This window comes from Nycticebus coucang, chromosome X (assembly GCF_027406575.1).
Source record: "Nycticebus coucang isolate mNycCou1 chromosome X, mNycCou1.pri, whole genome shotgun sequence".
Classification (NCBI taxonomy): domain Eukaryota; kingdom Metazoa; phylum Chordata; class Mammalia; order Primates; family Lorisidae; genus Nycticebus; species Nycticebus coucang.
The window spans coordinates 39,466,968-39,755,325 of record NC_069804.1 but is presented as its reverse complement, the minus strand read 5'-3'; the positions used below and the strand labels follow the sequence as shown (position 1 = coordinate 39,755,325).

General features: G+C 38.1%; 3 protein-coding genes and 1 non-coding gene across 11 annotated transcripts; 1 reads left to right on the top strand and 3 right to left on the bottom strand.

Moving 5' to 3' along the window:
* Nucleotides 1–95,029: 95,029 nt before the first annotated feature.
* On the bottom strand, nt 95,030–180,581 carry OTC (ornithine transcarbamylase). Its single transcript, XM_053579571.1, has 10 exons — nt 180,293–180,581; nt 167,787–167,925; nt 152,571–152,652; nt 142,112–142,199; nt 123,513–123,666; nt 121,083–121,205; nt 114,793–114,846; nt 114,563–114,712; nt 104,947–105,084; nt 95,030–95,396 (listed from the first exon to the last, which is right to left on the bottom strand). The coding sequence occupies exons 1-10, from the start codon at nt 180,367–180,369 to the stop codon at nt 95,337–95,339; spliced, it is 1,065 nt and encodes a 354-aa protein (XP_053435546.1). The 5' UTR covers nt 180,370–180,581; the 3' UTR covers nt 95,030–95,336.
* Nucleotides 102,820–103,709, bottom strand: LOC128577360 (60S ribosomal protein L6-like). The gene has a single exon (XM_053579572.1). The coding sequence runs from the start codon at nt 103,673–103,675 to the stop codon at nt 103,151–103,153; it is 525 nt and encodes a 174-aa protein (XP_053435547.1). The 5' UTR covers nt 103,676–103,709; the 3' UTR covers nt 102,820–103,150.
* Nucleotides 180,582–206,138: 25,557 nt separating the features above from the next.
* RPGR (retinitis pigmentosa GTPase regulator) lies at nt 206,139–269,235 on the top strand. 8 transcript variants are annotated; one of them, XM_053580539.1, is made up of 20 exons: nt 206,139–206,277; nt 210,199–210,258; nt 210,483–210,608; nt 211,039–211,131; nt 212,817–212,879; nt 214,948–215,106; nt 217,039–217,188; nt 222,045–222,203; nt 225,488–225,643; nt 227,984–228,108; nt 229,627–229,812; nt 231,367–231,538; nt 237,264–237,361; nt 243,109–243,174; nt 245,412–245,592; nt 246,202–246,356; nt 255,164–255,343; nt 257,802–257,856; nt 259,477–259,568; nt 267,825–269,235. In XM_053580539.1, the coding sequence occupies exons 1-20, from the start codon at nt 206,250–206,252 to the stop codon at nt 268,029–268,031; spliced, it is 2,511 nt and encodes an 836-aa protein (XP_053436514.1). In that variant the 5' UTR covers nt 206,139–206,249; the 3' UTR covers nt 268,032–269,235. The 8 variants fall into 8 exon arrangements, with proteins under 8 accessions (XP_053436514.1, XP_053436517.1, XP_053436508.1 ...); XM_053580542.1 differs by lacking the exon at nt 210,199–210,258; XM_053580533.1 differs by having other exon boundaries at nt 245,412–246,356; nt 267,825–269,165.
* On the bottom strand, nt 225,169–225,275 carry LOC128578670 (U6 spliceosomal RNA). Its single transcript, XR_008377810.1, has one exon. It is a non-coding gene; the product is annotated as a U6 spliceosomal RNA (small nuclear RNA).
* Nucleotides 269,236–288,358: the final 19,123 nt, after the last annotated feature.

Below are 288,358 nucleotides of genomic sequence, written 5' to 3'. Positions count from 1 at the left end.
ATTTGGGGAAGCCAGAATTTGAATCAATGTTCTTTGATCTCAAAGTCATTTTCTTAACATTAGCATGCACTGTCTATCTGTATAGTGTCTTCTGAGGAAAGAAGGATTTTCTCTCACAGGAACTCTATATGCATGTCTTACTAACAAGGAGGCTGACATTTCTTTCCTGAGTGAAGCTGGATAGGTTGGTTGGGCCAGGCCAGCAGTACTCTTGTTCGGTTTTCTGCCAAGACTTAGCTATAATTTTAGCATATTACTGAGGTACAATTTACACACAGTGAAGCACACAGATCTTTTGCACACAGTTTGGAGAATTTTAACAAAGATAAATAAACACCATGTAACCATCAATCAGCTCAAGAAATAGAACATTTTCATCTGCCAGAACCAAAGTCAACCCCCCTACCCACAGAGACAACCAGTTTTTAAATTACCAGAAGTTTTGTTCTTGAACTTTTCATTTCTTTGAGTCTTTCTAGTCAAGTCCCCAACCCACAGAGGATTTTTAAATTACCATAAGTTTGTTGTTCTTGAATTTCATATAAATGGAATCATACAGTAAGTAGTCTTATGTATAGCTCCTTTCACTCAAGCTAATGTTTTTGATATTAATCTATTTTGTTGGATGCATACTAGTTATTTATTGCTCATTTGTTGTATGAATATACTCCAAAGTTTCTGTTTACTCATTTTTCCTATTGATGGACATTTAGAATGTTTTCAGTTAATGGTAAGTCTGAATAAAGCTGCTCTGAACATTCTTGTTCAATTCTTTCTGTGGATATATATGTTCATTTATTTTGTTAATATATACTTAGAAGTCAGATTGCTAGGTCATAAGGAAGTAATATGCTAAATTTTATTAGAAATAAGGATGTACAATTTCATATTTCTATCAGTCAGCAGTGACTGCATTCCAGTTGCTCCACATCTCTGCCCACATTTGGGTGGGTGTCTTCGATGTTTCTTATTCTGGTGGGTAAATAATTTTATCTAATTGTGGTTTTAACTTGTATTTCCATAATGACTAATAATGTTAAACACCTTTTCATATGTTCATTGGCAATTTGGATATCTTCTTTTGGGAAGTGTTCAAATCTTCTGTTCATATTTGTATTATTGTTGGCTGAGTACGAAAGCATATAGTATCACATATGACCAACCACACAAATCAGGAAGCATAACCATCAAATCAGTGACATTCAATATTTACCCAAAGCCAAGCTGAAAGAGATGGTCCTACCTACTTTTCAAGGCCAGAGGTTTTAAACTGGCATGATACACCAACTCTGGACTGCAAAAGTGTTTTGTTCAGTTAGTACTTTAACTGGGATAGGTGCTAATGTGTTAAAAACTGAGATAACTTGAATATGGCTACACTGAGCCTGTACTTCCCTCTTAGCAATATTGGCCGACGCTGAGTAGTTACTGCCTTTTTATACTGTGTATGTGTTTTCTCCTTTAGCAAAGCCTCAACCCCATTCCCTATTGTCTTATTCCCAGGTTTGCTTCACTCGCTTCCCTAGGTGGCTTTTGTAGACATGGGGGAGGGAATTTCTGCTCTGGTCTGAGAACTGGGATGGTCTCAGAACTGGGATGGGCTTCTCTGAGCAATTGGATTTTTATTTCTCTATAAGTGTTGTGAATTAGATAACTCACTACATCTGCCTCTTTACGAATGCACTGACATATTTTTGACTCAATTGCAAAAACCCTAATGCATTTTATACATGTATGTTTCACTTTATAGTTACTCTTTTCCCTACCCTTCTTTTTATTTATCTTGAATTTCCTATTTACTTAAAACATCTCATAGAAAATTTATTTAATTCTTTTTGGAACAAAGCAGTGCATTCTGCCTGTGCATATCTATTAGGAGTGATTTCTAAGAAAGGAAGGCCAGCCATGAGCTACAGACCTCTGCTGGCAAACATCTTCAGTCCCACTTTTTAAGGACTTGCTTCTCAGAAATATGTTAACATTTCTTTCCTGGTTTTGTAATGTGTAAACTTGGGAAGTCTGAATCACATGTTTTAGATATCTCCTTCCTATACGTTTCTGATTAGGATAGGCCACAAGACAGATGATTATGTGAGAGAGAACAGCAGCCAGATGTGCTGCTGATGTGCTAACTCACCTTGTTGGAGTGAGACAGTGACTGTGCTTTAATTGCACCACTGTCCCCTAACTCCTCTTTCGACTGCTTCTACTCCTGGATTAGGTGTGTGGGCTTAGCTCTGTGATGAAGGCTCCACAGTCTCTGCAAGACAATCATACTACTAAGGTCAGAGGCAACAAGGAATGACAGGAGTTTCAGCCTGTCTTTGTCTTCAGCTCATGCTTGTGGGTTCCAGCTCGTTCTTGCTTTCCCTCAATTTCATATCCGTTTTCCCTTCCCCCACTTCCTGTCCTGCTGAACTTTAAGCTCTAGCATCATACACAGAGATAACAACCTTACAGAGACTGCTTAACCAGTTTCCACAATTGTGCAAGGTCGAATCCCTCTGTGTGTGTTCACATGTGTGTGCACAGTCATTGTGTGTAGTGATTTTGCTTCTCTGATTGAACCCTAAATGATATAGAATTTAGCATCAGAAGACCTTTGTTCAGATATTTAAGTTCCTATGCTATGACCTCATTTTCAAACAGCTTTGTTGAGGTTTAATTGATACACATATTGATTTTTTTCATTCATCCAACATTCAACAGATATTCTGTTGAGCCTCTTCCATCCCTCTATTCATGAAACCTTTACTTTCACTAAAGACGATAGACTAAATGGAATTTCACTTTTGACATTTTTGAAAGACCTGTTAAATAAGTAGATGAGAAAATACATTTTTCTGAGAACCTAAATCCTATTTTTCAATGGAGGAAAACAGAAATAAGTATATGAAGCTTTGCAAGAATAATTTTGTTTTATTTGGGGGCTCTTAAGAGCAGAATGGAATGTTGAAATTTCAAGCTGTGAGAGAGATGACTGGGTCTTAGGCAGGAGAGGGGGAGAAACATTTCTGTACACACATTCATATTCTGTGTCTCATATAGTAACTCCTGAGTAGCTGGAGAGAGGAAAACAGAATGCGTGGACAAAGAACCTCTACACACACACACACACACACATCCTTTCCAGGGGTTGGGTATTCCTTACTCTTCTGCTCTGAGGAAGGGGAACTGGTTGATTAGGTAATTTGTCCAAAATGGTCTCCATCAAACCATCTCATGATAGTCTCACTGACAAGGGCTACTTAGCTCCTTTTAAGCTGCATAAATCACAATTTAAAATCTTTTGCACAGAGGGAAACATTACTGTGACTCATTTTCCTTGAAGATGGATAAGCAGCAGCTCATGCATTTTTAAAGACTCAAATTTCTGTGCAGATGCATCTCTCTTGCAATTTAAGGATTTCATTTTTATGACTGATATTAAAAGCCTCCTGCACTCTAATGCCACTGGATGTGTGAGACCCTCAGACTTTGGTTAACTATGTCTAATGTTCAGAGTACCTGGAAGTCATTTTCATGATGTCTAAATTTGGAAAGATTTAAAGCACATCATTTTTCTGGAGCCTCTGAGTCTTCACACATCCAAGCATACAAATGAAGGGAAAAAGCATACCCAAGTTTTATCTAAATTAGACCAAAACACCATATAGACACAACTGCTACACACTGGGACACACTGGAAAGAGTGTCCCAGAGAATACTGAAATACTCTCATATTGGTTGGTCAAGAGATACTGCTGTGAGTTCCACAACCCCTTCTCCTCACTGAAGCCACCTCTACCCCTCCACAGGACTCCAAATAAGAGTCCTTGTCCCAGAAAATAAAGAGTTATTGCCTACCACATCTGGCTGCCTTCAGGACCCTGCCCCAACACTCAGGTTGATCTTCAGTCTAGAGTCTGTGCTATATCAAGCTAATAAATATTTTTAATATCTGTCCTGCACACAGATGTGGTAGAGAGTAGGTTGGCATTGAAGTTGGGAGATTTAAGTTGGAGTCACTGCATAACCTCTCTGGGCCTCAGTTTCCCCCATTTATAAAATGGGGGGGTTGAATAAGATTGTATCTAATGACCCTTTGAGTTGTGTTCTGGAATTTTCTGATTTAGAAACATCTGAACATTTTCCCTTTTCACCTGGAGGTGTTGATGTCTTGCAGAGGGAAAAGAATGGCTAAAACAAGTTGGATAACTTGTTCCAAAAAGCTGGCCAACCAGTGGGATGTGTCAAGAGAAAAGGTGGTGGAAACAAAACAGAGAACACTGTACAAAATCCCCACACAACCATTCTGAGAAAATCATTTGCAATTCTGGTTCAAAACCTCTTAAAAATTCATATTGGAACTGGAAAGTTCCCAGAGAAGGGCAGCCAGAATGACTGGACGAACAAGGGTTCTCTCTACGTGAAGACAGATACCAAGATTTGTGATTCTTCTGGTTGGAAAGGCAAAGTTGAGTAGGAGATGGAGTCAAAGACTATTTACATTTTTGAAAGACATTGAGGGTTGAACACTGACTTACTCATCATGCCTTTATAATCCTGCACCTGGAAAACAGCTCTTGACAAGTGAAAGGACTAAATTTAGATCTTTCTCTTCTTTGCACTCATGATAGGAGTATGGAGTCAGGATGATAAACTTATGAAACTTGTTACCCCAAGAAATACTATGAGCTATTTCTACTGATTCAAATAATACAGATAGCAGTTCATGGTGATGAATCTGTAAGATATACAGGGACACTGATGTGCAGGGCACATTGGGGAAGGTAACCATAACCTCTTCTGACCCAGTGTGCTACTGTCCAAGAGCGAATGTAGGCCACAATAACATTTAGGTATGCTTCAAGAAGGGCAATTTGCTTTTCTCCTTTCCACCTTTTTTGTTTCCTTATTTTCTTAGTATTATCTTACAGAAGTGCTGAATGGTCATTGCCAAAAAGAAAGTTCACAAGACTATGAAATGAAAACATTTTTCCTCTGTCAATATCCCTCTCCCCAGAGGTAAAAACAGGAAAAAAGTGCTTACCTATTTTCATTGTAAAATATACGTGTATGATAATATACAAACAGTTTACTTAATAAAATATCTTGGGTACCTCTATATCAGGACACATAAACTTACTCAATTCATTTTGGTGGCTGTATAATATTCCATTGTGTGAATAAGGCATCATTTCATTAACCTACTGATGAACATTTAGAGTATTTCCAGCACTTGCAAAATTTGCAATGTTATACAACAATGAATATTTTCATATCTTGTATTTATCTTGTATCTTGGTTCTCTTGTTTGTTAGGGAAATTCTCTATGCAATAACTTTCTGGGGAATGTATTGCTACATTAGATTATATCATATGATATATTTTGATAAAATGGCCAAATTTGTCCATCTGTTTGTGAGTGTTGCACTTTCACTACACTATCGTCTTATGACAGTTTTTATGTTTCCATGTTTTTATGCATCTTCTCCTAGCTAAAAAGAAAAATCTCAAGTTAAGTTTATTACTATTCTCTTAAGAGCACAGATGTTATGAGGATAGCAAAGTGATATAAATAAGCTTGGGAACTTGGAGAAATGCCATGTAACAACAACTCTGTTAGCCAAATGGATGAAATCACGAAGAATTTTCTGATAAATTTCATTTCCAGGTTCACAAACAGGGTATTTCATCTGAATTCATTTTTAAATTTAATTTTATTATACATTTCATTCAGAGAAAAGAGTATGCCTTATAATGTATAAAGAATGAACACTTGTGTAGAATCTTCTCTGTGGCAATTAGATGTTGGGTTGAGTAAAATAATGGTAGTTTTTATCTCTGTCGGCCTGATCATTAGGTAAATCACAGTCTTCTCCCTCCTGCTTCCTTCTTTTTCCTGATCCTCCCTCTACCTGTATACAGTAAAGTAGAAATGACTAACAGAGCTTTTCCCTTTTAATTTCATGACAGTTTTGAAGGAGTTAATGACAACATTGTGGATTTGTTTAAATTCAAAAGTGAAGGAGTTAAGATGTTATATATCTCAGAATTATATGCATATTACTAAGCAACAGGGTCTCATGTCAAAGGAATAAAACCCTTCTTGTAAATTTGATAGCACTAAAAAAGCTGATAGGAATTAATTTGATGGAGTGGGCCCGGAGGGAGACCTAGATGAGGGGTGTGTGTGTGGGGGGGAGGTGGACTGGTGGTCCATGTGTTTCTGAAATACACCTGCTCTCTCCAGTTAAAAATTTGGTGAAAGAACGCCAGAGTTTGGCAGCTAAGTGATGGTAAGAAATAGCTCTTCTTCCCTTCTGCCTTAGCTTACAGGATATGGTCCTAGAAACTTTTAGAGGCAAGAAGATAACCTGGGTGTCCCATACCTGAGTCAGTTGTCACCCTCCTCTACCCCAGCTATATCTACCACACTGCAGAGACACAGGCCTTTTTGTGTCTGACCAAGAGGAAGGTGTTTTTCTTTTCTTTTATTTATTTTTTTATTAAATCATAACTGTGTACATTAATGCATTTATGGGATACAATGTATTGATTTTATACACAATTTGGAATGTTTACCTCAAACCGGTTAACATAGCCTTCACCTCACTTAATTATTTGTTGTGTTAAGACATTTATACTCTTAAGAGATTTGACATGTACCCTTGCGTTATGCACAATAGGTGAGGTCCCACCAATTACCCTCCCTCTACCCCCCAAAAAGTATCCAATGTACTCAGTACTATTATGAAACCAATACATAACCACCCAAACTTTCATACAAATGATAAAACACAGCTATAGCCCAGAATGAAGGAGGGAAGAAGAGGGTGAAGTAGGTGTTTTTCAAGCAGGAATATGGAACCCAAACTAGAAATTTCAGCAGGCTTTGAGATCTGGGCATTGGTTTGCTACTCCCTGGCACGTTGGTTTTTATGTCTATGGCTACATTTCCCACATCCTGACACCATGGGCATTCACTTGCTTCATGTTGCTTCTTTTATTAAACACCATACAGCTTTTTTTAAGCCCCAGTAGTTGGAGGGATTTGTTAGCAGAACCTAATTCTCACACAAAATAAATCAATAAATAAGAATCATTTCCTCTTTTGTAAGGCTGCCAACTTGTTTATTTTAAGGGGCAATTATGTCATTGCCAAAACCACACTGATAAATAATCTCCCTGTATTTGAATTTTAAAATGAAGCCTTCTAGAGGGTTAGTCTCCAAAAGAACCAGTGATATCTTACTTTGCTGGACTCAAACTCAAGTTAAACTTCACATCTTAAAGAGAATTTCTTTCTTTCTATTTTGGGCTGAAGGAGAATAATGATGAAAAGGAGTTAAGACTTACCTTAGAGATTAGAGAGTTCCAAGAGATTAGACTTGCTAATAGAAACCCAATTAAAACACATTCTGGAAGGATTTTGTTAGACTTGTAAATACCCCAGAGCTCGTTCTGTATTGTCAGCTTTTTTTCTTTTAAGCTTACAATTATATTCGTGTTGTATGTTGCATACTAAGTAGGACTAGAGGAAATAAGTCTCTATTAATCAGTTCTTCAGTAATGCATGAGTCCCTAGTACTTTAGAGCTTGATATGGCTTCATAATTTCTTGTAGTCCTCATGTCATTGTCTGTCCTTTCATCAGAGAAGCCTGTCTGTACTAGAAAAAATTACGTCACTTCATTTATGTCTAAAGATTGGAAAATGCTGCACTTAGTAAGTTCACAGCCTCACTGCCAACAGGCAGGCACCTGCCAGGTTGAGAGGGTACAGCCATCTGGAACAGCAGAGAACAGGGTGAGGAAAGCTTTTTCAATTTGCAGAGAAAGAAATTACTACAGAAAATGAGCGAGATGGGACCAAAAAATGAATGCCCTATCTGCCCACCTGCTATTCTTGATCTAGAAATAATTTAGTCCTTTGGTTATTTGCAGGGAGCTTTGGGAAGAAAACACATTTCATAAATCCCCATGGCTACAGAGATTGCTGCAATGGTTATCATCATGCCTAACGCCTCTGGATTCCTGTGGACAGTTACATGGCTCTGTTGACTCTGAGTCACCAACGCCTGCTGCGATGAGGAACCTTTATGTCCTCACTGCTGATAAGCCCAGCATGAGAGTTGGAGAGTGATGGATCCAAGAAGATGAAATGGCTGCCTTGGGCTCTTTGCACGTATTAACACTCAGTTTTACCTAGGGTGCAAGAAGATTGAAACGGTAAAGGTTATTCCTTTAACCCACTACACTGTGAGTCTGAGAATATATGGCCACCTAAGGATGTTTCAGTCAATGACGGATCCACATGTATAATAGTAGACCCATAAGATCATAATGGAGCTAAAAGATTTCTATGATTGTGTGGCTAGTAACGTAGTGACGTCATAGCTGTCATAACTTCAAAGCACAGCACACTGCTCGCAGGTTTGTGGAGATGCTGTTGAAAACAAATCTACTGTACTGCCAGTCATATAAAAATATAACACACACAATAATGTACTGTACATAATACTTGGTAATGATAATAAATGTTACTGGTTTATGTATTTACTGTGCTATGCTTTTTATCATTATTTTAGAGTATGCTCCTACTTATAAAAAAATAGTTAACTATAAAGCCTCATGAAGGTCCTTTAGGAGGTGTTGCAGAAGAAGGCATTGTTGTCATTGAAAGTGACAGCTCTGTGACTGTTGTTGCCCCTGAAAACCTTCCAGTGGGACAAGATGTGAAGGTGGAAGACAGAGATACTGATGACCCTGACCCTGGGTAGGCCTAGGCCAATGTATGTGCTTGTATCTTTGTTTTTTTAAAAAAACTTAAAAGTAAAACAAATAAATAAAAAAAATTAAAAATAGAAAAAAGCTTACACAATAAGAATATAAAGAAAGAAAATATTTTTTCATGCAGCTGTGCAATGTGTGTTTTAAACTAAGTGTCATTATAAGAGTCTGAAAGTTTTAAAAAGTTATAGAAACCTAAGGTTAATATATTCTTGAAGAAAAACTAGTTTTTATAAATTTGGTGTAGCCGAAGAGCACAATATTTATAAAGTCTACAGCAGTGTACAGGAATGTTCTAGGCCCTCACATTCACTCCCCACTCACTCACTGGTTCACCCAGAGCAACTTCCAGTCCTGCAAGCTCCATTCATGATAAGCACGTTATACCAGTGTATCATTTTTTTTATCTTTTACCCATATTTTTACTGTAAACTTTCTGCATATAGATAGAAAGTTAAGATAAAAGATTAAAAATGATGTTAACAAATGGAAAAACATACCATGCTCATGGCTGGGAAAAGTCAACATTGTCAAAATGTCTATACTACCCAAAGCAATATACAATTTTAATGCAATCCCTATTAAAACTCCATTGTCATACTTTAAAGATCTTGAAAAAATAATACATCATTTTATATGGAGTCAGAAAAAACCTCGAATAGCCAAGACATTACTCAGAAATAAAAACAAAGCAGGAGGAATCATGCTACCAGACCTCAGACTATACTATAAATCAATAGTGATCAAAACAGCATGGTACTGGCACAAAAACATAGAAGTAGATGTCTGGAACAGAATAGAGAACCAAGAGATGAATCTAGCTACTTACCATTATTTGATATTTGACCAGCCAATTAAAAACAGTCAATGGGGAAACAATTCCCTATTTTAAAATTCCCTATTTAACAAATGGTGCTGGGTGAACTGGCTGGCAACCTGTAGAAGACTGAAACCAGACCCACACCTTTCAACTTTAACTAAGATAGACTCTCACTGGATAAAAGATTTAAACTTAAGACATGAAACTATAAAAATACTAGAAGAAAGCACAGGGAAAACTCTTGAAGGAATTGGCCCGGGTGAATATTTTTTGAGGAGGACCCCACGGGCAATCGAAGCAGCTTCAAACATACACTACTGGGACCTGATCAAATGAAAAAAGCTTCTTCACAGCCAAGAACACAGTAAGCAGAGCAAGCAGACAGCCCTCAGAATATTTGCAGGATATGTCTCCAACAAAGGTTTAATAACCAGAATCCACAGTGAACTCAAACGTATTAGCAAGAAAAGAATGAGTGATCCCATCGCAGGCTGGGCAAGGGACTTGAAGAGAAACTTCTCTGAAGAAGACAGGCACATGGCCTACAGACACATGAAAAAATGCTCATCATCCTTAATCATCAGAGAAATGAAAATCAAAACTACTTTGAGATATCATCTAACTCCAGTAAGGTTAGCCCACATCACAAAATCCCCAAACCAGAGATGTTGGCGCGGATGTGGAGAAAAGGGAAAACTTCTACACTGCTGGTGGGAATGCAAACTAATACGGTCCTTTTGGAAAGATATTTGGAGAATACTTAGAGATCTAAAAATAGATCTGCCATTCGATCCTATAATTCCTCTACTAGGTATATATCCAGAAGACCAAAAATCACATTATAACAAAGATATTTGTACCAGAATGTTTATTGCAGCCCAATTCATAATTGCTAAGTCATGGAAAAAACCCAAGTGCCCATCGACTCATGAATGGATTAATAAATTGTGGTATTTGTACACCATAGAATATTATGCAGCCATAAAGAAAGATGGAGACTTTACCTCTTTCATGTTTACATGGATGGAGCTGGTAAATATTCTTCTTAGCAAGGTATCCCAAGAATGGAAGAAAAAGTACCCAATGTACTCAGCCCTAATATGAAACTAATTTATAGCTTTCATACAAAGGCTATAACCCAATCTCAGTACAAGAATATGGGGAAGGGGGCAAGGGAAGGGAAGGGAGGGGAGGGAGGGTGGATGGAGGGTGATTGGTGGGTCCACACCTACCTAGGGCGCATCTTGGAAGGGTGCAGGTGAAGTTTACTAAGTGTAGAGTATAAGGGTTTGAACACAATAATTAAGAAAATGCCATGAAGGCTATGTTAACCAGTTCAGTGAAAATATTTCAGACTGTATATGGAACCAGCACATTGTACCTCATGATTGCATTATTGTACATAGCTATGATTTAATAAAAAAAGATTAAAAAATGATAAAAAGTTTACTATAAACTTCCTACGTTTAGATATACAAATACTTAACATTGTATTACAACTACCTACAGTATTCAGAATAGTACAAATACAGGTTTGTATCTTAGGAGCAAAAGCCTTTCCCACGCAGTATAGGTTTGTAGCAGGTTATACCACAAAGGTTTGTGTAAGTACACTGTATAACGTTCACATAATGATGCATTTCTTAGAATGTATCTTCATTGTTAAAGGAACACATGGCTATTGGAAAGAGCCTTCTATTGAATCTGCTCTTAGGATAATAGGACTTTTTCCTGGGGTCTGTCTTTATGATGCCAAATAACAAACATTCAATTCAGTGATTAATCAGCCAAGCTGGTTGTCTTAGTCTTGTTTACCCCAGAAGCCAACCTCAAGACAAATATTGAAATACAAGTGGATTGTTTGGAAGGCGATCCCAAGGAACACGGTTAGGTGAATGGAGAAGTGAGCCAGGGAAGGGGAGCAAAGCAAATCACAGGTTTTCCAACAAGATGTCACTGTAGAATCCCCAGAGAAACTTCGAGAGATAATGTAGAACAGGAGTTGGCAAACTATTACAACCCACGAGCTAAATCTAGCCTGGTTTTGTAGAGCAGGTAAATGCAGAATGATTTTTGTGGTTTAAAAATATCAAAAGAAGAATATTTTGTGATACATAAAATGATACAAAATTCAAATTTCAACATCTATGAAGTTTTATTGGAATACAGCAATGCTCAGTCATTTACTAATTATTTATGGTTATTTTTGCTGTACGACAGCAGTTGATTGCAGCAGAGATCATGAAGCTTGAAAAGTCTAAAATATTGACTGTTGGCCCCTCACAGAAATAGTGCTGGCCCATGACATAGAACATGCACCTCAGAGTTATCCCATCTGAGAAGCTTGAGAGCTGGAGTACTTCAACTAATTCCCACTCATCATTTGATGAGGACTCCTCCTGATGGCTTTAATTTCCAAGCACTTATACTTTGCCCCGCCATCAATGAACAATAACTAGGTGTTCTGAATTCTATGCCCCATGATCATATTGATGTACACAGCTATGATTTAATAAAAAAAAAAGAAATCTCATTCTAGACCCCCAAAGACATAATTTCATATTTTCCTTAATTAAACATAGAAACATTGGTATGAATATGTAGGTGATTGTGTATTGGTTCCAGGAGCACATTGTACTCCATAAATGTACATAATTATTATTTAATAAAAAAGGTAAAAACATAAACATAAAACACGTTTTATAAATTCCTAGTTTTTTCAAATTTCTGAGAAAACTCAGTTGCATTCTGTATCCAAGAGCACAGAAGGAATTAAATATTTCTGCCTATTTCCCTATTATGGATTGAATTAAGTAACATAAAAAATTATATAGAAGAGCATTCAATTCCAAATGTGCTCCCTCTGTGGAGCAGGGATGGTGGTATAAAGTACCTTTTCTTAATTGACAAAAATCCATGATAATGAGTAAACTGGATTTGCGAATGTCTTTTTCTTCCATATAACCTTACACAATAGATAGATATTTCAGTTAAATTAATACCAAAATTCTGATGGAGATTGAGTTATATATTTAATTTCATTCTTAACAACATCATGCTTACAAATAACTGAAAATGATAAAACATAAAAGGCAGAATCACTGTCCAAACCCTCATAAAGCCAAAGTAGCATTCACCAAAGCAAAACTTGTTTTGATATCAGATTCTGGATACCACTCACTCCCAAGATTGTATATCCTCAGCACAGCTACTTGTTAAGTGAAGCCTAAACTTAGACAATTTCATACAGTCTTACACCCTAATTTACTTAGATGGTCAAACACCACCAAACTCTATCTCTGAGATAGAATGGAAACATAGTTTAAAATCCACAGTGAGTAATTCAGAAAACAGTCAAATAAAAACAAAATCAATTTCTTATTCAGAAAGTCTTTTAAGTTCTTCTCTGGACTAAAACTAAGCACAGTTATTCCTTCCAATAGAGTTTTTAAAGGGTCACGAGTTTCAAATGTTGTTTTTCTCCCACCATATCATTATACTGATTAAAAAGAAAAATGTCTGTTTGTCCCAGCCCAAATTCACAGAACAAACTATACACTTTAGCGATCTTCTGCATGAACCCCTTAATTCATACAGTACATGCTAGAGAATGCCTGGATTATGTGCTGCAAATTTCATCATGCCTGTATAACAGTACCCCCTGCTAATTTGAGGGTTAGCCTGCCTGTCTTGGGATTCTCCCACAGACTTACATGTTTTCTATGCAAAGCTATCCCAGTTTTCCGATCTTAGGAGAAGACTGGTTGATGACAGCAGAGAAGGAAGGTATTAACCATATCTACACTGGCCTGCTTCCATATTTCTGGCTTGTTTTATCTGTTGTTCCAAGGCCAGTAGGCACTTAACCTTCCACTATTTAAGGTTGTCCCAGTAATTCCACTCATTCATTCAACTATTTATTCTTTAGATACATTTTTGAGTTCCAGAATGTTTCCAGGTCCATCTAGATGTTTCCTGATCCCCTGGCTCCCAGTGTCAATGAGTACTGGCACCGAGTCGAGCTGATGATGACTGGCCACAAACACAAAGCATTCCCCCACAAACAGTTTATTACAGGAAAAAGAAAGAAGCTATGCAAAGTGAGAGTGAAGAAGGAAGCTATACAGAATGGCACAAAGTGAAAATACGTTCGAGTGAAGGAGGAACAGGTCAGTCTCCAGGAGTTCAGAAAGACCCAGAGTCTGAGCTCACGCTGCCTTTTATAAGCTCACTAGTTTGTCCCTCCTTTGTCCTTGCAGGATTGGTTGGTCTTTCCTGCCTTTGGGATAATTGACAGGTTGGTATTATATAATAGATTACATCACTGATTCAATGAAATGGTAATGAGCCTTAGGTCAGTTACAGGTCACTAGAACCTTTTCAATCATGCCTCTCACCAGGGAACAGTTCCTAGCTACAGTTTGGTTCCTCCTAGCCACCCTTAGCCACTTCCTTGCCACCTGCTTACCCTCCACCAGACCTAAAGATGTCAGACAACATCCTCTCATCTCTTTCTGCTCACCCACAACTACCACACACACACACACACACCACATTGATTTGTCTCAGGTAAAGCAGATGGGGGCTGGAGGAATGGGTATACTATACATGTGCTGAAGTTTTTCATACCACCATAGCTACCAGCACTACAGAATAGATCTCCACAACTTTAAATGTTAGGGTGAGGAGGTGGGTTTTGACTCCAGGCTTGAGACCTTCTGGGTTGAATCCTGTGACAAAGCTCTTTAGGAAACCTATGTGATTTTACCAGGAAGATTTACCTTCTGAACCATGAAGGCCATGAGGAAGCTGTGTAGGCCAGACGATCAAAAGAAATCAAAGTTATTAAGCACAGAGGAGTCAGAGTTCCAGCTGAAGTTTAGGCAGTATGGCTTTGTGGTTAAAGATACAGCTTTGAAAAAGGATGATGACTGAAGTTCAGCTCTATGCCTACAAAATCATTTTTCTAATCTATAAGTATACTGCATGTCATCTGTTAGGCCAAGCAGTGTGGTATATGACCATGACAGTATCAGTTCTGTTTCCTCTAGTCTTTAAATTATGCCTAAATATTTTCCTTATGGTACCCACCTTAGAATAGTAGATTAGGCAAATTGGTTTATCTATTTTTGTGTATCAGTATTATGTCTTTCCCTCTTAGATCTCTTTGCTTTGAACAACAACTAGCTTCTCATTTCCATATTTTTGGAAGGAGTCCACTATACCATGCATCAAATATATTGATACCTGTGAGATCACATATGCCTTAGAATATTCAAATATTAGACCGGCCTTTTTATTGCTTTTGATTATTAATACTCCCTAGGTTGTTTGTTATATTAGCAGGAGTAGCAAACACCTGGTAAGTGTGTGCTAATCTCCCCTCCTGCACTGGGCAGATGTCGCTAATCAGCCACAGCCCTCAGAGTGCAGCTTCAGAATAGTTTCAAGAAAAAGATCAGGAAACCTCTATCAAGATGAAGTCTATTTGACATTCTTGGCATATTAGGCTATGAATCCTTTTCTTAGGGGTTAATATCAAGAAAATTGCTTTTGAGATAGGTTTGAGCCAGTTTTTATATAATTTACGAGGGAGGAAAAGGAAGAAAGAGAAGAGCAAATAGAACATTGCTCATACAAAGCAATGTTTTTCTGAGGAGAATGCCTATTGGATTTAATTTCCATTCTAGCAGATGGATTTTAACATTTAAACAGAATCACTTGGGTTTGAAGAGACCTCTCGTGGGTCATTTAGCTCATATTTCAGCACTACCACAAGTTAGATCTCATTATTTTTCTTAAGTCCTGTCTTTAAAATGAAAGTTTAAAAATGAGTGCCTAATGAGACTTTAAATAGTGATTTTACTACCTCCTCTGGTAGCATGTGTCATAACTCCTGTGTTCTAATAGCTTCATAATTTCTGTATTGTCATAGCTACCAATTCTCTAATACTTATTTAAAGTTTCTCCATAGCATCAGATGTCCATTGCTGCATCTTCTATATTCACTCTGCCTTTAAGATTTTAAGCTAAGCCAATGCGTGGGTACAGCTGGCAGCCATTGAAGAACATTAGCCAGAGTTATCATGGATGGACCTCTCAACCACAACCCCCTTGAACTTAATGGTTGCTCCTGCCCATTTCCTGGTTTGAAATGAATCTCTCCAAACTTCAAACTTTGAGACTGGTTGGCAATCATGCCTCTGGCCCTTTGGATTTAACACAGTAGTGTTGCTTTGAGTCTTGGCTTATGTGACTTGCGTGCCCCTCCATTCTTTTGTACCCAGGGCTGCTTCAGCCAGAAATCCCTGAAGTGCTTCTCCCTATTGTTCAACCCTGATGCCTGCATAGGGGGGGATTGAAACAAATTCTTCTAAAATATTTAGAATTTTGACACTAAGCATGATTATATCCAGGCTGTATATGCCCAGATCTATTAATTTGGACGCTTCTTATCCATAAATTAAGTGGAAAGTTATCTTTGTGTTATGATTTGAGTGGGTAGTTTCTCTAATCAAACAGATATTCCCTGCCCAGGAGAAGGGCTGGGCGTTCGATCACTCTTCTTTCTTGATTAATCACAAGGCAAGCCAAAGTTCTCTGATGACCTGCTCATTAGGTCAAAATCTGTTTAGTATGAATGAGTTAGATACTTTTCAGCCCACTCTCTTCCCAAATAGGTGAGCAAAGTAGTATATTGGAGTCCTTGGAAAAAATATGAAAGGAAAGACAAGACACAAGAGTGGGTGATGGAAAAATTTTGCATACTTTCCCACATGGACATGGGCTAGCCTGAAGTCAACTCCCACATCCAGAAGAGTAATACTTCTTCGTTCTGTTTCCTTAAGGCTAGGTTCCAAATCAATATCCCTTCTACTTATCAAGTGTTCTTTATTCATTAATCCTATGTTTGGCTGCCTGAGACTTCAAAGATTACCTTCATGCTATCTTATTACCAGGGCCCAGGAGGCCTTTCTTCTTTTTTGCTTTCCATTAAATCTCACTTCTCCTCAAGGCCAATATCATTACACACCCTCCATAAAACCTTATCTGAGATTTCAATCCTTACTCTCAATTTACTTAGCAAACATCAGTCTAGGGCATAAAAATAAAGAGGAATAGAACTATGTTCATTGAGTACCCGCTATGTGCCAGGCATTGTGAGAAGCATATCTCATAAGGTATCTCATAGTAATATTCACCAGAAACATACTGGGTAGGGGTTATTATCATTATAAAATGAAAACAGAAAAAATATTGACTCTTTTTTTTTTAAAAGAAACTGCATATGTCTGGAAAACCTCCCTGCACCTAATTGGGAGAGTTAAGGAGAAAGATGTAATGTCTCATGTTATTAAGGTAAGCCATTAGATTAGAGCAGTCTGAAAGATTCTAATTCGAAACCTCCAAACATTCCACAAAAGCTGTCCAGCTAGTGCTGGGAACTGCAGTTTTTTACTATTTGTATGCCTGAAAGGTCTATGGTTAAGATGAAATAAACCTTTTCTGAGAAAATAATGTAAATAAAAAATTTATTGGGTGGCGCCAGCCCCATATATCGGAGGTGGTGGGTTCAAACCCGGCCCTGGCCAAAAACTGCAAAAAAAAAAAAAAAATTATTAACCAATTATTGGTAGGGCCAGGCACAGTGGCTCGTGCCTGTAATCCTAGCACTCTGGGAGGCTGAAGTCGGTGGATTGCTTGAGCTCACAATTTCGAGACCAGCCTGAGCAAAAGTGAGACCTTTGTCTCTACTAAAAACAGAAAAATTGAGACAAGAGGATCGCTTGAACGCAAGAGTTGGAGGTTGCTGTGAGCTATGACACCACAGCACTTTACCCAGGGCAAAAGCTTGAGACTCTGTCTCAAAAGAAAAAAAAATTATTGGTAACAAGTAGCTTAGAGTCACCAGTGTACCACTTTGCCAGTATCTATCCTTTTTAATATAGCCACTCCAGTTTTCCTTTTATTACTATTTGCATAATATATGTTTTTCCATCCTTTTAAGTTTTAACATACCTATATCGTTGTATTTGAAGCGAGTCTCTTATAAACAGCACACATAGAGTTAGACCTTTCTTTGACAATCCATTCTGACTCTTCCTTTCTTGCTTTGGGATGCCACACCATTCTTTTGTTCCTTTTCTCTCTCTTCCCCCATCTTTCCTTCTCTCCCTGCTCTCTGCTCTCTTCTCTCTTTCTCTTCTCCCTACTCTTTTCCTTCTTTCTAATATAAAATAAACATATACCTTTATGTACTCAAAAAAGTCCATTCTGACAATCTCTGACTTTCACATTTACATTTACTGTAATTATTGATATGTTTGGGTTTTTATTATTTGTTTTGTCTATTCTCTTCCTCTTGTTGAATTATTGGAACATATTTTAAAATGATATTTTAATTTATCTATTGTGGCTTTTTACTGGCGATTCTTTTTACTTTCATTGTATTTTTTCTTTTACTGAGCATAGAAAAGGGAAACACTAAAACGTGACCTTTAGTGTTTGTTCTAGGAGTTATACATACTGAACTTTTCACAGTCTACTCAGAATCAATATTTTACTACTTCAATGAGAAAAGTATTACCACCATATAAGTTTCCTTTATCTTTCCCTCTTTATATTGGTAGTTGCCGTTTATTTAGAATATCCATATCTGTTAAAAACTCTATCAGAAAATATTATAAATTTGGCTTTTTGTATTGTTGGGGACTCATTGAGGGTACAAGAAACAAGATTACACTGATTGCATTTGTTAGGTAAAGTCCCTCTTACAACTGTGCCTTGCCCCCAAAAGGTGTGGCACGCACCAAGACCCCACCCCCTCCCTCCTTCCCTCTCTCTTCTCTTCCTTTCCCCTACCTCCACCCTGTCGTTAATTGTCATTAATTGTCCTCATATCAAAATTGGAAACCTAGGATTCATGCTTCTCCATTCTTGTGATGCTTAACTAAGAATGTCTTCCACTTCCATCCAGGTTAATAAGAAGAATGTAAAGTCTCCATTTTTTTTAATGGGTGATAGTATTCCATGGTGTACATATATCTTCAAAGTTTTTATTCTATTTTCATAATGAAACACCATGGCCCCAAGGAAAAATTTTCATTTTTGTGTGTATGCCAGTTAATATGTTAAAGAACTCAAGAGGAGAGAATATTCAATTTACCTACATATTTGCCATTTATGTTGCTTTTTATTTTCATTTCTGATATTCCAAGTTTTTTTTCAGTAACATTTCTTTTCCGTCCGAAGAACTTTGTTTAGCAATTCCTTTAGAAAATACCTGCAAGCAATAGATTCATTTAGTTTGTCTTCATCTGATAATGTCTTTTATTCCCATTACTGAAAGACTGGATTGTTTTCTTTTTTTCCCAATACTTAAAAAAATAAAATATCACTTCCTTCTGGCCTCCGTGGTTTCTGATGAGAAATTGGCTGATGTTGAATTTTTATTCTCCCATAAGTAGTGTGTCATTTTCTCTGACTCATCTCACAATTTTTTCTTTGTCTTAGTTTTTAACTATGACGTAGCTGGGCATAGATTTCTTTAGGTTTGCCTATTTGAGATTTGCTAAGACTTAAAATCAGATAAGAACGGATATTACACTTGATCTTAGTCAAAAGCCAAAAAGTGATTGAGAGTCTTAAATCTGTAGGTTTAAGTCTTTTGCCAGACTTGGGAAGTTTTCAGCCATTATTTATTTCCTCACATAGTTTTTTCTACGTTATACTATTTCTCATTTTCTTTTGAGGCTTCAAAGGCACAAATGTTAGACCTTCCAGTATTGTCCTACAGGCCCTTGAGGCTCTGTTTATTATTTTGAAAATATTTTTTCTCTCTGATCTTTAGATAGGATAATTTCTATTGATCTACCAACAAATATACTATTTCCTCTATTATCTTCATTTTCCTATTGAGCCAATCTTGTGAGTTTATCTAGGTTATTATACTTTTCAGTTCTAAAATTTTCATTTGATTTATCTTTGTGTCATCTGTTTCTCTGCTAAGACTTTCTATCTTCCCATGTATTTTGAGAGTGTTTTCCCTTATTTCTTGGAGCATCTTAATACTAGCTGCTTTAAAGTCTTTGATAATTCCAACATTTGTGCCATCTTGACATTGGCTTCTATTGGTTGCTTTTCCCACAAGAGTTGAGGTTTTTTTTTCCTGGTTCTTTGTATGCTGAGTAATTTTGGATTTTTTCCTGGACATTTTGGAAGACTGAGCTATGACACTCTGTGTCTTTAAGTTCTATAGGGAATATAATTAGCTTTGCTGTAACATGAACTTGATTGAGTTGAGGCTGCACATTCCAACCAGCCTTCTATAGGTTGTGGTTCCAATGTTAGTTCAGTTTCCAAAGCATTCGCAGTGCTATTCAGATAAGACTAATGTGTGTATCACCCAGTGGTCAGTTTAGGACCTAAGGAGTGTTCTTTTCCATAATTCAGTTCTCAAAATCTTTGATATATTGTTTAGGGTCAGATCTGTATGTGCAAACTAAGGAGGAAGCCTATGAGTTCATAAGCTATTTTATGGGGTTGTTCAAAATTTTCCCATTATGTTTTCTTCCCTGGGGCTCACCTTAGAGTCTCTGACCCTCTTATAGCCTAAGAAAGGTAGAGCTTTAGCTAACTATGCTGTGCTGTACAACTATACTTCTGTCTGGGACTGAACAATAGGATGGAAGAGAGAGGGGAAAAAAGCAATGAAGGTTCACCTCATCCCCTTGGGACACAGCTGTTCTGATCAGAAACAAAGGTTTTCCTCTGTCAGAGTTTTAGACATCTGTAGCCTCCCATTGCTGCTGCTGTCTCTACTGCTAGTGTTGGTACTACAGGATTGTCTGGAGTGCAGAAGAACAGAGAAATGAGGGAAAACCCAGGAGATTTCCTCAACTCTTTATGAATACCAGGAGATCTGTTTCCTGCTTTTTGAGACAGAACTAGAGGGCTTGTCCCAGAGATCTCTTGGTTCGTGTCCAGTACCCACTTCTAAATTTTGGACTACCTTGACTTTAGACCAGGAACGGGAGAAGAAAAATAAATGATAACTCAGTACCATTTTGGTAGCACTTCAGATTCTGGTCTTTTTCTTTTTGTCCAGCTGCCAGCTACTCTTTACTTTTCAGACTTCTAAAATAGCTGCCCTGTGCATTCTGTCCAGGTTTTGTAGCTGCATTGAATGGGAAAAACAGGGCAAAGTTACTCCATTTTACTTAGAACCAGAATAGCCTAGTTTTTTTTTCTATCTTTCTACAAATAAATCTCTGTATTTATCACAGAGTTGTTTTTGTTATTTTTACAACTCAACTGCTGAATAACAATGTTTTCTTAGCAGAGTAACCTGGAAGTAGAGACTGAGACAGGATTCTTTAATTGTATGCATTTAAGATGCACAACATGATGTTTTGATATACATATACATAATGAAATAATTAGAAAGTCAAGCAAGTTAACATCTACTTCATCTCACATAGTTACCATTTTTTGGTGGCAAGTTCACAAAAGTCTACTGCCTTGGCACATTTCTCCTACATAAGACTACTAAGTATAGTCCTCATGCTGTACATTAGATCTCTAGATTTATTCATCCTACATAGTTGCACCTTTGTATCCAATGACCCAAATCTCCCTATTCTACACCCACATGTTCCTGGTAATTACTGTTCTACTCTTTGTTTCTATGTACAGTGTTTGTTTCTTTTAGATTCCACATCTAAGTGAGATTGTGGAGTAATTGTATTTCTGTACCTAGTTTATTTCACTTAGTATAATGTCCTCCAGATTGCTTCATGTTGTTACAAAAAGTAGGATTTTTTTAAAAGGTTGAATGGGAGACAATTGTGTATCAACACCACTCTTTATTCATTCATCCATTGAGGGGCACTTAGGCTGATTCCTTGTCTTGGCTATAATGCAGCAATGAACATGGGAGTGCAGATATCTCTTCATATTGATTCCATTGCCTTTAGATGTACGTCTAGAGGTGGGATTGCCGGACCATATGGTAGTTCTATATTTTTAGTTTTTGAGGAACCTCCATACTTTTTTCCATAATAGCTGTACCAATTTACATTCCCATCAACAGTATGTAAGTGTAACCCTTTTTCCACATCCTCTCTGACACTTATTTCCTAGAGTGTTCTCAGGAGAAACCTGTAAGGAAGGAAGTCAGGGAGGCAGAAAGGCATGGAAAGAAGTTAAGCAAAGATGTGATTTCAACAGAAGCATCAGCCTGATCCCATAGCGAGCTCATATAGCACCCAATTGTGCCTTCCTTGAGGCAAAGGGGCTGGCCTTTTGCTCCTACATACCTATGTAGGTGGGTACATAACCTGGTAGGCCTCTCCTGGGGAGGTGGTTCCCACTAGCTGGAGAGTTTCTCCAAAGAAGAGTGCAGCTTTGAGCTATTAGCAGCCAATACTCACAGCTTCTAAATATAAAATAGCGCTAGTCCCAGTTCTGGGTAAAAGAGTAAGCAGCTGGGGGTTGGGTGCTCTGAGTGGAACATCAACACCATTATTATGATGATTAATTACACATTTCAGGCTGAGTGTGATGGCTCATACCTAACACTTTTGGAAAAGGATGTAGGAGGATTGCTTGAGGCTTGGAGTTCAAGACCAGCCTGAGAAAGAGCAAACCACCCCCCGTACAAACACACATGCTCTACAAAAAATAGAAAAATTAGCCAGGCATGGAAGCATGCTCCTCTAGTCCCAGCTACTTGGCAGGCTGAGGCAGGAGGATCATTTGAACCCAGGAGTTTGAGGTTGCAATGATCTATGATGGCACCACTACACTCTCCAGCCTGGGCAGCAGAGCCAGACACTGTCTCAAAAAAGAAAAAAAAAAAACATGCATTTTAGTGGTGATAGTCACTAAACGCTGCAGTTTCTTTCCAAAACACAGAGAATCACTAATGACTTGTGGCCTTGCAGGAACCATGCCTATACTGAAATAATCAGCCTCTAGGGCAATGGTTCTCAAAATCTAGCGTGCATGAGAATCACTTAGGGAGCTTGTTAAAGATGAAGATTCCAATACCAATCCAGAGATTCATGTTCAGTAGATCTCCCACAGAAAGTTCATTTTAACAAGGATTCACTTTGAGATTATGGGGGCAGTCACATAACCTAACCTATTTCAATGATGGCAAACATTATACTGCTTTATGTAACCCCACCTAAGTCTGAAGCTCCTATGGGCAGATGTTAAACTGCAGTAGTTTCCTCTATAGTAATGTTCACCATCATAAAGTGGTTTATATAGGATGTTTTAATGAAGCCCTTATAGATTCATTTTTCTGGTGATCCGAGAAACTACTTTATAGAAGAGCTTGAAATGTGGTAATTGTAAATATCTGAGGCACAGAAGCAAAACCTCAGCCTCAGAAGCAAAATCTCTTTTTCTCATAGAAAATGTAGAATTCTAGGAGGCAGCTAGCCCCATTTAGAATTATCTTCAGATAATCCAGGGGTGTCAGAGACTTACTGACATAAGACACCCATATCTGCCAAGTGCTCTCCACCCTGAATAAGAATGTGTGGCTGGGATGGACCTGGGAGAGGAGCATCTGTTTTTACAGCTGTGGTTGTCCATATAGATGGGGGTCAGCATAAATCATGTCATCTTTCTCTAGAAAGGACAGCATATTGATCAGTATCCATGCCTGCCTAACAATAACAGCCCTACTTTGGGTATCTAGACAGTCTAAGACCAAAAAATGAAACAGTATTTCCAAAGGGATATCATAAAACAAAAACGAATATGAGACTATCAAGTGTTCCTTTCATTCCCTTGGAAGAATGAGGCTGCCTGCTGCGAGAGAGAAAAATTTGCTTAGGAGGAGCTACTTAATAAGATGAAGTATCTTTCTGTAGCCATTCTAAAAAACAAGCAGTAGTGCTGTGCTGCAGTTTTGTCTGCTATTATTTTATTAGCTTTTCAAACACACAGCACTGCACACTTAAATAGGGCAGTTATTTTATCTAGTCTTGAAGATCAAAAAGAAGCTGTGAGATAGATCCAGTTGGAGTTTAGGAAATTTGACATGGTAAGGGAGCATGGTAAGATTTTACAGGCCATAAAAAGTACAGAAATTTTAGTGATCAAAATGTCATTAATAGTCATAACGATTAAATGGCTTGGGATTTGTTATTCCCAAAGGGAGTATCATTGAGGCTGACCCTTGCCAAAGGGCATGTTTATAAATATACTGTGTATAAGCCTTTGAAAAATTTGTGAAGTACCTACTTTATATTCACTTAATGACTGACTCATTCATTGTCTGATTCTGATGTATATTTAAATGAGCTTGTTGTTTGCTGATACATCTTCCTAGGATTGAGGAGGTCAAAGTAAAGAACCAGTGTTGTGTGACAACCCACGATCATCTGTCTTACTTCCCTCAGGAAAGAAAAGCCCTGAGCTGATGTGATGAACAGCAGGCGAGAATTGATTAATAGGCATCATTATTCTGGCTTCACTTATGTGCTTGTGTAAGCAAGTGGACTAGACTAGCCATGCCTCTGAGAAGCGGTAAAAAATGACTGGGGATGAGTTGGAGAAGTAGTTGGGGAGTTGTAATCCTGAGATACCATTTGTCTCCTGTGTTCAGCTGTTTCTAGAGTAACCCTGAAACCATGCAATGAGTATGAGCAAATTAGGTTAGACCATGTGTTGGAGGTTAGGCTTTCTGGGAAGTCTACTCTGAGATAGAACATAGGAGGCAGGATGTTTATTAGGACTCACCTTTGGGATCAACACCTAGGGAAAGAAGCAGGAGCAGGCAGAGGGAGAAGACAAGCTGTGACACAGACCCAACAACAGCCTTGGCAAACCCCCAAGGAAGCTCTGGAGCTAGAATGGCTCTCCAGAATGGTCCCCAGACCAAGGTGGCTGAGAATTTATATGCCTGCGTTGATATGTCATTGGGTATTGACAACACCAGGTCATCAAGGAAACCACCTCTTGCTCATGGTGGTCCTTTTCAGCTGAAGGGCTGAGATCTAAGGGATGTCTGCCATTGGTACTCCTAGCCACTGACATGAGGACTTCATTGAAGGGGGATCTGGGCAGTGCATCAAAGTGACCAGAACACCTGATCACATTTGGGCTTCAGCTACCTGAATGATTTTACTGGGTAGGGGAACTCAGAAACTGTAGGACTAGTTATCAAAGGTAAGTCATGCCTCATGAATTTTGTTGCTTCTGCCTCGAATAATCATTTTATTTCAACATATGGCAGGGAAGGGTAGCTGTGAAGAGTTCTGGATCTGGCCCCAGCTCTGTCTACAGGGGTGGGGCAAAACTAGAGTGGAGTCAAGGATCGAGGTGACACAAGGCTGGGTTGTGTGTGGAACATCAGAATGGTAGGGTGGGAAAGTCATTCAAGGCCTTCAGCAAGGGCTGGGGTTGACACAAGTCATTTAAAGCCTTCACCAAGGGTCAAAAAGTCAATATAGGACATTTAAATGAAACAAAAGTCAGGTAGGTGCAATACTTGCAACTCCATGCAGTCTGTTGGGACTTAGGGGAAGGCAAGGCAGGAGGATAAAAATGATAACAACTATGCTTTAGTAAGTGCTTACATGAATCAGGAGCCAGCTAAGCATTTTACACATACCATCTCATTTTAAAATGCTTACAATTTTGTGTAGTAGGTATTATTATTTTCATTTATGTGGATAAAGCAGTTCAGAGAAGAACTTACTCAAACATATATAGCTAGTAGGTGGCAGGGATTCAAGAGACAGATTGCCTGGGCTTGAATTCTGGTTCTAACTAAATGTGTGACCTGAAGCAAATTAATTAACCTCTCTGTTCTTTAGCTTCTTCGTCTTTACAATTGGAATAACACCTGTTACAGCTGTTCTGAGCATTACATGCATTGCTATCATTCAAGTACAGTGAGCAATACCTACCCTAAGAGTTATGTAACTGTTTGTGAATGAAGTGAATAGGTTAGTCTACCTCCAAAGCCTGTGTTCATGACTATTATGCTTACCTGCTTGGACTTTGATTCTTGGGATGTGCAGTGTGAAAGCTAAGCAGCCTAAGTACCAGGAAGTAGCTGAGATATTAGGCAACTGATCACTCATTCACTTATTCACAAATATTTATCGAGAATCTCTGTACATATATTAGGCATTTTTCTGGATAGCAGAGATAAAGCAATGCATGAAACAGCCAAAGTCCCATCCATCATGGAGCTTATATTCTAGTGTGGAGACAAGCACAAAACAAAATAATTGATAAATACATAAATAAGGGCAGGTAGAGTTAAGGGAAATGAAAGAAATGAAAGCAAGGATAAGAGCACAGGGAGCCATCGAGGTAAGGCTGAATAGAGGGGCTGAGTTTGTGCTGTTTCAGAAAGAGAGATGAAGAAAGGCCTTTGTGATGAGGTGACATTTGAGGAAATACCTGAACAACTTGGGGGAGGGGATCAGGCAGTAAGCTGGGAGACAAGCCTACAGAGAAAAGAACAAGAAAGGAAAAGATGACCCTTCAGAGTTAGCAACCCTTCAGGGCTGCTCTTAGGAGAAGAGATCATGGGTGAGGCCATTTTCTTCAGTGGAGGCCATCTCCAAATGGGCCTGACAGCTGGCAGCACTCCCAGCAGCTGCAGAGAGAAGTGTTTCATTCCTGAAAGGCAGTCTGGGTAACACATCCCAACTTCCAGCACCCTGTGCCTACTTCAGTTGCTTATTCTACTATTTAGCTTACTCCTGGAGAAATCAATCTTTGGCACCAAAAAATGTATGCTGAATGCTTTGAAAAATTCATTAAAATTCTTGCATAAAAGTGCAAAGGTTGAAATGTTACTTTGGGTCTAAGTAACCAGAAAGGCAACGTAAATATTGGAACACCGATTCCTGAATAACACAGGGGAAAGGAGCAAAAACCAAAATCTGAAAGGTCTTTGGAAAGGAGCACTTGGCCGATGGGTGATTTTTAAATGTGATACCATGAATTCTTTTGCAACTTGATAACACATCAGCATTGCCCACACGGTCTAGAAACCACGTTAATGAAAAAGGCTGTCATTAGAGCTGGAAATTGCTTTGTGACTTTGGCGGTGGTTTGCTTTTAGACCAGGCACAGATCTCCTGGTTTCTGAATTCTAACCAATAATTGCTGTTACTGTGTTTGGGAGATGACTGCTGGAGACTGTGGCAAAAAGATAGACTTCTTTGCCTTCTGAGGCATCTCAATCGCAGTTTTGGCAGCATAGAAGCCTTCAACTTAGTAAACTGAGCAGCCATTTCCATAGCAGAGAAATAAGCTACTGTTTGACCCAGAGAGAGAGCTTTCAGCTGTTGTTTATTGACCTAAGCTGAGAGAAATAAGATGACAGATTGGACAAACAGCACACCATGCAATTTATGCCCTTCATGGACTGTCAAACATTAATTTAATTTAATTTTAATCATTACCATCTGGTACTTATATAGTAAGTCAGGCCCAGATAGATATCTCCTTATCTTGAACTGGTGAACAGAGCTGGGTTTTGGCCTGCAGCCATGTCCATAACCCCAAGGAGGGAGCAGAACCATCATGGGAAGGGAGGTCTGTACTGATGCCAGGCATGCAGCCATCACCACCCCCGAAAGCTGTAAATGAGACCTGTTCTTGGTGCTGGTCCTGTGATGGGTGAACAGCCCCTTCTCCTGTCCCAGTCATGGAGGCATAAATGCTGAGTCATGTCTTTATAGTCCTGGACATTGTTGATAAAGCAGATTGGCTGGGGATGGTGTCTGGAGAAATTGAGGCATCTGACTCTGGCTTAAACCTCTTGAGCAGCTAAAGTGATCACTGGCCACAGCCTAATAATTCCTGTTCAGTAGGGAATTATTAAGCACTGATGATAACTAAGCATTGGGGCTTTCTGAGGACCCATCACCCTGAAAATCTGTAACTGTGTGTGTCAATCTCAGTGCCAGACACAGTAGGGAATATAGAAGTATCAGGCAGCAACCCTGCCCTAGAATTCAACTCAGTCCTAGGAGGGACTCTCCTTTCTTCTCAATGCCTAGTCTGAACCTCAGGTTATAGGTGATTGGTAGGGGATACAAGAGTTGCCAATTAAGTCCCAAGGGAGTAGGGGAGGGGGAATAGAGGAAGACACCCTTCCTACTCCTGTATGTTCATTTCTCCATTGCAAAGTAGCTTGATGCCCACAAGGATGCCATTCAGCAAGCTAGCTCTGGCTTCAGGAGACAAACACTGAGCCCTGTGCATGGCATCGTGGGAAAGGATCATATGACCTAGATGAGAGAGGATAGTAAGCCTACTCCTTTCCTTTGAAAATAAAAAACAAGTCTTTTTTTTTCTGATTTCCTGCAGCAATTTTAAATACATGCTTATTGCCCCCCCCCGAAAAATTCAGATAGCATAGAGAAGTAGAAAGTAACACTTGCTCCCACACAGATACAGACCCAGTTAACATTTTAGTATATATGTCTTTGTAAACACACACACACACACACTTAGAGAAACAGGATCCCATTATAGGTAAGGGAAAGGAAAATCTCTTGCTGGGTGATTTTCTTCTTCAGCCACTTGTCAGTATGACCAGACGGAACATTCAGGGGCTTCAAGCAGAAGGGAGAGCAGCATTGCAAAATTTGCCACTTCAAATTTCAAGGCTGGATGTTCTTGCTAGCTTCAAGCTGTGTCTGTCCAACCCACCTCTTGGCAATCACCAAGGACAGACATGCCAGCCAGCCTTCCTGAAATATGAGGCCGCCACTATTCAGAATATGAATCTTGTTTCTATCTGTGAAACATTACATTTTCCTTTAAAAAAAAAAGTAACAGAAAGCACTTTTCATCATGGAGGGCAAGGGGCAAGTACAGCGTGAAAGAAAGAAATATTTGCAAGTCTTAAAAAGGAGCATGGTAAGGAAAGAGGAAACCATATTCTGCCCCCTTTCCTGACTGTAAGATGTTTAAAGCATATTTTAACTTTATGTTAAAAGGGAAGACCATTTCATACAGAACCCATTTAGATTCAAGTGCATCAAAATTAAAAGGACATGATCTACAAGTGTATTTTGCCCCTGGGAGGATTCCAGTCCCTTCTGGAGAGTAAACAGAGAGTAGATGCCCACAGAGCTAGGCTATGTAAGGAATTGGTGGAGTCTTCCAGGTGTGTTTTAGTGGAGAAGGGAAATCTTAGGTCAGTGGGAAGATGGGCTGAACTTATTTCATATTCTTCTGGAAGTTAGAACCAGAATGAAAAGATCAAATGTGTTATGAGGTAGAGCTGACACATGGGATTTGGGAAGATGCAGAAGAAAAAGGGGTGATGGCAGCTAATATTTACTGAGCACCTACTATGTGTCAGAAGTTGTGCTAAATCCCTTATATTATTTAACCTTCACCATAACTTTAAGAGGTAGGTAATATTGCTGGTATTTTATAGGTAAGGAGAGATTGAGAGAAGTAACTCGCTTAAGGTTAGTTACATAGCCAGTGAGTGGCAGACCCAGGATTCAACTCACATTTGTTTGTCTCCCAAGTGGCTCCCTTTTCCTTACATCACACTTTGAATACACAACGGGTGGCCCTCATAAGTTAACATGCTCCTGTGTACCTGGGTATATTCAAGCAAAGACTAGATGGGTATTTGCTTGGGGACATTATTCAGGGAATTTGTGCATAGATACAGAGAAGGAACACATGATTTTTTTTTTTTTTTTTTTTGAGACAGAGTCCCACTCGGTCACTCTGGGTAGTGTACCATGGGATCATCATAGCTCACAGCAACCTCCGTCTCTTAGACTCAAGAAATCCTCTTGCCTTAGGCTCCCAAGTAGCTGGGACTATAGGCACCTGCCAAAACACCCAGATGGTTTTTCTATTTTTAGTGGAGACAGGGTTTCACTCTTTCTCGGGCTGTTCTTGAACTTATGAGTTTACGCGATCCTCCCACTTCAGCCTCGCAAAGTGCTAGGATGACAGGTGTGAGCCACCCCATCCAAACTAACACATAGTTTCTAAGAGTTCTTCTAGCTATCTGTTCTAACGACATGTCTCTAACTAAAACGTATCATTCTTGCTTGTGTTCTAGGACACCTACTGGGGACACGATTAGAATTCCTTTTTTGGCTAAGGCATCATCCTCAGAAAAAGGAACTGAAGGTATGTTCCCAAAAAATGTTCCCCTGGAGAACCAACTCCAGCAGGCAGCATTGGTGTCCTACCCACACCCCCTCAGCACTCCTCATGTACATACATGTCCATGGGGTCTTGCTACAAGCACCCACAACTCTCTACCTCAGCGATTTCTTTTTGTTCTTGCTAACAGACTGGAATGCCAGAAAGTTAACACCCTACTAAGCATTTCTCAGCTAATGGGAGCAGGGAGTTAGAAGATAACTACTCCAGCTTCTATGGCCTTGTTTGGCATAACTCTGAGGTATGTTCCACACATTCTCCCAGAATTCCCCACTAAGAATTCCTAGCTGCCCATAGGAGTAACTTTTTTTTTTTTTTAACACACCTTTTACTGTTTTTCCCCTTCCCCTGCCTCCATTCCCCTCATCCCTACTGGTGGTTCCAGGGATCCATCACCTCCCAAATAAACTATCAATAGTTGCACTCAAACTCTTGTATTAGGGTCTATTTTTGAGGGAACCCACAAGACACCAACATATCACAGAGGTTCTCAACCTCAGCGCTGTTGACATTTTTGGCTGGAGAATTCTGTGTTCATGGAGGAGTGGGGGAGGCTGTTCTGTGTACTATAGGATGTTCAGAGCATTTTGGGTCTCTCCCCTCTAGATGCCGGTTCTGTCCATTCCCAGTTGTGACACACACAAAAATGTCTCCACGTGTTGCCAAATGTCTTTGGGGGGGGGAATGCCAATCAAACCCAATTAATAACCACTGCTTGCCCATGAGAAGCTCAAGGAGGATAGGAGCTGGGGAGGCAGGCCTGTTGGGATGGGCCAACCTTCTCAGAGAGTTTAGTGGAGGGCACAGGTGGGTGAGGGGGAGGCTCTGCGTGTGTGTTGGGAGAGGAAAATGATTAATCATCTCCTATTTCATAACTGTGCCTGGTGTCAGGGGGTCTCTTGTTAAAATAGAAAAAAAGCTCAAAACGAAACTCAGTACCCCTGGCAGTTTCTTTTAGAAAAACGACAAGCACAGAGAGACCATTTTGCTGTTTGTGTGGCATCAGTTCTCAGGTGAGTTTAGTTTAGATGACAGGTCCTTAAGCAGCCATTTCACAGCCTGTCAGTTTCTGAGTTGCTAGGGATGTTTTGACTTTTAAGTACTTGTGTGCAGCTATTAAAAAAAAATCAATACACAGTTCCAATATGGGGGATTCTGTCAGTCAGAGTAGTGGGTGAAATAAAAGATGCAAATGCTTTCTGGGCTGGAGATTTGCACCTGACTTGGCTGGCATATGCGCAAATGGGACACCTGAAGCATGTGAGAGATTTTCAGGATGGTAAAGGAGACTGCAGATGTAGGCTTCAAAACTCTTATAACGGCGGTGCCCACAGCTCAGTGGGTAGGGCGCTGGCCACATACACTGAGGCTGGCGAGTTCATCCAACCCAGCCCGGGCCAGCTAAAGCAACAATGACAACTGCAAAAGCAGCAACAAAATGGCCAGGCACTGTGGCAGGCGCCTGTAGTCCCAGCTACTTGGGAGGCTGAGGCAAGAGAATCACCTAAGCCCAAGAGCTGGAGGTTGCTGTGAGCTCTGACGCCACAGCACTCTACCCAGGACAACGGCTTGAGACTCTGTCTCAAAAAACAAGCAAACAAACAAAAAAAACCGTCCTGTATCCTCTGTAAATAGAAGTAGCAAAGAAGAATTAAAATAGGTTAATACCTATGATAACGACTTCATTTTATCTATTAGATTTCTGGTAAAATGTTCTGATTGGGGTTCCTCCTTACCACTGAACTCTGGTGCCTTCCAAAGCCGCGTAGGGTAGCCAGCTGGTGCTGGATACTGTGTATGTCCTCCACAAATTTCCTTGCCTCCCTTCTACCTGTTTGGTGTGCTCAGTTTCAATGTGCTTTTCTGTTAATGACTAGCACCTGTGACCTTCAGTGGCTTGCCCTTGGGCGAATGGAGTTGCTTCACCTGTACTTAGACCCTGGGAGTTTATATCATCCTGGGAAGGGCCACAGTCAACGAGCAGGAATGTAAAAGCTGGGTTCCCTTGCATCATGTTGAAATAAACTCAACTTGCACTCCACAGCTCCACCCTGGAATCAGGACAAAGCTAGGATTTTTCTTGAAATTGGAACCTTGCTTTTTGGCTTACTCTCTTTCTCTGTCCCGCTTTCCCTACTTTCTTTTGTCCCCCCACCCCCACCTCCCGGCTAAGGAGCACATTCCCAATCAATTAGCTTGCACAAGAATCTTCACATCAGGGTCTGCTTCTGGGAAATCTGGCCCAAGATACACACATTCCAAGGTCTATATTTGAATGAAAGGCAAGGCGAATTCTACCACTCATATGGAATATTCCAAAATCTTAACCCTTTTCTACAAAATAGGCACTCATTAGGTATTTCTTGCTGTAATGGATGATGATCTTGGACTAGAGGACTAAGAAAACAAATAGACTTCTACAACCTATGTGCTGCTTCCCCTGCCTCCACAGCCAGCAGGGCCATAAGGGACCTCAGGATGTGTTATTGAAGCCTGCTTAGCCAAGGGAAGTAAGAGAAGTTGTCCTTTCTCATATTTTAAATGACTTGGATCTTGGATACCCCAAAATGTGCCTGTGTGTTTTTATGCTTGAAAAAGGTATAGACACAGAGCATAGTGATTCAGCAAAACAGGTCTAAGATGAGAAATCTTGGATCAAAAACATTGAGATCTGCTTCTGACACGGGTTTGAGAGGATCTCCACAATTTTATTGCAAAATTTGATGGATGATATAGCACTAATTTTTGGAGTTCTTTCTACTTGTTTGGCAGTGTTTGCTCATGCACTGTAACATTTAACCATTGTAGCATATTTGGGAGATATTAACATCCCTGTTGTACAGGCAAAAAAACTGGGCCTCAAAGAGGTTGTGCTACCTGCCTAAGGTCCCACTTGTAGAACATGGTAAAGCTGGTACTTAAGCCCACTTCAGTCTGATTCTGACAACTATGTGCTTAAACACCCACCAGAGTGTGGCTCTGACCTTGGCTCTTTTCTCTCACAGGGGTGTCCAGCCTACAGCCCAGGGGCTGCACACAGATTATATGAGGCCTGTTTTGCTTATCTGTAGTGTCCAATATTGTGAAAATTATGCACAGACCTTTCTTTTTTTTTGCTCATCAGTGTTCGTTAGTGTTTATGTATTTAATGTGTGGCCCAAGACAACTATTCTTCTTCCAATGTGCAGCAGAGAAGAAAAAAGGTTGGACACCCCAATGAGAGGAAGATTTGTCAGCATCTGCACAAATGGAAAACTATCTCATGTGGGAAGGTTTATATACACATTTTTTCTTTTCCAAAAGGAACAAGTAAATATATAGGAAATTGAAATATATTAAATGACCCTGACATGCTACAATACAGATATTTTATATGGAGAAGTTTTCTCTAAGCTTAGCATTTCCTTATTACAAGGTCAATATTATGATTAATGGTTTATGCACAAGAAAGAAAATGATCATTTTCTTTGCAGTCATTTGGAGAATATTGCATATGGTATAATTTCTCTATTTGGGTACCTACTAGGTTTGTTCCAGCGTTTGACTTTTTGTTTTTCCTCCTCCTCTCCACCCCCAGACTGTTTTGTTGTCGCAGAACGAAGGCCAGAGAAGCTGCAGAACTATGTGCTTTTGTTCTATCCAATGAATTCCCTCCAGGACTGAAAAATGTGGCTATTCCTGAATTCTAACAGTTCTTGCAAACCTCAAATGCAATGTAAGAACACTTTTGGACTACAAGCTTCCATGAAAAAAAAAATGACAATATATCCTGTATTTAGATACAAGACATGTGTTGATATTTTATCTTAAGTAGTGAAGAAAGACTCCACATTTCTTTATGAAATCTGTCATCTTTCAGAAACAGAGAAAATAACAATGAAAAGTAGCTGTAAAAGAATGAATTTTTATTTTCATTTGGAACTAGGTCCAAAGTTTAGAGCAAAATTTTCCTCTCTGTGGTTCAAATTTTATTTACATTGAATAGACTGTCTTCCTGATAGGAAACATATGTGTACTAATTTGGTAAATAGCCCCAGGCAAATGATATTTAGGAAAATAAAATGCTAAGCATGGAATCCCACAGCTGGAAGAGACCTATGAGAACAGGTAGTTCATCATCTTCTGACAGGAGATGGCTAACTTCTGACAGGAGATGGCTAACTCATTCTATATGGAGTATTTTCTATTTTGGTAGGATTTTTAAATCTACATTTTTCATCTTTTGTGCCCAGTCATAGGACATTTTTTTTTTTATTAAATCATAACTGTATACATTGATATGATCATGGGGCATCATACATTCGCTTCATAGACCATTTGACACATTTTTATCACAGTGGTTAACATAGCCTTTCCGGTGTTATCTCAGTTACTGTGCCAAAACCTTTACATTCTACATCTACCAAGTTTCGCAAATACCCCTGTAAGATGCACCACAGGTGTGATCCCACCGATCCCCCTCCCTCTACCCACCCCTCCCTTTCCCACTTCCCCCTATTGTTAAGTTGTAGCTGGGTTATAGCTTTCATGTGAGAGCCCCAATTTAGTTTCATAGTAGGGCTGAGTACATTGGGTACTTTTTCTTCCATTCTTGAGATACTTTACTAAGAAGAATATGTTCCAGCTCCATCCATGTAAACATGAAAGAGGTAAAGTCTCCATCTTTCTTTAAGGCTGCATAGTATTCCATGGTATACATATACCACAATTTATTAATCCATTCGTGGATCGATGGGCATTTGGGCTTTTTCCATGACTTAGCTATTATGAATTGGGCTGCAATAAACATTCTGGTACAAATATCTTTGTTATGTTGTGATTTTTGGTCTTCTGGGTATATGCCCAGCAGAGGAATTACAGGATTGAATGGCAGATCTATTTTTAGATCTCTGAGTGTTCTCCATATATCTTTCCAAAAGGAATGTATTAATTTGCATTCCCACCAGCAGTGCAGAAGTGTTCCCTTTTCTCCGCATCCACGCCAACATCTCTGGTCTTGAGATTTTGTCATATAGGCTAGTCTCATTGGAGTTAGATGATATCTCAAAGTAGTTTTGATTTGCATTTCTCTGATGATTAAAGACGATGAGCATTTTTTCATATGTCTGAAGGCCGTGCGCCTGTTCTTCAGAGAAGTTTCTCTTCAAATCCCTTGCCCAGCCTGCGATGGGATCCCTTGTTTTTTTCTTGCTGATGCGTTTGAGTTCTCTGTGGATTCTGGTTATTAAACCTTTGCATAGGACATTTTAGTTAATGGTGGGATGTCTGAAATACTAAGAAGCCACCAGTACCTAACAAAACACTAGGCACAAGCAACATTCAGTAGAATTTTCTAGAAGGAATGATTGTATTAACAAATGAAAAATACGAATGGATTAGAAAATTTGTGATGAAGCCCTTGTTCATATGATTAATAAAACAGAAAAAAATAGGCCCTTTTACAAACTATTAATCTCCCATTCATAGTGTGTTTTCCTCTTGTCAGTGAGTAAGGGACCATGTATGTATGTATATGCCAAATAAGGGCCCTTTGGAGAGGGAGAAGGTTGCTACTGATAATTACACCAAGACAAGAGAACTATAATGAGAAAACTATGGCCAATGATCACTGTCTCAGTGAGGGATTAGGGGCAGGGAAAGTTTATGTGTACAGGATTTTAAATTAAGAAACAAGGGAGTTTGGGGTGGCGCCTGTGGCTCAGTGAGTAGGGCGCTGGCCCCATATACTGAGGGTGGCTGGTTCGAACCCGACCCGGCCAAACTGCAACAAAAAAATAACTGGGCATTGTGGCGGGTGCTTGTAGTCCCAGCTACTTGGGAGGCTGAGCCAAGAGAAATGCCTAAGCCCAGGAGTTGGAGGTTGCTGTGAGCTGTGACCCCACAGTACTCTATCGAGGGCAATTAAAAAAAAAAAAAGAAAGAAAAAGAAAAGAAACAAGGGAGTTTTAACTCACAAAAGATCTGGAGGGATTTCACTAGAATACTTCTGATATTCTTACCTCATTTTAGAATTAGGGTAAGAAAAGGATCAAATGTCCCAGTGACTCAGGAGGCTGAAGAAAGAGAATTGCCTGAGCTCAAGAGTTAGAGGTTGCTGTGAGCTATGACAATGCGGCCCTCTACGGAGGGCGACAAACTCTAATTAAAAACTTGGCTGAGAGGCCGGGTGTGGTGGTTCACACCTGTAATCCCAGCATTCTGGGAGGCCGAGGCAGGTGGATTGCCGAGGCTCACAGGCTGGAGACCAGCCTGAGCCAGAGCGAGACCCCCTCTCTATACATAGCCGAGCGTTGTGGCGGGTGCCCCGACTCCCAGCTATTCGGGAGGCTGAGACCAGAGAATCGTTTGAGCCCAAGAGTTTAAGGTTGCTGTGAGCGGTGACGCCACAACGCCCACTCTGTCTCAAAATGCAAAACAAAACTAGGCTGAGACCCGCGTCTGGCTTCCAGCAAAACCCCAGCCAGCCCCACCCACCCCGCCTCTCCCACTTCTAACCCCGCCTCTGTCCCAACTTCCGGGGCCAGCCCCTCAACTAGCCCGTGCTACTGGAACCAGCTAGACGCTGTTTTTGTGGTTAGTTCCTTATTGCGCCTAACCATGACCACCGAGAATGGCCAAGATTATCCTGCAGAGGTGGAGACTGCTGTTGCCCGACTGATCAGCATGCACCTGCTGGCTTTCCGCACCTACCTCTCTCTGGGCGTCTATGTTGAAGGCGACAGTGTGGCTCTAGAGGGCCTGGGTCGCTTCTTCCGCAAGTTGGCTGAGGAGAAGCGCGAGGCCGCCCGGAGTCTGATGGCGCAAAATAAATGCTGTTGCAGTGACCTGTTCCAAGACCAGCAGAAGCCGTCCCCTGACGAGTGGAGCAGCAGCCTGGCCGCCCTGGAAGCCGCCCTGGCCCTGGAGAAGAACCTGAACCAGGCCCTTTTGGATCTGCATGCTCTGACTTCGGCCGGGGCAGACCCTCATCTCTATGAGATTCTGGAGCTCCACCTAGACCAAGAGGTGAAATTCATCAAGAAGTTGGGTGACTACTTGACCAACCTCCGCAGGCTGACCGGTGGCAAGACCGGCCTGGGCGAGTATCTCTTTGGAAGGCTCACCCTGGAACACGACTAGGGGCTGCCTGAGCCTCCCTCTTCAGCCAGGAGGCAGCTTCTCAACACCCAGAAGCCTTCGCCCAAGCTGTGGACCAAAAGAAAACGAAAAAGGTTCTTTCTACAAGGGGGAAATAATATAGGCTGGGAGGGGGAAAGAGATACGCAGAATACCATGAAGGCTCTGTCACCTGTTTAATTCTCTAGATTTTCTAAAAAAATTGTTCTTTTGTGAGTCACCTTTGTACTTTGAGGATCTGGTAAACTATATTATCTCTGTCAAGAAAAATAGCTGTTCAGAAAAAGTCGGATAGAATTTTAGTGGTTTCCTAGTTTCTCTGAAACCGTGCGGGGTACTAGATTAAACTCTGTTCTGAGATGTATCATGGTTCTACCAAGCAGAGCAGAGAACTGAGTATTCGGACTACATCATATGGTGTTGCCCCTGATCCCCAAATTTATGTTAAAATTGCTTTTCCTGGTTTTCAAGTTGGTGTGATGCCATCTGCCTATTCTGAGGAACACAGTAAGAAAGAGCCCTGTGAAATTCATCTTTGCATCTCCCATTAGGATGCTACTGAGAACACAGACTATTTCATCATACACTGACCTCTTTATGAAACCTCTCAAGAGAAATTTCGTTCTGGTCTTACTATTAGGAATAACAGTGTTTCTCTTGGATAATTGGTTTGTTTTTGTTTTATGGACACTGTAAATGATGTAACTAATTAAGTTTCCGTTTGACTGCCTGCTAGAAAGCTTAGAGACAAATTTGTAGTTCAGCCAGAGTAAACGAGTAGGATTGCATAAGCATTTTTGTTATAAGCATAATTCTTGGCTTGTCTGTAAGTTACTATTATACTTTCTTGATGTATGTTGTGGATCCTTCCAAGCCACCTTAAATCCTTTCTGGAACAAGGTTGTGTTTAAGTAGACAAAAGTAAAATTTTAAAATGCAGATTAAAAATGGCTCTGTAATTCATTTTAAAGAAAAGGAAAGATAACTTTAAGGAACATTAATAGCTGAAATGATTAGAATGGAGAGGATGACAATGAAGGTTAAATCCCAGGAGCCAAGAGAGAAGCAGTAGCAAAATGTAGCATATTACTTAAAATGTGTTTCACTTTTCTGGTCAGTTATTTCCTCCTAAATCCATACATCTGTGTACCACAGATACCAATCTAATACGCCTATCTTGTTTTTTCTGCACTTTGAAAAGTTGTAATTAGGGCGGCGCCTGTGGCTCAAAGGGGTAGGGCGCCAGTCCCATATGCCGGAGGTGGCAGGTTCAAGCCCAGCCCTGGCCGAAAACCACAAAAAAAAAAAAAAAAAAGAAGAAGAAAAGTTGTAATTAAAACTTTTTCTCAAACTTCAAAAGAGAAAAAAAAACAATTCTTTTCCTACAGCTCCTTTCCTTCTTGAAACAGGAGAACCAAATACTATCATTTCTTTTCTTCTAGAAAGGTCAGAGATGTAGGAAGAATATTTTGCAGAGATTGGGACAACTGTTTTGCTTAGTTAAGGAGAAAGCCATATCTTCCTGTTTTCAAGCAAAGTCTTTTGATAATAAAGAATATACTGGAAATATTTTTCCTAGAGAAAGGAGTTTTTCCCATTTGCTGGTAGTTGGCGGTAGGCGATATACAGAAGCAGTTAAAATAGTCTTCGGATTTGGATTAAAAATTTGGATTTCTGTACATAAAATACATACTTAAAATTATGTTCAAATTAGGCCCCAAATACATCTGAACGAGGAAAAAAATCACTTAACAGGGGCAGCGCCTGTGGCTCAAAGGAGTAGGGCACCAGCCCCATATGCCAGAGGTGGCGGGTTCAAACAGAGCCCCAGCCAAAAACTGCAAAAAAAAAAAAAAAAAAAAATCACCTAACACTATGAGATTAATTGAAAGACTGTAATTTGAGGTAAGTTATTTGGGAAGAAGGATAAGAAAATTTACTTCCAAATAATGAATGACTTAATATTTGTGGAATCTATTATTTATTAGTAACTTAGTGTCAACAATGGGACTATGGGAGAAAACTTTATTAAAGTCTCCTAAATAGGTTAAAATGTTCTTTCATCATGAAATTCTTGAAAAATACTAACTTGCTAGGCAGACAAATGATTCAAAGGCATATGATACAATCCTGGTTTGACTTTTCAAAATGGCTTAAGGTTCTTACTAAATTTATCTGTGGAAAAATGTGGATTGGATGACATTAAGTTTCTAGAGATTAATTTGGAAACCGGTCCCACCGTGATTTCCTCTATGGATAAACACTGTGTGTATGTGCACTTGCATGGAGAATTCCTGTGGGCTGTGATCAAATTTCTTATAGTAGCCTTCAAGATTGTTTTTGGTCTACCAGGTCTAATTTACCTTTTAAACTTAATTTTTTATTACTTTCCTATTGTTGAAGTTTGGGAGATGTCAATTGCTCATCCTCCCCTTCACCTCTATGGAAATCAAATAGCTTTGCTGATAGTTAAAGTTAGAGAATGTGTTAAGGCTTCCTATCGTCACATCCTCAATTAAACAAACCATCTAGTTCTAGCAAAAGAAGCTGGAACAGAGAAAGCAGAGACCAGGCTGGCCTGGCCAGAAGCAGGTTCAGCCTTTTCAGCTAACCTCATAGAGACCCAGGGGAATGCTGGTGGCCCAAGGGAAGTGGGAGGGCTTGGCGGGCCCATTGCCTTGTCACTGCAATGACTTCGTGCACTGGCTATGTGCTCCAATAATCATAAGGCTCTTAGAGTTCTCCACATTGGCTCCACTACTTCCTCTCAGGAGCTAGCATGGAAGTTTCCCCTCTTTTAGAGAAGTATGCTAAGGTCTCCTGTATAGCCAAAGTGCCCAGTTTGCTGTTCCCAGTACCTGTAATGCTCATGTGGTTCCCCTCACCTGGAAGGTCCTTCATACCCACTTCATCAAAACTAACAGTCCATTCTTGAGCCCAGTTCCAATGTGTCTTCTGTTAAATTTCCTTAAGCAACCCAACTCAATCATCTGGTATGGATTCATCTTGTAGTTAAAACTGCAAGAGGGTTTCTGTCTAGGTCCCATTGCTCATTGCACAAAGATCCTATTACTGAGACAAGGATTGCCAAGGAAGAAAAAAATTTAATATGGCAGAGGTCTTGCCAGGAGAACCTAGAACACTTGCCTCAAATTCATCTCCAACCTGTCATGATGTTCATTGTGCTATAGCTCCCAAAGGGCTAAGTATATTGAGCACAGGTTAGGGGGTGGTAAATTTTGGTATCAGAAGCCTGCCCAGAAGCCTTTAGAATCTCAGCTCCTTTGTCTTGTAGAAAACGTACCATTTCTAGAAACAATTAAAAAACTCTAGCAGTTAAGGGAGAGGTTTCTATAGGGGTCATTAAAATTTGTTCAACATAGGACTGGTTGCAGTCTTAGTTCTATTCTGGCACTCACTAAGCAAGGTGATGCTGGAAGGCAGATAGCACAGTGGCTGAACCATGGGCTATGAGGCAGAGGACCTGCGTTTAAATCCTGCCCTTACAACTCATCTTGGCCCAGTCCCTTCACCTTTCTTGGCCCCAACTTCATCTGTGAAATTGGCTATGATCATAGTAATGGTAATGCCACCCAACTCGTAGATTATAGTGAGGAGTAAATGAGATTAGCCTTGTTAAAGCCCTTAAGTCATAGCCCAGCACATGCTTAATGCACAGTAAGTGTTAGCTATTTTTTTTTTTTTTTTTTTGTAGAGACAGAGTTTCACTTTATTGCCCTCGGTAGAGTGCCATGGCCTCACACAGCTCACAGCAACCTCCAACTCCTGGGCTTAAGCGATTCTCCTGCCTCAGCCTCCCGAGTAGCTGGGACTACAGGCACCCGCCACAACGCCCGGCTATTTTTTGATTGCAGTTTAGCCGGGGCCGGGTTTGAACCCGCTACCCTTGGTATATGGGGCCGGCGCCCTACTCACTGAGCCACAGGCGCCGCCCCAGTGTGTTAGCTATTTTTATCAACTAACTTTGAGCTGTGCTAGGAACTTCTCAAAATAAGCTTCCTTCTCAGTTTCAGGAAAACAGATTACTTTAGATTCTAGGGTAGCTCTTAGTGATCATTCCTCTCTCTAGGCCCTATGTGTGGAAGTAAAATGTAGGAATTTGCTCATTTTTTGATGTGATGTTCAGTGAGTAAGTAAGAGGAGAGAAAAAGAAGATGAAGGATGTCCACTTTCTCTTCAGCCAAATAAGTTGAGTCACCTTATTTTGGACTAGGAATTAATTGTTTTAATTACCACACTGCTAAAAGCAGCATGACAGCATTTTAGCCTCTCCCTCAGGAAGGACAAGCAGCACAAACGGGTCATTTCAGAGCTGAAACTAATTAACTGCCCCCTGCTACTCTTTGTACAGTTTCCAGTTTTCTCCACCCACTCTTCGCCCACCACTCTCCTCCTTCCACTTTGTGGTAGCCTTGGATAGTTCAACATGAGAGAGCAGAGACTAAATAGGCACAGTCAAAACTCCAGGCATTGCTAGGGCCTTGAACTCTTTTGCACTAGGGCCTATTTAAAGCTTCTGCTTTGGGGGTGCTGTGTAGTTGACTCTCCCTCTTCAGAAAGAAGTACAGTCTCAGCAGTTGGGGTACAAATGCTACTTATTAGAAGAGGGAAACATCTTTACTATATTCACCTCATGTTATTTATCTCTGTACGTTGCGGATTCATTTTAATGAATAATTTATTCATCACAATCATAATGAAGCAGCCATTAATCCATGGGGGACTAGAGTCAGGAAGGACACATATTAGGAAAGAGTTTTGAATTAATGTAAGGTTTCAGCTCAGGGTAAACTACCCAAGAAGGAGTTTAGCAATTCTGATGGCTGAATTAGGGATCATAAAAGAAAGCAGAGAAATGTCTGGATTTCACCAAAAGACCTTCAAGGCTTTCCACCTGCATAATGTCAGGTCAAAGTGAAGGAGATATGAATAGAGGGAGCTATTGTGGGATTTAAGATCAACCACTTATTCCTGCTAAAAATTCATACCCTGTATCTCATAATGAGAAACATCACATAGATCCAAATTGAGGGGCGTTGTACAGAATAACTGGCTTGTAATTCTCCAGAATGTCAGGAGCAAAAAAGAAAGACCAAGGAACTGCTGCAGGTTAACAAAAACTAAAAAGCATGATACCTAAATGCATGAGCCTGGATTGCAGCACGCTGGGGAAACGAAAAAGTGTAAGGGGCATTAAGACAATTGATGAAATTTGAATACAGACCATGGATTGGATAATGATATTGTATCATTTGTAAATTTTTTGATTCAGGTAATTGCATGGTGCTTGGGTAGAAGAACGTTCTTGCATTTAGGAAACACAAAAGTATTAAAGAGTAGCTAGGCACAGTATCTCACTAACTTACAAATGGTTAAGAAAAGCAATTGGTGGTCAGGCACAGTGGCTCATGCCTGTAATCCTAGCATTAGGGGAGGTTTAGGCAGGAGAATCACTTGAGGTCAGGAGTTTGAGACCAGCCTGGACAATACAGCAAGACCCCAATTTGTACAAAAAAACAGGAAAATCAGCCAGGTGTGGTGGCAAGCACCTGGTGTCCCAGCTACTTTGGAGGATAAGGCAGGAGGGTCTCTTGAGCCCAGGAGTTGGAGGTTGCAGAGCGCTGTGATGACACCACTGCACTCTAGCTTGGGAGACAGAGTGAGACCCTATCTCCCAAACGAAATAAAACAAAAACAGAAAAATAAAAAACAATTGGTGAATCTGGATGAAAGGTAAATGGGAGTTCTTGTAGTGTTATGGCAATTTTTCTGTAAGTTTGAAATTATATTAAATAAAAGGCTGCCGACAAAAAGTCAATCTCAGCTAATTTGACTTGACTAGATATTTACTGGGACCCAGCTGCTCATGGCTATACTTTGGCAACTGCTCTGTCATTTCCCATTACTAGGGGCAGAAACTCTAAGAGATACAAAGTTGCGGGGGGGGGGGGTTGTGTGTTTTTGTTCTTGTCAGTGATTGTCTCCTTTACTAGATTGTGAACTCCTCTAGGACAAGAATTATTTTATTCATCTTTATAACTCCTGTATCTAGCATAGTACCTAACTTGTACTAAGTGCTCAAAAATAATTTCTGGAATGAATACCATAACGAGGCTTTTTTTTTTTTATTGTTGGAGATTCATTGAGGGTACAATAAGCCAGGTTACACTGATTGCAATTGTTAGGTAAAGTCCCTCTTGCAATCATGTCTTGCCCCCATAAAGTGTGACACACACTAAGGCCCCACCCACCTCACTCCTTCCCTCTTTCTGTTTCCCCCCCATAACCTTAATTGTCATTAATTGTCCTCATATTAAAATTGAGTACATAGGATTCATGCTTCTCCATTCGTGTGATGCTTTACTAAGAATAATGTCTTCCACGTCCATCCAGGTTAATACGAAGGATGTAAAGTCTCCATTTTTTTTAATGGCTGAATAGTATTCCATGGTATACATATACCACAGCTTGTTAATCCATTCCTGGGTTGGTGGGCATTTAGGCTGTTTCCAGTGAGAATGGCCCACATCACAAAATCTCAAAACTGCAGATGCTGGCGTGGATGTGGAGAGAAGGGAACACTTTTACACTGCTGGTGGGACTGCAAACTAGTACAACCTTTCTGGAAGGAAGTATGGAGAAACCTCAAAGCACTCAAGCTAGACCTCCCATTTGATCCTGCAATCCCATTACTGGGCATCTACCCAGAAGGAAAAAAAATCCTTTTATCATAAGGACACTTGTACTAGACTGTTTATTGCAGCTCAATTTACAATCGCCAAAATGTGGAAACAGCCTAAATGCCCACCAACCCAGGAATGGCATAACGAGGCTTTTAAGGGACCATTTAGACTTAGATTTCCAGTCACAGGGTTTCATAAACAATATAACTACCAAAAAATTCCAAATTCTTTTTTTCTTCCTGAAGATAAATTATATACTTTTAGATTTGTTATCTAACCCTTATCTTCACATAGGATGTCAACAATTTTTTAAGAAGAGAGTAACCAAAACAGGGAGTCAAGGAAAAGGATGTTGCTGCCAGATTAAGGATTTTAATTTTTCAGACGTTACGGTCTATATCTTCAAAGGAAGATCTGTGCTACTTACTTTTTTTGGTGAAAAAAACTATTTCTTCCAGTTATTATATGCCTTTGGGACTATGCAAAGCTTCAGGATTGAAGACTCTTGTCAACCTGGCAGGTCACAAAGTAGATGGAAGCTCCTGTTCGCTTTTCAGTTTTATTCCCTTCATTTCTCATTTCACACTTGTGCATGCTATCAGCACCTGTACATATAATCTCATTCTTTTGGGTCTTGATCTTCTCATCTCAAAAAAGGCATCCCTTGATGTTCAGAACTTATCTGATGTTCACAACTAGACCTCAGTGTTACTACAAGCTGGTCCAAGGCTAATAGGCCATTTTGTTTTCTGAAACATAAGCAATCTCATAGAATACCAAACTCAGATGTTACTCGGAGACCAAGATAAAATGAAACAATACAGGGCCACTTTATAATTTTATCTACACACAGACACAGTCAAAGCCACTGTACCTTTCACAAAATACCCCATCATAGGATTGTACCCACTTTCTGATATTATCTAATCTAGAGCAAATCCCCCTTTCTTTGGTCTCCCTCCCAAATTGTCCATCCAAAATACAAATTATATAATAGTTTATTTCTATAACCCTCTTGTTGATACCCCTATAGTTTGCATGATGTGTGTTCCCTCTCAGTGCAATAAAAAACTAACTTGTTCCTGGTTGTCTTTTCGCTGAAGGGCATTGACACATTATTCTGGGCAATGTTCTTCATGACTGCACGTTCCATCTACAAATACTTGAGAAGTATTTTAGAGGTACCTAAAGTCGGTAGGTCCATCTCCTTGATTCATCTAATCAGAAAGTATTTTTGGCCACATTCATTTATTCCTTAAAAAAATACTTATTGAACATTTATAGCAGGCACTGAGGTGGGTGCTGTGGGTACAGACATAGTTTACTTTCTCTATGAGCTCACACTGTGCTAGACAAGATTAACACATAAAAATATAACTTCAGGGGTGGCGCCTGTGGCTCAAAGGAGTAGGATGCTGGCTCCATATGCTGGAGGTGGCAGGTTCAAACCCAGCTCCAGCCAAAAAAAAAAAAAAAATGTATATATATATTTTTTTCTTATATATATATATACGTATATATATACACATATATATATATATATATATGTTCAGGGGTGGCACCTGTGGCTCAAAGGAGTAGGGCACTGGCCCCATATGCCAGAGGTGGCAGGTTCAAACCCAGCCCTGGCCAAAAAAAAAAAAAAAAAACACACTGCAAAAAATATATAACTTCAATACAATATGATATATCGTATAATAAAAATAAGAACCAGATAGTAGTTTGCAAAAGAGGTCATGATTACTTGAGTAGAATTAGAAAGACTTTATAAAAGAAGAGTTACTTAGTTGATCTTAAAAGATGATCAGTGTTGACCCCCTAGACAAGGGAGGAAGGGGTATTCTAGAGAGAGAGGAGGCAATTGAGGAATGGCCACAATTCTTGGGATGAAAAAATGGACTGGAAAGAGAAGTCTAGAGAGGAAGGCAGGACCCCAGTCATGTTAAGATTAGTGGACTTAATCGGGTAGCAGCAAAGAACTCACCAGAATTTATGGGGTCAACAAAAATATAAACCGTAGTCCATGCACTCAAAGAGTTTGCATTCCTATTGCTGAGATAAAATTCACACATAAAAAAAATACCAGAGAGCAACACAAGCAATATGAAATTGTAGTTCTCATACCCTCTTGGACTACCCTTGAACTTTACCATAAATAATTCCCTTATAACTCATTGCCAAAGGGGACACTTTCTGACGAGAAAATCACACTTGGTCTGCAAGTGAGGCAGACCAGAAGTGCCTTCCCTCATAGGGACCTCAAACCAATAAGGGATGGTAATTGGTAGATAAATATCTCAGCATTCTCAGCTGTCATCGGGACAATTCTGAGGCATATTTTATAAACTATGTCAGAAGGTGCTCAGTAAGATTGAGCCCCAGTTTTGCACAAGGGTAACCTTTTTACTTACACATAGTTCATTGGTTTTCCTTCTTTTGCCATGCTTCCTGAGATCATATGCCCTCCTCCAATAAACTATAATACTTACACTTAAATCCTTACTCAAAGTCTGCTTTTTCAAAACCCCAAAAACTAAGATAAGAATCAAGTATTGAATTATGTGTTGCAGTTTCTATCAGCTTTCAGGACTTCTGGAAGAATCCATTTTTCCCCCAGGCAGCATGTCTCACCCTCTTGCACCCACCACCTTTGCCTTCATATATTGCTCATGACCTTGCCTGTAGGTAAGTACCAGTCTATCCTCACGGTGTTGATGGGCAGAGAGGAGATTCAACCTGGAAAGCCCCACTCCCATGAAAAACCACTGCTTTTATTCTAGTATCAACTAGGGGAGTTAGTTGGCTGTCTTACAAATTTCAAATAAGCTTGTCACATTTTGAGGGCACTGAGACCAATGCCAGTCATCGTAGCTTCCTAAACATTCATCAATACAACAACTGGGGCTTGGTAAACACATTTTTTTCAACAAGTGGTCACTTGGAGTTACTGAGTAATGACAACCATGGTCCTGGGATTGGCAATGAATTTATTCATCTAAGCATCCAGGTCATGGACCCACTGAGACTCTACAAGAACACTTGAGCCTATTTCTCTGAAGCAAATATTAATGAACAGGATATCTATTTTTGAGTCAGCTCACATTTCAATTATTATTAGCTGCTTACATCAGTAAACTTGTATTTAGCATGACACCTGTTGCAAAGAGGATCATGTTTCTTTATGCCTGTAATAACAATTTAAATCTCTAGGAGCAGTCAGAATATGACATTGAATCTATTCCTATCACAACATTGAGTGGAAAAATCTTTTTGGCATGGTGGGATAGAGTGAGAAGTAAAACAAATTATAAAGAAAGAAACTAGAATGTAATGCTTTTTGTAATGATTGGTCAAAGCTAGGAAGAACTTTGACAGTTTATATTTAAAAATAGAATTAGTAACTTAGCAGGCTATAAAATAAACACGTAAAAATCAGTAATGGGGGTGGTGGTTAAATGGGTGTATACTTTAATCAAAACTAATTGAACTACATACTTAAAATCTCTGTGTGTTGTTGCATGTAAATTGTATCTTAACAAAGCTAACTAAAATTAATAAACTTCATATATACAAGTAATAACAAATTAGAAAATACTATGTATAATTGAAGAGAAGCCTATTTAAAATAGCAAAATCCAAACCTAAGTATTAATAAATAAAATATTAATACAATACCTAGGTGAAAATATACTTGAAAAAGGTTCAAAACCTACGGGAGAAAAACTAAAACACACTTCTGAAACACAAAAAAACACATGAACAAATAAAAGGATATACCATGTTCTGATGTAGGATATTTCATTATCACTAACCACTTCTTAATTTATAAATGTGCATACTGACTAAATATTTAATAATATTGAAGTACTATTTTATGTGATAAAAGTATTACAATTATATTAAAAAGAATTTTTATCTTTCAGAGATAATTTTGAAGTATTTATGAATAATAGTATCTGAGATTTGCTTCAAAAAAAATCCAGAGGGGTGGGGGAAGGGGAGAGCAGAGAGAGAAAGAAGGAGGGAGGGGTAGGGAAAGGAAGGGCAGAGAGAGGGAAGGAGGGAGGGAGGTGGGGCCTTGGTGCGTGCCACACCTTTGGGGGGCAAGACACGATTGCAAGAGGAACTTTGCCAAACAAATGCAATCAGTGTAACCTGGCTCATTGTACCCTCAATGAATCCCCAACAATAAAAAAAAGAAAGAAAGAAAAAGAAAGTCCTGTCTCCCCACTTAGCACTATGCAGAATAAATACCTTCTCTGCTGTAAAAAATAAATAAATAAATAAATAAATAATGAAAAAAAAAATCCAGAGGTAGGAAGAAAGAGTAAGTTGCTAAGACTATAAATGAATCATGATGGCCATATTTTTTTTTGTTTTTTAAGAGACAGGATCTTGCTCTGTCACCCATGCTGGAGTCTCACTTGTTGCCCTTGCTGGTCTCAAACTCCCAGTCTCAAGCTGTCTTCCCACCCTGGCCTCCCAGGTGCTGGGACTGTAGGCATGAACCACTACACCTCGCCTAAGATGGCATGTGTTTATAACTGTTTAACTGATGGTACAAGGGGGTTCATTATACTATTCTCCATAGTCATCTATACATTTGTAATTTTTCATATGGAAGAATTAAAGAATCAATCATATCAATCATAAATAAGTATTTTCCAAAGCTAATACAAAAAGAAAAGTGGAAGAGAAAGGAAAGAGGGAAGAAAAGAAAGGAAGGAAGGGAAGGGAGATATATGGTCAAGCAAGGTTAGAAAATATTGTAGATTGTTTTTTGATTCACAGTACACATTAGCCAGTGGTGTTTTTAATTAATTAATTTAAAATTGACAAAAATAATACATACAGTATTTATCATGTGCAAATGTTTTGAAATGTATATACATTGTGGAATAGCTAAATTGAGCTAATTAACATATATTACCTCACTTATTTTTTTTAGTGAGAACACTAAAAATCTACTTTTAGCAATTTTCACGAATACAATACATTATGATTAGTTATAGTCAACATGTTGTACAATAGATCTTTTAACCTAATTCCTCTCATCTAACTTAAATTCTGCATCCTTTGACTAACATCTTTCCAATCCTCCTCCTTAATATCCCAGCCCCTGGTAGCCACCATTCTACTCTCTACTTCTATAAGTTCACAGAAAGTTCTGTTTTCTGTGCCTGGCTTATTTCAGTTAATGTCCTCCAGTTGTATCCATGTTTTTGTAAATGATAGCATTTCCTTCTTTTCCATCATGTGTACATACCATTTTCTCTACCCATTCATCTGCTGATGGACCCTTAGGTTGATTCCATATCTTGGCTATCATGAATAGTGCTGTAATGAACATGGGAGTGCAGATATCCCTTAACCATACTTATTTCATATTCTTTGCATATGTACCTAGTAGTGGGATTGCAGGATCATATGTTATTTCTGTTTTTAATGTTTTGAAGAACCTTCATACCATTTTCCATAATGGCTGTACTAATTTAGTTTACATTCCCACCAGTAGTGAATAAGAATGACCCTTTTTGGGCGGCGCCTGTGGCTCAGTGAGCAGGGCGCCGGCCCCATATGCCAAGGGTGGCGGGTTCAAGCCCAGCCCCGGCCAAACTGCAACAAAAAAATAGCCAGGCGTTGTGGCGGGCGCCTGTAGTCCCAGCTACTGGGGAGGCTGAGGCAGGAGAATCGCCTAAGCCCAGGAGTTGAAGGTTGCTGTGAGCTGTGTGACGCCACCGCACTCTACCGAGGGCCATAAAGTGAGACTCTGTCTCTACAAAAAAAGAAAAAAGAATGACCCTTTTCTGGCTCTGCGCCCTTAGCATAGTGGTTACGGCACTGGCCACATGCACTGCGGCTGGCAGGTTTGAACCCAGCCTAGGTCAGCTAAACAATGACAACTGCAACAAAAAAATAGCTAGGCATTGTGTTGGGCACCTATAGTCCCAGCTACTTGGGAGGCTGAGGCAAGAGAACCTCTTGAGCCCAAGAGTTTGAGGTTGCTGTGAGCTGTGATGCCACCGTGCTCTACTGAGGGTAACATAGTGAAACTCTGTCTCCAAAAATAAAAAAAAAGAATACCCCTTTTCCTACATCCTCTCCAGCAATTCATCATTTTTTTTAATTTATTTTTATTAAACCATAGCTGTGTACATTAGTATGATCGTGTGGCACCATACACTTGGTTCATAGATCGTTTGAAGGTTATGTCTCCGACAAAGGTTTAATAACCAGAATCATCATTTTGATAATAGCCATTCTGTAGGTATGAGGTGATACTCCCTTGTAGTATTAATTTGCATTTCACTAATTATTACTGACATTAAGCCTTTTAAAATATACTTGTTGGCTATTTATATATCTTCTTTTGAGAATTGTCTATTCAGTCCTTTGATTATTTTTAAAAGTCAAGTTTTCTTGCTAGTTAATTGTTTGAGTTCCTTCTATAATTTGGACATTAATCCCTTATCAGTTGTTTGATTTGCAAATATATTCTCCCATTCTGTCAATTGTTTTTTCTTTCTATTGATTGTTTCTTTTGCTTTTTATTTATTTATTTATTTTTGAGACAGAGTCTCACTATGTCACCATCAGGAGAGTGCCATGGCGTGGCATCACAGCTCACAGCAACCTCAAACTCTTGGGCTTAAGTGATTCTCTTGCCTCAGCCTCCAAAGTAGCTGAGACTACAGGTGCCCACCACAAACACCTGACTTTTTTTTGTTGTTGTAGTTGTCATTGTTGTTTAGCAGGCCCAGGCTGGACTCAAACCCGCCAGCCTTGGTGTATGTGGCCAGCGCCCTACCCACTGAGCTACAGGTGCCAAGCCTACTTTTGTTTTTTATAATGTAACTTAATTTGTCTATTTTTGCTTCTGGGGTCATATCTAAATATTATTGCCAAGACCAATGTTATGGAGATTTTCCCCTGTTCTCTTCCAATAATTTTACAGGTTTCTAAGTCTTTCATCCATTTTGAGTTGATTTTTGCATATGGTGTGAAGTAAGGGTCTAATTCTATTCTTCTGCATGTGGATATTTAGTGGTTCTAACACCATTTATTGAAGTGACTGTCTTCTCCCTGTTGTGTGTTCTTGGTACCTTAATCCAAGGAGGTGAAAGACAGTGAAAACTATGAAACATTGATGAAAGTAATTGAAGAAGACAGAAGTAAATGGAAAGAAATAATATCATTGAAAAGCCCATATTATCCAAAGTGATCTACTGATTCAGTGCAATTCCTATCAAAATGTCAATGACTTTTTTCACAGAAATAGAAAAAACAACCTATAATTAATATGGAATCACAAAAGACCCAAATAGTCAAAGCAATCTTAAGCAAAAAGAACAAGCTGGAGGCATTACACTACCTAACTTCAAAATATACTGCAAAGCTATAATAACAAAAATGGCATGATATTGGCATAGAAACAGACACAAATACCAGTGGAACAGAATAGAGACCCCCACCCAGTAATTCTTTAGCCAGTGTGGACATCAGAACTATCCAGTGAGTGATTTTTTTTCTCTTATTCCCTAGATCTTGGTGGGGCCCAGTCATCTGTAGTTTTTAAAAGTTCCCCATGTGATTCTAATGTACAACTTGGAGAATTACTGATCTGAGCAAATAAAATGCCTAGAAAATTCTTGCAGTCAGAAAACTTGTTCCATATTGCTTACCTTGATATTTACTAAAATTACATGTGCGAAGAACCCTTTTATCGTATAGTTCCTGTTACAATCTCCCCAAACTAGTGTTCTGTCACACTTGAGCTTCCTTCAATGCTATCTAAAAAGTAAAAGTTCAGATAAAATTACCACCAAGATCTCTTCAAGTTGAACATTTTACAATTTCTAATGGCCAGATCTGTAGTGTTTCAAAAATGACTACTGACATAATTTAACTTGTGCCTTCAGATTCAGCCAAGTGATTCCATCACTTAGTAACGTGCCAGCATATTTAAATATGCTGTTAGTCCATATTTTTGACAGCTTTCTATCTTCTGAACTCACTCTCCTATCTCCATCCCCTGACTTTCAGCTCAAATACATCATCTGAATAAAATTAGTAAAATATTTCTAATATCTCTTTTACTTTTTAGTGGAAGAAATAGAATTTATGGTACTACCTTAAAAACAAGCTCTGCCAGTAGGATATTTATAGCTTTCAAAGAGAAAAGTTTAAGAAAATATCTTTATATTGACTCCCCCAATTAAGAAGCAAATGTCAACAGAAGCTGAGCCCTTTGGGAGTTAATGGTTGTTGCTAGGGTGACCAACCATTCTGGCTTATCCAGAATTGAGCTGTTTCCAGGGACACAGGACTTTCAGTGCTAAAATGACGACAGTTTCAGACAAACCAGGACAGCTGGTTGGCTCAGTTGTTGCCAGCCACTGTTTGAAAGGGATGAGAAAGGTGTGTATGTTGCCCTGTGGGTCAAAGGACATTATACACTAGCCTTTATCTTCTAGCTTTTTTTTACTCCTACCATCATAGTGACTGACAGTTGCTCAATGTTATTCATCCCATTATTACCTTTTCTTGTCTACTGAAAGGCTGCTGGGGCAGTTGGAGGGTTGCATCTCATTCCAATTTTATTACTATCTTGTCTAATTTTGATCTGTCATCCCAACAAGAGGAATAAAGAGTTGGAGAAAGCATCCTTGGTTGATTTCCACTTACTGACAGTGTGCTGTATGTGGGTGACTTTGCAGAGGCAGAGAGAGGCACACATTAGAAAACATGCAGTTGACTGGGAGGCAGTGAGGGTAGCTTTGCTTATGGTTGAGCAATAAGCCAGCTGGTGCCCAATTTTTACTGTCCCTTATTGATTAATTAATTGACAGACACAAGTATCAAACCAATGGCTTATTTTGTGTGCATTAAAATAATTCCTTCAATGAATCCCCAACAATAAAAAAAAGAGAAAAAAAATAAAAAATAATAATTCCTTTAACCAATCCTCACTCATAATTTATCTGTTGTTTACTTAGTTCTAAGGGCATCGAGTAACTGGAAAGTTAATGTTTTTCAAGCAGTTTATTGCCACCAGGCTTCCTAAGTTTATTGGACTATAAAATCAGCAGAGGTGTTAGATTATCAGTTAGCATTTCTATAGGTAAGTCACCGAATCAGAGGTTACAAGCATTACACAGAATAATAAGGCCGACTCCTTCTCTGTTTTTTAGGCAGCAGTTTTTTGTTTCTTTTTTAATATTACTTTCCGGTTTCTGTAGTTCAGGAATCCAGGCACAGCTTAGCTGAGAGACCTCTGGCTCAGGGTCTCTCATGGGCTGCAATCAAGATGTTGACAATGACTACAGTCTCATCGCACGGCTTCACCCGGAAAGGATTTACTTCTAAGCTCACTCATGTAGTTGTTGGCAGGATTCAGGGCTCACAGGCTCCTGACTGGAAGCTATTCTCAGTTCCTTGTCACATGGGCTTCTCCAACATGGCAGCTTGGTTAATCAAAGTCAGCAAGATGTTCTGTTAGCAGGATAGAAGCCACAGTCCTGTATAACAATTCAAGGAAATGAAATCACTTTTGCCATATTCCATTTGTTAGCAGCAAATCACTAGGTCCAGGCTACACTCAAGGGGAGCAGATTGCACATGGGTGTGAATATCAAGAGGTGGAGATCATCATGGGCCATAATAGGAGTCTGCCTTCCACAGTAGCAGTGTCAGAGGGAATGTAGCAAAATGATTGACTGAGTAGCCTCTGAAGCCTTGTTTGGATTCCTGGCATTACCACTAACTAGCTATACTGGGCTGGAAAAAGTTACTTAACCTCTCTGAATGCCAGTTTCCTTGTATGTTAAATCAGAATGATAATAGTACTTAGCTGTGAGCGTGGTTGTGAGAGTTAAATGTATCTATTTATTTGTTGATGTATTTATTTATTTTGAGACAGAGTCTCACTTTGTCACCCTTGGTAGAGTACTATGACATCATACCTCATAGCAACCTCAAACTCTTGGGCTCAAGCAATTTTCTTGCCTCAGCTTTTCGAGTAGCTGGGACTACAGGTGCCTGTCACAAAGCCCAGCTATTTTTAGAGACAGGGTCTTGCTTTTGCTTAGGCTGGTCTCAAACTCCTGAGCTCAGGCAATCCACCTGCCTCGGCTTCCCAGAGTGCTAGGATTACAAGTGTGAGGGTTAAATTTAATAGAATTATTTATGTGCACATTTTGCATGGTGCCTGGCACATGACAGATACTCAAAAAGATGACTTATCTTAGCCACAGTTCCTCAGCAGCAGACCTTGAGAGACAGGCAGATGAGTTAGGGAGTAAAGAAGGAAAGGAAGGCAAGGAAGGGTGGAATATTGCAGAAATCCCATAGTGGGTAACTTTAGCCTGATCCTGTAGGGCAATTCTACATTATGTATGCCTCCAAATTGTATCATCTTGCAGTCACTCAGCTGTGGTTTTATACTCCCACGTTCTATAGCCATTGGTTAGGGGCTACCCCAGTATAGAAGCAGGGTATGGAAATTCCCAGCACTAACCTGACCCTGGGGACAAAGCACTTATAGTAGCCTGAGGGCAGCTTTCCTGAAGAGAAATGCACAAAAGGTGCTAGCCTAGCAATGCAAAGAACCCTGACTAAGGTTGGTGGAGGAAGGGGACATGAAACTAACATGGGGAAAAAAGGATCTGAAGGAATCTGTCTGGTGCACTGACATGGTTTAATATATTACCCAATAAAGAATGGATGTTCCAGTCCTAGTAGGGAGATAAAACAAGTTCACAGAAAATCTTCACCAAATTTACAATATAATAATTGCTGTAACTGAAGTTTCAGCCAGCAAACTTCAGTCTTGGCAGAAGCTTTCAATCAGGTCTTTAGAAGAGAAGACGGAAAAGAAGCCATCCAAAATGATGCTGAATGTTGGTCAGGATTTTAACAAGCAGAGATGAAGGAAGTAGCATGAAAAAAGACATGGAAGTACAGAGTCCGGGTGTAGGTTTAGAGAAAAACAAGTAATTCAGTGTTCTTGCATAGTATGGTAGGAGTAGACAGGTAAAAGCCAAGTACAGATGGATTATCGATAGATCACAGAAAAACTTAAATGTAGGGATGGTGAATTTGCACTTAACTAATAGGGAACTGGGTAGCTAAGGTTTGTGAGTAGATGAGCAATCATTGGATATTAGGAAATTAATTTGACTTTGTTGAGTATGATGGTTTGGGGTAAGAAGAGAAATTAGAAGCTTATTACAAAAGACAATATGCGTAATTGGGAAGATTGGGATGAAGACTGTGGTATTTATTGGGAATGGAATATAGAGGCAGATGTAGATGTTGCAAAGGCAGGGAGTTTACAGATTTGACAGTTGATTAGGTATAGGGAAGAGTAAAAGAGTGGCTTTGAGACTTTGGGAAAGGGCATGATTTGTGGGAGGACATGATGAATTTACCTTTGGACCTGTTGAGTATGTGATGTTGTTGGATTACCCAGGAGGTGACATCCATCAGGAAATTATGAACATACAGATATAGCTTGAGAAAATAACTAAATTAAGATGTGTATGTTTGGTAGTTAAAACCATAGACATTGATAAACTCGTTAAGATTTAAGAGAAAGAAAAAATAAGAACCAAGAACAGTCTTAGAAAGCCTTCAGGAGCAAGAAGAAGAATAAAATCAGGGCAGGAGACAGAACAGGAACATCCAGAATTGGAAGAACATAGTGACTTCCATGTCATAAAAGTCAGGAGAAGAGAAGCTCAAGGAGGACATCAAAAGATGGAGAGAGGTGGAGAAGAATAGGGAGGAGATAGCAATAAGAGCCACAATTAGCAGGTTATCTGTAATAGTGGTGAGTGGTTTCAGTAGGGTAGCAGAAATGAAATCCATATTTCAAGGGGCTAAATCTTAAGAAGGTTATGAAAATTCCCTTTAAGAAATTTGAGTGCAGTGAGTTTGGCAGCTTGTGGGAGGCAGGATATAATTATTTTTAATACAGGATAGACCTAAAAATATAAGCAAGGGGAAGGGCCAGTAAAACAAAAGTAATTGAAAATATGACTTGATGGAACCAGATCTAAAGCATCACCAGAAGAGAGTGAGGTTAAGAACATATCTGTAGTCTTCCTGTCCTTTTAGGCTTCAAATAAATAAGTCAAATAAGTAAACTCATTCATGACAGCTTCCTGTAGTTGATGTTATTATCAGCCCCCTCCATTCCCTTTAAGGTTAGAAGCTGTCAAATTGTGACTCAAATAGTGTCTCTAGTAAAGTGCCTAATTTCAGTTGAAGCTTGCCATTTGAGAAAGCAATATGCAAAATATGACTATATCAGGATGAGGAATAGCAGATGCCTAGTGAGCAGCAAGAGCTCACAAATCCACCCACAACACGCATCAGTATGGAGGGGAGCAATCACCCTAAAACAAGATGCAATTTACAGACCTAATTTTTGGTTTCTGTGTGAACTAACATTTACGTCAGCACACAAATAAAATACCCTTCAATTGGACTTCATGTGCCCAGTCATTCTTGATACCTATAAAGGTAAAGATTTGGGAACAAGTTTGTTACTCAAGGGCTCTAAATAGAACCGGAAATGAAAGAATCCTAAAACTAGTGGTTATATTACTTTCATCTTCAATATATTTTGTTGCTATTGTTTGGATTTTCTTTTTTTTTTGGTCAGACACCAGGAGAATGAATTTCAGGCTCAAAAACAGGCCTGAAGAAAATAAAGCTACTTTTATGATATCTTAGTGTGTTCTAATGCCCTGGGATTACAAACATGAAATTAAACTTCGTAGATGGAGCAAGACCCTAACTTGTGCAGAAAGTGGCAATGTTAGCTATGTTGCTCTGTGAAGGATTTAACTGAAGGGGTAGAGATCTCTGAAAGTTATGTAGCCATCTTCCTGCTGCTAGCTTTATATAAGTTTATACAATGTTATACAAACTAGAAATGAATTTAGCCATATTGTATGTACATGGGGTGGTTTCTTGTCACCAACATGTAGACCGAAAGGAAGAAAAATCTAAGGACTAAACAATGGAATGAAAAAAATTCACAGATATAAATCAAGAAAACATTTGATTATACACCTTAAATATAACCTTAAATATGCAGATTGAAATGGCCTAACCAGGAAAAATCGGTACTGAATGAGCATTCCAGTTACTAATATCTCAGCTCCAAACCCACCCTTCTATATTCCATCTAGTGATGCTGAAGCTGGGACCTGCAATTACATTTTTCATCCGCCGGCTGGCTCCTTGTTAGCATCTGCCAATAAGGAGCTGTGGTGGGTTTTGATTTACAGGCTCATAGATGGAGGGAGCTTGCCTTGAATCTCAGATGAGACTTTGGAATTTGGAGTTGATTCTGGAACAAGCTAAGACTTTTGGGAACTATTGAGAAAGGATGATTATATTTGGCAATTGGAGGACATGAAATTTGGGGGGGACCAGGGACAGAATGCTATAGTTTGTATATTTGACTCTCCAGGTCTCATATTGAAATTTGATCCCTGATATTGGAGATGAGGCCTAGTGGGAGGCATTTGGGTTAAGAGTATGGATCCCTCATGAATGGTTTGATGCCATCCTCACATTAATGCAAGAGTTTTAGCTTTATTAGTTCCCATGAAAACTGGTTGTTAAAAAGAGCCTGGAACCTCCCTTCCCCTTCTCTTGCTTTCTTTTTCTCTCACATGCCAGCTCCCCTTTGCCTTCCACCATGAGCTTGAGCATCCAGAAGCCCTCACCAGAAGCAGATGCTGGTGCCACGCTTCTTGTACCATCTGAAGAATCATGGAATCGACCTAATCGTCCATCAAATGATGGGTGGACAAAGAAAATGTGAAATGCAGGGTGGACAAAAAGTTCGTGTCCACTCATCATTTGATGTACACTTAGATTGATTCCATATCTTTGCAATTTTGAATTGTGCTCCAATAAACATTTGGGTGCAAGTGTCCTTTTTAATAAAAGAACTTTAGGGCAGATGCCCTGTAGGGGATAGCTGAATCAAATGATAGATCTACTTTTAGATCTTTGAGGAATCTCCAAATTGCTTTCCATAGGGGTTGTACAAGATTACATTCCCACCAACAGTGTATAAGTGCCTTTGCACTGCAATTGCACAAACATCTATTTGGGGGGGGCTTTTTAATAATGGTGATTCTGACAAGGGTAAGGTGATATCTCACTGCGGTCTTAATTTGCATTTCCCTGATAATTGGTGATGTTGAGGTTTTTATCATATGTTTGTTGTCATTGAAAAAGTCTTTTTGTGTTCTTGCCCACTTTTTGATGGGATTACTAGGGTTTTTTTTGTTGTTGTTTGTTTTTTGTTTTTGCTAATTTCTTTGAAGATTCTGGATATTAGCCCTTTGTTAGGTGTACAGTTTGTGAGTATTTTCTTTCTATAGATTGTCTATTTATTGTGTTGATTATTTCTTCTGTTGTGTAGCAACTTTTTGGTTTCATTAAGTCCCATTTGTTTACTTTTGATGTTGTTGTATTTACTATTGTGGCCTTACTCATAAAGTCTTTGCCTAGGACAATGTCTAGAAGAGTTTTGTCTATGTTTTCCTCTAGAATTGTTATGGTTTCAGGTCCTATGTTTAAGACTTTAATCCATGGCGAGAGAAAGAGATCCAGTTTTATTTTCCTACCTGTAGTTATCCAATTTTCTCAGCACTATTTGCTGAATAGAGTGTCCTTTCTCTGGTGTATGTTTTTGTCTGCTTTATCAAAAATCAATTTGATATAGCTACATGGTTTTGTTTGGGCTCTCTATTCTGTTCCATTGGTCTATGTGTCTGTCTTTGTGCCAGTATCATGCTATTTTGGTTATTATAGCCTTGTAATATAATTTGAAATAAGGCAATTTGATGCCTCCACATTTGTTCGTTTTGCTTAAGATCATGTTGGCTATTTGGGCTCCTTTTGGTTCCATATGAAGTTTAGGATTATTTTGCCTAGATCAGTGATTTCCAACCAGTGTGCTGTGAGAGGATCTTAGGGGTACTGTGAAAATTTTTAAAGATCATTGATTAAAGTATTTTCAAAAGAATTTCAAAGCACAATAAGTATATTCTTTTTTTTTACTCTTTTTTCTTCCTTTTTTAAATTGCAGATTAATGTGAGGGTACAAACAATTAGGTTACAATGTTTTTGCATTAGTTAGGTAGAGTCCCTGTTGTAGTTGTGTCTCACCCCCTGAGAGGTGTGCCATATACCCTTACATTGTACCCATTAAGTGGGAGCACACCCATCCCCCACCCTCCCCCCAGCCCTCTTTCCTCCTCCCCCCATCTTGAATTGAATTGAATTTTCTCTTGTGTGGGTGTGTATTAGATCATCTACTAGCATCATATTAATATTGAGTACATTGGATACTTAATTTTCCTACTCTGTTTTTTTTTGATCAATGTAATTTAAGTGGGCTATGGAATTCTAAGTATAGCTTCAAGATGCCATGAGATGAAAAAGGTTGAAAAACACTGATCTATATCCATGAGAAATGATGTTGAATTTTTTTTTTTTTTTTTGAGACATAGCCTCACCCTGTTGCCCAGGCTTAAGTGCCGTGGCCTCAGCCTAGTTCACAGCAACCTCAAACTTCTGCGTTCAGCGTTCCTCCTGCCTCACTCTCCCGAGTAGCTGGGACTACATAAGGTGCCTGCCACAATGCCCAGGTAAATTTTTCTACTCTTAGTAGAGATGAGGTTTCACTCTTATTTAGGCTGATCTCAAACTCCTGAGCTCAAGTGATCCTTATGTCTTGGCCTTACAGAGTGTTAAGATTTACAGGTGTGAGCCACTGCCCTGGTCCTGGTGGAGTATCTTTAAGAAATCATTCCTGAGGACATGAGGTGGGATCTCACCTAATGTGCACACAGCCCCAGGGTGAGGGGCTCTTCTTTAAATGGAACTTTTCCTTGGAAGTGAGAACGATGTAAACTAAAAATTGTACTCTCATATTAATTTGAAAAAATAAAAAAATACTCAAAGATAATTCCATACATATTTTTTAAACACCTACTATGTGCCAGGCACTGTGCTGAGGATAGGGCTACCATCATGACAAGACACTCCAAGACCTTGTAGTCATTGAATTTATGTTTTCATGGAGGCAGGCAGATAATAAATATGTGAATGAGTAAAGTTATTTGGTAATTAGCTTTTGAATGAAAGTGAAAGTAGGTAACACTGGTGATGTTACTTTAACAGTTGAACTTCCAGGCATTCAGTCACCATCTTGTATCTGAATATCTATGCCTCCAGCAATACCAGGGAAGTTTTCTTCCCTTATTCTTTCAAATAGGCTTTCTGTGTTTATTACTTTTTCTTTTTCTCCGTCATGGTTACCTATAATTCTTATATGTCTTTTTTTTTTTTGCATAATCCCATATTTCTGTTAGTTGTTATTCATTTTCCTTTGTTCTTTTCTCTACATTTTTTTTCTTTTTTTTATTAAATCATAGCTGTGTACATTGATATGATCATGGGGCATCATTCACTAGCTTCACAGACTGTTTACCAAGTTTCACATATACCCTTGTAAGATGCACCGCTGGTGCAATCCCACCAATCCCCTTCCCTCTACCCTTCTCTACATTTTTTTTACTGACTGGGTAACTTTGAAATCCTCCTTTTCAAACTCTTAAATTCATTCTTCTGCTCCGCCTAGCCTGTTGCTTAAGCATTCTGCTACATTTTCAAATTCACTAAATGACTCCTTGTATTTCTTTAAGTTCTTTTATCGCTTTTCTAATGTTATTTATCTCTTTAGTGATTTTTCTCTTCATGTCCTGAATTACTTTTTTGGTTTTTGTGAGATGGTTTTCTACCATCTCCTCAATTCTATTCATCTTACTTGCCATCCGTGATCTGAATTTCAGATCTTCCATTTCAACAATTTCTTTTGGTTGGAGTTCATTGCTGGAGAGCTACTGTGATCCCTTGGGGCTGTTGTGATAGCCTGTGTTTTTATGTCGCCAGAATTTTTATGTTGGTTCCTTCTTATCTGGGGCCTCCCTTTCAGTTCAAAACAGATAGCAGATACAGTACACATATTCTCCTCTGCTTCCAGCTCTGTTGTTTGGTGAAGATAGGAATGGGTCCCTGGAGGGCATGTTTGAGTATTACTGTTGAACTTTGATCAGGCAAGAGACAGATGTATGTACTGTGAACTTCCAATGCTGCTGCTCTGCTGTGTCTTCCCTGCTGCCCTGTGGTCCTCACTGGCTTCTCTGGGAGGGCCAGCCCCTGGTGCCAGTGCTTCAAGTGAGGTGGGGCTGGCCCACAGGACAGGGCATGCATGCAGTTTGGAGGAGGCCCCTGAGGCACAGTGTGCATGTGTGCAGGCCAGGGTCCTGAGGCAAGGCAAACACAGGGCACAGTAAGTGTGCTGGACTTAGCAGGTCTGTGGAGCAGAGGAGCACAGGGCATGGCCCAGAGCAGGTACCCAGTGTGAAATGGGCCAGCAGGTTGTGCAGGCTGGATCAGGATGCCAGGACAGACTTGACCCATGGGGCAGGGTGGCTACACAGAATGGATCCGGTCCATGGAGCACAGCGCTCGTGCACTCAGGCCAGGGCAACCTCAAAGCAGGGCATGCTCTGAGCCTGTTTCTCCAAGGTCCCACGGGAAGTGCAATTGAGCAGGTTTGCCTAGACCACAGCAGCAGGTGCTGCCCTGTGGTCTCCTGCTCTTTCCAGGGCTCCCAGCGGTGGTGGCAGAGGGGGAAGGGTTCATGTCACCTGCCCATTGGTCATACACATGCAGGATTCCCTGTGCCTTCCCTGCCTGGTAGAGGTAAGGGGGAGGCAGCAGTCACAGATCTGACCCCTGAGCAAAAGTAGACCTGTGGGGTTGGGATGTTACAGTAGCACCAGCCACAGCACCTAGGGCTCACAAGCCAGCCATACCTTCTCTCTGGAGCAGTGCAGCTGCACAGCTTCTTATCAGCTCTCTGTATCAGTCTAGAGCAGTGGTTCTCAACCTTCCTAATGCCGTGGCCCTTTATTACAGTTCCTGTGGGTTGGGACCCACAGGTTGAGAACTGCTGGTCTAGAGGCCTGCAGCAGTGGAGGGGCCTTCCCGCAGCTCTGATTACAGTATCCTCAGTGGAAGCGTGGAGCCCAGGATTCTCTTCTCTGTCCTTTTCCTGTGTGTGGGTACCTTCCTTAATTACCTCTGGTCCTGCTGAGCAGCTCAGCCCACTTGCCTCTTCTTCACTTCACTCCTCCTCCTCTTTGTGAATTCCCAGAGCTCTGGCTCAGATGAGCAATCCAAAGGTGGATATGTATTCACCACTTTCAAACCTCTCTATGAGAATAGCACTGCTCAGGCTGCTTCTAAACCACTGTCTTAGCCCCCTTCCCTGAATATTTTTGATGAAAGTAAAATAAGAAATTTTCTCAAACAAAAGATGAATGGAGACTCTATGGCAAATGAATCAGCAATAGCATTGACCCCACTTACATATATGCCGAACACTAAATTAAGGTGCTAGACTGCAAATGTAAAATATGGCAATGAGATGATATAATTACTAACAAAACTAAGGAGGTAAAAAAGATGCATACTCTAACAAATTGTTGCTTGTTTGTAAATATGCAATTGACTTTTATACACTTGGTCATTTTAAAATTCAGGAAACTCTCTAAACTCTCTAAACTCTCTTCTTAACTCTATTCAATTATAAATTCTTTCAGGTTTTCTATGCAGATAATTGCATGATCTGCCAGAAAGGCAACTTTTCCTTCCTTTTAAATTCTTAAATTTACATTAAATTTTTGTTCTTGTTTTATGGCACTAGTGAGGATGCCCAGTACAATGTTGAATAGAAGTGGTGATAGAAGGCTTCTGTGGTGCTTTCACTGCTCTTAAAGGTAATTTACTTTGTCAGCATTATATGCAATAACTTTTATTAATATTTAAAAATGTCTTTTTTCAAGTCAGAGAAGTTCCTTTTTATTTCAAGTTTGCTGAGTGCTCTGATCATGAGTGAACACTGACTTGGTTATCATGTTCATTTATTGCATCCATATGGCTTTTTGACTTTAAATTGTCAATACAGTAAATTATATTGATCAATTTTCTAATATTAAACCAATCTTGCACTCCTGGAGTAAACTAAACATGGTCATCTCTTTAAATGTTGCTATATGCAATTTCTTTTCATTTTTTTTTTTTCTGAGATAGAGTCTCTTTATGTCGCCCTCGGTAGAGTGCTGTGGCGTCACAGCTCACAGCAACCTCAAAATCTTGGGCTTAAGCGATTCTCTTGCCTCAGCCTCCCAAGTAGCTGAGACTACAGGCTCCTGCCACAATTCCGGCTATTTTTTTGTTGTAGTTGTCATTGTTATATGGCAGGCCCAGGCCGGGTTCGAACCCGCCAGCCCCAGTGAGCTTATAGGCTTATAGGTGCCAAGCCTAGATGCAATTTCTTAATATACTGTTTAGGGTTGCTGTATCTATATTCATCAATGAGAGCAGCTCAGAGTTTTCCTTTGTTGTATTATCCTTTTATTGGTTTTGGAATCAAGATTGTACTAGCCTCATCACATGAGTATGACTCCTCTTTCTTTGCTTTTCTGTGGTCTACCACATAATAAATTTTCATGAGTTAATCCTAGGTGGTTGAAAAAATGTGTTTTCTCGAGTTTGAGAATGCAGTGTTCTATATGTGTCCATTGGGCCTAGCTTATTGATTGTTATATTTAAATCTTCTGTATCTTTACTGATTTTTCTGCTTGATTTATCAATTCCTAAGAGAGATTTGTTAAAATTTCCCATCAAGATAGTGGCTTTGTTTATTTCTTCTTATATTCTTATTTATATGAGAAATATATAAATTTAGAAGTTTATGTCTTATTGATAATGTAAAATTTGGGAGAAGATAAAAATATCATTTTTCCTCCTCTTGAACAAACACAAGAACCCTAGCATTTTCTCTCTTGACTTCTCTTCATACTCAAATGGCTGTCCAGTATTTTAGTTCTATCTTGTTTTTAACTTTAAAAATTAGACATGATTATCTTTATATTTACTTACTTTATTGTTTTATATTCTTGATTTAGATTTTATCCATTTTCATTCCTTCTTACATATCAGACCTTACATCTGAGATTGTTTTCTCCTGCTTGAATGATAATCCCTTAGAATTTATTTTAATGATGATCTACTGATAAATATCTTTTAAGTTTTGTTTGTCCCCAAAAAGTTTTTATTCTGTTTTTATTCTTGAAATTTACTTTCTGTGGGAATGAAACCCTAAGTTAACAATCATTTAACTTCAGAATATTAAAGATGTTATTCAACTGCCTTCTGGCTTCAGTTGTGGCTATTGGTCTAATAGCTGTTCTTTTATAAGGTATGGATTTCTTTTTATTTATCCTGTTGGTGATTCATTAGGATTTTATAATGAGGTTTTGGTCTATCAACAATTTTGGGAAATTATACTCTATTTTCTCTTTGAATGGTGTGGGACTGAGGAGAAAGTTCTTCTTTACCCCAGAAGGTTTGCTGAAAGATCAACTCACAAGAAGGCAGATTAATAAGAAAAAGAGATTTATTTACCATGCACCTGGGGAGAATCACAGAGTGATTACTCAATTTACCAATGGGGTCCAGAAGTTTATATACCCTCATTTTAGAGGAAAGAGGAGATGAGGAATATAGGTAATTCTGATGAGTGGCAATAAGTGGTTCTTAGGAAGGATGAATAGATACTTGGGATAAAGAATGGATGGGGAAAACCAGATTGACTGGTAAATGATTCTCTTTGGAAACTAAATTAACCTGAGGCAGACATTATCTTAAAATGGTTTAGGCCATGTCTAGTTGCATTCTTGATCTTCTTTCCTGATATATTGAGATAACTGGGAGGGGAAGAGAAGTCAGTTGTTCTTTTTGATGAGTCTGGTTTTATGCAGAAAGAGGGAAAGCCCCTTCCAGCACCTGATGATCTCTAAGGGCATTTAATACAAAATAATCTTTATACCAAGGAGTTATATTTTGGGGTGAAATTTCCTAAACTCCTTCAATAGTTATGTTCTTCCACATCTTTTAATCTTTCTTCTATAGGTTTTATCTCCCCTCTCTGTATAGTTTCTTTAGATCTCCCAACTGGAATCATAACATATTCCTCTGATGGCTCAACCTCTTTCCTTCCATGTTGCAGCAGTGCCAAGGATGAGGGCTTCCAGTGGTACCTTCCATCTATTCATGTGGGATCTATCTTATGCTCCTCTCAGGAAACATTAATTTAAGTGGGGGTTATTCTTGGAACCCTCTCTGCTTGACAGTCCCCCACCTTGGCATTTCCCCCCAATTCTCATTTCTCTCCACCAGTATTACAGTGATGCTCCAGCAAGCTGTATAGCTAAGGGGCCATCCAATGAGGGAATGAAATTCCAGTCTTCTTTTCTAGTAGCCATTCATAACTGTATGAGTGATTCTCTTGAAGCCTGCATTTGGCTTTGAAAAAGCGAAGCATAACCCAATCAGAGAAAGGTTGATGGTAATGGTAAAGGGTCAAAACAGCTCACTCTGAAGATACTAGAGAGCCATGAGATCTCCCTGAGTTCTTCCACTATATTCACTAGGAGGAGTGAAATAGTGTTTTTAATCTGTTTTTTTAATCTCCAGTTCATATTTTTTTTGCAGGGGAGTGGCTGACCTCAACTCTAGATGGTTTTCTGAACCTGGATTTAGGATACTAATTAGTCTTTTGTTATGAGCTTTAGGCCTTAAGTATAAACCCAGGCAAACAGGAAAATCCTCCTCCACATCCAGTTACACACAGTATTATTTTTGAGAAAGGTTGCTCAACCATTGGCATTCTCAGCTGTTACTGTCAGTTGTATTCCCAACTTTACTCATTAACGTACTGTGCGTAACTCCAATAATTAAATATACATGTGTTTAGAAGAACCACTAAATCTTTCTGAGCTCTTAGTTCTTATATACCAATTTATCTTACAATTTCTAAAATTATATTTGTTATAAGGGATAATTTGTTAAACATTTTAAAATATATGAAACTACACAACTCAATAGACCCTTTCCTCATCTTGGATATGCCCTCAGACAACAGCAAATAGACAAAAATATCAACTCCTGGTTAACTTTCCAAATTAGAGTGAGTAAAAGCACAATTTATTGATTGTCTGGGATGAATAAACGCTAGCACCATCCATTAAGAACGTTAATTAGGGGAGTCATCAATTAAAGTAGAGCAGGCCTTGGGCTGAGAATAGACATGATGGAAAACAGTCATGATCTGCTAATCATCTAATCACTAAGGGACATTAGTTGAGTTAAAGGGTATTATGACTTTCATAAAAACAGTGAAATTTTTAAATAAAATGTCATATGCTTTTTGTAAAGCAAGATAAACAAGATAGAAAAGCATTTAAAACATCCCATAAAACTCCCCACAAATCCACTGACCTAGAGATAAACACTATTAATATTTTGGTAAACATCCTTATGGTCAAATTTTAAATGAATCCCATTTCATAATGATTTGGGGTATTCCATACATTCCAGGTGCTTCTAAATATTCCCCATAACCTCTTTATATTCTTTCATTTTATAGAAGATAAATGATTATCCAGTGTCTATTTGTGTACATGCCCCTGCAGGGTGTTGACCTCCAGAAAACTGGAATGTAAAGAGGTTATGGACACTATTGAGAAGCATCAAAAGAATTCAAGAGTTGTCTGCAATTTGGTGGAAATTCCCAAACTTTATTTTAAAAGATTGTATTTAATGGCATAACGTTATCAGCAACTTGGTTTTGCCTTTGATCCCATGATGATGTTAAATCTGAGGTAAGTTCTTTTAGATTTTCTTCTGTGTAGCTCTTTGTAATTATGTTTATGATGTCTCTTTTAATTGCTAAGCAGGACTGCCACCTAGCTTCAGTTCCTTAAGCTATCAGCATGTCAGAACTTCTATCAGATAATGAGGGGTCAGCTTAAAGATCCCTTCAAATGCCTTTATCACTTAGCAGTACAAGTAAGTGCCTTTATCCCAGGGCAAAGAAGCTCTTCGTTTAGCCTATTATTGTTTGCAGACAACAAAGATTTCAGAGGAAAACCTAGAACCATTGCTCCTTGTATAATCTACAAGGGGATGGAGCAAAGGGGAGTATGCCATTGTCCTTGGTCAGGGGAAGTGGGCAGGGACATCCTTTTTCCCCCAGGAGATCTTAAGTTTTCTACATCATTCATAATAATACATGCCTTGTAATGGAAATAATCACTTGATGACTATCAGAATCAATGGTTCCAACCTTGGCTGCACATTAGAATTTAAACATTAAAAAGCTTTTAAACATTATCAGTGACTGGGCTCCACCTCCAGAGACACTGACTTAGTTGTTCCAAGCTATTTCTCAGGCAATGGTATTTTTAAGCTTCTCAATGATTCTAATGACCCCCACAATTTCAAATCACCAGTTGAAATGAATAGAAGGGAGAGGAAATGTCATTTTATCTATATCTATCTCATATTATGCAAGATGTATGTTTGAACATGGGGAAGGAGAAATAGGAAAAAGGGTATTTATTTTTTCATTTTGATCTTTTGTGTTTCAATGCTGTCTTCTTATATAATTTATCATCCAAATCAGGACACCTAGGAGAGTGAAAGGGAGAGCTATTAACAATTATACCAGGACAACAATTGTTAACTGTAATTATGAGGGCAACTTGGGACCAATTGTCACTATGCTTACAGCTATGACTTGCTTGTCCTTTTGGTCTCAGTAATGGCCAAAAGTTGAGCTATGCTATTGTTGATGTTTTAATATGTGCCTGTTGGAAGGCTTTTTAGTCACTTTTTAAAAACAAGTGTCTTCGTCATATCAAATTTTGGCAATCATTTTTTTGAAACTAATTTTTCTGAGTGTTTAAAAATGCACTTTCTCAAGATTTTTTTTTTCGAGATTTTTATTTCACTTCTCACCACTATTCTTTTACAGGAAAGGAAACAAAACCCACATACATTGCCTTCAAAAAAATTAATGACTAGATATTGTTTAGGACCTCCAGCCAAAGTTTGATGAGAGAGAAGTTAGAAACTGCTTGGTGTCATTAAGTTTTCAGTTTCTCTGTGGATCTTGCACACATAAACTAGATCCATTTCCTATTAATAAGAACAATTATGTGTTAACTAGACTTACTACATTTTTTAATGCATAATCTTAAATAATTACCCTCATTGATTTTTTTTCTTCTGGCTAAATGAAATGTTTGTGAAAGTTCTTCAAATAAGTAGAAAGTGCCATATATGTGGAAGGCATTATTATATCACTAAAGTTTGTGGTTTTAAAATAGAGAATCTTCATTTTCCTGGGGTTATTTGATCCAATGGGTTTTCGGTATTTTTCTTAACCTGAGAAGCATTTTATCAAGTGAAATTTTATGTAGACACTCAATATATAAAAGGTTAAAGACCAGCTGCTTGGGTTGGAGTGAGAAGAGGAGATTGGGGTAGAAATGAGGGGAAAGGGGCTGTGTCTTGCCTGTTTAGTCTGCTCACCCTCTTTCAGAATAAGGGCACAAGAAGAGAATGGGGAGTAATTTTTAGCTTTGGAAATCTACACTGTGTTCCTAGTTTCAGTCTCATATTTCTGTTACAGTCCAAAATATTAGTTTATGTCTAGAAGTTTCCTTTTTAATTGAGAGGAGATAGCACAGTCACCCATGTGCCTGCCGCTCGGGGATGATGACTGGGGCAAAGATTATAAACATGACATGCTGTGATTTCTGTCAATGAGAATTTAAATAAATCTAAAGGACTTTAGGTTTGTATAATAAAATTATTATTAATTAACTAAAAAGGCTACCAGGCCCAGAGAGAGAAAATGAGACAGAAATTTAGCTGTTGGGTTGGAGTAAAGAATGTTTTAGCAAGAATTCCACTCTCTTTACATTTTTTATTATTCATAAAGCCAAGCTAACAAATCTATAGGGTTTTTAATTTTTTTTCTCTTACAACTATTTCAGTGGTGAATGGATGAACAAAGAAGTGTTTTCTTTCCTTAAGTGAAAAGCAGAGATAAACTAAATTGTGGTATATCCTTACAATGCGATACTGTTCAGTAGTAAAAATGAATGAGCTTCCGATACAAGTGTCATGGCTGAATCTTAAAAACATTATGCTGAAGGAAAGAAGCCAGGCAAAAAAGACCACATACTCTATGATTTCATTAATATGACATTTTAGAAAAGACTAATGTATAGTAACATAAAGAAGATCAATGGTTGCCTGGGGCTGCAGGTGGAGAGGATTAACTAGAATGATGTACAAGGGAGCATATAGGAGTTTTGGAAATGTTTTGCATCTTAACTGTGGTGGTGCTTACAGAGATTTATAAACTTCAAAAGTGATCAAAATATATACATTTTAATGTATATAAACTAGATGCCAATTTAAGTGATTAAAAAGTTTCATTTTCTTAGGACAAACACTAGTTTGTTCTTGGCTCTGATTCCATTGAAACAAGATGAAATAATATTATACAATGAACTAGCCCTATGCAATGTATAGATCAATTAGTCTGTTGTTATCTCCTAGCCACTATTATTTTTGTTTCCAAATGCTTATTCTCTAGATGTGAATGCTATTATTGTATTCACTTCTGGGTTTACTCCTAACTTCACTTTATTCTCTGATTTATTTAATTTTCTTTCACGCCACTTTTAATGCTTGCTATTTTTTATGTATATATGTATCCATGCAAGTTACATGAAATCATTTCTAGTACAAAGTAGAGTATAATATTTTAAAATAAAATAAACATACATTTTCAAAACTATAGCTGAAAGTAATATATATTTTTTACCGTACTGTACTGATACACACATGTAGTACTAGCATGCACATATACACAAATAATTACTAATCATCAATAGATTTAGAAATCCAATAAAGTTAGTGGATTTCAGAGGTATCTCTTAACTGTGATAGGTCCAATAAATGAAACGTTTGTTGTGTTCTGTGAGTCCTTTCCTACAATAGATAGAAATCTGACCAAATAGGATTAACAGTGGACACCCTGTAGTTGAGAAACCTGGCAAAAAAAAAATTTTAAACAACTCACTGGAAAGGTATAGTGCGGATTTAGATGTTGCTTATCATGTTATTGGTAACAGTGGGGATTAATAACAGTAATCCCTGCTCTTGTGTTTAAGAATACTCAAATCAGCTGACACCAATGAAGTGTGTTTTTCAAAGGAGATTTGCCATTGGCAAATGTGCCCAAATGAAAGTGAGGTTTTATATATGGAGTTTATGGAATAAATCTAGGAGGACGGAACCTTTATTAAACACTTTCATATCTTATGTATGATATATATAAGAAATATATAAAAATGTCTTTGAAAAGAAAGCATAATGATAAAAAGAAATACAACTCCATATGAAGGTACAGATGGTACCTGTATGTGACTATGGTAAGAATGGGCAGTGCAAACACATTAATAAAATTAAAACTATCTAAGGAACCATCAAGTTCAAAATTTGCTATAAATTCATAAATGAAAATTAAATGATACAATATAAAATGTAGAGCAACAACTACAATCTATAGTTTGTGTCAATTAAAATGTTCTTTGTTGTAAGTTGAATACACTTCCTTTAAACTGTTTTTCATTGATATAAATGCACTATTGGCAAGTAAATTAAATTTTCCTTCCTTCACTATGAAAATCCAGAAAGAAATATTATTATCATATAAACATTTTGTTTCCTTGAGTTAAAAGCAGAGATAAACTAAATTTCAAAAGTTGGAGATTTACAACAAAACTTGGCATTGATATTATCCCTGCCCTTGACTCTTGACACGTCAAGTGTGGTTCACAGGTGGGCTGGAAGTATCATTATCACCTGGAAACTAGAAATGGAAACTTTCAGGCCCTACCCCAGCCCTCTTGACTCAGAATCTACATGTTAATAAGAAATTCAGGGAATTTGGATGCACTTCAGTTTAAGAAATCCTGTCCTAAACTATTAATATAACCAGAATTATTTATATTAATATAACCAGAATTGTTTATGAAATGGCTAGGGTGCCTAAGCATTCCAGTTTGCCGCAGGCTGAAAGATTACCCTATGCTTGAGACTTTCAGTGCTAAAACTGGGAAAATCCCAGGCAAATAGAGACAAGATGGCCACCCCCAAATTGACCAAAATTCAACTTTAGAATTGAGGAGAAAACAATGGATGTGGGAAAATTACATTTTTGGTCAATTTCCATTTGTGTTAGCTCTTCTCTCATAGTCTGTTTCTACTTACTAATTTTAAGGAAATAAGTAAACAAATCAGAAACAGCTCTCGCTCTGTGTATTGATAGGATCTTACAGCTCTTTAGGTCCTCCTGTATATCAAAACATGAAGACCTAAACCCTAAGAGGTAAAATCTGTTCGCTTTGTGGGGCAAACGTTTTGCCACAGAGTTGATAATCTCAAGGATGACATTGTTTTCTATTCCTTTCCTGGTTTCTCATTCAGTATTGTTGAGCTGCACCTCTGGCCTCTGTGATTATCTTGTAGTTACAGAAACTCTAAGGCAGGCCACCCTGGGTAGAGCAGTTGGCTCTCATTAGCTGAGAAAACAAAGCTCTGTTTATTCCTCTTGCTAGTGTCAGGGGAATCCTGGTTTAATTCCAACATGGGTTTAGGTGTTGATTTCACACAAAGGAATTACCTTAGGCATCTGTGAAAGTTCTGAGGCAGCCACAAAGGGAACATCTGACTCAACAGTGTGTGACTAGGGAAAACTGGGTGTAGGTAATACACCATAATTTTCTTTTAACACATGTGATTAGCAAATAGTTATATGCTAATCAAGTAAATAAAATGCCAATAATGCTCTCTCATTTATCATAGCCATGGGTGTTGATGCTGAAATCATCCTTGATAAATGTCCCTTTTGCACATTAATGATTTCCCTTGAGTGCGAGATTCATTCATTGAAGCAGATGCTATCAGTGCTCTGCTGTAACTCCTCCAATCCCCTTAACAGTTTCATGCTTTCTTGCTCCCTACAGGCTTTTTTTTTTTTTTTTTTCCAGACAGAGTCTCAAGCTGTAACCCTGGGTAGAGTGCTGTGGCGTCACAGCTCACAGCAATCTTAAACTCTTGGGCTCAAGCAATCCTCTTGCCTCAGTCTCCCAAGTAGCTGGGACTACAGGCGCCCGCCACAATGTCTGGCTATTTTTTTTTGTTGCAGTTGTCATTGTTGTTTTAGCTGGCTAGGCGGGGGTTCAAATATGCCAGCCTCAGTGTTTGTGGCCCGTGCCCCACTGAGCACGGTCTCTGCCCACTCCTTCAGGCTTTCATTCCCAGCAGCTAGCACCTACAGGTCTTAGTTGGATGATTCCCCAACCCCCCATGATATCAGCTGTCTGCAGCACTGGAGAGAGGAATCCTTAGGCAGATGCCTGGAAGTGTGTGGCCTGGGTGAAGAGCTCTACTACAACTTGGACTTTGCCTAATAAATGCAAACAATATAACCTAACTGTTTGTACCATTATATCGATCTGAAATTGAAATAACAACAAACAAACCTATAAAACTAATGTCCAGGTGTCTGCCATTGTGGAATAACAGCTCCTCCTTCATTCCACCTTAAGTTTCTCTCATATCAAAATCTAATGAGGGGTGGCGCCTGTGGCTCAAAGGAGTAGGGCTGGTTCAAACCCAGCCCCAGCCAAAAACTTCAAAAAAAAAAAAAAAAATCTAACGAGAACCCTGATTGCAAAGGGATTTAGGAAATATACTGTCCATGATTTCAGTCTTTGTGGTACAAGGGAGAACATAGAAGGTGGGGATAATACTGAATATTAGCAAACTCTATATGACGTGCAAGGCAAATAACTCTGATATTGATATATATCAATATATCAGTCAATAAATGTTTCCTAGGTGACATCTATGTGCTGGGCACTGTGCTAGCACAGCAATTTTCAAATTATGCATAAAAATTTGTAATATGTTGTAGTAAATTTAATATGCTTTTCCAGTATTATATTTTAATAAATGTAAATAAGCAGAATAAGAAATTTTAGAATGCATTACATGTGGTATGAATAAATTTTGTTTGTAAAACTTTTGTCTTAGATAGATAGATATAACTGAGTCTACTTGTTTGCTGAATAAAATGTATTTCCTACTGTTGCTTACAGTCAAATAAAGTTTTTTAAAACCATTGCTTTAAAACAGTGTTTTTTAACCTTTTTTATTTCACGGAGCACTTGAACCTATAGTTAGACTTCCATGGCATGCTTAAATTATGTTTATCAAAAAAAGAGCAAAAAAAAAAGGAATATACTTACTGTGCATTGAATTTCTTTCAAAAATAATTTAGTTAATGATTTAAAAAAGTTTTTAAGATCCTCTCACCAGAGTGCTGTAGCACACTGGTTGAAAATCACTACTCGTTAGTAAATAGTTGAGATCCGAGAGCCATAAAGTCTCTGTTGCAAATATCCAACTCTGCCTCTATAGGGTGAAAGCAGCATATATCATATAATATGATGATGAATGGGCATGACTGTCTTCCAGTAAAACTTTATATACAACAATAGGCAGGTAGCCAGTACGATGTGACTCACAAGCCATAATTTGCCAACTCTAGCTTCTGATTTAGAACAGTGCTTCTCAAACTATCTGTGGTAAAACACTAGTTTTTTTATTCGTAATTAATTGAGAGCCAGACCAATATGGTCCTGTTGTAAATATCCAGCTTGCACCATATACAATCCATCCAGATCAATCAATCAATCAATCAACAACACTCAACCCGGTCTGTACTTTTTTCCATGAGATGAGCATACTCAATATGCACTTAGACACCAGTGTAATATTAAATTTCTATAAGAGATTCTAAATACCTACTTTGTGTGTACACTTATCTTCTTACACACTGCTAGCAAATAGCTCATGGACCAGCTCCCATCGACAAATCATATTTCAAGTAACACTGCTTTAGACAATACAAAGAAATAGAAGACATTGCCATTGTTTTCAAGAAGTTTAAGAGTAATGAAGATGAACTTGTTAAAAAATAATAATACAAGGTAGAATACAAAATGTGCTGTAATACAAAAACTAGTACATAGACATTTTTCTCCCAAACCTGATCTACATATCTACAATGATTTATACCATTCCAAATAAATTATTTAATGCATAATAACCATTATTATAACTTTTTCTTTGATAACGTGTGGGTGGGTGATATATATCTGTGTGTGTTTATATATATAAACATAGGCCAGGCGCAATGGCTCACGCCTATAATTGTAGCACTCTGGGAGGCCAAGGAGGGTAGATTGCCTGAGCTCACATGTTTGAGACTAGCCTGAGCAAGAGCAAAACCCTGCCTCTAAAAATAGCCGGGTGTTGTGGCAGACCCCTATAGTCCCAGCTACTTGGGAAGCTAAGACAAGAGCATTGCTTGAGCCTAGGAGTTTGAGATTGCTGTGAGCTGTGACTCTATGGAGGGCGACAAGTAAGACTCTGTCTAGAATATATATACATGTATATATATGTGTGTATATATATATTCTGATTATTCTGAGACATATATATATATCAGAATTTTTTTACCATCTTCTTTTTGTTGTTTTGAAAAGTGCTTTGTAAAATTTAAAAGGAAAAAACTCTCACAGAAATCCTTATGAACAATTCTTGGTGAATGAAGACTTGGAAAATACCCAACTCAATTACTGCTGGAGCTGCGGTTGACCACCTGGAGGCAGAGGCTATTGTTATTTCTGTGTCAAATGGCTTGCTTCTCTCCAATGAGGGCCATTACTCTCCATATGCTAGCAGGAAAAACCATTTAGGAAATATTTTTAGATTCATAAATATGTAATATGGTAGATGAGAGCCAGATCACAGTGTGATGGAGTCAAACTTCTTGATACAAGAGTTTCCGGCTATTTTTCTTTCCCATTTTCTCTAAAATGTACTGTTCTGTTGCTATTTCCTTTTTCTACCCTCTGAGGAGGGATTTCTGATTACTGGTTTGAGAGAATCTATGCTAGAGATTCAGAAGAAAATGATGAAGTATGGAGTGTGAACAAGAAATTTTAGGGTTTTTTTTGTCTTTTTTTATTATTATTAAATCATAGCTATGTACATTAATGCGATCATGGGGCACCGTACACTGGGCCTGTGGCTCAATGGGGTAGGGCACTGGCCTCATATGCTGGAAGTGGCGGGTTTAAACCCAGCCCCAGCCAAAAACTGGACAAGAGTTTTATGGAATCTTGATTTGCTATATATGGACAAGAGATCCATGTAAGTATGGATTGTTAATGTCAAGGTGTTGGTTGGAAGGAAAGTGATGGAGGAGCACCTGTGCTATGTGTTGGGAGTGTATGAGAAAAAAAACAAACAAACATGGGTGGCACCTGTGGCTCAAAGGAGTAGGGTGCCGGCCCCAGATACTGGAGGTGGTGGGTTCAAACCCAGCTCCGGCCAAAAGCTTAACCTATTTAAAATTTACTTTGGTTTGTATAAAATGTATTCCTTTAGAGTCAACACCATGTGAGGTATAGTTTTGTTATACTAATAATTAGTGTCTTCAAACTAGTAACATTAACCAGCAACATTTTACTCTGTCCTTCCCTGACCTCCCCCAAAGTACTCAACGTTTGAAGCTGGATCTTTAGAATCTGTCAGAGCTAGTAAGTTTTCTTTTGATGAATACCAAACCAACATGCGTAATGTTTTTTTATTTTTTTATTCAAATTAATATGAGGGTACAATTTTTAGGTTACATTGCTCTCACCTCCAAGGTAAAGCTCCATTTGTAGAAAAGCCCCTCACCCAGGGGTCATGTTATACACCCTCACAATGTGCACATTAGGTGAGATCCCTCCTCATGCCCTCCCTCCTTCGTCCCCGACATGGATAATGTTGACAGATCCCATGAGCTATAGATTTGCACTTTATTTCTGTTGATTAAATATGGACTCAATTAAAATTGTATCTTTTCCCTTCATAAAAACCTATGAAATGGGGAAGAAATAAGCAACGTAATTTCAGCTTTACAAATAGATGAATTTAGGTACAAGAGATTAGATGTTTGATCTAGGGTCACTTGGTGAGTTGGGTTTCCTGATTAATTAAATTGCAGAGCTGGCATGGACTCCCAGTACTTTTTGTCCCAAAGAGAATGACCAGATGATTTTGCTACCTGGAGCAGCTACAGACATAGGAATGAGGAGAAGCTCCAATAAACCTACTGATGTTCCAACAGCCTGTTCATCCTAATATCCTGCCATGAACACCAGAATGCTCTACAGAGACATTGATCTTGAGGAAGGATCACTTTTTGTGCTTTGTGAAAAAGGGTTTCACTCCTATCTATATCCCAGACCCCATCTCCAGCCTCTTCTGTACCCACACAGCACCCTACAAAAGCCATACATTCAGCTACTTTAATTTGGGCTGACATCTGGAGGGATTTGGAACACTGAATGTCATAAAATAAATTTTTCTTTGACTGTTTTGAGGGACAAAGACCCAGAAAAATTACCAGGACAATAACGAGAGAGAAAAAGGACAAAGTATGAATTTGGCTTGAGTTTATTTTTTTATTATGCTGTGAAATAGAAAGTTTGGGTCTATTCTTAATAACAAACCCATGAGAAAATGGGTCAGGGAGGAACACTCTGAATCAGTCCCGTAACTACTAATAAGAGAAGAGGAAGTTGCCATCCTCTGAAATACTCCCCCATGGGTAACAGATCTATTAGGTAGATACCCTCCCTCTCTTTGCCACCAGACCATGATTAATGTCATGGAGAAAGCCCAAGGGTGGCAAGGGAATGTACATTTCATAAAAAGCCGAACTGTCTAAAACCTAAAATGTATGTATTTAATTTTCTCCAGAAATGGTTTGCAATCATCTTCCCTTGTCACTGCATTTTTCAGGATGGAGAAAGCTAATGGCTTTGTGTTTGTGAAGTGACTGATGGCACTGCATTCTTGGATGAGTCAGGAAGGATTGTTAGTCTTTTTAATGTATTATTTTAATAAGTAAATTTAAAGCAGACTATTTCTCCAACTTAACTGCTTTTGTGACATTCCACTGGGTCCCTCCAGTTTGTATAATAAGCTGACTTTGTTGGAAAGATGACATGCCTGGCCAGGGAGAAGAGAAATCACTTTTTGGTCTAAACTTAACTCTTACTCCCAGCATTGATTCATCTTCCCAGATGCTTCAGCATAATACTCACCTTGATTGCGTATAGGGCAAGAATGAAGTCATTGATCCGAGTCAAGAGCTCTTCCATATTCTGTTCCTGGTTCTTCCAAGACAGGATTGAAAACTTTGTATCTGGCAAATGGGTTGTAACCTTTTTCAGGTCACAGACCTTTTCAATATCTGATGAAAGTTATGTTGATCCAGGTCCTCTGAGATGAGATTAACTGTACAAACAATTCTTTGGGAGAAAGACTCTAGAGGGAAAATGGTGGGAGAGGGGGTCCTGGAGGAGGCTAGGAGAGCCATCAGACTGAGGGCATTCTTGAGGGAGGGTTTTATACTTTCAGTGCAGTGCAGCAAGTCTGTTAGGGAGTCCTCCAGCCAAAGTTGCAGGTCAGAGAAGTCCTGCATCTCCGCCTGAAAGGGCCCACTAGGTGATCATAGGCAGCAAGCCACGGGGGGTGGGGAGATGGGGGGTGTTCCAACATGGTGAATTTCACAGCACAGCAGCAGGCTGTGGTCAATTACACGCAGACCAAGGTCTGAGAGCCGCACTCTGAAGGCTGCCATAGTCTATTCCTTTGCCCTGCACAAATGTGCTTCTCCATACAAGGTCAAAGAGCAGATCCTCCTTGGTCCCCGTGGGGCTCTCTTCTGAGGAAAAAAACTCAGAAAAGAAAGGTTAGTGGGTCAAATTACATCCCCCATTACTGCAGTTGGTCTTGGGGCTGCAACTGGCACTTAGCTTCAGCTATCTCCTGAGCCGTTCTTACTGGCTTTACCTGGTGGCATAACCCAAACCTTCATTCCTCAAAAGGAATCACACCCTTTTAAGGTTGAGGTCACTACACTTGTCTGTTCACAGTCATAATTGGGCAACAGAGTACCAGTGGACACACAAGTGTTTCACTTGGATAACACACACACCTTCCTCCTTGCTCCCCTTGTATAAAAGCAGCCTTACTTCCTACTGATGATCAGTGTCAATTGCTCTTGCCATTATTGTAACTCCTCTTCTTGCCTGTTTGTCTGGGCACAAGGAGCCACCCCAAAGTGTCCTGGTGGCAGCCATAGCTTAAAGTTCCATGGGACCCTTCCTACATCCCCTGACATGAGTGTAAGGACCATCTTAACCAACCCAAAGCACAAAGTCCCCCAACGTTTTGAGGGGCCACTCATGCTTCCACTCTTTATTCTCTGAATCCATGCATTCTTCCTACTGGGCACACAGCACCAGATAGAAATTTCTGATTTAATGTTAGCACATACTACTGCTGTGTCCTGAAGGATGGCACCACTTCTTTCAGAGCGCTGCCTTCAAACCAGCACTTTGCTTACTCCTTTTGAAGGCCATTCCAGCCTTTATGAGGCTGGCTGCCTCTGGACAGTGTGGTACCTGATGCCAAACAGTGAATCTCATAGTCATGGGTTCACTTCTACTTCTTTCCAGTACAGTGGGTCCCAGGTCAGGTGTTATGTTGCACAGGATTCAATGCTTATGAATCAGGAGTTCCATAATACCTCTGATACTCTGTAGGCAAGAAAGGCAAATCAATGCCTGGAATAGATATCTATCCCCACGAGGACAAATTGCTAACCCTTGCAGAATGGAAGGGGCCCAGTGTTATGACTTGACATCAAGTGACTAAGGGATAATGCCATATCTGGGGGCTCAGAGTAGGTCTCCATTGATGACAGGTTGGACATTCGGAGGCAGCATTACCTAGATCAGCCTTGGTAAGTGGGAGTCCACACTGTTCACCTATATCTCTGCCACCATGGCCACTCCATGCATGTGCCTATAGTGCCAATTCTGGGCTAGAAAAATGCTGGCTAATGTCAACTGGCTGAGTCATTTTGCCTACTTCATTGTTCAGTGCCTCTTCTGTACTCAGTGTTTTGTGGTGGATATTTATCTGTGATATAAAGATCTTCACACATTGTGCCCACTCCCATATGTCCATCCATATGCCCCTACCCCAGCCTTCCCTTCTAGGCTTCTGGCCACATAAGCAGACCATCAGCCAGTGCCCATGAATCTTTAATAATTATTATTATTATAGAACACTTCTCTTTCCACACAAAGTGTATGACCAGATATACCACTTTAGCTCCACATACTAGGAAGATTTTCCTTCTTGTTATCTCTTAGGGCCATGCCCGATTGTGGTTACAATAAAACCATCATTCATTTTCAGCTTTCACTTACACAGTGAAAAGACTCATCTGTAAATCAAGTAAGAAGTAAGAGCGTATGTCAGTGCCTGCTGTACTGCGCGAATAAAAACAGCCGGGACACGGATTGAAGGTAAATGCCTGCAAGAGGTGGGCTTCCCGTCTGTTCTGCAAGAGCCCAAGAAACCTCTCTTGGCCTTTTATTGAACCCTCGAAGCATAGAAGTGGGGGCCCACGTGCTAGGATCACATGTTTAATGGTTGCCAAGTGCTCTTTTCGCCCAGGCTCAACTCCTATCCTGTTGCCCTACAAATGTTACAAATTATAACACTTGTTTGCAAACGAGCTACAGATCTTATCTCATTAACGCATGCAGTTGCTTGAGGACTTCTCTCTGGGCTGCAAAACATCTCAATGCCGGCTAGGAGATTGTCTCCCTCCCAGCACCTTCTTCAAGAGCCGTGGCTGCTCCTATAAGCCTGGTGCTCAGTCTCCTACAAGCATATTCCCCTCCTTCAGCTGGTTATGTGGGAGCCCTCCCCCATAAAGTTATAGGTGCAAACTGGAGGAGGAGAGCTGGTACAACATTTTGAATTACATGGGGGTCTGGGCTACCTGCTTGCGCAACTTATGCCCTCAGGTCTCGCTCAGGCTCCATCCTGGAGGTACCATTTCTGTAATAAGATGGATTAATATTAGGTCTGTGTGACTTTATGACTTGGTGGGCCAGAAAGAACCCAAGTTAAAAGAAATAAGTCCAGCTGCATGGTTGCTTGGTACCCATGGTCAAGTGTTTTGTCCCTATCAGGGCTCAGTAACATGCCAGGACCTGTTATACAAAAGACATGTTATGATTATTATTATTATTATTATTATTGCTATGGATGGGAGGTCTTTGCTCCAGACTTCTATGACCTACCTTGTTCTTCCACTGGAACTTGCTATAAACTCCACACTGTATCTTTTCCTATGACTAACACCTGTAGTATTATATGGTCCATTGGGTTACATGGCCCAAGTGGCAGGATTGATTGCACCTAACCTGGATCTGCTGTAGATGCCTTTCCTGCTCTGGACCCTAATCAAATCTGGGAGCCTTCCATGCCACCTTCTCTATGGGCCCGAGGAATAGTGGAAGGAGTGGAATGTGCTACCACCAGAACCCAGAGCAGCCTACCACGTTCTGTGCTTCCTTCTCTGTGGTAGGAGATGTAAGATGCAGCACTGTTTTTGTTTTGTTTTGTTTTTTGCTCTGGAGAGAGTAAAAAACTACAGACTACTGAACTCCACTGGAATATTTTCCCAAGTCACTACCAGTGAAAGTTTTAGCAATTGAACCACCACTTTGTGCTAGGGACAAATCATACCCTACCTATCAACCAGGACAGTGTCTTCTTCACCTGTTAGGCAGTGAATGGCCATGTACCAACTCCACATCATACTGCCTATATTCTAAGACCATTCTGAGAACCCCATATAAAGTCCAGGTCCTTCAAGAAGTAGATGCCACAACTGGATTATCCATGTGAGAAATTTATTACAGAGAGTGCCTATGAGGGAATTGGGAGAGAACCAGAAAAGGCTGGAGACATCAAAAGAGATCTGGCCCTGAGAGAAAGAGAGAGAGAAGGGAGAGAGGAAATAGGGAGAGAGGTTGAGCAGAAGCATTCTAGACTGATAAACAGTTCTGAAGGAGTTCAGCAAAGCTGTCAGGGAGTCATTAAGCCAGAGTTGCCATCAGAGGAGTTACTGGCTTTGAGCAGTCTGAGGGAAGAGTGGCCTTGGCATCAACTCAGTGATGGATTTCAAAGTGTTAGCTCCATCAATCACATACATACAGTCTTGGTAGTAGATCTGAGAGGTGCATTTTTGTGACTGCCACAAAATCTTTGGTTTCTGTCACAGAAAAATAATAATATATGTATAGAAATGCAGTGTGTAATTTCTTGGGGTTCATGGATCCTCTCAAGTTTATTGATTGCCCCCCATAGGTGGTCAAGAACACCTATTTTCAGAATTTATTATTGATCTCATTTAGCAAGAATAGACTGCTGTGAACTTTTATCTGAAAGACATACATCTTCAAAAATCACTATAAACTCCTGCTATGATTTGAATGTATATGTTCCTCCAAAATTCATATGTTGGGATTTAAATCCCAAGGTGATGATTTTAGAAGGTGGAGCATTTACTAGGTGATTAGGTCATGGGGGTACCCCCTCCATGAAGGGGATAAATGCTGTTTTAAAGAGGTTTTACATGGATTTCATCCCTTTTTGCCCTTTGCCCTTCCACTGAGTGAGGATACAGCAACGAGGCATCATCTTGGAGACAGACAGCAAGCCCTCACCAGATATTGAATCTGCTGGTGCCTTGATCTTGGATTTCCTGCTTCTAGAACTGTGAGAAATACATTTCTATTATTTATAAATTGCCCAGTCTGTGATATTTTGTTATAGCAGCAGGAACAAACTAAGACAATTACTTGAGATATACAGTTTCTTCATAATGAAGCTTTTTCATTAGATATATAGTCTCTTCATAAGCATTTAAAGGATTATGTGCTCTTAGTATAATGTACAGTACTACGTATATTGTAGATAATCTGAATATGTCAAATGGGTATTAAATAAGGATCCCAGCATACCATCTAACTCCAGTGAGACTAGCCTATATCACAAAATCCCAAGACCAGAGATGTTGGCGTGGATGTGGAGAAAAGGGAACACTTTTGCACTGCTGGTGGGAATGCAAATTAATACATTCCTTTTGGAAAGAGATATGGAGAACACTTAGAGATCTAAAAATAGATCTGCCATTCAATCCTGTAATCCCTCTACTGGGCATATACCCAGAAGACCAAAAATCACATCATAACAAAGATATTTGTACCAGAATGTTTATTGCAGCCCAATTCATAATTTCTAAGTCATGGAAGAAGCCCAAGTGCCCATTGATCCACGAATGGATTAATAAATTGTGGTATATGTACACCATGGAATATTATGCAGCCTTAAAGAAAGATGGAGACTTTACCTCTTTCATGTTTACATGGATGGAGCTGGAACATATTCTTCTTAGTAAAGTATCTCAAGAATGGAAGAAAAAGTACCCAATGTACTCAGCCCTACTATGAAACTAATTTAGGGTTTTTACATGAAAGCAATAACCCAGTTACAACCTAAGAATAGGGGGAAGGGGGAAAGGGAAGTGAGGGAGGGGGGAGGTGGGTGGAGGGAAGGGGATTGATGGGATTACACCAGCGGTGCATCTTACAAGGGTATATGTAAAACTTGGTAAACGGTCTGTGAAGCTAGCGAATGATGCCCCAGGATTATATCAATGTACACAGCTATGATTTAATAAAAAAATAAAATAATAAAATAAAGACAAAATAGTCCCATTTTAGGGATAGTTTCAGCAGTAGGAATGGGAAACAGCAGCAGCTTTTCAATCATGAGCCTCACTCTTGTTTTGTAGTTTGGCAGGGCAGAAATTTGGTGAATCCCCCAATTCACCAAGAAAGGGTTCATACCTTCCTTCTAATAAAGAAGATGCATAATTTAATCAAATAAAATGATTTTAATATGTGATTTCCCTTTTATGGGCAGCTCAGTTGACACAGTGCAGTAGAATATATTTCTAGATCTAGATAAAGGATGAACTTGGGCAATTCATTTACTTCCTGTGCTTTGGAGTCTCCTATCTTCTTTAATGTTTACAAATATTTATTTACATATAATATTAATTCAGATAAAATTTACATACTTACAAGTGCACAAATATTAAGGACACAGCTCAATAAATTTTCACATACACTCATGTAGCCACCAATTCCGATCAAGTGTAATTTTTGAGTGCTGGGACTTATGTCTATATAGCTTTGCTATATACTACTAAATAGTTCTGCAATGCGGTTAGAACAGTTTACACTTCCATCAACGATGTATAAGTTTTATATTTTCTTCTTAGAGACACTAGGAATTGTAATTCCTTTATATTTTAGCCATTCTGGTAGAGATTCCATACTTTTAGGTAAGACTAACTGAGCAAATGTCAGGACAAAGGCAAGTCACACTCCAAGAGCTTGTCTAAGAGAGCGTGTGGTGGTTTCATTCTGTTACATATACAGGGTTGTGATATGTATTCATTTTATTGACTATACAGTAAAACATTCTTAGTTCTTTGGAAGAGAGCTTATAGAAATACAAAATTATAATTACAGGGGCCCTCAGAAAAACCACTGGAAGTGATTCCTAGAAACTGTAAATTGGGTCTATGGCCAAAATCGAAGTGGTACAAAGAAGGAAATGACTGCTTCACAGAGCAGAGCTGTGGTAAGATCCAGGAGAAAGAATAGATCACATATTTCATTACTGAGAATAACTATCCACAATGGCAGTTAAAGGATTAATAATTTAATTACCAAAGAAGTTGGATTTGGGGCAGCCCCTGTGGGTCAAAGAAGTAGGGCGCCAGCTCCATACACCAGAGGTGTCGGGTTCAAACCTGGCCCCAGCCAAAAAAAAAAAAAAAAAAAACCAACAAAATCAGAAGTTGGATTTTGTTAGGTCAGAGAAAAGAAACATCTATAAAGTCTTGATGTTATTGGGCTTTTACTGATGAATGGGAAAGGACAGTGAAGCCATTAATAATTATAACTAAGTAGTTTCCCTGCTTTATTCTACTCCAATACCCATGAACAAGAAATATGTCTGTTTGTTCTATTAATCTGTAAATCAAATTTGAATGCGAGAAATAAAGATTTGGTACTTTAATCCTTTCCCTTAGCTACTCTCACCTTATCAAATTGCCTTGATTTCTCTATGAGGTTCTACTTCCAAATGTATAAAAATAATTAAAAATGAACAAATATTTATTAATTACTTTCCTTGTACCAGTGAAGGGACTAGAAGCCCTTGCACTTATTATTCGTATTTATGGTTTACACTAAGTATTTTGCTTAAGTTCTGTTCATCCCTGTGTAGCTAAGAATTCATATTTTATTAACTCTGCCTTCAAAATAGATCTACTGAGGCAAAGAGGCGAAGTAATCTGCTTTTATATATGTCATGATGATCTTAAGTTCAAATTGTTTATTCTTTTCTTTGACTTTCAGCTTCAACTGCCAAGTCCTGCCAGTTTTTTCTTAGCTCAATGCTTCCATTTTGGTAACTGCTTCCCTAGTTCAGGAAACAAAGTAGAAATGAGACTGGTCTCCCAAATAAATTCACACAGCATCACCAGATCAATCTTGATGAAACACTGCTTTCATTTTGTCCCTCTCTTATGTCAAAATGATCAATGAGTGGCTCCCTAAAGCCTATGGCAAAAAATTCCATACTTAGTAGCTCATTAATGAAGGTTCTTTTCCAAATACATCCAAACACAATTATTATACTTCAAATAATATGAACTACTTGATGATAAGCAAGCCATGTACATTCTTATCTAACACATTTGCTCACAGTTCTGCCAATTTGAATGCCCTTCTCTTTTTTCTTTGCCTATACACATGTTGCCAGTCATTCAATGATCAAGTCTTATCCATCCACTAACCTGAAGGATTTCCTTATCCTTCCTGGAGGTGGTATTTTCCCCCTTTTCTCAAGTTTTATGGTATTCACAGTTGTATCAAACAGACAGAAATATTTACAGAGTGGCAACAGCATGCAAGGTGACATAGTAGATTTGAAAATAAATGATATATTCCTTGATCTGAAAGAACTAAAAATGTGAGATGCCAACAAAAATGGAAAATTTGAATAGGAAATGAAAGATATATTACTAACATTTTGAGCACATGCCATGTAGCAGGTTGTGCACCAAATATTTTCCCTGAACTTGCACACTTACTTCTATGAGTAGGTACTATTTTTATCCCAGCTGAGGCATCTAAGGCTAAAGGAATTATCAAGGTCATCCAGCTAATAAGGGGAAAGGTGGAATTTGAATAGCTCATATTCTTATCCTTTGGGATATTGACTTAAAGAAACTGAGGCAAAAATTAATATAAAGAGTTCATTTGAGTCAAGGGTAAGTAATGCAACCCTGGACATACCCCCAAATTGTCTTCGGAAGTGCTCCCTTCAAGCTTTTATTACAAGAACTATTTTCAAGGCAAAAGGGGGTGGAAACAAAGCAGTTTGACAGGAATTCTCACTGGTTTACAGAAATAACATTCATTAGTGATTAAATGCATATGATCGAACTATAGGGTATGAGTTATGATATGCAGCATATGGCATTGTACAGGTGCTTGGTGTCGAGAACCCACATAGCAAATGACCTCAGGATATAATTATTCAGCTCGAGGGAGAGTGAGCTTTTATATCAATGCCTCTCTGGGCTTGATAATTAAAGGGGACTTGCATTCCTCAGATAAAAATTTCTTTTCTTTCTGAAGGCTGTCCTGTACTTAAAATACAATCTCAAGTTCCACTTGCTCCAGGAGAAAGACAGACAGAATGGGAAGATGCAACACTTTGAAAGACTAATAGGGAGGTGAATATAGAGAAGCGGAAGAAGGCAAATATTAACAATGGGGAAATAAAAAGATGGAGTAAAGCATTAGCCAGGAAACTGGAGCTCAGAATTCTGGAGCTAGTTCTATCAATATTTCATACACAGATCTGTTGCAGATTCTTGACTGGCTCAAATTTCTACTGGACATTTCAAAAGTCTGGCTAGACATTTGGTTCTTACCTTTAAAGCTATGGAAATACCAATTTGTTGGTTGGTTAACAATTGAGTAGACATCAAGGAGTCATAGCAACCAAATAGCTAAGAAATCAATGGCTAAACCAGGTAACAATGTATTTATGAACAATGACTCAGTCTTACAATAAATGCAACTCAACATTTCTTCACAAAACATTCCTAATGGTTTCCCACTGAACTTAGAAAAAACCCCAAATTCTTACCTTGACCTCTCAGACCAAACATAGGTTAACTGCTGCTTAACTTTCCAGACTTATGTTGTGTTCTTCTTCTCCTTGATCACTACACTCTAGCTATACTCTCTTGGTTCAGTTCCTTGAAGATAAGCCCCTTTTCACCTCAGTGCCAACCTGTACCCTATTCTCGCTAGCTGGAATATTCTTTTTCTTCATTCTTCATTTAATTATATGGGAATCGGAAATTAAATACCTTAATTTCTTTTACTGACCTTAGTTAAAGAAATGTAATTTTTACAATTATATTTAATGAAAAGCCTTCAGGGGAGATAATCTTAGTACCATTAAGTACTTTGAGAATTAATTCGAAGTGTCATGCTGGTTGTTAACTTTTTAGCGAGACAATGAAGAGAATTTCAGAGAACATATATATTCCAGCAACCATGTTTTAAGGCATTGTCAAAAAAATAGCCAGTGGTTAACAGTTTTTAAGGATAAGGCTATGTGATCTATCCCTTGTTAATGGGTTAAGACTTTCAGAGAGACGTTCCACAACAAGGCTTATAAATACAAAATGTCTACTGCAACCATTTCTCTTATAAAACATGTTTGTTATAGGACTTTGTAGTTGTTTACTTAAGCAATAACACATTTTTGTCATAAGAAGTGGAATGGGCTCTCTCAAGCTGTAAATGAATGTCCTGGCCTTACAGCAGCTGAACCTACAGCTGTAGAGGCACTGGCATCACCTGAAACAAATCTAATCCAAATCCAGTGAAAAGCCTGGTTCCCGCAATTATTTTCATCAGCTAGGACTCAGGCTTAAGGTCACTTTTTGTGAGAGGCTTGCTCTGGGCAGTGTGCTGAAAGCAGCACTACCTAAATTATGGAAAATCATTTGGTAAAAATCCAGAGGTCCAGACCTTCCCTACTTCAATTAAGCCAGGACCTCTGTATTCTTTATTAGCTCCCCTGGTGATTCTGATACCCACTGAAGTATCAGAATCAGAAGTGATACTCCTGAGAACTACTAATTTAAATGTGTACCTTTCTTTTTAGCCTGTTATTTTTTCTTATAGCATCCTATTTGTTTTCCATACAGTTCTTATCACAATATGGGGTTATCAGTCTCCCTTAATAGACTATGAGCACCATGAGGGCAGGAATCATGTCTTGTCAATTACTGTATCTTCAGAGCCTAACACAGTGCCTGGTACAAGTGTGGGACTCAAAAAACAAATGGCTATGTATGGACAGAATAAAAAAAAGATTTCAATATGGATTTTATTTCTGGTTACTTCAGTTGAGAGTTGCTTCATAACAATGAATCATAAACTTTTTATTTTCCAACAGAATACTTTTTGGAAAATGCTAATACATATTATAGATAAAATCAGAACGGGGTCGACTGTTCTGGTTTAACAGAAATGCTTGTTCCAGAGCTACGCTCATTTGGCCTCCCTTGGATCCCTGAAGGCAGTGTAAGGCCTTGCTTCACAAATGGTGGTGGCTGGACCAGATAGTGCAAAAGGAATGACAAATAAAACTTTTGATACCTTAGCACTGATCAATGTGGTAGAACTAAAAGTCATTGTATTCTTCACTATCACACAGAGGCAGGTAAAAAAAAGCCAGGTTCACTTAAGAATGTCCTTGATAAAGCAGTAAAAATTATTAATATTGAATTTCAACCCTTGAGCACATACCTTTTTAATATTCTGTGTGATGAAATGGGAAGTAAGCCGTAAGCTCTTCTCTTGTATTAGAAGGTATTAATGATTGTCTTGAAGAAAAGCCCTTGCACAATTCTTTGATTTGTGCATTGAACTAGCCACCTTTTTCATGTGACACCAGTTTTACCTAGGAGAAAAAATGACTGAGAAACTGTGATCATTCAAATGTGGATATTTGGAAAACATCTTGAAAATGAATGAGGTGATTCTGTCACTTTAATAAATGCAACCGACCATATTTGTTGCCAAAGAAAAACTTTGAGCTTTCAAGAGAAAACTAGAATTGTGTAAAATTTGTATCTGCTTCTCAATACTTAAATATTTTTCTAATAAGATCAGTAGTAATATTAACAAATGTGATTTTCTGATTTTGTATAATGAAATGTGACATCATTTGGAAGATCTGCATAACTCAGTGAACTAATATTTCCAAATGGTCAATGTGGAATCATGCATGGGTAAAAGATCCATTCAAAGTGTAAGGAAGAAATGAGATTTAATGTAACAATGTAGAAAAGTTAATTGATATGTGTTTCAGATTCCACTTTACAGCTAATCTTTCTGTATTTCGGAATCCACATTACCGCTAATCTTTAAGGATTATCACTTGTGGACTTTTAATGTAACATCAAAGGATATCTACAATTCTCTGAAAAAGCTATTAAAGTAGTCATTTATTTTCCAGCTACTTATCTGTGTGAGGCCAGATAGTCTTCCTACATTTCAAATCAACATAGTTCGGCTGATGGAATACAGAAGAGGATATAAAAATTCAGCTGCCTTCTATAAGGCAGGATTAAAGCATGTGCAAAAGTATAAAACAACACTGGCCACTGTATTAACTTCATTTTTTGCTAAAAATATAATTATTTCGTATAAAAATATATCATTTATGTTAACCTATAATGGGTTTGTTATTTTTAATGAATTAATAAATATCACTCAAATTTTTGAGTTCTAATTTCTAGTGTGATATATACGGATAGACATATCCCACAAAAACAAAAGCTTTTTGAAATCTTCGTAATTTATGAGAATGGGAAGAGTGTTTGCGAAAAAACCATATGAGAACTGCTGCCTTAAGAGTTTGAAACTTCTTCCTCTAAGCAGTCCTATCCTTAGACAAAGACTGGCTATGTTCTCATGAGTTCTTCCTAATCCTTTCCTCCTTTTATCAGTTAGACCCCAAGTCCAAAAATCGCTGAATGCTCTGATCTATTTCACATAAATGTAGATTCCTGTTATGCTTTCCTAAGCAGAGTTTAATAACCTTGATTAAATTTTCAGACTTGTTGGCCGCCACAATTCAGTTTGGCAAACAGCCAGGTCACTCCCTGGAGTAGCATATTTACAAACGAGCTCCAAGAGAGAAATGGCTCAGCTGAAGCATCAGCTGCTGGGCTCTGCCAATTTCAGAAGACAAGCTCATTCCTTGTACTTTTTTAAAATCCAAGGATAATGGAATACATTTCTTATAAAGAACCAAACAAGAAGTAGAAAGTGTTACAAACAATGAATGAAGGGGGGGTAGTATTTATTTACCATTTGCTTCCAAGCCAAATACTATAATTTATGTTACTTAATTTAGTCCTCCCAACAACTGAACGAGATGGATGTTACCATTCCCATTTTACAGATGACCACAGCAGAGTTAGGCAAATGTTACACAGGAGGGATGAAACCCAGGCCTTACTGGCTCCATATAAACAGTCAGATAATCTGGGTTGTGTCACATACTTTACAGTGGTACTTAATAGATATAGGGATGGAAACCCCTCATACTGCCCTTCAGAATTGCCTCAGACCAATCACGGTCAAAGTGTGATACCTGGACTAGCAGCATCAGCATCTCTGGGAACCTGTCAAAATGCAGATTCACAGGTCTCTCTCCAGACCTGCTGAATTAGAAACTTTGAGAGTTGAAGCTCAGTCATCTGTGTATTGCCAAACCCTCTGGAGGATTCTCATGTGTCTTCAAGTTGGAGAACCACTATAGCCAGTGTGAGGGGAGACCAACTAAACCGCTGCTGTTGTTGCCCCTGTATAAGGGTGTTAAAATATTACAGAAACAAATCAGAAATACCGTGGCAGTTCACTTAGATCTTTTTTTCTCTGGGAAGGTTAATTGATCTCACTTTTATTCCAGGCAGGTGATAAATTTCTTGTTACGAATTTGAACATGTGACAGAAAAACACTACTTGTTATTTCTAATATTCTTCTGCCTTCTACAAAAGGCTGATCCTGATAACCAGAATAGTTTTTGCTTGCTAAGCAAGGGTTTTCAACATTTGTCTAATGGCCATTTACCTCCCGACTCCTCCCTTGATACCTTAAGAATAAGCAGTACAGGCCCTCCCCTCTCCTCAGTCTCCTTCATGGTTCATCTTAGATCAGATTCCCTGGAAAGCAGAGCCTGAGATGGGGATTCTTGCGGCAGTGATTTAATGAGGAAGTGCTCCTTGCCAGAGGGCAGCAGACTGGGGTGTCAAGGGAAGCAAAGCAAGGATGTGGTTTCAAATGGATATTAGCTTCAGCTTGATTCCACTTATGAGAAGGTCTGGAGTATAAATCTCACTGCAAAGCTGGTCCTGCCTAGAAGGAAGGGAGCCAAATGTTTGTATCCCAGTATCATTCACGCAATGACTATGTGGGGTGGGGAGGTGAGAGTCTTACCTCCTGAGAGTGGTCTGGTGGCTGAGAGCAGCGTTTGAGAGAAAGAGGCAGCCATGAGCCATTAGCATCCAACCCTGACATCAGCTTGGGTATGGATGAACCCAGTGCAAAGGGATCTTGATGGGGCAACACCAGCATCTACTACCTGGATTTTTGTTAGGTTTCTGTTCGTCCATGAAAAAGAATGGATGTGGATTATATCCACTGTGGATATCAGTGTCCAGCCTGGCCTCAGGTATGAACTCTCCTCTCTGTCCTCTGGCCTTACAGAACCATAGTCCTGGATCAGCCACCTTCCCATTCCCCACTCAGTCTATGGGTAAATCAAATCAAGCAGTTATATTTGTAGCATCCCAGATAGTGTGCAGAGGGACACTGAACACACAAATTATACCTCCCTTTTGAATGTATTTTTATCTTGGGAACACTATTGTTTTCTAGCTTTTTCTCTCGTGAAACAAAGGGATACACTGCATTATTTTTAAACCCCATTGCGGTTTTAAAATTCATTTGCCTAATGATTTTGCTTCAGAAAGCAGTTTTTATGCTCACATTTCCTCTGGGGATGAGTTTCATAAAACACTGAATAGAAACTAAGTCTAGTGTCATTGACATAAGTCAGGTACTGCTAAGGTTGTGAAAAGTTTTAGCACATCTCAGGGAATTCAATTCCATTCAATCTGACTATATTTTTAAATTGATAATTGATCATTTTTTCTGGATAATTTTTAGGGAAGTTTTTTTTCTTTTAAAAAAATTTTCATTGGATTTGGTGTATAAATGGTTTTTTGTTACATGGATGATTTTTTTTTATTAAGTCAAATACACATAGATCATGAATACATTCATGCATATGTGGGGTACAATGTGCTGATTTTTTTTTTTATATACAATCTGACGTGGTTAAATCAAACCAATCAACATAGCTTTCACCTAGTGGTGCATCTGGGCTTTAGTTTACCTGTCACCCAATAGTGTACATTATACCAAATAGGTAATTTTTTTTTTTTTTGAGACAGAGCCTCAAGCTGTCGCCCTGGGTAGGGTGCCGTGGCATCACAGCTCACAGCAACCTCCAACTCCTGGGCTCAAGCGATTGTCCTGCCTCCGCCTCCCAAGTTGCTGGGACTACAGGCACCTGCCACAATGCCGGGCTATTTTTTGGTTGTAGCCATTATTGTTGTTTGGCAGGCCGGGGCTGGATTCGACCCCGCCAGCTCAGGTGTATGTGGCTGGCGCCTTATCCGCTTCAGCCACAGGCACCGAGCCCCACAAAGGTAATTTTTAATCCCTCACCCTCCTCTCACTCTCCCCTCTTCTGAGTCTCCAATGTTCATTATACCACTCCATATGATCATGCATACCCATAACTTAGCTCCAGCTTATAAATGAGAATATGAAGTTTTTGACTTTCCATTCTTGGTATACTTAAGATAGTGGCCTTCGGTTTCATCCAAGTTTCTGCAAAAGACATTATTTCATTCTTTTTCATGGCTGAGTAGTACTCCATGGTGTGTGTGTGTGTGTGTGTGTGTGTGTATAAATCACATTTCTTTATCCACTTATCAGTTGGTGGGCACATAAGTCGATGCCTTAACTTTGTCCATTGTAAATTGTGCTGCAATTCACTTGACTCCAAGTGTCTTTTTTATACATGTTTAATGGCTTCTTTGGTGGGGGGGGAAGTAAGGGGATTGCTAGACCAAATGGCAGACCTACTTTTAGCTCTTTGAGGAATCTCTATACTGTTTCCTATGGAAGTTATACTAGGTTACATTCCTACCAACAGTGTATAAGCATTCCCTTTTCACAACTTCCACACCAACATCTACCCTGTTTCCCCGAAAAAAAGTGTCTTATTTTAAGGTGTGCTCCCAAAGATGCACTAGGTCTTATTTTCAGGGGACGTCTTATCTTTCCTGTAAGTAGGTTTTATTTTTGGAGGATGTCTTATTTTCGGGGAAACAGGGTACATTATTGGTTTTTGTCTTTTTAATAATGGTCATTCTGATAAGGGTTATGGAATATCTCATTGTGATTTTAATTTGAATTTTAGGATAGAATTTCTTTACAATACTAAAGAGCTGCAGAGTTGATTCTCTAATCCCTCTTTCAATGATCTGTGGCATATATTTTCCATTCAAAATGTGTATATGACTGGCTTGGCGCTTGCGGCTCAAGTGGTTAAGGTGCCAGCCACAAACACCTGAGCTGGTGGGTTTGAATCCAGCCCGGGCCCGCCAAACAGCAATGACGGCTGCAACCAAAAAATAGCCGGGCATTGTGGCTGGCGCCTGTGGTCCCAGCTACTTGGGAAGCTGAGGCAAGAGAATCGCTTAAGCCCAGGAGTTGGAGGTTGCTGTGAGCTAGGAGGCCACAGTGATAAAGAGACACTCTGACTCAAACAAACAAACATAAAAACACTTGGTAAATGAAGTCCAGCCCAGGCCTCAACCTTTGCTCAGTCCTTTCCCCTGAGACCTTTGCACAGGGCATAATTCACACAGCAGTAGGTGGTATTCCTGATTGTATTCTGGTGTTCCAAGTCTGGTCATTGTGACTTGACTGGTTTTTCCTTATTCAATATTACCCTTGTATTTTTCAAAATACATCAATCTTACAAAATTGCTAAGTAGCACTGTGTCTCAAGATGTGCCTCAACCTTCTCCATACAAGACATTGATGAGATCTTCGAAAACAAACAGGCTCAAAAGGAATGTGTTCTGGACACTCTCTCCAAATGCAGTCTTCACACATTTTTATCACATGAGAAGACTTGACCTGGAGTATTGGCTCTGGATTAAGGGGCCTCTCCCATTTTAACTGAGGTTCTAGGGTCCCTTGACTTAGGAGAGCTAAGGTGGCAGTGCCATAATGATCTTCTGTGCAGATCTTTCTATCCAAGGGCTTTACAAGAATCAAATCTCTAGCACAATATACAATAGCTGACGTTGACTTATTTTTCTAAAGTACCTGGAAGCATATCACTGAAAAAAACCTGGTGATTCTTCTCTGACAATGAAATCATTGCAGTGTAATCACTTCCGGTTTCTACTCCCAATGTTACAGTGGAGAAAGCCTAGAAAAAAAAGAACTCGTTGTCTAGTTATATCAATTAAGTGGATAGAATTTATTATGTACACCAAGGATCCAAGGGCCATTGTTAGAATTTTTGTTAATCTTTGGAGTTGCAGTAGTTACATAGGAAAAGGAACAAAGGAAGAAAGGGTAAGAAGAAATAGGAGATGAAAATAATTTACAAAATTTTAGGCCAAATTTTCTTCTTCTTTTTTTTTTCCTGATAGCATAAATAATGTTTTTTAAGATGAAAATAAATTCATAAAGGATTGGGTTAAGAAGGAAGTTAAATTGTGTATACATCAAAAAGAAAGCTTTGGGGCTTTTCGAGGAAAAAGTGACTACATTTGACCAAAAAGCAAAAAAAAAAAAAAAGATTATAAATTCTTTTCAATTGAAGAAGAAGACTAGACCATTCATTTGGTGCAAAGAATGGCCAGAAAAGAGATGATGGCTCATTACCATGGGGTAATTTATTGGTAATTTTATTTGGTAAGTGAATAGAGACTCCTTTTTGTCACGTATTTCTTCTATATTTTTAATATGTAGGCAGTTTGAGAGCGAGCCTTCACAATCCATATGATGCCTTCTGGTTAAGTCATTTCTATACTCTCTCCTGAAAGAAGATATTCCGCTGAACCCCACTCTCTTTCTTTCTTAAGTACTTCCAATAAATTACCATAGACATGAAAGTCACCTTTAACATTTACTGGAAAAATTGATTTTTTTTCTGTAACATCAGAGGCTTCCCCCACACACAAAGTATGTTTTATTGCCTCTTCATTGCAAATCTAATTTGTAATTCATCTCTTGCTTACTCATTTAAGTCATAGCTGTCTGCTGAAGAATATCAGTCAACCAGCCTGGAAACATTCCTCTAATAGTAGAGGTAGAATGGAAGGGAAATTACATTATTGTATCCTCTGAAAAATGTGAAATTCTTTCAGATCACTTATGTTATTTAACAGTTTAACTAAAAAACTTCAAATTGTATCATAATTATTCAATAATACAAATGTGGGTCACCCACAAGAGAAATCTAGTTTTAATTACATTATAATAATTCAACAATGCAAATTTTGATTATCCCAAAGAAAAATTAGAGGGAAAAGACTAGCAAGTAGTAGATTTATGGAAATATCCAATGTGTGGTATGAATACATGCATGAAAAGGACAGAGGTGAAAATATTAAATTTCTCCTGCTGGAGAATTTGAACCTAAGAAAATGCCACTGTAGGTATCCATGGTTTTACCACTTGCTAACAAAGATTTCTTTTGGCTTGTACCATTAACTGTTCATTACAGAGAAGAGACACATGCTTTTGAAGAATGTCCTCAACCCCAATATTCCCACAAATGATTGGAAAAAACTCTAGAGTTTGAGTATAGTGATAGCTGTTTTTTAAGCATTTTATGATTTGCCTCCGTAAGTGAATGTCTGTCTATCTCCTTGGCCTGAAAATTGTACCACATCTGCAATATGGATGATTTAGCTCTCTTGTTGGTCCTAGGGGACATGAACACAGCCCACACATCTACCAGCAGCTGACTGCCTGGTAAATGTTTACTTATAAATTAGCGTGGGTGATAATTTATTAAAGTAATAAGCATAGATTACATTTAATGACTTAGACATTATGCATTATGAGCATAATATTTTATATTTAGTTGGAACAAATTTATATGATAATTAATATGATAGTCAAATGTAACTTAGAAATTGAAAATTGGAGAGACAGTTTTAACCAAGTCAAGCTGGGTATTCCAGTACATCAGCACTTAAATTAAGGGCTTCGGGAAGGTTTCACAGTGGCAAAGCAATATCATACAGTTCACCTATGTCATATGCAAGGGATTTGTTTATTTTTTAGATTCTCTTCTTCCCCCATAAACCAATTCATTCTGCTACTGTAGAATATCATTTCTTTCTTGACAAGCATCATTGCATCAAAACTTAGGCTTCTGGAGCTGAGGTGAGTAATCCGTCAGCAGAGACACCATGACAGCCTGAGAAGATACAACAGAGAAAGAAAGAAATGGATAAACATTAGCAACAGTCAGTTTAGGGACCTAGAGAAGGGGAATTAAGTTTCGGCTTTATAGGCCTACAGTTAAAATGTGTTTTCCCAAGGAAATGATAAGAGAACCATTGTGAACTAATATTCATTTATGTATTGGATAAGGGAAGCTTAAGAGGAATCAGATGGACCCCAGTAATGTACAAACAGTGTGCTTACTTAGGCCTCTGACTAGTGGGTCACAGAGCTGAAATGAATTGCCACAGTGGTATGCACGATTGGATTTTCTAGTTATTAGCAAAATCTAGGCATTGGCTGGTTTTAGAGAAATATAATCCTTCTCATTCCAGTTCAGAGTGTTTATATTGTGGTTTGGTCCCTTGCAACCTAGAGAAGTTTAGGATAAGTCAGGGGTAGAGTAATAAAAATAAATCATTTGGGCTAACAAGTAATTTCTGCTATCTGAATCTGGGCCTTCCTGAAAGAGCATTAACTGTATAGCCAAGAGTACAGCTTCCTCTTAGGATGTCAGCCACTAATTTTCACTTTTATTCTTCTCAAGCTCTACAACAGTGACAATAATAATAGAATCAGAAACAACAAGGGTGAATATTTACTGAGTGCTTACTAAGTACCAGACAGTGTACCAAGTGCCTTATCTTGTGTCAGTCAAGAAATTTTTGTCAAGTACTATGCCAGGTGCTTTAGTGAGCTAGAGAAAAAGTTCATGCACTATCTCATTTAAAGTGATGAACTTCTGCCAGAAAGGCTATGTTAACCACTGTGATAAAAATGTGTCAAATGGTTTATGTAGTGAGTGTATGATGCCCCATAATCATATCATTGTATACAGTTATGATTTAATAAAAAAATTAAAAAAAAGAAAAAAAAATAAAAAAAAATAAAGTGATGAACTTCTAAGGTAGCTTCTGTCATTATCATTTGTAGATGAGGAAATCAATACTTGAGATAACAGTGCAGAATTGGTTGGATCCTAGGTTTCTCTGATTCCACTCTTCCCAAAAATGATTATGAATATTAATTATTATTCATGTGTACATTTATGGGATACCATGTCATGTTTTGATATATGCATATGAGGTGGAATGATTAATTAATACAACCATCACCTTACTTACCTATCTTTTAGATGATGAGACATTTGAAATTTATTCTCTTAGTTATTTTGAAGTATACATTATTATTGACTATCATCACCCTGCTGTACAATGGACCTCAAAACCTATTCTTCCCTTTGATCAACAACTCCCCATTGCCACCTCTTCTCCCAACTCCAACCTCTGATAACCATCATCCTGTTTTCTGCTTCTATGAGTTCAACTATTTAGAGTCCATATATAAGTGAGGTCATGCAGTATTGGTCTTTCTGTGCCTGGCTTGTTTCACTTATAATCATGTCCACCAAAAAAATGTTAGCATCAACGAGGGAATTCAGTAAAGTTTCAGAATACAAAATCAACATACTGTGGTGCATCTTACAGGGGTATTTGCGAAACTTGGTAAATGTAGAATGTAAATGTTTTGGCACAGTAACTGAGATAACGCCGGAAAGGCTATGTTAACCACTGTGATAAAAATGTGTCAAATGGTTTATGAAGCGAGTGTATGATGCCCCATGATCATATCAATGTATACAGTTATGATTTAATAAAAAAAAATCAACATACAAAAATTAGTAGTGCTTCTGAATGCTAATAATTAACTATGTACAAAGGAAATTAAGGAAACAATCATACTTATAATAGCAACCAAAAGAATTACCTAGATGCAATTCTAACCAAGAAGGTAAAAGACATGTATATGGGGAACTATAAAACACTGACGAAAGAAATCAAAGAGAATACAAATAAATGGAAAGATATCCTGTGATCATGGTTTGGAAAAATTAGGATTGTGAAAATGTCCACACTACCCAAAGTGATCTACAGACTCACTGCTACCCCTATCAAAATTCAATGTCATTCTTCACAGAAATAGAAGATACAACCCTTACATTTGTAAAAAACTGCAAAAGACCCCAAATAGCCAAAGCAATCTTGAGCAAGAAGAACCAAGCTGAAAGCATCACACTCAATTTCAAAACATGCTATAAAGCGATTGTAACATCAAAACAACATGGTACTGACATAAAAACAGACACATCAGTCAATAGAACAGGAAGAAAATCCCAGAAATAAATTCATGCATTTATAGTCAATTGATTTGTGATTAATGTGTCAAGAACACATAATGGGAACAGGATAGTCTCTTCAATAAATGATATTGAGAAAACTGGATGTCCATACACAGAAGAATGAAATTGGACCTTTGTCTCACACCTTATAAAAAATCAACTGAAAGTGGATTAAAGACTTAAATATAAAACCTGAAACTATAAAACTACTAGAAGAAGACATAGAGGAAAATCTCCACGACATTGGTTTAGGCAAAGTTTTTTGCATATGAGCCTAAGAACACAAGTAACATATGCAAAAATAGACTAAAGGTATTGCATCAAACTAAAAACTGCTTGAAGGGATGACCTACAACTTGGACTTTACCTAACAAATGCAAACAATATAACCTAAACATCTGGGGAAAAAAAGAAATAATAGACAATGTGAAGAAACAACCCACAGAATGGGAGAAAATATTTGTAAATCATATATCTGATAAGGGTTTACTATACAAAAATATATAAGGAATTCAATAGGAAGAAAGAAAAAATCTGACTAAAAAATGGGCAAAGGACCTAAACAGATATTTTTTAAAAGAAGACATGCAAATGATCAACAAGTACTCCAAAAGATGCTCACTAACCATTAGGGAAATGCAAATCAAAATCATAATGAGATATCACCACACAACTATTAGAATGGCTCTTATCAAAATGATAAAAGACAACTAATGTTGAGAAGGATGGGGAGAAGTGGGAGCTCTTGTACATTGTTGGTGGGAATGCAAATTGGTACAGCCTTTATGGAAAATGGTGTGGAGATTTCTTAAAGAACTAAAAATCGAGCTACCATATGATCCAGTAATCCCACTTCTGTGTATATAGCCACAGGAACTGAAATCGGTGTGCTAAAGGGATAGCTGTACTCCTGTGTTCACTGCAGCATTACTCACAATAGACAAGATGTAGATTCAACCTAAATACCATCAATGGATGGACAAAAGAAGAAACTGTGGTGTATATATACAATGAAATACCAACCAGCCTTTAAAAAGAAGGAAATTCTGTCATTTGTGACAACATGGGTAAACCTAGATGACTCCACTCTTAAGAGTAGTTTTACCACCTCATAATTACTTGCTTTTACACTTCAACCATACTGTACAGGTGTCCCTAGCCTATATCAGAAGAGTAGGTCTTATATTCCAAAGACCTTCACTGAATGTGTTTATCAGCAACGGTGTGCCAGGCCCTGAGCTGAGTGCTTTATGTGCATCTCACCATTTAATATTCTTTCCTACTTCATGAAGTGGTAAGAGATTTGAAATACAGAAACTGAGATGTAGGAATTTTCCTGAGTGGTATTGGTGAGAGTTGGATCTGCTCTTGCCTGGCCCTGGAAACTGACTCCTCTGCTCAGATGACTCTTACCTCATTGAACCCTCACAACTTGAGGAAATTGTTTCTATCCTTATCCCCATTTTTCCTGTGAAGAAACTGGGCTTAGTGAAATTAAGGCACTTGCAAGACTACACATAGACTCAGAATTTTAACCTGATTTTCCAAACCTATGTTCTAAAACCAATAGCCTATATTGCCTTTAGGCTATAAAAATGAATCAAGTACATGTTTAGGATATGTGTCACCTTTGTTATACTCTGCTAAGCATATCGAAGAACATTATAAACAAGATCACTGCTCTTATGAAGAAGTTTTCATCACAGGAGGGACAGACAACAAACAAACAGAAACAAATGAGGAAATATCAGATAGTGTCATTAGAAAATGAAAAAAGGGCATAAAGGAAGCTTGGGAACCATTTAAGGTTGCCTGGGACAACCTTGTTAAAGGAGCAACATATACAGTGAAGTCTGAATGACAAGGAAGTAGAGAGGGCAAACTCTTGAATAAAAACATATACTGGGGGAAAAAAATCAAGCTTTTAAAATATGTGTTCCTGGGACCACATCTCGGGTTTTGCCTTTTTTAAGTGTTCAAATTAAAATGAGGGTGTGCATTTTTATATTACATTGTTCTCACTTCCAGGGTAAAGTTCCAGTTGTAAAAGAACCCCTCACCCTGGATGTGTGTTATACACCCTGGCAATGTGCATATTAGGTGAGATTCTGCCGCAGGGTCTCCCTCCTTCTGCCAATCGTCCTCCGGAGTTTGCTTTTAATGGTCATTGGATGGGTCAAGCTTATTTTCAAATAAAAAACTTAGAAAGTCAACTTGGAGTAAGGTTGTCAGGTTTAGTTACATAAACACAGACAAACAGTTAAATAGGAAATTCAGATAAATAAATAAATAAATAAATAAATAAATAAATAAATAAATATTTTACTGTGTGTTCCAAATATTGCATGGGACCTACTTGTACTAAAAAAAACTATTCATTTTTGGGTGGTGCCTGTGGCTCAAAGGGGTAGGGCGCCAGCCCCATATGCCGGAGGTGGTGGGTTCAAACCCAGCCCTGACCAAAAACTGCAAAAAAAAGTATTCATTTTTATCTCAAATTGAAATTTAATTGAATGACCTGTATTTTATCTGATAATCTTAACTTGGAGAGAAGTAAAAGACTATATAAAATATCATGAATTACATTTGCACTAGTGTTACATTCTTAAGGGTCGTCTGGATATCAGTGGTTTGAAGCTTTTGGGGAGGGTCCTTTTTGGTTACTTTTGTTTCACAGTACAATTATAGCCAGACGAAGACACCCTGCCTGACTTTTCGTGAGTCCTATTGCCTTAGGAATCATTTAAAAATATGAAAGCAAACTTTGTGAGAAGGAAAGGGTGTTTTTTTTTTGTTGTTTGTTTGTTTTTATTTTTATTTTTTTAGGTCTGTGTGCTATGAAGAGAATAATGTGATTACTAGAGTGTTTTTGAAAAGTATTGCTGGAAATTACCCAGCATGGAAGCATTATAAAGCTACTCTAAGTGCTGAAAGACAAGTATTTTGCTTTAAAAATGTTATATGCTTTAAGAATATGCTCTTCTTCTTCTTTTAGTTATTACTAGCATCTCTGAACTGGAGGCCAGATTGTGTCTTTCCTTGCTTCTTCCATCCTGATTTTAAATGAAGTTGTGTGTGTGGAAATCATTCTCTGGAGTAGTTCTGTCCAGTAGAATTTTCTGCAATGATGGAAATGTTCAATGTTTGTGCTGCCCAATACAAATAGTATACCTCCCAACCACATGTGGCAATTGAGCATTTAAAATGTGGTTAGTATAACTGAGGAACTAAATCTTCAAGTCTGTTAATTTTTTTTTTTCTGAGACAGAGCCTCAAGCTGTCATCCTGGGTAGAGTGCCATGGCATTACAGCTCACAGCAACCTCCAACTCCTGGGCTCAAGCGATTCTCCTGCTTCCGCCTCCCTAGTAGCTGGGACTACAGGCACCCACTACAACGCCCAGCTATTTTTTGGTTGCAGCCATCATTGTTGTTTGGTGGGCCCAGGCTGGAATCGAATCCGCCAGCTCAGGTGTATGTGGCTGGTGCCTTAGCAGCTTGAGCCATAGGCGCCAAGCCAAGTTCATTAAATTTTAATTAATCTAGATTTAAATTTAAATTTAAATAGCCACATGTGTCTGGTGGCTACCATATCAGATAGGGCAGTTCTAGAATAAGAAAAGTATTGTGCCTTTAGAATATCCTAGAAAAATATCACAGCAGTGCTGAGTCAATAGGCCATTTCAAATAAGCTAAGAATAATTTCTTTGCCTATAAAATAGAAATTTAGTGTGGATAATCCGTATGATCTTATCCCACTTGAAAATGTTATGCTTCTATGAATTGACCGCACATTCTTCTTTTTTTTTTTTTTTTTATCTCCAATGGCTGGTAGAGGAGAGTAGGTGCTCATCGTATGGCTGTGGAAGTGAACTGAATTCAAAGGGACCTCCAAATCATCTAGCTCAGAGATATAAAATGTGCAGCATGTGTATCACCACTGCCTTTCCAGTACCCACATCAGGCACACTTATTAGTTACACTCTTCTTTCTGTCCCATACAACATGCATGCTCAGAAGCCTTCTCAACAGAAGACTCCCAGTAGCCTGTTGATGAAATTAGGGACAAAAGATTAAAACTCATTTGTCCTCTCTGTGGCTTGATTTGCTTATTTTATAGATGAGGAAGGAAACTGGGGCTTAGAGTGTTAATACCTACCCAAGATGATGTAGCTAACTAATATTAAAGCCAGTTACGGAAGTCAAATCTCCTCACTCCCACCTGAACATTCCTCCTACTTTAGACTCTTCTATTTCCTCAAAATATATTTTCCCTTAAGAATGGTGGGCACCTCTAGGGTATGGGGAATGGAGAGATGGAGACCTAGATAGATGGAAAATGGGTGGATGCAAGACTTCAACCACATGAATACTTTATATATTTCATTTTTAAAATAAATTGAATTTAAAGATTTTTTGAAAGAAACTCTTTAAAATTCCAGAAGTACAGAGAGCACTTCAATAATTGACGCTTCAGAAATCTTTGTTAGTTTTCCCCTCCAAATTTCTACAAAGAACCTACTTTAATGGATTTCTTTACCTTTGTAACTTTAGTAGTCTTTTGATGAAAAATAGAGCTCAAGGAAAATGTTTTGCTCTTATCTATGACTGAGGTATATGGTTGGAGAACTCAAATTTCCTTTTTGTCATCTAGATCTCTGCTACTCAAAATGTGGTCCACAGGACAGTGACGCTTACATTATCTGGGTGCTTGTTAGAAGTGCCAAATCTCAGGCCCCATCTCAGATGTACAGAATCCAAATATGTACTTTAACTAAATCACTAGCTGAGTCAAGTGCACATTAAAGCTTCAGAAGCATTGGTTTAAATGACATGGCGATTGCCATTTTGGCCAGAATTAGCAGGCTGAGTTGGAAAGGTATCTATAAAAAATCAACCCTGTTACTAGATATGACAAATTGAGGCTTAATATACAACCTTCCACTGAAAAGGCAGTCATGATTGACTTCCAAGAAGCCATACTGGAGTTTGACCTCTTGCTGGTTGCTGTATCAGATCAACAAATAAGACAATGATAATGAGGACAATAATTCTAATAACAATATTTAGCGTGTATTAGGCACCATACCAAAAGCTTTACATGTATTATTTTAATGTTCACAATAATCCTATTCCAATTTATAAATTAGATAAATAATTATCAGATAGTCCTTTGCAGCTTGCCTTTCTTTTTCTTTTTTTTTTTTATCTATTAGCCGTTTAATTAGGTTCTCTTTAAGAAATTTAAAACACCATTTTATGAGGGTAAGCTCCATTTGTCACGGCAAACACGCATCGCAGGTAGCCCTGGAGCTGAGGAATAGCCTTGATCTTCGGTAAAATTTGCGAGTCCACAGCTTTTTGATCAACCTTGCGCTGTTCTGTTATCTCATATTTCTCTTTTTCTGTGGTGAAGATCTCACCTTCCTGGTGTCTGGGCTTCCGGAGCTTCTTCTTCTTGAAATAAGCATCAGTAAGATGCTTCGGGATTTTAACATTACTGATGTCAATTTTTGTGGTGGTGGCGATGACAAATTTCTGGTGTGTCCTTCATAGAGGAACTCTATTAAGGGACAGAGGTCCAGTCACAAGTAGCAAGCCACTGCCCAGTTGCTTTAGGAAAACCACTCTCTTGCCTTTGTGGCGTCCAGTGAGGATAATTAGAATGGTCCCGGGTGTGATGCTAGATCGCAGTTTTCTCACATGCTGACTGAATGGTTTTTTGCCATGGCTCAATAGCTTTCGAGGCACATCTTCAGTGGGATAGTATCTAGGCATTTTGCGAAGTTTAACGACCCGAGTACCACCATTCTTGTCCCCACCAACTGGTTTTGTAACAGTGGCAAGGACCTTCGCCTTCTTTTTCTTTTCAATCTTGGATTTAGCTGCTGAGTATTTCCTCTTATACATAGCCTTTCTCGTATACATGGCAGATCGGGAATATCTGCCTATTCCTCTGACAAGAACAGGATTTCTGCTGCAGTGGGGCTTCCCCTTCTTGGCCTTAGGCCTCTTCTCTTTATTAACAGGTTTCTTCTCTTTAGAAACCGGCTTCTCAACTTTTTCACCCGCCATCTTGCAAGACGGGAAAGAGAACTAAAGTCTCTTGCCTTTCTCTTTTATAGAGGCTAAAAGATTAAAATTACATTTCCAAGACTCTCTTGCAGCTAGAGGACAGGGGTGCCCCTCAGCTGCAACTACTCCAGACTTAAATGCATAAGTGAACAATATGCAGTGGAAGCCACCTTCTAAAAAAATTGGATATTTGGCTCCAATGCAGGTGGAGACATGTTTTTCAGCTGGGGTAGCTACAATGGAGTATTTCGCATCTAGTTTCCAGGGTCTTAGATACCAGACTATGGGTGGCTGTGTCAGTATCAGTGGTGTTCTGGCTACAAAAGAACCACAGTGTTGCCAGACAATTTCCTGCCTGTGTTATCTCTGGTTACCTGGTGTCCACCAGTGATTTGCTGCACTTCATTTCCCAAGAAATTTTTGAAGTCCCTTAACATCTTTTAATAAATTTGTTTCCATTTCTCTACCTAGAGTTGACTCTGTTCTTTGCAAGAAGACCCTGGATGTTCAGTAATTGAAACCAGTTAAATTGCTAAAAGTTAAAAAATAATGGAGCTGTTATGGCATGTGAGTACTATATTCAGTTTCCCAGAAAAGAAGGAAATTAGATTTTTTGAATAAGGGGTTTCTATAATAATGAACAAAGAGATTTTAAAGTAAGAATTATACAACTTACAACAGTTATCAAAAAATGGTGGCTGGTGCTCAGGCTGATCAAAGGCAGTAAGAATTTTTATTAAAATATATTTATTTAGAAGGGGATCAATTTTACTCCTTTAAAATACACTATAAGTGCTAACGAGCAATAATGATCTATATAAACTTTCTAGGAAAAAGTAGATAACCATATGAGTATGTAATGTAGTTGAATAACCTTTGTTGTTTAATATTTACCAAAAATCATGAATGTCTAAGTTGGTACCCCTCAAAGAACTCCATGTCCTCTATTTCTTGCTTTTTTTCTTTTCTTCTTCTTTTTTTTTCTTTTCTTTTTTTGAGACAGAGTCTCACTTTCCTGCCCTGGCGGTCACAGCTCACAGCAACCTCAAATCCTTGGGCTCAAGCAATTCTCCTGCCTCAGCCTCCCAAGTAGCTGGGACTACAGGTACCCACTACAATGCACAGCTATTTTTAGAGATGGAGGTCTCACTCTTGCTCAGGCTGGTCTCCAACCCATGAGCTCAGGCAATCTACCCACTTCAGCCTCCCAGCATGCTAGGATTACAGGCCTGAGCCTCTGTGCCCGACCTCATTTCTTGTTTCTTGCTTACCATGATTGTCCACTTTCTGTTTTCTGCCTCTGGGAACACTAGTGATCGTGGAGAATAAAAGACTTCATCATCCACTTCTTCTGGCTTTCTGGGCAAGCAGTGTAGAAATGTCCAGTCAGAAGCAGCAACTTTTGCAGTCTAAAGAGATGAGGATAAGACCATGTTTTAACTATTATATGTGGTAGTCATATTTGTCTTCTTCAATACTTAAAAATACATCTGGCCTTGGGTCAGAGATCAATACAAGGAGAGATACAAGGGGGCAGAGTGAAGGTTTTATCTCAAGACATCCTGGGAGAGATGTAGGTAGTACCTTCCACTTAGGGAATTTTATAGTCTTTTCTTGATTTGGGAGATCATCACTGCAAGTTAAACAACAAACTCAGTCTTCTGGTATTCTGTTGAGTGGGATAGTGGTCATGTCACTAAAGAACTCTACTAGTATAATATGTAGCTGATAGCAAAAGTCACCAATTATACCCCACTTAAAAAAAAAAAGCTGCTTTGATACGATAGTATTATATTTTGAGTTTATCTCCATGTTACAATTTTTAACACTCGAAGCATACTTCATAACTAGTTAAAAACGATTTGAAGAAAAGCACTGAGATAGGACTGAATTAAACAGGATTGTAAGCACTGTGCACTAGAGGTTTCATTCTTAATGCAAATGTACTAGCAGTTTGAAGTTTCTCCAGCACTTAATTTCTGAAAGTTACATTTCCCCATCCATTTCCATTGTTCCCTTACAGACTCAAAATTTCATTCCCACATGCTTACTTACCTCAAAATTACTGCCTTTGTACTAAAATTTTGTTTTACCTCCCACCCTAGCTCTATGTTCAGAGCATTCTGAATTTCTAGCAAAATGACACAGAAAAAGGATAACATTTATACCTGTCACACATCAGGGAAGTAAATGATTGTTCTTCAAGCCTACAGTCCCAGAACCAGAAAAATACAATTTTTAGATTGCACATGAACTTTATGTCTACTGTGTATATGAGGTAAATGATGTAATTTAAAATATATCCATAAAAATATTTACCACATATATGACAAGGGGTTAGCCATAACATATAAAGAATCCCTATAACCAATAATGAGAAAGACAAAAAAAGAGAAAATGAGCAAAAGATATGATACCAATTTATAGGGAAAAAAATGAAAATGAGCTGTAAACATGAAAAGAAGTTTAATTTCACTAGTAATCAGGGAAATGCAAATTTTAAAAAGCATGAGATACTGGATGGAAGTAGAACACATTATTCTTAGTAACACCTCACAAAAATGGAGAAGCAAGAATCCTATGTACTCAATTCTGATATGAGGACAATTAATGACCTAGTCCCCGGTGGAGGCTGGGGGAAGGAGAGAACAGAGAGAGGAATGGAGGGGGAAATGGGGAATCATGATGTGTGGCACAACTTTTGGGGGTGGGACACAATTATAAGAGGGATTTTATCTAACAAATGCGATCAATGTAACCTGGTTCTTAGTACCCTCAATAAATCCCCAACAATAAAAAAAAGGGGGGGAGGAGGCAGAGCAAGATGGCAGCCGAGTAACAGCTTCGTTGCATCTGGGCACCGTGAGTCTGGGGATATAGGACTCCAGGCATCTCTGGCTGGTGGATCTGCCTATCATCACCCCTGAGAGGATACAGGGAGTCAGCGAGAGACTTCTGGACCCCAAGAGGAGGACTAAAACAGTGGAAAACCGGCAAGTGGTCGCGTGTGTTCAATCCGTCTAAACCCGCCCGCAACTGTAAGTTCAGTAGCAGCGAGACTGCAAACAAGAAAGGCTTTACCTGTAAACTGTTTTGGTGTCTTTGGACTTGGCACTCAGCTGAACTGCCTTGGGGAGAGCCTGAGCGGGAGTGCGGAGAACTTTGGCCTTTGTCTAGGGCCCCAGTCTGAGCCCCTGAGCCAGACGGAGCTAATAGTGTTTGCCTCTGGGTCACAGGCAGCCATTGTGAGTGATCTGCCCCGTCGAGCTCTGCCCTCAGGGTCGCAGAGCTGGAATTGGGTGGGAGCTGGTAACCCAGCGACCAAGTAGCCTAAGGGCGGGGTCTGAGCCGCCTTGCAGCCCTAAACCTCGGGGGGCAGAGGGAGACCAGTTTTGGCACACAGAGTAAGTGGATAGCCACTTCAGCAGTGATTCCAGCGACAAGCACTTCCCTGGGAAAGCTTCTGCTCAGCAAGTGAACAGTTCAAAGTGCCTTTTAAGTGGCTGAAAAGAGATTTAGGGTGTCTACCTGCTGGGGTTTGAGAAACTAGCAGCCTCCAGTCATATCAGAACTGTGATTAACATCTCATACCCCAGAAGACCACGAGTTGCCCAGACAGTATTCAATAACATATACATACTGCTTTGTTTTTGGTTGTTTGTTTTTTTTTTTTGGTTTGGTTGTTTTTTTGTTTATTTTGATGTTGTTGATTGTTGTTTTGTTTTTTAAGTTCAACCTTTTCCATACAGATCTTTTTTCTTTCTCAATTTTTCTAGTTTAATTATAATTTCCCATTGCTGCCTATTTCAATAATTAGAACTTCATTTTTGTTAGTGTTTCTACCGCTATTATTTGGTTTTTCCAGCCAATTTTATCCTGTAAAGTTTTCTGTTTGCTTGTTTTGGTTTGATTTATAGCATTTTTGTCTTTCCTCTTACTTGGTGGAGGTGGGGTACTGTGTCTGATCAGGTTAGCAAAGAGCTGCTGACCTCAAGGGAACCACCCAACTGGGCACCCCCAGAAGGTGGGTTCTTTTTTAAGGTTGTATCAAAGTACCCTACTGTACACCTATATTGCTCTGTCTCCCTCTTTCTTTGCCTCTCTTCTTTTTGTCAATATTCCTTTTACCCACTCCCTCTCCTTTCCCTATTTTTCGTTTTTTTTTTTATTTTTTTCTTATCACTCAGTCCTCCTTTCTTTCATTCCCCTTTTTGCTCTTCAACCTTCTCACCCTTCTGGTCCTGTAACCCTTAGTCCACAGGCAACAGGATTAAAGAGCAAGAGGAAGTGAAAGGAAAATTAGGGCAAGGAAACAGATAAAAGAAATCACTCATGAGGAAGAATCAGCAGAAAACTCCAGGCAACATGAAGAACCAGTCCAGAACAACCCTGCCAAGGGACCATGAGGTAGCTACTGCAGAGGATTCCACCTATAAAGAAATGTTAGGAATGACAGAAAGGGAATTTAGAATACACATGTTGAAAACAATGAAAGAAATGATGGAAACAATGAAGGAAACTGCTAATAAAGTAGAAAATAACCAAAAGGATATTCAAAAACAGAATCGAATAAGAGATGAACGATATGAAGAATATAAAAAGGATATAGCAGAGCTGAAGGAAATGAAACAGTCAATCGGGGAACTTAAGGATGCAATGGAAAGTATCAGCAACAGGTTAGACCATGCAGAAGAAAGAATTTCAGAAGTAGAAGATAAAGTTTTTGAGATAACTCAGATAGTAAAAGAGGCAGAAAAGAAGAGAGAGAAAGCAGAACGTTCACTGTCAGAATTATGGGACTTTATGAAGCGTTCCAACATACGAGTTATAGGAATTCCAGAAGGGGAAGAAGAATGCCCCAGAGGAATGGAAGCCATACTAGAGAATATTATAAAAGAAAATTTCCCAAATATCACCAAAGATTCTGACACACTGCTTTCAGAGGGCTATCGGACCCCAGGTCGCCTCAACTCTAACCGAGCTTCTCCAAGACACATTGTGATGAACCTGTCCAAAGTCAAGACAAAAGAAAAGATTCTGCAAGCTGCCAGGAGTAAGCGTCAGTTGACCTACAGGGGCAAATCCATCAGAGTGACCGCAGACTTCTCTAATGAAACTTTCCAAGCAAGAAGACAATGGTCATCTACCTTTAATGTACTTAAACAGAACAATTTCCAGCCCAGAATTCTGTACCCTGCTAAGCTAAGCTTCAAAATTGACGGAGAAATCAAATCATTTACGGATATACAAACATTGAGGATATTCGCCACAACAAGACCAGCTCTACAGGAAATACTTCAACCTGTTCTGCACACTGACCACCACAATGGATCAGCAGCAAAGTAAGAACTCAGAAATTAAAGGACAGAACCTAACCTCCACACTGATGCAAAAGATAAAACTAAGCAATGGACTCTCACAAAATAAGGCAAATAGAATACTACCACACTTATCAATTATCTCAATAAATGTTAATGGCTTGAATTCCCCACTGAAGAGACATAGATTGGTTGACTGGATTAAAAAACACAAGTCATCCATTTGCTGTCTGCAAGAAACACACCTGGCTTCAAAAGACAAATTAAAGCTCCGAGTCAAGGGTTGGAAGACAATTTTTCAGGCAAATGGAATTCAGAAGAAAAGAGGAGTTGCAATCTTATTTTCAGATACATGTGGATTTAAAGCAACTAAAGTCAAAAAAGACAAAGATGGTCACTTTATATTGGTCAAGGGAAAAATACAACAAGAAGACGTTTCAATTCTAAATATTTATGCACCCAATTTAAATGCTCCCAGATTCTTGAAACAGACCTTACTCAGTCTGAGCAATATGATATCTGATAATACCATCATAACAGGGGACTTTAACACTCCTCTTACAGAGCTGGACAAATCCTCTAAACAGAAATTAAACAAGGATATAAGAGACTTAAATGAGACCCTAGAACAACTGTGCTTGATAGATGCATATAGAACACTCCATCCCAAAGATAAAGAATACACATTCTTCTCATCACCCCATGGAACAGTCTCCAAAATTGATCATATCCTGGGACACAAAACAAATATCAACAGAATCAAAAGAATTGAAATTTTACCTTGTATCTTTTCAGACCATAAGGCACTAAAGGTGGAACTCAATTCTAACAAAAATGCTCGACCCCACCCAAAGGCATGGAAATTAAACAATCTTCTGTTGAATAACAGATGGGTGCAGGAAGAAATAAAACAGGAAATCATTAACTTCCTTGAGCATAACAACAATGAAGACACAAGCTACCAAAACCTGTGGGATACTGCAAAAGCAGTTTTGAGAGGAAAATTCATCGCTTTAGATGCCTACATTCGAAAAACAGAAAGAGAGCACATCAACAATCTCACAAGAGATCTTATGGAATTGGAAAAAGAAGAACAATCTAAGCCTAAACTCAGTAGAAGAAAAGAAATATCCAAAATCAAATCAGAGATCAATGAAATTGAAAACAAAAGAATCATTCAGAAAATCAATGAAAGAAGGAGTTGGTTTTTTGAAAAAATAAATAAAATAGATAAACCATTGGCCAGACTAACGAGGAATAGAAAAGTAAAATCTCTAGTAACCTCAATCAGAAATGATAAAGGGGAAATAACAACTGATCCCACAGAGATACAAGAGATCATCTCTGAATACTACCAGAAACTCTATGCCCAGAAATTTGACAATGTGAAAGAAATGGATCAATATTTGGAATCACACCCTCTCCCTAGACTCAGCCAGGAAGAAATAGAGCTCCTGAACAGACCAATTTCAAGCACTGAGATCAAAGAAACAATAAAAAATCTTCCAACCAAAAAATGCCCTGGTCCAGATGGCTTCACTCCAGAATTCTATCAAACCTTCAAGGAAGAGCTTATTCCTGTACTGCAGAATTTATTCCAAAAAATTGAGGAAGAAGGAATCTTCCCCAACACATTCTATGAAGCAAACGTCACCCTGATACCAAAACCAGGAAAAGACCCAAACAAAAAGGAGAATTTCAGACCAATCTCAGTCATGAACATAGACGCAAAAATTCTCAACAAAATCCTAGCCAATAGATTACAGCTTATCATCAAAAAAGTCATTCATCATGATCAAGTAGGCTTCAACCCAGGGATGCAAGGCTGGTTTAACATACTCAAGTCTATAAACGTTATCCACCATATTAACAGAGGCAAAAATAAAGATCACATGATCCTCTCAATAGATGCAGAAAAAGCATTTGATAAAATCCAGCATCCTTTTCTAATTAGAACACTGAAGAGTACAGGCATAGGTGGCACATTTCTAAAACTGATTGAAGCTATCTATGACAAACCCACCGCCAATATTTTACTGAATGGAGTAAAACTGAAAGCTTTTCCTCTTAGAACTGGAACCAGACAAGGTTGTCCTCTGTCACCTTTACTATTCAACGTAGTGCTGGAAGTTCTAGCCAATACAATTAGGCAAGACAAGGAAATCAAGGGAATCCAAATGGGAGCAGAGGAGGTCAAACTCTCCCTCTTTGCTGACGACATGATCTTATACTTAGAGAACCCCAAAGACTCAACCACAAGACTCCTAGAAGTCTCAAAAAATACAGTAATGTTTCAGGATATAAAATCAATGTCCACAAGTCAGTAGCCTTTGTGTACACCAATAACAGTCAAGATGAGAAGCTAATTAAGGACACAACTCCCTTCACCATAGTTTCAAAGAAAATCAAATACCTAGGAGTATACCTAACGAAGGAGGTGAAGGACCTCTATAAAGAAAACTATGAAATCCTCAGAAAGGAAATAGCAGAGGATATTAACAAATGGAAGAACATACCATGCTCGTGGATGGGAAGAATCAACATTGTTAAAATGTCTATACTTCCCAAAGCAATCTACCTATTCAATGCCATTCTTATCAAAATACCAACATCGTACTTTCAAGATTTGGAAAAAATGATTCTGCATTTTGTATGGAACCAGAAAAAACCCCGTATAGCTAAGGCAGTTCTCTCTAACAAAAATAAAGCTGGGGGCATCAGCATACCAGATTTTAGTCTGTACTACAAAGCCATAGTGCTCAAGACAGCATGGTACTGGCACAAAAACAGAGACATAGACACTTGGAATCGAATTGAAAACCAAGAAATGAAACTAACATGTTACAACCACCTAATCTTTGATAAACCAAACAAGAACATACCTTGGGGGAAAGACTCCCTATTCAATAAATGGTGTTGGGAGAACTGGATGTCTACATGTAAAAGACTGAAACTGGACCCACACCTTTCCCCACTCACAAAAATTGATTCAAGATGGATAAAGGACTTAAACTTAAGGCATGAAACAATAAAAATCCTCAAAGAAAGCATAGGAAAAACACTGGAAGATATTGGCCTGGGTAAAGACTTCATGAAGAAGACTGCCATGGCAATTGCAACAACAACAAAAATAAACAAATGGGACTTCATTAAACTGAAAAGCTTCTGTACAGCTAAGGAGACAACCAAAGCAAAGAGACAACCTACACAATGGGAAAGGATATTTGCATATTTTCAATCAGACAAAAGCTCGATAACTAGGATCTATAGAGAACTCAACTTAATCCACATGAAAAAAGCCAACAATCCGTTATATCAATGGGCAACAGACATGAATAGAACTTTCTCTAAAGACGACAGACGAATGGCTAACAAACACATGAAAAAATGTTCATCATCTCTATATATTAGAGAAATGCAAATCAAAACAACCCTGAGATATCATCTAACCCCAGTGAGAATGGCCCACATCACAAAATCTCAAAACTGCAGATGCTGGCGTGGATGTGGAGAGAAGGGAACACTTTTACACTGCTGGTGAGACTGCAAACTAGTACAACCTTTCTGGAAGGAAGTATGGAGAAATCTCAAAGCAATCAAGCTAGACCTCCCATTTGATCCTGCAATCCCATTACTGGGCATCTACCCAGAAGGAAAGAAATCCTTTTATCATAAGAACACTTGTACTAGACTGTTTATTGCAGCTCAATTTACAATCGCCAAAATGTGGAAACATCCTAAATGCCCACCAACCCAGGAATGGATTAACAAGCTGTGGTATATGTATACCATGGAATACTATTCAGCCATTAAAAAAAAATGGAGACTTTACATCCTTCGTATTAACCTGGATGGACGTGGATGACATTATTCTTAGTAAAGCATCACAAGAATGGAGAAGCATGAATCCTATGTACTCAATTTTGATATGAGGACAATTAATGACAATTATGGTTATGGGGGGGAAACAGAAAGAGGGAAGGAGGAAGGTGGGTGGGGCCTTGGTGTGTGTCACATTTTATGGGGGCAAGACATGATTGCAAGAGGGACTTTACCTAACAATTGCAATCAGTGTAACCTGGCTTATTGTACCCTCAATGAATCCCCAACAATAAAAAAAAAAAGTTTTGGCTGAACAAAAAAAAAAAAGAAAAAAAAAGGGGGGGGGAGCATGAGATAACATTTTTCTTCGTATTTACAAAAATTAAAAATGTAAATAACTGAAAATGGAGAGTGTACAGAGAAAAAACTATAGTGTACATCTGTGGGGGTATAAATTGCTAATCTGTTTTAGGTAGGCAATTTAGCAGGATCTCCCATAGTTTAGAAAGGATATTTCTCAGAAATTATTCTTCTAGGGATCTATTCTTCAGCAGTATTTGCACAAAGAAATATGTATAAGCATGTTCAATGTAGCATTGTTTATACTTGGAATTTTGGAGAAAAGCTTAATTTATCAATAGGAAGCATTATACGTAATTGTCATATTTTGGAATCCTATGCAACCACTAAAATGAACAAAAATAGCTAAGTGAATGGAAAAATCTAAGATTTGTTAAGTGGAAAAGGTCAGAATAATATGTCTAAAATACCACGTATAAAAAAAATCAATAGTTATATGTATATATAAGCGTGTGTATATAAATGAACAGAAAATGTCTGCAAAGAACCACATAAAATAACAGTGGCTACTTCAGGGAATAGTCACTGTTAAGGGAATGGAAAGATATTTTCGCTGTTTATGTTTCAAATTTCTGTCCTATTTGGTATGCAATAATAAATAACCTGTATTTCTATTTTTATCGATTAATATTAATTGTATTTGCTTAATTCCTTTCACCACTGAAGCAGATTAATTGCTCTGCTGATAAAACCCCAGTGCACACCTGACTTAATCCTTCTCAAAGTGTGGGCCTGGAGCAGCACCACTGCCTCACCTGAGAACCTGGTAGAAATTCAAATGATCAGGTCTCACCTCTGACACGTTGGATCCACTGGATCCAAAACCGTGGGGCTGGAGCCCCACCAGCTGTGTGTTAACAATTCCTCTAGGTGTTTCTAAGGCCTGCTCAAGGTGGAGAAGAACTGCTCTGGACCTTACTAGAAGGCATCAGGGTGAATAAAAGAGCACCCTAGGAATATCCCGGAGGGAGTTAGCAAAATTAATGGGATTTAGGGGTCCTTAAAACAACAGAGACAAAGTGTAGCCTGGGGAGCCCAGTGATGGGGCTTTTCTTGGGGAGAAATCTTCTGACACTGCTGCATCCATCAGAAGTAACCTAATGTCTGTAAACACACAGAGCACGGCTTTCCAATGCCTCCATTACTGTGAGAGGGAAAAACCTACTTCTCTCTTTTGCTTGGGTTTCAAATCCCCTTCACCAGCACAAAAGTGTCTTTCTAAAGGACACAGCTAGTCTCTGGGAGGAGAGAAATCCCTGAGGGATATAGTCAGTCCTTTATGGAGAATGAAAGGACACTCTGCCATCCCCAAAGTGAATGAGTGATTAGATGGTTCTGGCCTTTATGAATGGAATTAATGAACCTTCAGAGAGGCATCAATTTGTACCTTCATTGTAACCTGGTAACCTTGGAAAGCCTGGAGCCGCTTTTTCTTCTCCTCCTCTTGTCCCATGCTTATCCAAGTGTCCGTAATTAATACATTGCCTCCACGTGCAGCTTCCAATGGATCATTTGTCAGCGATAGCCTGGTACGGTTCTAGCATACATAAGCATACTGGTTAAACAACTTCGTGAGGCAGAGAAAGGCAATTACAACTTCACATGTAAGGAGCATACCTCCTTGGCGTACTGTTCTGCCAACCTGATTACACTCGGATCTGGCTCATAGCCCTGTGGGAGGAAGAATTTAATGATTATTTAGATATTATATATGTTTTCTTGCACATGCATTATTTTCATTCCTAGAATATTCCTTCACCTTCCCTTTTTTAAACATGGAGCCCAATGTGTTGAGTAGAATATGAATTTACATCCAGAATTTTAAACCTTAATAGTGCCTTTTAGAAAGAATTTAAAAAGGCAATCGGTTCCCCCATCTTTTATTATTTGTGACCTTTTATTCATGAAGAGAAACAATGGGTATGGTGCTTTCTAGCTCTTGGTAGCGCTTCTGGCTGTTTCTGGTTCCCCTAATGGCTTAAGAGGATTATTTACATAATTGTGCAACCTAATGCATTTTTGTCTGAGTCTTTCCATGCGCTGTTCTTCTTTGTCTGAAATGCTTTTCCCCACCCGCTCTATGTGGATAACCCTTTCAGGTCTCAGTTCAAAGGTCCCCTCGTCAGTAAATGCTAAATGCTAACCCCTCCCCACCCACATCTTATTCTTTTACATTTTCCAGCAAGTATTCTGAGCGCTTGAGCTTGCTTTGAAATTACATTTGCATAACAACTTTGCTGTTTTTGCTAAGATTATGTATTTGTTCTGGATGGTTTGGTGAAAGCAGAGTCCAGTCAGACTAGGGTGAGGCAAAGCCAGGCACTTAGGGCACAAAATTTAAGGAGGCACTGGAAAAAAATTTAAGGAGGTACACATTCTTGAGGTCGCGCAAACACAAATATTGTACCCTAAGTGTCTCCTTTGTTTACTCCCAACTCTGGGTGAGGGAATGCTATGGAGCACCTAAAGCCCCCCACCCAAGCTATTCCAGGCCCTCTACAGGCAGCCTCCCTGCCTCTATCCCCATGCTTCAATCTGTTCTGTACAGAGCAGAGAGAATTGTTTCCTCTGAAGCCTTAAATGTTTACTCCTTGTTTCTTAAGTCAAAGCTGATTAAAAGCATCAGGGTTCCCCACTTCCATCCCCTGCTTCTGTCCCTTTTAATTCTTCTCAACATCTTGCTGCAGGAAAGCCAATCTTATTATCGTCCCTGTACACATCTTGCCCTTTTCTGCCATCACAGCCTTTCAACCTTGAACACCTCCCACTCTGTCGCCTCTTGAGCACCTTCATCACAGTTGTCAGCTCCTCAAACCCCTAGCCCAGCCTCCCTTTCAAGACCTCCATATGGAAGTCTTGTCAATTCAAACACTATAATTATCCTCACCTTCCTCCATCCTTCTCATTCCCCTGAATTCTTAGCATTTATTAAGAATTGATTTTTATAAATTTTCAGTGTGACATTATAGTGAACACTGCGATCTGGCCACCCAGATCCCCCTTCATGAATAATCATGAATAAAGGACTTATTTCCCCAGCTTCTGGGAGTACTTCCAGAAGATGGCCTTCAGCTGTCAGCCCCTCTGAGCACTGCCTCAGCTGCTGTGAGCAGCCTTGCCCAAGGTCACACACTCTTCCTGGCTGATCCACATTCAATGACTGATTGGCAGGAGGCTATGAAAACCTGACCCCTTCTGCCCAACTCCAGATAACTGGAAGGCCATCTCACATCCAGAACTCTCCATAAGATCGGCCAAGGCTCTTGTTGGGGCTGCATCACAGCCCAGCTTCTCTCTCTGCCCCCACCTCCTCCCTTTCCTCCCTTTCCACAGTTGTTAATGTGAAGGGCATGCTCTCATAATCCTCCTGCATATCTCTGTCTCAGTTTCTGCTTCTTGAGAAACCCAACCTGTGAGCGGCACATCCAGGTTTATTCATTGGAAATTGTGTTTATTTGCACATGATTTTCTACCATAGGTCATTCTTCTATTAGGAAATTCTTGAAAAAATAAACTGCTCAGATGTGGATGAGGATGACCACAGACATTTCAGCAGCTTTACCCTCAAATAGCATGAATTTTGGAGCCTTAATAACAGGGGTTTGTGGGAAGTTATTAATAAAGGCTTGCTAGTTTAATTAATGCTGTGAACAGTCATACTGATTAACATAAATGGAGAGACTTGACTATTACCCCAGGCGCCTCCTACTCTGAAATTTTGGCCAGCCCTTTGGTGAGCAGGTTTTGTACTCCCTAAATATAATCATTCTTAGTAAAGGAATCAGTAAGTACTTAGAGAACCAACAGAGAGGTTTGGAAATTAGAAAATCACCCAACCTTGCATGCATTGGGCCATGACTTAGAATACAGAGAGGAATACTTTACTCAGCCATCTCAGCTTTCAATACTAAATCACTCACTAGCCTTTAAATAAATCTTAAAACCAGACAAAGAAGGTAATTAACAAACTCAGTTCTGTCTAAATATTCACTTAGAATAATGTTAAAATCATTACTATTGATAGTTTATGGAGCAATTTTACAATCGTGGACAAATTTTTTTTTTCCTGAACATGCAAGTTATTCTTGGTTGAAGAATGAGGAAATTGATTAATTATGGCCTTGGAAACTTTTCAGTGTTTTTTAAAATTTATAATACATCTCTAGCTTTATCTTTAACAGAAATAGGCTTACTAACAACTAAAAACTTATAAATTGATGGAGTGACTTTTGCACTATCAGACTTTCCAGAAGAATTTTTAAAATTCTTACTCCCACCAAGATTTAACCAGGTTTTAGTACTCTTTATCATTCAAATGAGTTTCTGCATAAGAACAATACAGAAATTACTCTGCAATATTGAATTTCTTTTCTTTGATGTTAATAAAATATCTCTGACAGGCAATACAATGTTTAAACCATATACTTCTTCCGCAGATTAAAGCCTTTCCAAAAGAACCTTATAGCAGAGAACAATTATTGTTAATGTATGCCTTATCTGTGAAGACCAAATGCAGTAATAGGTTGCCTTAATACAGAGCCTTTCTTCAACCTAGATTTGTAACGTGAGTATACTTACCTTTCACATAAAGTGAATGAAAGACACCTTAAGTACATGTCCGATCTGACCCCTATTTTAGTTCACGCTGAATAAAAGAGGATAATTTTCTGTTGTAAGGGTCATCTCTCTGAGTCCTCAAAATTTACTACAATAGAATGGCTTCCAGTAATGCTGTTCAGGATGTCTGCCATTTCTTCTATGGCAGGTGCATTTGGTTGAATAATGTCCTTCAAAAACTCATGCTTACCTAGAACCTCAGAATATGACCTTATTTGGAAATAGGGCCCTTGCAGAAGTAATTGGTTCTGGACGAGGTCATACTGGATTAGTATGGGCCCAAATTTAACATAACTGGTGTCCCTAGAAGAGGGGCATTTGTACATGGAGACACAGACACGGAGGGAAGATGATGGAGGCAGAGATTGGAATGATGCAGCCACAGACCAAGGCACTCCTGGTGGGGAGGAGTACCAGAAAGCCAGAAGAGGCAAGGAAGGATGCTTCCCTAGAGGCTTTTGAGGGGCCATAGTCTTTCCAGCACCTTGAGTTCAAGTTCCTAGTCTCCAAAACTGTGAAAGAATACATTTCTGCTTTTCTAGGCCACCTCGTTTTGTACTAACTCATTATGGCAATTCTACAAAACAAAGATAGGAGGATGGAAGCATTGACCCAGACTGGTTCAGTAAGAACACTGAGAAAAAACCATGTGGTGTTGACTTTGCTTCAGCAGGATGCTGCTATTCTTTCCAGCTCCCCTCACAGGATCTCTTTTTATTGCTTTTTCTCCCTGCCCCAGTTTCAGTGTCTTTTTAACATCTAGCCCTTGCGGCTCTTCTTTAAAAGATACCCCTCCAGCTTCTGGCTTTTCTTGCTGGAAGTGCCAGGGGATTACCACTCCACCTTCCCTGCTGCCCTTGACCTGCCCTTGACTGGTTCAGAAGAATGAAATCCCACCTTCCTTCCTCACCCTAGGTTGGGACAAGTCTGGGACATAACATAAACTCTAGATCTTGTCTGTGGGATGGGGCCAAAGCTCCTTTCTGTGGGACTGTGCCTGACATGATACAAGGGTGACCAAATCGCCCTGGTTTGCCTGAGACTCTTTCAATTTTAGCACCAAAAACCCAACCTTCCTGGAAATCTCTCAGGCCTTGGCAAACCAGGATGGTTAATCATCCTAAGGGGAACCTTTGCTTGGATTCTTTCCTTTTCCTCTCCTGCTCCCCAAGTCCTATACAGGTCTCCCTTAGGAGGGCTTCCTTATTTATTAAATCACCAGTACACAAATCCCCATTGAGGGTCTGCTTGTGAGGAATCTGGCCTAAGACACCAGGACACTGGTGGCAGAGGAGGGTGAAAAGCACATATGAGACTCAATGACTGGAGCATTTATTGTTGGAGAAATTAAGCTATTAATTCACATTGTATAATTCATGTTCCCAGTGGTTGACAAATAAACAGCTCAGATTCAAGTAACAAAGGCAGGGAGGACATTTTGTTTGTTTGTTTCAGAGATGGGGACTTAGCGTGAACTCAACTCCTGGGCTCAAGAGATCCTCCAGGCTTCAGCTTTCCAAGAGGCTGGGGCTATAGATATGTGCCCCCATGCCCAGCTCCAAGAAGGAATTTTTAAACCTCATATATTCACCTCTGGATGCCTTAGCTTCTCAGATTGAACCACTACAATGACTACTGAGATAAGGAATTGTGTTTGTTCAGAAGCACACTGGTGCACAATATTTGCAAATAGTGTCTTTTAATGAGAGGATCAATTCTATCTTTTACCGTATATCAAGATTTTTGTTTCTGAAATAGTTTCTATTTCGGGCGGCGCCTGTGGCTCAACGGGTAGGGCGCCGGTCCCATATGCAGGAGGTGGCGGGTTCAAGCCCAGCCCCGGCCAAAAAAAAAAAAAAAAAAAAAAGAGTCTGAAATAGTTTCTATTTAGAGAAATTTTCCCTTCAAAAGGCTCCTGATGGGACATTAGTAACCAGTGAAGAAACATAATGGGGGAAAGAATTTAGTAGAGATAGCATATTTATTTATTTATTTATTTTTAAATTATTTTATGGGCCTAAGACCGGGGAAGAGAGTGGGTATTTAAAAGATTCTATTGGTATTTTCATGAGTGGTTTGCACTTCAGTCTCTTTTAAGGTGAATTTTTATCCTTTAAAAGGCCTTTATGTTTTATCCTCTAAAAAGCCTATTCTTTACAGAGCTGAGAATGTTTCAATACAGGGCCTCTCCCAGGGGGAATCTACATATTTTTTTATATTAGTGTATTTGTGCATTTATGTTATTATATAAGTAAAAATATGTATATGTTAAGAAATTTAAGCCATATAAAAAGATAAACCATCATGTTCCCCATAGCAAAGTTTTAGTCAATGACAAATCACATATATAATACTGTTGCCATAAAATTATGATGGAGCATGTATAGAAACCTGATATATGGCAACTGATTTTGCCATTACAGATAAAGTACCAGAAATGGTTGTTATTCCATAATAATGCTGGTACATTTGGTTTTTCATATGAAAAACTATATATGCAAATAAATCTATACCATCTAGGTTTTCATAAGTACACTTTAGGATTTTCGCACAATAATTGCTCAGAATGTATCCCTATTGTTAAGTAACATATTGTACGGGGAAAATAAAGTCTCACTCCTACCTCTGTCCTTGAACCTCCCAGTTCCCTTCCTCAGAGCCAGCATCTACTACTAGTTTCTTGTGTATCCAAAGGGTTACTTTGAGCCTGAAGCCATGCCTTCCCATACATTCTGTGAGAGATTAGCAACAAGGCAGGCAGTATGCAGGGGTCATTATAATAGCCATGTGGGACTCAGATTTTAAAAGCCAAAAGGCCCCTGAAGTTGAGTTTTGAAACACTAAGCTAGTGCAGATGCCATCACTGTGACCTTCGCATCAAATTGACATTTTTCTACCAAATCGCAGTATTAGAAAAATAACAGCATCGCGATGGGACTTCTATGCTGTCTGGATTTCAATGCTTTCTTTAGCCTTTGTGGTGGTAATGCATAAGATAGCAGTCATCATAATGGCCTGTATCAGGGCATTCAAAGGGATAATCAGACATGCTTTTAACACAAACTCACAGAATGAAAAGCATCAGCCAAGACTATCTCTTATTATAGAGATGGGAAACTGGGCTCTTGAGAGGTCGGATGGTTATTTAATAGTAGGGCTGATAAAATAAACTAAACTTTGTGGCCTGATCTGTGCTTTCCTTGAGTGGAAGAGAGCTTTGTTTTCACTGGGTAATTGCATCTGGAGATGATTTAAGAGGGAGATAGTTTCAAGGCAGAAAGGTTTCCTACCTTTGGAGTAGCTGCCTGAAGATGCATCCCAAATTTCGCTGCACTCATCATGATGGAGTGCAAGATGTTGTTCCCATCCCCAATCCAGCTGAGGGTAAGACCTTTCAGAGAGCCATAGTGTTCCTAAAAAGCCAGGGATGAAGGAGGTTACATCTGGGAGGAAATCCGCTTACATGCAACAGTTATTAGGGTTAAAACAAAGGAAATAGTCTTCATCTCAATTTTAGTGCCTTTTTGGAATGAATAAACTTTTAATTCTTTTGCATTATACAGAACAATTCAATCACATGAATGTAAATCACAAAAATAGCAAAATGTCCTAATGTCTAAACAAAGACATCATATGAATTTATATAGAGACCAAAATTTTCATACAGTTTTAATCTGATTCTTAGTTGTATTCATTCATTCAGCAAATGAGCACCACCTTGGCCCTGGACATTTAACAATGAACAAAGGAGACAAAATCACTGCTTTCCTGGAGCTTACATCTTTTGATATAAGAAAAGGACAGTGCAATGCAACAATGTAGCATGGTGGCTCTGAGCATGTTCCAATTTATACAAAGTTGAAAAATATGCTCCTAATGCTGTTGGTTGTTCATGGATATAGATGTGAGCAGTTAAATATAAACACATGCCTTGCAATTATAAAACAAACAGCAGGATAATATTTTGTGGAGTGAGAGGAAATGGAAGGTCAGGCAGAGTTACATGGTGAATTTCAACTCTATCTGAAATGTTTTATTTAAAAACATTACATTCTGAAGTAATTACTCCATCATATTAAAATTTGACCTAAGTATGTAATGTGGGTACATGGGCATTTGTTTTAGTTTTCTTGCAGTGTCTATAGATTTCACATACCTAAATATTTATAAAAATAAAAAAGAGAAAGGCTAAGCAATTTGTAGCTCATAGAACTAGTAGGTGGCAAGCTAAGGATTTAATTCCAGGCTCATCTGATTTAGGTTCCATGCTCTCAAGAAGTTGATATTTATTCATTCTGTTCTCAGTTTGAGCACGTGTATCTCCTATATGAAGGCATTGCATTGAGGTCCTGCATGGGATCCTATGATGAATAGGACAGCTTTTTGTCCTTCAGTGAATTTATAGTCTAGTAATGATAAGCCCCAGGAAGAAGCATTAAATTATCTCGTGTATATGTAAAGCCACTCCCGCCGACAGCCACGTGGCATCTGGTATTGTTGTATCATCTTCTCTGCATGGATCTTATTCTCATATTCAAGGAGCTTCATTTTGAACTTAACCTCACATGTATATGTGTATAGCTTATTCAAATGGGAAGGAAGATGGGCCAATTTGCTTTGTCTCCTAATCATCCATAGGCACAGACCTCATGGCTATTAGGATTTCAAGTGGCCATGTAGATTGGCTGTGGCAAACCAAACAAAATGACTCTTTCAAAGTTATTCAAGTTCAAATTCCTAATCTGGCGTTACTTGCATGGCTAAATTTGAGTTTCAGTCTATAAATTCTTGATGTTATCAATTTATTAAAAAGGTACAAAGTGGCCCTCCTTCCCAAAGTGGTTTAGCAATTGACCATTTTGAATATTTAAAACACAATCACTAAGATGTGGAATCAACCCAAGTACCCATCAACCCACAAATGGATTAATAAACTGTGGTTTATGTATACCATGGAGTATGATGCAGCCATAAAAAGATGGAGGCTTTACATCTTTTCCATCTACCAGGATGAAGTTGGAGAACATTCTCCTTAGTAAAGTATCACAAGAATGGAAAAGCAAGTGTACTCAATACTAACATGAAACCAGTAGACTAACAAATATACACCCACACAAGAGAAAAACTCAATGAATTCAAGTTGTAGGAAGGAGGGAGGTGGGGAGTAAGGGGGAAAAGAGGGAGGGTGATTGGTGTGTTGTCACCTAATAGGCACAATGTAAGGGAACATGGCACACCTCCTGGGTGAGGGGTAAACTACAGCAGGGACTTTACCTAACAAACACAAAAATGTAACCTAATCATTTATAACCTCATATTAATCTGAAATTTTAAAAAAGCACACTCCACTAATCTGAACTCCCAAATCACAGACTCTGATCTTATATACATTAAGATCACATAAGAATTATTCATTCTGTATGCTCCTATGTTCCCTATTTATCCATCGTGTTAAATATGGCACCAAAAAGCAAAGTGATTAATAGAACAGAAGATGAAAGAGGGGCTAAAAGGATTTGAAAAAAGGGTTGAAAGCATAAAGATCTCACAATCTGTTTTTAACAGGTACATAGAATGCACACATAAGCTGTAATTCTTTCTCAAGACCATATTTGAAAAATAAAATACCACCACCATAATTTAAGTAAATGGCTTAATTCAAAGCTAGTCAGGAATTATTTGCTGATTTTGCTCTTTTGTAAGGTGAAAACTATACCAACCTGGAGCGTGAGATAATCAGCCAGAATCTGGATAGGATGGTACAAATCTGACAGCCCGTTGACAATTGGGATGGAAGCTTCTTTAGCCAGGATGTCCAGATCTGATTGTTTATACACGCGAGCCAATACTGCATCTGTCATGCTAGACAACACACTGTGGCAGACCAAGAAAAGATAATCTAAGTTAATTATGCTCAATAACTCCTTGTTTAATACACGATCCTAAAGAGTAAAAAGAAATGCTAATGAATAGATGTTTTACTAAGTAACAACTACCTATCAACATGACAGATTTAAAAGCTAACATTATACATGTAGTATCACATAAGCCAGATGTTGTACTTCCCACATCCTATCCAGTGACTGGTGATTTTAGATTTTTTTATGAAGTTAAGAAATCAATTATGAACCCAGCAGAAATGACGATGAATTATAATTGGTAAATGGCAGTTGGTTAAGTTAAAAGGAATAAGACCAACAACAAGATATACAGAAAAACATTAATGACCTGTCATGTACCTAATCTCCTTTCATATTATCCCACAGAAAAACACACATTTTTACTATCAGATTGAAAGTGCTAGTATAACAGCCACAGAAGTAAACACACAGATGGCTCTACAGAGAGAACCTGCTGGGCAAAGTGCCTTTGGTCCTTCAGGACCCTCTGCAGCATTCCTGCCAAGGCCAATGTCTCCCCAGGATGTTCTTACCCAATGACAGCATGGTTGGGAGGGGACTAGAGCTTGGCCATTCCTGCCTGACAGGGATCCTCTCTGATGGGCAGTCTGTGCTCTGAGCTCCTCATTGGCCTCGTGCAGACTTTCCAGAGCTGGGCTGCCATCTGAGGCTCTGCCTACCCACCCTCCTTCTTTCCCCTCTTCTTCCACAGAGGTCAGACCTGCCTCCTGGTCTCAAGTCTATTCCTACCTCCTTCTTCTCCATTTCTCCTTTATCCTTCTCAGGTGTTTCCCTCAATATATGCCTTGCACATCTAACCTGTGCTGTCCTTTGAGCACAGAGCTCCTGTGCTTCTCAGGGGACTTGAACTAATACAGCCAGCAATGAACTCTGGTCCTTACAAAATCCAAGGGCTTCTCAAAAGACTCCTTTCCCCCTGGAATTAGAGGATCCAAACTTGAAAATCATATCACTACACCTAGACTTTCAGACTTTTTTCAAATTTTTGTGGATTTCTTATACCCATGGTTCTTGAATTTTCAGATTTCATGAATCAGCAAAATTGCTTAAAATACATGAAGATCAACATAAGAATCCCACTTCAATTTAGCAAATTAAGGGCATGGGAAACAAGCAAACAAATATAATACATCCCTCATCTAATTAAAAAGGATATACTTAACACTAAAAAGGTATGAAGAAAGACAAAGAATAATCTTTGCAATGAATTAATTGAGCTTTATCAAATTCACTGTAATATTCTTGTTTTTCTTATTTCTCCTCTTCTTTTTTGGGGGGACTTTATTTATTTTTATTAAATCATAACTATGTACATTTATGGGGTACCGTGTGCTGATTTGATATACAATATGAATGCTTACATCAAACTCCTTAACATAACCATCACTTCACTTACTTATTTGTTGTGGTCAGACATTTATACTCTACTCTTAATAATTTGAAATGTGCACTGTGCACAAGAGGGAGATGGGAGGAGAAGGTGGGAGGAGGGAGGTATTTCTCCTCTTCTGATGGAAGCTTTTCCACGGCAAGGTTAGTGGGAAGGATCAAGATTTGTAAACCTTTCATTTTAAATATCTAAGCCAAGATTTGTAAACCCTTTCATTTAAATATCTAAGCATATTGTATATGATAGCATGAAAGAGATGAATAGAATGCCTTTGGTCCTTCAGGACCCTCTGCAGCATTCCTGCCAAGGTCAACCTTCATTTTACAGGTTTTCTTAGAACACAGGTGATGTCAGTTAACTTTTGATGGTGGAGTAAGACAAGGGGTTTTCACATTTTGCTGTACATGAAGATCACTTTGACTGTATTTAAAATTCTGGATGCCTAGGCCATACTCTTTATCAATTAAGTCAGAGAAATCAGAATCTATAAGGCTGAAACTTAGGGATCAGTATTTTTTAAATTTTCTTAGGAGATCCCAGTGTGCAACCAAGGTTGAAAATCAAAACTAGTATCTCACTTCTCAGATCAACAACATTAGCATCACCTGGGAGCTTAGTACATCTGCAGAATCTCAGGCCCCACTCAGATTTACTGAAGCAGAATCTACATGTTAGAAGGTGTCCAGGTGACTTTGTTTACATATTAAAGTTTGAGACTACACACAAGGAGGGAATTGTGGTCACCATATTTTTTGAAAGTATCATTCATTCTTTTATTACAATCATAATGAGACAAAAATCAAGAGTAGACAAAGCTTCTGAGATGGCAACTCACAAAAACAGAAGACTTTGTTCGTAATATCCTTAGCAGAGAGTGCTTTCTAGTTCAATTGAAAGAAGAAGTTATCTGAAATCCTTGAAAACAAATAATCCATCACTGTCCATTAATGCCACTCTCCTTAGAGTAACCAGCTACGCTGACCTATCTGATGCCCTAAGGCAATGGTTCCCAGACTGAGTAAAAAACGAATAAACTACACAGAGTCATAGCTCTGGAAAGAGTAGACCCTAGGTCTTTGTATTTCTACCAAGTCCTCAAGTGTATTTGATCCTAGAGGTCATACTTCAGAATTCTTTAAATATAAATCACTTCCTAAAGCACGCACAGGTAGGATCAAAAATCTGGATTAATGTTGCAGTTGACCTTCTGGAATCTCATAGTCAGAAAAGCAGATTTGACTTTGACATCAGCCTTTAAAATCTGTGTAGATAGCTGGGATCATGGCCTGCTAATCTCTAATGGATTTCATGAACTTTATAATGTGTTGCTGAGTTTTACTAGATGAAGTGTGTATCACGAGTAAACATTATCTTAACCCCAAGATGAAGAGATCAAGGCCTTATAAAACCTTGAACGAACTACAGAAAGATTAGGAGAGGATGAGGAAGATGAGGTTGAAAGATAGAAATGCTAGGGGAGTAACTGAAGAAGTTAACGCCCAATACATGTCTTTCAAAAAGCTTGGAAAAAGGCAGTTGTGTCTCACTTGAACAAGTCCTCATCCTTCAAGCTCCAGTAACAAAGTAGCCAAAAGACAAGCATACTTTTATTTGCCCTGTTTATAATGCCAAGTTGGTATCCCTGAAAATTATGTTGTAATTTCATGAGAGGATGCCTGGTTAGCTTTTTCTAGAACAGAGGTTTTTTTTTTTTTTTTTTTTTTTTACCTTGGCTGCCTATTAATATCACCTATGGAGCTTTACAAAAACCCTGATGCCATATTCTGCTCTTTGGAAGGTTGAATCAGAAGCTATGATAGTGAGATCCACATCAATGCTTTTTTTTTTTTTTTTTTTTTTTTTGTAGAGACAGAGTCTACTTTGTTACCCTGGGTAGAGTACTGTGGCATCATAGCTCACAGCAACTTCCAACTCTTGGGCTTAGGCGATTCTCTTGCCTCAGCCTCCTGAGTAGCTGGGACTACAGGTGCCCATCACAATGCCTGGCCATTTTTTTGTTGCAGTTGTCATTGCTTTTTAGCTGGCCCAGGCTGGGTTCGAACTTGACAGCCTGGGTGTATGTGGCCAGCGCCCTACCCACTGAGCTACGGGCACCACCCGTATACATCAGTGCTTTTAAAGCTTTCAAAGTTAATCAAATATTAAGACAAGGCTGAGAACCATTGTCCTAGAAAAGGGGTGGTGGGGAAGAGAGAGAGAAGAGAGATTGGAGGACTGGAGGAGGAAGATCGTTGGTTACTGTGCTGCTGGGCGGTACAATGGATCAGTGTAGAAGAGAAAAGTCTTAGTAATTGCTGAAATCCCATACAATAAGAAAAGTAAGGACTAACATCATGATATGTTATACCATAAAAAACAAGATTTTATATGCTTATAAAAGAAGTCTTTTCCTTTCATCTCAGTCACGACCAAGAGAAGTCCCATGGTAGCAACAGTTGCTGTAGTCTCTCCCCCACTTAACACTTGCAAACATTCCAAGTGCCCAGATTTTGGTCTTAAATATTGTTCTATACAAAAGGGTGGGGGACACAGAAACCATCAGAGGAGAGTCAATTCCATGTCCTTGGGCAGGATAAAATCAGAATAGGTCTGTAACATTCTGTTGTTGCCCAGAAGCAAGAGTGATTTTTTTTTTTAAATTCTCTCTCCGTGCGAATACTACCTCAAAATAATATACAAGTGTGTGATAGGGGGAAGAAAGCACAACAGCCCAAACATCCGCTCAGAACAGCTCTAACAACATCAGCAACAATGATTTTTAAAATGTCAGGGACACTGCTAAAGCAAAAAGAGTCAACTTAAAGGCGCTCTCATTTGTCAAGTCGTGATCATTTATAGTAATAAAAATAATCAAAGGAAATAAATTGTGCTTATGAAAGGCCATGATACTTATAAGAGTTGATGCAAAGAGAATGTATAATACATAATAGCAATATCCAAGACAGTAAATATTACCAGACATATTTATTTAGTTAAATAAGTAGGAAAGTATTCATATATAACTATAGATGTAGATATTTTGTGGTTCTTTGTTAATTATATTTCTGTTCATATAGTATAGAATGAACAGAAACCACAAAGAATTAACAAAATGTGTAAGCTAAATAGTTCTAGAAATAGTAGAAACTGTGCTGAAAGACCCCCGTCAATAGTTGTGGTGTTATGTCTAACTGAAGTAGGAAAGGAGTAGAGCACCAGTTGCATATCTAATTTCTAGTCAGGAAGACGATATAACCATTTAGGCCAAAATAGTGACTTAGTAAACTGTCCTGAAAAAGAAATATATATTTTCAGACCCACTTTGCTGTTTCTCTGGGAATGAAATCCTTGGATGGTTTAACTAATTATAACACAATGCCAATAGGAAAGGTATATGTTCAAATGACCAACAAACATATGAAAAAATGCACATGGTCCCTAATCATCAGAGAAATGCAAATCAAAACTAACCTGAGATGGCACCTAACCCCAGGGAGAATGGTCCACATCTAAAGTCCCAAAGCTGCAGATGCTGGCACAGATGTGGAGAGAAGGGAACACTTTTACACTGCTGGTGGGACTGCAAACTAATACAGCCTCTTGGAAAAAAGTATGGAGAATCTTCAAAGAACTCAAAATAAACCTTCCATTTGATCCTGCAATTCTATTACTAGGTATCTACCCAGAAGAAAAAACATCATTTTATCATAAGGACATTTACACTAGATTATTTATCACAGCTCAATTTATCATTGTCAATATGTGGTAACCACCCCAAGTGCCCATCAACCCATGAACAGATTAATAAAGTGTGGTATATTTATGCCATGGAATATGATTTAGCCATAAAAAGATGGAGACCTCACATCTTTTATATTAACCTGGATAGAGTTGGAGAATATTCTCTTTGGGGAAGTATCACAAGAATGGAAAAGCAACTATCCAACGTACTCAACACTAATATGAAGCCAGTAGATGAACTAATACACACTCACACAAGAGGAAAACTCAATTAATTCAAGTTGGGGGGAGGGGGAAGAAAGGATTGAGGAGAGGGGAAGGAGGAGTGGGATGGGTGTGCTCTCACCTAATGGGCACAATGTAAGGGTATATGGCATGCCTCCTGGGTGTGGACCCGATTATAACAGGGACCTTACCTAACGCAAACATTGTAACCTAATTGTTTGTACCCTCATATTAATCTAAAATTTTAAAAAAGAAAATAGAGGTTCATTAATAAAGAATTATTTATTGGCAAAAAGAAAGATATATGTTTTTAAATAATGAAACCAGCCTAGGTTAATATACTATAAAAATATTACAATGGGTTGTGTACTGCCAGAGTTTAAAAACGAACAAACAAAACTTAAAGAATACCTCATTCTCTACATTTCTTAGAAAATCAAAATCTACTTGAAAGATAGAAATAAGGGTCTTGTGGTAGACAGATAATGGCCCCAAAGATGTCCAAATCCTGGGAATATGTTACCTTACTTGGCAAAAGGAATTCTGCAAATACAATTAAATTAAGGATTTTGAGATAGATTATCCTGGGTGGGCTCAATATAATCACAAGCGTCTTTCTAAGAGAGAGGCAGGAGATCAGAAATAAGAGATGCTGGGTTTGAAGATGGAAGAAGGGGAGCAATGAGCCCAAGGATGCAGACAGTTTCTGGAAAATGTAAAGGGCAAAGAATCTCCCCTGGAATCTCCAGAATCTCCAGCCCCAAGTGCCCATTGTAGACTTCTGACTTCGGGAACCGTAAGATAATAAATTTGTATTGTTTTAAATCATTAAGTTTGGGGTAATTTGCTAAAGCAGCAATAGGAAACCAAAATAGATCTCATGACAAACAGTAAAACCTATGTGATAGAAAGATATTCAGCCTAGTGGTCAGCAGCTTGCATTTAATTCACCTTCAATTTAGCAACCAGTTCTCACTAACCAAACAAAATTAAGTGGCAAATAATTCACAATTCACTTAACCTGCATCCCTGTTTTCCTGAGATGATTTTTTCCCTTTCCACTTGAGTAAAATTACATAAACCCTGAGAAGGTATGAAAACAGTGTCTTGTAGAACTCCCAACAAGCCAGCAATTTATAAAAGCCTGAATTCCAGAACCACAAAAGAGTAAGAATGAAAAGAGTTTTAAGACCAGATATGGTGGTTTAATGTCTATAATCCTAGCACTTTGGGAGGCTAAGGCAGGAGGGTTACTTGAGGCCAGAAGTTTAAGACCAGTCTGAGCAGCACAGTGAGACCCTTTTTCTAAAAAAAAAAAAAAAAAAAAAAAAGCCAGCCATGGTGGCTCACATCTATAGTCCCAGCTTCTTGGGAGGTTGAGGCAGAGAGGATTGCTTGAGCCCAGGAGTTTGAGGCTGCTGTGAGCCTTGATTGCACTACTGCACTCCAGCCACCTGGGTGACAAAGACCCTGTCTCAAAAAAAAAAAAAACAAAAGGGGTGGGTGTCACCTCTGGGTCAAAGGAGTAGGGTGCCGGCCCCATGACCCCATATACTGGAGGTGGTGGGTTCAAACCTGGCCCCAGCCAAAAACTGCAAAAAAAAAGGAAGTTTAAGAATAATATACAAAATTAAATCTATGATATTAATAGCATTGTGCCCAGGCTTGTTGTCAAAATATTAATCAGCCCTATAACAATGTAATATTTTTGTGTATTTTTTCCTTTGTAAAATGCTTAGAGAATGGAAATTTGAAATGCTAGCCTTGCGATGAAGTTAAATGTTTAAAAGCATTTGATGAAGTTTTTGATCAAAGTTTAAATGGTTGAGGAGACTTGCTCACTTAACATGAACTTGATTTATTGGTTGTCTATGTAGTATGTGAAGGTTTAAAGCAATGAAAACTTGATGAACATGCACCAGAATCACCAAGAGGGCTTAATGAAACAGTCAGGGATACTTTCCATTCAGTGGGTCTGGGTGAAGGCCCAAGAATTTGCATCTCTAAAAAGCTCCCCCAGGGGCTGTTTATGTTGGTGATTTGGTAACCATGCTTTGAGAACCAGTGATTTGGAGGAATATCTGCTATTTTGTTTTGAAAAATGCTAAACATTTCATAAATTCATAAAGTTAATCGATTGGATTGTAAACAAAGGACAAAGATTGGACACAAACACACAAAAATCCCTTGGACATTAAAGTATCTGTGGGCAAAAGGGAACATGACAAAGCATGACAGAAAATGCCACTTCGGTCCTCCTTCAGCCACAGAAGCTGCAGGTGAAGATGAATCCAATGATATGGGAGGCAAAGAAAAGTTCCCAGGTTGTTTTCATATTGGAATCACTTAGGGGAACAAAGGTATTGTTCTCCCACTTACTTAGACAATCAGTTCATATTATTTTGTCAATGACAAAGGTTTCTACTTCATGGTTAATGCTGCTATAAATCATGGAGAAGTCACCATTCTTATTCTTATTCTTCCCAGTTACTAAAGATCTTTAAAAAATAAAAATAAGCCTTTGCACTGGAGGCAATGACAGCCGTATAAGTAGAGCTGGACTCCAGGTACATTAACAGTAATCTAGGCTTTATATAGTTCTCTATCAATTCCAAATCTCAGCTTTAACCATTGTAAAAGCTTTATTATATATGCTACAAATGAAAGGCTGAAAAGCTAGACATACTCTATGATTCAGACTTTTCATTTCGGCCTCTTACTTCCACTAAATATATGGGGTTCTGCTTACCTTCCAGTGCATTACTGCAATTTTGCTGACAATCTTAGGCATCTGTCAATCATGGTAGCAAAAAACGCCTTTGCAGAATCCAAATTACCCACATGTAAACTTTTCCACATATTCCAGTTTGCCCTGGATGTTTAGTAGCCAATATTAGGAATTTTAAAAAATGATTAACAAGTTGAAATGTTTATTCAACTTTTTTTGCTTAAATGTTTAACATGTGGTCTACTTTGCACCATAATTTCTTTTTCTACTATTTAGAAAAAGGAGAAGCATGGCATGGGATTTTAAACAAAAAGATAGTTCAGGAGACAAATAGTTGACATCAATTATTTCTGCAGGATTGTGGTATCAGTGACGCTATCTATATTTCTTACCGCTTTCAGCATTTTCTGTCAAAAAGAATATTACTCTAATAATCAGAAAAAAAATTATCACTCCAAAAAAAGGAAATTTCTCACAAATATGATTTTGAAAGTAGTTGAAAATAAATTAGGGTTTCTTAGAGCAATGGCTAATTCTTGGTCTTGGTAAAAAAAAAAATGTAAGATGAAACTGGAACATTTTGTTATGTCAAAAAGCAAGGCCCTTATCAAAGACAAGTGGAGTTAGGTCAAAATGACCCAACTTGAACACAGATCGCATTGGACAAATACAGGATAATTTGAACATCAGTAAGAATAATAATTGTAATGAATTGAAACCATTGAATGTATTAAAATCCAACGAGTTTATAAAGATATTAAAAATAGAAGAACATTGAGAAGAGTCATAGCGAGACTAATTTCAACTCAATTTAAAAGAGAACTCTCATTTAAATTGTATAAACTCTTGGTCAGAGCAGTAAGACTCTATAGAGATGGACTAAGATGGCTCAGTATGTAAAGACTGCCCTAATACTGAATATCTTCATGCAAGACCCAATGACCATTCTGAAGAAGTGAAGTGGAGGAAGCATGTAAAGGATGGTTGATATAAATAAATCCTTCCTAACCTTTAGTTTCTGTAATTCTTTGATATTTTTTCCTTTGGTATGAAATTGAAAGTATATGAGATCATACTTGTAAAGGACAAGCATATAGAAGAAATTCAAGCAATGTTGGTTGAATCAAGTTATGGTCAAAGTTTGGCCGTGAAGGCCAAAACAAAACAAAAACAAAATAATCCAAGTCTTCAGTGATTCCAGAAAAACCTAGCGCAGATTTTGTGTGGTTAGGTGGACAAATACTAAAAAACACACAAGTAGTGTGATGGGCCACATCTTAAGAGCAAATGTGGATGTTGATGAGATGGATAATCATACACAAATTCTTATGCTCTTAGAAGGAGCTGAATTATTTCTAAAATAAGGGAATATGGTAAATGTGTCACAAAAGCCAAAGGGAAACAGAAGTTGTAGTCTTAAAGGGCCCTGTCATTCATTCTCCTGTTCACTTCCATCCTGACTTGTATGAAGCAAACGGCATACCTTCTAAACACCAGTTTCTTATCAATGATAACTCTTATCAGTTAGTTGAACAGCAGACTCAGAAACAGCGGGAGGAAATTTTGGTTGTACATAATGATGCCATTGAGAAACTTATAATCATTTTTAAAAAATGTATGCTTCCTACTTTTTTTTTAAATCAAGGTAGGCCAAATCCCTAGAGGAGACATTAGCTTTATCCCAAATGTAAATAGATCAAGGGATAAATCCTTTGACTGGGTCTCCTTCTAAGAAAGAAAATATTATAACCCACTGGCATCTTTATCCAAATTATCATTTTAGTTATAACAGTACAGGAATGATGAAGAAATAAGATGATAGGATAATACCTTCAGCAAACCTGGATGAGTTCTTCTCAAATGAGCTGGTGTTGGAAGAAGCCAGAAAAGTTGAATGAAATTTCCATTTTGAGTTTATTAATGAGTGACTCTATAATGGCCAGATTGTTTTGGCTTATGTGTTAGGTCCCAAGTTTGAAGATCTCGGAGAAAAATGGGTGTGGCATTCAGAATTGTCTCCTCAAAATTTACTATTAGAAGTTTAGTATAAGCTGTTTAGAAAACCACAAAGATGGCCAGAATTGTGTCCGAGTTTGTCCTGAGATTGGATTAGTAATTTTCAACCAGTGTGCCATGAGATGATCTTAGGTGTGCTGCAAAAATTTTTAAAGATCATTAATTAGATTTTTTTCAGTAGAAGTTCAAAGCATGGTAAGTACATTCTTTTTTTTAACTCCTTTTTTGGTCAACATAATTTAAGTGTGCCATGTAAGTTTAACTATAGGTTCCAGTGTGGGAAGTGAGATTAAAGAAAAGGTTAAAACACTAGGTTAGACCAGAACTTGATTCAGCCAACATTGCTTGAATTTCTTCTGTATGCTTGTCCTTTATAAGTATGATCTCATATATTCTCATATAACACACTGAGATAAGTATTAGTATCTCCATTTTGTAACTGAGGAACTGAGACTGAGAAGCATCTGGCCCAAACCATGAGGGCCAGTATGTGATAGAGATGGAATCGAATTGAAGCCTCACTCTGCTTCAAAGCTCCTGCTCTTGACATTACAGAACAATTTTAAAAGAGAATATATCATCATTCATGCTGTGATAGACTGGCTTTTGTCATCATTTAACAAGGATATATAATGTAGTGCCTGAGTTTCTTGGTGTAATCTGTAAAGAGTCTTGGAGGTATCACATTTTCTTGGAGGTATCACATTTTTAGGACCAAATAGGTAGATATTTCTCATTAGTCACCAACATCTTAAAACATCTTACAGGAAGAATTTACCTTTTATGATTTTAATATCATTGGCATAATTCCCTTAATAACAGTATTCCGGCTTTTAAAAACATCCCTTTCAATGTGACAATGGTTCACTTCTTCTCTTGAGGCCTGTGTCTCATCCACAAATCCTTCTATAACTTCCATTATTTGAGGTATCAGAAAAACAATAACTGGAAGCCCTTCTATGTTGCCACAGGGGCATGTGGATACATAGTTATAGTCAGTTGAATGATGTCCCCCCAAAATTCATATTCATCCAAGAACTCAGAACATGACTATGGAAGTAGGATCTTTGCAGATGTCATTAGTTAAGATGAAGTTACACTGAAGTAGAGTAGATCCTAAATTCAATATTGGGTGTTCTTATAAGAACAAGAGAGTTAATTTCACACAGAGAAGAACTCCAGGTGAAAACAGAGGCAGAGTTTGTTTGGGGTGATGCACCTACCAGCCAATGAATGCCACAGATTGCTAAGATCCACCAGAAAGGAAATTGATGTCCTTCTGACACAATGATTTTGGACTTCTAGCCTCCAGGACTAAAAGAGAATAAATTTCTGTTGTTTTAAGCCACAAATTTTTGGCAATTTGTTGTGGAAGTTCTAGGAAACAAATACAGTGGTTTCTGCTGCTTTTCCTTTCTACGGGTATTACATTAGCTGAATACACTTTAACAATCACTACCCTAAGTAAATTACATCTATAGGGAAAGTAATTAGAGTAGAATGTTACATTATTTGGTTTTATGCTGAGTCTTTCATACACGTAGTTCCTGAAGCTCTATTACTAAGTACTATATTAAAGGGAAAATGACTGTGAAGCTATTATGTACCTTTCAATAGAGCACTCAGAGCATTAGGCATTTAGAGCTGTCATTACAGAAGAAACAGAAAGTCTTGAAACTGGAGTGGTAATGTCCCACTGCCATTGCTAAGTTTCTTCTGATTTTAAATTTCCAAATAATCAGAGATCTGAGTCATGTTAAGGTGTCACTTCTGGTGTCACATCTACAAGCCTAGAGCAAAGAAAAAAAATCCATTTCTTAATCCCAGTAGAGCTCTGAAAATACTTTCAAATCTGAAGCAAATTTACCTGAATGTGTATGTGTATGCTTGTGGTTTCTGGTATGTTAGAGGATAACAAAGAGTTGTCAAGACTGGCTCCTCAAAAGAAAGAAGTAACCAGTAGGCTTGACTCTTTCAGATGAAAGCCTGGGTCTCCAGGGATCCACCATGAATAAAAACAACGGAAACCACCAAACATTTCAAATCTTAAGGCTGTCTTCCCACAGCTATAGAATATTACTTTACCAGTTAGAGTACATCTACATCTCAGGTAAAGGACATTTATTAAGATCCAGAAGAGAGATGAGAGCAGCATCGTGCAGGAAAGAGTTAACATGGCAGCCCTGAGATGGCTATTCTTCAAAGGTCTGCTTACATCTGGGAACTTGGACTTTAGGAGGGTTTCCACCATTCTCAGAACTGATAAGGGTGGCTCCTGTGCCTAAACTCTTTGTGTATACACTGTAATTTATGCTGAACACCTGCTTTCCTTCTGGGGACCTGGAATTTGGGTTTGTGTGAGGGAGAAGGTGCTACATGACCAGTCCCCAATAAAAGCCTTGGTAACTGGTTTGCTGGGAGAATTATATGCATCCTGTGTGACTCAACTGGAAGAGGACTCTAGGAAGAGGACTCTGGTTTCGCCTGCATGTCACTCCATGCACCTTTTCTCTTTGCTGATTTTGCTTTGTGTTCTTTTGTTGTAATACATCTTAGCCATGAGGATAACTATGTTAAGCTCTGAGTCCTCCTAACTGATCATTCAACTTGGAGGTGGTATTGGGAACCCCAAACACATCAGCTCCTCCAAAATATAGTGGAAAGCTCAATTTTGGCATTCCCCTTCATTCACCTTCAGATTCCACAGTATCCAACTCAGACCTCAGCTGAGAATTCACCCATGATACTCTATATTGTGAAAAGATAGGTTTTATTAACATAATCAAGGACGAAAAGAGTAATATATCATCATCTCTTTAAGTGTGACATCTTTGTGATACTTGTTTATTATGATCTAGCTTTAAGATTTTTGCTTAATTCTAAAAGATTTAATTACAGTAAGAATATTTAAACTAAATCTAAAAAGTTTCTACACAGCAAAAGAAACAATAGAGTGAAAAGGCAATCTACAGAATGGGAGAAAATATTTGCAAGCCTCATATCTGATAACTAATTAATATTCAAAGTAGATAAGAAGGTGTTACAACCCAATGGCAAGATTGAAAAGTAGACAAAAGATTTAAATAGACATTTCTGCAAAAAGTGATACAAATGGTCAAGTATATGAAAATGTGGGCAACGTCACTTATCAGCAAAATGCAGATGAAAACCACAATGAGATAGCATCTAACACCTGTTAGGATGGCTGTTTTCAGAAAGACCAAAAAAAAGTGTTGGTGAGGATGTGGCGAAATTGGAACCCTTGTGCATCATTGGTGGTAAAGTAAACTGGTGCAGCTACTATGAAAAACAGTGTGGACATTCCTCAATAGATTAAACATGGAATTAACATATGATTTGGCAATCCCCATTCTGGGTATTTATCCAAAATAATTGAAATCAGAGGTATTTGCACTCTCATGATCCTTGCAGCACTATTCACAATAGCCAAGATGTGAAAACAACCTAAATGTCCATCAACAGATGAATGGATAAATGACATGTGGTATATATATATACACAATGGAATATCATTCAGCCTCAAAAAGCAGGAGATCCCGGCACATGCAACAACACGTATTGAGAGAAGATACCCGGGAAAAGTTAGTCTAAGAGAACAGAGGTCTTCTCAAGGAAACTCCAAGGATACACCTGCAGGATCCTCCCCTGTGGTGACTCAGCTCTTAGGAATTTATAGAAACTTAACTTCCTGGGACCTTAGAAACCGATGCTTACTTTCCCTTCTGTAAAAGCCTGCAGTTCTGTAAAAGACAGAGCCAGCTTCTCCAGCTTGATTCAAACTGACCAATGAGAAAGGTACACATGGGCTGGAACTTTTTGACTGGGGATAAAAAGGAGAAGACAGACAGCCGGGGAGCACGACCATTTTGGGACTCTGGGTCTGCCCTTGCTCCACTGGCTGGAATAAAGGTGTTTGGGTGTTCTTTCTCTCCATTGGGCCTCTTCTTCCTGCAACATTTCAAACATGGAGAACTTTATACTAAGTGAAATACATAAATCACAGAAGGACGAATACTGCATTATTCCACTTATATGAGTTATCTGAAATAGTCACATTCACAGAAGGAGAGAGTAGAATGGTGGTTGCCAGCACCACGGGGAGGAGAAAATGAGAGTTACTGCTCAGCAAGGTATAAAGTTTCAGTTATGGAAGATGAGTAAGTTCTAGAGATCTGCTGTACAATACAAGATGTGCATTTAGGTTTTTGTTTTTTTTTTAACTTCCTGATGTAATTTTATCTTTCCTTCCTTTGGTGAGTGAAACCAAGAACCAACCTGCAAGGGTGCTTTAAAAAATTTCAGATTTAAGGCAGTGCCCCGTAGTTCAGTGCGTAGGGCACCAGCCACATGCAGTAGGGCTGGGCCTGCTAAAAAAAAAAAAAAAAAAAAAAAAAAAAAAAAACAAAAAATCAGATTTAAGATCCTTATTTGCAGATACTAGAATATCACTGGCCTATACACATCCAGCTTGTTGCTGCCTTGGCCTTTCCCACCAGCAGTTATTTCTGTGATGCTCCTCCACAGCTTTGCTTCTTGGCTCTGATTTTTCATTGAGTTCTCAACTGAACTGTTACCTGTTCAAATAGGCTTTCCTAGACCACCCAATCTATGGCAGGCCCCACACCCCATCAAATCACCCTGCTTCAGCTTCACTGTAGCACTTGTTTCAACCTACTCTTCTATTCTTGCTTTATTTATTTGTTTAGTAAAAGCCTCCAAGCTCCAGAATGTAATTTCCACTCCAACAAGAATCTTGTTTGACTTGATCAGCATTTTCTTCTCAGTGCTAAAACAATGTCTGGAAGAGAAACTAGGCGTTCCAGAACTATTTTTGAATAAATGATAATTAAATCATTGAAACAAATAAGTGATATTCTGGAAATTACATTGAACAGTTTTCAAGATACTGGCCCAGTTTTTCTTCTTCTTCTTCTTTTTTTTTCTTTCTATGGCTATATTCACTGTATTCCAACCCTCCCCCCACCCTGCCCCTACCTCACCCCTGGCAGATTCTTCCTTCCCCAAAGCGCAGCCACTTTTTATTCGACTAGGCCCGCAAAGCAGCCAGGCAGGCAGATGGAGAACACCATGAATCAGTGCCAGGTGTGCACTATTCTCTTGATTTGAAAGGGCCAGCACCACATTTAAACGTCATCCAATCCTTTTGCATCTTAAACAGTTAAACTTCTACAGAAAGCAAAACGAGCAAACGTCATCCAATTCCTTTGCTTCTTAAAAAGTTAAACTTCTCCACAAAGGAAAGGAGGCAATTGCTACCCTATGCATATTGGCAAGGGAGATGTCATTAACATTCACTTCCTTGCTTCTCCTGTTCAATTTCTTCTGTGGAAGGCAGAGAATTTCTCTTGTATTCTTCAATTTAGGTTTATTGAGTTTCTGAGTCTCAGCATATCTCATTTGTCAGATATTTTGGCAGATTAAGCAATAATGAAGTACACAGAAGAAAGTCAGATTTCTGCCTTAGCTACCCCTTTTCTGACATCCTCATCTCCCATCCCAGCCTTTCTGATATTGTACTATCCTAATTCTCCTCATACCCTGAGAATTGCCTCCTGCTCTTCCCTAATTGCACCTGCCTTTAAGGTACAGCCTTGTGCAATTCTCCCACAATGAGTCCTTAGAGCTTATTTTTTTCCTCTTCTTTTTTTTTTAAAAACCACTGAGCTTATATTTCTCCAGCTCACAACTTCACCCAAAGTCTTTCTGTACTCCACTGGTTTGCAAACATTTGCAGTCACGGGTTCCACTTTTTTGTTTGAGACAGAGCCTCAAGCTGTCACCCTGGGTAGAGTGCTGTGGCACCACAGCTCACAGCAACTCTAGCTCCTGGGCTCAAGCGATTCTTCTGCCTCCGCCTCCCAAGTAGCTGGGACTACAGGCGCCCGCCACAACGCCCGGCTATTTTTTGGTTGCAGCCATCATTGTTGTTTGGCGTGCTGGGCTGGATTCGAACCTGCCAGCTCAGCCTGTGACTGGTGCCTTAGCTGCTTGAGCCACAGGCGGTGAGCCACAGGTTCCACTTTTAATGCAGTATGTCCAATACCTAATCTATTGCCTTCTCCATGGGCAGACACTCCTTTCACTTTCCTGATTCTGCCTTTTCCCTTTCTTGAGTATGCTTGATACCCTTTCACTGTAATAAATCATAGCCATGAGTATGACGACATGCTGAGTACTGTGAGTCTTCCTAGAGAATCATCAAACCTCAAGGTGATCTTGAGGACCTGCTGCCAGGCAAGCCAATGCCTTCTATCACTTATTTCACTGCTCCTCTTGTGGGCTGAATGGAATCAGCATTAGGGGGGTTGTCAAAACTACAAGGTCTTTTGAAAAAGGACACCATGATTTAAATGCTGACTTAGCTTCTAAGTTCCATTAACTTCTCTGAGCCATGCTTTCCTCATCTATAAAACTGGGCCAATAATACTTTGCATGGTTTTTACAAAGACTTAGAAACAACAGAGGTAGCACTAAAGGTCCATAGTATACCATACCCCTTTAAGGAGTAGCTATTATTTTCATTCAATCTGTTGGATAAGATGAAATGATCAGAAGGAATTATATAGACCCAATTTTATGTATCCATATATCCATATAGCAATAGAACTAATTATATGGACTCAAAAAGTCCAAGTCTTGTTAGAACTTGTGATCAGACTGTTTTTCTCAGGATCTACATAGAGCGCCTCTAGCTAAGGACTTGCACTAGAAATTGTGGGGAAAGCAAGCCCAGAAAAGCTCACATTTATACTTCTCTTCATCTTTCAACCCATGCTTGGCTGTTTGTCTCTTGCTATGGGGGTTCTGTCCACTCCACTGCTTTCTGGGCCCTCTCCTCTTTCCATTCTGCACTGCTCAACTCTTTTTCATATGCTCAATCAACTGAACCCTTTTCCAACCACTAATTTACACATGGCTTGTTCACCCTTATTCTCCTAGTCCTATATGGAAGTTCCCCCCTGCAAAATTTCTCTTTTTGATGTACCTCTGGCTTCATCCTTCGACTCCTTTGTAATATTTTCTTTTCAATAAAGCATATTTCACTTTTTCAGAAGGAGAATTATTACACAAATATAATCCTAGTCAGTAGCAGCATATTTGAAAGAACAACTCATTGAGTTCATTTATTCTTTTTGTCCTAGCATCCAAAGGATAATCTCACTTTTTCTTAATGCTGTCATTGTCCCATCTAAAATAACATAATTAAAAAGTTAAAAGAAGAGTTATTTGAAATCGCTTCAGCAAGTCAAATCAGGTGAATTCTTTAGTATATGCTAGGGTGGTTGCCATAAAAAGAAGATAGTGTGTGCGAGGAGTTACTTTATGGCATGTTATTTTCAGGGAAAAAAAAATCATTAGTCTTCTGTATTGAGGGCAAAACTTTTAACAAAGACATTTGCTCTGGATCTCTCCTTTAGACGTGATATAGTGGTGAGAACATTGCATGGGGAGTCAGGAGGCCTATGTTTCAACTTTTCATCTAAGTGGAGGTGAGCTATACTAATGTGCCTATGAAACGTAAGTGGAAGTGATTGTGCCACTTTCCTGCTAAGGTAGCTTTGAAGCACATATGCCTTCTTCAGGCTCTCTTCTCCTAGGTCCTTCCTGGATCTAGTAGATCCATCCAGGGTGTCCTTGGAGGCCATATGTTAAAGATGGGAGAGCCACTCATCCAGAGTCCCCGAATGAGCACATAATTTAATAATTGGTCCTTCCCTCTCACCAATCAGGAGCAGCTGCCCTATGTTAAGACATTGACATTTGAGATTTTCTTTCATAGTAGCTAATATGCCCCTAAGTTGTTTCACCACTTTGTGCCAATATACTTAGGTTGTTATAAAGATTAAACGAGTTACAAAAATGTTTAGAACATACTAAATATTCAATGTATGTTAGTCATTAATATTGTTACCTACTCTGATGCTTACTAATTATGAGTCATCAAAAACATCAGTTTCTCCATTTCCTCAACTGTTAAATCCAAGAGTCCAAGACTCAGACCCGATGATTTCTGAGTTTTCTTGAGTTTGAAATTTTATAATCAGATGCCTCTTAAAAGAATTGCCAAGAAATCAATAATTTCAACCCATGGAAAGTAGCCAGAACATGAGAGAGGCATTCAAGAACAACAAGGAAAGATGGAAAACAAAGAACAGTGAGAGGGGAAACCATTATTTAAAAGGAAGCAGGCTCTGATTTTGAAATTTGTCCATCGGATTCTGAAATAAGCTTTAGAGAGAAGAAACATTTACAAACCGGGCTGTGTCTGTGAGACTTTCATTCACACCCAAATGAATATCTTGTGTGGTAAGAAAACAAGGGTGTCCTCCCAGAAGTGCAAATCCTACAATAAAAAAAGGAAAAAAAATTCTGAGAAAAAGAACTACAGCAGGAAACAAAATTATGAGCACCATCTCAACTAAAAAGTCAAAAATTTTAAAGCTCTCCAACCTCTCTAATAGGGAATTTCTAGTCAAATGAAAATAAAGCATCAAGAGAAATAGATAAAATTTTGTGCAGAAACAGTTAACTCTCCTTTTGGTCCTAAATAAGAGCCTATTCCTTCACCCTCGCATTCAAGACCTGGCAATAATGAAGCACCATTTATTTTGGGGGCTATGTCTGGTTTTTATTCTTTAAAATTATAAAGGTGTCCATCCAGGAGAATGAAAAAAATAAACTGTAGTATGAATTACAATGGATATTACTCAGTAATAAAAATGAATGAACTAATAATACACACAATATGGATGAATCTCACAATATTATGTTGAATAAAAGAAGCTGGACACAAAATAATAGATATTTTGTAACTCCATTTATATGCAATTCTAGCTTATGCAAAACTAACCTACAGTGGCAGAAATTAAAATAGTGCTTGCTGCCGGGCGCGGTGGCTCACGCCTGTAATCCCAGCACTGTGGGAGGCTGAGGAGGGAGAATTGCTCGAGCTCAGGAGTTCGAGACTCATCTGAGCGACAGTGAGACCCCGATTCCTAAAAAAATGGAAAAACCCAGCCAGGCGCCGCTGCGAGCGCCTGTAATCCCAGCGGCTTCCGGAGGCTGAGGCAGCGGGGTGCCCGCAGCCCGAGTCCTTGAGTCTGAGGTTGCGGTGAGCTACCACGCCCACTGCACTCTGCTCAGGGGCATAGGGTGGGACCCTGTCTCAAAATAAATAAATAAATAAATAGTGCTTGCTTCTCCACACGAGGAAGAGCATCGGGGAATTTTCTAGGGTAATGGAATGTTTTCCATCTTGATAAATTCGTGGGTTGCATGGGTAATATGTCTTTGAAAACACTGGTTGAACTTAAAATATATGTAAGGTGTATAAATTACATCTTAATTTTTAAATACTTAATTTTCAATTAAGCATTTGGTCTGGGAGGAGTCTGCTGCATGCCACTCTGGGCACATAGCCCTTTTATCACATCCTCCAGGGAAAAATGATGGAGGATAGTGACATCCAATGAGAACTTTGCTACCTCAGGTTCAATGGTCAGACTTTGTCTAATACATAATTGAAAGGAAATAAGCATCACTACAGGACAGAGACTTGTAATGACAATGTCTAATGAATTTTGCATATATTACTTTTCTTTAACTTATTGTAGTGCAACATTTTTATCTTTTGGGAAATATACAAGTCACAATTTGCTAATCCCATTTGTTTCCCAGGAAGAAGGAGGAAATCATTAATTACATGGTGATTGAGGATGAGGAGCTTTAGACTCACGATGGAAAATTTGACTCATGATCTCATGAAACACCTCTCTGGAACTTTAACACAATTTGTATAGGGACCAGTAGTAAGTGATATTAAGGAATCACTATTTTTGTTGGGGTTGATAATGATATAGTAACTGTATAGGAAAAAAAATCCTTATATTTTTAGAATATGCAAGCTAATGTATTTTGGGATAAAATGTCATTATAGCTTTTATTTACTTTCAAAAATATTTCAACAAAAAATAGATAAATCAAAGATCTTTCTACCTTTCTGCTTATTTAAAACTTTCCTAATAAAAAATAAATATCAAACAAACTTTAAGCAATAGTCTTCACTTCTGTTACTGTATAAAATGACATAATAACAGTTTCCCTATTTTATACTTAAAAATGTTCCCTTAAATATGCCCAGACCAGAATATTTTTTTAAGTGACAGTTTCTTGCTCTGTCATCCAGGCTAGAGCACAGTGGCATAATCATAGCTCACTGCAACTTCTCACTCCTGGGCATAAGTAATCCTCCTGCTTTATGGTTTCAGGTAGCTGGGACTACAGATGTGCACCACCACACCTGGCTAATTTTTTTTGATTTCTTTTTGTAGAGATAAGAGTATTGCTATGCTGCCCATGCTGGTCTTGAGTTCCTGGCCTCAAGCAATCTTCCCACATCGGCCTCTAAAAGTGCTGAGATTACAGGTGTAAGCTATCATACCTGGCCAGTTTTTAACTACAGACCACTATGTTCTGATCCTAGCAAGGCTTAGCCACAGAGTAGGATCATGTGCTAACTAGCAACTTATAAACGTTCTTCCATTGAATCTCTCACTCTGGCAAAGTACACAATAGATATTATTATAAGAATTTTATAGATAGGGGTTTGGGGTGTAACCCCTGAGTCTAAAAAAATTTTGCAAGATTATTTTGAAGTCTCTACAGCTGTAGGCTTTGCCATAGGGGAGCCAGCCCCAGAGCCAATTCCCATTATGATCTACAGAGACAGTACAACATAGTGGAACTGAACTCAGTCTTCTTCATCTGGAAAATAAGACAATTTACTTAGTCATAAGATCCCTTGCAAATCTGATGTTCTAGGTCCCAGGTAGAATCAGAGAATATGAAAGACCAAAATGGTCCTGCTCGCTATGGGTTCTGACTCCATTTTTGATGTTTGACTGCTAAGAGCTGTCAAACTCACCTCTCCCTCCCTTTCCCTTCTGCCCTACATCTGAACCAGTAAGACAGTACTCCTCCTTTGGCACTAGAAGGAGGCTCAAATCACACAAGCCCCAGCCTGTGCCAGGGAATTCTCTTCTCAGCCCCTTCACCAAACCACAGTAAACCCCCAAGCCAGTATCATTTCCCTACTCACTCAAGCTATTTTCAGAACAGCTTGGGAATCAGCCCTCCTCTCCCAGAAAGCCACATTATGTGAGTAATAAAACTTTTTGTACCTTTTTGTTGCATGTATGGTGTTCTCATTGTCAACAATCAAACCAAATTTTGGGTGGATGGCATATCTCATCTTTGTGGCGTGACCACAACAATTCCTGGCCTCGCTACATGGTTCTGAAATGTATTCATTCATTCTAAAAATCCGTGCCTAGTGCTATGCTAGCATTATAAACAAGCCACAAGTCCATGCCTAAATGAAACGACATTCCATTGAGAGACAAATTATAAACTGAGTATGTAAATTAAATATATTGTATGTTTGATGCTGACAAGTGCTATGAGAAATATAGAACAGGGAAGGGGATTAGGGCATGCAAGGGACAGAGTCATCATTTTAAGCAGCATAGCCAAAGAAGCCACACTGATTGCAGGACATTTTGGTAAAGACCTGAGGAAGATGGGTAAGTGAGCCATGGAAAACTTACACAATGGTGGGAAGACCATGCACAAAGGTTCTGAATAAGGCTCATGACTGGTGGGTTCAAGAGACAACAAGAAGTGTGTGAGAAGGTGTAGAGTGGGTGAGGAGGTGAGCAGTAGGAGGTGAGGCTGCAGAAGGAAGGTGGGGTAGAGAACAGCAACTTTGACTTTTTTTCTGTAGGAGATGGGAAACTACTGGAGGGATGGAGCAGAGGAATAACATGATTGCAGTTATGTTTTAATAGGACATCTGCAGTGGGACAAAAGCAGGGAGATAAGACAGGAGACTGCTTCAAAAGCCTAGGTGAGAGGTGATGGCTTGGACCAGGATAACAGCTGCAGTGCTGATATATATTAAAAGGAGAGCCAGAACTGAGCTTTTGGCCTTGTTTCTTGTCACACTGAAAAAATTGCAGCAATCAGAGAAAGTCCAGACTCCACCACCACATTTCCCCACTTGCCAGCATCTGTAATCATACACTCTGCTTTCCTTGTTGTTATACATAGACAAACTTTCCATGTCCCATGTAATGCCTCCACACTTGCACTAGCAGCCATCCCCTCTTGACCACTTAAGGCCATTGCTCTAGAAATTCTTTCCTCTGGCCCTTACATTACCTACATCTTGAACAAACTATTTTCATTTTTTCACGGAAAAACAAATACAAATTTGCTCTTGGACCTACTTTCCCTGCCAGGTTATCCCTTTCATTCTTTGCTCCCCTTTGCTGCAAACGTCTTTGTTCTCTCTTTCTCTTGCTAGTTCCTCTCTTCTCATTTCCATCAAACTTATTCCTATAAGTCTTTGCCCTTTCCCCACTTCATAAAAACTCCTCTCACCAAGGTTACCAATGACCTTCACATTGCTACATCTACTGGCCATTTCTCAGTCTTCTTTCTTCTTGATAAATTTAGCAGCATTTAACACAGTTCATTTCCACTTTGCCCTTGATAAACTTTCTTCAGATGGTGTCCTGGACACCACACCTGCTTACTTTTATATCTACAGTAAGTCACACCTTCTCAGTTTCCATTACTGGTTCCTTCTATTTTCCTTGATCTCTCAATGTTGTTGTGCCCCAGAACAAACTTTTGATTCTCTTTTCTGAATTTACACTCATTCTTTTTATAATTGTATCCAGTCCCATGGCCTTAAATACCATCTGTGTGCCAGTGACTCCCAAATACATAGCATCTCTAAGCCAGACCTCATTCCCAAACTCCAGATTCATACCCATCTGCCTTTTAACATCTTTGCCTGTATGTAATAGACCTCTTCAACTCAGTACATCTAAGAGTTAACTCCCTACTTTTCCCTCTCTAACTTGTTCCACCTGCAGCCTTCACATTTGCTCAGGCAGAAATCTTGAAGTCATCCTTGACCTTTCTCTCTTATCCAATATGGTAAACTCCTCATTATCTGGAACTCAAGCAACCAGCACTCTCAAGCAACTGGCACACAATCTGCTCCCCCCCCTAAAAAAAAAGAAAGAAAGAAAAGAGAAATCAAGAATTTAAACATGGCGCACCACGCAGTCAACAAGCATATGCTTTGTGCATCACTCCCGTGGCTCCCCTATGTTCTCAGTGCCCTGAAAAGTACAGATTTAGGATCGCTACCTCTTTCCTGGCTAGTCATAATTGAGTATGGACTATGGACTTTCTTTCTACTGCTGCCATTATACTTCTCTGAGCTTTTTGTGGGATATTTCGATTATACAGTACGGGAATATTTATCTGACTGTAAGTGGATTTCCAGTTGGTCATACTCCACATACACTGTGCTGCATTGCTACCATGCCTCTATTGCTATGGGTCAAATCGTAGAGTATATGTACAGTATTGTGATATGGCTTACTGGGACTTGTAGTCCCATAAGCTTGGTATCCTATACCAACTGATGTAAATTATGTCTGCTTAATGTAGACATTGCCCAATGCTGTGAGACTTTATTTCTGCAAATGCCTTGGTGCATGCATTGTGTACACATTGGTGTAATACAAGAAACCTGTTTTACAGTAAGTGAAGTTTGTCTTTGTCTTAATTTGCCTTTCTCAGTGTATTTCAATATTAATATCAAGTCAATACAGAACTTATGGTATAGAATTAGTTAGGCCTATTTTTAATAGTAACTGTCAAGCAACCGGAAATTACATTTCCCCATGGCTGCCGGATAATGGGGATATTGCTGTACATCAGGAATATTGTTGGCTTTCCCTTCCAGACATGTCTAGATCTGTCCCTCTTATCCCCTCCACTATACATAATATAATAGCTATTGCGCTATATATAATATGATAGCTATCTATTGGCAACTTTCACTACTTCTACCTTATTTCCACCCCTCACACTATCTCATGCAGTCAGAGGGATCCTTTTAAAACACAAGTTAGATCACACTCCCCTTTTGCTCAAAATCCTTCAAGGATTCCCCATTTCACTCAGAGTAAAAGCCAAAGTCTCAGTGATGGTACACATGTTTCTTTCTCAGTTCCAGGAATATTACTCTTCTTACTGAGAGCATTCGTCACCTCCCAAAGTACTATACCACCCGTTTCTTTATCATGTCTCTTGTTTATTGTCTGTGTACTCTCTAGAATGTAAGGTAGGGGTTTCTGTTGTTTACTGATGTTTCACTCCTGAGCACCTAGAATAAAGACTGCGGAATAGTAAGTGCTCAATGAATACTTGTTAGAATGAATGAAAGAGGGATTTTGACTCTGAAAAGAAGGAGCTGTTCTTCTTACTTGAAAACACCCCTCATTTTGTTAACAGAAGGAAAAGAAATTTTTACTATCTGTGAAGTGAGCTAATGGAGTTTAATGATGCATTTATAAATATGCAAATTCACCTAAAGAAATCTGAATACTGCACATCCATCAAGAAAGTTATTTACTGTGCACTGACTCTGGGCCCAACTCAGAGCTGAGTACTATTGAGGGTTGAGAACTACAGAGGTAGATTTGAAAAAAAAGTTTAAGACCTCCTGGCAGGTCTGTTCCAAGTCATATTCTTTCTTTGACTAGAAGTCATTTCGTAGCAGCAACTCAGAATTAGTCCATGGCCCTTCCATTTCTCTCTTTATGCTATAAGGAAGGTTCACATAGAGCCTGAACTTATGACACAGAGATAGAAAGAAGGGTCACAAAAAAGTGTTTACAAGTAGGAGTCAAAGAATCAACTTTTATTTTTCCTTCAAAAAAGCGAGGATATGACCTTTCCAAAAAATCGCCTTTGCCAGTTTTGCCATTGATCAAAAAGAAGCCTCAAACCCCAGTTCAAAAGCCCAGGTCAAGCATTCACTAGTTCTATCAGGCCTGGGTGGCAATTCGTGTTTCACCAGGTATCAGAGATTCTGAGCAGCCACCAGTAGCTGCCATTGCTGAAGAGAAGAGGACAGAGGGCTGGGTCTCTGCTCTCCTCTCCATCCAGAGAAGCTTGCTTTTACCTGTTTCAACTGCTGATGCTTTCACATCAGCTATGTTTGAACAAAGGGTTTCTTCTGTCAATTCATGAATTTCTGTTGGGGAAAATGAAAGTCAATCTTATTCTGCTCTTTCTTTGCCTCACAGATCCCTGTAGGCTTTGGAAGAAAGAGTATAAATAGAATTCATTCACTAGAAATATGAGGGATCTGAGGGCTCTTGCTGGTAGAACTCGGCAGTCATTAACCTCTCTGTGCTTGGCTTTTATACCTGCAGAATAGTATCACAATTTTTATATTGGCATCTTTGTAAAGATGATGAATTTGAAACAGCTATTAAAGCACCAGCTTCTATTTCACCTTGAAAGTGAAATAGCAATGTTAAATAATGAAAAGAACCATGTCTTAGAATGCTTTGTACATTTTTTCTATCAGTGACTGCATTTACCAAGATTAATAAATACATCCGTCTATTGGCTCAATTAGTTTGCAATAAAAGAATATAATCAGCAACAGCCACATGGGAGAATTGTCTGGCTTGCCAGACGAGCATACGCAAAGAGCGGTTGGGGAATGAATGATCTACAACTATACCCAGTGACATCGATACATCTCACAAACAATGCTGAGCAAAAGAAGCCACACATAAAAGAGCTCTTCTGAGTGATTCTATTTATGTAAAGTTTGAAACTAGGCAAAACTAATATGTGATATTAGAAGCCAGGATAATAATTACACGTGGGTGGGAGGAATAGTGACTAGAAGCAAATACAAGGGCAGGGCTGGGATTTAGGTTCTATTAAAATTCTTTATCTCTATTTGGGTGTTACAATGATGTGTTCACTGGAAAATTTTGAATTCATCAACTATAGGGAGTTAGTGATCTGTAGATGACTTACACTTTCATAAACACGTTAATGAACAATGAATATGGTTTAAGTCAGGTGGAGAATTTTATTCTGTCTCTTGTGATAAGTAGAAATATGGCTGTATCTCTGAAACTCTGACTTGGAATGGAATTCTTAAGGACTGTCCTCTGAGGATCACCCCATCCCAGGGGCTGGCAAAACTCTGGGGCAGTAGCAGTTATAATCACATCTTATTTTCATTGTAAACAGTAAGGTAACAAGTGGTGCCTGTGGAAAAATTGTACCAGAGAACAACTATTAAGATACACATATGAACAATAGCAATGCTCTGCTAGGATTTTTATTGGGATTTACTGTTTCTGTAAGCATTTAAGGCAGCTGCTCTCTTTGACTGATTCTCCTACTGTTGAGTTTGGCAGGATGCCATATGCAATTAGACCTAGGGGTACTTATTCAGGATAATGACAAATACTCTACGAACTGTAAGTTTTCATGGTTATACGTTCCTTTGCTCATGTACGTGTTATGGTTTGCCACTTATTGCAGGTTTCAGAGGTCTTCTTTACAGAAAACCATCATTTAACAAAAAATGCTTATTATCGCCAATAGAAACAAGTCTACCAGAATCGAACGAGACTATTACATGTCCGAATTAAATTAGATATTTTAAAAATACGTTTACTAATAGCTTATTATTTGCTATGTATCTGTGGCTCATTTACTGAACCTGTTTCAGCTTGTTTTCCTCAATGGCCTTGCCCTCAGAGAGTTGTCGTGAAAATTAAGTGAAATTATACGTGCAATTAATGTGGGGCCCTTGGCACTGGGTCTGCATCCAAAAACTTGTTAAATCTGCACTCTTGTTTTGAGTAATCGTTTAACTACTGCATTACTGTGAATGGTGAAACTGATCACTTATTCAGAAATATTTTTATACCAAATATAACATTTGAGTAGGAAAAAGTGGTAGCATCACTACCAACTAAGAATGATTCATGTTAAAAAAACTTAAAATCAAGCAATTTCTATACATGCATATTAATGAATTCTTCAAAAAAGACAACCTCTCATAAGTACTAATGGTAAAATTTTTTAAAAGATAAAATTAAGTTATGCCCAACTCATAGAAGACCAGTGTTAGAAGGGAGCAGAATTTGAGAATTACTGACTAGCTTATTCATTTTCCCCCCTACTATTCATCAGATGCCAATATGATATCTGTAGTAGTCAGCTTTGAAAAACAAAATGTTCTAATCTGTTTTCTTCCTAGGACTTCAAAGGTTAGGTGACACCTTATATATTTCCTTTCTTTCTTCTTCCTTTTCTCAAGAGGCAAAAAGAGTGCATTAGTAAGAATAGTGGACATGAGATCTGAATCCTGGTGCTCTGTGTATTAATTGAGTGTACTCAGCATGTCACTTAATTCTCCTGAACTTAATTTTTGTTATCTATTTGATGAACTTCATAATTGATGATTATGAGACAAAAATCACATGTAGTAGTTATTTGTTTCTAAGCCCTAGAAAGCTCTGATACCTGTAAGGTAGGATAAGATATTTGAAGAATCAACCAATGTGTTTTTCTTTGTGCTACTTTCTCCTCAACCCTGTCTGATTGCTCATTTGGGCAGTCATATTATCGATTCAAGTGAGGTCTGACAGAGCAGAAATTCAGCGAGAGAGAAAAGAGGCAATTTGTGCCTTATGGGTTTCAGAATAGACTAATAGACTTATTGAAACTCATTGAAGAGATAATAGCTTAAGAAAAAAAGAAAATTTGAATTCTAACAGCCTAGAATTCTAGGCACTAACAATAGATTTGGAAGAGCACATGAATAGTCAGAGCCAGTTTTTCCTCCTGCTTTCTTGCCTGGCCTCCAATATTGGGAACTGAAAGGGGACGAGGGGGAGTGAGAAAGAAGAGATAACAGAAATTGAAACTGATGGGCCTCTGACAAGGTGCCCTGCTGTATGTCCTCCAGGCCAACTTCTAAAGGCTAAGGAGCATGATGAAACTCCAGATCTGAGAATATGTGTGTCTTGCTTTTAAGACGCAGCTTTAGGAGGCAATAAATGTTACAGAGCTCCTGGCACCCAGCATGAGGAAGAAACATTAAAGATGGCCTTGCAGTATCTCTGTGCCCAGTGTGGCCTGGAGAGCTGCCAAGAGGTTGACCAAACTAAGAGATACCTTGGGTCTTGTGACCGGAGGGAAGCAAATCCTGCAGTAAATGGGTAATAGCCAAGATCCTATGGGAATATAGAAGTCCCAGCACACCCTAGCATGGGCCTGATGGTGTCCTGATAACCAAGGACTAAATCCCCATAGTTCTACATGTCTTGACTTTCAGATACCCTCCAGGATTTAGCCATGACTCTGAGAAAAGGGGAGGAGACCTGAAATTGACAAAGTAAACCCTGGAACAACCGAAGATTATCTAACATTGCAGAGATTAAATTTCCAGCAGAATTGGGACACAAGAAAAAGTTCTTTACATGTTAGAAAAATAGACACATTTCTTACCCACATAAATTTGAAGCCTGAGAATTTATGTCCACCTACATTTTGTCCCAAACATGAAGAGTGATATGGGATTTCTATTGAATTCCTCATGGAATTACTACGGATGAAGCTAATTGTTCTGCTTTGCAGCTTTTATAAGAATTGAAAAGAACATCACAGGTTTGCATGGCTACTCTCAGTAAAAGCGTTTGCTCTCTGTGGTAGCTATAGACAAATCCTCTCACCCAGTTACCTTCCCCCAAGTCCTTACTCTTGAGCTCACTCTTCAACACAAGTGTGAGTTCGTCAGTGGGCTCACCTGTTTCTGTAGACAACCTTGTTCGAGTACTTCTTTTCTCAAAAATCATGCCTAAGGACTTCCCTTGCAATAAAGGCAAATACTGTAAATCGAAGACAAGAATACAATTAAAATGCAAAATAGATTTTATATCTAATATCAAGGCTTATGTTTTAAAACGTATTCTTTATATTATTCAAAAATGATTGATCACTTGATCCAAATAAGTGTTCAAGATATTGTTTAAAAGTGAACTTCTAAATGTGTTTTTTATCAGCGTGTTCTATACAAATATGAAAAAAAATAGTAACACCCATATCTTACTGACATGTAATTAGAAAGTGGTATGAATTGTTCTGGGTTCAACTGATGCAGTTGTTCTGAAGTATATTAATATTTCATACTCAAACCATCTTCTTAACTCCATTGAAGCTTCATTCAATTTTCAACGATCTTGAAGGTGTTGGGTTGGGGGGTTTCTCAGCTGGGATCATGCTACTCTGTTACAACACAGGACACTAAGATTCCAGCTTGGGCAGATAATGAAGCCCCAGAGTTTTAGTTACACGTTCATCATACACCCTCATGGGAGTGCAAAGGCTGTGTTCCTGGAAGTCATCTGAAAACAATCTGGAGAGTCTGGGTGTGGGGTGGGGCTCTTCCTCCTTCCTCTTCTGTATAAATGGACTTCCTGATAGAATGAGTTCTGGAACAACTAGATCCCTGCCAGTTAACCTTCCTCATACACAAAATGTGAAGAATAAAGGCCTGGGTCTTGGGGAGACCTTCCCCCCTTTTTAGGTGTTTTATAGCAAGATCAGCACATTGCATTGGGGTCACTTTTGTCTTCAGTCTGTTCTTAGGAACTTGGAGAGCTACCCAACTAGATAAGAAAATCAAGATTGCATCAAACTTTCTCAACTTGAAACCAACTCTCGAGAAAAGCCTTTGAACATGCTTGGAATATAAAAAAGGCTTTCACAATTAAGCAGTCTAAATGAAGCTACTGCATTAATTAAGCGTGTTTCAAACATAAATTGGTCACAATGCAGAATAATGCTTACAGCTAAGAACCATATCCCATCTCTCCCCCTATTTGGCTATCATTTAATTGTTTCTTTGCTAATCTAAATGCTTTTTAAACACTGTCACATCATTGTGAATTTGTTGACATTATCCTAATGATAATATATCTGATATGCATCCAGAATTGAAACTCATTACTAGGAAAAAAGTATCGTCCTTATTTTTAACTTGATAGAAAATACACAAAGGGAAAAAAAGGAGGTATAAAAATAAAATCTTTCTGGACAAATGATTCTTTAGATTCTGATCCAGTTAACAAAGAATTTCAGCATTCCACATGAAAGAAGTACAATGACTTGTCATTGAATAACTCTGATTTTTATGGTTTTTCATATGCCTATACAGCCAGTGAAAATCAATTACCTTGACAGTGTGATCTCATTACTTAGCTACAGTTTATGAATTTTAATGTATGTTCCCTTTTCTTTTGCTTTCGGAAAGCTGCCTTTAAAAAGGCTGATTGGGGGGCAGAGACAAGATGGCTGACTGAAGCCAGCTTTCCACAGAGGCTCCCATCCAGAAGGAGAGTTAAAGGACAGAAATTTAGCAAGTATCTGGGTGGATTTGAGCTGCACCAAGAGAGAAGGTTGAAGAATGCACATCAACCCCGCTAAGGCAAGCTGTGACCCCCAAGGATACAAACAAAAGGTACAAAATCCATCACCAAGCGGATGGTAGTCCCCCCCATGAGAACAGCTCAGAGTGCCCCACAAACAAACGAGCAGAGTTCAAAGGTCCTCCCACTACACTCTATGGAAGAGACCCTCTAAAAACTGGACCTACCTCTGGTACTAGGGTGCCACAGCATTCTGCTGCCAGGCATAAAACTATATAAAATGTATATATTCTCTACCTGCAACTCTGAGCTCCCAGCACTCCCTTCTACTCTCACTCTGAGGTCTGGAGACATATCCCCAGGGAGTCCAGATTCTTGGGTGATATCTCGAGGGGTGTGGACAGGGCCTAAACTGAAGCTGGTCAGTGCTGACTCTGGAGCACCGGAGTGAGGAGAGGAAAGTTGGCTGAGAGGGAACCACACCGGAGTGGCGGTGCCCCAAGGCGCAGAGCAGCAGCCGTCTTTTAGCAACAATAGGGCTCACTCCCAGATATTCTGAAGCCACACCCCCTATTTCCCTGGGCAACCAGAGGAGGCCGTGCATATACTCAGGTGGTAACCACCACAGAACAGAACTGGGATGGAAACACAGGCCCCGTGAGTAAAGGGTTTGCCTGAGGTGGTACTGCTGTGGGTGGAGTTTGGGGACTAGAAACGCATGCACAGAGCCGGGAAGTTCCCGGGGCAGGGTTGACCCAGAGGACCGCTTTACTGAGCCTAAGATACACCTGGCCCTCAGGGGATCGTCAGCCTATAGACAAAGGAAGACAGGAGACTAGAACTGACAGCTAACCGAACACAAACCTGCTGGAGCAAAGACAGGGCCTGAGGCACAGGCTCTGGGAACTCAAAACAGCTTCTCTTCTGCAGGGGAATTTAGCAGGGACAGAAACAAATTCCCGCAAAGTTGTTCTGTTCTGTTCTGTCAGTAACATCAATCAGGGGTGGGGCTGGAACTGAGTGAACACCTCCCAGCCTCCATCAAGCACCCGAGATTGTCAGGCCTCACCTCCACCTGCTAGATAGAGGCAGAGTACAGCAGTGTGGATGAGCAGAAATAGATTTCCTTGTGATCCAGGCAGGTGCAACCCCCTAGAGTATCCATTCACTACAGGCAACTGGGTCAAAGCCCTGCGGGACTATCAGTGACTGGGTGTGACAGAGGTGCAAGGTGGGGAAGGAGGCATCAACCTTCCCAGACTGATCTATTTGCTGGTTGGGTCCTCCTGACTCCATGGAGCACTGGAGCAAGCCATATCAGAGTAGTCACCAGACCCCTGTGATTCAGTTGCCAGAGACCTTTTAAACTTTCCCACCTGAGACAGGTGCTGACTGAGACAATTGATTTGGACCTTTCAAACTGAGCCAATCGCCCGAGGACTATTCAGGTGGTGCCCTGGGTGTATGGTTGTAGGAAGGTTTGATTTTCCTTTTCCAATTGTTGCTTGTGGGGGGCAGGGTGACTTAATAGCTGGTATTTCTCCACAGCTGAGACTTCAACCCAGAATAACAGTTTCACTAGGGTCAAACAGAGACCAGCTGAAAACAAGACAGAACTACTTAGCCCCACCACACAAAACAGGTCCTAAGTTTCTCAGGCCATAGCACTGTAAGAGTCCTCGACAAAGCTTCAGGGGAAAAAATCAAATGGTGTAAAACAATCATGGGGCAGAATCAGTGAAAAAACTCTGGTAACATGAATAACTAGAATATATAACCCCCCCCCCCCGCCAAGGAAAATATGGCAGATGTAACTGAAGATCCCATTCATAAACAACTGGCCGAGATGTCAGAAATCGAATTCAGAATTTGGATTGCAAACAAGATTAATAAAATGGAGGAAAATTTGGAATTAGAAATTCAAGCAGCAATTCAAAAGTTGGAATTAGAAATTCGAGGAGAAATTCAAATGTTGTCTCAAGAATTTAAAGACAAAACCACCAAAGATTTTGATGCACTGAAGCACGAATTTGCAGCCCTCAAAGATCTGAAAAAAAACAGTAGAATCCCTCAGTAACAGACTGAAGCAAGCAGAAGAAAGGATTTCTGACAAAGCCTTCGATTACTTGCAAACTCTCAAAGAGGAAGAGAAATGGAAAGCAAAAATGGATCATTCTCTCAAAGAGCTCTGGGATAATTCTAAGAAGGTTAATATCTGCCACACTGGAATCCCTGAAAGTGATGAAGTGGCCTCGCTAGGCACAGAGGCCCTTCTCCATGAAATTATGAAAGAGGATTCTCCAGACATGCCAAGAGATTCTGAAATTCAGATACCAGACAGTTTCAGAACCCCAGCACTACTCAATCCCAATAAGACATCCCCCAGGCATATCATAATTAACTTCACTAAAGTTAATATGAAGGAGAAAATTCTGAAAGCAGCCAGACGTAAGAAATCCATTACCTACAAAGGGAAGAATATTAGAATGACTGCAGATCTCTCTGCTGAAACTTTTCAAGCCAGAAGAGGGTGGTCATTGACTATTAATCTCCTAAAGCACAATAACTTTCAACCTCGGATCCTGTACCCAGCTAAACTGAGTTTCATTTATGATGGAGAAATAAAATACTTTAATGACATTCATATGTTGAAGAAATTTGCCATAATCAAACCAGCTCTTCAGGATATTCTCAGACCTATCCTCCATAATGACCAGCCCAATCCTCTACCACAAAAGTTAACTCACTCAGACGCTTTTGATCAAACTCCAACTTCCACAGTGGCAAAAGGATTAAAAATGTCCACAGGACTTTCGAAAAACTCAATACCCAAAATTTTATCAGACTTATCAATATTCTCCATTAATATGAACTGCTTAAACTGTCATTTAAAGAGGCACAGGTTAGCTGACTGGATACAAAAACTCAGGCCAGATATTTGCTGCATACAAGAGTCACATCTTACCTTAAAAGACAAATATAGACTCAGGGTGAAAGGATGGTCATCCATATTACAGGCAAATGGTAATCAGAAAAAAGCAGGTGTTACAATTCTATTTACAGATACAATAGGCTTTAAACCAACAAAAGTAAGGAAAGATAAGAATGGTCACTTCATATTTCTTAAGGGTAACACTCAATACGAGATTTCAATTATTAATATCTATACACCCAACCAGAATGCACCTCAATTTATAAGAGAAACTCTAACAGACATGAGCAACTTGATTTCCTCCAGCTCCATAATAGTTGGAGATTCCAACACTCCTTTGGCAGTGTTGTATCCATCCTCCAATAAGAAGCTGAGCAAAGAAATTTTAGATTTAAACCTAACCATGCAACATTTGGATTTAGCAGACATCTACAGAACATTTCATCCAAATAAAACTGAATACACATACTTCTCATCAGCCCAAAGAACATACTCCAAAATCAATCACATCTTAGCTCACAAATTTAACAGTAAATTTAAAGGAATAGAACTTATTCCTTGCATCTTCTTGGACCACCATGGAATAAAAGTTGAGTTCAGTAACAACAGGAATCTGCATACTCATACAAAAACATGGAAGTTAAATAAGCTTATGCTGAATGATAGCTGGGTCAGCGATGAGATTAAGAAGGAAATTGCCAAATTATTGGAACAAAACGACAATGAAGACACGAATTATCAGAACCTCTGGGATACCGCAAAGGCAGTCCTAAGAGGGAAATTTATAGCACTACAAGCTTCCTTAAGAGAATGGAAAGAGGAACCTAACAACTTAATGGGACATCTCAAGAAACTGGAAAAGGAAGAACATTCCAAACCCAAACCCAGTAGAAGAAAAGAAATAACCAAAATTAGAGCAGAATTAAATGAAATTGAAAACAAAAGAATTATACAACAGATCGATAAATCAAAAAGTTGGTTTTTTGAAAAGGTCAATAAAGTAGATAAACCTCTGGATAACCTAACCAGGAAAAAAAGAGTAAAATCTCTAATCTCATCAATCAGAAATGACAAAGATGAAATAACAACAGACTCCTCAGAAATTCAAAAAAATCCTTAATGAATATTATAAGAAAATTTATTCTCAGAAATATGAAAATCTGAAGGAAATTGACCAATACTTGGAAGCACCGCCACCTTCCAAGACTTAGCCAGAATCAAGTGGAAATTTTGAACAGGCCAATATCAAGTTCTGAAATAGCATCAACCATACAAAATCTCCCTAAAAAGAAAAGCCTGGGACCAGATGGCTTCACGTCAGAATTCTACCAAACCTTTAAAGAGGAATTAGTACCTATATTACTCAAACAGTTTCAAAATGTAGAAAAAGAAGGAAGACTACCCAACACGTTCTATGAAGCAAACATCACCCTGATCCCCAAACCAGAAAAAGACCCAACAAGAAAAGAAAATTATAGACCAATATCACTAATGAACATGGATGTAAAAATATTCAACAAGATCCTAACAAATAGAATCCAACAACACATCGAACAAATTACACATCTTGACCAAGTCAGTTTTATCCCAGGTAATCAAGGATGGTTCAATATATGTAAATCTATAAGTATAATTCAGCACATAAACAAATTAAAAAAACAAAGACCATATGATTCTCTCAATTGATGCAGAAAAAGCTTTTGATAATATCCAGCATCCATTAATGATCAGAACACTTAAGAAAATTGGTATAGGAGGGACATTTCTTAAACGGATAGAGGCCATCTACAGCAAACCCACAGCCAATATCGTATTGAATCGAGTTAAATTGAAATAATTTCCACTCAGACCAGGAACCAGACAAGGCTCCGCATTGTCTCTACTGCTCTTTAACATTGTAATGGAAGTTTTAGCCACCACAATTAGGGAAGAAAAGGTGATCCAGGGTATCCACATAGGGTCAGAAGAGATCAAACTTTTGCTCTTCACAGATGATATGATGGTATATCTGGAAAACACGAGGGATTCTACTACAAAACTCTTAGAAGTGATCAAGGAATAGAGCAGCATCTCAGGTTACAAAATTAACATTCATAAATCGATAGCTTTATATATACCAACAATAGTAAAGCTGAAAAAACAGTTAAGGACTCTGTTCCATTCACCGTAGTGCCAAAGAAGATGAAATATTTGGGAGTTTATCTAACAAAGGACATGAAAGATCTCTATAAAGAGAAGTATGAAACTCTAAGAAAAGAAATAGCTGAAAATGTTAACAAATGGAAAAACATACCATGCTCATGGCTGGGAAGAATCAACATTGTTAAAATGTCCATACTACCCAAAGCAATATACAATTTTAAGGCAATCCCTATTAAAGCTCCACTGTCTTACTTTAAAGATCTTGAAAAAATAATACTTTATTTTATACGGAATTAGAAAAAACCTGCAATAGAAGATGGCAGCCACATAACAGCTTCCTTGCATCTGGGCACCATGTGTCTGGGGAAATAGGACTCCAGGCATCTCTGGCTGATGGGATCTGCCTATCATCACCCCTGTGAGGATACAGGGAGTCAGCAAGAGACTTCTGGACCCTAAGAGGAGGACTAAAACAGTGGAAAACCGGCAAGTGGTCGTGTGTGTTCAATCGGTCTAAACCCGCCCACAACTGTAAGTTCACTAGCAGCGAGACTGCAAACCGGAGAGGCCTTACCAGTGAACTGTTTTGGTGTCTTTGGACTTGGCACTCAGTTGAACTGCCTTGGGAAGAGCCTGAGCAGGAGTGCGGAGAACTTTGGCTGTTGTCTAGGGCCCCAGTCTGAACCACTGAGCCAGACGGAGCAAATAGTGCTTGGCTGTGGGCCACAGGGAGCCATTGTGAGCAACACGCCCTGGCAAGCTCCGCCCTCAGGGTCGCAGAGCTACAATCGGGTAGGAGCTGGTAACCCAGCAACCGAGCAGCCTAAGGGTGGGGTCTGAACCGCCTTAGAGCCCTAACCCTCAGGGGCAGAGTGAGACCGGTTTTGGCACACTGGGTAAGTGGATAGCCACTTCAGCAGTGATTCCACCGACAAGCACTTTCCTGGGAAAGCTTCTGCTCAGCAAGTTTACAAGTTCAAAGTGCCTTTTAAGGGGGCTGAAGAGAGATTTAGGGTGTCTACCTGCTGGGGTTTGAGAAATCATCAGCCTCCAGTCGTATCAGAACTGTGATTAACATCTCATACCCCAGAAGAAGACCTGTTGCCTGGACAATATTCAACAACATATACATACTACTTTGTTTTTGGTTGTTTTTTTTTTTTTTTTTTTTGGTTTGGTTGTTTTTTTGTTTATTTTGATGTTGTTGATGTTGTTTTGTTTTTTTAATTTCGACCTTTTCTGTACAGATATTTTTTCTTTCTCAATTTTTCTAGTTTAATTATAATTTCCCATTGCTGCCTTTTTCAATAACTAGAACTTCATTTTTGCTAGTGTTTCTACCACTATTATTTGGTTTTTCACCCAATTTTATCCCGTAAAGTTTTCTGTTTCCTTGTTTTGGTTTGATTTATAGCATTTTTGTCTTTCCTCTCTACTTGGTGGAGGTGGGGTACTGTGTCTGATCAGGTTAGCAAAGAGCTGCTGACCTCAAGGGAACCACCCAACTGGGCACCCCTGGAAGGTGCGGTTTTTTTAAGGCTGTATCAAAGTACCCTACTGTACACCTATATTGCTCTGTCTCCCTCTTTCTGTGCCTCTCTTCTTTTTGTCAACATTCCTTTTACCCACCCCCTGTCCTTTCTCTATTTTTTTTTTCTTATCCCTCGGTCCTCCTTTCTTTCATTCCTTTCTTGCTCTTCAACCTTCTCACCCTTCTGGTCCTGTACCAAAAGGACTCATCGAAACCTTAGTCCACAGGCATGAGAACTAAAAGAGCAAGAGGAAGTGAAAGGAAAATTAGGGCAAGGAAACAGATAAAAGAAATCACTCATGAGGAAGAATCAGCAGAAAACTCCAGGCAACATGAAGAACCAGTCCATAACAACCTCGCCAAGGGACCATGAGGTAGCTACTGCAGAGGATTCCACCTATACAGAAATGTTAGGAATGACAGAAAGGGAATTTAGAATACACATGTTGAAAACAACGAAACAAATGATGGAAAGAATGAAGGAAACTGCTAATAAAGTGGAAAATAACCAAAAGGAAATCCAAAAACAGAATCAAATAAGAGATGAACGATATGAAGAATATAAAAAGGATATAGCAGAGCTGAAGGAAATGAAACAGTCAATTAGGGAATTTAAAGATGCAATGGAAAGTATCAGCAACAGGTTAGACCATGCAGAAGAAAGAATTTCAGAGGTAGAAGACAAAGTTCTTGAGATAACTCAGATAGTAAAAGAGGCAGAAAAGAAGAGAGAGAAAGCAGAACGTTCACTGTCAGAATTATGGGACTTTATGAAGCGTTCCAACATACGAGTTATAGGAATTCCAGAAGGGGAAGAAGAATGCCCCAGAGGAATGGAAGCCATACTAGAGAATATTATAAAAGAAAATTTCCCAAATATCACCAAAGATTCTGACACACTGCTTTCAGAGGGCTATCGGACCCCAGGTCGCCTCAACTCTAACCGAGCTTCACCAAGACACATTGTGATGAACCTGTCCAAAGTCAAGACAAAAGAAAAGATTCTGCAAGCTGCCAGGAGTAAGCGTCAGTTGACCTACAGGGGCAAATCCATCAGAGTGACCGCAGACTTCTCTAATGAAACTTTCCAAGCAAGAAGACAATGGTCATCTACCTTTAATCTACTTAAACAGAACAATTTTCAGCCCAGAATTCTGTACCCTGCTAAGCTAAGCTTCAAAATTGATGGAGAAATCAAATCATTTACGGATATACAAACATTGAGGAAATTCACCACAACAAGACCAGCTCTACAGGGAATACTTCAACTTGTTCTGCACACTGACCACCACAATGGATCAGCAGCAAAGTAAGAACTCAGAAATTAAAGGACAGAATCTAACCTCCACACTGATGCAAAAGATAAAACTAAGCAATGGACTCTCACAAAATAAGACAAATAGAAAACTACCAGACTTATCAATTATCTCAATAAATGTTAATGGCTTGAATTCCCCACTGAAGAGACATAGATTGGCTGACTGGACTAAAAAACACAAACCATCCATTTGCTGTCTACAAGAAACACACCTGGCTTCAAAAGACAAAGTCAAGCTCCGAGTCAAGGGTTGGTAGACAATTTTTCAGGCAAATGGAATTCAGAAGAAAAGAGGAGTTGCAATCTTATTTTCAGATACATGTGGATTTAAAGCAACTAAAGTCAAAAAAGACAAAGATGGTCACTTTATATTGGTCAAGGGAAAAATACAACAAGAAGACGTTTCAATTCTAAATATTTATGCACCCAATTTAAATGCTCCCAGATTCTTGAAACAGACCTTACTCAGTCTGAGCAATATGTATCTGATAATACCATCATAACAGGAGACTTTAACACTCCTCTTACAGAGCTGGACAGATCCTCTAAACAGAAATTAAACAAAGATATAAGAGATTTAAATGAGACCCTAGAACAACTGTGCTTGGTAGACGCATATAGAACACTCCATCCCAAAGATAAAGAATATACATTCTTCTCATCACCCCATGGAACATTCTCCAAAATTGATCATATCCTGGGACACAAAACAAATATCAACAGAATCAAAAGAATTGAAATTTTACCTTGTATCTTCTCAGACCATAAGGCACTAAAGGTGGAACTCAACTCTAACAAAAACGCTCGACCCCACACAAAGGCATGGAAATTAAACAATCTTCTGTTGAATAACAGATGCGTGCAGGAAGAAATAAAACAGGAAATCATTAACTTCCTTGAGCATAACAACAATGAAGACACAAGCTACCAAAACCTGTGGGATACTGCAAAAGCAGTTTTGAGAGGAAAATTCATCACTTTAGATGCCTACATTTGAAAAACAGAAAGAAAGCGCATCAACAATCTCACAAGCCATCTTATGGAATTGGAAAAAGAAGAACAATCTAAGCCTAAACACGGTAGAAGAAAAGAAATATCCAAAATTAATCAAAAGAAAAAAAACAAAGTCAAATCAGAGATCAATGAAATTGAAAACAAAGGAATCATTCAGAAAATTAATGAAACAAGGATTTGGTCTTTTGAAAAAATTAATACAATAGATAAACCATTTGCCAGACTAACAAGGAATAGAAAAGTAAAATCTCTAGTAACCTCAATCAGAAATGATAAAGGGGAAATAACCACTGATCACACAGAGATACAACAGATCATCTCTGAATACTACCAGAAACTCTATGCCCAGAAATTTGACAATGTGAAGGAAATGGATAAATATTTGGAATCACATCCTCTTCCTAGACTTGGCCAGGAAGAAATAGAGCTCCTGAACAGACCAATTTCAAGCACTGGGATCAAAGAAACAATAAAAAATCTTCCAACCAAAAAAAGCCCTGGTCCAGATGGCTTAACTCCAGAATTCTATCAAACCTTCAAGGAAGAGCTTATTCCTGTACTGCAGAAATTATTCCAAAAAATTGAGGAAGAAGGAATCTTCCCCAACACATTCTATGAAGCAAACATCAACCTGATACCAAAATCAGGAAAAGACCCAAACAAAAAGGAGAATTTCAGACCAATCTCACTCATGAATATAGATGCAAAAATTCTCAACAAAATCCTAGCCAATAGATTACAGTTCATCGTCAAAAAGTCATTCATCATGATCAAGTAGGCTTCATCCCAGGGATGCAAGGCTGGTTTAACATACGCAAGTCCATAAACGTTATCCACCATATTAACAGAGGCAAAAATAAAGATCACATGATCCTCTCAATAGATGCAGAAAAAGCATTTGATAAAATCCAGCATCCTTTTCTAATTAGAACACTGAAGAGTATAGGCATAGGTGGCACATTTCTAAAACTGATTGAAGCTATCTATGACAAACCCACAGCCAATATTTTACTGAATGGAGTAAAACTGAAAGCTTTTCCTCTTAGAACTGGAACCAGACAAGGTTGTCCTCTGTCACCTTTACTATTCAACATAGTGCTGGAAGTTCTAGCCAATACAATTAGGCAAGACGAGGAAATAAAGAGAATCCAAATGGGAGCAGAGGAGGTCAAACTCTCCCTCTTTGCTGATGACATGATCTTATACTTAGAGAACCCCAAAGACTCAACCACAAGACTCCTAGAAGTCATCAAAAAATACAGTCATGTTTCTGGATATAAAAATCAATGTCCACATGTCAGTAGCCTTTGTATATGCCCGTAACAATGAAGATGAGAAGCTAATTAAGGGCACAACTCCCTTCACCATAGTTTCAAAGAAAAGGAAATACCTAGGAATATACCTTACGAAGGAGGTGAAGGACCACTATAAAGAAAATTATGAAATCCTCAGAAGGGAAATAGCAGAGGATATTAACAAATGGAAGAACACACCATGCTCATGGATGGGAAGAATCAACATTGTTAAAATGTCTATACTTCCCAAAGCAATCTACCTATTCAATGCCATTCCTATCAAAATACCAACATTGTACTTTCAAGATTTGGAAAAAATGATTCTGCGTTTTCTATGGAACTGGAAAAAACCCCGTATAGCTAAGGCTGTTCTTAGTAATGAAAATAAAGCTTGGGGCATCAGTATACCAGATTTTAGTCTGTACTACAAAGCCATAGTGGTCAAGACAGCATGGTACTGGCACAAAAACAGAAACATAAGACACTTGGAATTGAATAGAAAACCAAGAAATGAAATTAACATCTTACAACCACCTAATCTTCAATAAACCAAACAAGAACATACCTTGGGGGAAAGACTCCCTATTCAATAAATGGTTTTGGGAGAACTGGATATCCACATGTAAAAGACTGAAACTGGACCCGCACCTTTCCCCACTCACAAAAATTGATTCAGGATGGATAAAGGACTTAAACTTAAGGCATGAAACAATAAAAATCCTCAAAGAAAGCATAGGAAAAACACTGGAAGATATTGGACTGGGGAAAGACTTCATGAAGAAGACTGCAGTGGCAATTGCAACAACAGCAAAAATAAAAAAATGGGACTTCATTAAACTGAAAAGCTTCTGTACAGCCAAGGAAACAACAACCAAAGCAAAGAGACAACCTGCACAATGGGAAAGGATATTTGCATATTTTCAATCAGACAAAAGCTTGATCACTAGGATCTATAGAGAACTCAAATTAATCCACATGAAAAAAGCCAACAATCCCTTATATCAATGGGCAAGAGACATGAATAGAACTTTCTCTAAAGACGACAGACGAATGGCTAACAAACACATGAAAAAATGTTCATCATCTCTATATATTAGAGAAATGCAAATCAAAACAACCCTGAGATATCATCTAACCCCAGTGAGAATGGCCCACATCACAAAATCTCAAAACTGCAGATGCTGGCGTGGATGTGGAGAGAAGGGAACACTTTTACACTGCTGGTGGGACTGCAAACTAGTACAACCTTTCTGGAAGGAAGTATGGAGAAACCTCAAAGCACTCAAGCTAGACCTCCCATTTGATCCTGCAATCCCATTACTGGGCATCTACCCAGAAGGAAAAAAATCCTTTTATCATAAGGACACTTGTACTAGACTGTTTATTGCAGCTCAATTTACAATTGCCAAAATGTGGAAACAGCCTAAATGCCCACCAACACAGGAATGGATTAACAAGCTGTGGTATATGTATACCATGGAATACTATTCAGCTTTAAAAAAAAATGGAGACTTTACATCCTTCGTATTAACCTGGATGGAAGTGGAAGACATTATTCTTAGTAAAGCATCACAAGAATGGAGAAGCATGAATCCTATGTACTCAATTTTCATATGAGGACAATTAATGACAGTTAAGGTTATGGGGTGGGGAGGAAAAGCAGAAAGGGGGACAGAGGGAGGGGGGTGGGGCCTTGGTGTGTGTCACACTTTATGGGAGCAAGACATGATTGCAAGAGGGACTTTACCTAACAATTGCAATCAGTGTAACCTGGCTTATTGTACCCTCAATGAATCCCCAACAATAATAAAAAAAAAACCTGGAATAGCCAAGACATTACTCAGAAATAAAAACAAAGCAGGAGGAATCACGCTATCAGACCTCAGACTATACTATAAATCGATAGTGATCAAAACAGCATGGCACTGGCACAAAAATGGAGCAGAAGATGTCTGGAACAGAATAGAGAACGAAGAGATGAATCCAGCTACTTACCGTTATTTGATCTTTGACAAGCCAATTAAAAACATTCAGGGGAAAAAGATTCCCTGTTTAACAAATGGTGCTAGGTGAACTGTCTGGCAACCTGTAGAAGACTGAAACTGGACCCACACCTTTCACCATTAACTAAGATAGACTCTCACTGGATTAAAGATTTAAACTTAAGACATGAAACTATAAAAATACTAGAAGAGAGTGCAGGGAAAACCCTTGAAGAAATCGGTCTGGGCAAGTATTTTATGAGGAGGACCCCCCGGGCAATTGAAGCAGCTTCAAAAATACACTACTGGGACCTGATCAAACTAAAAAGCTTCTGCACAGCCAAGAACACAGTACGTAAAGAAAGCAAGCAGCCCTCAGAATGGGAGAAGACATTTGCAGGTTATGTTTCCGACAAAGGTTTAATAACCAGAATTCACAAAGAACTCAAACGTATAACCAAGAAATGAACAAGTGATCCCATCACAGGCTGGGCAATGGACTTGAAGAGAAACTTCTCTGAAGAAGACAGGCACATGGCCTACAGACATATGAAACAATACTCATCGTCTTTAATCATCAGAGAAATGCAAATTAAAACTACTTTGAGATATCATCTAACTCCAGTAAGATTTGCCTATATCACAATATCCCAAGACCAGAGATGTTGGCGTGGATGTGGAGAAAAGGAAAGCGTCACAAGATGCTTCTACACTGCTGGTGGGAATGTAAATTAATACATTCCTTTTGGAAAGATGTTTGGAGAACACTTAGAAATCTAAAAATAGATCTGCCATTCAATCCTATATTTCCTCTACTAGGCATATACCCAGAAGACCAAAAATCACATTGTAACAAAGATATTTGTACCAGAATGTTTATTGCAACCCAATTGATAATTGCTAAGTCATGGAAGAAGCCCAAGTGCCCATCCATCCACGAATGGATTAAGAAATAGTGGTATATGTACACCATGGAATATTATGCAGCCTTAAAGAAAGATGGAGACTTTACCTCTTTCATGTTTACATGAATGGAGCTGGAACATATTCTTCTTAGTAAAGTATCTCAAGAATGGAAGAAAAAGTATCCAAATGTACTCAGCCCTACTATGAAACTAATTTATGGCTTTCACATGAAAGCTATAACCCAGTTATAACCTAAGAATACGGGGAGGGGGGAAAGGAAGAGGAGGGGAAGGGGAGGTGGGCGGAGGGAGGGTGATTGATGGGATTACATCAGCGGTGCATCTTACAAGTGTATATGTGAAACTTAGTAAATGTAGAATGTAAATTTCTTAACACAATAAGAAAATGCCAGGGGGGAAAAATAAAAAAAAGTTTGATCAGTAGTAATGGAAGGTGAAAAGAAAATGTGACATACCTCCCCTTTCTGTTTTATCCTAAATTTCAGATCTGCTGATAGCCATAGCATATATTTAATTTCTTCTCCTGTAAAGTTCTTTAGAGTGAGTAGGTCACGCCCCTTCAGTTGTACTTTATTTTGTAGTGGTTGTCCACACCTACAGAGAGAGAGAGAAGTGGGGGAGACAGAGAGAGAGAAATGGGTATTTAAGAAATAAAATATACTATGGTGATTGGTTTTTTAATTCTTGAAACAAAACAGCAGATTAAAATCATTCTACTTCATCTGGATTTTGAAGTATTTCTTCTTTTTCTATTCTCTTTAAGATTTGGCATGATCTGTTTTTTTAAATTATCTTCTATTTTTATTTATAAATATTATTTGTCTATTTTTTGAGACTTTGGAAAAAAAATAATAAGAAGTTAACTGATGACTCCATACTGAACCTCAGAGTCAAAGCATTCTATGACAGACATACTCTTATCTGACAAAGTGAATGTTACTTTTTTTGCATTATTATTATTATTATTACTGCTCAATATTTTGTTGCAGCCATCATCTGATTTCTTTTCCGAATGTATTTATCTTCATTCTTTATGAGGTTTTTGTTTCTAGTCCCTATCTTGAATATTGTTGTTAAATTTTAAGCCTTTTTAATTTTGTGAAGACAAAAAGTGGAAGCCAAATAAACGCATGTTTATGTATAGAGGAAAAAACAGCAAATTACGTGTAGATTCATGTTTCTCTGCCAAGTGTTAATGCATTAAAATTGATATAGCTGTGGTTTATATTTTAGATGTCCAGTATTTTGTATGTTGGAGAGAAAAGGATAATTTTTGGAAACGGATCAAATTCTTATTTGCTTGAAATAATTGTATGTGTCTTTTCTACTTACCAGTTGTGCAACCTCAGGCAAGTTACTTGACTTCTCTCTGCACCTAAATTTCTCACCTATGCAATGAGTATAATAATCTGATAGGATTGTTGTGCGAATGAAGTGATTTAATACATGTAAAGCAGACAGCGTGTAGCACATAATAAGCATTTGATAAATTTGAGCTGTTATTGAAATCATTCAACTGCATAAGTGGAGTTGTAATGCACAATAGAAAATAATTTTAATTTTCCCTCTACTACCCTTCAAATCTGTTCTTGAATACTTTTTTTTGCCCCTGAATGAAAGCACAAGTGGCCCTATAACTTTTCTAGTAACTTTCAGAAAAATTTCAAAAACCTCTCTGCTTATTTTACTGCCTCAAAGACTCTTAGTGAAATAATGTGCAATAATAATATATAATAATAATCATTTTTTGAAAACTTTAAGACATTTATTATAAGTTAATACCTTTTCCATTCCAGAATGCTTATGCCCGATTTGGACTGGCCTTCTCTATTGGGGAAATGGGACCATGAGCTGTTTCCTGTATGCCTTTGATTTCAGTTCCTATGAGTGAAACCAATGGAAGGTGAGAAGTTAAGACCCAGTGAAATGCTGGTTCTCTTTCATCAATACAAGTATAGCATTGATGTGAGTGTTTAAAACTAACTTTCTCTTATGGGGTGCTTTTGAAAGTCCTTTGGAGGGGCTTCTGGTAACTAGGATCTCTCACAGCAGGCCTTGATGCAGATAATTACATTTCTTCTAGCATCCAGGAGAACACATCTAGCCTCTTTTTACTGAGGTTTCCTCACCCTTCCAGGAGGTCTCTTGGTCATGATCTGAAATACCATGCCAGGTCTCTTTCTCATTCCATATTGGTTCATGGAAAGCTCTCCATGATCTTGGCCCTGAGAAGACTCAAGTGCATCTCAGTATAGACGCCTCTCTTATTCTGCTATCAGAACAACTAGCTAGCCAGTCCCTCGTGCTTTCGATTTCTCAGATATTGCCCTGACATCAGTTTACTGTGTCTCCAAGCTCTCCTATTGAAGATATTAGTCCCATTGGAACCACTTCTGTAGGCTGGGAGTGAGAAAAGAGTATCCCCTTCATGGGAACGGGCACGTCATATACAATGGAAACACTCTCCAAAAATCCTCTTTTATTCCCCAAGCCCTCTCTTGGTTTCTGCAACACAATTTATTAGCTAGAAGTGGTAGCCAAGGGGTTGCAAAACTGGGTCCTGCTTATCTCCTTTGCAAGTCCATTTTTTAGGGGTCTAGCACCTCACTTTAGATGAGGGAAGAGTCAGTACCTATTGCACTTAGGCAGAAACCAAGACAGAAAAAGACCTAATTTGACATTCTGTTACACGGCAGTAATTGTTATTTTGAGTAATCGGTCTATCAAATGAATAGCATTTATTCTTTCATTATTCCAGGTGTTATCTGTATTTAACAATAATTAGAGCTGGCTGCTGAAGCCAGCTCTGCACACCAGGGACAGCGGGTTCGAGACTTGCCAGGGCCTGATAAACAAACAAACAAAAATAATTGGTATTCTACCATTAGAAATTATAAATAACCAAGGGCAAATTGTGGTTCACATATAGTTAAACATGAATTTTACTAGGAGGAAAATAAATGCCATCAATTCTAACCTGTTCTTAGAGGTATGAATTCTAACCGAAGAAGAGAGCTTATGCCACTTGGGATGAAGAGTATATCCTTTGCTGGGATTTATGTAGGAATTTTGGCAATAATGACAATATTGCAGGTAGGAAAATCACAAATTCACGCAATATATGATGTCAATTATGTAAACAAATGAATATTTCACTAAATATGTAACTTTGTGGCAGAGTCGATTGATTTAATATTCACATATTTTCAGTAGACATTTGGTGAGACTGAGACCTTCAGAGATTCCAGTTAGTAAGGAAGAGGACTTCTACAAGGATTGAGAATTTGTGAGTTGGTTGGCTAATCGGTTGATTAATTTAATATATTACTGTTTTTACCTTATATAGAGACCAAAATTTTGGTCAACACTCTTATTTCAAAAATGTTATACTGTCTTCAACTTTTAAAAATATGTGAATCATAGGCTCTCCAAACAGAAATTTCTTTAAAGCAATGGCCTTCAATTTTTGTATTACCTACCCCTAAGAGTAAAAAATTTTGAACATGGATACATCATATGTATTTACTTATTTATATGTGCTGATGTATTAATATACATAATATAAAAATAAAATTACATATAAATAAAAAAAATAAATAATAATAATAAATAAAATTATGTATTAATATACATAATATAAAAATAAAATTACAAGTTTAGACTAAAAAAACCAAATATTTAAAAAACAAGTTTGTAAATATGCAAAAACATTTTGCTGGCTAAAGAAGTTTCTACAACAGCCCTTCATATTCTTCCCTCTATAGGAACCCTTGTAAAAGCTTACAAAACTGTCCAAGATGTCAGTCATGGTAGTTATCCATTCGATAACTTTGGAAGCATGGTATTATGCAGGAAATTTGTATTTACAGATGAATTTTGGTTATGTATTTTGTTCTGATAATATCAATTAGTGATAATATTAGACAGCACTTGGAATACACAAGTACTGATACTGTTGAGAAGCAAACACTTTGACTAATATTCATGTATTTTTCAGGGGCAACTAGAGCTTCTGGAGATTGTAAAACAGGTTTTGCATATCTAGGCTAAACAGGCATGGCACCTTAATCTTTCCAAATTCACATTTAGGGCAGCTTTGAAAATAACTTTTTTCTTCTAAAATAGGAGCCAAGCAACATAAAATCACAGAAGATAAACTCTCTTGACTTCACGTTTTAAAATAACATTAATATTCCAGGGCTTAAGACTTCCTCTAGTATTATTTTAAAAGGGGAAAAGTGCTTTGCTTGGAGATCTCACTCCCTCTGTTTCAAAGAATCTTGGAAACATCACTATGGCTGTTGAACTCACATCCATCAACAACAGGAAAAACATCCCATGAGCTAATTTTGAGACCATATTTTTACTTAGAGCTCAAGCTCAGACTCCTAGTTATTTTGGAGCCTATAAAAGCTGAGTGTGCAAGCTGCTATATTTCAGGGATTGAATATCCTTCCCCATTCTCAGCCCTGAAAGGATTTTGTTACATCCACTCTCTTCTGAATGTTTGCAGGACTACAGGCTTTACTTAAGAGAATATCATAGATCTTAAAATTGTGTTGTTTTTGTGACTCTCAGGGAAGTAGGATGGAAAAGAAAAAAAAATAAGAAACATTTTCAAGCAACTAAACTTTTCTCCTCAATTTCCATGAAAGGAAACAGGAAAGGGGAGAACCAACAACATGTTTTGCTGCTTGAAAAGCTCCAACTTCCAGTTATTACCCTCAATAGAAGACAGATTTGGGGGAAGTGAAACGTCTCTAGGAATTCCTCAAATTTGTCCTTACACATTTTGAGAAGTTTCTAAATTGGAGGTGCGATTGAACTTGTGTTTTGAGTTAGGGTTAATGTTCCGCTGTTGAGATTGCATTGTGAGATGTTTCTGTTTCTATTTCTCCCTTGACAGAAAATTTGAGTATAAAGGTAGAAAGAATGAATACACAACATCCTACTTGACTCTTTCTTTTTTGTCAAGAACCTTTGATTTTCAGAGTTATATAGAACTATATAACTATAGTTATAGTTATATAGTTTCTATAGTTAATGTTTCTATAGTTATATAGAAACATTATTTCATTTCCCCCCCGTTAGACCACAATTGGCCAGAAGAGCTGCTGATAATCTTGCCCTCACTCTTATTGCTCTGAGATTGTATCTCCAATAAAGGTCAGCAGATAAGCTTCTCCCCTGGTTTCCTGGTGTCCCTTTGTGTTTTGTTTGTTTTGCAGTAAGGACTTAACGTGACATCTACTGTCCTCACAAATTTTGAAGTGTACGATACCATATTGCTAACTATAGGCACTCTGTCCTACGGCAGAACTCTAGAACTTACTCAGCTAGAGTAACTGAAAGTTTATATCCACTAAACAACTCCCCATTTCCCCCATTGCCTACCCCCTGACAACTAGTACTGTGTTCTCTTTTTAAAAATTTCTGACTAATATGAGGGTACACATGTTTAGGTTACATTGTTTTCATTTCTAAGGTAAAGTTCAAGTTGTAGTGGAGCCCTTCAACTAGGGGGCATGCTGTATACCCTTACATTGTGCACATCAGGGGAGAACTTGCTTGATCCCCCTCCCTCCTCTCTATTCTTCCCTCCCCTTTCCCTCGCACTTGAATATATTTGTGTTTTGTGTGGGCATGTAGTTGTTTACAATATTGTATTCTCTGATTCTATGAGTTTGACTATTTTATATATAAAAATAAAGTCATGTAGTCTTCGTCCTTCTGTGGCTCATTTCATTTAGAATCATGTTCTCTAAAGCTTTTTTTTTTAATATAGGTGATTCTGGCTTTCTGGCTTTGCATGGCAGTGTGAGACTATAAATAACCATTAAGTCTGAAACTGTGCAAAGCGACCTTAATAATTAGTGGGGGAAATCACCATTGTTCTGTGACTTTTAAAAAGTTTTGTCAAAACATTAAAATCTTTTCTTATTGTCAGTTATAAATGTGTAGTGAAGTGAAAAAATAATAAAATTGATATATCTTTAGTACACTGTAATTTAAAACATTAGAAACATTGAGAAGAATAGCACTTTATTTCTTCGTAAAAACTCTATCAATAGTAGTTTGAACAGGGCTTGCCTTCTCATTATATAACTCATGAGATGGAGCAAATTTTTTTCCTATGCTTTGGTGGATTGTCATACTCATTTCAAAGTTTTGATCAACTTCCAACATTTTATCCTTTTCACTTTCAGTGTTGTTTACTAGCTCCGAGATACACAGAGAGTGTCCTTACTGCAAAACAAACCCAAATGAAGGGTTTGCTGATGTCACTTCTTCTGGGATATGTTCATCATTTTGGCATAACCACCTTCTGCATTTATGTCAGTAACTTTGTCTTCACTAAGTTCCTCTGACTGCCTATCTGAAGCATCTCAAATATTAGCAGGGTAATAACCCACAGTCAGCTGTTTCTCTATAACAACGGTTCTCAACCTGTGGGTTGTGACCCACAGGAACTGTGTTAAAGGGCCCCAGCATTAGGAAGGTTGAGAACCACTGCTCTTTAACTTTACTTAGATTCGATTCAAATTTAACTTCCAGTGTCAGAACTTTTTACTTCTCTGCTGTACTTTTATCTCTGTCAGTAATTCCCTCTTTTGATTATCCATTCTTATAAAATGCCTATGGGTCTTTCACTGGGGGAAAAAGAGGTAGACTATACTCTTCGCTGTCTGTACATAAGCTCAGTGACAGATACACAGTGATCAATCACTGATAGACTTTGAAAGAAGTGATGTGATTTGTCACTGATCATATGTCATTTATATAGTGACTTGTGGACTGAAGAGTTGTCAATGAAGTTTTTCCTTTATGCAGTTATTAACAATTAGAATGCTGTGGTAACTGAAATTGGAATTGTGTTCTTGGAGGACTGTTGTTATTAACTGAACTTTGGTAATTAAAATTCATGCATATTGAGATCATGCAAAGAAAGGGCTGCCTGTGCTCCAAATGCTTTCCCATCACAGGACTCAGATATACCATTCCCTCTGTCCAGCCCAGTCTCCCTTCAGCTGTCACGGCTGGCTCCTTCTAATCCTTAGGCTGGGGACCTACATACCACTTCCTATGAGACTCCTCCTCTGACTCTGCTGTCTGAGTGCTCTTCACTTACCTTCATTTTGTTCATAATGCTTACTATAATTTAAAATATATATTTATGTATATTTTTACTGCTTTCCTTTTATCTTCTCATTGGATTATATGATCCATGATGTCAGGGACCCTGCCAGTTTTATTCACTAATACATGTACACCCTGTGCTTATTGTGGTGGTTGAGATAGTAGACATTTAGCAAATATTTCTTAAGTAAATGAATGAATGAATGACAAGATCTGGGGCAGAAATAAATCACTTTGTGTAAGAAATTTAGCATATTTCTGATCTGAATTTAGAGAGATTTGTCTTCATGAATCTTCAATGTCCTGACCAAATTCTGATAGGAAAGACACAAAGGACCCCCCAAAAAACAGGATTAATGTTGAGGCCAAAATGAGTGTGGGCTTTAGCCCAGGCTGGATACAAGGACTGAGAGTCATGGAGGATAACTGATTGTGGCCTAGTGTGTGGCTAAAGCTGAAATCCCCAAGGGCCCAACCACTCTGGCACAGTATTTGCACTACTGGGAAGAATGATTGAACATAAGTGCGTCAAACAAGAGGACAACACTGTGGCTCAAGGACAAAACCTGGAAAACTGTTAAGAAGACCTAATAGGGATGGTGTTTGCCCATAGCACCATAAGGGCTGGATCAGAAGTGCAGAAATAGTGAACTACACTGATACTTTGGTTTCCTTTCTACACAAACCTCTTTTGGACAGAATAAGTCCCCAAGGTTCTTGAGACAAAAGGGTAAAAAGGCAAGTAGTGCATATGTGGTCATCCCAGCATATGAGGACTTCAATGATTAACCAGAAAATTAAAAAAATATATATATGCCTCAACTGGTGAAGGACGTCACAATGTTTATACCACTGAAAAATCATTAGAGTAGTCACCACCTTTCTCAGTTCTATCCAGGAGGTGGGGCAGGAAATGTTTGCTTGGGAAAAAGAGCTGTTTTTCATAGATATCGAGAACTAACCAGGAAAATTTATCACTGGAAGGAAAGCAAACACAATGGTCCCAGTTTAAATTCCTATCCTGTTTACTATCTGCTGATAGACCTATCTGTGTTTCCAAAATGGAGCTGCCCCTCCTCTTTCCTAAGCGACATAAAAATTAGAGAAAAGTAGAAGAGCTCTACAATTGTACCACATTGAAACATCTCTGACACAAGCCCGCCTCCCCCCACTTCTTTATGGTCTGTATCAAGCATTTTCTTGTTTTTTTGATGATAAACCGACACTTGAATTAGCCAGGTAAAACTGCCAGTATAAATGTCTAGCTCCCCTAGAGATCTCATGCCTCAATTGGAGGCAGCCTACTCTGGTTCATGAGCACCAGAATCAAGGCCAAAAATCACTATTTTACTCTCCCTGTAAACTTTTAAAAAGTATTTGGTCTTCTTATGCTAAAGTATACAAAAAGTACACCAGAAGTAACCAAGAAATCTCCTTGGTAAACTAAACCCAAACCATATTATCATTCTTCAGCCCACACATAATAAGGAGGATACAACGTTGGGGAAAATAAAGGGTACCACATACGAATTTTCTACCCAAATTGTCACTGCAGTTTGGTTAGAGCCAGAACCTTTCTTTATATGCATTTTATTCCTTGAAAAAATAATTACAGAAATTTCTTAACCTCAAATCACTGAATGTCAACAAAGTAAGTAAGCCAAGGTAATAATAGACCCTTCTATTAGCTATACTCAAATATCTTTCTAGCTAGAAAATGGAAGAGTATTCACTACTGGCAGAAAGAAGCCTTTCATTGCTACAGTCTACATTTTCCAACTCTGGTAAATTGTTTGTGAGGTGGGGAAGACTTGGATACGTTCCCTGGTATAATTGTATTTTGTTGGAAGAGAAAGTGCTTGATTTGAGTAAAATATGGTCAGTCAGAAACTGACTTTTCCAGGATAGGAAAAAATTCAGTGTCCAGTGATATTCTGATTCCCATGGAGAATTTGAGATAAAGACTTTAGCTTCTGGAGGCATAAGGGAGAGCCAACAGGACTTATGGCTGAGATGTTGATGTTTCTTTAACCTTGCATTAATGCAACGGTTAAGGCATATTTTCTTTGTATTTTTTTCTTTACCGAGATATTTTAGCTATAAAGAAAAGCATATTTGGCAAAGATAGATCAGTGGATTTGATCAATTTGGAGGTAAGAAAAGTAGTAAAATGAAAAGAGCAATGGCTTTAAATGTTTGAATCATGGTTTTAGTTCAGCCCAGATTTAAAAATAAACTATGACCTTGGGAAGGTCATTTGCCATCTCTGTCCTCAATTTCTCATCGAAAAATTAAGAAAGTGAACTAAATCAGTGATTCACCATGTCTTTGTCTTCACCAACACTCATGAAGTTTATAAACACAAGATTTCCTATAAGCCATATGGAACTAGTTAAATTCTCTTATAGTGTAACTTTAACTCCATCTTTTCTTTCCTTCTTAAAAAAGCATATTAAATGCATGACATTGACAGTAACTTTATTTTCACAAAAATCCTTAAACTGATCCCATTGATGTGAAAAAAACAAACCATTTCCAGATTTATTTACTGTATTATCAACAATGATAACTTATTAATAAAAAAATTACTTGAAAGCTTCCTCACTGTTACCACATACCCATATTTGATATAAATTATTATTGGTAACTTAGTGGCTAGGTTGTTGCTAAGATACTCTACATTGGCAATATTTTAAAATTATAAAACTTTTTCATCTGAAAATTGAAGAATTTAAATAAAAACAAGGTGTTTCCAGACCAATCTTAAACAGCTGGAAACCTGAAACTGTCAAAAATTCTGTGGCTTTTTAAATCCAAGTTCAATTACTAAATTACTAAAAATAGCAAACTGGGGAAAAATTCTACTGTTGACCAAGGGAAATATCATGACCCCATTCCATTCTTGGTCCCATGTCTTATATGTTCTGAAGTCAAGTTAAAATATGTTTTTTAAAGGCATTCATTTTAAGTATTGACATAAAATGAGAATAGTCAAAGAGCACTGTTTTTTCTCCTCTGTGCAAGAACGTCGATGGCCTATATTCGCTTTATCTGAGGATCCACATGTGTATGGATGGGCATATGTGAGGGATGAAGGGAACATAACGAATTATGTGAGCCCTATAAAGGTCTGGAATGAAATGCCTGAAAACCAGTCACCTCTGGCTCCAATTCATAACCTACACAGAATTGGGTGGCTTAGCTCAATATTCTTTGAAGAAATTTCTATTTGGAAGATGAAATTGAACTGCACTTAGAAATTGGCCTTCGCTGATAAAGAAAGAGATTTTTTTAGCAGCTTCTTAAAAAGCTCTAAGTGGTTTCCCTAATAGGCAACAAATCACAGGACACCCTCTATTATCCAAACTCAGCCAGGCTCTAGAGCCCTGTTCATTAGATGGAAAGCCTGTGAACTGGGTGTTTTCAGCAGTCTTGCTGTTTGATCTTAATGATTTTGTAAAAAAAAAAAAAATGTCTAAAAATGATTGATCCAGGGGCTTGTATGGATGGCTTCAGCCTCATTTAAGCTGCTATTTGATCATGTCCATTGCAACACGGATGCACACATTAGAACTGTGTGATTCCTGTTTTCTAATACTGCTGAACCCTACCCACACATTTCCTATTACTCTGGAGTGGTAAATTCACACAGTATGTTATGTAACACTCCATCTTTGCTAAGAGATATGGGGGAGAAAAAAGAACTTGAATTTCTATGGAAGGCTGAAAATCAAAGTGAAAACATAGCACAGGCAGAGATGACAGGGAGAGTTTTCTCTGTTGTCGAGGGGTTTATCAAAGGTTGTAAGTCTTCTTGAACATCAGCAATTCTGAATTAATCTACATAACAGGCAGCATGACTAATTAATATAGTAGAAAAGTATCCATGCCACATGAGAACGCCATGTTGAAACCATTTCAACATTATCTCTTTTTTCAATAGAGACCCGTGTTATTGAGTTTCTAACAACAGGGGTGATACGATCGTATTTTCAAATAGCAAGTATACATTTGGGCTGACTTAGCCAAACTTTTGTTGCAGCCCCTATTCACCATGAGAAATAGCTATCTAAGATTTTCAGAAATGTAGTCTGGCTACTGAACATAGACAATAGAACATCAGTAAATATCAAAAAGCCCCAACTATTTGGAAGAGGTTTTTCTTGTAAAATTTAACCTAAAATAATTATAAAAATTCAATCATCACTGTAATTTTCAAAGAGCATAAGGTTAAGTTCCAAGCTTTGGTTATTCATTCAGTTAAGGATTTTTAACTAAGTGATGAATCTTGGTTAAAATCTGTGGACTAAAATTTCATCACCCTTTTATCTGATGTAAACCCGTGGATGGAATAATAAAATAAATAATGAGCATTGGTCTGCCACTTTACAGGTTTCACAAACATTATCTCATTGATTATTGCTGGATAGTGAGTTCCCGTGGCTGGAGTAAACTGTTTTATTACCTTATTTACCATTGTATCTCCAATACCTTGCATTAGGATATGGCATAAATGGCACTCAATACATATTTGTTGAATAAATAATTGAACCAGTCTGTAATGTAGGCAGGGAAGGTGTTATCCTTTTTCCCATTATGTAGGTGAAACAACATTGCTGAAAACCTACAGCCAGTAAGTAGTGGTGTCAGGCCTTGAACTTAGTACTTTAGACCAGCAGTTCTCAATCTGTGGGTTGCGACCCCTTTTTAACAATGAAAATACATTCTGCATATCAGATATTTACATTACGATTCATAACAGTTCCAAAATTATGGTTATGGAGTAGTAATGAAAATAATTTTATGGTTGGGGGTCACCACGACATGGGGAACTGTATTAAAGGGTGGTGGCATTAGGAAGGTTGAGAACCACTGCTTTAGGAAGTCAGGGTGGTTGCTTTAGGTTGTAAATAGATTCGGGAGAAATTCTACCTACTGTTAACGTGTAACTACTGTAGAAGCATTCTGGCAATGATGCCTCCCTCTGACAGCCTGGCTTACCCAGCTAACTCATTTCCCGTGTTCCCTTCCCCTTCCCTACCGACACACTCCATGCCATCTTCAACTGCATGCTCAATGGCTGTAAGCAGGATGTAAACTTTTATAATGAATCCGTTGAAGATAGACTCCTTTGCTCATGCCACTAAGAATTCCAGGGGTGGATTTTGAATCTGGTTTTTATAAAAAAATAAAAATAAAAATACTGCTATGCCAGGTGGCACCTGTGGCTCAAAGGAGTAGGGCGCCGGCCCCATATGCTGGAGGTGGCAGGTTCAAACCCAGCCCCGGCCAAAAACTGCACACACACACACACAAAATAAATAAATAAATAAATAAATAAAAATACTGCTATGTCCACCACATATAAGGCTGCTTTGCAGAAGCTTTGTCAGTATTTATTTAGTTTCTTGTTAGAGTCTTTTTTATTAAAGGAACTTATTAGTCTCCATGCCTTACGGTGATATATTGTTTTCCAGTAAACCCAAATACAAGCTGAAGGGCCGGTATAAATTAGTTCCCTTAATTTCCTTCAGCCAGTTGCTTTCTTAGAATGTACACTAACAAAAGATGTCCAGAGTGTTTAGGCTGTTATACCTGCCACAGTCAGCACCCCCCACAGCGCACGATGACATCTGATTACAGAAGGACTAAGAAATGAAACCTCGGCTGGAATTAGAGATAGCTGTCTCAAATAAGAGTAGAGCAGAGTGCTGGACCACACTCTGTAGAAAGAAATCTTTTGTAGTTGCACTCCTCTGCAGGGTATAATTTCATCTGTCACCACAGTTCCTAATTCAGACTCAAATCTGTGGCCATCACTTACCGAAAATTTCGAACCACAAAATTGTGACCATTTCTAAGAGTTGCATTGTTCAGCAGGATCCTCAAGTTAAACAGCATCTTCTTTTGATAGTAAAAAGAATGACTTTGTTTCTATGCTCTTGAAAACTCCACAGCAAGTTAGCCAGTGGGGGCCACCTGGACGTTAAGAATGCTTTCGATTGCAGTGAGGGAGCAAAGGTAATATCCCTTCAGCTCTCTTATCAGAGTCCCCTGGTTAAAGATAGTGCAGGGCAGGGGGCAGGAGCATTTGAACTTTATGCCAAGCTCCGCCACTGTGTCTTTTTCTGAGAAGAAATCCTGATTCTTTTGCTACCCAGTCTCCTCATTTTTTATAATATATTTATGCTGTCACGTGCATGTACAAAATCAATTGACAAGTACGCGTTGTGCATATAATATATGCAAGCCATCACCATGCTGGCTGCTGCTGTGATGGTATGTAGAAATAATTCATTCAGAAAATGTGACTTGGCAGTGCAAAAACCCAGATGTAGATGTGACATCACTGAATATTTCCATTGGTTTCATTTTCCTAGCTCTAATTCCAAACTTTTCCATAAAAACAAATAGAAAGAAGTGCCCTGGAAGGTATGGTTTTAGTGGCAGGAAACTACAGAGGTGATAATAAAATAATGTGTGCCCTGGAGCTCCTTTGGTGCACTCGTTGTAAGTCTTCAATAAATAAATAGTTACCTATTGATTCCAGTAGGAGCCCACAGTCAATAGAAATGTGAGGGGGGGTACCATATGCTTTTCCCCTGGCAGCCTTTCCAGGTCACCAATGGGCCATCTGCAGCATCACATTCATTCATTTATTCTTGGTTGTAAGTATGATTCAAAGTCTTTTCTGTGTCAGATACTGGGCTAGGCTAGAATTTTAGAGAAGGAAGATAATCTCACATTCGCAGAGTTTATAGTTAAGTAAGGGTGATATGATTTATAAATCAATATTCATAATTTGAGTCCATAGGAGAGGTTCAAACAATATAGTCCCACATCACAGAGAAAGGGGAGTTCTCTAGGCTAGGATGGGTAGGATGAAAGAGTGGAAACTGCTTCTTCTGGTCAGTTTATATGACTTTAGCAAACCCAGGTAAACATTTACTAGAAGTTTATAGAGTTCCAAAAGGTGTTATTTAAAAACTAGAAGGGAAGGCAACATGGCTGACTACAGATACTAGTTACCAGATCATCTCAGAAAGAAGGAAAACTTTTAATGAAAAAAAAAAAAAAATAACACAGCCCAGGCATAATTCTGAGGGAAAAGTGCAGCAACCTGCCAGAGATTCCATGGGAAGAAGTTGCTGAGCAGAACAAAGAAGAGCAAAACTTCAGCAGAGATAAACCCTGGAAAAATTTGGAGCCCCATGCATAGGGAAGGTGGGGAATGTTTGTTTTTCCCTCCCCTCACACCTCTGGAAGACTTTAGTCCTCAAGAACTGTTGGACAGCTTCTCTACTCTCATGAGCCCAAATGCTGCTGTCATCAGTGAACTAAGAGATTCTTTATTTTGACTGAATGGATTAATTCAAAAGAATTGTCTTCACATCCTGAAATATTTTCTTATTTGGTCTAGCCTATTCTTAACACTTTCTATTGTGTTTTGTATTTCCCTAAGTGAATTTTTTATTTTCAAAATTTCTGTTTTTTAATATTAATATCTTTAGTAACTATTTTATTCATTTCATGAATTAATTTTCTGGTTTCTTTGAGTTGGTTTTCCTTTTTCTCTTGGATCTCTTTCAGTTTCCTTATAATCCATACTTGGAATGTTTTATCTGTTACTTCAGTATTTTTGTTTTTGTTGGGATGCATTGCTGGAGAGCTAGACGGTGTGCCTTTGGGGGAGGGGTCCTTTTGTTCTGACTTTTCATATTTCTGTAGTTCTTGTGCTAATTCCTTCTCATCTAGAACAGCTTTCACTTTGATTTGAATGTTTCTTTTCTCTAGATGAGACTGTTTCTCCCCTCACTCTTCAGTGTATGCCTGGAGCATATGTTGGGTAAGGAGCTTTGGCTTTGCTAGTGGGTAATTTGATGGGAGTCTAGGTTCTGGATGGATACCTTGTTTATCCTTAGTCTGGTGGTTTTCTCAATTGCTAGTTATCTGTAGGCTATAGCAGTTGTGTACTATTTGTGTGGGCAGATTCTGTCTCTTGTTGAACAGGAGGGATGAAGGTCTTTGAAATTCTTTCTCTTTCCCTAGCCCTGGTGTCTTTTTAACAGTATGAATTATATTGGGATACTCAGTTTAATCTCTAAGTCAGCAGGTGGCATTTGTGGATAAGAGTCAGTCATGCCATTATGATTGAATTAGTAAATGCTGTAATCAGCTGTATAAGTTGTCTCTCTTTTCTATAGGTGGTACAGGCAGTAAAAAGCTAGCTGCGATGCTGTTTTTTGGGACCTGTGACTGGCTGTGTAACTACACAAAATATACAAATATAAGAATCATAGGCATCCTTGTGAGAAAACCTATTTGAGTAAATAATTGTGGAGAATATCCCTGGTCTTGATAAAGATTTAGACATCCAGACACATGAAGCTCAGCAAACACCCAGGAGATTCATTGCACAAAGGGCATCCCCAAGGCATATAGTAATCAGACTTGTCAAAGTCAATGTAGTAAAGAGGAACTCCTATAAGTTATGAGGCAAAAACATCTCAAGTAATTTACAGAGGAAAACACTTCAGACTAACAGAAGACTTCTCAACAGAAACCTCACAAACCAGAAAGAACTAGGTCCTAATTTTAGTCTCCTGAAACAGAATAACTTTCAGCCAAGAATTTTGTATCCTATAAAACTAAGTTTCATAAGTGAAGGAGAAATAGTCTTTTCCAGACAAACAAACACTAAGGGAATTTGTCACCATGAGACCTGCTCTACAAGAAATGCTTAAAAATGTTCTGTACATGGAACAGGACAATCAATACAACCAGTGTAAAAACATCCCAAAGTTAAAGCTCACAGCTCTTGTACAGCTGTAACACAAAGGAGAAAACAAAGTAACTAGTTAACAACAAAAATTATTACCAGAACAGTGTCTCACTTATCAATACTAACATTGAATGTGAACCATATAATTGCTAACTTAAAAGATGTAGATTGGCTGAGTGGATTAAAAACACAACCCAAATACATGCTATCTTTAAGAACCACATTTAGTTTGGAAAGATTCGCATAAACACAAAGTAAAGGATTGAGAAAAATCATTCCATGCAAACGGAAACCAAGATGAGCAGGTGCAGCTATTCTCATATCAGATAAAATAGACTTTAGATTGCAGGGGGAAACACTTGAAGAAATTGGCCTAGGAGAATATGTTATGAAGAGGACCCCCCTGGGCAATTGAAGCAACATCAGAAATATATTACTGGTATCTGATCAAACTAAAAAGTTTCTGTACAGCCAAGAACACAGTAAGTAAAACAAACAGACAGCCCTCAAAATGGGAGAAGATATTTGCAGGTTGTTTCAGACAAAGGTTTGATAACCAGAATCCACAGAGAACTCAAACATATTAGCAAGAAAAGAATAAGTGATCCCTTTCATTGTGGGCAAGAGACTTGAACAGAAGCTTCTCTGAAGAAGACAGGCACATGGCCTACAGACACCTGAAAAAACGCTCATCATCTTTAATCATCAGAGAAATGCAAATCAAAACCACTTTGAGATATCATCTAACTTCAGTAAAAGTAGCCCACATAATAAAATCCCAAAACTACACATGTTGGTGTGGATGTGGTGTGGATTCTGCACCGCTGGTGGGAATGCAAGCTAATACATTCCTTTTGAAAAGAAGTTTGGAGAACACTTAGGGAACTAAAAGTAGGGGATTAGATATTTGCAAATTATACATCCAACAAAGAGCTAATATCCAGAAACTACAAAGGACTCAAACAAATCAGCAATAAAAAAAACAGCGCCATACAAATGTCCAACAGATATGAAAAAATGGTTAGCATCACTAATCATCAGGAAAATGAAAATTAAAACCATGATGTGATACCATCTTACCCCTATCAGAATGGCCATTATTAAAAGCCAAAACACAATAGATGTTTGCATGGATGTGGTGAAAAGAAAAAAAAAAAAAGAGCCGCTTATACACTGTTGGTGGGACTATAAATTAGTACAACCTCCATGGAAAATAGTATGGAGATTCCTCAAAGAACTAAAAATAAAGACCTACTATTCAATCTGGCAATTTCACTACTGAGTGGCTATCTACCCAAAGGAAAAGAAGTCATTATATCAAAAAGACACCTGTAACTGAATGTTTTTTGCAGCACAATTCACAATTGCAAAGTTGTGGGATCCACCTAAGTACCTATTGATTCATGAGCAGACTAAGAAAATGTGGTATATATAAACCATGGAGTACTACTCAGCCATAAAAAGGAATGAAATCATGTCATTTCCAGCAACTTGGTTGGAAATGGAAGTCATTATCCTAAGTTAAATATATCAGAAATGGAAAAAAGAACACTAAGTATTTTCACTAATAAGTAGGAGATAAACGATAGGTACACGTGGTCATAAAGTGGTGTAAAGAACATTGAAAACTAAGAAGGGAGAGGGTGGGAGAGGATTGAAGGTGGGTAAGGGATAAAAGCTTACCTATAGCGTACAGTGTGCACTATTCTGGTGATGGGCATGCTAAACGCCCTTATGCAACATATAATTCGCTCATGTAACAAGAACACTTGCATACTCTAATATTTTGAAATAAAAATTATTTTTTAAAAAGAAAATAATAGGAAAGATGAAAAGAGACCAATTATGCCCACTTTAAGGGCAGAGATGTTTTGTACTGTCATAATTAATATTAGTGTGGAAATAAATCTTGACACTACTCCCTTCTACTTATGGAGAATTGTGTGAGATAAAGAAAGGTAAAGCCCAAAACTTGCAAACTCTTGCCAAATCTTCTGTTCTAGAAAGTATATTCCAGGCAGAACCAGCTGTTTGCAAAGGCATGCTATGTATAGGTAAGAGGTAGAAAGCAAATGAGCCAGATGCTTTGTTTGAAAAAATAGTAAACCATCTTTAAAAAGGCAAAATGGGTCAGTTGTTGCATAGGTTTCAGAGAATGAAATTGCTCCATGTAATATAGGGAGGGAAACTGAATGTTTGCATGGAGCCTGAGGGAGAAGAGTCCAAACCACAAGCTAATATAAAGCTCATAACTTCAGTAAAATTGTGCTACCCACACAAACAACTTGTATGAGCAATGCTTGGGGAGAAATCAAGAAATATCTCCAGTTTTGTGCTAGAGAGCCTGGGCAGCACTTCTAAGACACCAAAGCATCTCACAAATCCTCCTCGTTCCATAGAGGTAGAAGCTGAAAGCCAGAGGGGACCAGGGAAAACCTAAGCTACCCATAACCACCCCCCTCACCCAAGAGCGTGGAAGAGATCCCACAAGTGGGATGAGGTTAGAGGTAATTTCATTGACTCTCAAAAGACAGGATCTCTCAGCTGACTTGTGCAGGTGTAGACCTCAACTACCCCACTCCTGCTGATTGGGTCATATGCAGAGCTTGTTTACAGGCTTTGGTGTTCATCCTCATAATTCATCCAGGTTCTCTTGTTGACTCTGTTATGACTCCTCTAATTCAGCTTAAATTTCTTTGTTGTGGCTCCCTACCTATTTCCTTCTGTTCATCTTCATTCCCTCATTTTTCTTTGCTACCAACAGCAATCGTGTGGCCACCATAGTCCAAGTCTGTGCTGGGTGGGTTCTGAGGATACAGTGATAAATAGAAGTGATGAGCCCTTTCTGACATGGAGCTCACCATTTGGAATGACTTCAGTGTACAACTTTTTCTCTGCTCTCTGACCCCAAACATCCTAACCAAGGGGCTCGTTATCTACTCCCTTGCTTCAAGTCACAAGAGATACCCTGAGCTTGGCTTGATCCTCACCCAGCTTCCATCATCATGGCACGGGGATTAGATGGGGTTCCTAACAAAAGTGGCACTGAGATTTGATAAATTACAAGAATCAGGGAATTATCAAAACTGGAGGGAGCTACAAAAGATATTATAGCAAAACAAAACAAAACAAAAAAAGGAATCTGTGTGTAGCCCAAAAGGAAGGAACAAATAGGGCGTGTATGGGAAACAACACATGATTTACAAATTGGAGAGATAGATCCACAACATCACTGACAATTTAAATGAAGCTCTGTCACCCCAAGTACATTATGAAAAATGTAAAACCATGAATGTCTGTGTCCCGTTCATAGTCCCCTGGCATTCAGTCTTTCCTTACATAACTGCCACTTCTTAATGCAAGCACCAAAATCTATCTTCTTGAAGATGAAATTCCCATATACTTTATCCCTTGTGAATATCTTAGTCCATTTTTATTGCTATAACAGAACACCACAGTACTTGGTGCTTCCTGGGGTCACCTCCCAAATAAATTATTTGAAGCCAAATTCCTTTCTTAGTGTCCGCTTCTGTAGGAACTCAACCTTTGCCCAGGTCTACCTTCCCAACAATTTTTCAACACTATGCTTCTTGTTTTCTCTCCCAAGGTCTCCTGTCTTTTAACTGGTATCTGGGCTTCCAATCTCAACATCTTGGTCTCTCATACCATATTGCATCCTTACTTTCAGATTTAGTTCCAGTTAGCCTGCAGCTACTGATATGTGGGTAAATATTTAATTACCAGCTCTTCGAAAAAATGAAAAAAAGAAACTTTTATCTGTAGCTGTCTGATTTGTGTAGTGTAAATACTCTCACCACAGTCAACTTTAAGTTATTAATGTGACATCAATGAACACAAAGATGGAAGAGAGGTGTGAAACTGGATCTTGAAAGCTATTGTGAGCTGGCTCCAGTATACCACTGCCTACTACTCCCACCTAGACAGGAGGATTATCTCAAGGTTTGGAAGGAATATTGAAGCTAGATTGCTGAGAGTCTCGAAAGCCAGATTATGAAGGTAAAAATTTGATCTGTAGTCAAAAGAAAATTATTAACATTTTGGAACTGGGGTAGATAAGACGACATATGTCATCATCCGTATAGTGTTTTGAAAACAACCTGGGGCCATCTTGTAAGAAGTGCAATGGGAGAAAATAAAGGGAAAGAGACAAAGAGGTTATTGTGTGAGAATAAGGGCCTAAACACATACAGGGTAGCAGACAAAAAGCAAATAAATAAACAAACAAAAAATAGGAGGTGGATACAAGAAAAATCTGGGGATCAGAATTCACCTATGAGGACAATTGATTGGATGTTGAGGGCAGAGACGAAGTTAATGCAACTCTAGGATTTCAAGTTTATCCTATCACATGTGAGACTAAAATTCCAAAAAGTCAAATATTACTGTTGGGGATAAAATAATGTTAGGTCCCTGACATTTTAAGCTTGTAAGTATTCAAATATCTCTTTGAAATTGCCACTATGCTTCCCTTCCAAGCACTGAAGAGGAAATCAATGTGACGTAAAGGAAAGAATGATGAGGGAATCATGTTTGAAGATCAAGTGTGACCTCTTGCTCAGTACCAAATGATGGTGAATACGGCCAAGTTGGAGACCCTCAGGGTCCTCATCTGTCTAACTAAAGAAAATGGACTATTACAGTACTAGAGAAACTTTAACATGCTAACCAAAGTGTACAGTGTCTAAGAGCCTGGGCATTGCTATTGCCAAAAGAACTATTGCAAATTTTACCTCCATACAAACAAGATAGATGGCTGTTTGGGAGGCTGCAGGGAGAAACTCTGATTTGTTTCAGTGTTACTAACTACATAAATTATTTTTATAGCTCTTTGTATGGAGTCTTCAAGATCCTAAGATACCACAGCATTTGCATGCAATGCACATTTTAGTTAAGTTTTCCAAGTTCTGTGAAATTGTTGCCAGTGATCTATTTTCCACTGGATATAAACAAAGAAGCTTGAATCTCTGTCTGAGAACAGTGGCCATCCTAGAACCATAAGGGGAAGCAGCCTTAGAATGAAGCTGTGGTTGGTTGAGTGGAAGGAGGAAGAAACCTTAATCATTTATGATATCACTGAATTTACAAAATCAACCAACCTCAGGACCCTCCCTACCAATTGACACATCGCTATGTGAACTAATAAATATCCTTATTGTTTAAATCACTCTGAATTGTTTTTTTTGTTACTTGCAGTCAAATACATGCTAACTAATACACAATTTGGCTTAGGCTTTTGGATGTTTATTTCTCATATAACAACAGGGAAAGAATAATGTCTTTCAAGATATGAGTTCTAGTTCAGAATCTTTTTTTTATTAGTTCAATAACTTTGGGCAAGTCAGTTTCCTTATCTGCAAATAGAAACAATATTATATTTTATTTTTTTGTTAAACAAATGTACCTCATATGTTTTGTTATTTAAAAGAATTTTAAATTAGCATACTATGAACTTAACACTTTTTGGTATACAGTGAGTTGTAACACGTGTGTAGATTCACATAAACACCACAATAGTCAGAATACAGAACAGTTCCATCACTCTGGAAAACTCCCTTTTAATTCTCTTTGTAATTATACCCTCTTCTCCCCTAACCTTTGGTGTACTGATCTTTTCTCTATTCCTTATAGTTTTGCCTTTTCCAGAATGTAACATAAATGGAGCCATACAGTATGTAATTTGGGGGGACTGACTTCTTTCACTCAGCATAATGTCTTTGAGATTTCTTCATGTTGTGTATTACACTAGTTTGTTACTTTTAATTGTTGAGTAGTATTCCCCCTGTTTGGATATATCACAGTTTGTAAGTAATACTGCTACAAACATTTGTGCAGAGGGTTGTTGGATGAACATAGGTTTTATTTATCTAGGGTAAATATCTGGGAGTAGAATGGCCAGATCACATGTAATTATATATTTACGACTGTTTTCCAAATTGAGCATAGCATTTTACAGTCCCAGCAGTTAATATAGGAGAAGTCCAGTTGTACATCCTTTCTAGCACTTGGTATTGTCAGTACTTTTCATTATCATCATAATAGGTAAATAGTACAAATTGTGGTTTTAATTTGTATTTCTTTAAAGATTAATAATGTTGAGCATCTTTTTATGTGCTTATTTGCTATTCACACACCTTTTTTTTGGTGACATGCCTGTTAAATCTTTTGCCTACTATTAAAAAAAAAACAAAACATTGTTTTCTTACTGTTTAGTTTTGAAAGTTCTACATATGTATCTTGTATACAAGACTTTTGTATACAAGTATACAAGTACCTGCCTTGCAGATACTTTTTCCCAATCTGGAGCTTGTCTTTTCATTCCCCTGACAGCTTATTTCACAAAGCAAAATTTTAAAGTTTAGATAAAGTTCAATTTGCCATTCTTTCCTTTCTACGGATCACATTGTTGATGCTGTATCTATGAACTCATTACATAACCCAAAGTCATAAAAGACTTTTTCCTATGTCTTCTGAAAATGTTGTAGACAGTTTACATTTAAATCTAGGATCCATTTTGAGTCTTGCAAAAATTTGAGGTTTAGGTTGAGGGGTTTTTTCCCCCACATGTGGATGTCCAATTCCCTTTTCTTATGAGACTCTGTATGTCTCAGGTCATATCCAGTGTGATGAAGAACCCTAAAACCCCTACGAATTAATATCCTTGGAATGATTCACAAGCTATAAAACTCTGCATTATTATAAGAATGTATTATTATGTGGCTTGGATCTGCATGGGAGGTGGCAAGAGGAAGCAAATTAGAATTATTTTAGTGAAGGAAATCACGCATCCGCTGGTTACTTTATTTTTCTCCATATGTCTATATGTCACCCAAGGAGTTCCTGATTTATAGATAATCTGGAAATTACTTTTTAATTAACAGATGGTAATGGAACTTGTCTAAAAATATTGATTCAGGGGTCTTTTCTTGCTACATCACCACTAAATGTTTGTTCAAATAGACAGGGCCTTGAGGATATTATGAGATCAGTGGGTTTTACCTCTGACCTTCTCTCCACCCCTTTTCCCACCATTCTTTTTCAAATTCAGGCATTTGAAGAAAGTAGACAATGTCCACCATGAAATCCAAAATTCTGAACAGAGTATGAAATGCTGATCATCAAGTATAATCTCTCTTCTCTCTTGTCATATAGACCACATTTTCATTGAAGTCATTCTTCTGTTAATCATTTATTCTGGAAATTATTGGCTGTAAGCAGAATTCAGAATTTTCTAGAGCTCAGGTACAGATACAACTCTCAGGTTTTCAGACCTGGCCCTTCTTATTTTGTTATCTGCTAATTCAGCATAAAAGGCAATATTAGGCAATGCACAACACAATTTATGAGGAAGGAAAAGGGTAAATAGATATGGTTAATGATCCAACTTCATGTCAGAGGCAGATGAGATACCAAGGGTGAAATTCTTTTTCAAGGGTGCTGTTTTATTTGCTTAAATTCCCACCCAGAATCCTAGAACTATCTCTTCTCCCATAGGCTGATTCCGATTCCTCCCCTTGGGAGTAGAGAGGTCATTCTGTGCATAAAGGAGAATTATTAGCAAACCAAAGGCTATCAGGTATTGAGCAAACAGGGAAATCACAGAGGTTCAAAGTTCAGCAGTCATCCTGATGCTCCCTGGGACTACCAAATACTTACAGGCTCTGAGGGCTGGAGGCCCTGAGAAATGACTGACAGTGCTTCCTGCTGACTCTGACTTAGTTTAGAAGCACTGCATCAGTAATAATTTCCATGTCAAGGTTCTCCCCTCAAGCCCAGGACACATGTCTGTGCTAGTCTCAAAAGTCATTACTTGGTGAATGCCTTCCCTGACCATTCCTAGTTCTTGGTGAAACCCGCAATTGTCCTTGTGGTTGCCTCCACTCCAGAACCTATTTTTGAAGTTCTCTTGACCTGCTCTTGATTGTTTTATTAAGGCCACATCTACTAAGCCAGGGCTCTGCCCTCACCTTAAGCTACTGGTTAAACATAGCCTTCTTCTCTTAAGGATGCTCCATTGGTGACAACTCTGTGGCCTGTAAAGATGGGTCTGGAAGATAGACTATGAGAATCTTATCTTCAATATGAAAGAGAACAAGTCCTTTTCCTGGGATTTTGTTGAATATTTGGAGCCTAGGTAATGGAGGCTAGACGCTTATTATTACTGATTTCTTCCTCCAGAGTTCTTCAACTAGAGTTCAGCACCATTTCTCCAAGGGAACCATTTATAGTTTATGGATTCCCAGACTACCTTGGATTGTTATGCAATGTACTACCATTAAGAAATAATCAAATCATCTGGGAAGCAATATAAGGAGAATTAATCCAAGTGTTGAGTCAGTTATAGGTTGGAGAGCTGTTTATTCTGAACATATTACTCATCCTTTCTAAGCCTCAATTGCCTCCTCTGCTAACTAGTGGTACTAGCAGCTCCCACTTGTGGATATGTTATGAGGATGAAATGTGATAATGGATGTGGAGGATGGTAGTAGAGTACCCGGATCAATGTTTAATAAACGATGGCTTGTTAATTACTACCATCAGTACATGTAGTGAGAGCTACCACCCTTGGCCCAGTTGCGTTGGCTTAGTCACCTCCCCAGAAATAAAACTGTTGAGGTGCTGGACTTCTTTCCATCTACTCTCTGGAGTTGTATTAAAAATGTGATTTCAAATCACACTGTTATCCTCTAAACTAATCAAAAGTAAGAAAATAAATACAGTAATGATCTATGATGTGTTTTCTTCTTTTTTCTTTTCCTTTCCCCCTAAATGATATGAAAATCAGGAACTTTATTCTCCTTCAATACTTCAACTGCCTAACATTTCAATTTTCTAATCTTTTATTGTCTTTCTGTGACCCTGTCAGGCTAACCAACCTATCCTATTTAAGATGGAAATGATATAAAGTAATCAATGATTTTTAGGTACTTCAAAAATACAAAGGACTTTATAAATGCCAAGGGTGATTATTGCCTTCCAGTGTAATAAAGAAGTATAATAAAAATGGATCATAAAATCTCTTCACTCCCATGGCCACCACTCCCTTTGTCAGTTAAATTTTACAATTATGCCTGTTCATTTAAAGCAACAAGGGGCATGAAAACAATTCAGTCATTTCCTAATGTAAATTCTCTCAACCAATAGAACACAGAATAACTCTGGAGACATCAGCAGTACCTTTTGCAAAATCTGTATGAGATAATAATGCCATCAAGATTACCTTTGGGTTTCAATGATGCCACCTCCAGAATCTTCTTCTACAACAAATGTGCTATTCATATCTCTTTTGCTTGAATTTGTTATTTTATATCACTACCAGGTATTTGTTCTTAGGTACCATGTGTCATAGCAACGGGACACTAGACCAAGAGGATAAATAATCCAGGTAACGATGTATTTGAAAGGGGATAAAGGGCGAATGCATTACTGAATTTAGAAGAAACTAAAGGCTATTTGTTAGTTTTCACATTATAATTCCAAGTGGAACAGCATTTTAAACTTGCTGGATGTAACTGCCATACCTGGAAGCCCACCATTTCTTATATGAAGAGATACAAAAAAAATGGGTTTTCATGGGAGGGCCTAAACATATTCTTGACCTAGGATTCAAGGTTATTTTGAACCAACTTATGTAAATGTGTTTCACAATTTTTAAATTTACTACAATTTTCAGAACATTTTGTGCTATTTTCTTTCTTATACCAACATTGCCCTTTGATTTGACAAAGTGATGTTGGCACCTGACACTATTCCTTAACTTTATTAAGAGAGTGTAATTAAAAGTTATTTGGGTTCAATTATTTGCTTATCTGCTTCTTTGATTATTCTTTCTCTTTTCATCAATACCAATTTTAGCTTAATTTAATCAAAGTGGTGAAATAATTAGATAGATAAGAAATTCAAAGGAAAATTGATGCATCAGCCTTGATAAGACCCTAAGGCCTCCTGGAATATCAACTTCTTTTATCACTGTTCTCCCAAAGGTTCACCTTGATTTTTATACGTATTTTAACTTTGTGGGTGGTGGGGTGGGTTACTGAGGAAGCTATTAAAATCAATATAAATTGTCAAAAGGCAAGTAAGGTAAAATGCTTCTATTTTTAATATTATAGGGGAATTCTATAAATATGTAGACTATCAAGTATGTGGAAGTTTCACATTCAATGAGAAACAGGGTCAAAAATGATCATTTAAATCATTAATCTACTCATTAAAGGAAAGATCTTATACTACACATTTATTAAGGTCTTTAAGCATACCACCTTTCTTGCTAGATTATTGAGAGGTCTGACATCACAAAGTGTTAGACATAGATGGACCCTGAATATCTTCTTAGTCTAACTTTCTCAAAATAAGGTAAAGCAGGGAGAAATAGAGAAAGCAAGTGTTAGAGTGAGAAATAGAAAACAACTTCTGGATTCCTGGTGAAAGCTCATTCTACTTCTGATGGAAAGAAAAGAAGGAGTTTTCATTGCCTGGCATCAACACCCTCCTCCCTCAGATCCCACTGTGAGTCTTGTGTAAAGTCTTACTCTCTTTCTCCACACCCTGCACAGCAAGGTCTTGGGCACCTGATCCAGGGGATCCTCCCACCTGGGGCTTTAAATCTTGAAGGACTAAAGAAGAGTCAGTGAGATAAGATTTACCATGCTGTTACTGACCAATAGTCCTGGCTGTGTTCAGTGGCTAGCAAGGTATTGCCATAGTGACTAGGTCAAAAGGTGGCTGTGGACTACTGCAAAGTCAGCAGCCATATCCTAACGCCATCTCTGGCTGCTTCCCCTTCCTAGTTTTCCACCTTTGCCCAAACATTTTTCTTTAGACTTTCTGTTAACTCTATGAGTTCCCTGAGGTTTTCCCACTAAATCCTCTTTCCCCTAAGAGCTGTCTGATTCAGAAATTGACATTGCAAAGTAAGTTGCAGGCAACTGACCCTTAGGGAAAATTGATAAAATCAGGATTGATTGACAGTTAAACTCCCCCTTAGAAACATGGGGGAAAACAGCTTATTAAACAGTTGCCTACGGTCACCTGGAATCTCCATTGAGAGAATAATTCAAGGAGAATATTATGAAGGGTATGAGAAGTTCAATGACAGCTGATGAGGTAGCTTCTTCTTACAATAAATAGTTTAATGGCAAAAAAGTCATTTGCCTCAGCAGATCTGAGATGGTCAAAGATAAATTCAGACTTTGGTTTGATTCTGTGTGCTAATGAATCTCCATGTCAGTAGTATTCACAGCCCTGATAGGTTTCTTAGGTGCAGATTGTGGCTTTATCTGGGTTAGATTGAAAGCTGGAAAATTGACAGGAAAAATATATGAGAGGATTTAGAGGACCTATGCATTCTGAACCCTTAATTCTCATTAAATCTCCCTTGCCAGCTTAAGAAATATCTCCTGCCTTCTCTGAAGAAACTGTTCTTTCCTTGATTGAAGATGCTTTTTTACCTGAGGGAGTTACCTCTCAAGATGAACCCAGTTCTCTTCCTCCTCCTCCCTCCTTTATTATTTCCTAAGATTGTCAGATTTCAGCATGACCCTAGGTGGAGTGGCAGTAACAAAGTCAAAAGCAAGAAAAGGCCAAAGAATTTCCAAATTTCTAGTTTATATTGGGAAAACTCTGTTAAAGTGTATATGGAAATAGAGTACAAGGATGCTTGATGAAGGATGAGAAATGTAATTTAAGATTCATTGTATATTGAGCAGCTCTGCTAAATCCAGGGAGTGAATATGTTAAATACTCCTAGTAAGCAAACCTTCATGCAATGCACCTCACTAATTTTACCTGGAGGGAGAGAAGACCTGAGGCACGAACCTATACGAATTCATGAGCAGTGGTTAAAGATTTGGCTAGATGATTAGGGACATGAAAGGGAAAAGGTTAAGACTGGAGACAAGTCTTTTCTCATATTTGAGAAAATTGCAAATGGACATCGCAGAGGATACGAATATTGATGCCCCATGTGAATGCACACCAGGAGGAAATTCTTCTATCTATTTATAATTACTCTGTTTTTAAAAAGTTATGTTGCATTTGAAGGACATAATTGTAAATGTTTCCTATATAAATAGCAGCTGAGAAAAAACAACATAGTATTGAGAGAAATGCATCTTCAGAGAATATTAGGTATCAACAATCCAAGAGGTTTAGGTGTTCCAGGAAAACATTGACTAGGGCATTCCGTTTGGTGGGCCTGTATATGTTTTTTGACTGCTTAGCATTTGAATTCCTAACTAGATATGAGATCTTAGTCCTATTGTCTTGCACAAAGATCTAGAGAGGTAAAGGGACTTTCCTAAGGTCAGGAAATGAAGGGGGAAAAAAATGAGGGAGAAAAGGCAGAGAACTAAAAATAAAAAAAAAAAATCTCTGCATTCTTGTGTGATATTCTTACTGTCAAAGATTAGTAAAGATTCAGAAGGTCATTGGTTAATAAAGATTTGCCTTTTTTTTTTTTAGAGGAAACAGAGAGTTGCTTTGTTTCTAGAAATCTCCAATTGTGTGAGTCTTTATAGAAGGCAGCAACTTAGTTCCCACCAGGGAAGCCAATAGCAGGCAGTATTTTCTCTCCCTTCCCTTTGACAAAGCGGGTATGGGTAGGTGAATTAGCTTCAGCCAATTAGATGTTCCCACCTGGGACTTTATTTTCAAGACTGTAAAGGAAAGATAAGGGAACAAAGAGATTAAAAGTATGGTGAAATCAGTAGCATCTGGCAATGTGTCCTAGCCAGATTTCTACTACTGGGTAGCCTTTCTTGATCTGTTTTTTTCTTTCTGAGCTTCATTTCCCAATCTTTCCACTGGTTCTGTGCATCAGCTGATATATACCTATGAAAGCTGATTTGAATAGCTATATCAATGAGTTCTCATGTCTTTTATCTTCTGCTTGGGTTTAGCCAACAGAATCCCAGCAGTAGAGTGAAGGGAGGGAGTAGAGTGAAGTGAGAATATTTATTTTCATGGTTTCCTCCTTATAAGATCAACTTGCTTCTCAATAGAAATTCACTATCCCTTTCAAAGTGAGCTACTCTATGCTAGTCTTTCTCCTTCCAAGTTCTAATAAACTTTCTCAGGGATCCTCAAACTACGGCCCGCGGGACACGTGACGCGGTGTGATTGTATTTGTTCCCATTTTGTTTTTTACTTCAAAATAAGATATGTGCAGTATGCATAGGAATTTGTTCATAGTTTTTTTTTTTTTTAAACTATAGCCCGGCCCTCCAGTGGTCTGAGAAATAGTGAACTGGCCCCCTGTTTAAAAAGTTTGAGGACCCCTGCTTTGGCCAGGGGATAGTAATAATTCCAAAGCTGATAGCCCTGGGTCCTTTCACTGTACCTTGCGCTTGCCCTAACCCCTTTCTAATCCTTTAAGATTATTTCCTTTGTAAATAAACTCTTTTCAAATTATCCTAATAAGAGAATATCATCTGTTAGTTGGAAACCTGACTGATATGCTTTCAAATACATTCCTTCTGGCTGGGTGTGGTGGCTCATGCCTCTAATCTTAGAACTCTGGGAGGCCAAGACAGGTGGATTGCTTGAGTTCAGGAATTCAAAACTAGCCTGAGCAAGAGTGAGACCTCCTCTCTAAAAAAATAGCTGGGCAGGGTGGCACCTGTGGCTCAAAGAAGTGGGGTGCCGGCCCCATATGCCAGAGGTTGTGGATTTCAAACCCAGCTCCAGCCGAAAACTGCAAAAAAAAAAAAAAAAAAAAAAAAAGCTAGGCATTGTGGTGGGCACCTATAGTCCCAGCTACTTGGGAGACTGAAGCAAGAGAATTGCTTAAGCCCAAGAGTTTGAGGTTGCTGTGAGCTATTACACCACGGCATTCTACCAAGAGTGGCAAAGTGAGACTGAGTCTCACACACACACAAAAAAATTCCTTCTCTGGTTGACTTCGTTCTAAAGAAACCCAACAGACTTAGCCTTCTAAGAGGAAGATAAAGAACAAAAGCTCAGAGTTGGGATCAAAGGTGAAATTTTCAGTAAACAGTAGTAAATGAGATTGACTGTTTTCAAAGGACCCTGTTAGGAAAAAGTCACCCATGGAAAGGCACAAATAAAAATGGCTCAAAATATACTCAGAGTTTTCAAGCCTGATTCCTAGTCAGAGGGCAATGACAATCAGCTGATATAAAGGGGAGCTTCTGTTCATAGATACACAATTGTTAAACAGTTGAGCCATTCATTTTTAAATGATAGTCATTAAGTTCCCTCCTTGCTCCCTCCCTCCCAATTCCTACAGTGCTTTGCACAAAGTGAAATGCACATAGGTTCTTCCAGCTGTCACCTCCCTTGTTTTCTTTGCTGACAGAGAGACACAGCTGCGGCCATGTTTGGAATGATGCATCATGAAAAAGCTATTAATCTGGCTCCACCTAGATGCACCAAGGTTTAACTGCAAGACTGCCTCCAGCTTAATCGTAAGAGTATGTACAAAGTAATGAAACTTTAAAAACCAACTGTGAAACACCAGTAATGGGACTTGAAACGATGAGGGAAAGTAAGTAATATATATAGAGTTCGCTGAAAAATGGACACTATAGGTTTTATACACATCACATTTAAAACACACAACCTTCCTGCAAATTAGGAGTTATTTTCCTGTTTTACCAGATGAAAACTAAGAGACAAAGAACAGGGAAATTGTCCAGATTATTAAGGTAATATGTGATAAATCTTGAATTCCATGCCATGCTATCCCAAACCTACTCTCTAAATTAGGATGTGTTTCCCCTGGAGATACTTAAGGCGATCTATTTTGGTGGAGCAAAACAAATAATAGAACTTTTCATTATGTTTATTTTTTATCAAACCTCTTAAAATTAGGCCTGTAATCGTAGCACTGGGGGCGGCAGAGGAGGGTGGATTACTTGAGCTCACAGGTTCAAGACCAGCCTGAGTCAGAGTAGACCTCATTTCTAAAAATAGCCAGGCATCCCAGCTACTCTGGAGGCTGAAGCGAGAGGATCACTTGAGCTCACGAGTTTGAGGTTGCTGTGAGCTATGACGCCAGACCACTCTACTGAGGGCAACAAAGAGACAGAGTCTTAAAAATAAAATAATTGTGTGTGTGTTTACAGTAGTACATGCATATAAATATGTAAATACACATATATTGCTTCTGCTGAGTAGTCTTCCCAGAGATCTCTGTCCTTTCTTTTCCTTTTTTTTTTTTTTTTGAGCCTCATTCTTTGATCTTGTCATTGAGTACCAGCTGATAGCCTCAAGTGTTAGATACCTGCTCAGGAAAGGTTGTGCTTGCTCTGGCAGCACATACGCCTACTCAGAAAGGTGATTTGTATGGACTACATCAACGAGCTCTCCTGTCTTCTGGCTTTTGGTCGATTATAAATGAGGATGCGTAATGTACAAAGTATGAAGATGGCTGCTCTATGCTTTTCTAGAAGCAGTAGAGTGTAGTTGTTAGGAACATAAATTCTGGAACCAGACTATGTTCAAATACCAGCCCTATCACATTTTAACTGAGAAACCTTGGGTAAATTAACCCAACCATACCTCAGTTTTCTCTTTTGTAATATGTAAATTTAAAGAGTTAATACATAGAGTGCTTAGACCAATATCTGGTATGTAACAATGTTGCAGGAAGATGAGGCCCAGTGGGGAGAAAGAGCACCCAAATACCCTATTTAAGTGGAAAAAGGCTTTTATTTAGACAGCAAAGCTAACGGGCATAGAAGAATTTGAAATGGCTGCTCTCCTCAACTGGCTTGGTCTTTCCCTTTTTATCTCAAGTTAAAAAGTTCCAGCCCACAGGTACCTTTCTCATTAGTCAGTTTCAATCAAGCAAGAGATGCTGTTCCAGCCCCCACAGAATTATAGGATTTCACAGAAGTGGCTTTTTTTATTTTTTTATTAAATCATAGCTGTGTACATTGATATGATCATGGGGCATCATTCACTAGCTTCACAGATCGTTTACCAAGTTTCACATATACCCTTGTAAGATGCACCGCTGGTGTAATCCCACCAATCCCCTTCCTTCTACCCACCTCCCCCCTCCCTCCCCTCCCTTTCTCCCTTCCCCCTATTCTTAGGTTGTAACTGGGTTATAGCTTTCATGTGAAAATCCTAAATTAGTTTCATAGTAGGGCTGAGTACATTGGGTACTTTTTCTTCCATTCTTGAGATACTTTACTAAGAAGAATATGTTCCAGCTTTTTAACAGAAAATACCCCAAGGTCTGGCATCGCTTCCAAAAGAAGTATTAGAGAAGATTCTTAGCAATCACAGCAAAGCTAAGCTATGTGACCTCCCAAGTAAGGGGAAACATCTCACTTGGATATCTAAGTTATGTCTATATAAAAAAAAACAATAATAAAAAAAAAAAACAATAGCCGGGCGTTGTGGCGGGCGCCTGTAGTCCCAGCTACTCGGGAGGCTGAGGCAGGAGAATTGCCTAGGTCCAGGAGTTGGAGGTTGCTGTGAGCGGTGTGATGCCACGGCACTCTACCGAGGGCTATAAAGTGAAACTCTGTCTCTACAAAAAAAAAAAAAAAAATGCTTACATTACTGTAAAAAAAAAATCACTATTATGTTAGAACATGGTGTAATGGAGGGAGTCCAGCCATTAACATAAAATAAAACTAGGTTTGAATCCTGTTGCAATATTTTCTAGTAGATTCACAGATCACTAACATAGTTAAAGTGATTTAGCAATTTCTTGCTTGCAGGTTTAGGGTAGGAGATGAGTTCGGCGAGTTAAAGAACCAGATAATGCAGAATCCTGTAGGCTATTGTTGGGACTTTGACTTTTATTTTGAGTGAGCAAGAAAGCTATTGCAAGGTACTGAGAAAGGGAAGAACAGATTAGGCCTTTAAAAAGATCCTGGGCTGTGAATAGTGTTAGGGTGGAAGTAAGGATGTCAATTAGAAGTGATGGCAATAGTCCAATGAGAGCTGATGGTGTTTTGGAACTGGAAACTAATAATGGAGTTGGAGAGACATAATGAGTTTGCAGATATATTTTGAAATAGAACTTTCCAGAATATTTTTATAGGAATAAGGTAGGTAAAAGGCCCAATTCAGGTATCTGATAATACAACAAACCCAATGTAGGGACACAATCATTACTACTCTATGCTTAAAACTTACACAGTAATCAACAGGTAACCAGTTTGTTCATGATGAGTATGAACTAGGATCTTCTTTTTTACTTCCTAATATATTTTGGCTTTTCCTCAATAGGCAGATAGCATATTTGTAAGAGCCAGGGTTCTGTAGAAAGACAGATATGGGTTCAAATCCTGACTTCATCTCTTAATGGCTGTTTGAACTTGAACAAGTCAATTAATCTCTATGTACTTCAGTGTCTTCAGCTATAAAATGGGGAGAGTTTTGAGAGGATTCAATGGGTTAATGTATGTACTTACAGCGGTGTAACATGGCATATATAATTGTCAAAACTCATCAAAGCCCACAATTAAAATGGGTGCATTTATTTTATGTAAATTATGCCTCAATCAAGTCAACTTAAAAAGAAAAGTTATTTATTTATTTATTTATTGGCATTTTTTGGCCAGGGCTGGGTTTGAACCTGCCACCTCTGGCCCGGTGCCCTACTCCTTTGAGCCACAGGCGTGCCCAAAAAGTTATTTCTAATTAATAATATTTCAATTGTGAATTAAAGTACAGGAAATAATAACAGTCACACATCTACTACTCTGCTTGGAAAGAACTCTTTTCTTCTTAAAGAAGTGAACCATTACAGGTACTTATGAAGTTTCACCATTTATCCTTTACCCTTTCTTCTGTTTTGGAGGAAATGACTCTCCCTCATGTGGATTATTCATTCCTGTGAATGATCATTTTATATATATATATATATATATAAAATATTCTATTGTCCATGTGTTCACTTTTTATTTGTTTGTTTGAGACAGAGCCTCAAGCTCTCACTCTGGGTAGAGTGCTGTGGCATCACAGCTCACAGCAACATCCAACTCCTGGGCTCAAGCGATTCTCCTGCCTCCACCTTCCAAGTAGCTGGGACTACAGGCGCCTGCCACAATTCCAGGCTATTTTTTCGTTGCAGCTGTCATTGTTGTTTGGTGGGCCTGGGCTGGATTCCAACCCACCAGCTCAGGTGTATGTGGCTGGCGCCTTAGCTGCTTGAGCCAGAGGCGCCGAGCCCATGTGTTCACTTTTTAGATAATATAATATCATATACACATCATTTTGTAATTTTATTTTTTCTCTCAATATTAAGTTTTTGAGAATTCTTCATGCTCATACACCTAAAAATGGTTCATTAATCCTAACTGCTATATGATATTCTGCTGTGTAAATAAACAGTCTATCCACTCCTTTACTCATGGACATTTAAATTATTTTCACTTTTTTCTAGGATTAACAATGCTGCTATTACCATCCTCGTGTATGTCTTTTGGGCACAAGTTATCTTTTCGACTTTAGTTTTGGCCAATTATTCTCTAATATAGTTTTGCTAATTTCACCAGAAATCATTTTGTCAGGATACCTCCTGTGTAAGTACCTCAAATCATGTAAAATTATTAATAATATGTTTAATGTCAATCTTATAAGTATAAAATGTTATCCCATTATTAATTTATTTTGCATTTCTCTTATTCCAGTAAGGCTGAACATCTTTTTATATGTTTATCAGCCATTTGGATTTTTATTTCTGTGAGATGATATCCTTTTCCTATTATTTATTTCTTATCTTTATTATCTTTTTCTTATTGATTTATTGGTATTTTACACAATATTTTCAATACTAGATCCTTTGTCTGTTAATTGTCTATAATCACATTTATCATATTTTTTTCCTATGGCATCTATGGACTAGTTTTTATGCCTTTCCATGGCTATATAAAATGTGATCTGTGGGCCATCACCAGTAGCAGAAGCAGCAAGGAATGTGTTAAAAATGCACATTTCCTATGCCTACCCTAGACCTGTGGAATCAGATTCTGAATTTTAATAAGATCACTAGGTGATTTGTATGCACATTAAAGATTTTTAAATACTGGATTAGATAATTAAGAAAGAACAAAAGTGCAAAATTTCCTCTCTTGGGTAATAAATATCACAACAGTTCCCACCTGTCTTCTGTTTCTTTTTCTTTATACATAAAACTTCCTGGCTTTGGACTTAACAGTCCTCAATTTGTATATCCTAGAGGTGCACTAAAAAAAAATCAGAGATCAGAGAAATTATTAGAATCTGTTTTGTAAATTTAGATGTCTATGGGATTTCACAGTGAAGTCTGAAAAGTAAAGACACACCTGTTTCTGATTCCAAATGGAGAAATAAACAGCAATAGCAACTGTATTATAATGTAACTAAAAATGCAAGCCTTGGATGTGTTGGTGAATGCTGTCAAGAAAAAAAAAATCAGTTAGGAAGCATGATCCATCAAATGTTTTCCTTGTTAATACATGCCACTATTTTTAGCTGACACAAAATACTCCAGAAATGAATGACAACTAAAATTAATAGAGGAAATTGCCAAGACTTATATATGTTGTCAGATGTGTGATGACTTCAGTGTATCAACATGATTTCCTGAGAAGTATGTGAATGTTTGGCCACACATGAAGGGGGTGCAAAAAGAGCTGAGAGTTACAAAATTATGCCTTAAAAGGCCCTGCCTTCTCCAACCTGAGGGAGGTGACTCCACAGGCTGAAACCATCAGGCTGCAGGGATTGCACAGAGGTATTTACTACTCTCTGAATGTCCATGGATTCTCCCACATTTCCCAGTCCCTGTGTATTTAGAGACACATAGCCCTTGGATCTTGCCAATGGGTTGTGAGGAGTAGAAACATGTCACTTTTGGCCTGAAACATTTAATTTTCCACTTCTTCTCCCTTTGGCCACACTCCAGCAACCACAAAGGTCATGAGTGGCAAAAAGTGTGGTTGAACCTCCATCAGTAGGCTAAACCTGTACATGGCCAGGTGGAACAGATCCCCCCACTAGCCCATACTGGACATGTAGTATTAGTGAGAAAGAAACTTCTTTGTTTGTGTTAAGCCACTGAGATTTGGGTGTTGTTTGCATTGCAGCATTGCATGGATTACACTGGCTAATACAGCGAGCACAGCCGACTCTTCTGTATTAGTAATGGCTAATAGTACTGAGTACTACACTGTTCCAGGTGCCAAGCTCTAAGTTTTACATGTATTAATGTCTCACAACCTTCTGAGATAGATGATAGCATTATCAAATATTATATGACATATATGCTCTAAGGTTGTAGCATAACCATATAGATACATGATATATGTGATATAGTGCTAAATCATATAGCTCAAGAGTAGATAAAGATGTACCACCTATATCAATAGTATACTGTCAAAGGTGGTCATTCTCTCCTCCTATTATGCTAGAAGTGTTCTCTCTCCTTTTACCTAAGGAGTATCTCCATGTGCCTCACATTATTGATTATTCCTTCACTCTCCCAGATCTGCACTCTGTCCTCATCTATTCATTTTGGCTCTTAAGCATTCTTGAGTCTCTCCAAGTTTAACCCAGCCCTCCATCCACCTCACTTTCCCCTCACCTCCTACGCCATCTTTATCTCTTATCTCTAAAGCTTTCACCCTAATTATTCCTTCAGCTTCTCCCATTTACCAATTACTCCAAAATTGTTTCTTCTTCCAGCTCTCCACCAAACAGCCCTTTCCAGCACGGCCAATGATGGCTTTATATTCGGGGGGGGGCATTTTATTCTCAACTTATTTAATTTTTTTGACACCAATGACCATACCCTCTTGTTGAAACATGGTTCCATAGGCTCTCCCTCTCTGGCCACTCTATGTCCTTTGCAGCTTCATCATCTTTTGCAGGGCTGTTAAATTTTGGCATTCTTCACTACTACCTATTCTATCCTCTTTTGTCTTCCCTTTCTATAGTTTCTTTCCAGTCTTTCACCAAGTCTTTCCACTTCTCAAGCCTGCTAATACCACATAGACTCAGGCATTCCTGAGTCTAATACGTGCCTTCATCTGGGGCTTCTGTTCAGCACCTCCATTTTGATGACTTAGTGTGCCTAAGGCTGAACTCATCATGTTCCCCTCACCCCACCTACCTAACTCCAGCCTCACCTGTTCCTTCCTCAGTGTTCCACGTCTTAGTAAATGGCACCACTCTCCTGTTTATGTTGGAAACCTGAGAGTAGGGCTACATTAATACCTTTGGGGGCACTCAGCACCAAAATGTGCTTTACTGTATTTGAAATAAAAACAAACCATATCATAATGAAAGTAAATCTTTAAAAATTCTCATTTTTCCCATGGTAACAATTATGATGCATTTAAAATGAATAGCAAATCCTATTCAAAATAACCTCAGACTCTTTCTTCACTGGTGCTCTAAGAGCTATTTGACAGTCCAGGACTATCTAGGAGTCAACAATCAGACACTATCAGCTCTTGAATCTACCAATAAAGTATTTTCAAATATGCCTCCTCCTCTTGGTGTCAATGAACTGTACTCCAAACCAGCCTGACCACTTGTCTGAAATTCTGCAATAGCTTCTGAAGAACTCTGCTCACTGCTCCAATTTATTGTCTACAAAGCAGCCAGGCAAGGCAGAATGATTTCAGGAACCCATATAACTCATCGTGTCCTGTCACTCCACTGATTAAAACCTCTCAGTGGTTCTCCATTATCCTTAGAATAAAATCTCAGATCCTTAACAGGCATAAGACACTGCCAAATTTCCAGGAACTGACGTCACCTCTTTGAGCTACTAGAAAGAGACAAACTTTGAAGGAGATTTAGCATACAGTTTACTCTCTCCCTAGAGCTCTCTGACGCCTCCCAGCTTCTCCTTTTTCAATTCTTAGATTTAATTTCTTTTCTTCAGATAAGCTTTTCTTAACCTCCCATACCAGGTCAATGCTCCTAGTTAAACACTTCCTTAGTAACCCCCAATTTGCTTTGCAAGTAAATGATTATTTTTGTAATGGGTATTTTAATATCCCCTCCAATTTTAATGCAAACTTCCTGAGAAATAGTTGGAAACACACTCTACTACACAAAAGTAATCCAGGTATCCCTGAATGCAGCTTTGTCTGATTCTAGACCTCATACTACATAAATCTACTCATCCTGGAAAATGGATTTTTGTCTCTTCATTTTATGATGTCCAAGTGTAAACGAATGGGAAACTAAGTTTTGACTAGCTGAGCAAATTCTTAATTGGGCTGTTGGTGAATCCCTGTGTGTGACTACAGGCTGGACTAACTGAAGTGAACTCCATTTCTCCCACTGTATCATCTCCACATCCTTAAACAGGGATGACATTAAACATCTTTCAGGGTTGTAATGGTACGCATTCATTCAATAAATATGCCAGATCTTGGTTTAGATACTGGGGATGCAAATGACATTTAGGATATAAGGCATTGTTTCAAGTGAAAGCTAAGTTAAAAAAAAAAAAGAAACAAACAAAATAAAGCGTTTAGCATAGTGCCTGTGTCATTTAATGCTACAGTTGGTCACCTTTACTACTAGCATAATAACTGCGTGTCGTCATTTGATCACGTTTCACAGCTCGCGCGAGAGTTCACTAGATTTGTGACGTTAGTCGCTTGGCGGCCGTTCACTGCGGCGCCAAGATCTTATCAGCACGAGCCTGCGCACTTTGAACCATCACAGTCCCACGTGGCCGCCCCTCTACTCTGGGCCTTTAGAGGGCGCGCGGTCTCTACCACCTCGCGCGCGGCGTCTGCGCCTGCGCAGCAACCGTCGCCCAGCCTCCGCGCCCCGCCCCAAGGCCTCGTGCTCCAACGCTCCGCCTCCGTTGCCCCTAGCGGTTATTTGTTGATTGCCCGGCGCGCTGTAGTAGTAGAGGCCCGGAGCGTCCCTATGGGAATCTGGGGGGGTTTCGCGGCCGGCGTCGGGGCTGAGATGTTGTTCTAGGCCCTACCGACTCTCCCCCGTCACACTTTTGACCCAGGTACAGGTTTCCTGTAACCCTCTCAGCATGGAGGAGCGCAAGGAGCTGGTGCCGGGTGAGTAACTGCTGAAGCGGTGGCGGCGGGCCGGGAGGGAGGGTCCACGGGCCGGAGGGCGGCCAGGCCCCGCCTGTGGGCCGGCCTTGTCCGGGGATAGGCCCGAGCCTTGGCGGCCGGACTGGGAGGGGAGCTTTAGCCGCGCCCCCGCCGATACTTAGGGGAGACGGCTGCAAGGATGGTATGGGACGCCGGGGAAGGAGCTTTACTGTAAAAAAGCTAATCTTTGGACAAGTTTCTTGAAGGCAAGGGCACTTTTTACTTCGGCAAATTTTTCAAAGTACTTCAGACTTGGCGGTCCGCAGGACTCGCTAAAGTATTAAATGTAAAGAGTGGGTGACTCGGGGATACGAGGTAAAAGGGAATAGAGGAAACAAATCGGATGAAGTAAGGTGGGGGGAGATGGAACTTTTAGGGCGTGTTTTTCTTTATTTTTTCTAGATTTTTTCCCTCTGAGTTCTATAGTTAGAAATATATTTGGCATTCTGACCGGGTACCACATTCGGTTCACTTTGGGAGGTTGAGGCGGGAGGATCACTTGAGGCTGGGGGTTCGAGACCAGCTTGGGCGACATAGCAAGGCGACCCCCGTCTTTACAAAACTTTTTTTTTGGGGGGGACGGAGTCTCTGTCGCCCTGGGTAGTGCTGTGACGTCATCAAGCTCACCTCTACCTCAGACTCTTGGGCTCGAGCGATCCTCTTGCCTTAGCCACCCCCCGGACCCCCAGTAGCAGGGACTACCGGCTCCCGCCACAACGCCCGGCTATTTTTTCTACTTTTAGTAGAGACGGGATGTATATTTGGCAGTGTGACCGGGTACTGCACTGGGTACCGCGTTTGGTTCACTTCAGGAGGTTGAGGCGGGGGGATCACTTGAGGCTGGGGGTTCGAGACCAGCTTGGGCGACATGGCGAGGCGACCCCCGTCTCTCAAAAACCTTTCTTTTTTTTGCGGTTTTGGCCGGGGCGGGCTTGAACCCGCCACAACTGGTTTATGGGGGCCGGTGCCCTACTCCTTTGAGCCACGAGCGCTGCCAAAAACTTTTTTTGAGTCTCACTATGTCGCCCTCAGTAGAGTGCTGTAGCGTCACCGCTCACAGCAACCCCAATCTCTTGACCGCTCAAGAGATTCTCTTGTCTCAGCCTCCCAAGTAGCTGGGACTACAGGCGCCTGCCACAACGCCAGGCTGTTTTTTTTGGTTGTAGTTATTATGGTTGGTTGGCAGGCCCAGGCTGGGTTCGAACCCGCCAGCCCCCGTGTATGTGGCCTGCGCCCTAGCCGCTGAGGTATAGCGCCGAGCCTTTTTTTTTTTTTTTTTTTTGAGACAGAGTCTCTGTTGCACTGGGTAGTTTTGTGACGTCATCACAGCTCACAGCAACCTCAGTGGTACAGGACTTGGGCTCAAGCAATCCTCTCGTCTTAGCCTTGCCCCACCCCAGTAGCTGAGATTACCAGTTCCTGCCACAACGCCCAGCTATTTTTTTTTCTTTCTATTTTTAGTAGAGATGGGGTCTTGCTCTTGCCAGGCTGGTCTCGGCCGAACTCCTGAGCTCAAGCGATCCCCCCACATCGAACTCCTAGAGGGCTGGGATTATGGTGTGCCCGCTCCCTGCTCTGCAAAACCTTTTTTAAAGGAAATTAGCTGAGCGTGCTGGCACGCCCTTGTAGTCTCAGCTAATGGGGAGGATTGCTTTGAGCCCAGGACTTAAAGGATGCAGTGAGCCATGATCATGTCACTGCACTCCAGCATGGGTGACAGAATGAGACCTTGTCTCAAAAAAAAAAAAAAAAAAAGAAAAGAAAAGAAATAGATGTTTAATGAAGCAGTACCTGTTTTAACAACTTGGAATGTGCTCAGAGCTTTTCTATAATATTCTCCTTTAAAAATAAAAATCGTGATCCACTAAATTAATTTTCTGACTAACTAATGGGTCTCAACTAACGTTTTGGAAAAAAGAAAACACTAGGTTTGAACAGAATATACCTTCCCTGAAATATATGTTTTCTTCCATGCTCCTAGCTGGGACATGGTTAGATTTCTGGCCTCCTGGAGTTAACAGTTTAGTGAGCTATATGAGAAAGTAAACAAAATAATAATATAGTTTAATAGTAGATGCCACTGGGCCAGAGCAGAGCCAACAAGTCCTGGCTTGGGTTGTGGGTGTCAGGGAAGGTTTCCTGGGGAGCCAGGACCAAACAGTTGAAATGATTGATTCTGGGTAAATCCAGAGCCTATTTTAGGTCCTGGCCTCCCCACTTTCAATTATTTGGAACCGAGGTGGCTCACAATGGTTTTCAAAAGGTTTTCCATAGTGGCTAGTCTCTTGTGCATTAATATTTATTATTAATACTTACATTCACTAAGTTTTCATTTCTTGTACTGATTAGTTTCTTTATATGTGATCATCTTCCTTGGTATTTCCTCTGAAGATGGATCTGGCCTCCTGTTTGGTGTATGTGAATATTTAAGTGGTTATTGGGAACTGGTAGTGGGTTTTGGTCTCTCTTCAAAGTGGTACAGGACCAAATCAATTTGTGAATACTACTTCGGTCAGGTAATGACTTAACTTAAGAGTGCTAAATCTCAACATTCCTCTAGTGATAACCCCCTTTCCCAGTTTCCTAGGAATGGGGTATTTCATGATGGTGTGTTGGGAGACAAAATCATATTTACTAAGCAGTATTTATGGAGAGAGAAAAAGACATCTCTAACTAGCTACAGTACATGAGTAATGAAGTTTTTGAGTAGCTCTACTGAGAGGATCCTTTCATTTTGTACTTGATCCCTTGTTTATTCTGAATTCTTGGTAGGAATGTTCAGGAGATGCTTAAATGCTTCTCTGTTGAAGACTTGGGTAATATGCTGTCTTTTACATTAAAAGCCTTGAAAGTTATATTTGAAATCCTCCTCACCGTTATGATGACCTAAAAACAGTTATGAATATATCTGTGTGTAAGGGTGAACTTTTCGGTGTGAAAAGTAAAGCAGACTTAATAAATAACTAGTGTTTATTGACGGACTACATTGTCCTAAGCAATATGGGTAGTGTATGTAGTCTATGGTCCCAGTAACCTTAGAATGTAGTTGAGAAAACAAAATATTGGTCAACAAAAAGATTTGTGTAACAGTTTGCTAGGTAGTGCATAATTAATTGCCATATAAATTATACAGATTATATAGTTCAGAGAAGCCAATGATTGTTTCTAACTCTTATGGTAGAAGAAGGGGTTGCAGAGGTGGCTGTGAGCTAGTGTGTTGGAGATGTAGGCTCTGTACTAGGTTCTTTATACAGGTCATCACATTTAATCCTTATAACAATCCTATGAGATTGGTATAGCCCCGTGTTTATACAGTCGTCAACACATTGTACATTTATTTGGCCAACCTCCGTTGGGTTCATGGTATATAAAAAGGAATATTATTATCTATACCCTAGTCTAATAAAGACCATAAATAACTATTGAAGATGAATCTAAGTCTCAGTGAAGTGACCTGTTTGGGATCATATAACTAATTACAAGCAGTGTGATAATTTGAACGTACGCCTTTAAAGCCTATGTTTATTTATTTTTTTCTAGCTGCTTCTCATAATGCAAATGAAAGGGGTAGTGTTTGAATAACTTGTTTCTCTCGGTCTTGCTTTTAGTTTTATGGGTATCAATTGGGATTACCAATAGCGAAATTAAGAGTTCACCTTTTGGGAGAATATTCCTTCCCTTGCATGACAACACTAGAGGTTCCTTGGAAAAATAAAACCAAAGAAAGATGTCCTCTTCCTGTGGATATCCTGAGGATTCTAATGAAGAAACTATTAATACTGTCCTGTTTCTGGGGGGGTAGAGAAAAGCCCTTAGTTGGGGGCCAGACCACAAGGTGTCATCCAGAGGAAATAGTGCATGAATTGTACCAATTCTTTTCAGGGAGCAGACGTCCACCTGGTAACAGAGAACTATTAGTAACAGATAACTGCCTTCCTTGTGGTAAGTATAGTTCTTTATACCAGTAAATGAATAATACATGTTCAATTAAGTAGATTTCATATATCAAACTAGAGTGAGGTCTGAGAAGTAAGATTGAATTAAGGTGGAAGAAGGAGGGCTTAAACATTGCAAGGGGTTTGGATATGGATAAATTGCCAAAAAAAGTATTTTATAACATTGAACATAGTAGAAGTTGTAAAATAGAAACCATCTTATATTTGCAGATTCTGGTGCTGTGTTTACATTTGGAAAGACTAAATTTGCTGAAAATATTCCCAGCAAATTCTGGTTTAAAAGTGATACACCTATATGTCTTTCATGTGGAGATGAACATAGTGCTATTGTTACAGGTTAGTATTACAATCCTAAATGAGGAGAATAATACTTCGATAATCCTAAATACTATAGATGTGCTGTGTTTTAAATATGTTAAAGATATATAGGAATTTTTTTTACTTTGCCAGAAAATTCTTCACAAATTTATACATCGAAAGGGTCTTTTAAATTTTTAGTTTGCCTAGTATATTTGTGTATATGTTCTATACATAAAACTTTATAGAAATAAATATATTTCAATATAATTAAAAAACTGTTCCTGTATAATCTTAGAAACTCTTTTATACCTCATACATCTGGTTATACACAGATGGACAAGGTAACCTGTTTCAACTTTGAAAGGTATGACATTTTTAAGTGTAGCTTTTTAATGCTTTATGATGACTTCATCTTACATTAAGTGAAAAATGCTTTAATTTATTATTTCTTTTTCTCTCTCACCAGGAAATAATAAGCTTTACATGTTTGGCAGTAATAACTGGGGCCAGTTAGGATTAGGATCAAAGGCACCTGTCAACAAGCCAACATGTATCAAAGGTTTGGGGTCATTTCTTATTTATCATTTTAATTCTTAAACTATATAAAAGTACTTTTATATTGATTGTGTAGTTTATAATGCCATAAGTAATTAAGCCTTTAGTTCTTTATTTTCTGACATTTGCTTGAATATTATTAGCGCTTAGCTTACTTTTATATGATATTCAGAATTACTTTAATATGTTTGTTCTAAAAATCACATTGATGTTAAACCCAAAGGAAGTAATGATTCTACATTATTATATCCTTTCTTTTGCTTGTTTGTAAAACTGCTTAAACATTGGCTTGGTGCCAGTCGCTCAGTGGTTAAGGTGCTGGCTACATACACTGGGGCTGGCGGGTTCTAACCTGGCCCGGGCCTACTAAAAACAACAATGACAACTACAACAAAAAAATAGCCAGCATTGTGGTGGGCACCTGTAGTCCCAGCTACTTGGGAAGCTGAGGCAAAAGAATTGCATAAGCCTAAGAGTTTGAGTTTGCTGTGAGCTGTGACACCATGGCACTCTACCGAGTGCGACGTAGTGAGACTCTGTCTCAAAAAAAAAAAACTACTTAAACATTACTATTATTGTGTATACAGAGAACAAACAATGTGTTAGAATTTTGAGCTCTGTCTCATTTAGTAGAGTTACGAACATGCTGCTTCTGTTTAGTTGCTACTTTTATAAAACATGCTTATCTTGCTATGTATAGTGAGTACATGAACTAAACAAAACTTGAGACTAAGGGTTGATTAATACTGGTATAATAGAGCAACAGGACAATATATTTGAAATCAGGGTTGTTCTGGAAAATATTGGAAGTGTAATACCCATACAAAGCTTTCTTGCTGTTATGTGCAAAGCCTCTGGGTATAACCTATGAACACCAAGTGAACTTGAGAGGGCAATGGAGATTTCTTAAGATATGACAAGAGCACTATTCTTTATCTTCCTTGCCAAATTTTAAATTTCAGCTCAACATTTCAATGCAGCTTGTCATATTGCTATTTATAGATAGTGCTATAGGACTTTTTAAGTCTTCAATGAGATCAAAAAGTATTTATTAGGCACAGTCTACTAAACATGTTGGCGTATTCACAATGATCACGATCTTTACTTTCAAGTATCTAATAGAGAAGCTAACAGTATTGTCTTGGCTATGAGATCCTTGAGACCAAGGACTCTAGCTTAGTCATCTTTGCAGCCCCTATGCCAAGCACTTAGAAGATTTGAATGAACAACTTTAACTTAGGTATGTGAATGTATGCAAATGAATATTGGTCTTACAGTTTTTCATCAAGTTTGCTGGAAGGTGAGCTTAATAATGGTGATGGCAGGTTAGGTTGTGGATCAGGTTGGTGAGGAGGCACCATAATAGAATGCAGTGGATCTCAGCACATATTAATTGCCTGTGGAGTTTTTAAAAATATATACATGTGTAGGCTTTACCTTAGGCCCACTGACTTAGATTCTCTAGGGATGGGGCTCTGCTATCTGTATTGTTTCCTAAGTTCCACTGGTTATTATGATGCACATCCAGTTCTCAAAACCTCTGATTTAATAATTAAGAACATTGACTTTGGAATCATATAGATCTGCTTTTTAAATCTCATGTCTACCACTAAGTTACCATTTGACCCAGATTATTGATCATTTTCATTACCATACAGTAATTGTCATTTTTTTTTTACATTTTTTTAGCTCTAAAACCTGAAAAAGTGAAATTTGCTGCCTGTGGAAGGACCCACACCCTAATTTCAACAGGTATCATATTTAGCCCATGTAACGTCCTGCCCAAGTCTGAGAACTGAGGTCTCACTCCAGTAACATGTAGCTTTGTAACACTAATAGAAACTGTACCTCACTGCAACACTGAGATTGGAGTTTTTAAAAATGTAAATGGTTAGTACACTCTGCCTTCACAAATGTGTACATAAACATTAAATGGTTGAAGGAAAAGCTTCTTCTTTTATATTTATTTTTTTGAGACTGAGTCTCACTTATTAACTCTTGGTAGAGTACTGTGGTGTCACAGTCACAGCAACCTCCAAATCCTTGGGCTTAGGCGATTCTCTTGCCTCAGCCCCATGAGTAGCTGGGATTACAGGCGCTCGCCACAACGCCTGGCTATTTTTTTGTTGCAGTTTGGCCTGGGCTGGGTTTGAACCCACCACCCTCGGTATATGGGGCTGGCACCTTACCCACTGAACCACAGGCGCCACCTGAAAAGCTTCTTTTTTTTTTTTTTTGGTATTAAATCAGGGGACAGCATCTCCTTCCCTATGTGCACACCATTATGGGCTGGTTGTTCCTGTTCTTGCTCTTACCTTTTCTTACTGAGAGTGAGTGGAAGCCATCCAAAAAGCTGTTGATTTGAGGGAACAGAATTCCAATCAAAATCTGAAACAGGTAGTGTGTGTGTGTGTGTATGTGTGTGTAGAAATTGACAAAGGAAATCTAACAATTTTGAAAAAGAACAAAATTAGGGACCAGTGCTACCTGATTTGAAGGCACACTGTAAATCTACCCTAATCATGTTACTGGCAAAAAGATGGACAAAGATTAATGGAACAGAATAGAGTCCAGAAGTAGACCTATATGTATGTACCCAACCACCTCACTTCTTTATTGTTTTCCCTTTCTGAAATATCTTTTTTCTTTCTCTCACCTGTTCATATTCTTATCTTTTGAAATCCCCCATAAGTCTTACTTCTTCCATGAAACGTTTTATGACAATCCCACTTTTTACTCATCTAGTTTTCTGACTTATTTTAGCATTTCACTAACTCTGGTTTGTTCCATATGTGTTAAATTGTACAGTCCAATTCCATGTGACCTTGTAGTATCTTCCTTTTGAAATCTAGTCTTGTTTCCTCAATTAGGTTTTATTTTTTCCTAATTAAGAAATCTAATTTTAAATTTTTACTCCTTTACACCGATTTTTCCCTGATTTATCCCTATAATTTAGCAAGGTTTTAACTTTATATGTATTATAATATATATAACTAATTTAATATATGTCTGTTAAAAGTCTTCATTAATTTAGAGCTTATTAGAAGTGTTTGTGATATAAGCATGATGTACTTTTTATTCAGAGTGTAATTAACATTTATATATAATTTACAATGTGCCGAATATTCTAAGAATTTTATATCATCTAATTTAATGTTTATGAAGTAGGTACTATTATCCCCAGTTATAGATGAGGAAAACGAGGCACAGAGAGAGGTTAAGTACAGCTTTCTCAGGGTCCCCAGCTAGTAATGGCAAGCCAGAATTTGCACCTAGGCAGTCTGGCTCTGGAATCTTTCTTCCTAAACACAGTGCTATACTCCTCTCCTATTTACAGAGAAAGTCAAAATAATTATACAACATAGAATTATCATGTTTCTGATATTATTATTATTGGATTTGCCTCATTTTATTTATTTATACTATTGTTATATGTGCTATCTTAGATTTAATGGGCATAGAAGTTAAAATTAATGAACCACATCTTTTAAAATAGTTTTGATTTTTAAACTAATTTGGAAGTTACTTTCCTCATTTTTACTCTGAATTAATAAAGTATGGTATTAGCAAGAAAATATATAGATTCTGTGCATTTGAATTGCTTGTTAAACTCCAGAATGGTTTCTAAAATCTCACAAAAATATATGGCCTTGATTGTTCTGTTTTATTTTTGACAATGAAATGAAGTTGTGCACCAAAAAATAGGATAATGATAGCTTTCAACTTTCTTCATTGTTAACAGAGGTAATAGCTGGTACATATTGACCTGTTCATAAAGGGGGTGACTATCATGTATTAATATTTTCTTTTCTGTGTGTAGAAGGCGGCAACGTATATGCAACTGGAGGAAATAATGAAGGGCAGTTGGGACTTGGTGACACTGATGAGAGAGACACTTTTCATCTGATAAGCTTTTTTACATCCCAGTATAAGATTAAGCAGCTTTCTGCTGGATCTAATACTTCAGCTGCGCTAACCGGTGAGACTTGTTTCCATTTCAGTCTGGGACAGATCCCTTTCCTTCAGACCAAGACATACCAACTCAGTAAACCAGGACAGCACTGCTGTTTAATTTTCTTTCATTTGTTATGAGCTTTCAGAAGACATTTAAAATAAACTTTAAATCTTTACGTATGTTGCAATTTTATGCTTATTTAGAATTAGGTGTAAAAGTAAATTTTGAAGTAATTGGTAAATAAATTCTAAGCTGTGCTGTCTATGTACTCCTTTAGATATTCTTATAATTTTCATTGTGTGCTCTAAAAGTTATACTTGCAGCTTTAACTGAACTTACTATTAGAGATATCCATAGAAATGTGTTGCAGCTTATGTTGTTAAAACATGGTTTGTAGCAATCATTGTATTTCTTTGCTTTCCCTTTCAAAAGCCTATGTGGGAAATTTCTTAAAACTTTAAAGCCAAGAATAGGTTGAAGCAGACCAAGCGCACTGAAGCTCCTGGTCACCTACTTTGTCTGAAGTGGGAGACTATAACCTCTGGTGGTGGTGTGACTGTCAGGAAAGTCAAAGTCATATCTGAAGCTCCATTTTTTTAAATATTGTATACCATATAGTTATATTGACGTCCTTCTTTCAGTGCTTATTTTTCAAGTATAATTTTATTTGCCTTATTAAACCACTTCAAAGATAAAAAAATTAAATTAATTAAAAGATACAAGCCAGGCACAGTGTGGTTTATGCCTATAATCTCAGCACTCTGGGAGGACAAGGTAGGTGGATTGGCTAAGCTTATTAGTTTAAGACCAGCCTGACCAAGAGTGAGACCCCTTCTCTACTGAAAGTAGGAAAATTAGCTGGGTGTTGTGGCATGTGCCTATAGTGCAAGTTACTACAGAAGGCTGAGGTAAGAGGATTTCTTAAGCCCAAGAATTTGAGGTTGCTGTGAGCTGTGTCACCATGCCATGTTACCCAGGGCAGCAGAGTGAGACAATGTCTCAAAAAAAAAAGTAAGCAAATAAATCTTGATGATTCCTTTCTAAAATATTTTTCCTAGACTTTTTTGTCTGACATCAAAACTCTTATCACAAATAACATAAATTATCCTATTTTTGAGATGCTATACATGCTGTTATACCCTCATTCTCTGAAGTGCGATTCTTTGTTTTCAGGTGTAAATTGTAAGAAAAAGAAATCAGAGAAATATATTTCTTTTCCTTTTTTTTAAAACATGATTTCCACAATGCTCTCAAGAGCAGGGTCTTCTAGGCCCTTTTCACCTGGAGATGTCTAATGTGACTGATGTTGTTGCTTAGTTCAGTGGGGTAGACTGGTTGGAAGGAGAAAAATATTTGTGTTTAGAAATGTTGGAATGAAAAAATACAATTATAGGAAAGGGCATTCTGTCTTTGCTATTGAGATAAAAGTATGAGTATGACTAATATCATTTACAATTAGGCTATTCTCTGTTCTTTATCATTATAGAAGCATTTCATAATAGAAATTGAAATTCTAAGTAGCTAACTGGTATAAATGTCTTAGTAGTACTTTTCTGGCTTAGTGCCCCTAGCACAGTGGTTCTGGCGCCAGGCACATACACCAAGGTTGGCGGGTTCGAACCTAGCCCAGGCCAGCTAAACAACAATGACAACTGCAACAAGAAATAGCCAGGCATTGTGGTGGGTGCCTGTACAGTCCCAACTACTTGTGAGGCTGAGGCAAGAGAATCAACTTAAGCCCAAGGGTTGGAGGTTGCTGTGAGCTATGATACCAGGCACTCTACCAAGGGTGACGCAGTGAAACTCCATCTCAAAAAAAAAAAAAAATAGTGCTTTTCTTCAAGACACATAATTTTTGTAAATTAAAAAAAAGTGGTGTGTTGGAAGCTAAAATAGCTTGAGAGCCTAGCTTGCTACCTTTTCAAAACTTTTCTCCTCCTTGTGTTTTATTTTTAGAGGATGGACAACTTTTTATGTGGGGTGACAATTCTGAAGGGCAAATTGGTTTAGAAGATATAACTAATGTATGTGTCCCTCATCAAGTGACCATTGGAAAACCTGTCTCCTGGATCTCTTGTGGATATTACCATTCAGCTTTTGTAACAAGTAAGATAACATTTTGGATCCATTTTATTACCTTCCATTTCTATTTTATTATCTTCCCTTTCTATGTTATTAGTAAATTAATAATAAAGTAATATAACATTCTATAGTTACATAGAACTAATGCCATGGTTGTCCATGTAATGAAATGGTTTTGGCTTATTTTAGGTCATAGTATTTCTACATTTCTATGGTGAGAGTTTGTAATTTCAAACTCTTTCTGACATGTTAACTTTTTAAGCGAATATTAGGTCTAATAGCCTGTTTCCTCGAAAATAAGACATCCTCCGAAAATAAGACCTACTTACAGGAAAGATAAGATGTCCCCTGAAAATAAGACCTAGTGCATCTTTGGGAGCACACGTTAAAATAAGACACTGTCGGGGAAACAGGATAGAAAAACAAAATTGATAGGTTAGAGATTCTTCTAAACTTTGGTTTTTAAATGTCTTAGATCCTTTTGGAATTAAAAATACACCTAGCTGCTACTTTCCTTTGGACTCACTTGCCTCTCTACGTTGACCTACTCTATTCTTGTTGTCCTGATGATTTCTTTTATTGTTTTAATAAGTGAGTTGTAAGCTTGTGTTTTGGGAGCCAGGATGAAGACTAGATGAAAAAGGAAGAGACCTCAATATGGTATGATTCTCTTTGATGGGACTTTTCTCCACATCCCCAATTTCTCTCTTGGGCCATTGGCAACCTTATTACTACCTTCATTAAAGTATCTGAAATGTTAGACTCTATTATAGTCTATGTTTACACTGATAATAACAGGAGAAGTATGTTTTTTTAACAGTAGAAACCCCTAGAGAAAATAGTTTTGTGCACCCTCATAGACACCTTTCAATGTTTGTTTTATACATTTACTCTTCATTTCATGCACCAAAGATTCAGTATTAGAAGGTACCAATTGACCCACCCCAGTGTTCCCCAGAGTTACCACTGAATTGATAGTAGCATGATAACCAGGGCAATCCTGATTTTATTCAAATTGTTCACCATTGTATCCCTGGTGTCTTGAACAAGCTGCTTATCAGTAAGTGTTGTTGAATGAGTAAGACAGTGAATGAATAATCAAGTAATTACATTCTTTGGGGCAATACCAGCTACCAACTTATTGGTAACTTTATGGCTCCTGGAGTTAGTATAATCTATACTCACATTGTTTATGAAACAAACAAAAAAAGAAAAAAACACAAATAGGAAATAAATCAAACAAAACTCCCAAACAAAAGTATTACCTTATATTTAGGCTTTAAGAAAGCTTCCAGAATCAATTTTATTAATAAACTCTGCTTTAGCCACTAGAGGAACCAGTGAAATTGTTCATTTTAACCCATAGGTGTTTTTTTGTTTTTGTTTTTATGCTTTTTTTTTTTAAAAAAAAAAAACTAAAACAGCTTTATTGAGATATAATTCACATGCCTTACAATTCATCCATTTAAAATTGTATTTTTTAAGTATATTAACAGGTTCATTCATACAATGAACTTTTATACTAAGCATTTTGCTGATATTCTTTTGTATTGAATGATAGTGTCTTCTTAGTAATTTTCATACTAGCCATTATTTCATTACTAATTATTTAAAGCAACTTTTTTTTAAGTTTTAGAAATAATTCAAGCCTTAGGGGTTTTACTTAATATATTTTCTGACAGATAAAAATATTATATAGAAAAGGACTGTTGGCTGGCACACTGGTTATGGAGCCAGTCACATACACCGAGGGTGGTGGGTTTGAACTCAGCCCAGGTCAGCTAAACAACAGTGACAAATGCAACAACAACAATAAAAAATAGCTGGGTGTTGAGGTGGGCGCCTGTAGTTCCAGCTACTTGGAAGGCTGAGGCAAGAGAATTGCGTAAGCCCAAGAGTTTGAGGTTGCTGTGAGATGTGACGCCACGGCACTCTACCAAGGGCAACATAGTGAGACTCTGGCTCAAAAAAAAAAAAAAAATGGACTGGGTGCCTGTTGCTCAAGTGGCTAAGGCGCCAGCCACATACAGAGCTAGCAGGTTCAAATCCAGCCCGGGCCTGCCAAACAACAATGACAGCTACAACCAAAAAATAGCCGGGTGTTGTGGTGGGCACCTGTAGTCCCAGCTACTTGGGAGGCTGAGGCAAGAGAATCGCTTAAACCCAGGAGTTAGAGGTTGCTGTGAGCCATGATGTCACAGCACTCTACCCAGGGTGACAGCTTGAGGCTCTGTCTCAACAACAACAAAAAAAGGACTGTTGTTATCTTTTTCTCTTTGTATATAAAGTTTGGAGACCAAAAAGAACAGAAGAACAGTTTAATTTTTAATAAAAATGTACAGCATATTACTGAGATAGTTATCTTCAATACTTCCTACAGTTTTTAATCTACTTGTGTGTTTGCATGCTCATGTTAAGAATTCATATTCTCAATTCAAATTCACATTATAAATTATACAAAATATTAAATTTTTATTTTATTTTACTTTATTTTATTTTTTGTAGAGACAGAGTCTTACTCTATTAGCCTTGGTAGAATGCTGTGGCGTCACACAACTCACAGCAACCTCCAACTCCCGAGTGTAGGTGATTCTCTTGCCTCAAGACACCCGCCACAACGCCTGGCTATTTTTTTGTTGCAGTTTCACCAGGGCGGGTTTGAACCTGCCATCCTCGGTATATGGGGCCTGCGCCTTACCCACTGAGCCACCCCAAATATTTAATTTTTAAATATTAGAAGTAAAATATATAGAGTTTTAAAATATTCTTTATTTTGTGTCTTTCTGAGCATTTCAACCAATGATTCATACAGTAAGAGTGAAGTAGGTACAGTATAATATAGCATAAAAGTAAATGAGCTGGAGTTGGAAATTGGGCAGGAATGGATGTTTCTGTTTCTAATGGATGTTTTTTATAATATCAAGTTGATTTCAACATAGTAGTTACTCTTCTGGTGTTTACAGTCTACCAGCTAACTACAGGATGTATAACGTTTCCATATACAAAGCATTCTCAAATACAGATATATTTCATTTAATTTCACAACAACTCTGTGAGAGAGGTGATGGTATCTCTGATTTCAGATATGGAGGCAGGTTAGAATATTGCTTATCCAAGGTGATGGTACAACTGAATTGCAGAACCAGAATTCACCCCCAATCATCAGACTCTAAGGGTCTGGATGACTTTTACTGGCACACAATTTCTCTACATGCACACGAGGAGGAGGAGGATGTGGTAGCAATTGATAATGATTGGGCACTAATATTGTACTCTGAATAACTTTGAATGTATTCATTTGTTCTTCTGAAACAACCCTATGACATAGGCACTTGTATCCATGTTTTACAGGCACAGCAATTGAGTAACTTGCTCACTATGACTCAGTGGATAAGTGGCAGAACCCAGATGAAACAAGGCAGTTTGGCTTTGTAGCCCATACATTTAACCATTATGCTATACCAATAACTTTAAAACAGACCACAATCAGTAACAGGACGTTTGAATAGAGAGTCTTCTGTGTGATCAAAGAAATGATTATTTCTGGTTAGGGGCACATGGACATATTTCAGAGAAAGTGTGGTATTTAAGATTAACTATGAAAGATGGAAAAGTAAGAGTAGAGGTGAGGGAAAGACAATTCAGGCAGTGAAAAAAACATGTGCAGAGGTATTAGAGACAGAAAAGTTAATTGTGTGTTCGGAGATTATTGCACAGCTGAGTTTGTTCTGAGGTTAGAGCAAGGGTTCCTACATAAGGATCATAGATTCTAAAGGAATCTGAATGCCTGAAATAATCTGCTAAATTTTGTGTATGCATTTTTTTTTTATAGAGCTGTCATCAAATCTTCAAGGGAAGATCTGACTCAAAATGGAATCACTGCCATGGGAGTAGATAGCAATATGACTAGTGTAGGAGTCTGGGGACCTAATATGGAAGATCTTTTGTAACAGTCTACAGAGTTTATACTTGAAAAGTATTTTTTTGAATTTGGAAGTATCATAATTAGACCTGCTATGTTATCTCTTTCCTCACACTAATGGTGATATATTCTGTTATTCTTTAGCTTAGATTGTGTATTAACATAAGTTTTTAAATTTCTGCTTTATACAACTCAGTTAATTTCATGGAAATGAGTAAGAGAGTTCCTGCTTTCAAGAAGTTCATAGTCACAGTGTGATAAATGTAATAAAGAAGCAAATCAGTAGAGTCAGTAGGGACAAGCTCTTAAGTGCTCTGTGATAAAAAGAGTCATTCTGGAGGAAGTTTCATGTAAATGGGTAAAATCTGCTGTGTTAAGATTTACTTAACATACTTCACACATAAGTGAGTTTTCTAAAACAAGTTTCACTGAAAGTAATCATTCATTGATTTATTCAATAAGTATTTGTTCTAGACCAGCGGTTCTCAACCAGTGGGTTGCAACACCTTTTTTCAATTTGTAACAACCTGGCAATTAGGAAGGTTGAGAACCACTGTTCTAGACATTCTGCTAGGTTTAGGGGATACCATATGGAGTAAGACAAAATCTGTGTCGTTATGGGAGCTTAATACCTAATCATTTTGCTTTATTAAAAGTAAGTTGAAGATGTAAGATGGTCTTCACTATGTTTTGTGAAAAAGCTAAAATGATTTTCTAGTTGTTTATTAGTAATGATGGTCATGAATTTTTTGTTAGAGGTTATTTGGTTAGAATAATTAAGGGGAAAAGAAAATCTTAGCTTTATTTCCTTACCATATAGTAAAGATATCTTAAGAAAGGACAAATTTATTAAGTTGTCATTGTCCAAATTTTTCACTGGGTGTGAGAAAATGAAAAAAAGACTAGGATTTTGTTCATATTTATGTCATCATTGATGACTATAATTTTCCTTCAATAGTGGATGGTGAACTGTACACATTTGGAGAATCTGAGTCTGGGAAATTAGGTCTTCCCAATCAGCTGCTGACCAATCACAAAACACCCCAGCTGGTGTCTGCAATTCCTGAGAAAGTGATCCAAGTAGCTTGTGGTGGAGGGCACACCTTGGTTCTCACAGGTATATGCATGGAGCCTGCTGCTCTATCCCTTGCTTTCTATGATAGCTAATGAAATTTTCAACGTTCATTTTTTTTTTTATTGTGGTAAGAACACTTACGTAAGATCTACCTTCTTGATAGATTTTAAGTATTTTTATACCATAGTATTGTTATATATAGGTACAATGTTGTCCAGCAGATCTACAAAACTTAGCTTGTATAACTGAAACTCTGTGCCCCTTGTACATCAACTCTCTTCCCTCTCTTTTCCCCTTTCCCCTTTTTCCCTCAGCCCCTGGCACTCACCATTCTTAGCTTTTATGAGTTTGACTCTTTTAGATACCTCATGTAAGTTAACCTTGCATCTCTCTTTCTTAAGATCCCTACCTTTTATTCCTGCAGTTTAGATACATATATATTTCTGGACCATAAAAGATTTTTTTTTTAAGTAGAAAAGAATCTTGAATTGTTTTTTGCTAATTTAGTTGACATTTTCATGACCTTAATACCTTTAATAGCAGCATGTTTCATTGCTTTTAGCTCATTATCAAGGGAAAACTGTTTTCCTCATATATATGTATACACACACAGTCTATTTATCTAAAATTAATGCTTTTTCTGAAATAGTATTTTTGGAGAAGCTCCCTGTTCATGCTATTTTCCACATGTCCTTGATAATTCTTTTCTTTGTGATAGTCACAATGTATAACGTGAGAATTTCTTTGTGGTTTTATGTTCTAATTCATTAAGAACTGATAATGGTTATAAATTACAGATAATAAAAAAAGAACCTTAATAGTAGTGTCACTTTTGTCTTCTGAATTTCATGTTTGGTATGATGTGTCATTTCTCAGATTCTAAACTCTATATTGGAATGTTCACTTCTTGATAATAAGCTTATTAAGTTGATACTTCCAAATTTGTTTAGCACTGGATTTTTTTTAGTTGAGTAGTATAGAGGTAATGCAGTTAGATAGTGAATTATGATTTTTTGCTCAAAAAGAAATTAACAGTTTCTAACTCGGTTAGAAACTTAATCTTCGGTTACCCAAAGTTAAGTGTTCTAGAAGATATTTGAAGCCAGACATATTGTAGGACTCCATTTTTATGAAATTCAAGGAAAGATAAATTGAATTCAAGTATCAGAAAGCAAATCACTGGATGCCTGGGGCATGGGGTGGGAGTGAGGATTGACTTAAAACAGGAGTAGGGAATCATTTGGGGTGATGGAAATAGTCTATATCTTGCTTGTGGTAATGAATATATGGATGTGTGCATTTGCCAAAAAATGAAACAAAAATGTTTCATGAAACAAAAAATGTTTTGAGTAATATCCAGTTCTTAATGTTATAAGGTTAGTGAACGGTATTTTATCTTTAGATTTCCCTTCCTGATACTGCTTTTCCTCAACTTCCTGTTCTAGTCTCCGTCATGCTTATTAATTTAAGCTTTGGTTTCCCAGAATTACATTTTCCAGATGGAATCTTTTCAAAGTTAGAAATAATTTTTTTTCATAACCTCTACTCTAAATTTTAAAATTATTCTGAGGTTTAAGATTTTTCTGAATTCTTGCTGATGAAATGAATTTTCATGTAATTTTAAAAAGATGTACTCTAGAAATTAAACTTGGAATTTAAACTTCATATATTATCTGAAAATTCATTCTGTAGGCAAAAATGCAACTTATCTTTATGTTATGCATTTCTCTAGCTTGTGTAAAATTATAGTTTCTATTTATTCAAGGTTATCCTGGACACGTGTTGATTATATAATAATAACAATAATAATGTCATTCAATTATACATTATAAAAATTTTCATATAAAGTGAACAAGAAGATAATTCATGACACCTTTTTTTTTTTTTTTTTGCAGTTTTTGGCCAGGGCTGGGTTTGAACCTGCCACCTCCCGCATATGGGTCTGGCGCCCTACTCCTTTGAGCCACAGGCGCTGCCCTTCATGACACTTTTAATTATACTTGAAACAAAAATATACTTCAGTGTGTTTCTTTTTTTTGCACTATTATAGATTTCTGTGGATTTTGTTTTGAGGTTCAAAATCCTGTTCTTAGAAATTGATAGCTCTCTTCAAATTTTTGCAGACTTTGGGATCTTACAGATAAGTAAAGTTTGTTTGTTTTAAATTATGTGATGTATCTATTTGACACACCTGGAGCAGTTGCTGTCTGCTAAGATTTCCACTATAAATGTGAGAAAAAGTATCCTTATACTTCCTGTCTATCTGATTGTGGCAGCCAAGTTGAATGGGGGAATACAGGAGTAAAACTTGGTAATACAGGGAAAAACAGAGAGAGATGAGTTTTGTAATTTATAAGTAGTCTTGCGAACAGTGAAGAGCTTGTTTTACTCCAAAGAAGAATTTAAAATTTGAATTACAAATTGGTGAGAATCAACAGATAGTTGCCACTTACTGATCTGCTTACATATGGGCATTGAAAAAATGATCGTCTTCACTATCATAAGATAAGGGACATTTTCAAAACAAAAAATAAACAGTTCTTAATTGTATAGTGAAGGATACCTCCTTAAATAGTATAAACTTACCTGTATAGAAAATTCACTACTTTGCTTAGCACTTTTCACATTCCTCCAGGGACCTGTGAGAGCTTTATTATGTATGAGATAGTCCTGATGTAGGAGCTTTACTTATGAATAAATCTAGCATATCTGCTATAAGATTTCATTCTCAAGACAATTATCTGAAGTTGTATTTTATAAAATAGATTATTAAGAATAATCTATTCAAGAAAGTTTTTCTGAAGGAAATACTATTTTCTTTTGTTTGAGGCAGTAAAGGGAATTAGCTTAATGAAAATTGATGCTTATTGGACTGAGACGATAACTATAAGAATGTTTCAGGTAGTCCCCCAACTTACGCATCTCATATCATACCTTGGCTTACTTACAGCGATTCCTTTTATGATTATGTATAAAATATAAAACCAACTACATGCTATAATTTTTTTTTAATATGGAATGCTTCACGAATTTGCATGTCATCCTTGTGCAGGGGCCATACTAATCTTCTCTGTATCGTTCCAATTTTAGTATATGTGCTGCCGAAGCGAGCACCATGCTATAATTTTTGTAGTTGTGTGCCTTTTCATTTTTCTCTACTTTTATCATTGAAAATTTATACTTAAATATTAAGTATTTTATATGGGTATTTTTTCAGAGTTACTTAATCATTATGAAAGGTTGAATGTCACAATCTTTGTAGATATGATGATGACAGTGTCTGCTTTTATGCACTGTTTTTCCTGTATTTGCCCCTTTCCTTTCAGAGAAAGCTGTGTATGCCTTTGGGCTGGGACAGTTTGGTCAACTGGGTCTTGGCACTTTTATTTTTGAAACTTCAGAACCCAAGGTCCTTGAGCATATTATGGATGAGAAAATAATTTATATTTCCTGTGGAGAAAATCATACAGCTCTGATATCAGGTATGAATTAGAATTTTTGTTACATGTTTATAGAACTGAGTTGTATCAGTTTGAATGTTCTTAACTTTTTTCAAACCAGAGGAAAAAATGCCACAAGAAAAAATCATTTTTAAACATTTTTCCTGTTTAATCTGACAGAGCTACATCCAGGCTAAGTAAATTCTTACTTTTTTGCCACCAGGAGGCGTTTTCAGGAATACTTACTCTAGCAATGAAAATAATTTTATGGTTGGGGGTCACCACAACATGAGGAACTGTATTAAAGGGTTATGGCATTAGGAAGGTTGAGAACCACTGATCTAGTGGTATCTGGTTAGGGAAACTAGAAGTTAGCAAATGCATTACTGTTTATTCTCCAAAAAACCTTTCAGAGAGGGCAACCTGCTGATTATCAAGTATTGATGCTTTTGTTAATGTAGCATGAATTAGCATTATGTAGAATGTAAAGAAGCATTTATTCATTTATCATCCTGTAAGAATTGTTGATATGTATTCTTCATTTGTGGAATCCTAATCTCAGTTTCTCTGTCCTTAGAGTCATTTCTCATCAACTCTAAATTTCCATTGATGTTAATATACACTGCTTTATTTGTATCATCTAATATATAATTGGATTATTTAGTTAATTTTTTGTAGTATCTTTACTACTGATGAAAAGAGTTATAGCACAAGTAATCGAACATTAACTTTGTTTGCCTTTTTGCTCACCAGTCCTCCCCAGGGGACAAGTGTTAACAGAATTTTTTTCCTCCATGACTAATGAGAAGTATATAGTTGAGTTATCTGTAAGTTTTTGCGAATTCCACATTATGGCCAGTGGATCATATTTTAAAAAGCCCTCTGAAGTTGGAAGTACAATCAGGCAGCTTGGATCAGAGCTTATTTTTTTCAGGCAAAATACAATCAAATTAAAAAGGCAAGCCTCAAAAAGCATTTTGGATGAAAAAAATCAGGATTAAAAAAAAGAGGAGAAAAGGATAAAGGCAATGAAGTTTTTATAGAGCAAATAGATACCTAATACTGAAAATTATAAGTCTAAAGATTCTAAACACTGGCTATCACTTATTTATAGGGAATTTGTTTTTAAATTAGTGATTTTCAACCTGACACCTTACTGAACTATTATTATTTAAAATCATTTTTAGTCAGTTCTCTTGAATTTGCTTCGTATGTAGTCACTTTGCTATCTTAAACCAGAAGTCTCCACATGTGATACAGTCATTTCCCAGCTTCAAGCCATTCATTTAGTTTCTTTCTTTCCTTAAAATAGAGTTTAAAATTCTTAATCTGAATAAGATGCTCTGTGGTGTGGTTTCTTCCTACCTCTTTAGACTCATACCACTCTCTTCTTTCTGTTTTAGGGCAATTGATTGCCTTTCAGCTTCTTGCCTGAGTCATGCTTACTCTTGATTCAGAGCTTTTCTATTTACTGCTGGATCTGCCTAGAAGATTCTTTGTTCCCTTCTTCTTAAAGCTAAACCCTACTCATCCTTTAGGTTTTACTTTGAAACCCTTCCCTAATCCCCATATTAAGAGAGAAATCCCTCTCTACTTCTCATTTCCTTTCACCCTACCTGAGATTGAGGGTATGAAAGAAGGGGGCTGTAGGGGAGCAAAGGTTCAGAATAGCTGCTATGGCAGTGGGTAAAAGGATTAACTGGAGAGAAGCAGCAAGATAATTCATCATGGTCATGAGCCAGATATTGGTGTAGGAACTATCACTATTAGCGTGGTCCGCTTATGGCATTTCCTTTGGCAGCACTCTGTAGCCCAGGAGTGAAATTAGTAAGAGACAGTTGGATTGATCTAAGCCAGTAGTTCTTTACTAGTGATGATGTCTGGAGACATTTTCGATTGTCACATCTGCATGGGGGGGTCGTTCTACTGGCATTTAGTGGCCAGAGGCTAGAGATACTGTTAAACAGCCTGCAATGCACAGGACAGACCCACATGACCAAGAATTATTAGTAGTGCTAAGATTGAAAAAGTGATCTATCAAGAACCTCAGTAAAAAAGAAAATAGAATCTATTGGGATGTAGCGAGTCAGGATATAAACATTTTTCCTCTTGAGAACATGTTATGTGTTACAAGATCTCATGCTGTATTGCTGCTGCTTCATACAGTGCCTTGCCGACAGAGCTTCAACTTCAGAAACCACCAATGTATATAATATGCCTGATGTGCAGGACCACAGAGGCCATGGGCATTGTGGAAAGATCGATGGATCTGAGTAAATTAAATGCAGAATTTGAGGGGAAAATTATATTTGCAATGTAAGTTAACATTTGTTTACAAATGTATAACACTTTCAAAATTCTCTTCTTTTTTTTGTATTTTAGATACAGGTGTTATGTATACTTTTGGAGATGGTCGACATGGAAAATTAGGACTTGGACTGGAGAATTTTACCAATCGGTTCTTTCCCACTTGCTGCTCTGTTTTTTTGAAGTTTATGGTTAAGTTGGTAAGAGCATCATATTTCCCTATTTATATTTTCACGGTCTTATATTTGAGTATTTCAGTATTTCATAGAAAATAAGTACTTTTATGTTTATATGAAAGAATATCATGGATATATTTAATATATATACTAGTTTCCTCAAAGCCAAATATCAGACATTATGCCACTCTGAAAATGTGTCTTTCCTAATTTTTTTCTTTTAGCATCTTCCTTTTTACACAAATCATTATTCTTCTGCTTCATTCTCGTATGTTGCTTAAAAGCTGGGACTGTGCTATGCCTAATAACCTTTGTATCTTGTGTGACACCCTGCGCATTGAGTACCTTGCTCACAGTGGTCTTCAGTAGATACTTGTTGAATAAAATGTTCCCAAGACTCTCAAATCTGCACAAGAGAAATTCTGATAATAAATGAAAATTGTTGAAAATATGTTTTTTGGCTAAATTTTATTACAATAAAAATGTAATTATTTCAGTTTCACGTCACTGTAAGGTATTATATTATTCTAATACTATTTGCCAGTTAAGAACTATAGACTTTTGAAAATTCTGTTTAATTGGTGATAATATCATCACTTAAAATTTGTTGTCCAAAGACTAAGGGTCTCATACTGTGACCACTTCTATTTATTGATCTGACAGTTGTTTAATGAAAGCCTTCTTTGTGTTAGGTACTGTACTAAATAGTAGAGATACAAAGTACTGGATACAGAGGTGAACAAAATGACAGAGTCCTCATTTATTGAGCTTAGAGTCTTATGGGGGATGATAATTTTTAAAAGTGATATACAAAAACATATAAATTTTAAATTTGAAAATATGAAGGAGAGGTCCAAGAGTATGCTGTTTTTATACCACCATGTAGAACACTGTACCCTGAAAACTGTAAAATGGCTAGAATCTATATATTTAAAGCATCACACTATGATTCTGTAGCATTTTCTTAAAAATTTTATTTTTTTCAAAATTCTTTGAATATTTATTTTATTTTTTATTGTTCCATCATCATGCATGCTTATGTTTTCCTCTCAGAATATTTGAACATTAAACTTAATAAGTTTGGAGGCATAATTATCCCAAGAGACTGATTTATTCTTGGATCATTATTTTTTTCTCAGGAGACCTTCTCTGAGTAATTTTTTCAAGTTTTTAATATTGGTCCCAGGTTAAAATATAACATTTTCTAACTTGTAAGGAGAAATGTAATGTGCCAAGTATTTTTTCCTCTATTTTATATTAAATTGAAAGTAAACTAGTGGATTCAACTTCTTCTAATTTTTAGTCGTAGTTAAAGAATATGTAAATGAATACATGAATGTATTCATTTATTTATATGAATTTATAAACTACATGTTATACATATGTGAATATATAATAGTGTAGGTATATGTGTGTATAGAGGTACCAAGTCGGTCAAGGAAGTCTGGTGCTAAGTAAATGTCTAATAGCTGATAACTGTTAAAAACCCACTTGTGTTTGAAGCCAGTGTTGATTAATTTTTTCTATGACTTTATGCCACAGGTTGCTTGTGGTGGATGTCACATGCTAGTCTTTGCCACTCCTCAAGCTGGTATGGCAGAAGAAGTCGAATTTGATGCAACAATTGATTCTGGTTTACCTGCACCAACTTTTCGGCCCTTTGGCAGTCTGACCTCAGGAAACACACTGACTAGAACTCTATCAGCACGCGTGCGGCGAAGAGAAAGGGTACAATCATGGCCTACTTTATTTAATGATAGTAGTACCTTGCACTGCAAAGAAAATGTGAAGGAAAAAAATCCATTTTCTTTTTCAATCAAAGGAGGGTCTTCCCAGACAAATGTGCTGAATAAGATTATTAGAATTGAGGGCTTTTAAATATTTAAAGTGAATTCATAGTTAAGCTGTTTCTACTCTTTTTTTTTTTGAGACAGAGTCTCACTTTGTCATCCTTGGTAGAGTGTCACATCACAGCTCACAGCAACCTCAACCTGTTGGGCTCAAGTGATTCTCTTGCCTCAGCCTCCTGAGTAGCTGGGACTATAGGCACCCGCCACAACGCCTGGGTGTTTTTATTTTTTTATTTATTTTTTTGAAAATGTTTTATTTTTTATTTATTTATTTATTTATTGTAGAGACAGAGTCTCACTTTATGGCCCTCGGTAGAGTGCCGTGGCCTCACACAGCTCACAGCAACCTCCAACTCCTGGGCCTAGGCAATTCTCCTGCCTCAGCCTCCCAAGTAGCTGGGACTACAGGCGCCTGCCACAACGCCCGGCTATTTTTTGGTTGCAGTTTGGCCGGGGCCGGGTTTGAACCCGCCACCTGGGTGTTTTTAGAGATGGTTTCTCGCTCTTGCTCAGGCTGGTCTCGAACCTGTGGTCTCAGGCAGTCCACCTGCCTTGGCCTCCCAGTGTGCTAGGATTATAGGCGTGAGCCACTATACCTAGTCATAATTAAGCTGTTAAAGATGTAAATTAGAATATTCAAATTCTCAGGGATAACCTTTGCAAATATATAGACAGTGGTACATTCTTGTATAGGCCTATTTTTTCACCTCAGATTGAATGTTGAATTGTATTTTTCAACTGCATATGGATTGACTTATATTTTAACTTCACGTGCTTTTTTATTATTGTAGTAGGAATACTTAACATGATCTATCCACTTAATATATTTTTAAGTGTGCAATATGGTATTGTAACTTGAGGCATAATGTTATGTTATAGTTCTCTAGGACTTAATGGTCTTGCATAATGCTACACACTTTTAGAGATTCTCCTATGCTTAAAAATTGTTTCAATGACACATATACTTTTAAAATGTAAATGGCAAATAATTTTTAAAGTAGATACTCTATTTTTTGAAAATTACCTTAAATTCTAAGACATTCCTTTTGAAGTAAAAAGGTTAAATATAGCTTTTTATTATGAAAGAGTATATGTGAAAAGGTTAAGAGATAGCCCATTAATGTTTTGTAGTAGTTGTTTTTTTATATCTCACAAATAATTTTTTATTTCTCAGGGAAGGTAGAAAAAATGCACACACATTTTTCCCTCATCATGTGAAAAAAAGGTTTCCAAATTGACAACTTAGAGCAACTAAGATACAGAGACAACAGAACAAAACATTTTTGAGCCTTTGGAGATTATTAAGTGAATTTTGTGGAATGTTGGCAGATTTTGAAGTCTTTCTCTTAAATATTTTTAGTAAGTGCAGGGAAGTTTATATAAATATTAAATATATAATGTCATTTGACAGTTTATCTTTCTTATTTTAAAGGGGATGTCCCCAGAACCTATTCGAATGTTGCGAACACTACCTCCAATAGAAGGGGCTACCGCTGCACCTGCTTTGTTTTCCCCTAGTTCATTCCCTTTCCATTTGCGCAAGAGTAGACCATCACTGAGAATGCCATCTGTAATGGAGGTCCCTGTGCCTCTAGTGGAATCAGGTAACATTTGCTACTCTCTTCTTAGGAGAAACATGCCTTTTATTCCTATTGGTTTCATGTTTATCTTAAGATGTTTTCTCCAGTTAATAAATTGTTCCCTCCTTGGTTAGAGCCTGACATCTCTTATTTGAACTTAAATTAGGATTACCCTTATAAATAGAGAGTACTGTCTGTGGCCCTAAGAGTGCCAAGTAGTTGCAGCAGTATATTTTTAAAGTGTATTGGATGACATACATAGTACCTTCCTTTACTTTATCTCCTTTGAATCCTGAAGCAGAGAGTTATTTCCTTCATTTTACACAGGAGAAAGCAAGGCTTGGCAAGATTGGGTTACTCGGTTCATAAATGAAGTGAATAGGATTTGAATGCATATCTTCTGGACTTACATAAAATTTTATATTTATATTTATGTCATAGTGGTAAGAACATGGGCTATGGAGTTAAATTGATCTGAGGTCAGATGCCAGCTCTGACATTTACTAACTGAAATGAGTTTAATAATACCTGCTTCAGAGAGTGATTGTGAGTACTGAATGAGATCAGGCATATAAAATACTTGTATTGAGTTCATCACCTCTGGAAACCCCTTAATAAATATAGTTATGATTATTATTATTAATACCTCCTCCTTGCTGCCTGTTAGATGAAGATTTCATGCTTAAAATTGTAATCCTAGCTCTTTTGCTATTATATACCTCTTCTAAATAATTTTGTTTACAGACATTTGTGTACCTTAGGTGTGTCTATGTGTTACTGCAGAGTATGTGCTTGGGTGATAGGGGCAGGAAAGAAGCAAGGACAGGAAATCAGAGAGTGAGCAGTAGGTTTGACATTAAGAAGATAAATGTAGGCATCAAGGATTAAGAACCATGGCACAAATAATTTTTAGTATATTTGAGATTAGGAAGCTAGGGCAAAAGTTTGCAATAATAAAAGACTGGGAACTGAAGAAAGAATTGTAGCCATGAAAATGGAATATAGGCTCAGTGCCTGTAGCACAGTGGTTATGGCACCAGCCACATACACCAAGGGTGACGGGTTCGAACCTGATGTGGACCAGCTAAAACAACAGTGACAACTGCAACAAAAAAATAGTAGCCAGGTGTTATGGCCAGTGCCTGTAGTCCCAGCTACTCAGGAGGCTAAGGCAAGAGAATCGCTTAAGCCCAAGAGTTTGAGGTTGCTGTGAGCTGTGACGTCACAGCACTCTTCTAGGAGCAACATAGTGAGACTCTGTCTCAAAAAAAAAAAAAGAAAAAGAAAAAGAAAATGGAATGTAACTATAACCAGGACCTTGCTAATGAACTCATTTTCTATGACTGACACACAACCTTTACCTTTGCTTTTGAAATAAAAATCACTATCTAATGGTGGTCTTCAGTACTAGACATGGAAAAAGTAGCAGATTCTGACAAGCAGTATATACAAGGAAAAGAGAAGTTTATGGTTTGGGAAAGTTTCCCATTTCAAGAGATTTGAATGTGAAAATAAGCATAATTTTATAGCCAGATCAAAAGAAAAAGCCATCTCTTATCTTTTTTATGTGATGATTTGCTAAAACTCTTTTAATCGAAAGTATTTTGAAAGTGTTAGCCAGTGTATAATGTGACTTTTTCTAAATTCATTTGCAAACTTCAGTGTTTATAATGGAGGAGGAAGGGTCAGATAGGTGTTCCTGAGAAGATGCCATTTAAGCTAAAAAGGGTAAGAAAGAGATGGCTACACAAAAAGAATATATGCATTTCAGGTAAAGAAGATTATATGGACAAAGGTTAGGGTTGCTTATAAGAAAAAGAAAGATGACTAGTCAGCCTTAGAAAGTGAGGGAGAAGGTATAGGACAAGATGATGACAAAGAAAGAAACAACAAAAAATTATTCATGATTTTTTTTTTTTTTGAGACAAGAGTCTCACTATGTCGCTCTTGGTAGAGTGCTGTGACGTCACAGCTCACAGCTACCTCTGTAAATTGCTTAAGCTATTCTCTTGTCTCAGCCTCCTGAGTATCTGGGACCACAGGCACCTGCCACAATGCCTGGCTATTCTTTTGTTCCCGTTGTTGTTTAGCAGGCCCAGGCCAGGTTTGAACACACCAACTCCAGGGCACGTGGCTGGTGCCCTAACCACTGAGCTATGGGTGCAGAGCCTATTCATGATTTTATAGACCATAAGAGGTTTATTTGGTTTGAATATTTTTGTTGAATGCGATAAAAAGCAGTTAAGGGGTTTTAAACAGTGGAGTGATATGTTCAAATTCAAGTTACATTTTAAGATGATCACTTCTGCCTTTGTGTGGGTTTTGTAGAGGATAGACTAGAAGTAGGAAGAATACTTGTGAGACTTTTCCAGGAGGTGATAGTGTTTACAGTGAAGATGGAGAAAAGAGAAAAGGGCAGATTTGAAATACATTTTATTTATTTTATTTTATTTTTATTAAGTCATTAATACATAAGTGAAACCAATTGGACTTGCTAAACATTAATGGATTACATACAGGCATGTAGTAAAGAGAGGAATCAAGGATGATTCCTAAGCAAGAGATAGTTGACAAGTCTGAGGAAGAAATTTAAGAATTGAGCCCGATTTACAGGTGGCCATAAAGTTCATGTGCAATTTAAAATAGACAACTTTATGGCCACCCTATATCTGTGATATGTGCAAGTAGATATATGAAACAGATGGTTGAAAAGCAAGCCTAAAGTTCAGAAGAACTTTATTTGGAAACCATCAACATAGCGATGGTATTTAAAATCCATGGAAATTGGCGAAATCACCTATTAGAGAGTAGAGTCAGAAGAGAAGGGCCCAGGATGTAGCCCTAAGAACACCTAACATTTAGAGGGTAGAAGAAGAAGAAACAGCAAAAGTCTTGCCTCAGCTTTGTCAGCCAGTAAGGTAGGAGGAGGTAAATTAAGACAGAGTGTGATATCATGAATGCAAATTACTGCTCAAAGGTCAAGGGAAAAGAGCTTGAAGAAGCATCCACTGGGTTTGATAACATGGAGATTACTGGTAGTCTCAACAAGAACAGTTCCATGGGAAGATCAGGGCATGGAGCCAGAGTGTTAAGAGTTGAGGCATGAATGGAGAATGAAAAAGTGAATAGGAGATAGGATATAGATGATTCTTTTGCATATTTGGTGATGAAACAGAGCAGAGAAATGGGTTGGCAGCTAGAGAAAGATGTGGGTTAAGTAGAAAAAACTGAAGGACTTTTTAAAGTTTTTATATGGTAATTTTTTCTAATTTCTATAACAAAAGGTGCAAAACTCTTAGAAGACAGGAGGGGCAGGCATACACAGTAGCCTTTGTTAACAGAAAAATGTCCTACATTTTAATAGGAAAATAAGAACTGGAATACAAATGTAGGTAATTGTGAATATTTGCCAATGAGAAGATCAAGGGGATCAGGTCTGAGGACTTTGTTTTCTTAGTCAAGTCTGAGGCAAGGCCATTCGTTTAAATCTGTGCATTTAGGGTGGCGCTTGTGGCTCAGTGAGCAGGGCGCCGGTCCCATATGCTGGAGGTGGCAGGTTCAAACCCAGCCCCGGCCAAAAACCACAAAAAAAAAAATAAAATAAAATAAAATAAATCTGTGCATTTTCCAAACCTATATTCTCTGTCCTCTTCAATATATATTGCATATCACTTTTCATGTTAATCTTCCTCAGGTGCAATTCAGCTTCTGTCCACTCCAATGTCTTCAGTGAATCCCTGATATTTATGAGAATAAGCATAGATTTTCCCATCACTCCCATCTGCTTTTCTAGCTTTATATCTCAGTAGTCTTTTTTTATTTTTATTATTATTATTTATTTATTATTATTTTTTTTTTTTTGCAGTTTTTGGCCGGGGCTGGGTTTGAACCCACCACCTCTGGTATATGGGGCTGGTGCCCTACTCCTTGAGCCACAGGTGCCACCCTCTCAATAATCTTTTCCTTATAACCTTCATTTAGATCAGTAGTCTGCAAAAAATGGCCCATGGGCCAAATCTAGCCAGCCATCTGTTTTTGTAATTAAAGCTTTATTGAAACCCAGCCATACCCATTGCTTTATGTTTTGTGTATGACTGTTTTCACACTACAATGTCAGAGGTTAATTGGGACAGAGACTGTATGGATCACAAAGCCTAAAATGTTTACTCTGTGGCCTTTCAGCTAAAAGGTTTGCTAACTCCTCATTTTGGTTGAACTAAGCTATTCAAAGTCTTAGTAGAAAGAACATGGGCTGTGAGTTAGACAGACCTGAGTTTGACACTGGGAACCAATAGGGTCACTGAAGCTTAGTTTCCTCATTTATAAAAGGAGGATATAATACCTCTCTTGTTATAATAGGATTAATCTAACATATGTAAAAGCAAATGTTTCTGGCACATGGTAAGCCAAGTATCTTCTCTGTGTCGTTCTCCTACTCCTTTGCTCAGATTACTCTTCTGCTTTATTAGGAATAGGCTTCATTTTCGTTTCCTTCTACTTCCTACTCATCTTTCCATTTACCTTCTTAGTGAAACCTTTCCTAGTTCCCAACATATGGATGTGATTTGTCATTCCTCTATGTCATGTTTTGTATTCCCTTCTAGTTGATAAGGTCATTAAGAATTTGCCAAATATAATTAGGAGGTCATAGTATATGTATATCAAAATATCCTTAAATATAGATGATAAAAATAAACAGAAAAGAATTAGCAATTAAGTTGTTGTTCTGCATATCACCTCACATGAAAGAAACATAAAATGATTACTCACTAATTAAATTATGTGGATTTTAAAGGGAGAGATCAGCGTGTACTGGTATTTTTTACTGAAGATTTTATTAAGTGGTTACCCTCAAATAAATGTATAGGTGATCAGTGAAGGCATAGTGAGAAATGGAGAAAAATGTAAGATCAAATAGAGATTATGACTTTTAATTATTTGCTTTATGATGTAATAACCTTGTAGTTTTCTGTGAAAGGTTCTAGGTACTTGTACTAGTTATCTGCTGCTATATTAAAAAATGACCCTAAAAATTAGCAGGTTAATACAACAAACATTTGTTATTTCATACAATTTCAAGGATCCAAGAATAGGCTTAGCTAGCTGGTTCTGGCTCAGAGTCTTTCATGGGATTGCAGACTGTCAGGTGGGGCTGCAGTTATCTAAAGGCTTGACTGGAGCTGAGGGATCTCCTTCCAAACTCATTTACATTGCCATTGGTAGGAGGCCTCACTACATATGAGCTTCTCCATTAGAGATGCTTTCAACATGGATTCCCCCAGAACAAATGATGACAGAAAAGAGAAGGCGGAAGAGATAGAAAATGACAGTAAACAGTAGCTACAGTGCTATTACAATAACCTTTGGTTACTTTATTGGTTATACACATACAGACCAACCTGGTATAATGTGTGCAAGAGAACTATACAGGAGGATGCTGGTAATTGGGGCCCTTCTTTGGACTAGCTATCACAGTGCTTAATACCTGTGTAGTATTTATCTCAAAGAAGTAATGTTGCCTGTCCATATGAATGAAGCAATTGTTATCAAAGTTTTTAGACTTTCAAAAAGAGATTTTAAAACCTGTTATCACTCTGAATGAATTCTGCTCAATTCCTCTGACATTAGATTAAAGGACTTTTAGTAAAATTATACTTGCACTTTATATTATAGAATATTTTTTTTTGTCCAGTTGCCTTTCACTTTGCTGTTGAAATCTGAATTTCCTTTTCCCCTTTTAATCATTCAGAGTATTTTCAAGGTAAAATGACCAAAGAGAAAGAGACAGAAAATTCTTCAACAGAGGATTCAGAAAGCTTTGGAGAAACTACTGATGTCTTAAATATGGTAATGATTTCCTATCTGTTTATCAAGACATGAGTTTGAATTTTAGTTTGTATTTGTTTTTACTTCGTATACACTTCTATACATAAAAACCTGCTTGCTTTTGTTTCATTTTATCTGTTATTTTTTAGTGAACTTTATTGAGATATAACTCAAATACAATAATTTTTTTTTTCAGTTTTCTTTTTTTTTTTTTTTTTTTTATTGTTGGGGATTCATTGAGGGTACAATAAGCCAGGTTACACTGATTGCAATTGTTAGGTAAAGTCCCTCTTGCAATCATGTCTTGCCCCCATAAAGTGTGACACACACCAAGGCCCCACCCACCTCACTCCTTCCCTCTTTCTATTCCCCCCCATAACCATAATTGTCATTAATTGTCCTCATATCAAAATTGAGTACATAGGATTCATGCTTCTCCATTCTTGTGATGCTTTACTAAGAATAATGTCTTCCACGTCCATCCAGGTTAATACGAAAGATGTAAAGTCTCCATTTTTTTAATGGCTGAATAGTATTCCATGGTGTACATATACCACAGCTTGTTAATCCATTCCTGGGTTGGTGGGCATTTAGGCTGTTTCCACATTTTGGCGATTGTAAATTGAGCTGCAATAAACAGTCTAGTACAAGTGTCCTTATGATAAAAGGATTTCTTTCCTTCTGGGTAGATGCCCAGTAATGGGATTGCAGGATCAAATGGGAGGTCTAGCTTGAGTGCTTTGAGGTTTCTCCATACTTCCTTCCAGAAAGGTTGTACTAGTTTGCAGTCCCACCAGCAGTGTAAAAGTGTTCCCTTCTCTCCATATCCACGCCAGCATCTGCAGTTTTGAGATTTTGTGATGTGGGCCATTCTCACTGGGGTTAGATAATATCTCAGGGTTGTTTTGATTTGCATTTCTCTAATATATAGAGATGATGAACATTTTTTCATGTGTTTGTTAGCCATTCGTCTGTCATCTTTAGAGAAAGTTGTATTCATGTCTCTTGCCCATTGATATAAGGGATTGTTGGCTTTTTTCATGTGGATTAATTTGAGTTCTCTATAGATCCTAGTTATCAAGCTTTTGTCTGATTGAAAATATGCAAATATCCTTTCCCATTGTGTAGGTTGTCTCTTTGCTTTGGTTATTGTGTCCTTAGCTGTACAGAAGCTTTTCAGTTTAATGAAGTCCCATTTGTTTATTTTTGTTGTTGTTGCAATTGCCATGGCAGTCTTCTTCATGAAGTCTTTCCCCAGGCCAATATCTTCCAGTGTTTTTCCTATGCTTTCTTGGAGGATTTTTATTATTTCATGCCTTAAGTTTAAGTCCTTTATCCATCTTGAATCAATTTTTGTGAGTGGGGAAAGGTGTGGGTCCAGTTTCAGTCTTTTACATGTAGACATCCAAATCTCCCAACACCATTTATTGAATAGGGAGTCTTTCCCCCAAGGTAAGTTCTTGTTTGGTTTATCAAAGATTAGGTGGTTGTAAAATGTTAGTTTCATTTCTTGGTTTTCAATTGGATTCCAAGTGTCTATGTCTCTGTTTTTGTGCCAGTACCATGCTGTCTTGAGCACTATGGCTTTGTAGTACAGACTAAAATCTGGTATGCTGATGCCCCCAGCTTTATTTTTGTTACAGAGAACTGCCTTAGCTATACGGGGTTTTTTCCGGTTCCATACAAAACGCAGAATCATTTTCTCCAAATCTTGAAAGTACGATGTTGGTATTTTGATAGGAATGGCATTGAATAGGTAGATAGCTTTGGGAAGTATAGACATTTTAACAATGTTGATTCTTCCCATCCATGAGCATGGTATGTTCTTCCATTTGTTAATATCCTCTGCTATTTCCTTTCTGAGGATTTCGTAGTTTTCTTTATAGAGGTCCTTCACCTCCTTCGTTAGGTATATTCCTAGGTATTTCATTTTCTTTGAGACTATGGTGAAGGGAGTTGTGTCCTTAATTAGCTTCTCATCTTGACTGTTATTGGTGTACACAAAGGCTACTGACTTGTGGACATTGATTTTATATCCTGAAACATGACTGTATTTTTTGATGACTTCTAGGAGTCTTGTGGTTGAGTCTTTGGGGTTCTCTAAGTATAAGATCATGTCGTCAGCAAAGAGGGAGAGTTTGACCTCCTCTGCTCCCATTTGGATTCCCTTGATTTCCTTGTGTTGCCTAATTGTATTGGCTAGAACTTCCAGCACTACGTTGAATAGTAAAGGTGACAGAGGACAACCTTGTCTGGTTCCAGTTCTAAGAGGAAAAGCTTTCAGTTTTACTCCATTCAGTAAAATATTGGCTGTAGGTTTGTCATAGATAGCTTCAATCAGTTTTAGAAATGTGCCACCTATGCCTGTACTCTTCAGTGTTCTAATTAGAAAAGGATGCTGGATTTTATCAAATGCTTTTTCTGCATTTATTGAGAGGATTATGTGATCTTTATTTTTGCCTCTGTTAATATGGTGGATAACGTGTATAGACTTGCGTATGTTAAACCAGCCTTGCATCCCTGGGATGAAGCCTACTTGATCATGATGAATGACTTTTTTGTTGATAAGCTGTAATCTATTGGCTAGGATTTTGTTGAGAATTTTTGCGTCTATGTTCATGAGTGAGATTGGTCTGAAATTCTCCTTTTTGTTTGGGTCTTTTCCTGGTTTTGGTATCAGCGTGATGTTTGCTTCATAGAATGTGTTGGGGAAGATTCCTTCTTCCTCAATTTTTTGGAATTATTTCTGCAGTACAGAAATAAGCTCTTCCTTGAAGGTTTGATAGAATTCTGGAGTGAAGCCATCTGGACCAGGGCATTTTTTGGTTGGAAGCTTTTTTATTTTTTCTTTGATCTCAGTGCTTGAAATTGGTCTGTTCAGGAGCTCTATTTCTTCCTGGCTGAGTGTAGGGAGAGTGTGTGATTCCAAACATTGATCCATTTCTTTCACATTGTCAAATTTCTGGGCATAGAGTTTCTGGTAGTATTCAGAGATGATCTCTTGTATCTCCGTGGGATCAGTTGTTATTTCCCCTTTATCATTTCTGATTGAGGTTACTAGAGCTTTTACTTTTCTATTCCTCGTTAGTCTGGCCAATGGTTTATCTATTTTATTTATTTTTTCAAAAAACCAACTCCTTGTTTCATTAATTTTCTGAATGATTCTTTTGTTTTCAATTTCATTGATCTCTGATTTGATTTTGGATATTACTTTTCTTCTACTGAGTTTAGGCTTAGATTGTTCTTCTTTTTCCAATTCCATAAGATCTCTTGTGAGATTGTTGATGTGCTCTCTTTCTGTTTTTTGAATGTAGGCATCTAAAGCGATGAATTTTCCTCTCAAAACTGCTTTTGCAGTATCCCACAGGTTTTGGTAGCTTGTGTCTTCATTGTTGTTATGCTCAAGGAAGTTAATGATTTCCTGTTTTATTTCTTCCTGCACCCATCTGTTATTCAACAGAAGATTGTTTAGTTTCCATGCCTTTGGGTGGGGTCGAGCATTTTTGTTAGAGTTGAGTTCCACCTTTAGTGCCTTATGGTCTGAGAAGATACAAGGTAAAATTTCAATTCTTTTGATTCTGTTGATATTTGTTTTGTGTCCCAGGATATGATCAATTTTGGAGAATGTTCCATGGGGTGATGAGAAGAATGTATATTCTTTATCTTTGGGATGGAGTGTTCTATATGCGTCTATCAGGCACAGTTGTTCTAGGGTCTCATTTACGTCTCTTATATCCTTGTTTAATTTCTATTTAGAGGATCTGTCCAGCTCTGTAAGAGGAGTGTTAAGGTCCCCTGTTATTATGGTATTATCAGATATCATATTGCTCAGACTGAGTAAGGTCTGTTTCAAGAATCTGGGAGCATTTAAATTGGGTGCTTAGATATTTAGAATTGAAATGTCTTCTTGTTGTATTTTTCCCTTGACCAATATAAAGTGACCATCTTTGTCTTTTTTGACTTTAGTTGCTTTAAATCCACATGTATCTGAAAATAAGATTGCAACTCCTCTTTTCTTCTGAATTCCATTTGCCTGAAAAATTGTCTTCCAACCCTTGACTCGGAGCTTTAATTTGTCTTTTGAAGCCAGGTGTGTTTCTTGCAGACAGCAAATGGATGGCTTGTGTTTTTTAATCCAGTCAACCAATCTATGTCTCTTCAGTGGGGAATTCAAGCCATTAACATTTATTGAGATAATTGATAAGTGTGGTACTATTCTATTCATCTTATTTTGTGAGAGTCCATTGCTTAGTTTTATCTTTTGCATCAGTGTGGAGGTTTGGTTCTGTCCTTTAATTTCTGAGTTCTTACTTTGCTGCTGATTCATTGTGGTGGTCAGTGTGCAGAACAGGTTGAAGTATTCCCTGTAGAACTGGTCTTTGTTGTGGCGAATTTCCTCAATGTTTTTATATCTGTTAATGATTTGATTTCTCCGTCAATTTTGAAGCTTAGCTTAGCAGGGTACAGAATTCTGGGCTGGAAATTGTTCTGTTTAAGTAGATTAAAGGTAGATGACCATTGTCTTCTTGCTTGGAAAGTTTCATTAGAGAAGTCTGCGGTCACTCTGATGGATTTGCCCCTGTAGGTCAACTGGCGCTTACTCCTGGCAGCTTGCAGAATCTTTTCTTTTGTCTTGACTTTGGACAGGTTCATCACAATGTGTCTTGGAGAAGCTCGGTTAGAGTTGAGGCGACCTGGGGTCCGATATCCCTCTGAAAGCAGTGTGTCAGAATCTTTGGTGATATTTGGGAAATTTTCTTTTATAATATTCTCTAGTATGGCTTCCATTCCTCTGGGGCATTTTTCTTCCCCTTCTGGAATTCCTATAACTCGTATGTTGGAACGCTTCATAAAGTCCCATAATTCTGACAGGGAACGTTCTGCTTTCTCTCTCTTCTTTTCTGCCTCTTTTACTATCTGAGTTATCTCAAAAACTTTATCTTCTACCTCTGAAATTCTTTCTTCTGCATGGTCTAACCTGTTGCTGATACTTTCCATTGCATCTTTAAGTTCCCTGATTGACTGTTTCATTTCCTTCAGCTCTGCTATATCCTTTTTATATTCTTCATATCGTTCATCTCTGATTTGATTCTGTTTTTGGATTTCCTTTTGGTTATTTTCCACTTTATTAGCAGTTTCCTTCATTGTTTCCATCATTTCTTTCATTGTTTTCAACATGTGTATTCTAAATTCTCTTTCTGTCATTCCTAACATTTCTGTATAGGTGGAATCCTCTGCAGTAGCTACCTCATGGTCCCTTGGCGGGGTTGTTCTGGACTGGTTCTTCAAGTTGCCTGGAGTTTTCTGCTGATTCTTCCTCATGGTGATTTCTTTTATCTGTTTCCTTGCCCTAATTTTCCTTTCACTTCCTCTTGCTCTTTAAGTTCTCGTGCGTGCCTGTGGAGGTTGCGGGCGGGTTTAGACGGATTGAACACACGCGATCACTTGCCGGTTTTCCACTGTTTTAGTCCTCCTCTTGGAGTCCAGAAGTCTCTCGCTGACTCCGTGTATCCTCTCAGGGGTGATGATAGGCAGATCCCACCAGCCAGAGATGCCTGGAGTCCTATATCCCCAGACTCCGAAATACAATAAAATTTATTTCAATCCTTTCATCATTAATGTGGCCAATAAAAATAGATTATATTATTATCTGAACTATTTTGCATTCATTTTATTTATATGTATTAAGAATGTATGCGTATATAATCATATAGTAATATATATAGTTTTTATTCTTTTCATAACTTACTTTTTTTTATTTATTTCAGACACATATAATGAACCAGAATTCCAATGAAAAGTCATTTTACTTAACACCAGTTCAAAGACAAAAGGTACAATATAAACATTTGATTTTATTATGGTGGGTAAGAACTGTTTAAGTTAATTTTGGAAAGAAGGTTTCTGGAAAGAACACAGGAAAGGTAAGAGCACTATTTACTTTGGAATTTAAAAGACAGAGGAATACAGTATAAATGACTTGGATTTTTGATTGTTCTATTGGTATGTATATTCTGTGATGCAACAAGTTTTATTGCTGTAATTTGCTCCTTGGGATCACTAATTTAAGTTATGATAGGCATACATTTCTATCTATCAAGTAGTAGATTATGATTACAGTTCTGATGTCCAGGAAGGGGCTAGTATTTATTAATAGACTGGCTCTTTGACTTTGGTTGAGTATGATTTTGAGTGAGTTACTATGCTGATATTACTGGATGATAATAATATTTCTAGCTCTAAAATTGTGTGATTTTATTGAAAATATTTGATAATTTTGCATTTTTGGTATTGAAATTTAATTTATCAAGTAATTGATAGGATAAAAACAAAATTAAATGTTTAGAAATTAGTTAAAGACCATTCATAGGTGAGAAAAAGAAACTTTTAATGAATAATGAATAGCAAGAGGATGAAATTTTGTTTGTGGTTATGGTTTTTACAACTCTGGAGAAATAAAGGCATATCCTGAATTTTCCTGGCTTTAAGGATGGTTGGGATAAAAGGATGAGGAGCTTGGGGATTGGTAAAATAAATTAGAGAACTGTAAAGGAGACTATTAAAAAAAATTAATTTCTATTTCTAGTGCCTTTGCTTCACTTTCAAGTTAAAAGTACTTAAAACTGAAGCCATTGAAACATAAAATTTTGATAAATTATAAAAATTTAGAACCAGTCCTCATTAGTTCTATCTACGTTATTGAGAGGTCTGCTGAATAACAACATTCCTTTGAATGTAAGAGAGCTGTTCTTCCACACAGTGTGGAATGTTGACTCAGTGAATGTTGACTATTTTGTTGACTAACTATACTTCTAAGCAGGCATCTTTCCTGTGTTTTTCCTTTCTCTTCTCAGCTGCTTTATTGTGCTAGGGAAAGAAAGGCATGCACACTTAGAAATCAGTTCTGGCAACTGAGTCTGTCTCTCTTAGGGCTCTTGAAGGAATCATGACTTCATAAAGAACAACACCTAGAAAAAATAGAAAAGGAAAGCACTTCCTTTTAAGCTCATGTGTATTTTATATTTTATATAGTTCTCTGAAGTTTCAGCCCTACCAAGCCTACTTCAGTGAATAAAAAGTATTTATTATACTATTTCTATGTATTTCCTTGTTAATTTTTAACTTGTCCTGATTTAATAATTTATTTGCAAGAAATGAACATTTTTCCTAGGGCTAGCACTCATTACAATTTATAAAATTTGATTTAGTGAGGTTTTACTATCCACATACCCAGATTCCTCAAATATTTGAATCCATTAGCTTGTAAAATGTATGTTAACCATTTGTTGCTGCCCAGTGTTGTACAGAAGGATATTAATATTATATTGTTACTGTATTATCAAATTTTGGTGTTTGATTTCATAGTTTTTATACAAATCTTATTTTTTACCCTTAGTATTTTTTCGTGTACACAAATTATTATAATTAAAGAATTTAATAAAGAAGGAAAAGGGTGAAAAATTTAAAAACCCATAATAAAGATTTTCTTTAGAAATGAAAAATATATTCTTTAGTTTGTAGATAAAAAAGATTTCATATGCAGTTTTTATTTCTGTTCTTGTAGAATAGCTATTAATTTTTACAATTATTTTACATTTTTATTTTCATTAATTTGTAAATGTTCAAATCAAAATTTTAAAATTAAAAATGGTAGAAGGTGGAAAAATCATACTGAGCTGCACTATGTGTAAGAGAAATGTACATTTTTTAACACCATCTTCAAAATCTGTCTGGAAATGAGTTTTATGTAAGGATTCCTTTATACTGGGAAGAGGGGCAGAGAATAAATATTTATGGTATTGGGATTAATGGCAAAATTAAGGCAGGTAGGAAAACTTGAAAGTTAAGCAAACGCAGTTACATATTACTAAATCAAAATTAGATGTATCATAGACCTAGAGAGTGACATAAATTATTCCTAAAGAAAATAACATCTCAGCAAAATATCTGGTAAAACTGGACATTTAAATTCTTCTAGTGCAACTTTGTAAAATCTTGGCAGTAATTTATAGTACATAAGTTACCTTTGTTAACTAATAGTAGTATGATGATTGCTTCAAAAAATTTACAGAAACAAGAAACAGTTGAGAAACTGATGCAGCGTACAGCTCATACTGAAACTGGTGATAGTAAGGAATATGAAGAGAAGTCAGAAATGAAAGAAGAGATAATATATAAACAGCATTTGGCTAAAGGGATATACATGTTGCAAGCAACTGCGACCATGGAAGAATTTTCAGATGAGGAAGTAGGTAATGACTCAGGCCAGGTGAGGCCTCAGACTGACACCGATGGAGAGGGTTTTCAAAAAGAGGTATTTAGCCATGATAATAAAAGTGATGTTGATCAACTTGATGCTCAGGAACTAGAAAAGGAAAGTGATGGAGGATGCAGTCAGGAGGATTCAGAAGCAGAAAAAAGTGTCTCTGAAAAGGAAACTAAGCTGGTGAAAATAACAGGTCTGGAGGATATAAGAAAAAGGGAAGAGAACACAGAAAATACTAGTTTATTCTTTGACAACGTGCCAAATAGAGATGTGAATACTGAGAATGAAGAAAATAAAGATTTCATTAGAAAAGGAAGTGGCAAGGAAGAGGAGGTTTTTGACAGTGAAAGAGAATCAGAAGAGCCAGACAGTTATGTGGAAGGTGAAATCGAGAGTCAGCAGGGTGTAGCTGATGGATTCGAGCAGTCTGAGTCAGTAGAAAGTAGTAGTGGAGAGAAAGAGGATGATGATGTGCAAACTGACCAAAGCGTGCGATATAGCAGAAAATTTACTGAACAAGAAAATTGGGAAGAAACTGAACCCAAGATATCCAAATTCATGGCAAAATATGATTTTAAGTGTGACCACTTGTCAGGGATCCCAGAGGAGCAGGAAGGAGCAGAGGATTCAGAAGGAAGCGAAATAGAGAAGGAAGAGTTAGAGACACCAGAGGAAAATGTGGAGGTGCATGGAGGAAGAAAGGAAGAAGAAACAGAGAACCTGTCAGATGACCTTACAGACAAAGCAGAGGTGAGTGAACATGAAGGAAAGTCAGGGGCAGAGGCAAAGGACTGGCCTGAAGGTGGAGGGGACAGGATCTGTGAGGGGCACGGTTCAGAAATGGAGCAGCAGCAAAGGGACAAGGGGGAGGAGCAGGATGAGAAGTACAAGGAAGGAGAAGAAATGGAGAGCCTGGGAAAGGGAGAGAAGGGCCTAAAAGAAGAAAAGGAATGGGAGAAGAGGGATGAGGAAGAACAGGAAAAAAATGAGATGGAGGAAGGAAGAAACCAAGAGATGGATGAAAGAGAAGGAGAGGAGGAAGAAGAGGAAGAGGAAGGGGAGGAGAAGAAGGGAAAAGGGAAAGGAGAAGGGGAAGAAGAAGAGGGTGGAAGAGAAGGGGAGGAGAATGAAGGAACAGAAGAGGAAGAAGAATTGGGGGATGAAAAGGAGGAAGGAGAAGAGCAAGAGGGAGAGGGGAGAAAGGAAAAAGGAGGGGAGGAAGGAGAAGGGGAGGAATGGGAAGGGGAAGAAGAGGAAAGAGAGGGAGACGGGGAGGAAGGAGAAGAGGAAGGAGAAGAAGAAAAGGAAGGGGAGGAAGGAGAAGAGGAAGGGGAGGAAGGAGAAGAGGAAGGGGAGGAAGGAGAAGAGGAAGGGGAGGAAGGAGAGGGAGAGGAAGGAGAAGGGGAGAGAAGAGAGGAAGGAGAAGGGGAGGAGGAGGAAGAAGAGAGGGAAGGAGAGGTAGAGGAAGAAGAAAGAGAGGGAGAGGAAGAAGGAGAGGAGGAGGAGGAAAGGAAAAGGGGAGGAAATAGGAATGGAGAAGAGAAGGAAGAAGAGGTATATAGTGAGGAAGAAGAAAGGGAATATCAGGAGATATGTGAGGAAGAGAATGAAAGGCAGGAAAGGCAGGGTGAAGAAGGGGGGTCCAAAAAAGTGAGCAAAATAAAAGGATCTATGAAATATGACAAATATAGAACATATCAAAAGAAGTCAATTACTGACACACAGGGAAAGGGGAAAGAGTGGAGACTCAAAGTGCCTGTGCAGTCAAAACAGCATTTTGAAAATGGGCCATCAGGTTCCAAAAGATTCTGGAATAATGTATTACCACATTATTTGGAATTGAAGTAACAAACTTTAAATTTGACTTTATGCCCAGCTAAGCAATTTGAATGCCCTGTATATGACATATACTTATTTACATTTTATTAAATTAATTTTATGTCATGGTTATTTTATATGTGGTTAAAAAAAACCTGATACCAGTTGTGTTAAAGGGTCAAAGACAAATTGTAAGCACTGATAAATTTTGCCTCCTTATAAATTAATACTTTGGTGTATTTCTCCCTCAAATTATAAATCTCTAACTAGAAAATATTAAAAGGCCATGTCAGATAATTAACATATATTTCTCATTAAAGATAGCATTAGGAAATAGGCGTGTACTATTAAAGTATTTTGTTTATAGATATATTGGTCTATTTAAAAATGGTACAGATCCTTAAGTGCTATAACAATTTCTTGTGAATATGTTAGCACATTTTTTCAATCTATGATTATAGTTTACCTATTATGTATAATAATTTTATAAGAATTGATGATATTCTAATGCTAAATTGAGGCATTGCCCTTTTTAAGTATTGTATTTTTACCTTTTATGTGTACTTATTGCAAAAATCAACAAAGTGACACCCGTGTTCAAAACTTACATCCTAATAATATCTTTTTTAGATGGCATTATATCTAATGAAATGGAGATTAACTCAAATGTATATGTAAAACTTTAGATATTTGTCATCTAGGCAAAGCCAGTCAGTGGGCCTCAGCTTCCTCTGTAAAATGGAGTGGATGACATGATAACTATAGTCCCTTCTATCTCTTTGATTCTTTTCATTTTGGTAGTCTGACTCACTCTGTCATTTTTGTTATTTGCATATAAGAAATTTTGTATGGAAGAAAAATTACACTTTAAAATTCATTTAATTTTCTATACAATTTTGTTCTTCTTGAAAAATTGTGATAGCTTTAATGTCTCTTGTCTTCTGTAATTCTGTATTCTAAACTCCTATAATTCTAAGCTTTAACTGTACTATCAGAACCTTCATTCCCAGAATCTGTGATGTGCTCTCAGTGTATTCTTCATTGACTATTTTGTAATTCTCAGTTTGTCTGTTGTTTGTGAGAATGTTTCAAGTAAAATAAAGATTAAATGTATACAGTTAGTAATTGTTTGTGAAAAGGTACACTATCTAATATTAGGTATTGAATTTTAAAGAAACTAGATTTCTACTTGAGTAATTTCAGTAGTTCCTTAAAATTTTTAGTGGATATAATGCAGCTAGTTCATTTTGATTGTGGCTTATTCAAAGTTCCCTTTTCAATTGATTTCCTTTCCCAGTCCCTTTCATGTATTTTGAACACGAGGGATTTCTTATACTTAACTTTTATCAAGGAGGATTTTGATGGTAAACTTCCTTTGAATTTGTGTGGTTGAATTCTTTGCCCCTTTGATTCTTTGACTGAGAAATAACCAGAATTATACCTTAATTTCCTAGGAGCAATTGTAATTTTTTTCTCAGCTGTAAGGATCTCTGGTGCCTTCTAACTAAATATACTGATTTGGCATTGCAGTGCTTTACCAAATTCTATCATGTTCATTAGGTGTTAGTAGAATAGAGTTAATATTATGATAAAATGGATGTGCCAAACATGGTTATTAAAAAGACTTAAAGTGATTAAATAAGATAAATGACAGATATTATAAAAGCCTTCAAGGAGATGAGAAACTCTTAAACCTTTATTAACATAATAAGGTATGGATATTCAACTTCCACTGATGAGATAATCAGCCAGCAATACTGAAACTATGTCCTAAAATGTAACCATTTCAGTATTAGAATTGGTCTAGATGTTTATATTTATACAGAATTTCTTCATATTTTCCTGGCCAAATTTTTTTTTGTTCTCTTTGGAAGCAAGTCATGTAAACATAGAGCACTGGCCTAGCCGCTCTGAAACCAGGGCTCTACTCCTAGATTTATATTTTTGAGCTATCTGACCTTAGGCCAGCTTCTTAGCCTTTGCAGGCCTCAATTTCTTCATCTGGAAAAGTGCAGAATGAGAATGGGTAACCTAAGCAATTCTATAGGAATAGCAGTTGTTCATTGCCAACTAGAGCTTTGATGGACCCAGTATTTCTAATATCCTTTCTCCTCAATAAAAAATCTTGAGTCTAGTCACCCAGAGCATCCCACCTTCAAACTAACCGGAAGATACACTAAAGTAAGCAGTTATCCTAAACTAAGCATACTTTGTGTGTCTACTGTTCAGTGAACATTTATTTAGTCACGTACGTTGTGCAAGTCTGGTACTCTCTAGAACAGTGGTTCTCAACTTGTGGGTTGCAACCCCTTTTTAATGATGAAAATACACTGCATCGTTAGGAAGGTTGAGAACCACTGCAGAAGTTTATAGAGAGGCATTTATGGCCAGTTAGTGGTAGGGTGGACACAGGAGAAGCAGGTCTTGGCAGGCTTTCATGAACAGAAGTGATTTACATATTTGTAAATTTTATATATCTTAGAAGAGAAAGAAAGGGAAGTTTAAGAATGAGAACACATTGTCCTTTCTGAATTAACACTTGGTTACATAGATTAAAATAACTAGTTCCTTCCTTACTGTCCCTATCTTCTGTATGTTCAAGCTTTTATTGTAGTTTATCACTGATCATTACTGAGAGAAGTATGAGTTGTATATATAGAATCCATTGAGTTATAATTTCCTAATGAGGACTGTGACAGAAAAAGACTTTAAGGTAAGCTGCAAAGGAGTACCTACCACAGAAGCATCTGCTGCTGCTGACCAGCAGCACTCAAGGTGAGTGCCATTGAACTGTCTTTTGTTATTTCAGTATAGAGATAGACTTGCTATATATGTACATATCAAAAATAAAACATGAAAATGGACGAAGGTGCTGGAATTTTTCCTTTATTCTTTCCATTAGGAAAATTCAGTGTGATATTGTATGCCCAGCACCTGACACATACCATAATTTGGCACATATTTTCATTAAACATTTACATACCAAATACCAAAGAAGGACAGAAGCTTTTCCAAGTCAGGTAAATCTCAAGAAGGAAGGGCAGCTTAAAGTCAACCTGCTATGGCCATCTTACCTGTCAGGGACTTGAGACATAGATTTCTGAAAGAATTAAAAGGAGTCCCTGTGGCTCTGTTATTTCTTAACAATTCCCTTTTGTTTCTTGATACCCCTATGCTTTGAGTCATGGCTACCCAAAGATAAAAATACGGTCAGAAAACAAATATATGGCTTTCCTCCACTAAATCCCTTAATTAATGAGAAGAAAATGGTTTTGTATTTTGGGTATGCAGAGAGTAAAATATAGCCCCTGATCTCAAGGAACTCTTGGGCCATTTCCATAGGCTGAGCAGAAAATGTCCTCATACAGTAGGGTACTTTAGTAATAGAACTTTATCTGCTACGGGGAAAGGTTAGGGAGAAAAGAGGGCTTTCAAGGAGTGAGTAGTGAACATTGAACTGAGTCACATGAAGTAAAACATAACCAGGCAAAGGGGTTGAGAGGAAGGGGGCTTTCCAGGTTGATGGGAGTCATGAGGGCATTTTGGTGTGACTAACTACAGCCTAGAGTATTCTTTGGTCCTACACAGAGAAGCAGAGAGCCTTTATGTGTTTGTAAAAGATGTCAGACCAAAAGAGTCAGTTGACTACACTTGGGTTTTTGTAAGATCATTCTAACAGCAATACAGAGGGTGGATTGGAACGGGACAAGACCAAAGTCAGAAATACCAGTTAGAAGTCAGTTAACAGTAAGTCAGACAAGGATTGAAGAGGGCGCCTGGATCAGGACAGTGGGTATAAAGAGGTGGGGACATGTGCTATTGAGAGAGATTTGGGAATAAGATTGGAAGACTTAGTAAAGATACATAGCTAGGAAGGAAGAGAAGGGGCAAGCTTTCCTCATTTCTGGCCTAGAAAAGTGAGGGAAAATTAATGCTAATCAGCAAGATTGAGAATAGGGAAGTAGGTTTGGGAGACAATTGTGGATTTGTTGATTTTAGATTGTCTGCAGGACATATTCAGTAGGCAGATACATGTATGGTTCCAGGGGGTCAGGGGAGATTGCTGAGTATTTTAAGCTTATTAAAACTGGATTTGAACCAAAGGAAACATTGCTAGCGTGAAGAGAGATGAGACCTGAAGACAGCATTCTGGGAAACATTAGTAGGTAAGGTTGAGAAATTGAAGTTTGGAAAGAAGGTAGTTGGAAACACTAAGAAAGAGAGGTGCTGCCCAAGCCAAGGAAGGGTTTCAGGGAGAAAGGAGTGGTAGCAGCTACAGAGAGGGCCTCTGGGATGTGACCTAGTAGAGGGCTAGGGGCAGAACCCACACTACTAGGAAAGAAATATTTGTTTTGCATAGGAGTAGAATCAGAACTAAACTTTGAGAATTACACGTCAGATATTGGGTGCTGTTGATATAATTCTCAGTATAGGAAAGGGGAATAGACATTCCAAAGACTTTAGTACTCTGGAAAAAAGTCCTAAATTTTTATTTGCAGTTAATGTAAAAATAAGAATAGGATACTATTAATGTTAAGTTGGGGACCAAAAGAAGAGTCTGCAATGCTTTAAAAGTCAGTGAGGGAAAAAAAAAAAACAATTATGAGGACAGCCATTATGATTTTCAAATTATTTGGGCAGGTTTGCGAATGAGCATGGTCTTTGGAGTCCAGTAGACCTAAGTTCAAATCCAGCTCTTCACTGATTAGCTGTGAGGACACCTGGAAAAGTTTTTGTTGTTGTTGTGTTGTTTTGTTTTTGATCTTGCTAAGTCTTATTTCCCTCTTTTAATAAAAGAGTGGGTCTTTTACTTAACACGTGAAACGTGTTACAGGCACTCAGCAAATGGTAACCTGTATCACTCTAATTATCCTCTCTGATCACACCAAGGCAGGTGCAAAGCTACACTCATGAATCACCAAGTCACCAACTGGTATACATGAGTTTAGTCCTATGAGTCTGACACATGTTTAAAAACAATAGTCAAAAATAAATTGGTTTATGGAAATTAAGTAGATTACAATAATAACCTGTAAGTATGAGGTGAAGTGAAACTCTCCTGTTACATACCATACATGGGTCAATAATGCCCCTTAACATTTAAAGTGTAATGAAAGGCTGATGGAACTCATGAAGTTAGGCTACCATATATGACATTGAGGCATGTAATAAATCCAGAATTATAGCACAAAACTATGCTTTATTGTTTGTTTGTTTTTCTTACTTTAAAAAAGTGTAGTACACACAGAGAAAAGTACATATCCTATACTTGTATAGCTCAATGTATTTTTCACAAACTGAACACACCCATTACAAATTGATCAGCATCTAAATCAAGGAAAAGCACATCATCAGCTCCCCCAGAAGCTCCCCTTCAGCCCCCTTGAGTCTTTTTCCTTTCTCCACCCTAGCAATCTCTAGTCCTTAAAGCATGCAATGTAATTGTATTGTTAACCAAACTCAAACCTTAGGAGAAACCTTTGCTTTTTGGATCTTTCCCTTAAATATAAAAATGTTGCGTCAGCCAGAGCAAAGACTGCAGCCTCACTGTGTCTTGTCTGACCAATACAAAAGGGTCTTTTTGTGAGAGGTCAGGCCCATTCACTTTTTTTTTTTAACATATTCCTAACTCAAGACTACCTCTTTGCATCTTAATGTGATTCTAATGCCAAGAATGTACTTAAACTTTACCCTTTCTTTTCATAAAATGCCACTATTGTGCCAATCTCTTCCAAATTGTTTCAGTTTGAAGGTAAGTGCTTTCTGTGATTTAAAGTAGTTGTCCAGATGTGTATAGAATAATTTTATTTGTGTTTAGTAAGTGCAAAGTGCTATAATTAATGATGCAGTTTCTCGTGAAAACATCATTTTCTAATAGCTTTCTCAAATTTAGAAAATGATACAGTTCTAACAGTTGTTCATCGTTACAGATTTTCTTATAGTTAATGAGAAACATTGTAGTTTATTATAAGATGAGTGTTTCACTTGTTCCTAAAATAATATAAAACTCCAAGGTTCTTCTTATATCATGATGTTATCCTATGGTTACATTAATACCTTAGTTAACAAAACTGACTGGAGTTGACCCAGGTGATTTTAGCCAAGCTCTCCAAGTAATTAAGGACTGTGGGAACACAGCTCACTGACCCTCCCTCTGTGAGACAAAAAGGGTGTATTATAAAATTCTCTATCTCAGGACCATTATTCTTTCTAGTTAGCCTTTCATTTACATGTATTTATGAATACAACTGTTTATACGTCGTGAGTCTTAAATCTAGTAATCTTGCTTCCCACCCCCTTTCATTTGTCTTCTGATAAGTTTAGCTGCTCATATGTGTATCTGACTAGGCATAATATACAACATATAAGTCACTTAGAGGGGAAATCATGCAGAAACAAAAAAAGCTTCAGAAGTTAGTTGATAATTGTAGCTGCCTTTGGCTAACTCTGTCCAACCTAACCAATCATCCTTTGATACAACTGTCTGCTCAGGGTATCATGTTCCCCTCTCCCATATTCCCTCTCTTGTATACACCGCCTCATGACCCTGGATTAACCTAAGTCAGTTTCTCCCAGAGTAGCTTCTGAAACGTTTTTAAATCTCAAAGCCTTACTTAGGATTTGCCTACCCCTTGGTGGGAGTGCTGTTATGTCACATCCTTGGTGCTGCAGGCTTGAGGATGCCACTTGTATTTATTACTAAGGTGTACAATATAAATGTGTCCTCTCCTTAGTCTGAACTCTGTCATTTTGTATTTTTATCAAAAGGAAGGTGAGTTAATTAGTAGAGGCATTGTTTTCCAGCCACCTACTAAACATTCTGTTGGTTATAAGGCTTTATCTTTAGCCAAACAGACAATAGGAAGCTGACCACCAGAAACTATTACAGGGTTGAAGGGGATAAAGGGTATATGTGATCTGAAGCATGAGCTTTGTATGAACACTGTTCAAGGGGGTAAATGGCACTGATTATTGCTTCACTTACTTTAGAGGCTGTTATAACCTTAGTGAAAGGTGTGAATGAAAAGCATAGGGGGGAAATCCATAAGGAACCTAATCTCTTAATGATAATTATTAAGAGTATTTCATCCAAAATAAGAACTAAAAACAATCTGAGGTAGAATAAAGGCTAAAACTAGTATTTTCTGTTTATATTTAGTATGTGAGCACTGTATAATTTACTATCAGTCTATCAAATCCACAGACAAGCTGTTTTATAATTTGGATTAGCTGGCTAGTAGCCAGATAGAACAAGTTCTGCCTCTGGTTAGTTTTCCCTCTACTTCTAATAACTGAGAGAAAACCATTTAAACTGTCTATGTCCCTTTATCTTATACTTAACCTCTCTCTTGACTATCAGTGAATCATATCTCTAAAGTGATTCTAAATAGCTACGTTTTGGAAAATGAACATAGATAAAACAAATCTTTTTAACATTTCTCAATTTTAAAAGCACTCTTTGAGACAGCCACGAAAGCATATTTCATTTTTTTTTTTTTCATTTTAACCTTGTCATAGATGCTCATAGTTTTTTGGTATTTTAGTAGTTGAAATAGAACAGCAGGCATAATATAGGAATATAGTGACATAATAGTCAGCATGGATTATGTAGTATTTTATTGGACTTCAACATTTAAGTTAATATTCTATGTGTTCTTTGAGATGGTATTATTTATGACAGCAATATCAAATCTGTTTTTACAAAAGTAAATCTTACTCTTCTCTCAATTTTGTCACAGCATCACAGAGTGTCAGAAACAGAAGAAACAGAACCAGAAAGTGTGCCTGAGAAAATTGATGCTGAAAATCTGGAAGGTGAGAAGAAAACTGCAGAAGGTGATAAAATTGTTCCTGAAGGTGACCACAGTGAAACTGAAGAGACAGAAATAACTGATGACTCAGCTAAAAGCATTGAGAAGGTATGATGATAGGTGGTTAAATCCTGAGATCCTGCCTAAGAGAATAAGGGTCTCCAAGTTCCTGTAGAGGTTGGATTCTAACTTTATTCAGAAGCAGAAATACTTCTATGAATAATTTCACTCATGTACTATAGAGAAAGGCTTTGGCTAATTTATGAGTTAGGCTATGTTTGTTTTTAGAATACTTTCTACATTGCTTGGTAGCATTCTGTTTTCCATAAGTGGAAGCCTATGTATGAGACAGGATAGTATATTGTTGGAAAATTAATCAAGTTCAGCACCCATTCCTTGAAATGTTAAAAATGCAAAGTTAGAAGCCCTGGTACTGGTGACAGAAAATGGGATGCATATGTGTACCCACACCTGCACATATTTACATGTGCATAGATGACTGAAAGCAGTTTCTAATGTGATCAGTTTCTAATGTCCTCAAATATGTAGTCTAGGTAAAAGTATTTATTAGGAGGAATGGGAGAAGCTGTCAGTGAGGAAGCAAAAATCATCTTGAAAGTGGGGTTAAGGATGCCAAAAAATAATCTCTTCAATTTGGCAGTTTTGCCTGAGAGTGACCCTGCTAGGAGATAGTTGATAAGTTTGAAGTTATTCATTTTCTAACCCTACTCTGGATTAATTTTAGAGTTATGGAGTTCCAAAACACAAACTGAATAATTTTATATTGATTCATTTTCATTTTCTGTACCTGTCATGTAGAACACTGAGTTACTCATGCCTTCTAGTTAATGAAACATTCTTATTGAATGTTTCATTCAGTAAGACTAGAAGACTTCCCTCTTATTTAAATTTATTTCCTTTTAGCCTCATTCCCATTCCTCTTTTCTTTTTTTTTTTATTAAATCATAACTGTATACATTGATATGATCATGGGGCATCATACACTCGCTTCATAAACCATTTGACACATTTTTATCACAGTGGTTAACGTAGCCTTTCCGGCGTTATCTCAGTTACTGTGCCAAAACATTTACATTCTACATTTACCAAGTTTCGCAAATACCCCTGTAATATGCACCACAGGTGTGATCCCACCAATCCCCCTCCCTCTACCCACCCCCCCCTTTCCCACTTCCCCCTGTTGTTAAGTTGTAGCTGGGTTATAGCTTTCATGTGAGAGTCCCAAATTAGTTTCATAGTAGGGCTGTGTACATTGGGTACTTTTTCTTCCATTCTTGGGATACTTTACTAAGAAGAATATGTTCCAGCTCCATCCATGTAAACACGAAAGAGGTAAAGTCTCCATCTTTCTTTAAGGCTGCATAGTATTCCATGGTATACATATACCACAATTTATTAATCCATTCGTGGATCGATGGGCACTTGGGCTTTTTCCATGACTTAGCTATTATGAATTGGGCTGCAATAAACATTCTGGTACAAATATCTTTGTTATGTTGTGATTTTTGGTCTTCTGGGTATATGCCCAGCAGAGGAATTACAGGATTGAATGGCAGATCTATTTTTAGATCTCTGAGTGTTCTCCATATATCTTTCCAAAAGGAATGTATTAATTTGCATTCCCACCAGCAGTGCAGAAGTGTTCCCTTTTCTCCGCATCCACGCCAACATCTCTGGTCTTGAGATTTTGTCATATAGGCTAGTCTCATTGGAGTTAGATGATATCTCAAAGTAGTTTTGATTTGCATTTCTCTGATGATTAAAGATGATGAGCATTTTTTCATATGTCTGAAGGCTGTGCGCCTGTCTTCTTCAGATAAGTTTCTCTTCAAATCCCTTGCCCAGCCTGCGATGGGATCCCTTGTTTTTTTCTTGCTGATGCGTTTGAGTTCTGTGTGGATTCTGGTTATTAAACCTTTGTCAGAGATATACCCTGCAAATATCTTCTCCCATTCTGACCCATTCCTCTTTTCCCTAACATAGACAACCACTGAAACATTTGTCCTTTTATTTGAATATGTACTTGTAAAACATGTACTGTTTTGTGTGCTTGTATTTGTAATGTTCAAAATGGTATTATTCCATAGAGCTCATTCTCTTCTTTAGTTCCTCCTTTTCTAAGATTCTTTTCTCTCACTCAGAACAAAGAATGTTTTAGCAGTTACTATTTTATAGGGAGCTTTTATGAGTTCAAATTAGGGTGGCCCTACATATTCTTTAACATAAAACTTATTAAACATGAATTTGACACTGTAAAATGTTGAGGTATGTCATATATCAGTTAGTGATCCTGAATTTTCTTTGAGGAGAATTCTTGAATTATGGATTTTTTTTTTTAATCAAGCAATTTTAAGCTAGGAAGACATTCGCAATCAGTTAGCATCTAAGGCCCCTCATTTTACAAGAGCCCAGTAAAATGAAGTAATTGTCACATGTTTATGTCATTAACTGGAGGCAGACTCTGGAACTCTGCTTAAAAATCAAGACCAAGTTTTCTAGCACAGCACAAATATATTTTGTTATATTGCTTTTTTATTGTTTATAGGAAGAAGCCATCCCGGGGGAACGACCCCTTTGTGACTACAATGAAAATCCAAAAGGTATGAGCACATTTGACTTCAAAAGCATATTTTGTAGAAGGCCAGATAAATAACATACACACATACATACATATACCTGCAGGTATGTGCAGTAATTGGCAATTTTTAAGTTTATACAGATATATCCTCTCTTATATTTTTTACTGTGACATGACCTCTGTGGCACAGGCTTATTTGTTCTTATTTATAATCATAGCTTCTCTTCATATACAAATATTCATTTTACTCATGGTTGCTCCTGTGTCAGTGTTAAGGGATTTAGGACAATTGTTTTACAACTTTTTTTCACATACTCAACCAGTATTAAGTTAGGTTTTTGCCCCAGATCCTAGTTTATATCTCTGCTGAGCATTGCCCTACCCCATTGCCTAAGTTAGGATGACTGGACTGGCCTAAAGTCACAGTAGCCATTCAGTGATCTCAGAGCCCAGATCGCCATCTCTGATCTTACAGACATTAAAGAGAAATCTTTTCCCAAGCATAGCTGTTCGTGTGAGAGAACGGGTGTGTTGAAATAGAGGATACTATGATTGCCCATGAGACCTACGTTTTCTAGATATAAATCATCTGTTTATGCTGTACAACTCCTACATTATGTTTCCACACCATCACACTATAGTATGCTGTTTACTGTATTTTCATTAAAATAACTGTTTTTGGGTGAAGGACTCAACTACAACTTGGACTGGACTTTACCTTATAAGCATAAATGTAGCCTATTGTATGTACCTGCATATTAAACTGAAATTAAAAGAAACTGTCCATAATACTGGATATCTGATCTAAACTTAAGCTGAGGAAGGAATAGTTTTCTTAATCTTTTTTTCCTTCTAATAGATTAATTTTGGATGTTTTAGGCAAAATGTTAAGAAATGTGTTAAGTATTTAAATTTTTAATATACCTCTAAGTATTCTAAGTATATAGCCTAAATTTAAAGGGCTATCCAACTTTGTTTTTTCTCTGCTGCACATTGGAAGAAGAGTTGTCTTGGGCCACACATTAAATACACAAACACTAATGAGAGCTGATGAGCACAAAAAAGGTCCGTGCATACTTTTTGTGAAATCCAATGCTACAGATAAGCAAAATAGGCCTTAAATAATCTGCATGTGGCCCATGGGCCAGAGGTTGAACATACCTGGAAAGTTTAAAAAAAAAAAATTAAATAAATATAGGCTTTGAATAATTAATTATATAAAAGTAAAAGCATGTATATGCTTCATAAATATAGCTTAAAGATAATAAATCAACTCTATAACATGTGGATTAACTTGAAGCACCCAAAAATAACATGTCCATTTGAGTACAAAGAGTTTAATTATAAATAGGTTAGTAAAAAAGGTATATTTTACACAAGTCTTCTCTAACATTTACAAGCACCTTTCTAGCTGTATGTGGATACTGGTCATCTAAACATTTGCAGGATTGGTCAGGTCATTCTGTGATTTTTCACCTTAATTTTTTAAGGAAATAATGCAGTGTAGACATTGTCCACTACTCCAGTGGCGAAACCTTTTCGTATTTCCTCACAACTCAGGGTTGGTAGTTTCACTGAAAGCATCAGGTCTTGTCTTTTTCTCATTAGTTAGAACCAATATTTCTAAATGATCCAATTATAGGAAGCATGCATGATGGTGCAAAGAGCAGTTCTTCAGAAATCCTGGGAGGTAATGAATCAACACCAAGTAAAGAAATGAAAAAATCAAAGAATGTAAGTGAAATGAATTTTCTGTTTTAGTACTAAGACCCAAATATTGAATTGCTCTTTCTACTTTTCATATGACAATCCACACAATTTTACTCTCTTCATATGATTTTTATGGCCCATAAACATAAGCAGAATTTCAGGAGCTAGTTCACATTTTTAATATACTAGCTTTCCTTTAGTTAGCAATGGCATGGTACATCTTTTTTTCATCCTTCTATTTGTGTTTTTGGTGTATCTCTTGTGAGTGGCCCATACAGCTAGATTTTTGTCTTTGAAATTTTTAACATGCATACCTAAAATTTAAAGCTAATCAATTTTCCTTCTGTTTCCCTAATAATGCCAGGATCTTCCCAGTTTTCTCACTGATCACTCCTTCCTTTACATTTACATGTTGTAATAGTGAGTGTTTTAAATTTTTCAATTCACAAAATCGTATGTTATTTTTATACCAGTTTTTTTATTCATCATTCCTTTTTACATCTCAGGCATTCTTTCTGGAATCCTTATTCTTCTTCCTGAATTCTTCAACCTGTGCCCCATGGCCTGCTTACTGATTTTGTGAGGATTGTTTTTGCTTATCTGTGGTGTTGAGTATCACAAAAAGTACACACAAACCTTTTTTTTGCTAATTAGTTTTTGTTAGTGCTTGTGTATTTAATTAAAGCGTGGCCCAAGACAACTCTTCTTCCAATGTGCAGCAGAGGAAAAAAAAAATTGGATACCCCTGCTAGAAGGTCCTGTAAGATGTCTGTTGATAGTTAACACTTTCAGTTTCTGTTCACTTGAAAGTATATTTTATTATAGTTCTTGAATGGAAGCATGGCTGGTTGACAGTTGTATTTTGTGAGTATCTGCTCTCATTATTGCTGTTTAGAATTTTGCTTTAGTATAAATTCTGATAACTTACAACCTGTCATTTTTCTCTGGCTGCTTTTTATTTATTTATTTATTTTTTTTTTTTTGAGACAGAATCTCTCTATGTCATCCTCAGTAGAGTGCTGTAATGTCACAGCTCATAGCAACCTCAAACTCTTGGGTTTAAGCAATTCTCTTGCCTCAGCCTCCCAAGTAGCTGGGACTAGAGGCGCCTGGCTATTTTTTTTCTTTTTTTAGCTATTATTGTTGTTTGCAGGCCTGGGCTGGGTTTGAACCTGCCAGCCCTTGGTGTATGTGGCTGGCGCCCTAACTGCTGAGCTATAAGCTCCTGCCTCTGGCTGCTTTTTAGATTGTTTGTGACGGGTTTCAGTTCACTATGACATGCTTAGGTGTAAACTTTTTTTATTTTAACTTTCTTGGAATTTATTATGACTCTTAAATCCGAGAATTTATGTCATTCATCATATTTTTAAATATTCTTAATCATTATATATTTGAATAATTCTTCCCTTTTATACTCTGATATATAACTTTTTATTCTTTTGTCCATGTCTTTTAATATCACTTTTATATTTTTCATAGCTAGGTGATATTCTGAGTGATTTCAGGGCTTTTCATCAATGTCATAGTTCTCTTGAGCTGAGACAACTCTGCTGTTTAACATACCTGTTGCATTTTATTTATTTTAAGTAAAGTTCTATTTTTGTTCTTTTTCAAAATAATCTGGTCTTTTAAAAAAAACATCTTGGGGCTGCGCCTGTGGCTCAAGGAGTAGGGCGCCCGTCCCGTATGCCGGAGGTGGCGGGTTCAAACCCAGCCTCGGCCAAAAAAATCACAAAAAATAAAAAAAGCATTTTGTTTTGTGTTTATGGTTTTTATTACAATCCTTTAAATAACTTAAACATACTAATTTTGTAATTTTACATTTAGTAATTCCAACGTCAGACATCCTTAGAAGTCTAAATATGTGTGTTACGTTGGCTAACTTGCTAATGGTGATTTGTTTCCATATGTGTTTTGAAATTTGGATATGAATTCATGTTCAACTGGGACTTTTGGGAGGATATACTTAAAAGCCTAGATTAGAGAATTTGTATAAGCCTCTGTTAGCTCTAAAGTGACTAAAGGACTGGTTTAATTTCTGAGTTGAGAATTGCCCACCTCCACTGGTATAATAAATATGAACTCAAAACTCATGCTAGCAAAACGTTTTTCTTCTTCAAACACCAGGCTAAGAGAGGCACATTATTTTCTCTCTCAATGTTTATAAGTACACTTATATTAAAAATATAGTACTTAGAGGATCCTGACATTATGTAGGGGTGTCAATTTCAGTTTCTCACATTATGAGATCAAATCTGTTAAAATGTAAGGGTCTAAGTTATGAGATTAACAAATACTATTTCAGTACTCACCTATGAGGCTTCCTGCTCCTTCTTCATTTTTTGGCACATCCATCAGGATTTCCCTTCATTTTCTTATGAGATCACCTGCACTTTATAAAATTATATTTTTATACTTATTCAGCATTTCTTGGTACTTTTTAGTGGTAGAATTTTTCAAATGGTATATTTCTTCATCATGGCCTTAAAAGGAGTTCTTCCATTTTAATCCATTAACACTTTTTCCAAACTCTGATTTTTTGAGTATAGCTTTTTACCCTCATTCCTGCATTCTATAAAGCTAAAGGTGAGCGATACCATTAGCACTGTTTTGATTTCTGAAAGAGTCAAATCTTCACCTTGCTTTTGTTTCCTGTTTTTTGGTTTGGGCATTTTGTCAAAATTACTATGTGTATTGTCACTCTTCAAGAATCCTATTTTCTCAGGCTAAATTTTCAAAGGGCCTAAATCAAATGAAACTTCTGCTGTCATCTTGATCTCTTTTGCATATGGTCTATTGTCCACTCCCATTGTGTGTGTGTGTGTGTTTGTGTGTGAGAGAAATTTTTTTTTTTCATATTAATATGAGGGTACAAGTATTTAGGTTTACATTGTTTTCATTTCTAAGGTAAAGTTCAAGTTGTAGTTGAACCGTTAACCAGGTTGTGGGGGGATAGAGGGCTGGGGGTTGGGGAGTTGCTGAATACCCTCACATTGTGTATATAAGGTGAAAACCCACCAATCACCCACCCTCTTCCCTTTCCACCCTTCTATTCTCTCCTCCCTATCACTAGAATACACTTGTATTTTTCTTTCCTGTGGGCATGTAGTAGTTTATATATTGGTTTCATAGTAGTATTGAATACATTGGATACTTTTTTTTCATTCTTGAGATACTTTACTAAGAAGAATGTGTTTCAACTCCATCCAGGTAAACACAAAACACATATAAAGTAACCGTCTTTTCTTATGGCTGAATAGTACTCTGTGGTATGCATAGACCACAATTTCTTTAATCCATTCGTGCGTTAATGGGCACTTGGGTTGCTTGCACATCTTAGTGATTGTAAATTGAGCTGAAGAAACATTCTACTGAAAGTGTCCTTGTGGTAAAATGATTTTGTTTTCTTCTGGGTATATACCTAGTAATAGGGTTGTGGAATCAAATGGAAGGTTGACTTTTAGTTCTTTTAGAATTCTTCATACTTCTTTCCATAGAGATTGTATTAGTTTGCAATACTACCAGCAGTGCAAAAATGATCCCTTCTCTCCACATCCATGCCAGCATCTGTAGTTTGTGGATTTGTGATGCAGTCTGTTCTTACTGGGGTTAGGTGATATCTCAGAGTGGTTTTAATTTGCATGTCTCTGATGAGTAGGGATGATGAGCATTTTTTATATGTTTATTGGCTATTTATCTGTGCTGTTTTTATTTCCCCTTTTTTTGTTTCTGATTTAGGTTACTAGATACCTTACTTTTCTGTTTCTGATTAGTTTATCGATTATAATCTTTTCAAAGAACCAACTTTGTTTCACTGACTTCTGAATGATTCTTGTACTTTAGATTTCATTTAATTCAGCTATGATTTTGGTTACTTTTTCTTCTGCTAGGTTTGTGGTTAGATTGTTCTTCCTTTTCCATTTGATTGAGGTGGTTCATTAGATTGTTGACTTCTCTTTGTATTTTCATGATGAAGGCTTCTAATGCTATAAATTTTCCTCTTAAGACCGCCTTTGCAGTATCCCACAGGTTTTGATACCATGTGGCTTCATTATTGTTTTGTTTAAGAAATCTAATGATTTTCTTCTTTAATCCTTAACCCAGCTGTCATTCAGCATAAGGTTGTATCGTTTTCATGACTTTATGTGGGTATGAAGATTTTGGTTGGAGTTGAGTTCCACTACTATTCTGTGCTGGTCTAAGAAGATACAAGGTATGATTTCTAATCTATTAAATTTGTTGAGATTTGATTCGTGCCATACAATTATCAATTTTGGAGGATGATTAATGGGCTGATGAGAATAATGTGTACTCAGTTTTAATAGGAGGAAACGTTCTGTGTATGTCTGTTAAGCCCATTTGTTTTAGGGTCATGTTTAAATCTGTTGCTTCTTCGTTTAGTTTCTGCTTGGAGAATCTGTCCAGTTCTGTCAGAGGGGTGTTGAAATCTCCAGGTATTAAGGAGTTGGAAGATATCATGTTGTTCCGATCATTTAGGGTTCACTTTATGTATCTAGGCATGTTTAGGTTGGGTACATAGATGTTATCGTTTGAAATCTCTTCATGTTGTATACTTCTCTTGCCTATATATAGTGTCTATCATTGTCTTTCCTTTTTGTTGTTGTTGTTGTTGGTTTAAATACAATTGTGTCTGCAAATAAGATTGCAGCCCTTGCTTTTATTCTGATCCGCATTTGCTTGGAATACCGTTTTTCATTCCTTTACCCCAAGTTTTGTTGTATCTTTAGAGGTTAGATAGGTTTCTTAGAGACATCAAATATTAGATTTGAGGGTTTTTTTAATCTCAGCATTTGTAGTGGGAAATTCAAGCCGTTCACATTATTGAGAGAATTGATAAGGTATGGTGGAGTTTTTTTCATCTTGTTTTGTGGAGATCTGTTGCTTAGTTTTATTCCTTGTGCCCTGTGGAAGGTAGGCAAAGGTTCAAAGCTGATAACCATCCTCTTCTGGCTTGAAAAGTTTCACCTGAAAGGTATGCTGTTGTCCTTATATTTTTCCCGTTGTAGGTAAGACTTTTCTTACACCTGGTGGCTTACAGAACTTTCTCTTTCATTTTGACTTTGGCAAAGTTAATTACAATGTGTCTAGGAGATGCTTTGTTTGAATTGAGTAGTGCTGGGTTTCTAAAACTTATCTATTATCTGAATTTCTGTGTCTCTCACAATGCTTGAGAAATGCTCCACTATGATGCTTGAAGTAGAGCTTTAGTACTTTTAGGACCATCCTCTTCTCCTCCAGGAATCCCTATAATTTGAATGTTTGATCTTTTGGAGTAATCTCATAATTCTTTCAGGGAATATTCTGGTTTTGTTCTCTTTTTTTCCCCCTCTTTGATTTAGTTCAAAAATCTTGTCTTCAATTTCTGTAAATCTTTTTTCTCCATGTTCTGCTCTACTACTGAGGCTCTCTACCGTGTTTTCAAGCTCTTTGAATTCCTTAAGCTCTTCTATATCGTTCCTAATTATGTCAAGATCCTTGGTGACTTTGTCTTTAATTTCACTAATTTCTTGAGACAATTTTTGGACTACTTTTTAGATTTCTTTTTCCATCTTCTCCTTAATTCCATTCATCTTATTTACATGCATATTCTGAATTCTGTTTATGACATTTCAACAATTTCTCCGTGGATATTTTCTGCTGTATCTCCTGTGTAGTCTTTTGGGAGAGTTGATCTGCTCTGATTTTTCATGTTGCCAGGATTCTTCTGCTGGTTCCTCCCCACATGTATTTTCAGTTTATTTTTTATATTAATTACAATTTTTTAGCTAAAATATTAGGTTGTCCTGAATAGTTATTAAGAGATAATCTAATTGGGGACATTAGGCAACACCCCAGAGAACCTTTTGGCAACTAAAATTAAAACTGGTGGGCTGAAATTAGTTCTGGATGCCCTGGGATATGGATCTCGCCACCTGTTCACTTCTGACTATTGAAATGAGTTAGAGTATGTATCTGTGGCCCTTCCAACACACAGCATTTTAAACTCCCTTTCAGGGCTATGGCATGAGATTCTCTGGGGGCCAGTCTTATTTTCTTCAAGTTGAGTGAGGTAGCACTTTGTATCAGGCTACCAGGTGCTCCTTGGTTAGGGGTGTCTCTCAGTTAGCAAGCTGATCTGCTTCTGTCCTAGTATTAGCCTGCCCTCAACCCAGTTTAAAGGAGCCTTGGAATTTTCTGAAGTTCCTGTTGTAAAAGATCGAACTAATGCAGCTCCCCTGCCCCCATGACTCGGGGTGAGGTATCCTTAGGCCACCCAACTGCTTCCACCCAATTTTCTTCCCTGCTGCAGCAAGAATACCCCTCATGCAAACAAATTCAAAGTGTGGGGTGATGGGGGTTTGCTTGGAGTCTTATCCCCAACTGACTGGATATAGTGTGATCTTCAAGGGCAGCTGGGGGAAGGGACTGCAACCTGCTGTCTGCTTTCTGGACCTTCCTAGGACAGGTTCACCTGAGAGTAGGCCTTTCTCTCTCCAAATTGCAGGAGATGAGCTGAACTAAACCACCAGGAAAGGCCTGTCAGGTATAGACTCCAAACAGAGCTACTCCAGAGAGCAGGGAAAAGGTCCCTCCTAGCAGAAGGGACACTCAGGAGGGACCCCTCCTCATCAAAGTGCAGCCATGCCACAATTTCCTCTCACGGTAGAGGGATGGAGCACACTCAGTTCATGGGACTACACAATATAGAGGAGTCTTTGAGACCCTGCCAGACATGTTAGGAGGGCAGGATCTGCCTCCCTTTCCCCATGGCCAGTTAAGGATCCAGTCAGCTGTGGTCAGGGAGAAAGTTGCCTCTGTGATTCTTGGTTCCCCTGTGGATCCAGTCAGAGTTCCTTCGTTTTCCTGGTGCCTGGGTATGGGACAGACCCTCCAGACTGCCTGGGCCATTGGACTAGCACTCCGGTTACCAGAGTGTTGGGAGGCTGGCCTCTGCAGGAGACAATCTGTTGAGGAACCAAAGAGAGGGGGAGATGGGTTGTGGGCACTAGGTGGTAGAGACAAGATGTGTTCACTTTTCTGTCAGGCAAGATGGGGATCCAGGGGATGGAACTTCCTAGTTGCAGGAAAACTTGGGTTTCGTGGCTTTCTCCCATGGGGTGAGAAATCCCACATTCACTGCTCTGCACAGAGAGCTGAGGGGAGGGCCCCCCAACCCCTTTGTTCAGTATTGGGCTTCTTCAGTCCCTTCTTTCTCCCTTCCTCTTTCACGTCTTCATTTGTCTCTATGGGGATGCTGGGCACCTTGATTTCTTCTCCTTGATTGTGACTCTTCAACTTCAACACTCCAGATTCATTTTAGTCCAATATTTTCCTTCTGGACCAGAGCCTCTGGTGAAAGCTGTCTCTAGTCAGTCATCTTGCTGTTCCCCTCCCTTGATATATTTTTGCCCCTTCTGGTTGCATCATTTTGCTGATTTTGTACCTACAAACTATGTTCCTTGGTTCTGGCTTGTCCTTTGCCTGCCTCTCATACTTTGTTCTTCCTCAGTCTCTTATATTCTCTTTTCCACCTGCCCAGAATCCCTGGGTTATTGGGGCTACTTTAATTTCCCTAGCTATTATATGTATTCTATATATCTACAGCCCTGGCTTCCCCTGAGAAGCAGCCCCATGTATCCAACTGCCTACAGGGTTCACACAGCCATCATTTGGCAGCACTAACATTTTATCAAAAGTTTTGATCTATAGGAATGTGGAGATATAACCTCTTCCTCCAGAATATTACAGTAGAAATTCACTATATCTACTGAGACATTGAAAATCACACACATGGGGTGGCGCCTGTGGCTCAAAGGGGTAGGGCGCTGGCCCCATATGCTGGAGGTGGTGGGTTCAAATCCAGCCCTGGCCAAAAAACTGCAAAAAAAAAAAAAAAAAAAGAAAAAGAAAAGAAAATCACACACATGCCCTGAAAATGAGCCATCCTGGTTACATTTAAAAGTTATAATAAGTAATATTCTAGTTTTCATCTTCTTTTCTCATAACTCCATGAAGTGAAAAACTAAATTTGTTCTTTGAAGAAAAAGATAATATATTACCAAGATGTTTATGGTATTGAAAGACCCTGAATGATCTTGTTTTAACGTGGAATCATGACTGCATTTTGGTAAAAGGAAAAAGCCTGGTGGATATACATATGGTGCCTCATAAAGATATGATGAAATTATGTTCGTACTTGTTGAAAATGATAACCCCCTAAATACTATTAAGTGAATGTTTCATTTACTGAAATGTATTTTGTATGTTTGTATTTTCTAGGTTTTCGTGTTCAAAAGGCTGTCAAGGGCAAGTCTGAAAAGTATGTGCAATATTAATAAGCCACTTCCAGAAATAAAACCAATAGGAGATCAAATAACTTTGGAAAACAATAAAAAAGATTCTAACCAGAATCACAAGGGTCAGAATCATCAGACTTCCTCACCAGCGAGTCTAGAGAAAAGATCAAAATCTTGTATAATACTATAAGTGCATATTTATGTTTTCATGGTCACCAAGCATATTATTATTTATACTTGAAAAATGTTATGACTTCTAAGGGAAAGTTTCTGATAAGTCTTTTAAAGATATAAGTTAATATGTTTTATTTGATTTGAACAGTATGACCAGTTTTGATATATATTTATGCTAACATTTTTAAGAAACAGTTTCAAAATACGTGTATCTTAAACTCTTCTTCAAGTGTGTGGCCTTAACTGTTCAGTGTTGCAGTAAAAAAATATATTTTTTATATGTGAAAATTTAATTAACATATTTCATAGTTTTCACTAGTTTTACTTTATAATTTCATAAGGCAATATTTGCAATCTTAGACACTATTACAGTTTTTAAGGTATTTGCAATTTCAAATGGTTTATAATGAATATATTTTAAATAAACTATATCCGGTTGGTTCCACTATTATAATGGATGAATTTGAATAAAATTTGGAGGTACTTGGAGTTACTGATTGACAAAATGAGGAGAAAAATCTACTTTTAAAATACCAAAGAATGCAAAATGCATTTACCCCTGAGTAAAGCAGCTATGTAAACCATATATCTTTCTGGAGAAACTGAGTGCTGAAGTTTCATTGCTTCCCACTTCTTTTCTTTAGGGAGGTGGTTTGGCATGGAAACATCACAGATTGTGTAGTTTGAGCTGGACTATTTGACCATGCCACAGATCACTACCATAGGAAAATAGAACATAGCCAGGAAGCAAGGATCATAGGGTCCATCTTAGCACCTATCTGCGATATATTGGTTATTTGGCTGATCATTCAGAAGAAGGGGACAGCTTACAGGCCAAAAACATCAAATAGCCTTTGATCTAGTAGCTTATTTTTCCAAAGAAAGTATTAAGTCAAAATACTTTGGAAGAGGTGCATAAGACAAGCCTTACCAAGCTGATAAACTTTCCCTACTTTGTCAGAGGTCTTAAAGCAATTTATGCTTTTTAATAAAGTAGTTTGTTAAGAATCATCAACACCAAGAGTCAGTTTCAATGGTAAGAGTAAGTACTTCTCTAAAAACCATTACAAAAACGTACCAGCCGTCTTCCCTTGGACTGTGAATGTTTATATTAATATGTCTTTTCTAAATTTGTTTTCCCATCTGACTTTTACACCAAAGAAATATTTAATACTTCCTATGTGCTGGCAAAATAATGTAATGCCGGAAGCTAAGAAAACAATCACAATTTATGTGGGAGTAAAGTGAAGAAAATGGGTTGTGATTCTGTTATGAATTTGATACATTAGGATAATTTAAGAACCTGTTTCCTGGACTCTGCACAGTAGCTCAGAACTGTAATTCCAGCACTTGGTGGGAGGCTGAAGTGGGAAGATAGCTTGAGACAGGAGTTTGAGACCAGCCTGGGCAATACAGCAATACACCTGTCTCTACCTGGCATAGTGTTCTGCGCCTGTCATCCTAGCTGCTAGGGAAAGCTGAGTCAGGAGGATTGCTTAAGCCCAGGGGTTCCAGGTTACAATAAACTATGATTGCACCACTGTACTCCAGCCTGGGTAACAGAGAAACCTTGTCTCTAAAAATTAATTAATTTTCATAATTAACTTAAAAAAGAAGTCTGTTCCCTAATTGGATGGAAAGGAGAGTAGAAGACACTAAACTTAAGACAAACATGCAAGCAAAATACTAAGTTAACATATTTGAGAACTTTAAACAGAAAAGATTACTGATAGGATTAAGAATTGCATTTATGGGCTGGGTACCTTTGCTCAGTGGTTGGGGTGCCTGCCACGTGCACTGGGGCTGGTGGGTTCGAACCCAGCCCGAGTCTGCTAAACAAACAACAACAATAAAAGCCAGGCGTTGTGGCAGGCTCCTGTAGTCCCAGCTACTTGGGAGGCTGAGACAACAGAATTGCTTGAGCCTAAGAGTTTGAGGTTGCTGTGAGCTCTGATGCTACAGTACTCTACAGAGGGCGACAAGTGAGACTCTGTCTTAATTAAGAAAAAAAAATTGCATTTACTGATAACTTTATATCTTACAAAAGGTTAAATGATTTCTTTTAATCCCTAAACTATTCCTCCTTGTTATCTGTCTCTTAATTCCTCTTTCCTCTCTATTATGATGTTACTTTAGACCAGTGTTTTTCAACCTTTTTCATCTCATGGCACACTTGAACCTATAGTTAAACTTCCGTGGCACACTTAAATTATGTTGATCAAAGAAAGTACAAAAAGAATATATTTGTACTTTGAACTTCTTTTGAAAATAATTTAACTAATGATCTTAAAAAAAATTAGTACTTTTTTATCATTTCATGTTAATTAAGGATACAAAGAATTAGGTTGCAATGTCTTCATTTGGTAGGTAGAGTCCCTCTTATAACTGTGTCCCTCCCTCAAGAGGTATGCCATACACCTTGTGGGCATACCTTGTGCTCCCATTAAGTGGGAGCACACCCATCCTCCTCCCTCCTCCCCTCTCCCTGTTCCCTCACTCCTCCACCCCCCACCTTGAATTGATTGGAGTTTTTCTCTTATGTGGGCATGTATTAGACTGTCTACTGGCTTCATATTAGTATTGAGTACACTGGATTCTTCTCCGTCCTTGTGAGATCTTTAAAAATTTTTTTGTGGCACACCTAAGATCCTCTCACAGCTCACCAGTTAAAAATTACTGCTTTAGACATTCTTACTGACCTTAATGACTGAAAAATAAAATCTGTTGATTTGAACATTAGGGAGTCAAAGACATTGCTTAGATCTGTTAGAGATCAAATATTAAATGGGTTTTAAATTTTAAAGTGTTAGCAGTGATAGGAGTTTGAAGGTCTTATAAATGAGCATACAAATTTATATCAAAACATCAAAGATAAAAGAAAAATAGACAGTCACAAAGACCCTCCTCCTGTGTATGAAGAAGATAATGTACAGTTTTAGAAAGGTGCTTGTATTCATTTCTCAGGGCTGTTTAACAAAGTACTACTGACAGTAACTTAAAACAACAGATTTGTGGCTCTGCGCCTGTGGCTCAAGCATCTAAGGCGCCAGCCACATACACCTGAGCTGGCTGGTTCGAATCCAGCCCAGGCCCACCAAACAACAATGATAGCTGCAACCAAAAAATAGCCAGGCATTGTGGCAGGTGCCTGTAATCCCAGCTACTTGGGAGGCGGAGGCAGGAGAATCGCTTGAGCCTAGGAGTTGGAGGTTGCTGTGAGCTGTGATGCTACAGCACTCTACCCAGGTGACAGCTTGAGGCTCTGTCTCACAAACAAGAAAAAAAAAACAGATTTATATTGTTTTACAGTTCTGGAGACCAAAAGTCCAAAATCAAGGTATTGGCAGGACCATGCTTCCTATGAAGCATGTACACAGCTATGATTTAATAAAAAAAAAGCATTAAATCATAGCTGTGTACATTAATTTAAAGCATGTACACACCAGGGAAGGATCTGTTCTAGTTCTCTCTTATTACTTCTGGTAGTCTCAGTCATTCTTTGGCTTTTAGATGCAACACTCCGATTCTTTGTTTTCACATGGCATTTTCCCTGTGTGTCTCCACATCATCTTTCTATGTCTTTGCCAAAATTTCCCCAGTTGTATAAGGACACCAGTCATAATGGATTAGAACCCACCCTAAATTACCTCATTTTAACTTGATTACCTCTGTAAAGACCCTTATACCAGTGTTTCAGTTTGAGAGCTTCACATCATACAAAAAAGAAAAAAGAAAAACCCTCAGTTGCTTATAGTGCCTAGTCTTTTGAATTCTTACTATTATTTTCTTTAAATGTGGCAGACTCTTGCTAAATTCTTTTTTTTATTAAATCATAGCTGTGTACATTAATGCAATCATGAGGTACCATGTGCTAGTTTTATATACAATTTGAAATATTTTCATCACACTGGTTAACATAGCCTTCCTGGCATTTTCTTAGTTATTGTGTTAAGACATTTATATTCTACATTTGGTAAATTTCACATGTACCCTTGTAAGGGTAATTGGCGGGACCACACCTATGGTGCATCTTACAAGGGTACATGTGAGACTCTTGATAAATTCTGAATTTTTAATATGTCTCCAATGGAGATACTTTGTGATGTTGAACTTCCATTTAACATATCACCACTTATATCAAAGCAGGAATTGTACCATCTCTTTTGAAATCCCAGACACAGTGAGCAAGTGTTAAATGTTAAGATGTTACCAAATAAATTACCACATTTGCAGGTGTACGGTTTGGATAAGGATTTATTTCTTAGAAATTTGTACACACCTACTTTAACTCAATTCTTTAAAGCACTTAAGATATGGTTCATTGCAGTACAATTATAAATCATTAGAGAGAAAACAGTTTTTCCATGAGCAGGAGAGACTGTCTTTTCCAGCAGCACACCATCGGAAGCATGCAAAAGGGAAAAATTTGGCTAACTAGTTTTATAATCATCTGGGTTGGCAACAGAAAGTTACTATCATAGACCTCTACCCGCAGGAAACCCAAATGGCACTAGAATCAGGAATGAGGCACAATTATTATTATGGGACAGAGCCAGATTGATTTCTTTATTGTGCTCCTCAACTTCAATTAAGAATTTTCTGCCCACTTTGATTTTGTAAAGCAACCAAAATTGAAAATATTTTAATACTTCAAGATTTCTTTTTCCAGAGAACATGGTTTAAAGAATGATAGTAGTTGACTAAAAAGCTTAGGGTATCTTTTTAAACAGAAGTTTAAAATGTACTTTACTTTTTTACCTTGGAAGAGCAAGAAATTGATAGGTAAAAAGAAAAGACAAATCAGAAGTTTGAAAAATCTTCATCTCAGGAGTGAGGAATATTTTATCGAATTGCACACAAAATACATTTAAACCAGGGGTCACATGACTAAATTATTTTCAGAGACTAGGCACATAACCATATTGGAGCTGCTGCCACTCTGTTCGAGTTGGTCATTACTAGGCTTAGATTGCCAGACTCTCAGCTGCTACCTCCTGGGTGCAATGAACACTATTGGGGGGATGGCACATTATAGCACTGATTATCAAAAAATGTTTGTGCTCCTTATATACTTGGAAATAAAATACAAAAAAATTGGAACAAAAAATATTAAAAAATGCTGGAAATGTGGATCTTTATATGGACAATTCATTCACACATGCATGTGCATGTGTGTATAAACTTAGAAAGGGCCAAATCATAACATTAGGCCAAATTTGGCCCACAAAGGGCCAAACTGTGACCTCTGTTTTAAACAAAGTACATTATTTTGGCAAGAGAAGTTAGTGTCCAAAGAAAAAACATGTTGAAATAGTTAGGCCCTGGATTTATCTCAGTTGTAATCTTCCCTAATTTGATCTCAGATTTTAAGCAGGAAATGAGAGTTAAAGAATTAACTAGGAAAGTGATCATTCTGGTAAGGTAATTTAATTTTTATGTTGCATACTAATGTGTACTAAGCCTTCTTAGGAGTGTGGGGAATTGGGGGAAAGAGGAAATGCAACTGTATTGAATACAGTGGAGTAGGATACTAAAGATGGAGGAAGTTACAGTAAAGTTAAGAGATAGCAGACTAACAGATTGCAGTCCCTCCAACAATTGTGACAGATTACTTTGGCATAGTGTCACTATATAATGCTCATAATTAAAAACATCAGGAAATGTTATCCTAACCTAAACTTACTGGATAAAACTACAGCAGGAAAACTTACCTGGCCAGGGCAAGCTACATTCTCAAACAGTTCACTTCCTTACATTTTCACCTGGTATGTATAGCATGTATATTACACTAAATGAGATGTCTTAAGTAGCAGTGGGCTACATGGCTGTATCTAATTTTAAGGATTGTGTAAGTGACAATAAGATACCTCTTTATTTTTACTGAAGAAAAATCTTATCAGGTTCAGTGGTAAAAATATGTCCCAAGACACATTTTTTTAAACATCTAGAAAACTTTTACAGGTTTCTCAGAAGCAATCTATCCAAGTAATTTGTTTAGAACTTGTCAAAATAATAGTACACTACTTTTAAAGTTTTTACGGAGTTTTCCCTGTGGGCACAAAGTTACACAACATAAAAGTTTTCTATTACAATGTTTTTAGCCAACAGTTATTTTAAAATCATTAAAGTTCTGTACATAGAAATATTTGAATTCATAGGTAATTTGTATTTTCCAACTTGCTATCAAATTTATATTGACTCCTTAATTATTACAATTATTTAATGTGTTACATTTAGTAATTAAGAATTATAAAAATTATATAAAAGTTTAAGCCAGTTAGAGAAAACTTTAAGCATCAGATAAATCTATAAGTTGATTTCTTTTTTTTTTTTTTTAATTGTTGGGGATTCATTGAGGGTACAAAGAACCAGGTTACATTGATTGCATTTGTTAGGTAAAGTCCCTCTTATAATTGTGTCCGGCCCCCAAAAGGTGTGTCACACACCGTGACCCCCTCTCCCTCCTTCCCTCTCTCTGCTTTCCCCTTCCCACACTTGGCAATGTTTGTTTCATGTTTTAGCCAGACATCGTGACGTTTTAACTAAATATGTAGGATGCAGTTCTGAAAATAACATTTTGTAATTGTAATCCATAACCACAGTATCTTGTCTAACGAAGTTAAACTACCTAGACAAATACAATCAACTATAATTTCCTTTAATTCCTTAAATGAATTTATAATCCCTGCTTTTAGATATTCTCTGCTAAATCCAATATGAGGGTCCACTCACAGCCGGTTTCTAGTGAATACATTTTTCCTTGGGTTACGCTTTCTAGTTTCTTTGCATTTCTGTTAATTAATTGCTTGAAAATTGGACATTTCAGATAATATATTATAGAATAGATTGTAATAATTTTTTGTTGTTTTCTTTTTCTGAAGGTTTTCTGGATGATTGTTTTGCTCATTTGATGTTTAAGAACTTTTCTGAACTTAAACTACGGTATCTGCCATCACCCACCCTAACCCTTGCCATCCCACTTCACTCCCATTGTGCAGCCTCTGATGTCTCTACTCAGATTTTAAATTATTTTTACATTTCAGCCCAACTTTCTATAGATCACCCCTGTGTCTGAATAGCTTAGTGGAAAGCCAGTTAATTTGGCTGAGATTGTGTTCAGTTTAATCTTATAAAGATTCCACCCTCTGCTGATGGAACTGCATGTGGTTAAGGATTATATTAAGTTGTGGCCAGTTCTCATGTCTCCCTTGGTTTTCATGGTTCCTCGGGATCCTTCAGATCTTGCCAAGTGTTAAGTTTGGCCATTCACCAGGGAAATATGGAGAACTTATCTCAGTACTTCTATGGTTTTCTGATTTCCAGCATCTCCCCATTAACTATCTGGCAGGTAGTCACCATTTACTTCAAACCAGGACTTCAGCCTTTGGAAGGAAGCAAAGCTGGAGTACTCCCATCTGTTACAAACCAAGCCCACCGCTTATATCTGGCAAATCTGTAGGTTTTCATCCTTTGCAATTTATCCTTCACAGGTGTTACTCCCAATAAATCTCTTGTACATCTAACTCCATATTGGCATCTGCTTTCCAGGGGAACTATATTAACACAGTTCATGGTATAGTTAAATGGGCCATCAACTCTGCAGTTTTCAGGGATGGGCTGTCTAAATTAGAAATGGATGATCCACAGTCATCCTCATTCATAAAACTGGGACTGCACTGGAGCCAGCACCTGGTCTCTGTCCAGGTCTACTGGCTGAAATCAAAGACACTGCCTAATGTTTGAAGGAATGTAAGGCTGAAATTCCTCCTGAGGAAATTAATGGGGGGAGGATTCAATGACCATTTGGATTTTAAAAATTTTCACTAACCTGAGGTGGGAAATGTAGATTTGGAGCTGAAGGAGGATCCACAGGGGATACCATTCTGGCAAAGGAGTATGTTCCTAATAACCTTCTAGGACTTCCTGATTGTATCAAGAATTTAATTCACCTATTAGTAAGAGACCTGAATATGGTGGCTAAAAACATAATAGTTTATTCTTGCGCACATGAAACAAGCTCACAGGTATACAGTCTAAGCTCATAGGCATACAGTCTATGATTGGTATGCAACTTCACAAACTCATCAGGAATCATCCCAGCTTTTGCTTAGTCATTCTTACCATGTGGCTTCTGTCCTTCTGTCCTTAAGCTCATTTCCACATCCCAAGGTGGATGCTGGAGTTCCAGCCATTATATCTCTATTCCTTGTAGGAAAGAGAATGGAAGGAAAGAAAAAGCCCCCCCACATCAGTTCCTTTAAATAGCTTTCCCAAAAGTCGCATACACTTCTGCCACCAAATCCTATTGATCATAACTTGATCATATTTTTACAACAAAGGAGGCCAGGAAATATAGTGCTTTATTCCTAGAAGCAAAATGCTTAGATAAAAATCAAGTTTATATTATTAATATTAAGCAGAATGTTTTGTTACACTGACATTTCAGTTTAAAACATCCACATTGATCTGGTTTAAGTTGAACAGTATGGGCAGAGAGAAAGGGAACATGGATAACTTTTTTCTTTATAGGCCCCTTAAAGACAGAGGGCTGATTCAATTCTTTTGTGAACCATGGCATGAAATCATCCATGACCGTCAGGTGCTAGAAAACAGCCCTACCCACTGCCCTAGAGACCCTGGGGTGGGGGGGAAATCCAGATGTGAGATTCAAGTCTGACTTTTTTTGCATGTCATTGAAAATCTTTTCTTTTTGATAAGAGAAATTGGAGAAATTCACACCTAGGTTATGAAAAGAGGTAGTTCTACTTTAAATTTCCTTAACCAGTTTATTCAATCATAGCTCTCCAAGACTACCCCCTAAAAGATGGTGAATGTTTTAAACTAACAAAATTAAATCATCCAAATTGGCTGTGAAAATATACAAAATATAAACTCTGATTTGATAACAGCTTCTCTTACACATACTGACATCCTAGTGAAAATTATCCTCAGATGCAGAATTGAATCTGATAAACCACAATTGCACTTTTTAAATACCTGGGCTTTATTTACTCAAGATGAAGCCTTCACTGAGCACACTGGGCAGATTTTTTTTTTTTTAATTTCAGAATATTACAGGGGTACAAAGGTTTTGGTCAAAGTTATAAGTGTGCCCTCACCCATATAACATGCATTGTACCTGTTAGGTATGAATTTACCCATCCCCTTCTTCCCTCCCCCACTTGTTTGATTTCTGTTGAGTTTTACTTCCCTTTGTGCACATAGTGTTGCTCAATTAGTTTCAATTTAGTACTGACCACATATGGTGTTTATTTTTCCATTTTTGTGATATTCACTTGGAAGAATGGTCTTCATTTCTTTCCAGGTTGATACAACAGATACTAGATCACCATTTTTTATGGCTGAGTAGTAATACACTCCATGGTATACATACACCACATTTTATTAATTCACTCATGTATTGTTTGGCACTGGGTTGTTTCCACATCTTTACTTTTGTGAATTGTGCTGCAGTAAACATTCAAGTGCAGGTGTCTTTTTTATAGAATGTCTTTTCTTCCTTTAGGTAAATACCTAGTAGTGGGATTGCTGTATCAGATGGTAGGTCTACTTATACTTCTTTGAGGTGTCCATACTACTTTCTCCATACTACTTTCCATAGAGATTGTACTAGTTTACAGTCCCACCAACAGTGCATAAGTGTTCTTTTCTTTCTGCATCCATACCAATATCTGTTGTTTTGGGACTTTTGGATAAAAGCCATTCTCACTGGAGTGAGGTGATAGGCAGATTTTAGAATTTTTTTTTTTTTTTTGAGACAGAGTCTTACTATGTCATCCTTGGTAGAGTGTCGTGGTGTTGCATCTCATAGCAACCTCAAACTCTTGGGCTTGAGCGATTCTCTTGCCTCAGTCTCCTGAGTAGGTGGGACTACAGGCTCCCGCCACAACACCTCGGTATTTTTTTGTTGTAGTTGTCATTGTTGTTTAGCAGGCCTTGGCCAGGTTTGAACCTGCCAGCCCTGATGTATGTGGCCAGCACCCTAACCAATGAGCAATGGGCACCAAGCCTTAGATTTTTTTTAAGTAGATAACTTTTGCTTTCTTTGATTATTCAGAGAATATGAATATGTTATTTTTCCAGGTCAGAAGTGTAATGTCAATGACACATATAAATATGTGAAAATGACGATTCATATTGGAGAGATATAGATTATATCAGACACTTTCTTGAATGGGAAGCATTCAGCAAGAGAGATGGCAGACTTGGTTTTCCCTATTCTAGACACTAGAATCTTGCCTACAGCCATCAGTCAGAGGCCCCTATTCTGGGTATCTGTCTGTCATAATACATGGAGCAACCATTTCACCCTGAACTACATGAAGACAACCTAGAAATTTATGGAGAATCACACATGTGTATATTTTATTGTAAAATGAAAAAGCATGGTCATGGGTGGTGCCTGTGGCTCAGTCGGTAAGGCACCGGCCCCATATACCGAGGGTTGCGGGTTCAAACCTGGCCCCGGCCAAACTGCAACCAAAAAATAGCTGGGCGTTGTGGCGGGCGCCTGTAGTCCCAGCTACTCGGGAGGCTGAGGCAAGAGAATCGCTTAAGCCCAGGAGTTGGAGGTTGCTGTGAGCTGTGTGAGGCCATGGCACTCTACCGAGGGCCATAAAGTGAGACTCTGTCTCTACAAAAAAAAAAAAAAAAAAAGAAAAAGCATGGTCACATGCAATAACTATAATATTAACATTTAAAAAACACTTATGCATCCAACGGAGTTCTAAGTGCTTTCTCCTTATTAAGCTCATTTAATCCTCACAATAATCCTATGGAAAAATTTTTATTATCTCCATATTCAGATGTCAAAATGAGTCACAGAGAAGATAACTGTGTAAGGACACAAAGCTTGTAAATGGATTTCTGACTTTACAAAACCTGTGCTCTTAGTCATTGCATTTTAAATTGCCTACAATACTGTAATTATTTGATTTCCTGTACTCATTTTTTAATTTTTTTCTCTATAAAGAATTGATGAACATTCCTAGCCAGCTTTAGGCAAGAGAATTATCTTCCTTTTGATCTTTTCTTGATTCACTTTATTGTGTTACTCATGTTCTGTTGCCAAGTCCACTTCTAGGTGTCACATTGCTGCTCTATTGGGGTCTGTATAAAGTTAGGCTAGATGTGGTGGCTTCATGTGTCAACCTAGCTAAGCCAGAACTATGTTCTCCAGAATTTCTGTCCCTGTGTAGTTCTTTTATTATGATTGGCCACAGGAAAATTTAGAAGATGAAGGTGTAGTAGTAGTCATTATTCACTTGCAGGGGTCCTCAAACTTTTTAAACAGGGGGCCAGTTGACTGTCCCTCAGACTGTTGGAGGGCCAGACTATAGTTTAAAAAAAAAAAAAAACTATGAACAAATTCCTATGTACACTGCACATATCTTATTTTGAAGTAAAAAAAACAAAACAGGAACAAATACAATCACACTGCCACATGTGGCCTGCGGGCTGTAGTTTGAAGACCCCTGACTTAGGGTCAATATAAAGCACCAGGTAATGCTTGTTTTGTTGATATAAGACAGCAGCTGAGCCCACAGATCCTTCAGCTCCTCCTTAACTTCCTTCAGCTTCTCTAAATTCTGAGACAGTTGAATATGCAGCTTCATGACAAAAAGTACCCATTTCTCTAGGTAACTTGCATCATTGAAACTCGCAATGGTGAGTAAGGGATGGTTTCCGGTTTGTCCCTCTTCCACTTCATGTGCAACTTTCTTTTTTTGTGACAGAGTCTTACTCTGTCACCTGGGCTAGAGTGCATTGGTGTCAGCCTAGCTCACAGCAGCCTCAAACTCCTGAGCCCAAGCCATCCTCCTGCCTCAGCTTCCCAAGTAGCTGGGACTACAGGCTCCCGCCCCCCACATCCAGCTGCTTTTTCCATTTTTAGTAGAGACAGGGCCTCACTCTTGCTCAGGCTGGTCTCAAATTCCAAAACTCAAGCAATTCGCCAGACTCAGCCTCCCAGAGTGCTAGGATTATGGGTATGAGCCATTGTGCCCCACCCATTTTCCAGCTGTCTTTTCTGATTTCTGGCCCTCCTACCTACAGTGATTTCAGGTTCACCACCATGGTCACAGACAATGGCTTTCTATGTTGTTCCTCCCAGCTCCCACAATTACATAAGGTCAACCCTTATCATAAATTCCAAATTCCATATCAATTATAGTGGTTCTGCTTTCCTAATTAAATCCTAATAGACAAACCAATTCATACAATGACAATACATAAATCTCCAAGTAAGTGGCTTAACACAACAAAAGTTTATTTCGAGCTCAGAAAAGTCCAATGTGGCTCAGTACTCACTCAGCAACACAGGCCGATGGAGATGCTGACATAACACTTGGGCTCCATGATTTCTGAGACAATGAAAGTGAGGGCCTAGGTGACTGTACAATGCTTTGGCTCAAATGACAAATGTTACTTCTTCAAGCTCTTTGGCCACATGACCCCATTTATCTGTAAAGGGGACTTGGATATTCAATGTTTCAGGACTTATTCTGTTCCATTGATCTATTTGTCTACCTTTATGTCACCACCATGCTGTTTTCATTAATGTAACTTTTTAATAAATCTTGAAGTCAGGGAGTGTTATTCCTCCATATTTGTCTTTTCCAAAGTTGTTTTTGCTGCCCTAGATGCCTTCCTTGCATTTTCCATGCTCGTTTTAGAGTCATTCTGTTAATTTCTACAAAAAAAAAAAAGCCTATTGAGATTTTTGACTTGGGCTAAGTTGAATATAAAGATCATCTTGTGGAGAAGTGATATCTTAAAAATATTGAGTCTTCTGATCCATGAATTTGAATTTCTCTCAAAAATATATTTTTTTAGTATATAGATCTTGTACAGCTTTTGCCAGATTTATCCCTAAATCTTTCATATTTTTAGTGTTACTGCAAATTACATTTAAAAATTAATTCCACTCTCAACAGATTTGACATGTACCCTTAATTTAATAAAAAATAAAAAATTAATTCCAATCATTTGTATAATATGTTGTATAGAGAATATACTCATTTGTTCTAAAAGCTTCTTTGTAGATTCCATTGAATTTTCTATACAATCATGTCATGTTTGAACAGACAATTTTACTTTTTTCCCCAATCTTAATATATTTTATTTCCTTTTCTTGCTTGATTTTACCAGCAAAATTAAAATCTTTTAAATTTTAGCAAATAAAATCAAGCAATATATAATATAAAAGCATAATACATCATGACCAAGTAAATTATATCCTAAGAATATAAACTAATTTTAACATTTAAAATTCAATCATCATAATTTACCCCATTAACAGATCAAAAAAAAGAAAAACTTGGGACTGAAAACTAATACAACCTTTTTGTTAGGAAGTATAGAGTCTTCAAAGAACTCAAAGTTGATCCTGCAATCCTATTGCATCTACCTAAATGGGAAAAAAAAAAAAGGAAAAAATCATTTTATCATAAGGACATTTGCATTAGACTATTTATCACAGCTCAATTTACAATTGCTAAAATGTGGAAACAACCTAAATGTCCACCAACCCAGGAATGGATTAACAAGCTGTGGTATATGTATACCATGGAATACTATTCAGTCATTAAAAAAATGGAGATATTACATCTTTCGTATCAACCTGGATGGAATTGGAACATATGCTCTTAGTAAAGTGTCACAAGACCGATTTCTTCAAGGGGTTTCCCTGCCCCCTCTTCTAGTATTTTTATAGTTTCATGTCTTAAGTTTAAATCCTTAATCCAGTGAGAGTCTATCTTAGTTAATGGTGAAAGGTGTGCATCCAGTTTCAGTCTTCCACAGGTTGCCAGCCAGTTCACCCAGCACCATTTGTTAAATAGGGAATCTTTTCCCCACTGAATGTTTTTAATTGGCTTGTCAAAGATCAAATAACGGTAAGTAGCTGGACTCATCTCTTGGTTCTCTGTTCTGTTCCAGACATCATCATCTCTGTTTTTGTGCCAGTACCATGCTGTTTTGATCACTATCGATTTATTGTGTAGTCTGAGGTCAGGTAGCATGATTCCTCCTACTTTGTTTTTATTTCTGAGTAATGTCTTGGCTATTCGAGGTTTTTTCTGATTCCATATAAAACGAAGTATTATTTTTTCAAGATCTTTAAAGTATGACAGTGGAGCTTTAATAGGGATTGCATTAAAATTGTATATTGCTTTGGGTAGTATGGACATTTTAACAATGTTGATTCTTCCAAGCCATGAGCATGGTATGTTTTTCCATTTGTGTTTCATGAGGAGGACCCCCTGGGCAATTGAAGCAGCTTCAAAAATATACTACTGGGACCTGATCAAACTAAAAAGCTTCTGCACAGCCAAGAATACAGTAAAAAAAGCAAGCAGACAGCCCTCAGAATGGGAGAAGATATTTGCAGGTTATGTCTCCGACAAAGGTTTAATAACCAGAATCCACAGAGAACTCAAACATATAAGCAAGAATAGAACAAGTGATCTCATCACAGGCTGGGCAAGGGACTTGAAGAGAAACTTCTCTGAAGAAGACAGGCGCACGGCCTACAGACGTATGAAAAAGTGCTCAACATCTTTAATCATCAGAGAAATGCAAATCAAAACTACCTTGAGATACCATCTAACTCCAGTAAGATTAGCCTATATCACAAAATCCCAAGACCAGAGATGTTGGAATGGATGTGGAGAAAAGGGATCACGTCTACACTGCTGGTGGGAATGCAAATTAATACATTCCTTTTGAAAAGATGTGCGGAGAACACTTAGAGATCTAAAAATAGATCTGCCATTCAATCCTATAATTCCTCTACTAGGTATATACCCAGAAGACCAAAAGTCACATTATAACAAAGATATTTGTACCAGAATGTTTATTGCAGCCCAATTCATAATTGTTAAGTCATGGAAAAAGCCCAAGTGCCCATCAATCCATGAATGGATTAATAAATTGTGGTATATGTACACCATGGAATACCATGCAGCCTTAAAGAAAGATGGAGACTTTACCTCTTTCATGTTTACATGGATGGAGCTGGAACATATTCTTCTTAGTAAAGTATCCCAAGAATGGAAGAAAAAATATCCAATGTACTCAGCCCTACTATGAAACTAATTTATGGCTTTCATATGAAAGCTATAACCCAGTTATAACCTAAGAATATGGGGAAGGGGGAAAGGGAGGGGAGGGAAGGGGAGGATGGACGGAGGGAGTGTGATTGGTGGGATTACACCTGTGGTGCATCTTAGAAGGGTACATGTGAAACTTAGTAAATGTAGAATATAAATGTCTTAAAGCAATAACCAAGAAAATGCCAGGAAGGCTATTTAACCAGTGTGATGAAAATGTGTCAAACTGTTTATAAAACCAGTGTTTGTTGCCCCACGATCGCATTAATGTACACGGCTATGATTTAATAATAAAAAAATAATAAAGTAACACAAGAATGGAGAAGCAAGGTTTGGTGCCTGTGGCTCAAGTGGCTAAGGCACCAGCCACATACACCTGAGGTGGTGGGTTCGAATCCAGCGCGGACCCACCAAACAACAATGATGGCTGCAACCAAAAAATAGCTGGGCGTTGTGGCGGGAGCATGTACTCCCAGCTACTTGGGAGGCGGAGTCAGGAGAATTGCTTGAGCCCAGGAGTTGGAGGTTGCTGTGAGCTGCGATGCCATGGCACTCTATTCAGGGCAACAGCTTGAGGCTATATCTCAAAAAAAAAATGTAGAAGCAAGAATCCAATGTACTCAATTCTAATATGAAGCCAGTAGATGATCTAACGTATACCACATTAGAGAAACACTAAAATAAATGCAAGTTGTGGGGTGGGGGAACACGGGAGTGGGGACGGGAGGGGAGAAGGGGATGGGTGTGCTCCCACGTAATGGACACAATATTAGGGTATATGGCACACCTCTTGGGAGCAGCTCACAATAAGAGGGACTTTACCTAACAAATGCATTGTACCCTCAATTAACCTGAAACAATAGCAAACAAACAAAAGAAAGACTACATGATCATCTTCATAGGTGTCAAAAAAGCATTTGACAAAATTCAGCATCTATTTCTGGTAAAAATGTTCAGCGAATTGAAACTGGAAGGAAACTTCCTCAACGTGATGAAGAGCATTTCAAAAGAACTTCAGTTAATATCATACTTAACAGTGAAGATGGAATATTTTCCCCCTATTACCAGGATGTTCACTCTCGCCACTTCTATTGAATGTTGTACTGGCTTTTAACTCCACACATTGGCTCTTAAATGTTTAAGCTCTCACACCTCTCACAGCCAGAACCAGCCACATGGTTCCACCTAATTGTAAGAAGGCTAGGGAATGTAGAGGAACACATACATCTTTGGTGATCAGTAAAACGTCTGTGTCATAGGGTCTTTCTGAGAATGTATCAAAAATTATGTCTACATGAATAATTGCTCTAAAATTACTTTAAAGTTCTGAGATATTGCAGCTCCATTACTAGGCTGATTTGTCTCCTCAAACACTCTGCAAAAAGCCCGCTTCTTTTATTGTACAAATCTGGAAATAAAACCTCATTCTCTGTGCTGTGACTCTCTGAGTTCAGTGGAAACACTGTTTTCTCCTCCTATGGGCTTCTGCTCCACACTTGGGAAGGAGAGGGTTTTATCCAAGTTAGGCTTTGGCAGGGAAAAAAATAATTTCTAGATTGGATCCAAGATGAAAATGGTTCCTCAGTCTTATGGAAACACAAATACTATGATTTTTCCTGTCTTACCCTATAAATATTCCAATGTCTGCAGCAGCTTCTTTTGGCTGCAGAATTGTTTAAATATTTCATGTCCACTGGTATTTGAGCTATAACCCCCCAAAGTTTTGATTACATTATTATTTAAATATTAACACTGACTTATTAAGTTTGTTAAGAAATTAATAACTTATTGGAAGTTATATTACTCAGGAGACATACCAAGGTGCAAGAACAGAGACCCACTATTTAGTGGCTGATTAAAGGTACATGTTTCTCACTCAGACCACAGTCCAGAAATGTGCTGTCCAAGGCTAGTGAAGCCACTCTATAAGCTTCTATATGGGGCTTCCAACTTATGGTTCAAGGTAGCTGCCCAGCTCTCACTTTCCTAGCCAAGATTAAAGGGAAAGTCCCAGGACAGCACATGACCTTTCATTGTTGGGGGTCAACTTGGAAGTAGCACACACTACTTCTGCTTACATCCAATGACCAGAACTTCGTCTTATGGTCACATCAATTTGCAAGGGTGGGTGAAATACATGATCTTTTTTTTTTTCTTTTTGAGACAGAATCTCACTCTGTCACTCTGGGTAGAGTGACGTGGTATCATAGCTCATAGCAACCTCAAATTCTTGGGCTTGAGCAATCCTCTTACCTCAGCCTCCCCTGTAGCTAGAGCTACAGGCCTAAGCCACTGTGCTCAGATAGTTTTTCTATTTTCAGTAGAGACAGGATCAGAGGATCCAGAGGGCTAGGATTATAAGTGTGAGTCACCACGCCCGGCCATGAAATATCTTAAGCTGGGAATTCAAGTGCCTAGCTAAAGCTTGGGAGTTAAATGATGATGAAAGAGAGACTGGATGTTGGTGAAAAGTGAGGAGGATTTCCAGAATACACAATGTTGACAGGTTGGCAGAAGAGAAAGGTTTAGAAACAATTGATACAAGGGCAGCTTTGGGTGGGCAGGGGGTGAGCACTTGGAAACAGGTGGCATAGAAAAAGTCAGGGTGCTGCTGTTAGGATTTTAAAAAATGTAACCATTTTGTGATTTCTTATGTCTCTTGTTCTAATGCAAGGTCCAAATAGCCAAGAAAAGGCTATACTGTATTGGAGAAGTAAGGAAGAATCAGATGGGTGCTACCTCCTGAAACCCGTAGGGCTTTCATAGTTGTAGGAGAAGTCGTCTGGGTTTCTCCTACCATCATATTTTTCACAATAGGGAGTGAAAGGGGAGTACCATTTAGGCCGGGCTATCACAAAACATATCTACCATGTCCATCACCTAAAATATTTGACAAAATATATTGGTTCCATCATTTAACTTATTTGGTTATTCCAAAAACAAGCAAGGTTTTGACTACTATTCTTTTTTAAAGTCACCATCGTACTTCATATGCTGAAGAGAAAAGCTTAACTCAACTGATGCAAACAGTAAGGACATTTATTACAACCTATATGAAGGAGTCCAGAACTCCGGTAGGCTCCGGGCACCATGGATACAAGTTCCAGTACAATTTCTCTTGCACTTTTCTTCCTTCTCCCCATTTCCCTGTGTTGACTCCAATCTTGGCCTGGTTGTGAAATGGATATCGCATTCTAGGCATACATCAATATATAACATCAGTAGAGAAAGAGGGACTTTCTCCTGTATGTGTGATTCTTCTGGGAGTGTAGTGGATACTGCAATGTGCTACCTGTATCTCCCTTTAGGATTGAAGGACTTATTCTGCTAGCTGCTGGGAGTATTTCTAGCACACAGCCTGTAGCTGTCACCCTTTCTGGAAATGCCCTATGTTGAAGATACCTGCTATTCCCAAGTTTATGTTGCCTTTCTGGGTGCAGCCAACATCCAATTTCTGTTTGCCACAAGCATATAAAGGACCAGCCTCCTCATTCAAACTCAGAATGATTCTAAGGGGCCATCCTCTTTAGAGTTGCTTGTTAGGTTGGCTGAGGCTTTTGCTGAAACTACGTCATAGCTGAAAATTTCCTTCACCCCTTCCTTCTGCTTTCTCTTTCCTGATTTGGTGTCGATTAATCCCACGTGCACCTCTTTGTGAATTTCCCACATGTTTGTTGCCATATCAGGGTCTGATTTTCAGGGAATATGATAGGCAACAAGAAGTGAAGAAACCTTTTGCAGGTCTCCCCTCACATCTCATCGTTTTACCTGTGCGACATGCATACTCCCAAATGGATTCTTGGTAGGGGGAACAAGGCTGTCATGATTGGCTTAGGTTGTACACAAAGTATAATCTTTCCATAGAGCTGGTTATGAGGTGAAACTCCCCTAATTCTCATGGAGCAGGGATGGAAATGGAACAAGAAGGGATGAGGCACTGCTAGCTTTGTTTTATTTTATTTATTTTTATTATTTTTATTTTTTTATTAAATCATAGCTGTGTACATTGATATGATCATGGGGCATCATTCACTAGCTTCACAGACCAAATCCAATGAATGTTGGATTGGCAGCAGGGTCTGAGGCATCAACTTCCTGCCTTTAGATTTTCCTTCTTACTGCACCTACTGCCATGGTCATCTCCTTTAAAGATTGCTTTAGTCATATCACTTTAAAAAAAAAATCTCAGTAGATACTCCAAGATCAGACTACAGATAATTTCAGTCTTTCTGTTTCATTTTCTTCTTGCTCCAACTGACCCAGAGAAAACAACACATACTCATCAGTCACAAGGGCGTGTTGTTTACTATTTCACTGTGGAAGTGATCCTGGAAAAGCAGGAAAGGGGAAAAGCTCCCCAGGTAGGATGGTGCACCCTAGGCTTTTCAGAAGCACGTGTTTCTGACAACCCCAAGGGGCCGTATTGCATGCTCCTAGAGAATAACTCACTTACAGTTTCTAGGCCACAGGATCAAGTAGATTTCAGTCTGCTCTACAAAGATTCAAGTAACTTGGCTTCAATTTTCCTTTCCAGCTGCCTCTCTCACTGTTCCCCTACATCAGTGGTTCTTAAACTTCCTAATGCTGCGGCCCTCTAATACAGTTCCTGTGGGTTGCAACCCACAGGTTGAGAACCGCTGCCCTACGTGATCATTCTGTTTGATGTCATTGCACTGCACAGGCCCATTTCCATGTTTCTGCTCACATTTCTCCCTTGGTTTTATTCTTTGAAATCTGCCATAAACCTCACCTACTCTGTAATGGCTTTCCTGACCTCTCCAGCCCACTTTAGTTTATTTATATTTTTATAATTTATTAAAATTTTTAATTTTAACTTTTTTATTTCAGAATATTAAGGAGGTGCAAATATTTTGGCTACATGGATTGTTTTTGTACAATTTGAGTCAAAGTTATAAATATACAGTTCATCTGGATAGTGTGCATTGTACCCCTTGGGTGTGATTTTACCCGTTCCCTCCTCCCCCACCTGCTTGATTTCTATTGAGTTTTATTTCCATATGTGCACATGTCGATTGATAGATCCAATTTAATAGTGAGAACATGTGATGTTTTTTTTTCCATTTTTACGATACTTCACTTAGAAGAATGGCCTCCAGTTACATCTAGGTTGTTACAAAGGCATTAGTTCACCATTTTTATGGCTGAGTTGTACTCCCTGGTATACATATAGCACATTTTATTAATCCACTCA

Excerpts from the sequence above, each read along its gene's own strand:
- LOC128577360 (XM_053579572.1), bottom strand. The coding sequence starts at position 103,675 with ATGGCGGGTGAAAAAGTTGAGAAGCCGGTTTCTAAAGAGAAGAAACCT.
- OTC (XM_053579571.1), bottom strand. The coding sequence starts at position 180,369 with ATGCTGTTTAACTTGAGGATCCTGCTGAACAATGCAACTCTTAGAAAT. Across the intron at positions 152,653-167,786 it reads GGATAAAACAGAAAGGGGAG|TATTTGCCTTTATTGCAAGG; the intron begins GTATGTCACATT and ends TTCGATTTACAG. Across the intron at positions 121,206-123,512 it reads CTGATTATCTCACGCTCCAG|GAACACTATGGCTCTCTGAA; the intron begins GTTGGTATAGTT and ends CTGGCTTTTTAG.
- RPGR (XM_053580533.1), top strand. The coding sequence starts at position 206,250 with ATGGAGGAGCGCAAGGAGCTGGTGCCGG. Across the intron at positions 211,132-212,816 it reads CAAGCCAACATGTATCAAAG|CTCTAAAACCTGAAAAAGTG; the intron begins GTTTGGGGTCAT and ends ACATTTTTTTAG. Across the intron at positions 217,189-222,044 it reads CCATTCAGCTTTTGTAACAA|TGGATGGTGAACTGTACACA; the intron begins GTAAGATAACAT and ends TTCCTTCAATAG.